Source organism: Lissotriton helveticus, chromosome 5_1 (genome assembly GCF_964261635.1).
Source record: "Lissotriton helveticus chromosome 5_1, aLisHel1.1, whole genome shotgun sequence".
Taxonomy (NCBI): domain Eukaryota; kingdom Metazoa; phylum Chordata; class Amphibia; order Caudata; family Salamandridae; genus Lissotriton; species Lissotriton helveticus.
Window position 1 is genome coordinate 460,436,205 of NC_136065.1, and position 269,410 is coordinate 460,705,614.

The 269,410-nt window shown below is 45.3% G+C and overlaps 1 protein-coding gene across 9 annotated transcripts; it reads right to left on the reverse strand.

Moving 5' to 3' along the window:
* Positions 1-75,088: 75,088 nt before the first annotated feature.
* On the reverse strand, positions 75,089-242,920 carry SAMD8 (sterile alpha motif domain containing 8). Of its 9 annotated transcripts, none has more exons than XM_078642719.1 (7): positions 242,792-242,878; positions 167,104-167,150; positions 124,320-124,912; positions 94,628-94,723; positions 85,710-85,827; positions 83,368-83,518; positions 75,089-83,268 (listed from the first exon to the last, which is right to left on the reverse strand). In XM_078642719.1, exons 1-7 carry the CDS (start codon positions 242,874-242,876, stop codon positions 82,964-82,966), a joined length of 1,395 nt encoding a protein of 464 aa, XP_078498845.1. In that variant the 5' UTR covers positions 242,877-242,878; the 3' UTR covers positions 75,089-82,963. The 9 variants fall into 9 exon arrangements, with proteins under 9 accessions (XP_078498845.1, XP_078498851.1, XP_078498853.1 ...); XM_078642725.1 differs by lacking the exon at positions 167,104-167,150 and adding an exon at positions 233,411-233,531 and having other exon boundaries at positions 242,792-242,867; XM_078642727.1 differs by lacking the exon at positions 242,792-242,878 and adding an exon at positions 205,041-205,233.
* Positions 242,921-269,410: the final 26,490 nt, after the last annotated feature.

Sequence of the window (269,410 nt, forward strand, 5' to 3'; positions counted from 1 at the left end):
CCGAGCGTCTCTTTGACGTCGAACGCCTGCGAGTCTTCGACGTCCTCCTCGACGTCGAGGATCCCCTCAACGCCGACCTCCTCCTCTTTGCCGACGGCGAACGGCGGTGTCGCCTTGACGGCGAGCGCCGACACCGGGCCAAACTCCCTCGACGTCGATGACTCGACAACGACGTCGATGACACCGTCAACGGCGATCTCGACGGCGGCCTAGTCAGTCCCCTCGACGTCGAACGTCGATGCCGCTTCAACCCAGAGACCGGGGAGACGGGGAACAGACTGCTGTCATCTCTCTCAACGCCGTCGTCGATGCTATCGACGTTAGCGGAGATATAGGACGTTTGCTGGTCTTCCTGCCTCTGGGGAGCCCCCCAGAGACCTCAGCACGGGCAGATGAAGCATGCCCAGACCCACCTTGTGTCTGCAGTCTTCTATCTTCCAGGCCTTGGAGCCTGATCTTCATCCTCTCTCTCAGGGTCCTGGTGGATAATGTCTGGCAGATACCACACCCCTCTGGGACATGAGATGAGGGATGGCAGCTGATGCACACCTCATGTGGGTCCGACTTGGCCTTCTTCCTCGGACACTCTGGGCATTTGTCAAACAAAGCAGGCCTTTTGACAAATAAAAGAGTGCACCAAGACACACACAAGGAAGAAAACACCAAAGTACTTCAATGAAAGCACTCAAATAATTGAAAAAGTGAAAAAAAATCACCAAATAAACCCTTGAAACGGGAGAGCTCAATGCTCCAGGGTTCTGCTTGCAGGAGTCGGAAAAAAGAACTGAAAGTAAAAGGGACCTGCTGTGCATTCTGGGATACTGAGAGAGTTCTGGAAAGTTCTCTTAAAGGCACAGTATCCTGTTTTGAGCCACATAATGGCAGCCTATGGGGCTTGTCTGTTCACTCCTTCCTCTCTATCATTCCAGAGGGTTTTACTGGTAGAGGACAGTTTTTCTCTGGGGAGAAATCTGGACAGGCGGTGCTGTTTGTGGGTTTTGGTGGAATTTCTAGTTGAAGTACTGGACAGTGTAGCCTGTGGATATAGGCTGCATTATCTGTCTTTAAATTCTCTCTTAAGTGTCTGTGCAGTTCTGTATTTTTTGACAACTTAAGAGATTATTTTTGATTGCTCCGGGGTCCACGCACATGGGTGGGACTATTTACTAGAATATGACTATACACAGAGATCCCCTACTACAGAAGGAAGATACAATCATGATATTCTTATGACTGAGCCTGAGTCGCTGGATATGGCAACAAAGTAGCTGGCTTCAGTGTCGCACATCTCTTTAAAGTAATGTGAGGGACCAACAGTGTTAACTTGTATCCTGTTAAACAAGCACTAGTGAAGTGTTGCGTCTTGGTCTGATTTAAAAGCGTATCTACTGAATGGGGTACTAGCACCAACAGTTTATGTGACAAAACTATCCCTTCACTCTGACGTATGGACACAGCTGTTGCTGCAACTGAACGGAAGCACCCAGGCAATGCTCGAGCAGCAGGATCAAAAACTGCTGAAAAATATGCATAGGGGCGCTGCTTGTCACCGTGTGCCTGTACTAAAACTGACAATGCACACCCATCTTTGTCATGTACATAGAGTGTAAAAGCCTTTGTGCAATCTGGAGTGCCTAACACTGGTGGCGAACAAAGAGCTTGTCGTAACTGACAAAAAAGCATCCTGGCATTCATCTGTCCATGGAAGGGGCATTGGAGTGTCTTTAGTCAAAAGCACTAGCAGGGGTTTAAAAATGTGTGAAAATCCTAATATCCATTGCCTGCAGAACGAAGTCAAACCAATGAATGCATGGACATCTTCCTGAGTAGAAGGTACTGGTGTATCTAAAATTGCTTGAATGCGATCTGGTGTAAGTGCACAGCCCTCCTTAGACAGAAGGTGACCTAAATAGGTTACCTTCGGTCTACAATATTGCAATTTCTTCCGTGACACTTTATGGTCGTGTGTAGCAAGAAAAGAAAGTAGAGACAAAGTACATTTTTCACGCTGCTCAGGCGTAACTGCTGCCAACAAGATGTCATCGACATATTGTATGAGAGCCACTCCTTCAGACAAAGTAAAGGAATCAAGTTGTCGTTTCAATGCTCGACTATAAATGCTCGGACTCTCAGTGTACCCTTGAGGAATTCTACAAAATCTGTACGATTTATTATTCAAAGTGAAACCGAACAAATATCGGCTATCAGGATGAATAGGAATCGAGAAGAAAGCATTCTTCAAGTCAATCACAGAAAATGTAGTTGCAGTAAAGGAACTAGGGTAAGCAATGTCGTTATGTCCGAAACCACAGGGTACTGCGGTACTACAATCTTGTTGACTTCTCGCAAATCAATGATGAATCTGTAAATCCTAATGTCAGTATCTTTTTTCAAGATAGGAGGAATAGGACTGTTGCAAACATTGTGAGGAACTTCTTCCACAACCCCCACTTTAATCAAATCATGAACAATACGTACATGTGCTTCTTCTCCTTCTCGAGAAATTTTATCTTGAGGTAATCGTGGCAATGAAGCACCCTCCTTTACACTAATATGCATTGGTGGAATAACCATTTGCCCTACATCGGTGTCTGAAGTAGCCCACAAAGTACTAGGGAGTGAAGCTAATGCAATGTCCGCTTTAACAATACAGGATCTCTACATCACAGGGTAGTTGTCATTTAAAATAACCCGTACTCCTTCTGGAGAACATCGTATCATAGCCCTGAAATGCTTGAGCATATCAAGTCCCACAATATTGTCTGGTGTATTCGGAGAAAGCAAAAATGGACATGGAGCAGTAAACTTATCAACATGGAATGCAAGTGGTTGTGATAACGGGCTAAGGGATAGTGTTCCATCGAAACCTATCGATGTAATAGTTAAGCCAGACAGGGGAGCCCTTGGAACCAAGTGTTTAGATAAGGCGCTACGAGTAGCTCCTGTATCAACCAGAAACTGATCAGTAGAACCCAAAACATGTGCTGTAACATAGGGACCCTTCTGATCTACTGGAACTTCAACTGATTCCTTACCCCATCCTAGGCAATCCTATGCATAAACAATCTTTCAAATCAGACGGCACATAATCAGACATTTGATATTGATTTTGTCTATCAAAAGTGTTAAACCCATCCTGTCCACGTATATTAGCATCAAACCTAGCACGATCATCCATGCTCCCTCTAGGCCCTGAATATCCTGAACGATTTTGCATTTGTCCCCGACCACGTGAATACTGCTGAGCACGTAGTGCCGGACAATCAGAAGCCCAATGTCCAAATTTCTTGCAATACGCACACTGATCAACCAACAAATTCGAACGAGTATAAGAGGTAAAGGACGAACCATAAGATCCACGTCCACCTCTATCATTGCCTCTAGAAGGCGGACCATAAGCCTGAGCCAACATAACTTTTGTTTTTAATTCTTTAGTCTTTTTATCCTCATTGCCTTTCTCCTCTAATTCCTGTCGTTCGTAATACTGAGCCATAGTTAAAAGACAAACCAGAGAATAGGTAGTCCATAAACTCTCCCTGGCCTTTAGGCGACTAGCTATTCCTGGCAACAGGTTTGCGACATATTTATCGATGAACAGATGCCTGCCCGTGTCATCGGTCAATGACTGGCCACTAAAATTGTGGAATGCCTCTTCAAAGCGCGTGAAGAAGTCAGAAACCGATTCATCTGTCTTTTGCTCACAAGACGCTAATACAGTCCAATCTTATCTTTTATGGGGAATATCATTTTTAATTTTACTATAATAGCTGCTGGAAGATCTAGAATTAACCGACACGGTTTCTGCGCAGGTTCTCTTTCTTCATCTAATTGTTCTAAATCTTTCCATAATGCCCCAAAAGTCGCACGATCATCCACTTTACGACAGTTCTCCACATATCAGGGAGTAATATCAAACCGAAAAACAGGTCAATATCAGGTAAAGTCATAGTACATGAGCTAATAGCACCCTCAACTTCCTCATAAAAGGCTGCTGGATTTTTTTGTGGATCAGGTAATGCAGTTTTAAGAGCCATAACATCCACTCTATTCCAAGGAGTGTAAACCCAATTATAAATAAAATAACCCTTTGCATCAGTAGAAGCCTTATCATCACTTGTACCTGCTCCTTTAGGAGGAACATACAAAGGTGCGACTTCTGGCATAGGTTTCGCATGAACTATCATAGTCTTATCTGTTCTGAAGATAGAAGCTTGGGCCACACCGGTCTGAGATGTTTGTGCAGCTGCGTCTGCTGCCTTTTTCTCTTCCCGCAAACGGACTGTCTCAACACGTAATTTAACCAAACGCCTGAATGAATCAGCCACCTGAGAAAAGACAAAAAGACCATCATGCATTTGTTCAGAAGCAGGAGCAATATTACGGGCGGCTTTACGAGCAGCAGATCTAAGCTGAGACGCCCGCTCAGCGGACAACATAGAACGAGTTTCCCGTTCTTTCTCCTGGTCTGCAGGAGAGTCCTCATCTGAGTCATAAGGGGCAGAAGGAAGTGTATACGGAGGTGGAGAACGATCTAACAAGAGAGAATCATCTTTGGGTTTATTAAGAATAGGATAAAGAGGTCTACGAACAGCATATTGGCCATTTACATCTTTCATTTCTTCATTTTTCATTTCCAATGCTTTCCCATGAATGCTCTTACGCTGTTCTTTTTCAATCAAGGCTTGCTCACGCTTCATTCGCTCACGCACTTCTTTCTCCCACATTCGTACACAAACATGTCTTGTCTAGCCTTTAGCTTAAACATTCGTTGTTCCACATACTGAATCTTCGCAAATCAAGTGACCCATGCATAGGCCAACGCAACTCAGGATCCTTACGAGTATATTTATTCCATAACTTGCTGTACATTATAGAAGAAATAATATATTTAATATACATGTCCCTATTAGGCGTCCCCTCCGGGGGGGGGCGGTTGTGCTTCATCGAGTCTCGAATTGGTACCACTACAAAAGCAACACATCCTACGAAGTGTGCCAGAAACAGACATGCCAAAAATAGTGCAGAATATGCAGTATTATAACCAAAGTAGCACTTAAGGTACTGTAGTACGTTGTGCCGTTCAAATCAATTCAAAAACAGCAAAAAATCTCCTCATTACCTGCCTTTATAAATGGCAATTTATAAATCAATTCCATACAAATCCAAAGTTGGCCAACACAAATTTCCAAAATTCCAAAGCCACAGTACGTGTTACTAAACTACCTTACCAATCCCAGGCATCAAAAACCAACAGCAAGTGTCGCATAACGACTCTTACCAATCACTTGGTGTCCAGATTCCAACTGCCAAGTTCTCAAATCGACCAAATGGTCACTGCACGGCGAATCAACAGAAGAGATCTCAGTCGAGGACCGGCACCACCTGGAGGGTCAGATCAGAAAGAGAGGAAAAACACCGTGGTTGCCAAGACCCGGGTCTCCTCGGGCAGTGATCGTCCAAAGCAAGATTCCAATCCTCCGTTTCGACCACTCCTTTGGGCATCCGAGTCGCCGATGAGCCCCACGTGTTGGGCGCCAATTTGTGGTGGCGAGCCTCAGCAAGGCCTACCAGTGCAAGGGGTTCGCCCTTCTCTGCACAAGTCATCAGACCACTAGGATAGAAGTTGGCACAGAAACTGGAATAGAAAATTCAAAGTTTATTAACCTCATAAGGTTGAACTACATTCACACAACACCCTTCGGCAATGTATGAAGTAGCACCCTGAATGGAAGGAGATTGGTCCTTTTATACCCACACAGGGGCTCAAAAGAAGGCGGTACAAGTACAAGAAGTAGTTTTTAGGCACATATAAGGTCATACAGAAAATGCACAGTCAACAAGTGGGAGGAGCTAACAGTTGCTAATTCTGGTGAACGCATCCTGACATTTACAGACTAACAGCAGCTGCATGGACAGCTGCAAGCTCAACTGAGCATGTGCAATGTGGAAGAGTCTAAATATAACCTGTCTCTAGGCAGATTTCAAGAGCAGACAACAGCAAGGTAGGACAAAGCACATGGCATACACGTGGTAGCACATGGCAAACAGAAATGGCTGCCAGAAATACAAAATGGATTCCACAAAACCGACAAGATAGCCTCTAAATACAGGATGGCTTCTGCTATTGCTAACCCAATCGCTGCCAAATTACAACACAGGCCACCATCCTGGAAGAAGTTCCTGGCACGCCACTAACCGAGCATGCAAAGTGGCAAAAAACAACAACAATAGAGAGGCATTCATAGAAGCGCACCAGAAACCAAAGACAGCCAGTATAGCTTGTGTGACTACATACACCCCTATTTCTAACAGAGTACAGGGTATCATTAAAAACACTGGAAAAGTGGAACCAAACAGTGACCCCCTCCTCTTTATGCATTCAAACGCAACACTAGCATACGGGATAAGCTAATATATACCAAAACACAAGTACCTACTAGTTCACCACAGACAACCCTCTGGAACAACAAGCCCCAGTGGGTCACTACCCCTGCGGCAACTGTGTAGTGTGTCATTTTACTGCACCAACAAAGGAAGTAGACATCAGGACAGGGAGACCATGGGTCCTGAAGTGCCTAACGAACTGTAATAGTAATAAGCATTGGCATAGTCAATAGGTCTCGCCTTTGGGAACTTATAAGTGTTTAGCCAGAGCGAATGGTTTGGCAAAGTTTTTAAACTAGGTTGTAGAGCAGTGTGGTTGCTGTGCAGCATGTTGAAAAGTTATAATAAAAATGTGTTTAAAGCATTTTTCTTACCTTAGATATAACCAAGAAGACATTATGTACAACTGACACAGACAGACACACACACACAGACACACAGACAGGGTATAACTGACCTGTGCCTTTTAATAGACCATGATAGTAATACTTGCTGGACAGGGAGGAAGTAAGAGTTTGCCAAAACGATGCAAATCAGCTCAGAGAAGTAGACTGGGTAAGAAAGCAGGCTCCTAAGGAAATCATGACCCCCTATACAGGGGTTATCCTGGGAGGCCAGAATTACAAAGCAGTGTTGACTACATTGTAACAAGAAAAGACAGATGATGGATCATAATGCGCCACAATTTGGGACAGTATTAGGATTGTCACTTCTGCACCTAAAAATATGGACAGGACAAAATTGCACCTCACTAGTACCAGTTTAAAACCTGAACACTGCAATCGGCCACCAGCTGAAAGGACACCAGTTAACACTTGCAAAGAGTCTGCCATTGCGCTCTTTAATAACCTTTAATCAGTTTGAGATTAGAAAAATATATTTTTATTGGCAAAGTCAGCTAGCGGTGCAGAGGATGCTGCATTACTTGATGAATCCATAATCATGCAGAAAAGGGCCAGTTTTGCAACATTGCAGTAGCCTGGAGTATAGTTAAATTACAGTCATGTTGATGCCAGTGCCCGTATTACTTACTATCGATCCCTCCTTTACAACTGGTTGAAGTGTGCCTGCAGTTTACACGAAACTCGAAAATGCAGGTGTCTGAATGTTGTCGCATTAAACAACGGAGAGCGGCTCTCACAAGGTTTGCTCCATGCCACACATGCGTCCAAAAGCACATCCACTCTCAGCAAGTGGAGCCTGGAGCCCTGCTAGTGCTCATGGTTGCATCGGTGCAGTGAATCTGCAGGCACAGAGACCCATGAAGCAGCATTGTTCCTCAGAGGGAAACTGAACACACAGCTGAAGACACCAACAGAAAGGGTAACATAAGCCCAGTCAGGTTTAAAGCGCAACCGTTTCACTGACCGTCGCGGCCAAGCGAGAGAGTGAGTGCACAGACTGGCACTCTGTAAAACTTGTTCTGCTTTCTGCTGCATGAGCACTAGTCACAAGCTGACACCACGCAGACTCCACAGCAATGTAAACAAGTGATGCCACACGCAAGCAGCAGCGCGATCGGCGGTCTTCACTTTTGAAGCACTGCACTCGTGCTTGTGGCGGCATCCACCTTGCGGGAGCGAGCAGCGGCCATATGTTTGTAATTAATGTGGCTGCGCCGCTGCTCGCTCCCGCAAGCTGGATGCCGCCACAAGCACGAGTGCAGTGCTTCAAAAGTGAAGACCGATGGCTAAAGGCCCTCCTAGAGCAGCGCATGCGCGCTACCTAGGCGAGACCTAAAAATGTGGTATACCTGCTCACCTGTCCATGCGGGCTGCTATATATTGACATGACTACTCAAAAGATGACTATACGAATAAATGGGCATCGAAGTACTATACAGTACAAAAACAACACCACCATACTGACACAACACAACTTGGTAGCTAACCACAATGATGGCGACCTGCCCTGGGTGGTACTAGAGAAGGTGGCACCACATGCCCTGGACATAACCAAAATAATTGTTCACTCAAGAGCAGAGGAGACTGTACCACCTGTGATCTTGGAGATATGGTCTGAATGAGAAGATACCATAGTTTCAGCAATGAATCGCTGTCTTTACCAGTTAACACTAGGCATAGGTATTGTATCTTAGGTATTATTGAGCACTTTGGACCAGGTCAAAGTAATTCCCCCTGGTACTGTGAATAACCTTTTGGTATCATGAACCTCTTTTAAAACCACAGCCCATGTAATACACATTAGGGTATTATTCTTGACCCTAGAGGCAATAAAAGCTGAGTTGCACAATCACCCTATTTGTTTCTTAAAGAAAACATTCTTTGTAAAAAATACAGTGCTTATATGTCTTTAAAACCCCCAGGATTCAGTATTCACTACCATCTTTATTTTAGAGCCCTAAAAGTAAATGGGGCACATAAAATACTACAACTCCCAGCATTCAGTTCTTTGGAGCAGGGGCCTTCATGCATTGTGATTCATGCAGAGTGCTGTGCCTCTAAACAAGGCTATTACAGCATTGAATTATTGGTCTCACATATACATGTACTCATAGAGAAGGACACATCCACACTTTCACCTGTGAACAGCCATTGTGTGCCTGCGCTTTGTGGCTGGCAGCGTCTCTGTAAATGCAACTCATGTGCGGCTGCCATCGAGTGGCACTCACGCCTAGAAATGTATTTGGGACCACTGGGCTATTTCGCACAGCGGCTGCAGTTCTATGATCAGCACCTAGGTATTATAGTCTACGAGGAGGGCTTGCATACATCTGCATAAGAAATTAAAGAAAACAAACAAACACAGCTGATAATTATCACAACGGGAGTGCTGCTCCAACCGGATGGGCATTTACTGGCACATAAATATCCCAGCGTACACCCCACTTCCCTAATCATGGGTAGGAAGGAGCGAGCAGCACTTAGTGATCCACAAGAGAAGCACCTTGGAGAAGTAAGTGGGTAATAGGGGTAGACTGGTCTCTGGCACTACAGCCTCTTGTTTAATCTTGTTTAATGTTGGTATTGAGGGGGCTACAATGAAGATGATTGTTGTGTTTCCCACCTACATAGTGTGTGAATACAGGGGTTCCTGAGCCCTTGCTCCATAGGGCACAGGTGATCCACATTTAGAGCAAGAGGGATGTGAGCTGGCCTCACATCATTATAGTATGGAACTTGTGATACACGAGTGCACTGTCACACAATTTGTACATGCAAATGTGCTTGCTTTGTGTTTGTAGCTTTCAGCCTACCGTTTTTAAATATTGTGTGTGCGCGAGTTATCTTCTAGATACCTAGGGACCTAGGAATGTGCGGGACGACCAAGGTCAGCCTGAATTTAAAGTGGCGCTAACAGGAACACATGCCACAATATGATTCTGTGTTCCTTTCTGATGAATGCCACCGACTCTTGTGAGCCTAGAGGCAAAAACATGTTGACGGTCTAAGTGGGGGTGGGGTATTGGTTCCCCTAGTTTCCATACTAGTTTTTAACACCAAGTGATACCTCACTTAAATTAAAAGGTAGTTTTGATTTATCACATTGGTTTTTAACATTCATATCATGGGTTCAGTAGTCAGGTAGAAGAGCCTCCTTTACTATAAAGGCCTGCTCCAAATCTAATGGGGTTTTTGAAGAGCAAGGAGAATCCTATGTTGAAGCATGACACCTAGTGGTGTGTGAGGACATATATCACAATTCTTTGCAGGTCCATAGATAGGCTTGTAGTGGACAATCACTTGTTAATAAACAAATAAAAAAAAATCGGGTGGTTTTTAATGTGTTTAACATTTGCAATTAGAGGCTAGCTCACCCCAGAGACCTCCTTGCCTCCTGTTCCCCACCGTGAAGACTATTCAAGGTTTTCTGGTTTGATAACTCAAGAAATGAGAGGCAAAATAAGAAAAAATAAATTGAATCCAAAGTTCTTTCTGAAGTATGTGACGAGTCTGTTTGTGCTTGAATGTTCTTTTATTTCTTTTTTTGTTCAGTTTAAGTTCAGAACATACGCAACCAACGTGTTTCACCCAAACATGGTCTTTTTCAGGGCTGCAGACATGTCAGAAGAAACATACACAAATAAGTTGACTAAAAGAGTTTAAAAAGAAAAACAAACCAACAAATACAATAATAATAAAATGCTTGATATTCACAAACAATTACCAAATTGACAAGTCCAAGTTTGGTAGAAAAGAGAAGGACTTGGCTTGAAAGTCTCAAATACATCGTAACCACAGTAAAACAAAAAACACAGTAAACAATAACAAGACATCCAGTGAGGGTAAAAAATCGCAACATGTTAACAATACTAACAAGCATTTACAATGCAACGGTTTCGCCTTTGGAGAAGTTAGAGCTATTGGCATTGTAAATGACAAAATTTGTATTTATGTGTTGGTTTTGAAAACAGATAAATAAATGGCATTGTCATTTACATTGCCAATAGCTTAATCTCTCGCAAATGTGAGAACTATTGTACCCTACGGACGAGTTCAGCAGACAGCAATTACTACCACCCACACACACACCCAGAGCCACACACACACACACACACACACCCAGAGCCAGCCACACACACCCAGAGCCAGCCACACACAGAGCCACACACACACACACACCCAGAGCCCCCCACACACACACAACCAGAGCAGTCACATACACACACCCACTGGAGCAGTCACACACACACACACACTGGAGCAGTCACACACACACACACTGGATCAGTCACATACACACACATGTTGGAAGGTGATAGAACCGAGGTACAGGGAGAGAGTACATCATTTACAGAGGACTAAAATAACATTCAATTGTGGATTTTTGGATTCGAAGTTAGATGTCCTAGCAAGCAAGAATGGCAACACTTTAAAAAATGCCTTCCTATGGAGACTGCCACCGGGAGGAAATACATAACACGTTCCTGGTACTAGAAATAAAATAGTCCCTTGCAAGCATGACCGTTAGTCCTCCATTCTCAACAACCAACACCCCCCTTTCAACCATACACCTGAAGGGCGTCCGGACACTCAACTAAATATCAGACATATTTTAGGCCACAGAAGGGATATGAAAAATTACATTAAATACTACTACAATAAAGCACATTTTCCAAGAACAATCAAAATAACCAAAGAAATAAAATCTCTATACCGGCACTGGCATTTTCTTACTTTATCACAATCGCACAAAAAAGTCAAAGCATTTCATATAGGTAATAACTCAATACAAATACAACCATAGAATATTAAAGTCTGACAATGAAGAAAAGTAGTTTGGGGAGGCGCGTGCATCCATCAGCTCGCCGTTAAACCATAAAAAGCTCCGAGCCGGACTTTTATCCTTTCACATACCACTGATGAGATCGCAACCTGGGATGATAATGGTTCCTATTAAAAGGGGCACAATAAATTTTCTTTGTGGTGTGCGCTGCACTGAATGAATCGTATTTTCGCACTGTGTATGATGTCACCTACTTAAATATAAACCCTCTGTAATCGATGTATTCTGCATTACGTACCGTTTCATTTAATATCATGGACACAAGAAAGCATGCAAACCAAAGAAAAAGCTTTGTCATCCTTTCGGCAGACTTGTACCGGTGGATGATGAGTAAGGAAAAAGTTCAGAGAACCGTAGAGCGATGACAAAGCCTGCCAAGAAACTGATACCGAGACAGGTCGTTTAAGACTGCAGACTGCAGTCAGGGCTCATTCCCTTGCGCCTCGCTTCACACTACAGCCTTTTAATCTCCGCGGGGGTCATTAGAACTCGGGAGCTAATAAGCACTCATTCATGGTGTTCATATTCCCCAGACACACAACGTGGATAGCGCATCTCCTGTCGTGGATAATACTAGCAGGGGCAGCCTTCCTCGCCTGTCGAGGAGGGCGTAACTCCTCACCGTGGAGGGTGATACTGACAGGACACTCCCTGCGGTCGAAGAGAGCGCATCTCCTCACATGGGTGATCGGGGTCGGTCCTAGTCTGCGGCTGGTCCTTTGTCTGGGCCTCCCCGTGGCCGAGGAGAGCGCATCTCCTCACGTGGGTGACAGTGGCTCGCAGCGTCGTTTTCATAGACAGAGGCGGGGGCTGACAAGAGATCCAGAGATCTGACTCTGCCATGGCAAGGCAACGACAAGTCACTTCAAGAAGCGACTAGGAGAGGCCGACAGCCGGCTTTCTACCCGCAACCGGGAGAGTTACTCATTTCTATTTATTAATTACTCTGTCCGGGAGGCAGGCGGACAGCGGGAGGCACACGGACAGCGGGAGGGGGCGGGCAGGCACACGGACAGCGGGAGGGGGGCGGGAACGGGGACACGAACAGCGGGAGGGGGGTGGGAACGGGGACACGAACAGCGGGAGGGGGGGCAAGAACGGGAAGACGGACAGCGGGAGGGGGGTGCGGGAACACACGGAAAGCACTCACCTGGACCTGGACTTCCTCCGGCGGCGGTCGGCCGCAGAATGACGAAAAGAAACCTCGACGAACACCAAAATAAACCCCGCCCACCACCGCACTGACGTGTCCAAAGGGGCAGGATGAGTAAAAATGGCCAGAACACCCACGAATCTGCTCCGCAATTGATGGACAGATCTCTGTTCCAATGGCTAGCCTCCATTTATGGAGCTAGCCAATGGAACAGAGGGGCGGATTCCCAGCCACACTGTAAGACATAAGATTTCGCCTGCGCAAATCGCTGCTTGCGCAGCTTTTCGCCAGGTCGAAACCTAAAAACCATAGAGAACAATGTTTATGCAGTAAATCCCTGATTATGGTTGACTTTTATTGTCAAACACAAAAACATTAAACAGGGTAAACAATATTTGTTCATGTGCGAGCTTGAGGAACCGAAGGAAAGTCTGAAGACAAAACAAGGAATAAGAAAAACTAAAAAGTAGAAAGGAGGTGTCGTGACACAAAAAAGAGAGGCAGAAGATAAAGTAAAAAGTTGTAACAAACTTCATGAAAGCAGAGATGCACAAAATATGTCTCAATTGTCACAAGCATATCAACACTCTCTTAATGGAGCACATCCATACATCAAGAGTAAAATAAAAGCCAAGAGCCCTTACCAGTATCATTTTCATAGCAGTAGCAACACAATTAGTGAGTGACACAGTCCTACCGGAGTCCTACGTCTTCTGTTCGAAAGTGGTAAAAATCAGCAGACAAAATCAGTGACTTCTTTCGTCCATCGGTAATTTCCAAACAGTACAGACTTAGTGAGTGCAGTGCAAAGAGCAAAAGTCAAAACCAAGTAGATGACCGTTGTGCATTTCGAGTGTCCCATACGCTCCGTGCTAGTGAAGCACCTGCTGGAAATAGAAATGAAAAGAAATTAACAGTATACACAATCCGTGACCTCCACAAGTCACATAAATGAAGCCCTTTACATTGAAACAAGAAAGAGGAGACATTAAGAGCTCTCCAATAGAGATGTGCTTACACCAAGAGTGAAGACACACATATAATCAAACCGAAAGAAGTTCTTTTCATAAAGGCCCTACACCAGAGTGAAAATACAATGGAATATAAAAGGTAATAAAATACCTAGTTTTTTTTTTTTTAACTTTGTTTATTGACAGCAGTTAAATTGCAAGGATGATACAAGATACAATGTCATTTTTATATAACATAAAACTGTGACTGAATAGTCAACCCCACGTCCCGGTCCCCACATTCTGCAAATTAAGACATGTTGAATAAATAACATTCCTCACCCATGCAAATTACTTAAGGTGTACAAGGCTGCGATCACAGACGGAACCTCCTGAATCGGTCCATATGGTATCTAGAGACTACTGAGCTAAAGACACATTACCCAGCTCCACCTCCTCAGTGTCCCCTTCGCGTTCACAACACGCCAGCAAATAGTCTCTAAGCGGAGCCCATATATCTTTAGGGCTCGATCTCCTGGGAAGTTCTTCCGAGTATGTGTTTAGCTGCTCCTGGCAGTATACCAAGTCTTTAAGCCACTTGGACGCCTTGGGGTAGCGCCTGATGCATGAACTTCAGGTGTATAATGCGTAAGTTGCTATTGGGTGATAGCCTAACCGTGAGCGAGCAAATCTGAAGCCATGTGCCCTCCGCCAGCTGTATACCCAGAGCATTGTTCCATTTAGCTAAACTTCGGTCCTCCGAGAGAAACAATTCCGAAAACACCGCCCTGTATAATCTAGTGAGCAGGTGCTTCCTAGTGGTGGCCGTAATCACTAGCTGCAGCGACTTGGAGGTGAGAGGCTCGCATGGAAAGCTGGGATAATGGTCCCTCACAGCCCTACGCAATCGATAACATGTGTATGTGAACAGGGGTGAGGTATTGGAAATATAGTTCAGATCGTCTCCGGAAATATATGTCCCATCACTGAATAGGTCACCCAGTACGGAGATGCCAGCTTCAGTGAGCAGTCGCATTGAGTCACGCTCTTGTGCCACAGAAATGGCACCGTGGCCCATGATGCACATATTCGGTGCATATAGAGGCAAGCGACCCGTCCGTCTACCAATCTCCTGCCAAGCCGAGTCGTGGCATCAATCGTGTTGATCTCTGCCCTAGGCGTGCGTCTGTGTGTGTGTGCGTTCCTAAACTCTGCAAAGGAATATCACCCGCATCTCCCTCCTCCACCGCCACATGCGGGATGAAGCCATGCGGTCTGTACCAAAAGAACGCGAAGTGAGCTAGTCCGCACAGATAATAAATGTAAAACTCTGGAGCGCAGAACCCCCCTTTGTCAAATGGTAATGTTAGGGTTGCCCAGCTGATACGCAGAGGCTTCGCACCCCACACCAGGTGGAGAAGATGAGTCTGCAGCGTGGTGAAAAAATGCTTATTTAGACGAATAGGGATATTACAGAATAAATACAAAAACTTGGGGAGTACTACCATTTTTATGACCACAATGCGATCCGCCAATGACAGAGGCAGAGCCACCAATCTATCCACCTGCTGCACCAGATCAGTATAGGCCCTTCCATAATTCAAACGGATGACAGTCTCTGGGTCTCTATGAATCGAGACACCAAGGTATTTTACGGGATCCACAGTCCACACCAACAGGTACTCCAACGCAGGAGCGGTAGTGGCCAATGTGAGAGGGATTATAACCGACTTCTCCCAGTTTATACTCAGTCCGGAGAGGAGGCCAAAGCGAATATATTCTCGGATGATCCGCGTTAGGTGGGTATGTGGTTCGCGAACATACACAACCATATCATCTGCATAAGCAGAGATACCCACCGGTCTGTTATTAAAGTTGAGCGCGGCTTCCCTGTGCTGTTGCCAGATTCTACACACCAGTGGTTCTAGTACAATAGCAAAGAGGAATGGTGAGAGGGGACACCCCAGCCTAGTACCACGCTGTATCGCCAGTGGATCAGAGGTGAATCCGCCGACCCTCACTCTTGCCGAGGCATCTGTGTACAGAATCTGTATCCATCGGCTAAAGACTGGGGGGAACCCCATCCTGCGCAGAATAAAGAACATGTATCGCAATTCGATCAAATCAAAGGCCTTGGCCGCATCAAGTAACACGGCCACGGCTTGTAGATCTGGGTTGAGAACATGGAACATTGCAAAAATCGCGCGGAGGCTCCAAGATGTGGAACGGTCAAGAATGAAGCCCGATTGGTCAGGCAGGACAAGCATTGGCATCAATGGGTGGAGTTTGGTAGCCAATATTTTGGCAAGAATCTTGGTATCAATATTTATCTGGGACAGGGGGTGATAGGATTCACACCTGGTGGGGGGCTTATCTTTTTTCAGTAAAGTGATAATCAGCGCTTGTCGCAAAGACGGAGGAAGATAGCCTAGCTCGTGCGCCTCAGCATACATGGGCAGAATGTGGGGCGCCAGGAGGTCAGCATAGCGCTTATAAAATTCCGCCGTCAGCCCATCCGGACCAGGAGCTTTCTTATTCAGTAGGGAGAGTATCGCCTCTTTGATGTCGGTCTCAACAATAGGAATGCTAAGATATTTCCTGTGGGCGTCCAACAGCCAAGCACAAGCTGTGTCCTGCAGGTAGTCCTCCATCACAGAGTCAGACATGTCGCCGCAAGATGTGTAGAGCTGTCCGTAAAATGCTTGAAACTGACCCAATATAGCGTCAGATGTGTAATGACTAGTGGCATTGTCGTCTACTATGTGCTCTATGGTATGGGCGTTTACATGCTCACGCAAACGATTAGCTAGTACTCTGCCCGGTCTGCCACCCTCCCCGTACGCTCTTGCCACAAACCGTTTGGAATTATACTTCATTTCTGCCTCTGCCAGAGATTTATGCTCCTCAGTGTAGTCTAGTGAGGGGATCGCATCGTATGAGGTTTCCAGGTCGCGTAGCTTGGCTTCAACACTATGTATTTGCCCCCTCAGGTCGCGTAATATGCCTGCTGTTGTGCTTATACATACACCCCTTATAGTTGCCTTAAACGCTTCCCAGAGGGTAGCTGCACTATCCACCGTGCCCATTTTCAGGTCGAAATACTGTACTATAGCTTTATGGACAGTGTCAGCAAAGACGGGATCTAGCAGGGCGTCCGCTCGGAACCGCCATGTAAGGGGGGGGGGGGGCGCACAGTGTGTGGGGGCCTGCAATTTAAGCATGACTGGATTATGATCCGATAGTGTCCTGGGAAGTGTATAGGTCTCAGTTACCCACCCATTGGTCGATCCGTCTACCAGCCAGTAGTCTAGGCGGGACCACGTGTTGTGGGCAGGTGTAATGTGGGTGCCTACCCGAACACCTTCGTGTCGCAGGCGCCAAGCGTCAACTAACCCCATCTCCTCCATGAACTGCCGAATACATGCAGCGGTTTTTAACATATGGCTACTCGCTAAATTGGATTTGTCAAGCCGAGGGTCTAAGTGTGTGTTCAGGTCACCCCCCAGTCACTAGTGACGTTTCTGGCCATGCGCGCAGCACCTGAAACAAAGAAGACAGCGACGCTGGTTCGTCAATCACAGGACCATATATGTTGGCAATAGTTACGACCATCTAACCCAGTGTGCCTCGCACTACTGCCCATCGGCCCTCCCGATCAGTGCAGGAGTCTAGTGGCTTAAAATGTACGCCTTTTTTAATGAGGATGAGTACCCCTCGGGCATAATTAGAATAAGAGGAGGCTTGTCGGTATCCAGCCCATCTGCGCGCTATGGATCCCTCATTTTGTGCAGTTAAATGAGTCTCCTGCAGCAAGGCAATGTTTACCCCATGTCTGTCAAGGCGAGAGAGCACCTGCCTAGTCTTCCTGGGAGTGTTGAGGCCACGTACATTCCAGGTGACACAAGTATAGCACTCACTCGCCATCATGGAGGCTCCTAGTAGACCGCAAACCAGCGTCACCGTATATCACAGCACATTTACATAGTGACATAATCATTGCAATTGGGTGAATAGCATCTACAGAATATACTCTAATGCAGAAAAGGAGACCAGGCCCCCCTCCCCCCACCCACTTTGGCAACCCCAACCCGCCAAAGGACCTTAATACCTCCCCCCCCATCCCACCGATCACACAACAACAAGCATTTCAGCAAATGGGTTATACCCATCGGGGGCAGTGGAGGCAATGCACACTTCTGGCACAAGGCAGAAGTGGGCCTCCGCATAAATCAGTCTGTGCCCCCATATCGCGCCAGCTAACAGGAGTCAAATAGATGCATCTGGTGAGGCGCGAGACATTCCGTCAAACGTATATACCTTAGTATATGAGCTAGCAGTCTGCTCCCCCCCCGCCTGTTATTGAAGAGGGTATCACCACAGGGAGGATCGTCAACAGAAACACGGACTAGCTAAGGAACTGGAAGATTGTCCCTCTCACCCCATCCCACCGCATCCTCATCCTCAGAACAGCCAGCCACACCACCTCAAAGAGTACCAGAATACATCTGAGTTCAGTCTTCAACGTCTGACGTGTCAGGAGGTGATTTGCGATGTTTTTGTAGCGTCTTAGCATATGCCATCGCTTGCTTGGGGGTGGCAAAGATTTTCCCTCCCTCAAATTCACCGATTCAAAGTCTCGCAGGCACACAGACAGGGTATAACTGACCTGTGCCTTTTAATAGACCATGATAGTAATACTTGCTGGACAGGGAGGAAGTAAGAGTTTGCCAAAACGATGCAAATCAGCTCAGAGAAGTAGACTGGGTAAGAAAGCAGGCTCCTAAGCAAATCATGACCCCCTATACAGGGGTTATCCTGGGAGGCCAGAATTACAAAGCAGTGTTGACTACATTGTAACAAGAAAAGACAGATGATGGATCATAATGCGCCTCAAAGAGTACCAGAATACATCTGAGTTCAGTCTTCAACGTCTGACGTGTCAGCAGGTGATTTGCGATGTTTTTGTAGCGTCTTAGCATATGCCATCGCTTGCTTGGGGGTGGCAAAGATTTTCCCTCCCTCAAATTCACCGATTCAAAGTCTCGCAGGGTAGAGCATGGCATATGGTATTTCTTCCCGCTGAAGTAACCGCTTCACTGATTGAAATTCTTTTCTCGCCGCCTGTACTTGAGCAGTGAAATCGGGATAGAAGGACAGCTGGTTATTCTGATAAGTGATCGTGCCTTTCTGTCTAGTAATGCGTAACACAGTATCCCGGTCTCTATAATTCAACAGTCTTATGATTATGGGTCTTGGTAGCGTACCAAGTGGTGGTCGAGCCGCTAACGAAGGTTGGGCCCTCTCGACCGCGAACATGGGGGACAGGTCGTCAGTGCCACAGATCTCCCGCAACATGGTCTCTACGTAGTCTTCCAGTCTCCCCACGTTGGTCGACTCCGGCAGACCCAGGACGCGGATGTTATTGCGCCGGGTACGCGCATCGATGTCCTCGTTCTTAGCCTGAATCACTTCCAGAAGCTTGACCATCTCGGATGTCTTGTCTGCCACCTGTTGCAGGCCATCCTCAGTGTCCGTGATCCTCTGTTCCGCTTCCCCCAATCTCGTGGCCTGTTTATCAAGTTTAGCAGAGAATTGGTCCATGCGTACATTTAAGGCCTCGATTTTTCCGTCTATTGCCTGCAGGCTCACCTGTATCGCAACCAGTGTAGTTTCCAGCATGGAGGGGACCTTGCGATGTGGCGTCGTGATCCCCGTCAGCCGCCCCTGAGTTCGTCTGCTTGCTGCCCTTGCAGAGCTCAAAGGTCAGTTTGGGCTGCGACTTGTCCAGCTTGCCCATTGTGAATCCCGTGCCCAGCACCCCACACACTGCGACGCTGGCAGTGCGCTCCTCTCCAGCCCCCGGGCAGACGGTGAGTCCCTCCCCGCTTCACACCCGGCCTCCTCCAGAACCACCACGTACCAGCTAGCTGTCGCGACACACTTCACGATCAATGCAGCGTGTGTTTATATCGTCTTGGAGGGTGTAACTCTAATTTGCTCCAGCCGATGGGATTGGAATCCAGCACCTCACGAGCACATCAAGCACACAGGAACTGGCGTAGGCCCCGGCAAGCTGTCGATAAGGATGGTATATATCGGTATGCAGGACGGCCGTGTAGATCCCTCACAGCACTCAATCCACTACACCACGCACCAAGCTTGCGCCAGCTGTACCACAGAAGATGGGCCCAACCACGCACGCGACAGCCGTGGCACAATGCAAGCGCTTCTGAGTCCCAGCAGGGCACCCTGGTGTCTAGAACTACGCAGTGTGGGTTCCAGGTGCACAGTGTCCACCACAGCTCTGGTCGCTCCTCCACTAATGGCAGGGCAGGGGAAGCAGGGGTGTAATGTAAGGCTGTGCTCAACGGCCTCCACGAGTGTCTCTCATAAAGGAGGCTTCCCACCACTGTCCACAGTAGATGCCCCCACTGCACGTCTTACCCGCTGAGGCGATGGCAGGAAGCCCCCGGTCTTACGGTCTACTCGCGGCCCACCAGCCGCTCCGCAGCCGGTCGCTCGATTTTCAAGGCTGCCCAGTCACCGTCTCGCTCCTCGGCGTCCCAAAACTCGAGAGTCGCACGGAGCCCCGTCTCACCCAGTGCGCCGGGGGGGGGGGGGGGATGAGGCTCACCGGTGACCATGCGCCGTCCTTCGCAGCGAGGATTTCCAGCTCCGGGGCTCAGAGGAAGGGTCCAGTCAAGGGAGCGCCGCTCGCGCCTGTCTCCTCGCGGGCTCGGGCTTCACCACGGGCGGAACCGCAAAGGCTGATTCCAGCGGTGTCCGACGTGTGTTGCCTCTCAAACTTTCACTGGCTGCAGAGAAAGGCACCAGCAGCTCGCCGCTCACCGCAAATTAGCTCAGCTGGCACAATTAGGGCAGGATACTGTAGGATATCGTTGTGGCGGCCGGCAGAGCAGCTCTACTGTGCTGCCATCTTGCCGCGCGCCAAGCCACGCCCCCAATAAAATTCCTAGTTAAATTCAATTAGAAGTTCAACAAATCAGCAATGCTCGGTGAATGGTAAATCCAATGAGTAAAGTACTGGATGAAGGAGGGAAGAGGTAGCAAGAAAAGGGAAACGTCTATTCCTCCAAGCCATTTAAATAGGAGTCCATGGATATCTTTTCAGACCTAGCCTGAACACTAGAACTTCTCTAGGAGGGGTAGACTGGTCTGACATATACCGAGGTGAGACCACGTGTCGTGGTCAAGCAAGTTTGTATATGAGCCGCAGGGCCGCACTTTGTGAGCCTCGGGTGCACCATACACACACCAGGATGAAACCTTAAGGTCACGCATACACACAGTTGAGTCCTGATCAGATACCACTAATTTTACAGAGGGGCGTACAGTTGGCTTTGAAAAGCACCAAAAGAATAGTCTAGTCAGCTAGTTCTTAATTTTTTTATTTTCTTTTTTGCAGATTTATATAGCACAAACTCGACCCAAAGGTATTGGAGCGCTTTATATGAGCACCGGTTACGTTACACAAGGACATATTCATATTTTTTGGTAAACGCGGGGAGATTAAGTGATTTTCCCAAAATCAAAGGATGTCGACACGACCCGAGGCTCGAACCTTGGTTTCCCAGCTCAAAAGTCAGCAGTCTAGCCATCAGACCACATCCTTTCCCCCTTGTGCCGGTAATTAAGCAATGAGGCAGACAAATGACTTAAAAAATATTATGAAAATCACGTGCACTATATGGGGTTCAAATATTATGAAAATCACGTGCACTATATGGGGTTAGGGGGCAAACAAAGTATTTTCACCAATGATTCTGGGCGAAGAGTGCAGCGAGGTGACGACACCCTATTATGCAATATTATACCCATTTGAGAGGACTTGCGGTGTGCAGTCATGGGGCCAATGAAACTCTCAGGAAAAAGGGAGTGTATTCACCATTCTTTAAGGACACAGAGTGTAGCGAAAGACATGTTGCACAATATTCACAACCCACTAATTCTTGTTATAGCAAAAAAGGCCACTTTATTAGGACAGGTAAAGTTCATCATTTTAAGCAAAACAACTTATAAACAACATTGACATCATAAATCCCCTGAATTATCTTCACAAAAAAAAACAACCTTTGATATAAAAATACCCCAAACTCAAACGAATCTTCCAGAATAAACCCCATGTAATTGCAAACCCCATATTTTCTTCCCCTCCCCTGGGTTCTGTCTTAATATGGGGAGAATTATTATTTTTTTTAAATATAAGGGTGGGTCAACAAAGGTCTATGAACACTCTCGGCTCTAACGCCACAAGTGTCTTCCCGCCTAAAACACCCTTTCTATAACCTAACTAACTCCTGCCCCCTCCCCTACCTAACACCTATCATGCACCGTGGAGTGTTCCACCGCGCAAAAAAAAACAGGGGGAGACCGGCTCGTACCATGCTCCCCCTGGGTCCCAATCGAGCAATAGTCACAACCCACTAATTCTTGTTATAGCAAAAAAGGCCACTTTATTAAGACAGGTAAATGTAATAATTTTAAGCAAAACAACTTATAAACAACATTGGCATCATGAATCCCCTGAATTATCTTCACAAAAACCCCCAACCTTTGATATAAAAATACCCAAACAACTCAAACGAATCTTCCAGAATAAACCCGATGTAATTGCAAACCCCACCTTTTCTTCCCCTCCCCTGCATTCTGCCCCCACCCCCCCACCTCAGAGGGATAGAAAAGCCCACTCCAGACTTTCTACAACCGAAAAGACCCCACCCAGAAAAACCAAAGAGTTGTTTCTGGCCCCACCTTACAGATTGCTGAAAAGGTAAACATATTAGAGACTGAGTGCACCATCAATTCTCATTCCATAATTGAGCAACCAAATCCCACAGCTCCAACAAATAATAAGCTTGTCCCAGTTGTGATAAATGAACACCATCCTCGCGGAATAAGTGGCCCTCAGAACCTGTAATGTTACTATGTGATAACATGTTGATGCCCATGGCTTGACAGAATACCTTCATAGCCCGATTGAGCTTACGTCTGGCCTTTTCCACAGCAGCATGATGATTCCTTGCCCCTCTGCAGTGTTTCCTATAAATAAATTCTGTCCAAATTAAACATGTGCCCGCCCAATTGTTCTTGATAACAGCGAGATCCAGCTTAATTTCTTTAATGAGAGACAAACCTGACAAAGACACTAAATGGTTTTCCCCCAAATGGATGACTAGCATATCAGGAAAACCCGAGAGGAAGACAGTTCGGATAAAGTAGGAAACAAACCGACCACCGCATGCCAACTTTATCCTTCCAAAACACGTTATGCCCAATGCTTGGAAGTCCAAGGCATCTGCCATAAATTTGTTGTTCTGCAAAACTCGCTGCCCACTTTATGAAAGAATGTCCCACTATCCAGGTGTGCATTTTTCCTGATAATGAGCCCTGCCCGCGAACTAAATAGAAAACCAAATATTAGTGAAGAGGAAATTGAAAAAGATATAATTTTCTAACATAACGGGTACAACAGGACAATTCCCACCTCCCGATCCACCTGAGGCACTGAAAAATAACCAAATCATACATAACCTGAAATGAAAAACTTCCCACTCATCATAGCAACATAAAGGCAACTGAAACAACAACTGTTGCAATAACACGAAAGTCACTGGTTCCCTTAAAGGCAATGTATGACTCTGCTCTCTGCTAAGACCTTTTAACATTTTTTTGACCAAAACACCCTCTAATGGATCGTGACCCCACCAAAGCTGCCCATAAAAAGAAATCCCTGCCAACTTCCCTGCAATTGTAGTAGGAGATAGGCCCTCGTTTATCTAATGCGGAACAAACTCCAATAGAAAGCGTTCAGTCATAACCACCTTCCCAAGATGAAAATGAGTTTTCCCATAACTTAGAAAATCTTTCCAAGCCTGACAATAGCTTCTTCTGGTGGTGGGAGCCACAGAATTCTCAACTAGCTTGGCGATCCTCAATCCCCCAACTCCCAAACGCTCTGTGGAATCGGAGTCTTGGAGGTGTCTGCCCCTGGCGCCAAACTGCGAAACTTCTGCCAATGGAAACGAGACAGAGTGATTGCTATGGAGTTATTGGTACCAGGAATGTGTCTAGCCCTAAATACAATGTTTAATTTTAAATTCTGTAACATTAATGCCTGTAAAAGGCGCAAAACTCTTAAGTCTTTTGTTCTCTTTTTGTTTGTTGATTAGATCCACAACAGACATGTTGTCGACATGGAATAGGACAGAACGGTCTCGAAATTCTTCCCCCCAGACAAGAAGAGCCACAATCAAAGAGAACAGTTCCAGGAAGGCAATGCTACACCTTTGCTGTAACCAATGTGAAGGCCAACTTTCTGCGCCCAACGACCCTCCCAGAACAGACCAAAACCATGTGCACCTGACGCATCCGAAAAAAGTTGTACCTGTCATAACATACTGTCCTCAACAAAATATAATGACACTCCATTGAAATCCTCTAGGAACCACAGCCAAATATGAAGATTTTCCCTGATAGCTTTAGAAATCCTGATCCGGTGATGAGGGAGGTAAGCCCCAGACATAGACATTCCCAGAGGCCTACAGAAAGTCCTGCCTGCCCTGACCACTCTGCAGGCAAAGTTCAAATAACTCAACAAACGCTGGACTTGCTTAAGTTCCAATTTTGACTGGACACTCAACAAAAAGGACCTGATTTCTTGCACTTTCTCCACAGGCAAATGGGCTGTCATATCCAGTGTGTCAATGTCAATTCTAAAAAGGTTAATCTCGTGCTGGGACCTTCTGTTTTCTCTGGGGCCAATGGAACGCCCAGTTCTTGTGCTATGTCTTGAAAACTGTGCAAAGCCAACCTATACTGATCAGTGGGAGAAGCACCAATGAACATGAAATCACCCAAATATTGGCAGACAAAAATATGACCGCTCAACTGAGTAAAGCATCATTGTAAAAAAGTACTAAACGTCTCAAATAGAGCACAAGAGAAGGAACAACCCATGGGAAGAACTTTGTCGACATAGAAATCACAGTTTAAAAACAGACCCAGAAGCTCAAAATCGGAAGGAGGTATAGGCAAAAGGCGAAATGCTGATTGAATATCACTCTTTACCAATTCCGCCCCTGCCTCCACTGACCTCACCAACTTCAAGGCGTCATCAACTGAAGCATAAGACACACTTGAAGTCTGATGGTGAAATAAAGTCATTGATGGAGTCACCCTCCGGCCATGATAAATGGTGTATTAAACGATACTCCACCACCAACTTTTTTGGCACTAAGCCCAAAGGTGACACAATCAAATTCTCAAAAGGACACTGCAAGAAGGGGCTAGCTATTCTTTTTTGTTCAGAGTCCAATTTCCATTGCACTATCTGAGGAAGCTCCTTAGCTGATTTTAGATTGTCTGCCCAGCTCATCTGCCTAGGCCCTTGATAACAAATTTTTTTTTAAAAATCTGAAACCCCAATATAGTTTAGAAGCAGCCTCTACGTCTGGATAATCACCCAACCATTGTTCTAAAACCTCCAGTCTAATTGGGGTATGTGCCCTTTGGTAGATATTGAAATGTTGTATTCCTCTCCCTCTGAATTTTACCTTGATCACCAAACTTGGGACCCGTAAAACATTGAGCGAGTGTATGTTTTCCCCCACATTGCGAGCATTCATCTTTGTAGTGACAAAATTGTCTGTTACAAAAGCCCTGATTGAAATGAAAGCATGTCCCTGCCATCGGTGTCTGACCTCTTCCAAACCAACCTGCCCCAGCCTGGGTGGGGTGAGGCTGAAAGGGCCGATATGTGACTGGCAAACCACTTGCCATATGTGTTGTTGCCGGTGGGTGAGTGGAAGACATCCATTGGAGCCATAGCTCAGAATCCACATCACCCCACGGCTTTTCGTGAAAAATACTAAACCTGGCCCTAAATTCTTCATCGTAGCTTACCACGCATAGCCACCGAAATGTATTTGGGCCTTTCTAATAATATCCATATATTTAAATATAGCTACTGCCCTGTCTTGGTATGATTCACAATATATGCTCGCATAAATGAGGAAAGCGGACATCCAATTTTCAATGGTTTTGGGAACCCTAGGCCGTTTGGAAAGCTCCCAGTCTTCCTCCTTAGAACCCTCCTTTGCCTGAATGTCTCTGTGTAACAATTTAAAAACATCTACAAACTCGTGTTTCCAAATTCTATTTCTTGTTTTGTCAGAAAGGTGAGACCCCAAAGGCATTGCTATACCCATATAAGGAAGTTTTTATGAATATTCTGATCATCTTCTTCTTTTCCATTACCAGAAAGAGTTAACTCATCCACCTTCTTAGACTGAGTATTAGGGGTCCCGTCTACTAAGCCACTACCCGTAGCTTTGTCTTGCGTACTAATATTCTGCATGACCTCCCCGGGTTGATTGATCAAGTCAGAGGACAAAAACCCTTCCCCAACACCAATAGAACATGTGCTGTGCTTGCTTTTGGCTGATTGAGTCCAAGAGGCCCACCACTGTGCCTTACCTGATGGTAACTCAGATGAGCGTCTTTGAAATTCCTTAGGATCTTCACGTTGTTACGTGCTGCTTACCCGATCTTGATCTGTTGCTCGATCCGCTCTTGACTACTGCAATACACTAAGCATATTTGTTGCCCCTGACAAACCCCCTGGAACCGCATTCCTGTGTGGTTGAACCTGCACGGGATCAGCACAGGCCTCCTCCCTCAACTCCCCTTCCTCCAAATCATCACTGTCATCCCCGTAATCCAATTGGTCATCATACATATCTAAACCAACATTACTTACTCCAAGCATTTCCCCATCATCCTGGGGAAATGCTGACTTAGCTCCAAAAATTGAGCGCCCTGAACAAGTAACACCAACTTGAACCTGGGACTTGCCTGAAGAAGAAGGAGCCTGCAAAATGACAGATTCAACCATCCCCTCCTCCCTGCTGACACTGAAATAAGCAACCAGCGAGGAGGAACGCCTAAATAATTTATTGTGGGGGTGCAAAGTTTTCTTTTTGATGCCCCACTCGCAGACTAAAGCCATCCCTGACAGAGAATACACCGCCCTGAGCCTGCCCAGCAGGGGAAGAGCTCGCCGGTAGAGAATTAGAGGCAGGTACCTTGCCTGTTAAACCCTGCCCCCGCTTCATTCTACCGTCGGCGATCGAGGCAGAGAGCTTTGCTAAGAAGACGCCACCTCTGTGAGAAGCCCCACGCTTGTTCAAACGGCCTCTGCGTGGGCCACTTGCAAAGACGAGTGCCCCGCCTTCAACCCTAGAGGAGAGGCAATGCTCCATTTATCCGCGTCAGTGCCCAACTCCCTGAGGTAAGGACGGCCTGCCAAATTCGTTAATGCCGGCCTATTGACAGGAGCAGACGTGTACGCTAGAACCAAGCGGACGCTGGCCAACAAGTGGCAACAGCCTCCACAACCCCTTGCACTGCCTTGCGTCTAGGGTGGTCCAGTCCCACCCATGCCTCCCCAGGGACCCCTGGCTTTAGAAGGTCCTCCCGCCCTGCGTCGCAGAGAACGCATATCGCGTCTCTCACCGCCTCATTACCGGCCATGTTAATAATTAGGCCACCAGTACGCGAAGCTAAAAAGATAAGCACCTGACAGAACATTTTTCAACAAAGGTCTGTGAACACTCCTGGCTCTAACACCACAAGTGTCTTTCTGCCTAAAATCCCCCTTTATATAACCTAACGCCCGACCCCTCCTCTACCTAGCACCTGTCATGCCCTGTGGCTTGTTCTACTGCGCGAACAAACCCAGGGGGAGACCAGCTTGTGCCATGCTCCCCCTGGGTCCCCATTGACGCATGGTCAAGAGCGTAAAATCAAGAGTCCCCAAGATCATCCACCTACTACAATTAGTCCACTCTCACCTGAAATCCAGAGATTAACCAGGTCAATATTTCTCCTCAGGTCACAAGAAAACAGCAGGGGTGGGCACGCTAATGGACCAACACTACCCGCTGTTGGTAGAGGGAACACTTCAGGATGTGTGTGGAGCTAGCCCCCCAACTAGCAAAAACTAGAGATATTAACTTCCAATACTTGAAACTAAGTATTTGATGTGAACTTAACAGCTGGAAGCACAAATCTTTCTCTCTCTTCAGTAGAATAGCAGCATACAAAATGGCAATACTGTCTATGATACTATACCAGTTTCAGGCCCCAACTCTCTGAATGCCAGGGGAATATATAGCTGATCTCTAGACGACCTGTGCCACTTTTATATGGCAGGGCACAGCGGAGAGGATTAGTCATCATCAAATACTTTATTTGGCTCAACTGAGCCACAAAAGTCAAGAGCAAATAAAAGAAAATCACATACAATATTGAGCTTCATAAAATTGAGATAGACATTTTATCCCAAAGTTTAACAGTACTTCCGTCCGTTAGCCACCCAGGGAGAGAATCACGTTCAGTGTGAATTCTGAGTTACCGAAGGCAACCCTGTGAGGCTTCAGGGTTTGGCGAGGTGCCATGTTAGTGTGTGAATTTATGGGCAAACTGAGTAGTGGGATACAACGGTGGGGCTCTGCTTCAGTAAATGTGTTTGGCAACCTGGAATTTCTTGTTTGGCCAGGATCATACGTCTGGGCGAATGTCTTTCCTGCGCTTTGAGTGGGGCATGGGAATGGAGACATTGATATTACCATGACTGAGTAAATTTGGTTGGGGGTCCCAGGCAGGTGCTGGAAAAGCTTGCTGTGAAAGCTGCGGTACAACCTGGGGGGGGGGGGGTCTCACCTCCTATCAACTTGGGTCTTACACCTGGGAAGCTTTGATTTGAATTGCCTGGGTACTAGGGCACGGCTGTAGGAATGATTTCCTCCAGGTGTAAGTTGAGTGGTAGAGGGGTTGCATTGAGGCAAGAAATGTGTTTGGCAACTTTTCATTTCTTTATTCTGCCAGCATCATGAATCTGGGAGATTGGCCATGTGGGCGTCTGGTGAGTGGCAAGTAATGCAGGTATGCTTGAGGTTGTCAGGGAAAAAGGTCCCGGGCAAGCGAGCCTGCATCCATTCATTTCGGATAGAGGCGGGAACGACAGCCTTAGGGCAGGCATGGGGGCAGAAGGTATCATGCGGGTGGGTTGGTGTGAGTCCCAAGGTGTTATGTAATAGATTTGTCCATGAGCCACGCAAAGTTAGGGTGCCTGTGGACATGGGAAGTCTTGGAGTTATAGGCAATATTTGAATGTACCTGGTTCAACCCAGTGCGGCACCAGATTCTTGGGGGCCGGTTGCGACGTATGTAATAAGGTGCAATTTAGCTGTGGTAGTGTTTTGCGTGCCACAGGGTGTTTCGAGGCAGTACCAAGGAGCTATGCTCAATGGTAAACTGGTGCCTCTGGTCGCACAGGCTCACACAGAAAGAGGACTTTGCTTCAAGAATTGAAGACTACAATGTGCAAACTAAGTAACCAGTTGGGGACAGGTGAACCTTGGTGGTCAGAGATCACCCCCGGCTCTCGTGGCATGGAGCTCGGTCAGGGGAGGTTATGGAGGCTGTGCGCAGGAGGGTCAACTGCGCTGAGTTAACGATGCCATGCACAGAGTCACAGAACAATGGGGGTTCTGTTGTTCAGGCATGGCCTGCAGCATGCTAAAGTCCAGAGGGAGTCTTTATGAGGATGGGGGGCACCTGTCCAGTGTGGGACTTGCTCTTGCTGGACCCGGAGGAGGTCATGGAAATAGCAGGATGTAAGTAGAAATGCCGGCCTTGGTGGGGGGCCCAGGCTGTGACGATCGCCACACCCAGGGCTGTGGCGGAGTTACAGGGCGATCCAGAGGCAGAAAGGTACTCAGGGGTACCCTCTTAAGAAGCACAAAGGGTGCTCAGGCCTAATATCCCCAGGAAGTATTCGCGGTGGACTCTGAGGTGCGACGGCACCCAGTCTGTCCTATGGGCGGTTGGAAACCTGTACAACCAGGGGTCGCTTGAATGCTCCGCCCCTCGTAGGGGGTGGGGGGCGTGAGTAATGGGGTGTACCGACTGCTCGCCGAAGGTGGGAAAGGCTATCCCACAACTGCTAAGACCGATTGGCTAAGGCCACGATGCAAGTTGGCCCATCAGGTGGTAGGCCGTGAGGGGCGGCTTGCCTTTGGATCGCCTGTAAGATTACCCACCATGTTGGCATAGTTAGTATGCTAATAAACCTGCAGCAATTTTCTCCACGAAAAAGGTGTCATGTCTGTTTATTTATTCAGTATGATGCTGCATGAGGAGTGATGAGTGTTGCCGATATTGGCACTATAAGTCTTTCACACCTGTACAGCTTGCGCTCTTTGGTCGGCTCGACCGAATTAATTACCGCCAAGAAGCCTTCGTGCATTCGCCGCGCTTAATACATTATATCAATATTGATGTATTTGCTCCCTGTCAGACACCTTTTTATTAATCCGCCACCCCCTTTCTTCTTCCACATCCTGACCTCAAAATGTATGGGCTCAAAGAGTAAACAAGCATTGGAAATGCAATAGGTCTCGCATTAGAAAAGTTGGAGTTATTGGTCTTGTAAATGACATATTTTATTTATTTGTTGTTTTTTAAAATTGCTAAATTGATGGCTTTGTCATTTACAATGCCAATAGTTATAACTTTCGCGAATGTGACACCTATAGCATTTGGAATGCAACATGTTTTGTATTTACGTGACTTAGATGGCAGCTCTGGTCGTTAGGCCACATCTCTAGAGAGCAGGAGAGTGCAGCAGGGGAGAGAAGCACAGCAATGCAATAGGTCTCTCATTAGGAAAGTTTGAGCTATTGGTATTGTAAAGGACACATTTTTTATTTATGTGCTTGTTTTGAAAATAGCGAAATTAATAGCTTTGTTATTTACAATGCCAATAGTTTTATCTTTCGCAAATGTGACACCTATTGTAACACAATATGTGTTGTGAGGGTGAGTGAGGGTGAGGGTGAGGGGTTGAGGGTGAGGGGTTGAGGGTGAGGGGTTGAGGGTGAGTGAGGGTGAGGGGTTTAGGGTGAGTGAGGGTGAGGGGTTGAGGGTGAGGGGTTGAGGGTGAGTGAGGGTGAGGGTGAGTGAGGGTGAGTGGTTGAGGGTGAGTGAGGGTGAGGGGTTGAGGGTGAGTGAGGGTGAGGGGTTGAGGGTGAGTGAGGGTGAGGGTGAGGGGGTGAGGATGAGTGAGGGTGAGGGGTTGAGGGTGAGTGAGGGTGAGTAAGGGTGAGGGTGAGTGAGGGTGAGGGTGAGTGAGGGTGAGGGGTTGAGGGTGAGTGAGGGTGAGTGAGAGTGAGGGTGAGTGAGGGGTTGAGGGTGAGGGGTTGAGGGTGAGTGAGGGTGAGGGTGAGGGGTTGAGGGTGAGTGAGGGTGAGGGGTTGAGGGTGAGTGAGGGTGAGGGTGAGTGAGGGTGAGGGTGAGTGAGGGTGAGGGTGAGTGAGGGGTTGAGGGTGAGTGAGGGTGAGGGTGAGTGAGGGTGAGTGAGGGTGAGTGAGGGTGAGTGAGGGTGAGGGGGAGTGAGGGTGAGGGGTTGAGGGGTTGAGGGTGAGGGGTTGAGGGTGAGTGAGGGTGAGGGTGAGTGAGGGTGAGGGTGAGGGGTTGAGGGTGAGTGAGGGTGAGGGGTTGAGGGTGAGTGAGGGTAAGGGTGAGGGTGAGTGAGGGTGAGGGTGAGGGGTTGAGGGTGAGTGAGGGTGAGGGTGAGTGAGGGTGAGGGTGAGGGGTTGAGGGTGAGTGAGGGTGAGGGTGAGGGAGGGTGAGGGTGAGTGAGGGTGAGGGGTTGAGGGTGAGTGAGGGTGAGTGAGTGAGGGTGAGTGAGGGGTTGAGGGTGAGGGGTTGAGGGTGAGTGAGGGTGAGGGTGAGGGTAAGGGGTTGAGGGTGAGTGAGGGTGAGGGGTTGAGGGTGAGTGAGGGTGAGTGAGGGTGAGGGGTTGAGGGTGGGTGAGGGTGAGTGAGGGTGAGGGTGAGTGAGGGTGAGTGAGGGTGAGGGGTTGAGGGTGAGGGGTTGAGGGTGGGTGAGTGAGGGTGAGGGGTTGAGGGTGAGTGAGGGTGAGGGGTTGAGGGTGAGTGAGGGTGAGGGTGAGGGTGGGTGAGGGTGAGGGTGAGGGTGGGTGAGGGTGAGGGGTTGAGGGTGGGTGAGGGTGAGGGTGAGTGAGGGTGAGGGTGAGTGAGGGTGAGGGTGAGTGTGAGGGTGAGGGAGGGTGAGGGTGAGGGTGAGGGAGGGTGAGGGTGAGGGTGAGGGGTTGAGGGTGAGTGAGAGTGAGGGTGAGTGAGGGGTTGAGGGTGAGGGGTTGAGGGTGGGTGAGGGTGAGTGAGGGTGAGTGAGGGTGAGTGAGGGTGAGGGTGAGGGTGAGTGAGGGTGAGGGGTTGAGGGTGGGTGAGGGTGAGGGTGAGTGAGGGTGAGGGTGAGGGGTTGAGGGAGAGTGAGGGTGAGGGTGAGTGAGGGTGAGGGTGAGTGAGGGTGAGGGTGAGGGTGAGGGTGAGTGTGAGGGTGAGGGTGAGTGAGGGTGAGGGTGAGTGAGGGTGAGGGTGAGGGGTTGAGGGTGAGTGAGAGTGAGGGTGAGTGAGGGGTTGAGGGTGAGGGGTTGAGGGTGAGTGAGGGTGAGGGTGAGTGAGGGTGAGGGTGAGTGAGGGTGAGGGGTTGAGGGTGAGTGAGGGTGAGGGTGAGTGGTGGATGTGGTGGTGATGGTGGATGTGGTGGTGGATGTGGTGGTGGATGGTGTGGTGGTGGGTGTGGTGGATGTGGTGGTGGATGTGGTGGTGGATGTGGTGGTGAATGTGGTGGTGGATGTGGTGGTGGTGGATGTGGTGGTGGTGGATGTGGTGGTGGTGGATGTGGTGGTGGTTTTAGATTTTGACATTCCTTGTACAGTCCTAAACTTCGATGAAGCAGTATTTTAAACAGTTGTATTGTGAGCAGAGAATTTTACGCCATGGTCTCTCCAACGTTCGGCTCAATTTTCGCTCGCCGTTCATGTGGGAGAGGAAGGTTTTACAGCAGACTAAGCACACTGGCTGGCAGTTGGCTGCAATTATTAACCAGAAGTGAATTCCGCACACTTTCATTAATCTGCCTCACACGTACCCGCTACATTCAACAGTGACGTCCCAGTTACAAACGTCCTTTCAGATAGCCTACCACGGGGCGAGCAGGTGAGGAGGCTTGTAAAGTGAGGAGGGGCGCAAGGGAGCGAGCTGTCGGGAGCAAATTTACAAGCCATCTGGAAGAAGAGTCAGCCTATTCCTGTGCCAACTGTCAGTTTTGGTTCAGAAAAGGCAATCGGTTCACTGGAGGCGGATGAGGATTCCAGCGAAGGCAACTTAAATGTCTAGATTGCTAGCAGTTGTTTGTTAAAGGGTCGCGCTTCAAACGAAAAGAAATGCAAAATGCAAGGAGGTTTAACATGAACCAGATTCCACATTAATACAAACTTCCACAGCACGTCCGAGGAAAAAGGTGCTCAGATTTACGGCGTATACTCAAACGAAATTAGACTACAAACAAAATATAAAACTATCAAACGAAGGATTAACCATTTCTGGATAGTTCCCGGTGCAGTTATAAAGCACTATACGGCAGGGTGTTCAATTTGGAGGGCTCAAGAAAAAGGATACATAAACAAGTACTGCAAAACTTAAACTGTGTTGCTTTTGAAGGGTTTGCCTCGACACAAGGGAACTTCAGAATGGCTACCAGTGCGTTACGACATATACAGATGCATAAAAGGTAATCTTGCAGGCAGTAATAAAGAATAGTTGTTGGAGATGGCCACCGAAGCATGCAAAGTTGCAAACATTTTAGTATTTTAAGTATACCGTTTGAACATGGACAATCATTATTTTACAACAGTAAAGTAAAAATATTAAAGTAAGCAAGAGTAAGAAAAATAAGAAATAAACGATATTTGCTGCTGCCAGGCCCTCTGCAAAAAAATGAAAACTTCAAAAATGGGGAGAGGGATGGGAAACACAATCAGGCAAGCGAGAGACACGGCGGCATTGAGCAGCTTCCAGGCCTTAGCACAAGCATCAGTGGTGGGTGGAGGGGGGGGGGTTATTTTATTTAATATTTTACACTGGAAGCAATAGTGCCTGCTTAACTATGGCTGGATCAGGATTTCGATTGAAAATGCATATTTTGTTAATAACTTTAGCACCGCTTGGCATTTCTGGACAAAACTTTCCAAAAATAAACAAGAAAGGAAACAAGACGGAGGGCATTGCTGTGGGGAGGGGGGGGGAGGAGAAATGCACACGGCGGGCAGGGGAGGGGGCGGAGCGGGGAGAGCGGCATGAGGGTGTGAAGCAGCCGGGGCCTTTGAAGTGAAGCTAAGCTTCACTTCAAAGGTGTGGGAGGAGTGCGGCTGAGGGAACAGACGGCGATTTGGTGATGTGCACGCGCATTTTAGGTCAATGCGCTTGCGCATTGACCTAAAAGCCACGGGCACAGCAGCAAATCGCCACAGTTAGGTAAGCTTTGTTTAAAGCCCTATAGTCTCGCTTCTCTCAATGCGCATGCGCATTGATAGGTCACGAGACCTAATAAAAATGTTTTGATTTCCAACACTGGACGCAAAATAGTGTAATATTCAAAAATACCACATGATGGCAGAATACCCACGGAAACCTTTTCATTATTAGTATCTGGCGTGTCTCGCTTAACCGTCCATAGATTCGACTCTCAAGAAACGACGCGAGCACAAAACAGATCTCGTATACTGAAGTCTTTTACGTGCCTTCTCTTCTCTTTACCTCACATTGCTAATGGTATTTAGTTGGGAGCCTTGGTGGGATCAGTATACTCAAAGCACTGTAACCTGTTTACGGGCACAGCACCTTTTTGATTTAAACTCCTTTGAGAAATGATGTAAGCCTTTGCTTTACAAAATTTGAAGTGGCATCGGTTTCGATTGTGTGTTTCAACTGAGTTTCCTTAAAGCATTGACTGCAAAAAAAGGAGTATTTACTACGTAAATGTGCTTATTAACTGTTTAGCTTGTCAATGGCGCCACCTAGTGGCAGGTGGGGGAAAAGTCCTACCTCAATGTTTCTTTCTGCATGCAACCTTGATGATTTAACGAAGCAGGCTAATAACTACTAGACGTTTGCGTCGTTGCGAGTAAGCGGACATTAGTGAATAAGCAAAGTCACTTCCTGTGACGTTATTGCCTTCGAAGCACGTGATGCCACATGTGCTTCCTTCATTGCTGCTGTATAATGGAGCAGTTGCTCTTTGTCACTTACTGAGATGAAATCGCCCTTCATTCACATATCTGCTAGTTGTTGTCAAATATTTAGAACATCATGGCAACAAGGAGCTCTTGGGCATGCTGCGAAACGAGGCAAAGAACGTGTTGAAAATATAAGACCGTTCACACAGCAAGATCGTTATGGAGACACTAGGAATAAAAAATGACACTGCCAGGAATAGTTAAACTATTCAATATGGAGCAGAGAACTGAAGTTTCTGACGACGATAATTTTGTGATGTATGTATGTGGCATTTGGATATTGAAGACCTGGCCCAAAGCCAGTGGAGCGCTGTAAAGGGCCAAAGGCAAGTGTAAAGTCAACGAGTGAATTCCTAAATTACAGCCAAGACCGGAATGGCCTAACCAGCCCTCGGGTGTTTCCCAGGGAGGCTGGACGAGGGTGGGCCGGTTTTGTTCCCGAGGACCAGGTTTGCTGCACTGATGCAATATCGGCAAGCAAATCCACCCACTTCCTTTTCCAGCCTCCCTGAGGTTAGCCAGCACTCCACATATACAGTCGAGTGTGGCCTAAAAAAAATGTAACACCAAGTTCCCTTTATATGTAGTAGTTTCCTGACAACAATAAAAATGTCAACTCTGGTGATTAATCATACTGATTTTTTGCTAGTGGCAGTTTTGATTCGTCCAAAGTAGCACAGAGGTTTAATAATATGCCTGTTGCAAAAAGGTGTACCATGCAGATCACAGAACTGTATTTTATATGCTAGCTCAGGGGGTTACTGCTTTTGTCATACAGCTCCTTTTGTTACTTGCAATTTCTAAGTTGCAATTGTAATAGAGCACAGTGAGCTATGAACTGCCATCAACGAACTGCATGATACAGGTTAGAAAGTTATGTTTTTCTCAGTATTTTATTACCTCTGAATTGTAACTTGCATTAGCCTTCAGCTGTACTTCTTAGAGTGCTCAGCCATGAATAAGCTATGAAAACTGCTCCTAGAGCAGAAACAAAGGCTTGGATGTGGAGGTGTTTCTTTTTTTTCTGGCAGGATGACAATTTGAGCAGTTTCCAGGAACTTACCTAACTTCAAAGGGGACTCTCCTGTCATGTCAAATGGTATCTACTCAGGCCCCTTATTTTTCCCACATTCAAGCAGGCTCCAATCCCAGCAGGGAAGGAGCTGTCCCCAAACCAGATTTGAAGTGACCTCTAGAGTGAGCACACAGGCTGTACACAAGGGGAGATGAGTTTCAGCGTCTTGGATTTAGTCACAGAGGGGCACGTCGGCATTGTTTGCAAAACGGCACACACAAATATGGCTAAATATGGCAGGTTAACCCCTGGGAACTTCCAATGGTTAGGAAGGACTCAAGAGCGCCCACCCACAAGCTGGTGCCAGTCATAAATGTGTCACCCCCCTGTACCCTGCTCAGCACTACACTGGACCTGAGCAAGATCAGAAGAGGACTGAATCCTCTGTCTGGGACCTGAGAAGAGCCACGATGGGCTGGGCCTGCTCTCTATTGTACTCAGGATAAAGAAGTGGATTCCAAAGAGCATATGGCTGACCTGTTCAGGCTACAAGGACACAAGATGCCACAAGAGCCCTTTCCTGAAGATTTCCAGCTGACTAGTCCCAACTGGCCCTGCTCTGGATCCTGCTGTTGGCATCTGCTAGAGTGAGTCCTGACATGCAAGTGTTGTTCCTGGGGTTCTAGAAACCTCGGTTGTCTGGCTGGACATGTCACACCACCCCTAAAAACCTGGGACTTGGAATCCTTTTGGCTCCAAAGACCTCCAGAGAATAAGGACAAACCTCTCAAGTCTATTCAACCGGGAGGGGGGTGTTGCTGCTGGGCTACAGATTCAGGTTTCTCCCACTTGGATCTTTTCCACAGCAGCAAATCAGATTTAGTGGAACCTCACAGACTTAGTATCTGGCCTCATGGAGCCTTCTCCAACAACAGCCTGCAGCCTTGCCATACTGGAAGAATCCAAGCACCAAAAAAGTAACTAAATGTATACAAGGAAATCTTGACCAAGCAAAGATGCCAAAAGTATCCTGCTGGCGAGGGACCTTCCTGGGGTGTGAAATTCTAATGTCTCCTGCTTGGAGCTTCCCTCCCCAAAAATAAACAGCTTCATCTGTAGCTTGTTCAAAAGCTATTCAACCTCGCGGAACCCTTCTCGGCTACAGGCTGTCGCCTTGCCCAGCTGAAGATTTGGACATCCATTTTTGAGACCAAGGTAAAACTTGACCAGTTTGAATCAGGCTCCTTTATCGGAATCACACTCCACTGCGGTCAGCCTCAAACCATGCCTTGTTTCTGGTCTATCTATATCTCCAGTTCTCCTAATTGGGTTTTTGTTGTTTTGGTGTCATTTAATTTATATATAAAAAGATATTTTTCTCAATTGATTTGGGAATTTTCTTGTGTTGTATTTTGACTTTGTTACAGTTTTGGTACTGCATAAATACTTTACAGAAGAAGCTGTGTTGTCATCTACCCTTTTAGTGAATGAACACCAGGAAGATGATCCCCAGGGCACAGAGAGTACCTCAATGCAGGACGGTCATGTTCTGAAAATACTCAGCTGGAATGTGGCTGGAAAACAATCTAAGATTGCAAAAAGCGAATGGGTACACTTAATTAGGCAATATGATATCAATGTTCAAGGAAACCAAGGCTACAAGTGATATATGTATTGATGGTTTTAAGGGCTAGATGTACGACCCTTTTTTGCGTCCGTAAACGGGAGAACCTCCCGTTTGCGGCCACAACAAAGGGTAATAGCATGTACAAATGCTATTTTGCGAGTCCCTGACTCTCAAAATAGCATTTGCGACTCTTGCCATTAGGAAGGGGAGTCCCTTCCTAATAGTGAGTCAACATGCTATGTACTAGTGTTTTGCGACCGGATTTGCGGCTGCAAAACACTTGCAATTTACCACCTACTTCAAGTAGGTGGTAAACCACTCGCAAAGGGTAAGGGGTCACCAGGGGACCCCTTCCCCTTTGTGAGTATGTTGGAAAATATTTTTTAAGAGCAGGCAGTGGTCCCAAAGACCACTGCCTGCGCTTAAAAAATTTAAACTGAAGTTCCATTTTTTTAAAAAAATGCCTTCCGTTTTCCTTTAAGAAAAACGGGCTGCATTTAAAAAAAAAACTAGCTGCTTTATTAAAAAGCAGTTCCAGACATAGTGGTCTGCTGAGCCCAGCAGGCCACCATCCTTGGGGGGGCTGTCATTCCTAATGAGCTCGCAAATTGCGAGAGGCTCATTAATATTAATGAGCCTGGCAATTTGCGACCCCATTAGAAATCGTCAACAGTGTGAAATACACTGTTGTACATCGGTAATTGCGCATCGCAAATTGCTACTTGCAAAAGAGTCGCAATTTGCGATGCACAATTTTCTTGGTCGTACATCTGGCCCTAAATGCTATAATACCCTGGCATCTTCATCTAGAATGGGTCGTGCCTCTGGAGGCCTGGCTATAGGGGTAAATATTACTGTAGGTGGTGTACCAAGGCAAGAGCAACTAACAATGATAGTTTTCAGTTTGTACGGTACAAAAGGGGCCTGATTTTATATTTGATACATTTTTATAATAATGATTCCCATTCTACATCCAACACCAAATTCCCAATCGTTTTTGATTATATCACCACTTTAAGAGATTCGTATGGCGAAAATAGTAACCCAGTGGGTATGCATTTGGGAGGCAATTTTCATGCAAAATTGACCCTGCAGGAGCCCTAATTTAGCTGTGTCAGTCTGGCAAGCGTTTGTACTAGGGAAATAGAGATCCAAGAAAATTTGGCATCCCAGGATTTGGGTAATGTTACGAATATTGCGCTCTAATATGGTAATAATATAGCGTTACCCACCAACAGAAGTTGGGGATGCTCCTCAATAATTGATTACTTCTTTATTTCATTTAATATGGAGGATTTATTACTTCATAGCAAAGTGGCACCAACAAATTATGGGGATCATAACCCCATTGAAGTTGTTTTTAATTTCTCCCCTAAGCCCAGATATAGAACTGAATGTGGCACTAGAACTTTTGGCCCATCAACGGACAACCTAAGGTTAGCCTGAAAAAGTGTTGAGCCAACCCATTTATTCCATAAAGTAGTTAGTGGGAACTTAGCTGGTCATGATCTGCTTAACCACACTCAATACTGGATCAGAAATAGTTATGGCATTTTCTCAGGTTTATTACAACATAACAATGGAGCTAATGAAACCTGGACATCCAATCATTATTAGACCCAGATGGTTTAACCATGAGTGCGTGACTGTAAATCGCCAGCTACGTCAGGCCCTTATGTCTAAACCTAGAAACCCACTGGAGGTAGCATTTTAAAGGTAACAAGCATTTACAATGCAACGGTCTCGCCGTTGCAAAAGTTAGAGCTATTGGCATTGTAAATGACAAATATTTTATTTATGTGTTGGTTTTGAAAACAGATAAATAAATGGCATTGTTATTTACAATGCCAATAGCTTATTCTCTTGCAAATGCGAGACCTATTGCATTTGCACACACACACACACACACACACACACAGAAAGACACAAACACACACACACACACACACACACACACACACACACACACACACACACACACACACAGCCAGCCACACACACACACACACACACACACACACACACAGCCAAACACACAGAGCCAGCCACACACACAGAGCCACACACACACACACAGAGCCATACACAATGTAACTTGTACTCACCTTCACGAGACAGCAGGCTTCGGCGCTGGGACGCATCCGGGGCGCACAGAGCTCGCGCCTGCGGTTGCACCAGTCTTGCAGAGGGCAGCACGGACGGTGATTCCGTGAAGGCCCAGAGCAGCTCCCATCAGTCACCGGCATGTATAATGCACAGCACCCCTGCATACAGTGCGCAAACCTTAGAAAGGGTCACATCTCCAGCTACAATACTCTTCTGTTTTGTACACCGCACCTCACAAACTTAAGATGCCATTAAATTATGATTATCATTAAAGATGAACGTCTGCAGCTACAGGATACTTCCATTTTTACAACCACGAGGTGGCAATCCCAGAGTGCTCTAAATTATGCAAATCTTGAATGGAATATCATCTCAAGCTACAGGAGCCTTCTGTTTTTAAAACCCACAACGTCAGTTTGGAGGACCCCAAAAATTATGTTTTGTAAATTGTGTAAAGAGCCCAAAATTAGGATTCGCAAATTATTCAAAACGTCAAAGGCGTAACATGTCCAGCTACGGGATTCTACTAGCTTAAAAACACAGGGCACAAGGTCAAATGCCTTATACCTTATGCACATCGTCAAAAGTGTGACGTCTACAGCTACGAGAGTCTTCTATTTTTAAAAACCAACATTAGGTGCCGCATACAATGTGCAAACTTTGAAAGAGTAACGTCTGCAGCTGCAAGATTAATACACCCCATTATGCCAAATCAGGAGTGCCGCATAAATTATGCAGGGTTTTGAAAGAGTGATATCTATAGCTGCTGAATTTTTCTGTTAAAAAAAAAAACACTTAGCAACCTTATTCATTATAGGGTACCATTATTATGTGCCTTTGCTTCTATCGTTTGCAACATACATGCTTTTCCTTCTCTCACGTGGTGTTTACTCTTTGCATACTGTGATCACTGTTCCGTGGCCCGACACAGCGGCCCCTGATAAATGGATGCACGCTGGCTGGCGGGGTGTGCATTCTTTTCTCTGAAGCTTGTCGCCTCCCATGCACCAGTACTTGTCATTGCGTTACGAGTGAAGCAGGGGGTGTATAAACATAAGGCAAGGCAGAGAGGCACTTCAGTTCGGGGCATCAACATGACTGTGAGGGAGGTGCTTTACTATTTGCATATGCCTTGAGCTGGTGGCATCCATGTCATTGCAGGGGGTCAGCGTTTATGATACTTTCAGTCATTGCATCATATGAAATAAAAGGTTGGCACCTGCTCTATTGTGAACCGGGTCCTTTGATGCACGTCTTCACTAATGATTATAAGTAGGTAGTAAACAGCAACATCCCTAACACGACTATGTACCGGCACAGAAGTGTAACTGCATTCCCAGATTATAACTCAGTGGGTTGTAGTACATACGCCAAGCCTGTGTGTCAAGGCTGGAATCAAGGCCTGATCGCCTTAGCTGTGCAAACTTTCATACTTGATAAAATGAGTACCACTGTTAAGTAAGATAAAATGAGTACCACAGTCAGGTACTAGTAAGGCCTCTTATCAGCGTGAATAGCTTTATGATAAGATTACACACAACTCAATGTGTAAGAAATGTAAGTAATTTCTTTTGTAAAGTTGGGGCCCCTGCAATAAAGGATAAACCCTAGCAAGGTATACTAAATTTTTGTAAGGAGAGAACTGTACACACCGGGTTGCGCGTGATTATTTAACAGAGTAACTCAGACGTAGAGACAAGATAAGAACTGCTCCACCGAATATCTTTGAGTGTTAAATCTTGTTATTTCTATTTTATAACTCTTTTTGTAGTGTAGATTTGATATATACACTTTTTTTTTAAAAAACACTCGTATTTTCTTTTTTTACTTCTTATATGCCTGTTTCAGTCATTATTGTACACACATATTTACATATAACACGAAACTTTGCCTAATACATAAAATATCTACACAGTTTAGACACGTTAATTATTAAACACAGAATATATTCCTTTCCGACGCGTTTCAGCCAATCGCCTTCCTCAGGAATTCTATGATTTCCTTTGCAACATCAACAGAAGCTATAATAATAAGAAATGATATTTTAGTGGTATATTCATGAATGCTTATCTATCATTCTCAGCGTCTTTGTACGTTACTTCTACTAAATCTTTTCTGTGAAGATTTATCTCTGTGCTTATTGTGGGGAAATATCCCAAAGCTAGAAGTCCACCCTGACCCGCTGGGTGCTACATTTTTCTACCCATCTGATTTCTTATCTATACATTTATATACATATCTTACACTCTTTAGTAAACAATTATATACAATAAATACATTTGTTAATCTAATCATCACTTTTCTATTTACATTATAACATTAGTAACTGATCACTTGCCTGCAGATGGGAGCTTAGGTCATATATATGGGAATATGGGGATTGTAATAGGGGATTATTAAAGCTTAGAACCCACCCTCTAAACTTATGTGGCATCTACTTTTTAATAATTTTCACACTTATTCTATTTATAGACTGCCCATAACTTTTCCTAAAACGTACCATTACAGATATGCCTCCAATAATTCAGGTCTGTGTGGTTATGGTGTCTCTGTCCGATGTTTATACCAACTTGGAGTGATTTCTAACAGAGAGATATATGCATTACTTTCTAGACATGTGCGAGTCATGTCTTTTCAAATGTTTAGCTTTGGAACTAAATGATCAGTTCTACCTGTTTGGATAATATCGCGATCTGCAATCTCTGACGTAACTAGCGATAATATTTGCCCCGCTGAATTTTCAAAATTGGCTCAATCAGGATGGCGATACCTGTTTAAAAATTTATATAGACATTCAGATTCTAAGATACATTTATTATAGTTAGTGCCTTTAGTCTCCTTTACTAATTAATTAGTGATTATGATACCTGTTTAGCAGCTTGTTGTCATCAACCTGTTGCTAGCGTAGATCAGGACCTCATTAATTCAGATCCTCTTACTTTAAATGGCGGTGATATCTATAAAATTCACATTCACATTTATCATTGGATGTTCACTTTAATTTAAGCTAACGCAAATGGTCTACTTTCCTAGTCTGTTCATAATTATTATACCTGGATTGGTGCTTGGTAGCCTCAATCTTTTGATCACGTCGATGCAAACTTCATTTATTGCCCATTTGTCTACTTGGGTGAATAAGGATGTCTACAAAATTCAATAAATTTTATATTTCTTATTAGAAAATCTGTGTCATTCAGTTTTTAAATTTATAGCATTTTTGACCTCAAAGTGAAGGTCCCACCTGTGTTATTAATCTTTGAGCTTCGTCTGTTTTGTATCGCACGAGAGATTATTGCTGTGGGACTCCTGTTTGTAGAGGCGTTCACCTGGTGTACCGCTTCATCTAGGAGCTCGCTCTCTGTATCACCGCTTACGGCGAAAGAAAAAAAGAGAGAAGGGGAGAGGAGGCGGGGGAAAGAAAAGAATTCTATTTTAAATGGTTATTCTTAGACGAACGTCTATTTATTCTAAGTGGACCACCCCCTATTCTTACCTTATATATCGTCTGTTGCCGCCGTAATAAATCCTTGCATCGCCTTGTGACCGCCAAGTAGTTCTGTTTGTTGAAATGACGGGGAAATCTAACTCCCTTTATGTTACTCATTTTTGGCGCCAGACTGTACGCTTCTCTCGAGACTTCGCGTGTTCTCGCGCAGTATGGATAGTCTCCTAGCGGACTTGATCAAAAGGATGAATAGACCCGCCATCTTGGAGTGGTGTGATTTATTTATTATATATATACGCGCTTTTACTTCCCTTCCCCTCCGTTTGTTAAGTCTCCGGATATTATATACGCTAACTTTGCAGCTGGTGATAACTTATATTTATTCAAGTGGGTACATATATCTTGCTGGAGGATTTTATTAAACATTTCTCGCAGATGTACCGTTATTAAAGTTAACCAAGTGCGCCATATGCAAGCGGTTCGGTTTATAGTACAGCTACTTATTCATTTTATTCAGTTCTACTCGCGTTAAGTGTCTAAAGCTTTTATGTACCTACTATTTACTACTTATTACTCTTCCTATGTATTTATGGAGGCATATGTCTGATAAGGGGTGTGTGGAAAAATTATTAATTTAAGACTCTACTAGATTGTAAAGATATGAATATCGTGCTAAATTATTAATTTAAGACTTAACTGGATTTTTAAAGATATGAATATCGCGCTGATCGTTGTAACTATTGTGCTCACGTTTGTATATATTGTCAGGCTTCAAACCATTGTACTTAAATTATTATCGACCTTTCTACCCGCTCTATGTTATAAGACCCATAGAGACTATTGGCATGTTTCATACATGGTTCATTTGAGTGCTGCCATCTACAGGCAATAATCAATCATTGCTATTAACATCTTTCAGTCCCTCAACACATTTACAAAGGTATACCTTCCCCTTTAGTCATTCCCATATAATTTCCACAATTTCTATTAGCTAATTATCATGTTACATTATTGCTTGTTCCCACGGTATTTCAGCGTTAAGACCATTCATTGCTGTGCCCAAAAGAAAAATCCAATAAACCTCTCTCATTTTACGGATTTTGTCTTGATCTAATCCCGCTCTTGGGTTTATTCTTTCAAGGATGAACCAAGATATGTGATCAGACGTATGGTTACATTCTACGTAGTGACTTACCATCGGGGCCATTAATTTTTGAGTTCTTATTGCAGACCTATGCTCTGTCAGTCTGACATTTAGGGCTCTGCCTGTCTGTCCAACATATCCTTTTTGACAGGGACATATTATCAAATAGATCACATTTGTGGTTCTACAATTATTTAAATCTGATGGTCTTATAACTTGTTTATTAAAGGTGAGACTTTCACCTTGTATTGAGCTTTGACAGGATTTGCAATTCGAACAGCTGTAATTACCTGTCACGGGTTTCATATTTGTTATTGCTCGCTGTACGCTGGTTGTATTAGTTGTCATTCTTGATCTCACTATGTGATCCTTGAGTGTTTTATTTTTTTTGTATGCAAAAATGGGCTTAGGTATCTTGTCTGATTTGGGAACATTAGCATTTAAGACGTGCCAATCGGCACAAACAGTCTGTCTAATCCTTTCGTTAATGTTAGAATGCTTTGTTACAAAGACCAGTTGGGGGATCTCTTTGCTTTTTTTCGGTTGTAGCAGACTTTGTCGGTCATAAAAACGAGCCCGTTTAAATGAGTCTCTTATAATTTTCTTGGGGTATCCTCTGGTCAAGAATTTTTCTTTCATAGAGGCAGCTTTTATATCATAATCTTGTATATTTGTGCAGTTGCGCCTCAACCTAAGGAATTCTCCGAACGGTACACTATTTTTTTGGGTTGCTGGGTGATAACTATCATAGTGGAGAAGTGTATTTTTTGCAGTGGGCTTAACAAAGAGGTCAACGATTAAGGAGCCACTTTTATGTTTTATAACTACATCTAGGTAGTTTACTTGTTCCCTATCTGCATGGTGTGTGAATCTGATGTTGCTGTCACATAAATCAATCCACTGTAAAAAATCTTTTAACTTATCTTCATTGTCAATCCAGATGAAGAACACATCATCTATATATCTTGCCCAGTTGGTCACTGACTCAAAGTAGGGTGCAACCTCATTAAAAACAAATTGAGATTCGTAATGGGCCATGTAGATATTGGCTATGGTGGGCGCACAAGCAGCCCCCATACTGACTCCCTGTTGCTGTTTGTAAAGCTTACTGTTAAATTCAAACACATTGTCATTCAAGACAATATTCAGGCACTCTAAGACAAATACAGTTGGGCACTGGATGTGATATTTTTGTATAAACCAGTGTGTGGCATGGAGTGCCCCAGAGATTGGAATGTTACTATATAATGTTACAATGTCCATTGTAACTAGGATATGAGCTGTGTTGCAATAGGGCACATTCTCTACGAGGTTTATAATCTGTCTAGTGTCCTGCACATGTCCTGGGATCTTCGCAACATGTGGGCATAGTATTGTGTCTATATATTTAGCTAGTGGTTCTGTCACCGAGCCTATAGTTGTTACAATTGGTCTTAGGGGTGGATCTTGCGTGTCTTTATGCACCTTAGGGATGCCATAGATGCTTGCTAGTCTGGGTTTCTCTACGTTGAGATATTCACTCTCCTTATTACATATCTCACCGTTTCGGAGTGCCTGATTTGTCAGCTTTTTGATTTTATTTTTGGTTTGAATTGTTGGATCTTTGGTTATTGAGGCATAGAATCGAAAATCACTTAACATCACCTCCATTTTGGAAACATATTGTGTCGTGTCATAGACCACTATGCCCCCTCCTTTATCACAGGCTTTTAATGCAAGCAAACAAATTTGAGTGGAAGGAGGGGCACGGGGGCAGGAAAGATCTTAAAAAAAGGGCAATGAGCCTCCACACTTGTCAAAACTTTTATTCCGCCCTACCTCGCACACGTTTTATTCTCAACACATCTGGGCTCTCATGCCTGCAGCAAGGAGCGGGCCCCCGCACCCCCGCTGCTCAGGACAACATGCCGCAGCTCCATCACAGCTCATCACTCCACACAAACGATGAACCGCTGACTCAGGTTCGCGGGCCGCTGACTCAGCGGCCCGAGGACTCATTTCCGGTCCTAAGCATTTCAATTAGTGTATCAAGCCAGAACTAACCCTCCCGCTGCACAGCCTCGTTCAGAAACAGGACAGACACCCACAGGGGGTCGAAAGTGACTAGGAGAAAAAAATGCAGTCTTCGAAATGCAGCGATCCATCAAGCCTACAGGGCAGATGTTAATTTGCATGTTTAATGCGTAACATACACCTTAAAGACCCGAATCATGCTCTGTCTCTATGTACATACTGTTTAACACTATGTGTAACACCCCCTTTCCAGACCCAGAATCAGCGTAAATAATATTAGGACCATTATCGCTCCTGTCCATTTTAAAACCAGTGTAGGCTGAGTATTCTACTTTTCCACTTACCTCGGCGGTTAAGCGTGCAAAATATTTTGAAAGTGAATTTTATGCGCGTTTGTTGTCACGAACTCGCATGCCGGAAGTTGCACAACTGGGGCCTGCCAAAGACACACTGAGAGAAGAAGTCCCCTCGATGTGGTGGTGGATGTGGTGGTGGTGGATGATGTGGTGGTGGATGTGGTGGTGGTGGATGTGGGTGTGGTGGTGGATGTGGTGGTCGTGGATGTGGTGGACCCAATATATATCACCAGGGCATTACAGACAGAGTAAATCCATAAAGCAAGAAAATGGAGTCCAACAAAGTCAGGCTCTATTACGTCTTTAAGGAAAGTTTGCAAAACATTTGTTTAAGAAAAAAACATGCTGTCTATTCAGTAATTATTTCAAGTTTTATGAATGAACCGTCATAATAAAGTGCATTTACCTCAAAACAATCACGTCATGGATAATATTTGCCTACTTTAAAAATGCGCAAGATCACACGTCAATCAATCTGTACTGTGCTTTTTCTAATTAGAGCGCCCTGGCATTGGCAGTGTTGCTCCCAATTAGGGAATAGCTCATTGACAATAAACTACATTGTACAAAGACCCTTGCATCTCACGCTTTCTTGCTGATTACAATAATGTGCGTTCAATTCAAAGGCTAATTTCTAGATTTCTGGCTGGCTGCTGGACCATATTCAATGTGCAGATTTTATATCAAAATAATTTTGACTTCCAGCATGTACCTTTAATCATAACAATTCACCGCATTGGTCTATCGGTTTCCTGACCCTTCTAGCATCAGTGAACAGCACCCTAATTAATGGGAGAGAAGATGTGAGCATAAAACATGCTGACACCTTAATGCTCAATGCTATGGAAATAATACATTACATCAGCCTTAAAACTACACGGTCATTATCTGCCAATACCCTAAGTTCATTTGCCTGCATATTTGCATATTTAAATGTTCTTACCTTTCTCTGGACTTAAGATTCTTGAAAACTTCAAGGTCTGCCATTAAACCGCTTATTGCATTATTCTGAAAAGAAACATGTGATACTGCTGTGCCTCCCAGGTAGCCGTTCTCCTCATACATCCAGTAATAACAGATATGCCAAGAAATCCTGGGGATTACAGCGCGCGGCAACTTTGCGAAAGAAAAGCCCTCTGCGCCGCTGACGAGATGTCTTCGCATTCCATGGCGCACCGGCGCGAGCGCCGCGTTACATAACTGCCGCTGCAAGCGCGAGCTCAGATTGGGAGGGATCCGGGGGGTACATCTGCTATTGCGCTGCTGCTGTGGTGGGTCTAACTCCTGGCACGAGGCATGCACGCTCACTGCACACATTCACACCCCTGAGGGAGAGAGAGGCATAATGCGTCGGAGCCTGGAGCGCCAAGGAAACCTCCCTCACCTGTGGAGCTCTTTCGCAAGGGGATTACCATACCCTGACACCAGGGAACGAGTGGAGCAGCCGGCACGGCGCTCCGCATAAAAATAAATATATATATATATATATATATATATATATATATATATATATATATATATATATATATATATCCCGTTACATATCCAATATCATTCTCCTGCTGCAAAAACAATTCATTAGGAAAAGATTGACAGTTCTGCGGCTGGTAATTCGTATTATTTTCCAGTTGCCATTTTTAATAACGGTTTAATTTCTTTCATGTTTAAGTATTCTGCTCTCGTTAAAGTGGAGCCACCAAACCAGAAAGCTGTTTTCTGAAACCATGCATCAAACAAAAAACAGTTAAATAAACACAACATTTTGTCTCTAAGCCCAGTCCTTTTCAGACGGGGCTCCTGGACTTCCTGCTCACTTAAAAGGTTCCTAATCTTCTTTATGGGCCATCTGGAACCATAAAGATGATAAGAACCCTTTTACTTCAGCAGTAAGTCAAGGAACCCAATCTGAAAAGGACGGGGCTTAAAGAGAAAGAAATAAGTCATGGCAACCTCTTCTCCAATGGCTGGCCACCGTTTAGGAGGCCAGCCAATGGAGAAGAGGGGCGGAGCTTAACCCTCGCTATTGAAACTCACTCTAAGACATAAAATCTCGCAAGCTCGACTGCGCATGTGCGCAGTACGCCACGCAAGACCTAAAAATGTAAGGTGGTCACCTCCTTGAGGAAGAATGAGGCACAGGTACAATGGTGGGAATCACTGGCTGATGTGGCTAATAAAAAGGAACAGCAAACTTTCTTGGGCAGCTGTTAAAGATATAAGAGCTATGAATCAGATGTCACCAATTAGCTGAAATATAACCAGGGAATCCTAGGAGGAGCATTTCTCGAGGATATACACAGCTACCTCATTGGATAATTTAATATTGCTGGAACTTGACCCGAAGGGGATAATGGTATCTCTGAGCAGAGAATGTGATAAAACAGAGTATAGGCGGCAAGGCCCTTGGCCCTGATGGGGTACAAATAGACCTTATTAAATCTAATCTTGAATTCTGGGCGCCGCTTCAGCTTAATGTTTTTAACAACTTCTCTCCCCCCACCCCACCGAACACCTGATCAACCTCCATTATTGTCCAACTCTTAAAGGTAGGTAAAATACAGGGACTGATGGTATTTACGAGTTTCTCCAAAGAGTAGATAAGGTTACAGTTGCATAACATTGCATTTAACTCCGAGCCTTTCCTGGTGTGACCCCTTTACCGACAAACATTTGGCCTTGATGTTATTTGAGAACAAAGTGGACTCAAAAAGATGACAGTTAAAATTGCCAACAAGAATTACCTTATCAATCCTATAGATTTGGCCTGACAAGGTTTCAATAACTAAGCTTAGAGTTCGAAGACACGATGGCTCCTCTGTACAGGCTGTGGCCTTATAAAAGTTGATTACATCAAAAGATGTAAAGCCATGAACAGTTAACTTCAACACTTGTAACAAATGCGAATCCCAGGGAAGATCCATAATTTTACCACCTATGTTCAGTGAAACAAAAGTAATCAGCCTGCCTTTAGCCAGCCCGGCCACTGCTACAACAGCCGGGGTAAAATAATGTTTGGAGTCTTCCAGAAAAAAATGATTTGACTCTTCCCACGTTTCCTGTAAACAGATCACCTGATATTGCCTAACAAAGGAGACCCAATGATCATCAGACCCGCAATATTCCAAGATAGCAATAAGAGTTCTTGATGGTTATTGACCGATATATCAGCATAGAGAATTGGGCTCTGGGGATAATGACAAGGAAAATGGTTGAGTTAATCACAAACCTCCAGGTTACTCTGAAGCAAATCTATTCACAGACCTCAATACAGAGTATCCTGAAGGACAGGTGGGCATCTACTCTGAGGGACCTGCCCCTGGAAGCCCTGTTTCAGTAAGTTAATATGAACCATTTCCTGCTTGTAAAAGAAGCCAAGAGGCAGGACAAGGATGTTAGTCCGTCTGGGAGATCTAAATGAGCCTAGGGTTGTCAGGACTTGTTCCATAATAGTGAGCCTATTAAAATGTATCACAACACAATCCCCTGCCCACCTCTTTACATCAGGCCCCAACCAATTCACCCTTCTTCCCATATTGATGGCATCATATATCTGTGTCCCCAAGTTAGAATGCCTATTTAGCCAATTAACCACTTTATTTGTAAGCTTGTCATAAGATTCCAACATTGGCCTGCTTAAAGGAGGGTCATTACTCAGAACCACAACATACGGGATGGCTTCATGCGGTATATTGATTACAGTCCTTGTTTTAGGATAGATGGAAATAGCCACATTTAGGGTACAGGGGTCTGGGTGGGGCCTAGAGTAGGGCCTTAAGTTGGGACTGAAGGGCTATCAGAGACAAAGGGAAGATTATTTGGAACCCTAGTAAGCTGGGGTATTTCAAGAGGAGAATCCAAACTTGTAACATTCTCTTGCAAAGTCCGAGGGTGGATGTCGGAGGGATCACTAGATAAATCAGAACTCAACCAGCTAGGTCCAAGAGTCGGGTCTTCAGCACAGTTCATAAAATCAATGATGTGGGACAGTCTTGATTCAATGTTTATTAACCATGAGAGAACTGGGGCCACTCTGGAGCTAAAAGCATCATTAAACTCCTTCAAACAAGCATCAAGCAAAGTACCCTCATGGCAAAAAAAGCTGATCCATTCTCTCAGTTTGTATGACCACGTGGGCATGTGTGCTCCCACTTTTGGGCACTGGGGACAGTCTCCTACGCATGTTTTGGAAGTTCAAGAAGGTTTGTGTAGGCTCACTGGTTGAATCGACTGGAGAGCCTACCCTTACCACCATAACTGAAGATGCCAGCGCTGCTGGCAGGTCTCCCCTCTGTCGAGCACCCCACATCAGAGTTATGGAGCCCATGACGCTCAAAGAGTTCCCCAGATGAGCGGGTGGGGTATGAAGAAACAAACACAGAACCATCCCCAGTCAAAGATAATCATCTCTCAGCTAGCACAATTTCCTTTGTCATTATCCCCTCTGCATGTATCAGGAAGTCGTCAATTGTGATAGCTCAATGGGCCACTTGCGGGGATGAAGGGGCAGCCTTTATTTTCCCCATGCTCAGCTGTTACTAAACTAGGATGTAAGCGAAAAACAACTTTCCAAATGAGGCAACCACAAAAGTGTAAATCAAAACATATAAAGAGTACCTTAGCTGCACTTGGGAGCCAATGCCAAGGGCAATGGCCAGCCCAGGTAATGTCAGGCGATAATGGGCAAAGACGGGCCCAGTATTGGCCTGCTCTTCGCTCGGGCGCGTCCTGATCTACGGGGTAGTGAAACGCTATTAAGCGTGGCGTTAGATAATGCGTGAGGCGCCTCCAGGCGCAAAGCATGCTGGCGATTATGGTCCCCATTAGCCCACAGCAATGAAGGTGTCCTGCGGGGTAGTGAAGTGGTATACTTCTTAGTGATACATAGATATCAATGGTTGCTCATAAATCACACCAGGGAGTTCCTTAATCTAGGGATACTCGCGACATCTCAATCTATTGCTTACTTAAAAAGCAGCCTATCTCTGATCTCAACAATACGAGACAACACAGGACTGACAGGTACTTTGGACGGACAAAAAATTTGTGAAGAGCAAGATGGCACCTCACGGGCGCACCACCAATGGGACCCCTGGCTGGTACTCACCAGGATGGCCCTGTTATCATCATTGGTGCCATCAAGCTTTGACGAAAACGTGTCTCAACCCAAAATAACAGTGCGTGATGCAGTGAACACAACTTATATGTAACAAAAACTAACAAACATTAAAACATTTAGACATATAAGATACTGCGCAACCAGGGCATTAAACTTTACTTATGTTCCCTTCTTTGTAACAAACAGTAGAGCCTTTAAATATAAAACAGAGGAGTGTGAAGACTACCTATCACTTCACACCCCACTTACAGCCGACATGTTTCATTGCTGTGGTTTAGATCAGGCAATTTCCTCAGGGCCAGGTACTGTTAGCAACTTGTAGTTGGGGTGCGGGAGGCAATCACCCATTTTATTGCATTATGTCAACCAGTACTAGGATGAGCAAAGAAGTAATAAGGATCAGCACAAGGCTCAAGTATCTGCCTGCTGCAAGTCCTCCACCCATATTTCCAGCTCCATTATAAAGATGCTGAGCAAAGAATTAACACTTCCACATCTCTTGTGCAAGGATTTCCAGAGCCAGAAGCAAAATGATTGTCAAGACCTATCCCCTACCAACCACACTTGCTCTGGCTTCGAAGACATTTGCTGCAATCTGACTTCCTCCTCCGGCAACTGAGGGTGACACCTTAAGGCTGCAGCCTACATGGCCTCTTTGCAGCAGTGGGTCTGCCACTGGGACAGCCACACAGTAAAACTGCTTGCCATATTGCGTACAGGATATAATAGCGCTAGAGTCCATACCACAAGGCGCTGAAACAGAAAAGGACAGTGTTCAGGATAGAAATTTCTAACAGTAGTATGGTTAGAAAGCCATTCGTCACTGCTAACAGCGTTACAGAATAGTGCAGTATCATGATTGCAACAAGGATATAGCAAACAAAACACGTTCTATCTAGAAAACGGCTCTGAAGTAAACGGTGATCCCTCCCACCCATACAGTTTCCATGTATATGATGGCTCAGAGCCACTCCAGTACAGCGTCTATGTATCACCGGCTCTCCATCCGTTTCATTTGTGGAGTTCAAGTTAATAGGTAACCCCCTCCCGCATTAGCGTCACCCTTCCACCCCGCTCAGTTGGTCTGGTGCAGGTTGAGCTTGATCAAGGGGCTCCAGCAGTGCCTGCATCATTGCACCCCAAAGAAGCATAGCATTCTGCGCCTTCTCATCTCTCCTGGACATCTTCATATGTGCCTCTTCTGCACCCGCCCACTCTAGCACATCTTTCTTCCAAGCTTCCCTTGTCGGGGGTCAAGGGCTTAACTAACTCAAGGAGGGTATGTTGTGCCATTGATAAAACAGGTTTATTGTTCTCCAACTCAATAGTACTCATTTTATTGACCTCAGAAAGTTAAAGGCTGTGTGGACAACACTGGGATTTGAGTCTTTAACCATAATGTAAACCACTGAGTCATTCCTGAAATGGATGCACTAGTCCAATAAGCCATGAGGACATTGTCTGAAAGATTACGCAGTTCAACACTCACAAATGTGCATGGACTGCAACTTTAAAGTACTAAATCTTTTGACCTCAAAGCCTGCATAGCACTGGTGGTACCCTTAAAGATACTTCGGAAAGGAATCCAAAATTACAGTTCTATGCACCATGCGAAATAACACTATCATCAGATGAAAGGCTATTTGTGCAGCAGCCTCCCAGGGATGGTGGTGATGGAGTTCAAGAGGCACATATCAGTGGTGATGGAATGGACAGGAGAGAAACAATGGTCAGAATTTGTTGTTCTGAAGCTATGTCCACTTTGATTTAATCTCACCACCACGGACTACTGCCAGACAGAAATTATAGTTGCCTGACATCAAACTCCCTTCAGTGATCAAGGACAATAAACAAAGCCAAAAAAACATGAAATAAGAAAAGACCACATCTGATATATTTTGAACCCCAGTAATGGAAATCCTCCCCACTACAAGATTCGTTAGGTGTGGCTGGCCCTTTCAGCAGCAAGCTTGTTTCGTTCATTGTGTGGTTTTGTCAGGAGGGAGCTGCCGGTGGGCTTGAAGAAGTAAAATCACAGAGCCCACTGCCCTCTACAGAAACAAGTGATCAATCTACAGACATTACTTTCCCACAGACTGCAGATCAGTGCAAGAAGGACCTTTTGCTGGCTATGTTCCCACTGGCTTGATAGGGAGTGTACCCAAGATTGCTACCCATCTCAAAGAGAGAGTGTAATGTTCTGCCTCACGCTCCCATGGGTGGTGCTTTCCTGAAAGCGGTACCACTTGCATCTCTGTTGAAGGCCTGATATAGAAGCTTTGCCCCCTGACATTCATCCAGTCACAGATGGATCTAAATGCACAGCCTCACTCCTTTTCCAATCTTGACCCAAATTCAAATTACTAGAAGGATTACGTTACTTACCATGTAAGCAACTGTTTGTTGCAGTACTGCTGCAGATTCACATGCTCTGCATACTCCTGCCTTCTAGTGTTGTGCACGGATGGTTGCAAGTTATTTTTCTTCGAAGAAATCTTTCGAATCACAAGGACTCGGTGACTCCTCCTATGGCCATGATTACACATGGACATCGACTCCACGGTTAGACTGTTTTTTCCCCCAATGGATGACAGCAGGAATGTAGTAGTGAGACGAAAAAGCGTCCATGCATGTTGAAAGAGAATAATATTAAAGTGTAAGATTTCTGTAACAAACACTGGCATCTAGGGAGCAGGATGGGCACATGTGAATCTACAGGACTACATGTAACAAACAGATGCTTACAGGGTATGTAACCATACTTTCGTAGCATATGTGGCAGTAGATACACATGCTTTGCATGGATTGTAAAGTAGTACTCCCCTAAGCGATGGCTAGCCAGTGGATGGGGGGCAGAGGTCTGGAACAGGGTCCTGAGAACAGTTTGACCAACTCTGGCTTGATGCCTTGCAAGGATGTTCACACAGTATTGTTTTGTGAATGTGTGTGGAGAGAACCATGTGCAGTTTTACAAATATTCGCTATAGATATGTTTGCTAGAAAAGTCATAGTAGTACCCGTTTTGCAGGTGTTGTGTGGCCTGGGGTAGGAAGGTAGGGTCCTTTTAGCTATAGGGTGTGGATGCATTTGACAATATATCTTGCAATCTTTACCTTAGAACCGGCATGGCCTTTAAGAGGCTATGAAAAGGCTACAAATAGTAATTTCATTTTACAGAAGCATTTGGACCCGTCTATATATTACATAAGAGCATGCTTAACATCAAGTATGAGAACATGCTCTTTTGGCTACTCAGTTGGATCAAGGAAAAAAGACCAGGAGCTCGATTGTCTGATTAAGGTGGAAGGGGAGACTACCTTGGGTAAATGTTTAGGATTGGTTCTAAGAACCGCTTTGCAGGAACCCTTTCTTTCATGTCCACAATGACAGTGTGAGAGCTTGTTTGTTGATTCATCTAACAGAAGTGATAGCCATGAGGAAGGCAACCTTCCAAGACAAACTGGAAAAGGGCATGAATACAGTGGTTAGAAAGGGGGTTCCGTAAGTCTGGTGAAGAAACATTGAGATTCCAGACTGGGGCTGGAAGCACCCTTGGTGGAATAACACGTTTAAGGCCCTCACTTTAACTACAGAGATTTTGAGGAGAATATAGTGTCCCCTGTTCTGCATATATGCAGCAATGGCAGCAAGTTGGAGCCTAATTGATGTGTAGGAATGACTTTTGTAAGTATAAAAGGAAATCATGTTTTTACCAAAGGGGCAAGAGGGTTTATGTCTTTTGGAGTACAATATGGGACAAAACGCTTCAACTTAACAGCTTAGTAGGTGTATGTAGAGGGCCCACCAGCTTCTCAAAGTATGTCCATTCACTCTTTAGGTCAGATGTCTCCAACCTTTTCCATAATGAGAGCTACTTCTGACCAGTGATAATCATTGTGAGCTACTAAAGGCAGAGCAACTCGCAAATTGTTCCCAAAGTTCCCCCACGCCCAGCTTAATTAGGTAAACCAAGGTAACCAAACTACAGCACGCTAGGAGCAAAATCATCAGATCGAGTTGTCTGGGTGTCTGACTTCGCTCTGTTTTTGTGCGAGAAGGTCTGGCCTGTTGGGGAGCTTCCCGTGAGGGGCAAGGGACATTTCGGGAAGGGTTGAAAACCATGGTTGCCGGGCCTACATTGAAGCCACCAGAAGTGAGGGATGTAATGGGGGTGCAGAAATTTGGTGCCGAAACTTGGGCCTTTTGTGTTTTGTATGTGGCAAAAAGGTCCATGTTTGGAGTGCCCCATCTCTGGAAGTAAGGGAGTAAGACTTGTGAGTGGAATTCCCATTCGTGGACTTGTTGCTGCCTCCCACTGGCCAGGTCTGTAAAGTCATTGTCCACTGCCAGAAGTTAATCTGCTAGGAGATGAACTTGATGATGGTTGTCCCAGCACCAGATGTGCTACTCTAAGGCCAATGCGTTCCTCCTAATTTCTGAAGATAGAACATCGCAGTCATGTTATCTGTGCGCACAAGAACTACCTTGGCTGGAGTCTGTTGAAAAAAAGGCTTTGAGAGCTAGATGAATGACTAAACATTTTTAGTGGTTGGGGTGAAGACTCTGTTAATGATATGACCCCCATGCACTGGACTGTCATGTCACTGAGGTCTGCTCCCCAGCGGTCTAAAGATGCGTCCATGGTGATGGTCAATTGTGGAACTAGTTATGCAAAGGACCTGCCCTGCAACCGACTGCTGCTGTTCCACGATTGCAGTGAGCGATTGGTGTTGGCCCTTACCAACACTAGATCCTCCAACTGGCCCCATGCTTCTGACCACTGGGTTCAGAGGCACTCCTGAAGCGAGCACTTATGAAGTCTGGCAATGCATGAAGCCATCATTCATAAAGGGTGCATTACTGTGCGGACTGGAGGTGAAAGTGTGGCTGAAAAAGAGGTGGAAGCTGTTGGAATGCTTTCACCCTCTGAGGGCTGGGGACAAAAAGTCGCCCAAAAATTCTTTACAAAAGGTAGCAGAGATCTGCAGCAGAACGGACCATGTTCCGCTTAAGACGGACAAAGGACCCAGGCGCTCAGCACTAAATGCATGGGGAAGAGTTTGGCTCACTGAGTTGAGGCCCGACCCTAGTAAGGGTTGGACTTGGGAGTGATTCCATTAGAGATTTTGAGCATTCACTGTGAACTCTATACTGTACATGAGGGAGATTGCAGTCTGGATGTGGGCTAGAGATTCTGGTCCGCTTGCACTCTGGATTAGCGAGTACTATAGGTCTGGGAAGATGTGAATTGCTCCCCTCTGGAGGCGGGCGGCTTCCACCACTAAACACTTGGTGAAGACCCTTGGAGGCGTGGTGACGCCAAAGAGCAGCATCTTAACTGGTATTGATGACCACTTACCATGAAGCGGATGCAGCGCCGAAGAGCTCAAGAATTGCGATGTAAAATTCCATCCTTCCGTTCCAGGGTGGCCATGAAGTAGCTTTGCTCAAGCAGGGTGATCATATGGCAATGTTATGACAGGATGTATTTTATGAGAGGGCGAAGGTCGAACATTGGTCTGAGAGATCTGACCTTCTTGGAAATTAGAAAGTATAGAGAGCAGACGTATTTGCCTGGTGCTGACAGGGCTCTGGCTCTATGGCTCCTTTGAGTAAGATCACCTGATTCTCCTCTTGCAGTAGCATGAGATGTTCTGGACTGGAGGTGCTATGCTTGGAGGGGTTGAGGCATCCTATAGGCACCAGTCATACTCAATGATGGATAGGACCCATTGGTCAATGGTGATCTCTTCTTCACAGGGAATACATCCCTGAAGTCTCCCCACGAAAGGTGTTGTGTGATGGGGGATGCAAGGTAAGTCAGTCCTTATAGGCAAAGCTTCCTTTACTGGGAGTATCTCTGCCCCAGCCTTTGGAACTATTACCCCCAGAAGGAGCCTCTTGAGAAGCCTCTGGCACTCTGTTGGTGATAACCTTGCTGCATGTAGGACTGGGTTGTCTCTTGGGAAGAGGCCTTGGACCCACTTGTAGTCTGTTGCTTCAGAAAAGGAGTCCCTGCGAAAGGGAGCTGGAGGGAATTGATCGCTTTAGGAGTCTGTGCCTTTCTTCATATTCTCAAGCATGGTGTCTACCTGAGGTCCAAACAGGTGCTCCCCATTGAACAGAAACGTGCTGTTGTACCTCTGGCTTGAACACGGACACAGAAAGCCAGGAGTGGTGCAAGTAGATGAGGGAGATGTTCACTCCTCTGGCTGCTGTATCAGCTGACTCTAGGAGGGCAAACCTAATAGTAGTGCTGCAGATGGCTTACCTTTCAAGTTCCTCCCAGCTTTTTGCAATATTGTTCAGGTAGGCACATGGGAAAGTACTGGACAGAACACACTGTTTTTGAGAGCATCTCCACCAAAAAGTCATCCATGGTGGTGATGTAGAAATCCACTTTATGGTAGGTGGACACTTTTGAATAACACTGTGGTATGCCGTTGAGGTATCCCGCAGTGAGGCCATGACTGGGACATGCTCTAGATATGGGTCTGCCTGATGGTCCACATCATAATTGTCCCAAGGATCTTCTGAGAGGCAAAGGTTGATTGGGAAAAAGTCTTCAGCCAGGAAATAGAGGCCTATGTCAAAGTAGTACTTAAGTGATGCCAGAGGCAAAGTCCTAGGTGAGAGTGGCGGTGGTACCGGAAGAGACAAAGCAGAAACTTTGTCGATTAAGCCTCTTTGGGGGGCAGGGGGAAAGGAGGCAACGGTATGTCTGGTCGCGGGACTTACTTGAAAGCAACCCTGCACTTCTTTGGAAGGGTATTCTCTGAAGCAGAAATTTTGCCAATGCACAGGTGGATGATGACATTCCTCTGTCTTTTGTCCAGCTCTTGTTGCAGTCTCTCGAGAATTGGGCTTCTTTCGATGTTGTGAGAAGGGAGAGGAGCTACAGAGTTGACGGTAGTTTTGGCATCAACAGCAGCAGTTTCAGTGTCAATGGTGCTTTCAGCTTTGAGGATAAAGCCAGCTTCAATAGTTCATCACAGACAGGTGTCCTCAGACTCTGGCCTGAATGACGATTGAGGGCCCTGTAATGATCTTTCCTTGGCTTCGAAGCTTTGTTGAACAGCACTCGACACCCTTCGTCTGGAGGGGTGGTGCTCGGCTCAGACGAGCGGCCATTTCTGGGTTTTGAAAAAGTCTTGCATATTAGCAGTACACATGCGAGGCGTGGGCTATAATTAAGGACTGGAGCCAATGGAAGTGAATGGAGAGCCATTGAATGCCTTTTCTTCCACAAGTTCCTCCTTCTCTGGCTCCGACTCATCGGAGCCAATGATCTTGGGACTGGGTTGGCGCGCTAAGAGGTCAGGTGACTCACCCGATTCTTGTCCTTCGGCACCGAGAGGGTTAGCCTCACTGAAGAGTTCTGGCATCTCAAAGGAGGAATTAGACATTCTACTTTGGGTCCACCATCTGCCTCATTGCTGACACTGATCTTTCTTGCTGTGGAATGCCGAACAGGAGTCCTACCAGCTCTCACCATCCGATGTGGACATCAGACATGGGGTATTTAGGCTGGCATCTTCTAAAGGGCGTCCGTTCTGTCACCTCAGAGCGTCTTCATTCTCTGAAGGTAGACTGGTAACAAGGATGGAAGGGATGGAAGGCAATGGACTCTGAAGCCATGACAGGAAATGATAAAACTTGTAGAGACTGGAAGCAACACTGATAATGTCTAAGCCAGATGCCAATCTAACAATGGAGTCTTTGCACATGCGCATCCAGGAACATAGAAGTCACAGAGACCACATGACTTGAAAGACATCTTTTAGAAAAACAACTTTCAAATGTCAGAGCCCAACACTAGATGACATGAGTATGCAGAGCATGTGTATCTACAGCCACACATTCTAATAAGCTATGTTTCCTTATGGCAATCACCCAGCCTGGCCTCTCTGAAACCAGTGGCCCAGCGAGCACAGGACCAACGTCCCACCAAGGGTGAAAATGCAACACAAAAAGATGATGGACGGAATGCTGAACAGTGTCAAACATTCACCCAGTCACAGATATGGGTTGAATCCATCGCTATTTTGCTCGCCACACCTTTCCAGTTTGGACCCAGCCATATGCAATTCTTATTAAGCATGCCACAAAAAAGGTGGTTGGGAGTCCTTTTTTAAAATTATGTAGTGGTCACTTGAAGAGGTTCTGTGCACTCTAGATCAAAGTTTCAGGCATATTTCCATTCCATATTGGCTGGGTAGATCTTTTGTGGTATTTGTATGCATTAAACTAGGAAGGTCATATAGCAGTTCTTTATTCTTCTACCTCCCTCCTTGTTCGTACCACTTTTTACAATAAACACTTTACAACCTCAAGCCAAACTGAGATTAAATTGTCTTTGACAATAAGTAAAGGATCACATTTTCAAAAGTAAAAGTTGTATTGCTTAAGTTTCCTGTTCTACCTTGAAGCCTGTAATTGCCTCAGACGTTATGCCTCATAAGCAGGGCCAGTGGAATAATGTAACAGCTTCTGTATTTTCTGTATAATTATAGGTTTGCCACATTATCCATCATCTTCTGCATAAACTGCAGATTTTAACTGAACAAATGTTTCTAGCTAGTACAGATCAAATGTTACAAAAAACAGTGCCACATGTGTTGTTCTGCTGTTACAGGACCGTTCATCCTTGTGATGTGATGCTTAGTGCTATATTTAGTTTTTAAACTGATACTAATGAGGTGAAACTTTCACCCGGACAATGTTAATGTGTACAAATGCAAAAACAGTGGCATAATTCTGCCAAAGAATGTGCAGTATTATGCCTCATAAGTTACCTTGGGCGCATAATTAATTAATCAACACTGCTGCATTATTTGGTCCCCCACATAATTCCAGGGACCCTGTTCATAAGTAACATTCAAGTGACTTTACAAACATATTGCCTCTGAGTTATCATAAATGCTGACTTGCAGCTGGAATATATTAAGCATAGTCTTGTGGTGTATAAACATTCTAGTAAATACAAATACCTTTTAAGTGCCATCTCATGTTAAAATTTCCAAGAACTATGGCATAGCAACTATGGGGCCGACTACGATGTCGTCGGAATGTCTCAGACCGACAGTCTAATTCCCCTACAACATGACGAAACCCATCCGCCCGACTCGGTCAGAAACAATTTCGACCAACCGATTACAGTGCTCGCGGTCGAAAGGAAAAGCGTTTGGACATTCCGAACAGGTTCCGACCGGCTCTCAGAAAATCTGTGCCGGTTGGAGCCAATTCGCACAGCTCTACGGACAACATTTTTGAGCGACAGATTATGATGTCAGATTTCAACAGCCGATCCAACTCGGTCTGTCTGACACAGAATGGCTGTCAGAAACTGAATTTGGGGACCCCTAACAGGCACCTCTTCATCCTGATTCCTCCCGTTTGGGATCGAGGGGGTACCAAAGTGAGCCCCCTGTAAAACCATGCACAGTGTGGCAGGCACTCATTTTCCCCATAGGGGCCAATGTTGTTGGTCGGAACACAGGCTCCCATTGAAGTCAATGGGAGTCCTTCTGAACGGTGTTCTGAAGCATCATAATCGGTCGGGTGGAAATGCCGACGTGAGTCGGTCTAAACTGAATGGGACAAGGAGTTCGGCAGTTTAGTTTCCGACCAACATCGTAATGAGGCCCTATGTTGAAGGAGTTGCTTTACCTTTGAAGTACTTTCTGGCGTATAATCTCTGAAATAGCAGACTGAAAGAGGTAAAGGTGGAAGGCACCCAATGAAGTGGGTTGAGTCTTACCTATCCGACAGACATCAAGCAATATCTCTTCCTCTATTCCGGCAGAGTTTGAAGAAACTACCCACGGAGTACCCCAAGGATCAGCCAGACTTGAGCCACATCCTTTTTAGTGTTTATCTACGCCCACTGCTGACTTGATTAAATACTTTGGGATTTAATTTGTAAATAATGCAGATGACACCCTGCTAATTCTGTCCCTCGATAACAGCACAACCCAGATAAACTGCATTCTGCCTAACAGAGATGGCAAACTGGCTTAGGAGGGACACACTCAAATTTAATGGTAGTAAAACAGTTTCAGGGTTACACCCCGACCAAAGTGCAACACTCTCTCCTGAGCAACATTTGGACCTGGACCAGTGCTGATAATCTTATAACAGCCCAGACAGTCTGTAATTTAGGGATATATATTAAGGAGAAATTATCCATGGAAATCCACATTAAACTGTAGCTTTCTGCCGTGGATTGGAGAAACCTACGAATTTTTTCCCACTATTACCACAGCCAGCAAGAAAAATAGTAGTTTAATGTACAGCCCTAAGCAGAATCGACTACTAAAACACACTTCTACTTGGAGCCCCAGATTATCTACTTAAAAGGTTAGACCTGGTACAAGTGATGGCTGCTAAACTAGCACTGAACAAATATAGACTGGACTCTGCTTCGAGCACTTTGAGAGAGCTTCACTGGCTACCAGTCAGAGGAAGAAGTATTTTTAAAGCAATGTATGTGGTCCATAAAGCAGTCAATGGAAAAGGGCAGAGCCTACCACAAAAGAAATGTTGTCATTATAGACCTCAGAAGCTACTACGGTCTTCCTCAGCTAACCTAGTCTGTGTTTCAAGTTTCAGGAAAACAACGTCTGACAATAGACACTTTCAAGTCAAGGCAGCTCAAATATGGCATAATCTACCAAACTCGCTCAGAGCTATTGGAAATTTGATAAGCTTTAGGAAGAATATAAAAACATGTCTCTTTCCTAAGTAGAGTTATCTAAGCCAGTGTGAGGTATAATTTCTTACCTTTCAGTGTAGTTTTGCAGCTTGAAGACTTTTCTGGATTCACTATGCTATGCATTATTCCGCCATCTAGTGGTTGGGTCCAGAATTGTAGCATTTGCTCTTTTTTTTTTCGTGGCCTGGTGGGCGTCGACATGCCACCATTTAGTGTACTTCTGTGACGTCGACATGCTCCCACCTTTGGTCGCCATCTTTGGATTTTTTTTTTCTAGTTTCCCCTTGTTTATTCCTCCTGTGTCATCTTCTTGGTGGAGGTGGGTGGGTTCACTAGTAAATCTAGAAAAGTCTTCAAGCTGCAAAACTACACAGACAGGTAAGAAACTATACGTTTTGCAGCGTGAATCTTTTCTGCATTCACTATGCTGTGCATAGACTTTGTAGCGGTTTGCTAGTCCAGTGGTAGCTGGGTGGAAGATGAATGCTGGTTTGTGACTATATGTTGCAAGACCGTCTGTCCTAATTATGCTTCCTTGTTTATCTGAATGTCCACACAGTAGTGCTATGTGAACGCGTGCACTGGAGACCATGTTGCTGCTTGGCAAATGTCCTGAATTGGTGTGTTTGCTAGAAAAGCCACTGTTGCTCCTTTCTTCCTTGTTAGTGAACGTGCAGTGCTCCTTGCAAGGTTTGACCTGACTGTTTTATGGCACAACTGCATGGCTCGTGCGATCCATCTTGCAATGGTATTCTTTGTGACTGGTCATCCCAGAAAACTGTTTCCAAAGGAAACAAAGAATTGCTTGGTTTTCCTGCATTCCTTTGATCTCTCAATGTAGTACATGACCGCCCTTCTGGCGTCCAGGGTTTCTTTGGGTTTTGGAAAAAACGTGGCATTTGTATCGTTTGGTTGATATGGAACTTAGAAACCACCTTTGGCATAAAATGTAGATACATTTTCATGACGATTCTGTCATTGTGTATTTGGAAGTAGGGCTCTTGTAGTGTTAGAGCCTGCAATTCACTTACTCTAGGTAGTGATGTTATTGCCACTAAAAACGTTGTTTTCAGCGTGAGCATCTGTAAAGTTGCCTTGTGTATTGGCTTGAATGGTGCCTTCATCATTTCAGCGAGTACCACGTTGAGGTTCCATGTGGTGGTGGCACCCACTTTGGAGGTGCTATCCTTTTTGCTCCTTCAAGAAATCTCTTGACCACTTGTGATGTGAAGAAACTCTTTCCTGTGTCTCCTCTTGTGTAAGCTACGATTGCTGCCAAATGTACCCTTATAGATGCATAGCTTAGTTTCTCCTGTAGCAAATATATTAAATATCTTATTACTGTTGAATCCCTTGCAATCTTTCTTGAAAGTTTTTCCCTATGGCACCAAAGTGAAAAGAGTTTCCATTTTGCTGTGTATGACGTTCTTGTTGTAGATCTTCTTGCTTCTCTGAGTACTGCCATTGTGCTCTCTGGTAGTTTGAGGTGAGAAAATTCGTAGTCTTAAGGAGCCACACCGCCAGACTTGGGCTTTCTGGTTCTGGGTGTAGCACCTTTCCATTTTGCAGAGTTAGGAGGTCCTTCCAGTTGGGGAGCTTGTACCTTGCAACATTTCCATTACCAGTGAGAACCAGGTTTGCTATGAGGATTAGTGTCATGTGGCTGGTCCTGCACTTGTTGAGTACCTTGTGCAGCAGTGGTATCGGGGGGGAAAAAGCGTAAGCAAACGTCCCTGACCAGTCTATCCATAGCGCATTCCTAGGGACTGTGAGCATGGTTGTCTGGATGCGAAGTGTTGGCATTTTGGGGTGTTGCAAATAGGTCAATTTGCAGGGTCCCCCATTTTTTGAAGATTTTCAGAATTTCTGAATGATTCATCTCCCATTTGTGGGATGCTGATGTTTGTCTGCTCAGTCTGTCTGCTTCTACATTGTCCTTCCCTGGAAGATGGATTGCTAATGAACAAGTTACTTACCTTCGGTAACGATATATCTGTAAGAAACAGTAGTTAGTATTAGATTCCTTACCTTAGAATATCCCCAGGCGTCAGTCTGGATCCGGAAACTTTTGCGTAGCAGTACCCCTGCGCGTCGGTAGGCGTCGTCTGCAGGCGTCCCCTGCGGCTCCGCGTCCGTCGTCGGCGTCGTGATGACGTCGCTGGAGTATATAGACGCCGCCTCCGCGCGCTGACGTCAGTTCTTTGTACATAGCTTTTCCGCGCCAGAACACGCAGAGCCATGTGAGAACCAACACTGGTGCCATTTGAAACTAGGGCCCTGAAAGGGATGTCCTTAACCCTAGGTATCAGTTCGCAGAACGGGGAGGATGGGCGGGGCGGTAAGGAATCTAATACTAACTACTGTTTCTTACAGATATATCGTTACCGAAGGTAAGTAACTTGTTCATCTGAAAGAAACAGGTTAGTATTAGATTCCTTACCTTAGAATAGATACCCCAGCAATACCAACCCCGGTGGTGGGTCTGCGAACCGATACAATTCTACACCAGAAAGTCCTGGAGGACCGAACGGCCAAAGAAGCCATCCCTCCGGACTTGACTGTCCAGGCAGTAGTGCCTCGCAAAGGTGTGCAGCGAGGCCCACGTAGCCGCCTGGCAAATGTCCTGCAAAGGGACTCCCCGGCCCAGGGCAGTAGTAGCCGCCGTGGCCCGAGTGGAATGGGCCCTCAGCCCAACAGGAGGCTCCTTCCGAGCCAAAGAGTAGCACGCTTTGATGCACAGGACGACCCACCGAGAGATAGTTCGTTTCTGTACCGCCCTTCCCTTCTTCTCACCCACGTAGCCAACAAACAGTTGGTCATCCACCCGGAACTGGCGTGTGCGATCCATATAAAATGAAAGCGCACGTTTTGGGTCCAGACGATGGAGCCGCTCTTCATCCTTTGAAGGATGCGGAGGCGGGAAGAAGGAGGGTAAGGTGATGGACTGCCCGATGTGAAAAGCAGAGACTACTTTGGGCAGGAAAGAAGGTCTAGTTCTCAGAACCACCTTGTCTGGATGAATGGACATGAAAGGAGGTTTGACAGAAAGAGCCTGGAGCTCACTCACTCTCCTGGCAGAGGTGATGGCAACCAGGAAGGCCGTCTTTAAAGTCAGCAGACGGAGAGGACAGGAATGAAGTGGCTCAAAGGGAGCGCACATCAAAAAGGTCAGAACCAGGTTCAAGTCCCACTGAGGCATCACGAACGGAACAGGTGGATACATGTGCGTGATGTCCTTCAAGAATCTCGTTACAATAGGGGACTTGAACAAAGAAGGTTGATCAGGTAGCCTTAGAAAGGCCGAAAGGGCAGAAAGGTAGCCCTTGATAGTGCCCAGAGCAGAGCCCTGCTGGGCAAGAGAGAGAAGAGGAGAACCTCGGAAAGAGGGGCAGAGAGAGGGTCCACAGCCTTTGCTGTGCACCATGCCACAAATCTGTTCCACCGGCAGGCGTATACCGACTTTGTGGAGGGACGCCTGGCTGCCAGAATCACATCACAAACCTCAGAAGGGAAGTCAAATGGCTTCAACTGTCGCCGCTCAATCTCCACGCATGGAGGTGAAGACTGGACAGGTTCGGGTGGAGGACCGTCCCCTGCTGCTGCGACAGAAGGTCCTCCCGAAGGTGCAGGCGGATCGAGGGACCGACTGACATGCTGAGTAGCTCGGGATACCAGTACCTTCGAGCCCAGTCCGGAGCCACAAGGATAACTTGGGCCCGGTCGCGCCTGATCTTCTTCAGCACTCTGGGCAGAAGTGGTATAGGCGGAAAGGCGTACAACAGACCGCAGCTCCACTCGCGCCGAAAGGCGTCGCCGTGCGAGTGCTGTCTTGGAAACTCCAACGCGCAGAACTGATGACATTGCGCGTTCTCTTCTGTGGCGAATAGATCTAACCAAGGCTCTCCCCATTGCAGAAAGAGGCCTTTCGCCACGTCAGAGTTCAGACGCCATTTGTGATCCACCGAGCACCGACGGCTGAGTTCGTCCGCCCTGGCGTTCAGAGAACCTGCCAGGTGTTGAACCGTCAGAGTCACGCCCTGACGTTCCAGCCATTGCCAGAGACGCAGAGCCTCCTGGCAAAGGGTCCACGACCCCACTCCGCCCTGCTTGTTGCAGTACCACATGGCGGTGGTGTTGTCCGTGAAAACCTGCACTACACTCCCGTTGACAAAGGGGAGGAATGCCTTCAGTGCTAGGCGAATCGCCCGCAGCTCCAACATGTTGATGTGGAGCCGGGACTCCGCCGGAGACCAGATGCCTCTGATCTCCGCCTCTCCCAAGTGGCCTCCCCAGCCCTGGAGGGACGCGTCCGTCACAACTACGTGCTCCGGTTGGGGAAGGGAGAGGGATCTGCCTCTGACCCAATCGCGGTCCGTAAGCCACCACTGCAACTGGCTCGCAGTGCCCTCCGAGATCAGGACATGGTCGGATAGGTTGCCTTGATGCTGGGCCCACTGAAACTTCAGGTCCCACTGCAGAGCCCGCATCCGCCACCGGGCGTGATGCACCAGAAGGATGCAGGAAGCCATCAGCCCCAGCAGCCGCAGCGTCAACCTGACCGAAACCCGGGATAACGGCTGAAAGATGGGAATCAAAGCCTGTATATCCCGGATCCGCCGTTCCGGAGGATAAACCCGAAACTGCGCCGAGTCGAGAACCGCTCCGATGAAAAGGAGCTTTTGAGAGGGACACAGGTGTGATTTCGGCACATTGATGGAAAACCCCAGCTCGTGCAGGAGGTCTGCCGTCATCTGAAGGTGGTGGACGACTGTCTGGGGCGAGCCCGCCTTCAACAACCAGTCGTCGAGGTAGGGGAAGACTGAAACCCCTAACCGGCGCAGATGAGCTGCGACCACCGCCATCACTTTCGTGAACACCCGTGGGGCGCTGGTAAGGCCGAATGGGAGCACGACAAACTGAAAGTGCTCGTGGCCTACCGTGAACCGCAGGTAACGCCGGTGGGCCGGCAGGACGGGGATGTGAAAATACGCATCCTGCAAGTCCAACGCCACCATCCAGTCTTGCGGGTCTAGAGCAGCCAAGACCTGAGCCAAAGTCAACATCTTGAACTTCTCCTTCCGGAGGAAGCCGTTGACGTTCCGTAGATCCAAGATAGGACGTAGGCCCCCCTTGTCCTTCTTGGGTACCAGAAAGTAGTGGGAATAGCAACCACGCCCTACTTCTCGCCCAGGAACGCGCTCGATGGCCCCCTTGGCCAGGAGGGCCGTAACTTCCTCCTGCAGAAGTGTCAAGTGGTCCCCCGACACACGGTGGTTCTGCGGTGGCATGGCTGGAGGAGAGGTCTCGAAGGGGAGGGAGTAGCCCCTTCGGATGAGCTGCAGCACCCACCTGTCCGATGTGATAGAGCGCCAGCGGGAGTGGTGATGGCGAACCCTGCCACCCACTGGCGTCACATGGGCCTGAAAGCACGGACTAGGAGGATTTGGAGGCTGATGCTGCGGGGGGAGGTGTGGTCTGACCTCGCCGTTGTCCCCGACCGCCTCCACGGCGGAATCCACGGCCGCCACCGCGTTGAGAAGTGTTCTGCGGTGCGTGGCTGGCAGCACGTGTGGGACCGCCCCTTCCGTGGCCACGAAAGGAGCGAAACTAACCCGTTTGCTGGCGCTGGGTCGAGAGACCCAAGGACTTGGCCGTGACCCTGGAGTCCTTGAAGCGCTCCAGCGCGTGGTCCGCCTTGTCGCCAAACAGGCGACTGCCATCGAACGGCATGTCCATCAAAGTATTTTGGACATCTGCCGAAAAGTTGGCGGATCTCAGCCAGGCGTGGCGACGAATCGCCACCGTCGTGGACATCGCTCTGCCCAGCGAGTCGGTCGTATCAAGACCACACCTGATGGAGTATCTTGCTGCATCTCGGCCTTCAATCATAGCCTTGCCGAGCTTTGCCCGTACCTCCTGCGGGCATTCTGGCAGCAACTCCGCGACCGTATCCCACAGAGAGTGGGTGTAGCGGCCCAAGAGGCATGCGGTGTTGCAAGACCGCAGTCCCAGACTCAGGGACGAGAAGACCTTCTTTCCATATTGGTCGTACCTCTTGGATTCCCGGTCGGGCGGGGCCGACGGGAATGCGGTCTGGGAGGTCGAGGCCTGGATCACCAGACTCTCAGGGGTGGGATGGGTGGACAGGAACTTGGGGTCGTCCGGACACGGACGGTGGCGTCTGGCCACGTTCCTATCAACAGGCGAACCTGAAGCGGGCCTGGACCACGTGCCCAAAAGAACGTCTGTCAAGGCTTCGTTGAACGGCAGCAGAGGCTCCTGTGGGCATGACTGCGGTTTGAAGACCTCAGTGAGGATGTTAGGCCTCACGACCGTGACGGGGAGCTCAAGGTGTAAGGCCTTGGCAGCCCTCATCAACACCACTGAATAAGCAGCTCCAGCCTCCGAAGCCACAGTAGGAGGCGAGACAAAACCAGGGTTAGGAGAGTCGTCCAGACCACTGGCGTCACCCAAATCACCTGTCCAGTCCACATTGTACTGACACTCACGTGACAGAGGGTCCTCAGACCCCTCCCAAACCTCTCCGTATTCTACATCTTCCCCATATTCGGAGTCAACAATGTAGACCGGCTCCTCGGGGTCCACAGGCCCCATAGGCGTCTGACTCGGCGTCGGGCGACGCCGGTCCACTCCGCGTCCGGAGTCGGAGAGGTCATGGGGACGGCGCCGCCCGGAGCCGGCTCCGGAGCACCGGCGCCGCGCGGTGGCGGCATCGGAGCACCGGCGCCGCGCGGGGGCGGCGTCGGGGGCAACCCCGACGGAATCATCGCCGGAGAGGCCGATAGACCAGCCGGCGTCGACCCTGAGGGTCCCTGCGGCGCCGGGGTCGGAGCCGTCGGCGGCGTTGGAGCCGGAGCACCCGACGGCGTCGAGGCAGGAACACCCGAACCGCTAGGACCCCCGGACGGGAGCACAGGGCCCGAAGGCGCCGTAGGCCCCGTCGGAGGAGACAGTGCCCTCATGGCCATAAGGAACTCCTCTATCTCCTCACGCGACGCGCCTTGCCCAGGGACCGCAGGGTATGGAGCAGGCCGCGCCGGCGACTCACGCGGAGCCGCGGGGGTGGGGCCACCCGAACCCCCGGCCGCATCGCGCGAGTGTCGGGGGGAGTCGGGGGTACGATGACGACGCCCCGACTTCTTGTGTTTCCTACCTGAGGAACCAGAGGAATGGTGACGACTCCCGGAGCGCTCGTGATGGCTCCGCGACCGCTCCCTTGACCGCTCCCTCGACCTCCGGCCGGACCGGGACCGCTCTCGACGTGGGGCCCGACACCCGCAGTTCGAGGAGCTTGTGGGACCGCTCCCGCCTAGCTTTACTCGTCAGGGCCCGGCAATCAACACAGTCGTCCACGGCGTGGTCGGGGCCCAGACACCGGAGGCAGAGTCGGTGATGATCCGTGACCGACATCGTGCGGTCACAACCGTCACAGTTCTTAAAACCGGGCATCCTACCGGCACCGTACAAGATTCAAAAACTTTGGTCAAAAGACCGGAGTACTGCACTTCTCGGATCTGCGCTAACTGGCGCGGAAAAAAGAAGAACTGATGTCAGCGCGCGGAGGCGGCGTCTATATACTCCAGCGACGTCATCACGGCGCACGACGCCGACGACGGACGCGGAGCCGCAGGGGACGCCTGCAGACGACGCCTACCGACGCGCAGGGGTACTGCTACGCAAAAGTTTCCGGATCCAGACTGACGCCTGGGGATATTCTAAGGTAAGGAATCTAATACTAACCTGTTTCTTTCAGATAGGTCTATGTTCCTTGGGATAGCCCATCTCCATAGGTTCTGGGCTAGGATCGACAGTGTTAATGATTGTGTTACTCTGTAGCGCGGGTGGCAGAAATGGGCAAGAGCCGAGTTTTGGTTATAGTGGGGTTTATTTGAGAAAACAAGAAGTCCGTAAAAGTCTTTCTCGTATGGACTCTGTGGTGAACGACTTCGTTCTCTCCTCCTCCTCCTCCTAGCGCTTTCTTCTTCCCTCTTTAACAGTCCGGGACTTCTCCGGGGACCGGGCGCTGACGGCTCCGTATTGCTGGGGGTGCCGGGCGTGGATGGCTCCGTCGTGTAGTGCAAAGGGTTTGAGGCGTACAGGAGAAAAGCCAGAGAGGACACGTGTCAGTCCTTTTATCCAATACTGTACATGTGAAGGGGAAAGGGAGTGAGGATGCACCACCAGTGAAGTAATTACGGCGTTATGGGGTGGGGGGGGGGTTGCTGCAGGGAAGGAACCGGCTACTGGAAAAAAGGGGAACTAGGTCATGTCGCGGACCCGCCCTTTCTCCCCACCCAGCCCGCTATACGCTCTCGTACCTGGGTGAGCCACACACCTCCAGGCGTACGGCTGGGCGGCTCGTGTTGCCGATGGCCTCCTGGCTCCCGCCCCGCCAACGGGTCTTCTCTCTTCCTCCGACTCTCCGTAGATGGTATTCCGGTCTTTGTACGTTCTCCAAATCCTCCAACTACTGCTTCCTCCGCCAACTCCTCACTAGACTCCGCTCTCCTCTCTCCTACACCTCCGGTGAACAAGCACACCGGTTCTGCCTCGTCTGCTGCTTTTGACGTGGCTATCGGCTCCGCCCACTCTCCGAGATCCCCCCAGTTAAAGGGACCGACGTCTTCATCCTCTTCTGGTGGATAGTATCGCCCTGCTGTGCTCGTCCAGTCGTTATGCTGTGAAGAGAAGAGGGGGGTCATGGTATTAATCCCCGTAAGGGGGTACAGAGTCCTTGTTCCGCTGGGGGAGCGGTCTTCCCTTGCTACATACTCCTTGTTTGTTGATGTAAAACATTGTGGTTGTATTGTCTGTTTGAATCAACACCCTCTTTCCGTAAAGCTCCTTCTGAAATGCTTTTAAGGCTATTAACACAGTTTTTAATTCTAGGAAGTTGATGTGTTTTATCGCAACCTGCTGGGTCCATAAACCCCTCACCCTGGGGTTGTTCATGTGGGCTTGAGTCCAAACGCTAGCACCGTGAATTGGTAGTGCACCTTGTCAATGACGAATCTGAGTAGGTTTTTGTGTCTGTTGTTCATGGGGATGTGCAAGTAAGCGTCCTTAAAATCTATAGTTGCCATGTAGTCCCCTAGCTGTATCTGAGGTATCACCTCTTGTAAGGATGTCAGCTTGAATTTCTGTGTCTTTAGGACTTGTTTAGGAACCTAAAGTCTAGTATAGGTCTTAATATTCCGTCCACCTTTTGTGTGAGAAAGTCAGCTTGAATTTCTGTGTCTTTAGGACTTGTTTAGGAACCTAAAGTCTAGTATAGGTCTTAATATTCCGTCCACCTTTTGTGTGAGAAAGTACGTGGAATACACCCCCTTGTTCCTTTCCTTGTAAGGCACCCTCTCTATGGCACCCTGTGTAGAAGTTCTTGTGCCTCTTCGAGCAAATGAGACAGTTCTCTCTTTGAATTAACCTTGTTCTTTGGTTTTTTGCATGGCGGTTGTCTTGCCAGTTCTTTGCAGTATCCGTATCGAATTACGTTTAATATCCATTTGTCGGATGTAATCCTCTTCCACTCCTGTAAGAAGTTTCCTATTCTGCCTCCCACTGGTGTTGCATGTTGGAGGTATCCCTTGTAGTTTGTGACCTGATGTTTTTGTATGTCTATTAGTTGTTGCGCCCTCCGAGATCTTTTTAGAGTGTGCGCCAAGGCTGTAGTGCAGTCACTTGGAGGTAGGCTGCTGTCCCCCTATCTGCTGTTGGCCTTTTCCTCAAGTGCGCCCTCGAAGGGATTGCTTCCCCTGTTGGTATTGCCAATCTTGCTGTTGTTGGCCCTGTTGCTGACCCTGGATCCCTCCTTGTCACCTTGTTGAAAGGTCTAGTGTGAGGCTACTGGGCGGTTACCTGTTGGTCTTCGTGATGGTGTCCCCCCTACACATACCTCTGAATTTATTGAGCGCCCATGGACCTTGCTGTTTCATTTTCTTTTTTCAGCTGAGTTAGCTTGTCATCCACAGCTGTTCCGAACAGTTGTTCTCTATTGAACGGAGTGTTCAAGGTGTTACTTTGAACCTTTGGTTTGAACCTTGAGATTCGTAGCCAGGCGTGTCTTCTCTCAGTAACTCCGATCATCATTTGTCTGCTTGCTGTCTCCGCAGCATCTAGGGCTGATTTTAAACATGTATTGGCCATGTTCTTCCCCTCCTCCACCAAGTGGCTTGCCCTGGTCTGGCAGATTTTTTAGCAGTTCGCCTACCTCCTCCCAGCGCTGGTATGCATGCCTATTGATCAAGGCACTAGAGTTGGCTATGCACCACAGAATGGCGGCACTTTGTTCCACTTCCCTTCCTGTGAGATCCATTCTTTGCACTCCTTGTCTGGTGGTGGGCTCACGTTAGTGGGTACATTAGCCCTCTTTCTGGCTGTGGAAGCTATTATTGAGTCAGCAGGCACTGAACCCCTGATGTACATTGGGTCCTTGGAGAAGTGCTTGCATTTTTGCTCACCCTTTGGTGTTCCTGCCTTGCATGTGGCAGGTTCCTTGAAAGCTTATTTTCCCTGGTCCAGCACACTTGGGAGCATGGGCAGGAATTGGCTTCTTGTTTGTGTGGGCAGTAAGGTTTCTAGGAGAAAGCATGACTGTGGCTTTTCCTCCTCTAGCTGTACTCCATAGGTGTCAGCAGCCTTCTTTATTACCGGATTGTACATCCCGATGTCGTCAGGGGGGTGAGGGCCTCGAAGGGTATGTATCTACCCCTTCTTCTGGAGAGTCGGCGTCGAGATCTTGCCACTGAATGTCTTGTGTCTCAGAGGTCGGCAAACCGTGATAGGTTTGGTCCTCCTCTTCTCCCTCGGCTAGTAGTATTCTTCGTCGTCCTCTTCGTTAGCCGATTCTGGGGTTTTAGGAACCTGTAGTTCCTCGAGGTCTCTTTCGGGAAGTGTTGTGGTTTTCGGCGGGATCTTGAATGGCTTCATTGTCTCGTCAAAATCTCTATTGCGCTGCAAGATACTTGTAATTTCGGCTTCGATCCTCTTCTTTTTCTTCTCGAGCTCCGACGCTTGTGCTTCGGCGTCAACATTTTCAGGCTTTCTCTTGGCGCTTGTCGACGTTGAAGTCAAAGCTTGCTTAACCCTCTCTTTCTTAGACGTTGAGGAGTCTTTCTCGTGACTGATCTTTGACGACTTAGTCTTATCCAGGGTTTTCGCCGTCTGGGAGTCTGTCAAAGGACCCGCCGAAATTTTCGACGCCAGGGCTGTTTTTGAGGACTTGGAGTCACTCCTTCGGGGCTCTGTGGTCTCTCAGGGGTGCTGTCTCTCTCACCTCCTTCGGAGTGCTTTTATTGACTGCTTGGACGTGCGCCTCCTTATCGCCTTTGGACCCTTCGGCGACGTTGGCCTCTTCCTCACTGGAGAGGCCCAGGTCTTGAAGCGAAGGTGGTGGTCCTTGACCCTGTATGCTGTAATTCGCTCTCCTGTGCCATTCCCTTACCCTCAAGGTCTTCGGGGTAAACATCGAGCAAGCGTTGCAGTCTTCGGAGCGGTGGTCGAGTGGCAGGCAACGGTTACAGACTGGGTGCTGGTCCTTCTGTGCGTACTTGTGGTGGCAACTGCTGCGGAACTTGAGTGGTGTCTTGTCCATTACATCACCCAGGGAGCCCCCTGTGTGCGCATTCTCTGTTGGACGTCGAAGTATTGGTGTTCTTTTCCTCTTCTCTGCGTCCCGGTTCGCCGGCTCGAAGGTAGGTGTGTCGATAAGTTATTTTCCTGTTCTTCTAGTCAATTCGTAGATTCTTCTCTCTAAAGTTCTGGAGCTCCTCCCCTCTCGATCCAGACCCAACGGCGGAAAAAAAGAATCTGAACATGGCCACCAAAGGTGGGAGCTTCCGGAGGAAGCACGTCGACGTCACTGAAGGACACCAAATGCTGGTATGTCGACGCCAACCAGGCCACGGAAAAAAAAAAAGAGAGAGAAGAAATACTACAATTCCGGACCCAACCACTAGATGGCGGAATAATGCACAGCATAGTGAATCCAGAAAACGTTCACGCTGTAAAACCTCTGTTGCAGTTTGAGGAAGGTATTTGCGTTTCAGGCAGTTGCTAGTGCCATCACACCTGTCAGGTGAATGCAAAAGCAAATAGTAGTAATAATAAATATTGTCTCATGTAGCGCTTGGCAGTTCACATATCAATTGCCAATGTTTACTATCTAGAGCCAAGAAGCAGAATTACTGAATATTTTAGGAGGGTCGAGTTTATTTAGAAACAAAAACATGATGAATCTGGAAAAAAAAGCAGAATTCCGAATAGTGAAAGCTCTGAAACAGTAATTCTTGTGCGCCTCAGCAAATAAATGAAATTACCTTGCAACACAACTAAGAACATGCCAAGTGGAATAAAATGCCGTTTACCATTTGGGAGATGCTGTATTTTTCAACAAAAACATCTGCTGCAAACTGAGCTATTGAGAATATTGGACAGCTAGAACAGTAAATGTTAAATCAGGTTTTTTTTTTAAACAACTTTGTGTTGTGCATGATGTGAGAAATGAACGACGAGGATAATGGTTTCTGGAACAAAGATTTATAAGCAATCAATCTTTAAGATCCTCAGGCAACTACTGCTCCAATGATAGATGGTTTTTTGAATAACATACTTCACATTAATTAAAATGTTTTATTTTTAGTGCTTTACAACAAATTTTGATACAACAATGATATAAAAACAATATATTATGTAAATCTGAGTTTAATGTCAATCAAACAAACATTTTCAGAAACGTAATTCCAGGTTTTTTCATTTTGGAAAACCTTCAAACCTTCAAGTAACACTGTAACCGTTCAATAAAGTGAAAAGAGGAAAACCTTCAATAAAATGGATTTAGCTTTGAGCAAACAGTTTTCTCTTCTCACAAGGCCTTTTCTATAAAAGTACAAGTTTGATACTTAACAACCTTCTAATAGATAAATTAGCAAAGCTGTGAAAATCAAACACCGGGGATTGGAAATTTGTATCAAAAGCCTTAGGCTCACTCCATAGGGTGCTGACCAATGATTTGAGGACTATCATAGGCTGCTGGGTACAGAACGGCTTTCTTTGATCAATCGTGTCCTGTTGTACCCTACTTATTAGTGGTTTAAGGCTCTAGTAAGATTGGATACTCCCTCAGTTCATATTATCAATATCTCACAAACAAGTACAATGTGTAAGTTCACAGCTTAGCGAGGAATATTGGGCTGCTCAAAACCGATCCAGGCCCATTGCGGAGTAAAAACAAAAAAAACAGGATGCCTAAAATCTATCCTGAAACTAAAGTTCTATTGTGAAAGAACGCATTTAAGACACTCAAGCCAACCCCTCAAAAATCAAAACTATGTCAACCACTTTATGTTAAACCCCAAGCCTGTGGAGTTGAAGGACAATGCTTAGACCCCATCAACTAAAACCGTTTGAGAGCATGAAAGACTTAAATCACATCCTGAACATATTCCCACAAACTGTCATGGGCAAAGAACCTTGCCTCGAGAGTCATGCCCTTGTGATGGGGTAAACTAAAAAAAAACAACAAAAAAAAAAACAACATATGTCTGACATATGAAGTGTTACATCTGCATCAAGAACAGGATTGGTACTAAAGATAGTTTATTGGGGATTAATGCTAACATTGCAGCCGTCTTGATTTCACTGCCACCTTTCCCTCAGTATAACTAGGTACACAAGGGACGCGGATGTCAACAGCATTAACGTAAAGACATAAGAAGCATGGTATCCTAGGCAAATTGGGAAACTCCTGAAACTACTCGACACAGTCAACCAAAAGTAGAGCCAGAGGCAAGAGTGTGCAATTACCAGCTCCAGAGGAATTATCTGTGGGGTAGGAGTAAGATTTTCATACCAAGCCTTTGCAGCGTTTGATGGCCTCACATGGGTTTCGCAGTAACTTTGAAATTGGGTGGCAACAATACAGGCATTCATTTTCAAATCAAGGATGCCATGCAAATTAAGGCTACCCTAGGTTTTCTGCCATCACAATTTCCTCTAGTTAACACGATTATGTTGTCAGTTAGCCATTTCTTGCACATTCCCTTTCAGCAAACAGATTCTAATGCATAAACTTCCAGGAGAAATAGCATTACTCAGTAGCAGGGATATTTCCCATAGTGGTATTTGCAGATTAACTATCAGCTTGAAGTGCAGCTGCTTTTTTCTTCCAAAGCGCTGATGTAGGGTAAGTTTTGTATAGTTCACAAAACTTGAAATGTTATATGATAGCCAATAAACAACGAGAACAAGTTGGTCTTGAAGATGGCGTGGCCCAATGACTTTCAGCCTTCGCTAGATCTGAAAGAATGCCTTCCCAGGCCAACTGTGAGGAAAGAACTGCTCATCTGACTCGGCACAATTTCTGTAATTGCAGGATGCTTTTGTTTGTTTTCTCTTAATTGTTATGGTTTTTCTTTCTTTCTTTTTTTAGCTCTAGCCTTACTCTTCCACACTCCAATCAGTTTCAGGGCCTGATCAGTGCAGCAAATAGATCCATCTTTTGTGCTGGCCTGGCTGGTTAACAAAATATATTACTGTGGATTCCACTTGAGGTGAAGGGACCTAAATAGAAAAGAAACGTCCCCCCTCCCCATTAACCACTAGCACTGAAGACCGAATAGCCCTCCCAGAGATGTGGGATTTTTAGACTTACGTTGGCCTCGTGGCTACACCACTTCCTGACAGTCCTTAGGATTTATTTTAAAGCATTTGGAGCCAACGTCGACAATGCCTCTAGGTGCTATTGGCATTTTATGATCCAATAAGTGATCTCCTTTTGTCCAAGGTTCTACTATAAAGTTCTATGCACTTTTTTTTGTTAACTTAATAATTATGGCCTAGTGTACGTAGACACAGTGAGGCAGGTATATGTGCAAATTGAGATTCGAAAACTACCTAACTTTAGGTGCTAGACCTATGATTAAATAAAACTGACTCCCAATGCTAAGGCAGCTTCATACAAAATACCAGAGTCACTACTACAAACGAAGGAAATATTTGGTATTAAATGCACAACTCCTAGCTCCAACCAGCTTGCTGCTGTTCAATATAAACCTGTGCCCTGATTCAAACACTGATACGAGTTAGAAGGAAAGAAAAAATAAAATAAAAATATAAATCTCATGTCCCCCAAAAGCCAGATCGTTTTAAACAACCTTGCAAAGCAGTGTCTCTTGTCTGGAAACTAACTACACATTTTTCTTTTCCTAACTGAATGCCACGATTTTGTGGTTTCCTTTTGTCCCTCCAAGGTCCTTATCTATGAGCCGTTCTGGCCTTAACCTTCAATGGACTCTTTTGACGAACTTAGATGGTGGTAAAGCACATGTGTGTTACCATATGTACTGCCGCTGAGGATCACCAATCGAGTTACAGGTTAATAAGCAAACCACACTTGGCTAACTCACGTGGTAAAAAGGCCCACTAAGTCGAATCTGACTTAAACTAACAAATTCATGCGATCACTACCAAAGCTGATTTTAGCAGGGTAGGAAAAATAATGTGATTCTCAGTGGCCAAGAAATTGTGCTTCTGACCATTGACTAAGCTATTTTGCTACTTACATGTTTCTTGTACAACTAAAGTCATGAGAAGGACTCTTCGCAAAACTTAACTAGTGAACAAAAATAAGCCCATGCACTACTGGATGTTTGCTTCACATTTTATCAATAAAAAGAAGAAATTTTGGCAATTAAAAAAACGGAATTCAAAGTAAAATACAGATTAAAAAAAAATCAATACTGATTCAGGTTTATGTAAACGCGTCCCTGTAGTGTAGAGCAATTACAACATTACCAGCAATGTTACTTTACAGGTAAAATTAAATCTCTCTAAAGCTTCTCATTAACGGACACCAAAGTACCCCCCAACCCACCCCCCCAAAAAATCAACAATTAACGCACTAGAATCAGATTCCTTACCTTTATGGTACTAAGCTCACATGTAAGCAATGACCAGCAATGCTGACTGCAAACCCTATGAATCCAAATGTAGAACGGTAGCCCCCTAATTATATACTTCAAATGTAGAAAGTAAACCCTATGAAACCTTCACAAGGTCTCACCACTGACCGCAGACCTTCAGATCACAGCATGCACATGTTGCAACAGGAAGTTGGTGTCAAGTACTGCGGACTATATTAATCTTCCTCTGGCTCACAACATTTACAGACACTGTGTGGCAGCTGTGGGACAGTGCCATCTTTCCTGTTCATGGAAATTCTCGAACATTGGCTAGTCTTACAGTAGTCACAGAGATGAACTTCATGTGTGTAAACGAGGGCCAGCATCAGCAACTTTGGCCCTTACCAGAATTTCTCTACAGTATATATTTTTGCACGAACGCTAAGGTGGCCAGAATTGCTCTTCTTGAACCTTAACAGAGCTTCTCCTGTGCACAGCGCATGCACACACGCCTGCAAACAGCCATGCATCCACAGATACTCGCAATCATACATACCCAGAAACACACGGGCCTGCTGAAACACTAAAGACCTACAGAGATGCTGCCTTATGTTTGAGAGACTGCTCTTCACCATACTGATAGACCTCACCTGTATGTGCAAAGAGCATACGTCATCTGGTTGTAGAGGCCTATTCAAATGCTGGAAATTAATTTTTTAGAGTCCTTTAGTGAAACACATCCTTATAGCTTTTGGAGATACTCACATTTGCACTATGTGGATTTGTTTCACCGAAGGACTCCTCAAAATTCATTTCCAGCTTTTGAGCAGGCTTGTACAACGACATCTTTGTAACTGTATCGCCCAGCGAGGCCTACCTTAAGGAAGGCTACTATTAGCACTGAATAAGTGCTTGGAGTAAAAGGTCTAAGGAATAAAATACCAAACCCATTTCCTCCTACTGGTATGAATCTAATAATTAGGATAGGGCCCTATCAAAAGTAAGCAAAGAATTAAGTAGATTGGGCAGCACACTCCACACTGGCCCACAACGACTTGCAAACTGAGCAGCAGTACCCCCCTCCCCCCCCCCCCCGCCACCCCCCAAATGCACAGCATCCACCTTTCTCAGATACTGGGCAGTGACTACCTCCCATACTGGGTACAGCTCTCACACCACACAGGGAAGCTCCCTTCGGCCGTTCTGTGCAGCGCATCCATGTCAAATCGTAGTGTCTAGTCTCTACACTGAGAAGGCCCATCACTTCACACTACATGTCCTTTCTCAAAAAGCGAGCACAACTCTTCACTCACATTTGGAATTACCCTACCTGGGCACTGGGCAGCACAATTCTGCTACATGTGTATTCCTTTCCAATTGGGTTGCACAATTAACAGAAGGGCATCTCCTTTCAGGACTGAGAAACACAGAGTAGACTGACCATGCAAGAAACCTCAGGAAAAAATCATCTTCCTGTTTTGGAGCATGTCTTTTAAAAATCAAGGAAAAATCTCAGTTCAGGATTTGCAAAACTAAAAGCCCCTTTTTAAATGTTAGAGTCACCCTGGGGTAACACAAGCAAACGATTGTGTTTTAATTTGGGGGAGAAATCGTAGATATACTCTGAAAAAAAATGACACTACAACTAGTACATTTTTTCTAGGAGCCAGTCTAAAGGTGCTTTTTTGGAAGTTGATGAAGGGAATTGTTAATAACACGTTTGGGATGCTAGGAAAACGGCAAAAAATGCTAAGTGTTCTCTGGTCCTAAACGGGAAAAAGAACTGTTCTCTCTAAAACCACTACTCCTTCATTGTGCCTCTTTGGCTAAGAATCATGGAGGCCGGAACTTTGCTTTGTGAAAGAACATGCTCAACGGTGTCTTGATTTGGAGCGTTGGGTAACTTTTTTGTTTTTACTGAGCCTTTCACTTATTGCACACATTTACCAAAAACTGGGTAAACCAGTCAGCACCTCCTGTGGTGAAGTTATGTCTGGAACAAAGAAGGCAATTTACTTCACTGACCAGAAGAAAAGATAGCAATTTGCACCTGTACTCGTTCACAATGTGAACGTAACTCAAGCTTGCGTTCTTAAAAATTACACTTAATGCATAATTAGCCTAACATTAAATTGCTTGTTATGCTGATGGCAATACATGGACATAGGGTTAACACAGTTGTGTGGAATACCACTGCAGGGCAGACTGGAAAGTAGTTAAGGGGGCATAAGTGGTAGGACACTGCCCCAACAATGAGCTTGGCTCAATACTGAACATGGGTGAGGCACTAACATGGGTGAGGCACTACCTGTCCTTCAAGAATCTTTCAACCTCTTCGATGGGAATTATGTGGAGAAGCTGAACGATGGGTCATTAGAAATTTTACTGGAATGTTCCAAGCTTTTTTAAGCAGCATATAAGGAAGAAGCTAAAGTGGTTCTATCTCAGCGACTGAGCCAGCGCTGCGGCTACACAAGACGTAGGCAACGTGTTCTTTCCACTTCAATGTCGGCGGAAAGGGATACAAGCCAGCGGCACTGCTTACCAATCCTAAAGGGTGGAAGCAGCAGGAAGGGCATCTAGTGTAGTCAAGAGTAGAGAACTTGGAGTTGTCCTGCTCAAACCTGTAGCCTGCCAACTGCCCAAAGTGATCGCAGTGAACAAGGAACCAGAAAGAATGACCGCTCTGCCTATCATTTCATGAGTTGTAGCTCAGGTGACACAGAGGCGGGTGAATCATCTACAATACTATTACGCACCCATTGAAAAAAACAAAACACACAAATGCATAGCTACTTCCACACCTTTTCAAAAGGTCACTAACAGACATTTCCACATGAGGGTTTCAGCTTCCTGCTTTACAAGGACAATCAAATTAAGGCTTCAGTGACAAACGAGAACCCGCAACTCCATAAGGCTCAATAAAGCCAACCTCGCCTTCGAAAAAGCTGTCTGAAGCCATGGGTCTTCTATTTGTGGAACAGAGTGGTGGCAATGTGGAGTTACACACCTGATAAGTGGGGTACAATTCTACCTAAGCACATAGCACGATCCCTTACAGCCATACGCTATTGCAACATGGTCACTCAAGGTATAGACAAGCCTACTTTTATTCAACATTACAATGCCTGGGTGGCAGATTGAAGAACCAGAAACCAACAAGAGGGAAGCACCCATCTGTCTAACACGAGGCTCGTCCCAGCTGGAGTATTTCAGAAAATTCAGGCATCCACTACCAAAGGACAAAACAGAGGGATGAAGATCTGCTGTAATAATTCAAACAGATGATGTTCAGTGAATTGGGAGGCCATGCCCTGAAGTGACAAGACAAAGAGAAAGGACAGAAGAAAGCGCGGATATGCCAATAGAGGAAAATAAATACGGAAGAAAACTGAAAGAAAGAAACTCAAAGAGGCATGTCTCAATTAGGTGGTGCACTCACAATCTGGATACCACTTAATCTTAAGATCTTATTGCTGGAGTATGCTAAACACACACCAGAGCTTCGATGTCTCAGGAGGAATATTCCCCAAACACAAAGTAGCCATCTTTCAACCGGATGAGAGTTCAACTTTTATGTACCAATTTGTTTCTCCTAAAATGCATAGCTCACAACTCTCACAGTGACTCCCATATCACCCTGCCAGCATTTTTGTTAAATCTCCCGTGTTTAGATCATGAGGCTTGATTAGTGAGCAGGCACTTGATTTCCAGGACGCTTGAAGTCATACTAGGAGGGCAGGCCTCCATTCATCCAGTTCTCCTGGGCTCTGCTTGCAGCTCTTAACAATGGCTGTTAAGCCCTGGTGGGAGTTGGAGGGGGTGCAGGTTAGGTCATGATGGCCTCTGAATGATTCCCCTTCTCCGTCAGGATAGCAAGCAAGAGAAATGTACCAGTGAGCCTCCCGCACTGGGGCCTGCCCCGATGCCACTCACTACCCAAGCAGTGCTTGCTGCACATCACAGTGTTTACTAGTCCACGTTTACCTCTCGGAAACTGGGCCCAGTCGTATATCAATATTGCAAATACCCTTACAAAACTATCAATTTCGACCCTAACCTCAACTCCCCAAGCCATACACCAAGCCACAAGTTGAAACTCCCTGTGAGATATACCAAACAAATGGAATTTACTTCCACCTTACAGCCAAGCTTTTTAAACTATTAACACAAGAGGTTGCTGCATGGCAGGTGAAAGGCTGGTCGTACCCTCAGGCAGCATAGGAAAACACTTACTGCCTTGTCTTGGTGTTATGAGTCACAAGATCAGAATAAGAACAACGGTCCATTTTCCTATTTGATCCGTTCTCCATGAGGATGGGCTGTGTTAAATTCTGGCTGCAATGCCTTTGTTGGCCTGCACTACAGTGCATAAATGCTGAGCAGTAACCACACATACTTCCCTTACATCCTACTATTTAAGTCCTGCTTTTGGGGAGAGCTGGCTGTGCATAAGTATTGTAGAGCACTGAACACTGCCCACTCTCTACCACACAATAATTTTGTAGCGGCTCATAAGTCGCCACCTCACTTTCACAGGTGCAATGTAGTCAAACATTTTATTTGTTGTTCTGGATGGTGTGTGGCTTGAACTAGCCAATAAGACTCCTCATGATGGCAGGCTTAGAAAAGGGCCAGCAGTACTCGTTGGTCACCGGGCCATTTACGTTGCACTCAAAGAAGGAGAACATTGGGAACCAGATGCGTGCTCGGCGGCTATGCTGGTAGGCCCGAGTGTTGGCCAGGGTATGATAGTACAAGAAGAGTCTGGTGGTGATGTAGAAGGCGATGAATACATCAATGGAATAGTGTTCGTGAGCAGCAAGGATGAAGAAGATCCCAAAAAGATTCAGGACCCAGGATAAGGTGTGCAAGAAGTTCCAGCTTCTTGGGGTATCTGGTGAAAGAAAAGAAATTTAGCACCAAGAAAGCACCCACATTCCAATTTTGCCATCAAATTGTACCAATGAGGCAATCTCAATTACTGAAGACTTACATTCAGTAACAAAAAAGTTCAGCATTGTTAGGACGACTGTATGGCCACTGAACATGTAATCTCCACAGGTGTGTACTCCAGTCAGGGTCATCCCAAAGCCACTCCAAATGGCAAAAGCCCGCTGAAGCTTCGCCCACATGTTGCCATACAGCTAAAGAGGAAACAATCACAGATACAGCATTAGTGGATGCCAAGACAGATTCATGCTTGCAAACACAAACAAGTATAAACGGCATGAAAATAGTGACGAGTGTGAACTCGAAGTATGCTATGAACATCTACTCCTAGGATAGATCTCTCCTGCAAACTTCCAGTAAGGATGTAGCACAAATGGTTCTCAGTATTTCTGCAGCACACTTCACACAAAACCTGCACATAATGCACAGCTCCAAGACCTTTGTCTGCAATGGGAAATACACACCAAAAACACAGTTTTCAAGCAAAAAGATGGAGATGTGAAGGGCTGGAAATTGAGGTAAGCAATCTGCTAACTCAATTTTTACCAAATGCTTTTTACCAACCGCATTTTACCAAATGCTACCAAAGATCAATGCCTTCAAGTATATTGAGGTCTTTCTATAAAGAACTGATAATCGTGTTTGGCCATGGCAGGAATAAATACATCAACTCAGAACTTTACCAAGAAAACTGAAGTAATACTTCAACATTACTGAACATAGAAAGGAGACTTTTCAGCCACATATATCAATAAAAATGATTACTGTTATATGGGGAAACAGAATTAAAAACAATCAATTGCACGCTGGTTATACATTGGTTGGAGGAGATCACACTTTATATAAGGCATTCTTGTTCTCTGTTCATTTGCATTTTATTTTAAAACCAATATGCAAAAAAAAAAAAAAATCACATCTAGTTTAATAGGGTTATCTTTCCAGTGTTAACATGTGCATTTAAATTCCCTTTGTGTTAATATATTAAGTGTCTAACAAATGTGTGGGTATGAAAAAGGTCAAGTTGTCTTAGAAGAAAATCTGGAGATCTTTCAAGAATGGTGGGCTGGAGTCGCTAGATGTCTTGCTATATCAGTGAGCTTTCCAGTTATGGAATTTCAGATTTAGTGACATCTCCAGATTGGCCTAAGTGGGATCTGCTCCTCTGCATCATGTTAGGATCTTGCTCCATGGAAGATTTCCTACATGTTCTCTGCCCTATGTCAAGAGATAAGCTTGAAAGTTTTATTGTCTGCCATCAAAATGCATTGTTCCGTAACGAGGATTAGAATCCTGTATTAAAGTAAGTATAAGCCAATATGGGATTTTCCTGGGATCCCTCACCCTCAGATTTCTAGAATGAATTTCTGGTGAGGAAAGTTATTTGAGAGGTGGATTAAGTTGTTACTCTTCTCATTCAATACACCAGGTTTGTTTATCTAGATTTAAATGTTTGCATAGCACTTACTGGACAGCTTCCATACAAGTAAAGGTTGAACAAAGGGGAGATTCTGACTGAGGTTGAATTTAGATTGCCAAACACCACAAAGAAAGTAGTGACCAGATGGTACCACTGTGGAAAGGTGTTCTGCCAATGTAGGAACACCAACATGTATGGCAAGTATTTCTGAATATACGTTATAAAGCCACCAGCCCTGTTACACTTGGGAAGAATATATTTTTTGACCCTCCATAATATATACCCGACTCCTCTGAAGCGCCCCAGGCTCCAGAAGGGCAAAGAGATTCTATGGCCAATTTGGGAGCTTCCAGAGCAAATGACTTGCTTATTTGTCTCCTGTCCTGGTCTTGATGATTTCTGGCCAAAACTAGAATACTTTTGATAGCTGGAATTGGTGGATGATGCCAAAGAATTGTCTCACAAGGAATGGAGCTTATTTGATTGGTAGGACACAAGATTTGAAAAAACTGTGGCACACCCAATTGTAGTCAACAGTCAATTTTGGTTGAAATCAAAGAGTGCACGCAGGAAGGAACCAGAGTTCTGTGGTCTTTTTAAATGTTGGTCGGGAGCAGACAAATAAATTGTCAATGCAATGATTTACCCAAGTGCGATGGACTTTGAGTGGCAAGTCTGCAGTACGGTTGTCCGATGGAAAGCCAAAGTTGATGGCTTTATTCGGTGATTTCCCATTTTTGGTTGTACGTCTGGGGATTGTATGAGGACTAAAAAACATAACATTCTGGATCGGATAAGTAATATGTATGTGTGTGGAGGCTTTCTCTACAATTTGAAGATAGTAGTAGCACCTAATATGTGAATCCAGCCTTCAATCTGTGCTCGTAAGAAACACATATTTTCAGACATTTCTGAGCCAAGATGACACACACACAAACATTTCAAATCCATAGGCATTATTTCGGTACCTTTCCTGAGCACTGAAGATGCTGTCCAGGCACAGAGAGGGAGGTCACAAACATGGTGATACATCGCAGCATGAACACTGTACCCATCAGACTGCACAAGCGGCGCAAGAGGATGGACCTGGAGAAAGAGGGTAGAAGGAACTTCACTTATCAGAGCATTCACAAGATCAGTACTAGTCCTGACCTGGGAAAGCAACAAGAACCATGGCAACTCCCCAGGAAAAGAACTGTACATTTAACAACAACAACAAAAAGTAATGGAGAGCGCGGGGTGATAAACTTGAGAGCAAAAACAAAGCCACTCATAAGGAGTGCTAAAATAAAAGAATAACTTTGTTTCCTGAATATAAGTAGTGGACGCACACCAGTCATTCAATCAAAACATTATTAGAAGAAATGCTCCAGGGACGTGACAAACGAAAAATAGGGAGGAAAGCCACAGAATAAGAAGCAGGGAAACAAGATAGAATAGGAAGCCATTAAGAGAAAGGGGCTGCCCCAAAACCCACTATAAGTATATATTTTAATGCATTGTAAACAACAGGTCTTTTACAATGAATAGCTAATGTTGCCTGTAGGAGAGACGAAAACAAGTTACTTACCTGTAACTTCAGTTATCCAGTATTGGTATCTTTCATAGATTCACATGCCTGAATCATTCCCCGTCGCCGAGGCGGGAGTCCCACGGTAAATAAAAAAGCAGTGCAAAAAGCACATTATAGTAGTAGGCCCTAGAAAAAGGCCTGAGGCCTAGGTTGTAGTAGCCTATCTACCTCATTATGCTAAAAAAGACCCAAGTCTTTGCACCAACCAATCAGCTTACAGCACCCTCTAGAACCCTCTCTGCAGAGCCAGTTCTCCTCAGATTTTCGTAGCACAAGTGGAGAACAAGTATCCCGAATCTAGAGAACTGACTCTCCGGGGAGGAGGATGGGTGCATGTGAATCTATGAAAGATACCAATACTGGATAACTGAAGTTACAGGTAAGTAACTTGTTTTCTTATCCAGTATTGGGGTATCTTTCATAGATTCACATGCCTGAATCAGAATAGCAAGCAGTAAGCCAGGCAAAAGGCGGTGCGGATGGTGGGAGACTTATTGTTGTGCACCCCCATAAATTTACATGTAACAACCAACAATCACATAGTAAATGATCTATTAATAAGGCATGTCCAACTTCAAAATAGAAATCATGCAGTATTCCACAGGAAGAAATATTAGCACAATATTAAAAAACAATACGTTAACAAATGTCTGCATATTATATCAACAACATACTTAATTGTATTCACAACATATGGAATAAGCAAATATTGGTACCTGAATATATCCCTTATGGAAACAGGTGACATAAAACAGCTTGGCCCACTGCCGCATCATTCTGATTTGCTGATTGCAGGCAGTAATGTCTTGTAAACGTGTGGACATTCTTCCATGTCGCAGCACGGCAAATGTTCTCAAGCGTCACTCCTGCAAACAAAGTTGCAGACGCTGCCACAGCCCTTGTGGAATGAGATCGAACAGACCTTGTCAATGGTCGGTTAGCCTTGATGTGGCAGAAATGAATAGCGGAGGCTATCCATCTGGAAATTGTGGCTTTAGTGACCGCTTTTCCCAATGTAGTCTGGCCATACGCCACGAATAGTTGATCTGATTTTCTCAAGTTTTTGGTTCTCTGAAGATAAAACTTTAAGCATTGCTTAATGTCTAAAGAATGCAACGTTCTTTCCGCCGGGGTTGTAGGATTTGGAAAGAAAACTTTCAGTTTTACAGGTTCATTTAGATGGAATTGAGAAGGCACTTTCGGTATGAAGGTAGGATTCGTCCGCAGAGTGACATACTCCTGGGAGAAATGTAAAAGGGGTTCCTTTATAGTGAAGGCTTGAATTTCTCCCACTCTTCTGGCGGAAGTTAGTGCTAACAGCAAAGCAACCTTCCATGTCAAGAAGTTTAGATCAGCTTTGTGAATTGGTTCGAACGGGTGTTTCATCAGCTGAGAGGACTGTGTTAAGCTCCCATTCTGGTGGCGAAGGCTTTACTGGAGGATAAGACCGGAAAAGAAATCTCATGAACTGTTTTATTAGCGATGAAGAGCATAGCAATGGAGTGTCATCCACTTTCCTGTACCTGGATAAAGCCGCTAAGTGGACCTTTATTGAGGAGAAAGAAAGACCAGAGCGAGCTAAATGCAATAAATAAGGCAGTATTTTTTCTGTCTGAGCTTCAATAGGGTGTAAAGAGTTTGACGTACACCAAGCGCAGAAACGCTTCCACTTGAGACGATAAGTCTTTAATGTGCTCTGGGCTCTTGCTTTCTTCAGAATGCCTCGGCAGTCTTGAGGAATTTGGAGATGTTTAAATTCTAGGAAGTTAGGAGCCATGCATGCAATTTCAGCGATTGAGGGTCTGGGTGAAGTATCTGACCCTCGTTGCGTGACAGTAGTGCCGGAGTTATCAAAAGCCTTATCTGTGGCTCTTGTGATAGTAGCATTAGCTCCTGAAACCAATACTAGCGAGTCCATCTGGGAGCAATTAGGAGAAGGCAGCAACTCTCCAACTTCATCTTGCTTAACACTCGTGGAATCAACGGGATCGAAGGAAAGGCGTAAGCATAAATCCCTGACCATCGCATGGACAGGGCATTCCCTCTTGATCCCTGTTGAGGGTATCTGCTGGCGTAATACCGGCATTTCTTCTTTTGTTGAGTGGCAAATAGATCCAACATCGGCTTGCCCCACCTCTGAAACACCTCAGTTGGCCGTTGTATAGTTCCCACTCGTGGCAATCTGACGAGGACCTGCTTAGTTTGTCCGCAAAGGTGTTGTAGAGACTTTTGACGTGCTCTGCCTTGAGAGTTATGTTGTGTACTGTTAACCATTTCCATAACTCTTGGGCCTCCTTGGACAATGTTGCTGATCTTGTCCCTCCCTGCTTGTTTATATAAAACATGCTGTTGGTATTGTCCGTTCTGACCAAGACTGAGGACCCTGCTATCCTGGGAAGGAACGCTTGAAGAGAAAGAAAAATGGCTCTCAGCTCTAGACTGTTGATGTGGCATTTTTTGTGTTGTTGAGACCATTTGCCTTGCACCTGTAAGTCTTGGAGATGACCTCCCCAGCACTCCATGGACGCATCTGTCGTCAGAATGAAATCTGGAGGAGTTTGCAAGAACGTGAACCCTTGTTTCAGATTGCGTAATTGTGTCCACCATTGAAGGGCCTCCACCATTCGGGTGGTGACTGTGATGGTGTCCTCGAAAGAGCCTGTCGTTTGCTGCCATTGACGATGTAACTCTTCCTGTAAAAGCCGCATCTTGAGCCGTGCTAATGGAATGAGATTGATGGCTGAAGAGCACATCCCCAGAAGGGATGCAAATAGGCGAACTGAAAGTGACCTTTTTCTTGATAGCTTTATGGCCAAAGCTTGTAGCCGGAGTTGTCGCTCTCGAGACAAGAATGCCCTGCATCCTACTGTGTCCAGACAAGCTCCTAGGAACAGTAGGTTCTGTTTCGGAATGAATTGAGATTTGCTCTTGTTGATCGTGAGGCCTAGCAATGCAAAGAGAGTGCGGCATACAGCAATGTCGGACTTTACTTTGGCCTTCGATGGACCCTTGACTAGCCAGTCGTCCAAGTACGGGAAAACCTGGACCTTTGATGATCGAAGAGCTGCCGCTACAGGAGCCAGGCACTTTGTAAAAATCCTTGGAGCCGACTTGAGGCCAAATGGAAGGACTTTGAACTGGTAATGGGCGCCAGCTACAGTGAAACTGAGATATTTTCGATGTTTTGGGTGGATTGGGATGTGGAAGTATGCATCTTCCATGTCCAAGGAAGCCATATAATCTCCCTCGTTGAGGCAGTTGAGAATGTCCGAAAGAGTGACCATTCGGAAACCCTGCTTCTTGAGATATCTGTTGAGATTGCGCAGATCTAGGATCGGTCGCCATTCCCCTGATTTCTTCTTTATGAGGAAAAAACGGGAATAGAAGCCTGTCCTTCTCTGATGGATTGCAACCTTCTCCACAGCGTTCTTGAGAAGCATTATTTGAACCTCCTTGAACAATAAGTGAAGACGAGGGGGAGGGGGACCCCTGGGCGGAGTGGTTGGAGGTTTGTTGATAAACTCCAGGGTGTGACCATGCGGGACTAGGTCCAACACCCACCGATCGGTAGTGATCTGTTGCCATTGTTGTTGGAAGGCAGATATCTTCGCGCCCACGGGAAGGTAGGGAACTGAGGTTGACGCCCAACTGACCTCACTGTTTTTTGTGAGTGTCTCTGCCTTTATTATTTGTGCGCTTTCTTCCTCCTTGGCGAGAGAAACCAGTTGAACCTGACTGGCGATAAGAGGATTGATAGTTCTGACGATATTGCTGCTGGTATTGCCTGCCTTGTTGATAATAATTTCCTCTGGACGAGTAACCACGTCCTCTTGCGCCTCTGAAGGACCCTCTTTTGTACTGCAATGAGCCCAGTGATCTCGCAGTATCAGTATCTGTTTTATTTGCTTGGAGAGCCTCAACGATATGTTTCCCAAAGAGGAACTCTCCGTCATATGCCATGTCCAGTATTTTTAACTGAACCTCTGGCCTAAAGCTAAAGGTAGTGGCTTTTAACCACCCTTGATGTCTCAAGGCCGCCGATCCTGCCAACTGTCTGAAATTCGTGTACGCAACATCCAATGCACAGTCAATAGATTTTGCAGCTGCGCGTTCTCCTTCCATCAGAATCTTACGCGCTTCTTGCCCTCCAGAATCAGATCTATGAAACCAGCCATTTCGGACCACATTTGGCGATCATAGCGCCCTATAATCGCCAAGGAATTCGCCGCTCTGATGCAAGCCGCAGCCATCGTGGAGAATTGTTTACCAATAAGGACCAAACTGCACCCCTCATCAGGTGGTGTAGAAATAGGGGTGGCTGGGTTCTTTGACCTTTGTTGTGCGGCCTGTGAAATGACTGAATCCGGACGCGGATGTCCAATGAGGCATGCAGGACTACCGAGTGGGGCACAATATTTCTTTTCAATACGTGGTAACACAGCAGGCACAGAAGCTGGATTTTTCATCACCTTGATGCCCTCTTGCCAGATGTAGTCAATAATCGGAATGGCTCTAGACACCATCCTAGTTTCTTCCTTGAAAACATGAAGAAAACATTCCGTTTGCTCCACCGTCACCGGGAGCTTAAGTCTATTTGCTGCTCTCTGCATAAGATTGTGAAATCCCCCTATATCTTCAGGTGGCGAGTCTGAAGGTTGAGGCGTTGGGGGGGATGGCATGGGGATAACGTAGTCATCCCACGGATCCGCTGGAGGCATGTTAGGTAACTCTCCTTCCTCTACTTCTTCATCCGAGGGTGTGTGTAGGCAACTCAGGTTGTGGAGCGTCTACGACCGGAGAAAGTGGCAGAACTTGAGGCGGAGGAACCGGAGCAACAGGTTGAGGCATTTGCGGCGGAAAACACTGTTTATAATCTGCAAGCATAGCCTGAAAGTCCTGAATAAGGTTAGGCGGTAAATGAGTGACCTCTGAAACTTTAGGCCGTCTTTGCTGTTCCATAGAATGAGGCACTACAATGTCTTCCTGGTAATAGTGCCCTGAATAAGCAACGTCTTCATCCTCCTCCTGGCACTTAATAACGAGTTTGGATGGATGGCGAGCTACTCCAAAAGCTCCCTCATTATCGTCGTCATCAAATTCTAAGATGTCGTCGTCGATGGGAGGATCATCGGCGACGAGGTCAATGACGAAGGAATCGTCATCGATGGAATTGCCGTCGCCGGGACCGTCGTCGATGGGCTCGACGTCGATGGAGCCGCCGCCGACGGACTTGTCGTCGATGGGACACGCTTCTTCGTCGACGAGACAGTCATCGACGGTGGCGTCGATGACTTAGTCGACGGGATCTTCTTAGTCGACGAAAGCTTCGTTGACGATGATGTCGTCGTCGACGGGTCGTCTACGAGAGCCTTCTTAGCCACAATACATATTCTCGTAGAAACAATAGGAGAAGTGATAGGTGTGGTGGAGATCATAGCCATAGAAGAAGAGGTCGAAGTAGAGATAGTAGTCACTGGTAAGGAGACAGCAGAGCTCTTACTCACGGTTTTCTTTGAAGAATCGTTGGTGGCTGAGGCTCCAGAGACAGAATGTGGAGATCTCTGTGAAGAGCCTGAAGTGGAGTGGGAGGCTTTAGCATGCTTTCTCCCCTCACTTGAATCATCCTCTTTAGACCTCGCCCTTTTGCTGGAGGTAGAGGCCTTATCATCATCCGTAGAAGAGGATTTCAGCCACAAAAGGACTCTGGCCTCCCTATCCCTTAAGGTTTTAGAAGGGAAGGTGCGGCAGATTTTACAATTTTTTGCCTCATGTTTAGGGTTGAGACAATAAATACAGTCCTTATGTTGGTCATCAACATGGACCCTTTTCTTTTCGCAGGTTCTACAAGGTCTAAACAAGGCCTTCTCGTCAGACATCCTGAAGTCCTGAAGAAAAAACTGAGTCAAGACTCAGGGAGACTCCCTTCCACACGACATGCGGTGAAAATGTGAGGAGAACTGGCTCTGCAGAGAGGGTTCTAGAGGGTGCTGTAAGCTTATTGGTTGGTGCAAAGACTTTGGTCTTTTTTTAGCATAATGAGGTAGATAGGCTACTACAACCTAGGCCTCAGGCCTTTTTCTAGGGCCTACTACTATAATGTGCTTTTTGCACTGCTTTTTTATTTACCGTGGGACTCTCGCCTCGGCGACGGGGAATGATCCAGGCATGTGAATCTATGAAAGATAACCCAGATTATCCAGTATTGGGGTAAGTTCAAATTGGAAAGTAATTCAGACAGTTCTACTGCTTGTGGTCCGCCGTGAGCGTCGTTGACCCAGTAGTTCAAATCCCTTATGAGTAAAACCCTAGAATGATTTGTCACAAAGTTGGCCATTTGTTCGCTTAGCAAAAGCGGAAAAGAGGGCATGGACTGAGGGGGTCGGTAAATCAGCACCAATGCAATGACTCCCGCTGTTGAATCTAGTGAAATGACCATGTTCTCTACATCGGGCAATTCCAAGGAGGGCTGTAACGTACTGTCAAATTTCTTATGTATAATAGCAGCCACGCCCCCGCCCGACTTGCCGGTTGACATTCAGGATATAATAATCTGAGGGGAGGGCTGCTAGTATATCAGGTGTAGACTCCGAAGTCAGCCATGTTTCAGTGATCAGCAACACATCTGGCTTTTCTGTGGAAAGCAACAGGAAAATGTCCAATTGATGTTTAACTAAGGACCTAGTGTTAAGATAGAGAAAGCAAATATTCACGGAATTAAGTGGGGTGGGGCTGCTAATGGGAGGAACATAAAGGGACAAACCCAAAGGTATAGACGGGTCCACTGTTCCTTTTCCTATTTGATTAGACCGAATGCGGTTAACCACTGCATAGGGCAACTGGATGTGATGTTGCGCCAATGCTCTTAGTTCCAGGGATGAGTAGGAGATGGTTTGACCAGGGGTTACGGCCCCTGGACCCGGTTGGGAGCGGACGGGCGCAGACGGGCTTGCCTTAGGCGCGCCTGCTGCGCTCACCCGCTGCGCGTTCTGCCCAGATACATTAAAATAGGATGTGGCCAGTGCTGGGAAGATGCGTGCAACGACTGGACCGCTGACCGCGCCAAGAGCGTGGCACGTCCAAGATGGCCGCTACCCGGCCGCAATTGAGGTCAGGAGTGCTGCGGAGCCGTGGCGAGGGAGGACAATGCCCCGAGCAATGCCAGCAACAAAGCGGTGAGTAAATTTTAAAATTCCAAGTCAGCACGAAAAACAAAACAATATGTCAGGCACCACCCCCCCCAAATTCCCGTCAGACACACAAAGGTAAAATAAAGACTGGTAACAAGCAATTTAAAATTCAAGGCAGACTAGATTGCAGGAAGCTGACAGGAGCCTGGGTCTGTGCCTTTCAATTTTTCACTGTTTCTTATAGAGATTTCCACAAAATACTTGAGCGGAATGTATGGAAGTTTTGGTAAAGAACCTAAACATTTGGGAATCGGAGTAAAACGTATTCGTAACTCAAAGGTATGTACTCAAGAACGGACGGTGAATTTAGCATCCACATCGAGCAACTGCAGTATCATTATTTGTGCTTATTTGGGTATGCTTGTAACAAGGTAAACCAATTGTGAAATGTAGAACATTTTAATCCAATAAGAGGTTAAAAACTGAATGGGACTTAAAGACAATGTTAACAACGGACTAGTGCTTCTCTCCCAAAGAACGAACAGTCTGCTAAACGTTTACCATCATATCATTTAATATTTTATTGGAGTGCTAGTCACCACAATATAAAGATTATACATCAACACCTTTTAATGTCAGATCACCAGAACCCCTTTCCACAGTGTGGGTCATGTTAGTAAGCAACTCAGACGTATTCCATGGAGTTTATAAAGACTTCCAACTTAGCTAAAAAAAAATATACGTCAGAAGATGGGCAATAAATGGTACCTTTTATAGTCTCTTGTCTAGTCACGACTAACAGAAGAGCAAAATGTGTATCATCGTGGTCAACAATAAGAGAATGACCATTATAGTAAAAGAGAATGTGAATGGGATTTCTACTGAGGTGGCTTCACATAAATAGTTCTTCACACCACACCGCTAGGCCCTGCAGCCCCAGTGAATGCACAACTCACACAGGGGACAGAGGATGGAAGCATCCTAACTGAGTGAAATGCCCTTCAGACTGGATGATGGGGACAGGGCAAGGTGCGATAGAAATGTCAAACATTAGTTCACAAGGACCTATTTTAAGTTTCTACGCACTCAAAGTAAGCTATGGATCAAATAACAAAAAATCTGGTCTGCAAATGTCCAGCTGCTGCTCCCCAGAAAATACAGCAGACATCACACCCATTCTTTGTACCTGTGTTTGTGCAGCAGGAGAACCAGGAGCCAAATGTAGCAGAGAACCACACCACACATCTCCGTCATAGCAAAGGCCCAGGGGATTCGAGGAACACTGAAGACAAAAAAAATATTTATTTGAATACATTTATTTCAATGAGTTAGCAGAAATTCTGTACATCAGTCAGATGAATTGCACATTAAAGTAAGACAGTATGTGTTGGGTACAATCAATCTGAGGGAGGGAACCAGAGTTTATATGGGGTAGCTTGGAATAAACCAGAAGATACTTAAATCATACCTACTGTCCATGTAAGGTGGCTGTGTCTAAGGATCACTCCATAAAACCTAAGTGAAAGTTAATAGGGTCCTTCTTGGCTATGAGGCCTGCTTGGAGTACACCTTCTAGAAAACCACGTGGCAGTGCTCCTATGTACAGGGGATGGCTTTCCAGTGCATGTTTAGCTAGAAAGAATTTAAATATTTTGAGGGGCAGTGCCTTGTGATTTAGCAATGGCAAGAGATGCTGAGCGGGTTTGAGAGTAGAAGGGGTATAATTCAGATTCCTTAAAAGGGGTAGAATTAGGATTTGAAAAGGGTTAGATGCCAGCTTTTATGAAGATTTTAATTGGGAGGCAGGAAGGATTCATTGGGAACAATGGACAGCATCTCTAAATTAAAGTGGATGACTTTATCAAGAGGGAGAAGTAGGGTAATGCAGACTGGAATCAGAGTTGGTGGAGGATTTTCCTGCTATCAGGACAGAGCAGCTGTTGCAGTGATTATGGTCAAAATGTACACCAAGGTTCCTAGTTGAGGGGCTAAGATGTTGACAGAGAAAGAAGGGGAAAGAAATGGCAAGGGATAGTATATGGTGGGATCAGTGGTTTCATTTTGGGAAGTGAAGGTGTGGAAGATAAAGAATACATGTGCCTAACTATACAGTAAGTGTTAAGAATAGACTGATGATGAGAGGATGTTGTGGAGAAAGACAGTGCAGCAAAAGGCCAAGAGAAGGTTAAAGATATCAGTCAGAAGGCCTACCTAAGAACACAAGATCAGTGCACATTGAAAGCAGCCCACTCACCAGCACAAAAGGCAGGTGTAGGCACAGTCTTGAAGCGTGTGCACACACATGGATTATTCTTCCATGACGGATATCTACATTCAGGGAGCAAAATGTGCTCAACATAGTTACACACAGACGCTATTTAATAGGACTGGAGTTGGCTGTAACCTTTTACAACAGTTTGAAAAAAGTGGATTTTGTGGTAAACATCTAGAGCAAGATGAGACTACAGAAGGCAACACCCAGCATCATTTAGCTGTTTTAGTACTCTAAGAGAAGTCCGCTCTCTTTTCCTGTCACCAATATTTTTCCTCGTCCTCCATTTTTATTAATCATGTCTGCATGACACATTGGTATTGATGCCACCCAGGCATCGCAGGGAACAAATCTGCAAATCATGTACATCTCCGCTGTTGCAGACAAATTACCTAAATAATACAGTCTACCTAAACCCATTCTGAGTGTAAGAAGTGGACCCTGAAGATTTGACACTTGTGTTGGTAACGGACTAGCATCAGTCACAGTATGACAGGAAAGAGGAAAAGCAGATAAAGTCCAGATGCCCGCCATGGAGACATGGCCTACCATTCTATCCATGCGGCTGGTCACCCAAGCAGAGAAAAGGATTCAGTGATGTTCAAGTAGGGGGTGCTGGTTTCACTCTTAAAATCCTCAAGTCCCTCCAATTTTGAAACCAGCCCTTGCCATTAATACTGGCAGATGTGATGGCAATCTAAAATTTCCCCGGGTTACAAAGGCAACTCGATATAGGGCTTGCAACTACAGGAGCACAGACTTTAACTGTGGGGGTACAAATGATCGCATTATGTTACGAAGGTGATGAAGGTTGACGGTATAGGAGAGTAGACCATTTTACAGCTCCACCAAAGACAGAGGTTCCTGAGCGAGAATACAGTTTCTCATGCAAGCAAACCTACGCTGCTTAAGGCAGATCACCAAATCCTAAAAAGAATTATAAACACGTTGCAGAACTTTTCTAATGTAACAAGGCTCACTCTCAGCTAAACGGACCATCAAACAGGATGTTTTTGAGTAAGCCTGGATGAATCTCCAATAAAAAACAGCAGTGGCAAAGCCAATAAGTCTTGCCAATGTGAGGGGTATTGGCTAACCCAATATCTTTTAGCCATGTTGCAGAGAAGGTCAGCTGCTCTGAAACACGGTTAAAATTTAGAAACTAGGCATGGGACATGCTGCTATTTAATATGTTATAAATATAATTTAAAAAATGTTGGTGGCTGTGTGAAAATAAATTGCCTGTGCCATAAATAGCTTAAATACTTTCATTTGTAATTTGCCCCAAAAAAATTCTGAGCATGAAGGAGGACAGATAAAAGTATCATTAAAATGTATGCAGGATGGTGGCTGGGACACAGAGGAGAAAAGCGAGGATGAATACAAGAAACAGGAGTAGTAATGAACATAAACAAAAGGTTAACAGAAGGGCTTTTGTTTAATCCGTTCCATGCATCGGTTGGCTGGGAGCCATCAGACGCCACAGTGGGCGTGTGTCGGATGGCTCCCGGCCGTCCTGGCACCCACCCAAAGGGAAGCGCTGGCGCACCCCCCGTTGGCCGTCCTTGGTGACACCCCCACCAGGGATGGCAGCAGCAGCCACTTAAAACCAACAATAAACAGAAACAAAGACTTCATTTCCCATGAAGCTTAGAAAAAAACTATCAAATTCGTGTTCCAGACTCTTATCCAATCAGGTGTCTCCTGGGACAATAACTGTTGATGACTCCTGCTGAGCCTCCTCTTTCTTCGCTGCTGCAGCCTGCTTCACTTTAGTGTTCACCTTTCCTTCAGGACTGCTTAGGATTGTGTGTTTGCTCGTTTCTGAAGAGTGATTGTTTGTGAATTTATGATAATTGATCTCGCTTGTGTTTACAGAGCTTCCGCTCCTCCTGCGCGGCCCTGGGAATGCTTTGTCGCTCCTACGCGGCCGCAATTATGTTCCTCAAGTGCCGGCTTGGAGTGCGCGGCTGTCCACCGACCGACAGAGGGCGTGCCTTCCCATTTCATGTCAGACACTCCCCATCTCTGCTGCGCGGCACAGAGGCAGAGTCCGTTACAGACAATGCCGAGCGCCTCCACCTGCGTCTGCCGCACCAAGTCTGTTCAGCATGGCCCAGCCTGAGGTAGAACACCCCTCTGGGGTAAGGTTTCAGGCTCTCAAAGCCTGACTGCTGGCAGACCGACCCAGGCTTGTTTTCTCATCTCCAGCCTTTGTTAAATAGGGGCGTTCTGGTCTGCATTAGCCCACAGTACCGACAGGACCTTGGTAACTCTGCCTTTCCCTCCCCCCCACCTGACCAATGACAAGGAGGTAGGGTCACATTAACCTACCCTAAGGGCGATTGTAGTGGGACAGGTCCACGTGCAAGGGGTTCTCTGCAACAACCAGGTGTCCCCTACCCTGTGCCCAATGCCTGTTTGGGGTGGTGTCCCTCTCCAGGAATTTTTGATATTGAGCCCCACCCAACCATACTAGTCCTCTTACCTGGTGGGTGGCCACCACGTGACTTGACCTACTAACCCAATACCTACCTCTAGCTCTCAGCCCCTCTGCATCCCCTGGAAGATGGAGGAGTTCGACGACTATTATGAGGAGGAATAATCTCAGTACTTCCCGCTAATTGACGGCTTTTGTGACACAGTGGATGCCTCCATTGTAGGGGCGGTCTCACAGGCGGCTGCCCCTTTGGCGAAGAGGTTGATGGACTTAGCGCAGAAGTGCCTTCAACCCGTCCCTGCAAGGGAAGATCTTCCCGGGCCTGCAGCCCAAACTCCTCCAGACCTGGCTTCCGCTCCCCCACCTGAGAAAGGGTTCCACCGCCCACATCAGAGGGGGTAGACCTAGACGCTTTCGACAGATTAAAACAAGTGTTCCAGGACACCAAGGTCCCCACTGCGCCAGCGGGTCTGGTTCCAAATGGCCCCACACCCTCAGGATGTCAAGGACCAGTGGCTTCCCCGCAACCCTCGGACGACTCCTAGGTCGGATCGGACAGCGATTCAGACCACAGGTCTTGGCACCCCTCTCCCTCCTGGCCCCGATTCCTGACCCACCTCACAAAGCCCAGTCGGACCTCCTAGACCCTTAGGAGCTCCTCCAACCGCGTTCATCAGAGTGGGTCCCCTGCGAGAAAGTAGCCAAGTATGTGGCGAGTACATTGTGGAAACCTCTGGATCAGGAGGTCCGCTCTCACCTTAGGGCGGAGGGCCCGCGCCCTTCACTGGACGGTAAAGTAGCGGTTACCCCAGAAATTTACACCAAAATGGCGACTTTCCTCACTAAGTACATTAAGGACCCGAAAAAGGGCATAGATAGGTCCTGGCGGGCATGCCAGGACAAATTGCTGGATGTCACAGGTCCTTTGGTAAAGATTTTCGACATGGCGGAGGACGCCAAGGCGCCAGGGGCCCTCATCCCGCCAGAAGTCCTCTCCCATTGGGCCCAGAGAGAAATCATTTTCTAAGGTAACACGAATTGCGCCATCTCGACAGAGAGGCGCAGGTTGCTCCTCATCAAATTAGACCTGAAGCTAGGCGAGCCAGCCACCTCAGAAGTGGTTCACTGTGTCTCTTTAGAGACTCGTTCATAAAGGAGTGGAGTAAATTTGTCTCCACCTTCGACTCCTTAGACAAGGCCCAATCTACGGTGAAGCAAATTTTTAACAAGCAGGTTTTCGGCAGGGCCGGCCGTGGTAGGGGATGCTTGGCTGGCCACTCACCGCAGACAGCCTCCGGCAGAGGCCAGCAGTCCCAGAGAGGAAAGTACCAGGATTCCTCCCCTTTTTTGGAGGTTTCTGGGGCCGATCCTGGCGCAGAGGTCAGCGTAATGAAGCCCAAGGCGGCGGCACTCCCCCCTCTCACAGTGAGTTATTTTATTCTTTCTCTCATGTTGACGCTTGGGTGCTCCAAACGCTGCAGGGTTTCCACATAGTTTTACAGCTCCCCTGTTCAGTCAATACCCCCCCCCCTCCGAGTCCAATCAGTTTTTCCAGCACAAAGGCACTCTTGGTTCAACAAGAGGTGCAAGAATTCATGGACAAATGAGCTATCCCCTCATCCAAGAGCCTTCTTAAGCAATTTCTTACTGGTACAGAAGCAGGACGGAGGTCAGCGTCCAGTGATAAACCTCCGAGAGTTCAACTAGTGGTTGGTTTACCGTCACTTCAAGATGGAGGGTATTCACCTGCTCCGCGACGTTCTGCTTCCCTACGATTGGATGGTCCGCTTAGACTTCAAAGACGCTTACCTGACGGTTCCCATTTTCCCTCCTCCCCGTCGCTTCCCCCAGTTCCTGTGGCAGGGCCAAACGTTCGAGTTCACCTCACTTCCCTTTAGCCTGTCGGAGACGCCGTGGTTCTTCACCAAGATCCTGCACCCAGTAGTGGAGAGGTTGAGGTCCCAGTGGGTCAGGATGGTAGTATATCCGGACAACGGGAAACATCCTTAACCACGATGTTTAAACAACTACTTACCGGAGCAACGAAGAGTGAACAACGAAGAGGGCTGAACCACGAAGATAACATCCACGAACGACGGAACAACGAAGGATGGAACCACAACTTTTAGGACACCGGAGCCTGCTAGGAAAACAATTAAAAGGGTAGATGGGGGTGTCGGGAGGGCTCCCCCACAAATAAAAAATAAATAAAATATATATAGTAAAAAAAAAAGTGGAAGATTAAAATCGTAATAGATTAAAATCAAATACAGCAAAGGTTGTTGAAGAAATTAGTTTAAAAAAAATTACAGGTTTATGTTAGGAGATGACAGTGTTGCTTTCATTTTAAAAATTGTAAAAGCATAAGATTCACGAACAGAATATGGAATTAAATCTAAAAATTTCGTGGTTAAGGGAGTAGTGGTTTAAAATGTAGTGGTTAAGAAAAAGTCGTGGTTTAGCCTTCGTTGTAAAAGAAGTCATGGTTTAGGCAGTAGTTGTTAAGTCATACAATCCTGGACAACATGTTGTTCATGCATCAATGTCCTCAGGTCCTTTTGCAACAGCTGCAGACAACAGTGCTTCTCCTACAGTCACTGGGATTTGTGATCAACCAAAGTCCTGCCTCCTTCCCTCTCACTGGTTCACCTTCCTCGGGTTTGTGATCAACTCCGTAGAAGCAACGCTAAACCTCCCGTCCAGGAAAATGGCGAAGATCCGCCACAAGATCCAGCAGATCTTACGGAAGCACCAAACCTCTCTGCAAAGCATCACCCGGGTAGTTGGACTGTTGTCGGCCTCAATTCAGGCCATTTTCCGGGTCCCTCTTCAATTTCGGGCTCTCCAGAGACTGAAGGCATCTCACCAGGGCAGGTGTTTAAACCTACGCCCAACAGATTCCGTTGTCCGAGGAGGCAAAGGAAGAACTCCACTGGTGGCTTTCCCACATGGAGGCATGGAACGGTCGGGCCATCTTCGGACCCGGCCGGACCTTGTGATAGAGTCAGACGCCAGCGGTTCGGGCTGGTGGGAACGCAGTGGGACTTCACCACAGGAGGAGGTTGGTCTGCCGCAGAGCGATCACTCCACATCAACTGCCTGGAGCTGATGGCGGCTCCTTTGCGCTCCGATGTTGCATCAGAGGCAGAGCCCAGTCCTGCGTCCTCTTGAAAATGGACAACGTAGCGGCCAACGGTTACATAAACCACGTGGGAGGGACCCGTTCCAAGGCCATGGCAGACCTTGACAAGGACTTCTGGGAATATTGTCTGTCCCTTCAGGTTTCGGTGACGGCGGAGCATCTCCCAGGAGTGTCCAATCAGGTGGCAGACTGGCAATCTCGCCATCTTCGGGATGCGAGCTTATGGAAACTATTTCCCTCAATGTTCCGATCTCTTCGGGATCGGTGGGGATCCTTCTCTGTCGACCTCTTTGCGTCTCGCCTCAACCACCAGCTTCCCAGGTACTTCAGCTGGAGACCGGGTCCAGGGGCGACGGCCACCGACACGTTTCTTCAGGATTGGTACCCAGAGCAGGGTTACGCCTTTCTCCCTTCGGCATGATAATGCGGTTGACGACTCAGGCCCGCCGGCAGAAGGCGGATCTGGTGGTTATCACCCCGGTCTGGAGAGCGCAAGCATGGTTTCCAGTTCTGATGGAACTTTCTCAGGCTTCTCCAATCAGTCTATCCAGCACCCTCATCTCCTGAGCAATCCAGTAGGCAATCCACACCCTCCGATAGTGAGCAAATCCCTACCCCTCATGGCGTGGACGATTACCGGCCCAATGGAAGATCCCGGGACTTTCGAGATACGCTGCGGAGCTTCTCTCACGGGCCTGGGCCGACAGCACGGTCAATCAATACCGATTGGCCTGATCTTAGTGGATGGGTTGGTGTCTCCAACGGGGTCTGGATTCCGTGGGGGCAGACGTTCTCCATATCTTGAATTTCCTGGCGCAGTTAGCTTCCGAGGGATTGGCGTACAGGACGATCAATATCTTCAGGTCCACAATCTCAGCCGGACATGCCGCCGTGGCGGATCACCTAGTGGGAGACCACCAGTTGGTGAAGAAGCTGGGACGAGGCATTCGCCTCTCTCTTCTTCCAGAACCGAGATATTCAGTCGTATGGGATGTTAATAAGGTCTTGCATCTGCTTTCGGAGTGGCCTATCAACCAATATTTGTCACACAAGCAGCTATCTTCCAAGCTGGCCATGTTGCTGTGCTTGGTGTCCTGCATCCCCCCCACCCCCCCAAATGCAAGATGGGTTTGCTGGGTGATGCTTGAAGCTGGCATCAATACGAAGGTCTTCGAAGCGCACTCTGCAAGAGGTGCCATGGCATCAAAAGCTTTCGAGGTAGGATCACGATTAGAGGACATTCGGAAAGCAGCAGACTGGTCGTCAGACTCTACCTTCAGGAGGTTTTACTTTAAACCAGTCTCCTCCATTGCGGCCCTAGTGGTGGATAAGCTTTGAACTAGCCTAATCCTCTCCTACGTGTCTTGACACAGAACGACAACTGTCCTAGCTTTAGTAACGGAAAGTTTTAAATTCTATTAAGGACACGGAGGAGAGGATTAGCTCACCCTCAAGACAAGCCTGGACCCACTTGGGTTGTGAGATATACGTCTATGTAAGTAAAGCGTTTTCCTGGTTTCCATGCATTTACTTGATACTGTGCAAGATTGCCTCAACATGCACGAGATATTATGACCCCTTTATCTACCCGTAGGTGCAGAGCCCTCGAAGCAGGATTAAGGAACTTCCGCAGTCAGCCATGTCGCAGGAAGAAAGAGGAAGCTCAGCAGGAGTCATCAACAGTTATTGTCCCAGGAGACGCCTGATTGGATAAGAGTCTGTAACACAAACGTGATAGTTTTTTTCTAAGCTTCATGGGAAATGAAGTCTTTGTTTCTGTTTATTGTTGGTTTTAAGTGGCTGTTGTTAAAAAATAAAGAAGAACAGCCTAATCCTCGCCTCCGTGTCCATAATAGAATTTAAACTTTCAGTTACGAAAGTTAGGATATTTTTCATTCTACACAATAGATAGGCAAAGAGCTTGTGAAGGACTTATAAACCTATACACGGTAAGTAACGACTCCATAGCTTCCAATGTACTGAACTGTATAAGGCACGAGATCACCTGCGTGTTAGTTTTTTGTTTTATTGGTTGTAATGTATGTTAGATAGTTTAATGTACCGATTGTGTGTATAGCCCACATTTACTTTTTTTCCCTTAATTTAATTTGCTGCCTTTTGCAGTGGATGGCATGACTATGTGACGTCTAAACACCAGGTATGAAAAGATGAATGCTTTTACACGCTAACAACAAGGAAAACTAAAAGCTAATAAGTATATTTGAAGGAATATAAATCTATGCTGATTACAACAACAAAGATTAAAACTAAATGAAGATATTTTGGGGGGAAATATAAATCCTCAGTATGGTTGCTGAAGTTTCTTACAATTCCATGCATGGAAAGCCAGAAAAATGTACCTTCACAGACATCAGTGGAACGAATTTGGTGCAGGAAGCTGCCCCTGTCAGATGGTCATACACCAGCTTAATATGCCAGAATCTTTCATTAATAATCGACCTAAGACCTCTGCTACCGAATTACATTCCCAAAACCAAATTTCCACCTTGAATAGCCTCAAGATTGCAGCACTAGGCTTCACTTTTCTCTATACAATCAAGAGGGAAGAACAATCAAAAGAAGGCCAAATACAATAACCATGGAGATGCTTTGAGAGTAAACAGAGCAGGGCTGTTTACTAGGAGAACAGCGCATAATCAAGCAGACACGAACGCAATAGTTTCGTAGAGGCAATCTGACTGACAGATCTCAAGATGCGGGCAACTGTAGGATAATCTGGCATGTACTGTGATATCAGCACTAAAAATAAGAGTCACCAGAGGGAAACTCGATGAAACATTCAACAAGGACCATAGTTTGTAAGAGCATTACAAACTAAGCATCGAATTGCTGTGGGGCCACGTGAATGCAGGTTTTATTAACCACAATACTTGAAGCCTCAAGTGACCGGTGTATTTAGGGCACAAGTCGGGGGTACATGCAGGTATACGGCGTCCACCCACTTTTTTCACAGGGTGGACACCGTTCCCCCTGCCAAGAAGTTGGACCCCACAGAAATATGATGAACTTGGCCCGGTATCATTTTCAGACACCGGGACACATTCAGCAGCGCCTGCACGTTATCTGCTTTCCATTCCCAGCAGCAACCTGCAGGCAGCAAGGTACTTTTGTTCCCACAACCAGTTGGGCCGAAGTTAATGGGCCATCAGGCGTCCTTTTGTCTGATTATCCAGACTGGTAAATGTAAATGTCACGGAGGGGAAACAAGGGCACCCAGCTTATCTCTTCACAGGCACTTAAGAGAGACATGATTTTGGCTTTGTTCGGTCTCAGTATAAGAGATGCATGCACTGTAAGAATGTCAGATGTTTTAGTCTGTCCCAGTATTTACACAAATAATTTCAATAGCACTATTTCATTTTTTTTTATAGCGCTACGCAACCCAATGCATGGTGTCTGAGCTCTATACACAACATACACATTATACATTGACAATAAATCATGTACATATGTAAATCAATGTACAAGATGAGTTACATGAGACAGTGAGGGTTACAAGGTGTAGGAGTTGCATGTCCTTCATAAATCACTGTGGACTTTTAGAAGGATTACAATTTATGAACTGCAGGTAACAAAAGGATCTCGATGTTAAAAACAGTAACCCACTTTACTACTTACATTAAAAAAAAATCTGTCACCTGTGTGGCATATGATGTGCTTTGCAGGAGACACATATACCTTATACTACTTTGATTCAAATATGAGACTTTACAAAACACAGATCTCTCCAGCAAGTGCTTTAACTACCAAAATTCTCACCATTATTACTATTCCCTGAGATTTACTGTGCACCTTCGCCTTAACCCAATCAAATTTTTTAAAATGTAGACTTTGCAACCAATTAAGCATAACAGATCTACTATCATGCTTCTCCTTGTTGCCAATTTCTTTGTGGCAGTTAAAAAATAAATGTATTAGTTGAGGCCCAGATTTTGATTCGGGATTGTGCCACTTTTTTGACACAACCGTAAATCCGACTTATTAAATCTTATAATGCGTTTAAATGTACTTTGTATGTACCTGATATTTCATGTGTTTTACTTAATTTCTTATGTCAATTCTTGCGATGGCACTTCCAGTGAGGTCACGCGTCGCGAGATCATGCACTGTGATGGCAGGAGTCAGGATTTCACTTGCATACTGCCTAACCTGGTTAATCTCCCCACTTCTTTTTTTAGGACTCATGCCCAGGGTGAATTTGATGCAATGTTGCACTATGAAGACACCAACGTCACTATTGTAAAAGGTAGCCAGTAATAGATCTGAATTTTCAGATTTTTGCATTGAATCAAACCTTGCCATCTGCCTGCGAATTTCCACATTTAGATAAACTATAAAAAGAGGACTGGGAATCTGCAAGAGGGACAACCTACATACGACTTCCTAGCGCAGGGGTCTCCGACCTTTTCTGTAATAAGAGCTACTTATGTTCAATGAAACACATCGAGTGCTACCAATATTACTATTGAAATAGCGATCACATTAAATAAAGTTTGCATTAGTGGCCATCATATGCAAGATTACTACCAGCTATCATCTAAGTCGCTCAGGCATGGTTGCAAGCCGCAACTTATATAAAGCTTTATCAATATACATTGGTATACATAACAGCTATAGCTTCAATGACCGGCACCAATGTATTACAATTTGTAAAAGGTTTTCCCAGTGTTTCATGATTTATCACCAAAATATCAGCCTTAAACATATTTTGGAAACCCAGCCATTTTTCTCCAAGTATCAGCTTATGAGTTCTGAAAATAAACACATTTTTGTCTCAACTGAACACTCTAAATGTTGATGCACATAATTCAACCAAGTAAAAGCTTCAAATATAGTGTTCTGGGCTGCATACCGGAGAGCTCCTTACAGTACCTGGAGAGCTCCCAGTAGCCCGATGAGCGTCTTATGGACCTAGGGTGCACGTAATCCTTAGAGGCCTCAGAGTTTGGCCAATGGCGCCGCACGTTTAGGTTCCCCTCCACGCTTACAGGGTACATCACAGAGGGGCTGGACTACATGACTACACAAACCCAGGACGCGGCTCGTAGCAGAACCGGTGGTGCGCAATCATAGTCAGATGGCTTAAAGCACAACCACGAGTGGCAACAAGAGAAAACAGATTGTAAGAAATGGCCCAAAATGGTCTCTTGCTCTAGAAAGGGATCCCACAGATGATCGAAAACGATGTTGCCTTGAGCTTCAAAAATCCTACCTCTTAAGTTGTCTGGCAGCGAATAATCAGAGGTTAAAAATGCATTAACACGGGCACATTCACTAATTCCTCATTAAGAAACAGGCTTTGTAAAAACGCGGCAAGTAGGAGCGCCCAGCCCAGCAAACTGAGAAGTAGATGTTGACAAATGAATTAATGTAACGGCACCCCGCACCCATGGGAGATTACAAAATGAGACAAGGCGGTACTAAACAGGGACTACTAATCCTATTGACAAATGAACAGCCACAGTTTACAGTGGACAACTACATAAGCCAATGTAAAATATGGGCAGGGAGTGGGCGGAGTTTCAAGTCTCTACCTGCCTACAGCATGCATCGCAGAGCAGCCAGCTAATACGCTGCCCAGGCTAGACCTAAAAACGAACACTAAATATTGCAGAGGAAGGCTTTAGCAACAACTAGATCAGTAACAAGAAATTCAAATATACTGGCAAAAAGATGCTAATGTCCCCCCCCATGCCCTTCTAGTGCCGGCAGTGGTTCTATATTGGAGCAACATTCGCAATGCATCGGAATTTTTCTGAAGTTACTGGTTAAAGATACCCCAGACGTTTGTACGGGACTCTGTGGATTTTATTAATAAAGTAATCTGTAAACAATTTGACCCCTCGTAGAACATCCTGGTGTGCTTAGATATAGACACATTATATTCAAACATGCCTCAGGGTGAGGACATTGAGGTGATTGGAGATTTCATTCGCAAAAGAGAACACATCATATACGTTCCGACTAATTTTCTGGTTAGCCTGGAATTTATAATCACTTGAAATACTTTTTTCACGTATAAAAATATATTTTTCCAACAAATTAAGGAAGTAGTGACGGGCTGTCTTTGTTTCAGAATTCACTAATCTTTTTATGTTTTATTTTATGGCGGAATGGATCATCTGCAATGATTATACTGTCTCACTAAGCATTAGATCATGGTTAAGGTACATCAGTGATATTTGTTTGATATGAAGAGACAGAACAGAAACGCTCCACTTTTCATGCCTTGTTAAGTAATAGAACACAGATCTCAGGTTCACTATACATCTGGAAAAAGAAATTGTTTTTTTCTGTAGTAAGGGGTCAATAACCAAGAGAACACACGGATAACCAGTCTACATACCACACCAACATAACAGAATTCACTCTTACTCTTTAATAGTTATTAAAGAAATCTAAATCAGAACTTTTCCACTAATGTCAAGTCACCATATTCGCAAAAAGTATACTGACAATAAAATAAGCATTGGCAAAGCCAATAGATTTCACAAATGCAAACTCTATTGGCTTTGTCAATGTTTTTTTTTTTTAGAAATGTTGCACAGCAGTGACAGCAATGCAGTGTAACATGGCTGAAAGTAAAAAACATAGAGCTATGATGCAGTCAATGATTGCTGAGTAACTGCGCTATTTCTTTTCTCTTGACTTTAAGCCCTGTTGTACAGCAGCCTGCATTACTGTGAAACATGTCAGTAAAATAAATAAGGCGAGGGTCGGGACAGAAGAAGATGTCCTTGCAGAGGGGCGGGCATGGAAAGCAGAGAGCCAATGATCGGAAATGTTCTCTGATCTCGAACAAGTGCTGAATCAGTGACACTGTGAAGCTCACAAGACAGGGCTGATGAAAATAAAGATACGCAGAAGGAACAATGAATAATTAAAAGGTTCAGTTATGAATCACAGTCGAGGGCAGCGAGAAACACTGGGGAACTAGAGAAAAGGACGAAGGCCCCTGAAAGCGAAGCAGGGTGCGCATCACAACTGCTGACGTGTGCAAGGACATGAGCTCCAAGGCCTCCTACCCACGGTCACGTGACTGAAAGGCACTGCGGAACCCAGAGTGGTGTTGGGCAGAGTGAGTCAGTAAGATCAGGTATCAGGCACATCGCGAGATCACACAGTATCCCAACGCCTAAGATAAGTTCAACTAATTATATCGCAAGACTTGTGGCGATGCAGGAGACAAAGAGGGACTAGTGATGACTGAATAGACCGAGGAAGAGGAGCTTTAGCCAACCATCCAAGTGTATCAGTGTGACTGGATCTGCTGGTCAGTAAATGTCAGCACAGCACTCATGCTGGTAGCCCACAGTAGACTGTAGGAGGTGTCAGAAAAAAAGTTAACCTGCTGCCCTACTGTGCATATGTTCGAAAGTATTAATTAAAAAAAACGAAGAGACAGCTAGCGTTGATCCCCGTCATACCACTTTCTTGTTCTTAACTTTAAGCCATGTGCACAACAGGCCACACTGAGGAAGGTGCAGGTGGAGGAGGGAGGGAGCAGGACAGACAGCTGGCGAGGGGGATAGAAGGGTTGTGTGGATGGTGGGAGGGGGATGGGTTTTTCTGGGTAAGGCAGCATGAGGGAGCCAGAGGAGGCAGGGAGAGTGCAATCAAGAGGAGACTAAGTAGAAACACACGCACTTGTATGGAGTGCGTTGAGGAAAGTAAAAAAATGTTTTTAAAAAGGACCTCAGTAGTACGCTGCCAGTGGAAGGACTTTTTGGTTGTCAGCCACTAGCCGCCAACCAGAAACAGTATTCGGTCCAAGCTCCAGGGAACAGCCGAAGAAAGAGGAAGTGAAACCAGATGATGTGACCCTGATGTAGCTGACCAGTAAGCAGCCAGAAAATGAGTAATCGCGAAGCCTACAAACGGTTAGTAAAGGGAGGGCTGTAAGCCCTTTTTAAGATTTGTTTCTTTCCCTTTTTAGGTTGAGCCTGGGCAGCGCATGCGCTGCTCTGCGAGGCAGGCTGTATTAGAGTATGGACTTGAAGCTCCGCCTATATTTTTTCATTGGCTTATGTCGTTGTTTGTAAATGCTGGTTTCCGATTCGTTAATAGGCTTTTTAGTACCTCTTTTGTACAGCCTTGTCTTAATTTGTAAAAGGCTTTTTAGTCCCTCCTTAGTACCGCCTTGTCTTCATTTGTAACTTCCCGTGAGGACTGGCCCTTTCACTTCTGTTTTTACATGGTATGTCTTATTTAGTCAGAAAGAACTATTTTCTTTATGAGTTTCTCTTACTGCAGGCAAGACATGCTTTCTTGCAACATTCAGCGCGCCATGCGCCATTTCACTTTACAGGGAGCCCGGGACAATGGCAGACGATTCTTTTAAATGAAATAGGTCTCGCATTTACAAGAGTTTTAGCTACTAGGATTATAAATGACCATGCTTTTTACTTATGTGCTTATGTGTTAATTATCAAAACAGAAAAATAAAACGCAATGTCATTTACAATGCCAGTAGCTTAAACTCTCGCAAATGCGAGACCGATTGCAGTGAAAATGCTGGTTTTCAATTGCAATATATTATGCAGGTACAGCGCAAGCGCTGTGCAGGCAAAACCTAAAAAACAATTCTTTGTGAATGCCACTAGCCTCTCAAGAAAAGACAGTAGACCTAAAAAGTTCCTTAAAAATGCTCTCAAACAGGCTTGGTTTACCCAAAAGTAGGCCCCAGTGGAAGCCAACATTGAAAAAGTTGATATCCCTTTTACATTTGCCACCACATATGGGCCCCTTTATCAAATAAAATTAAAGATTTGTTGACAGAAAAAAACAACACTGAGAAATGCTCGAATCATTCAAACTACCAACACCTCTCTTTGCCTTTAAAAACAATAAAAACGTGGTCAGAGCTACAAGGCTTCCACCCCAAAGAAAAACAAAACAGCAATGATATGGCTACCACCGGTGGTCAGTCAGTTCTTGTGTGAACAAAATATGGCATGGTATTTTAAGAACACCAGTATGCAAGTAGTTATTAATGAATTCATGAGATGGTGAAACAAAAAAATTTAAAAGAAACGCTCTAAATGTTAAATAAGCCATAACATGCCTCTGTAAAAAACATATATAGGCATGACAACACAAGAAATCCGCACATGAATAATTCAGTATAGTTCAAGAATCAGATTATATGGTAGGTGCCCAGTTACACTCCTGATGTTAAACAAGTCACAGTTATAACGGAGGTGGATCCTGACAACCAAGGAAATTTCAAACATCCATCAAAGGGTTAAATAAAATCGATGAGTAATTTAACATGGCAGGGTCAATTATTCCATAGGTCTGATTGAGATCAAAGAGATGTATTGGTGATGTAGTGCTGTAAAAGAATATACAATTCTACATTCCTTTCGAATGGTACTCCAATTACTGTGTAACCAATATTGCCCTTTCAGATGGCAGTCTCGCTTGCCATCACATAATCTGGACCACTTCTAATGAATACGTGTCAAAAGGTACATTAATTCTTGAAGGACCTATATTAAATTTTAAAATACCTGCCAGAGGCCACACATTTGCCTATTGTTCGTTATATACTCCCAAGATGGAACCACATCAACTTCCTCATACAATACATGCACGTAAGGGCCCGTTTAGGACTTGCTATCTCGGTTGTAGATGTATGTGGAGAAGCAACCACACTGTATAGAAAATAGCTTCAGCGCCCTGAGTTACATCGACCGGAGTTAATTCCTTTCCATGCCAACACAATTTGCAGTCATAACTTTAGGTAAGCGGGTAATAACACCGTATAGCAGTCACTTTCACTTTAGAATAATGAGACAAAGATGGGAACAATAAGAGACTGACTGGTGTAGCTTTGTTTCTATCTCTTTCTTGAAAATACTAACTTGTATGACAAATGTCCATGGATAGAGGGTAAAGCAGAAGATGTGTATACTCTAGATGATTAATATTGATGCTTGTTGGTGACCAATCCTAAAAAAGGCTGTTAAAAAAGAATTCTGAGGAGATAATGAAATAGGCTATAAATAGGTTCTCTCCTCTGTCTCTTCCACTATTAGGGCAGCCCACTCAACTTGGGTTAAATACGTCACTAATGGATGAGAATTATTTTTTTGCTCAGGCTTACCTGATTTGGATTTAATTTTTTGACATTATGACACACATATTGGACATCATCAAATAGATATAAGTTTCCTTGCAGACAAAAGGAATTACTACTTTGGTTATATAGATCCCAACTCAAACATAACATCTGGAAAGTTATATACATGGTGATTCCTTTGCCTGGCAAGGTTCATACTATGGGAAAATAATACAGGCACCCCAGCACTTGTGAAAGATATATGATAATCTTCATATGCCAGCACTTTGTTATAGTCAGCATGCCATTGCACTTTGCCTCAAACATATTAGGTCTACATTCCACTTAATATGATGCTTTTATTTCAGTACCACCATAAGTAAATAATGGATATAGAGAAAGAATTAGTCATATTTGCATTAGTGTCAAGATTTACCCGTATCTGGATAGAAATTGGAGTAGATGGATTAATCAGAGATATTCAAATATGAGTAACTCTTAAGTAAGTATATATACGAACCGTTATCATGTAACGTCAGGATATTGTAAACATGATGATAACAGAAGGAGATCTATGGTATAGCTGTTACAATGCTGAAGATGCCAGGGAAAACCTAAGAAATAATATTAAGCATATTCTGGGTCTTGATTAGGGAGTCCATTTTTACATATGCTTTGTTGTTTATTAATTGAAATTCTTGTAGCGAGTCCTCATTAGGCCTTGGAACACGCACAGGTCAAAAATTGTCAACTGTCTTGCTCGAGGAGTATATGAAGTCTAAAGGGTACTATAAAAGATTGCTGTTTTTTTCTTACTCAAACTGCGACCAGGATAAAGTATAATTTGTCTATATTGATCACTCCCATGTTGTACAAAGTAAGCACACTATAGTAAATGGGGTCATGTACCCACAAAAAACTTACAAGGACTGAATTTGCTGAAATAATTGGACTCGCATAGCTTAAAAATATAATTGTTTTTTGTGTTAACTGTAAAATGAACTCTGTGAATAAATGATTTGATATAGTCATTATAGATCTGTCTCTGCTGCACTGCATACACACGTTAAAATGAGGATGTGGTATGTAATGTAATTTAAGGAAATGAATTAAAAGTCTGAATGATGAATCCATAATTATACTGGTGATAACTGCAGTATTGCTGCAATGGTGAAATACGCGCTACCTAAGGAAACAATTCTTTAGTAGTGCAAATCCAAGAGTAATCCCTATCATATAGTATGATGCACATAAGTGTAGCAGAGAAGAGTGCATTGAAGAAGTAGTGCTCTGCTGGGGACTGCATTACTTTCAGACTGGATTTAAGTCTGGATCAAGGACATAAGGGAAAGCACTACTGCAAATGTCCTGTGTGAGGGGAGACTACATGCCAGTGTAAGTAGAGGCTTTACTACATCTTTTGAAAATACCTAACTGCCAGTTAGGTTCAGATACCAGCTGAGCTGAAAGGACATACGGGCCTGGTCGTTGGACTGCACCAGCTCCAGGACACGAGGTCCCTTCCAACCAATATCTTTAGATTATCCACTGCATCACTTGGGGAAGGAAAGAGCTGTTGCAGATTAACATCCTTTGTACCGGAACCATTCCAGGGTACAGAAAATCCTGTGTGTGCCTTCCACTTACCTCAAGAGGCCTTTTGGTTTAGCTCCGCTTCAACCCTGGCTGGGGATTCTAGCCCAAGTGGATTCATCTTTGAATGCATCGGAACACCAATTCCACAACCCAGAATAGAAATCGTCTCCAGCTTTGTCTTTGCTGTTGTCAGTGACATGTGCCATTGATCTCAGACCTTTAGACACCACTAGCACTTGTGTCTATCAATCCCAACCTTGAACCTCGAGGCCCTTAATGTGGCAGTGAAACCAGTTGCAATGACAACTAGCCAGTGGTCTGATAGGACTCCTAAGGACTGTGTCCAGTCACTGGAAGTTTTACCAAGTGTGTTTGGGAGCTTAGTTGATTTCAGAGATGTTCACAGGCAGGTATTTGGGATTGGAAGGGTTTTGTGACAGGTGTGTCAAAATGCTATGAACATTATTGTATCCGCAACTTGAACTAAAGCCACTACTGAGCAAAGGGAAATCTACATTTGACTTTAAAGTGTATCATTGAGAACCATGGTCCCTTTAAAGTGTATGCTTACGGCACTTTGATTTTGCTGTGACTATTTCCTGTACACCTTTGCAAGAAGTGGAGCTCCCAAGTTGGGAGTTGGATTTTACAAAACCTTCCACTGCGTAACACTGTTTATTGATCAGATGTTAAACCTAACAATAGTGCTTGGCACATAAATGCTGCAATTTTGTTTGGTGTAATCCCTCTGGCTAGAAAGGAACTAGAAAGGACTGGTTTCTTGGTTAATCATTGTTTTACGTGTAATAAATTCTGTTCCTATGTATATTAAGACTTTTTCCAAAGTAAATGCAATGACTGAAGTGATAACCTTATTGGTTGCTACTGCCTTATTAATCGCATTCTGGGCATCTAAAGCTATATTTCCGCCTCGATTACCCACTGGACTGCTCCGACTCATTGTTCTACAGTGCTAACTAAACATGTGTACAAGGTTATTCAGTTTGGAGCCCAATAGTACTAGACCCACTAGACCCGAGGACACCAGTGGTAAATGACGTCAATGGTTACCGTTGGACACACAACAGTATGTAAAATACCTGCAAATGAACTGTACACATTCAGTAGATCGGAAAGCAAAACTGAAGCACATTTTTTGTAATTCTGAAGTGTGATGGGAATGAACATTTTATTACTATAAAAACAAACCATCACAATTTACTTGGTGATTCGCAAATTACAAATATTAGTAAGTAATTAAGGATTTATAGAGTGCACGAATGCAGAGGCATCTTGGCGCTAGATGAGCGAGAAAACTTATAAAGAATTGGGTGAGAGAGCTTCTTTCCTATTGAGGTAATAGCCAGGTCTTAAGCATTTTCCTAAACCATGGTCTAGTGGGTTGTAGCCTAATGTTGATTGGCAATTCATTCCATAGCCTTGATGCTGGATAGGAAAGGCATCTACCTCTCCATCTAGCCTTCTGGATTTTAGGGACTTGGACTAGTCCTTTATTGGCTGATCTAAGATTCCGCCATGGGGAGGGTCACTGAAAAAGATATTGCAGGTCCGACGGTCCTCCACCATATAATGCTTTATGCACCAGGAATAGTGCCTTGAACTCGATGCGCTGCTTGACCGGAAGCCAACAAAGCTCTCTAATACTGTTAAAAATATGGTGGTATTTGGGAATATTGAGTAGCACTCGTGCTGCGGCATTTTGAAGGGATTGCAGTTTTACCTGTTGGCATTTGTGTAAGTTTAGGAAAAGTGCATTGCAGTAGTCAATTTGTGAGAGAATTAGTGCTGCAACAACAGATTTCCTGAAATAAAAGGGAATAAAAGGCAACACTTTGGGCAAGGGCTTTAGAAAATAAAAGCAAGAAGATGTTAAAAGAATAATTTGACCTGCGAAGTTTAGTTGGTCATCAAACAAGAATCCGAGGTTCCTTGCTTTTACCAAGGGGTTTGGGCAGGTATCGCTTCTGCTGGACACCAAGATTGGTTCCAGAGTGATGGCCAATTCCCAAACTCCATGACCTCCATTTTGTCTGCATTCAGTTTAAGGTAGCTCTGATGCATCCACCCCATAATGTGTTTCAGCCAGTTGTGAAACCTCCCAGCCACGGTTTCCACACTCGAGGAAATCGAGATAACAATCTGAGTGTCGTCAGCACATGATACCAGCCAGAAACTGTGAGCCTTAGTCAGCTTGGCAAGAGGAGTGACATAGATGTTAAACAGGGTTGGCAACAATGCTGAACCTTGGGGAACTCCACAAGGGAGGGAAAACCTCCCTGATCTAAAATTGTCCCAACACACCCTCTGTTCCCTTGCAGTGAGGAACTGGCGAGTAAGGTTAGAGCTGCCTCTTTAATTCCTATTGCCTTCAGCCGCTGCGTTAATACCAGATGATTAAAAGTATCAAAAGCTGCCGATAGGTCAAGCAGAATAAGGACGGCTCTTCCTCCCTTATCTAGTTGTCTGCGTATTTCCTCAGTGGCCATAATTAGAGCTGATTCAGTGGAGTATCGTAGTCTGACCATGTTGGGTGGGATCTAGGAGGTCATTGGCGTCTAGATAACAAGTTAGGTCTTGGTTGATTGTTTTTTTTTAGAATTTTGGCCGCAAGCGGTAAGCGGAATATGGGCCGGTAAATATTCACTTTGGAAGGGTCAAGAGAAGCTTGCTTTAGAATGGGTCTAATGTAGGCTTTCTTCCAGGAAACGGGGAAATTCCCTGACCTAATAACATTATTCAAAAGTGGAGTTAGTTGAATACTACTCTTGTCCGAGGCTAGATGCATTATAGCGGGGGGACAGGGGTCAGTCGGGAACCCTGATTTCGTGGATAGTGATAGATTGTTTACTTTGTCCACTGTTAAAGTTGAGAAACTGGTCAATTGGCAAGAAATGATCTCCGGGATAGAGTCCTCAGTGAGTGATATAAGGGCCACGGCAGGGGCAGGAAGCCTCCCTGCAAGTTTGTTATACACCTTTTCAACTTTGGTCTGAAAGAAATTGACCACTTTATCACGGTGGGTTTGATCTGGTGCAAATTGATTCACCTGTTGCAATTTGGACAAAGCAGTAATGATCTTAAAGAGCTCCCTTGAAGAGTTTTTTGCCGCCTTGATTTAGTAGGGGAAGTAGGGGAGTCCAGGCAGGATTCCATGAAAGTCTGTAGACCTTGAATGAACATAGATTTCGGCTCTGGTGGCCGGTATAGGAGTACACCAGGGAAGGTCTATTCACTGAAACTCAATTTCTACACATTATCATTTGTGTGCAATATAGTTTTAAGAGTAGAACTGTAGGTCTGTACAAGTTTAGTGGCCATTTATATGGAAAATCTGGGTATGTGAATGACAGTGTGCTTCCCTAGGATGCTTTAGTTACATAAAAAGAAATTTCCTGCCTCATGTCCATTAAAGCTAGGTGGGTCTTGAAAGTTTATCCGTCCAAAATTGGGTCGAGGATCGAAAAAGTTTGGGAAGCACTGCTCTAGAAGGCTAAAGTGAATGCAGAAAGGAAATAGGTTGGCATTCACCTGTTACTCTGACAATCCTTGTACTGTTTAACAGCTGCGCAGTCGCTGGTGCCGTGTATGAAGCTGTATCACCGCTCAGGCGGACCTGGTGGGCATTTATGCATAGGGACACCCTTCAGCTATCGAGATCTTTCGTTTCTCATCACAATAGTCCCAGCACAGAAATCAAAGATTCGCCAAAGGCTCTTTACAATGCATACACCAGGATGACAGAGACTGTGGTGGGCCCTTCATTACTTCTCCTGCTTTTTACGCTTTAGCATACTAGCACCTTAACACTGCCAGGCAGATATTATTGGAATGTATAGTTCGAGAAATAGATTAGTCAGCAGGAAGTTTGGGGCAGTTTCATCACAAATGCCTTAATTTCCACTGCATTGTCTGACTCTGCCAAATAATTGCTATTGTAATGAATACTCGGTTAAGGGTCGATTGGTTGCAGTGCACACTGATCGGAATGCAAATAGCTCTCACTGGCTTGTAAATGTAGCCGTCCACCGTGCAGCCCTGTAACTGCTATAGTTGCCCTGGGTGGCTGTCATGCTGCCAGTGTCCTTGTGCCAGGCACGGACTCTGCAGGACAGGTATTGGTGGTAATTGCAGGTGTTATTTTCCCTCTCCTCACACACTGCCTGTATCCCTAGCCACCTTCACGATCCTCTTCATGTCCCATTCAGTACCCTCCCCTCCCCTAAGCCACTGCTACTCCACACCTACCTTTCCGCTGGCCCTTAGCCACTGCCTGGGCCTTGCTGTCGCATGTCTCGTTTTACACCCTCCAGCACAGGTCTGACTGGCCTGGAGAGAGGAGACCGCCATATGCAGCCCCATCTATTCCCTCGCCCCACAGCCTACTGTCCGCCTGGCATCATGCTGGGCAGTGTGCCCACGTCAGCAGCCTGACACTGCACTACAAGTCTTTGTATAGTCGTAGGAAGGCAGGCAGCAGTGTAAGGGGGCGGTTGGGGATCCTGTGGAAAGCTTACACTTCTGTTACCCATATTGCACCTCTTCAATGAGCGAAGGAAGCTTGCACTACTGACTCCATCGTCTACATATTCCGTGAGGCAGGGATGCTTCCATCGCTGAAGCCCATACAGTACTTGGGCATGGTACCACTGTGTGTGAGGGACACCGCAAGTAACCTGCTTTATATCTTTCTCAAACTTGATAAGATATTTTCACTCTTTAAAACCCAAGCGAATCAACAAGAAGTAACCCCCGAATTGCTCACATGATTTTATTTTTTCCTATGCGACGTTGACAGAGATGATCTTAATTAAGGTCAGGATAGAATACTCGGTATGCATACTTCACTCAACCCAATATGTAGCAAACCTGACCCTTTCCTCTTCACGCCACCTTTTATTTTACTCCGCTTTTCCGTATGCCATTTTGCATTTAGCAGCCATCTTTACTGCCATATCCAGAGTCAGCTTCAACCTCTATGCCCTAGTCTCTATGCCCTAGACTAGGGTTGAAGCTGAATCTGGATACGGCAGTAAGTGGAGTCTAGGGCATAACACAAGAACTCGGAAAATTATGTTTGAGGGTGGGGTGAATCAATGATTGTCGGAACGTGTGGTAAAATGTTTACCACGAAAACATTATAAGCGTCCTGAACACAAAAAACAGGTTATTAAGAGCTGTGATGTGATGTCATCAAACAGCAACAATGCGTTTCCGCGGGTTGGGCCACAGTCCACCCGGGGTAAACTGTGCGACAGGGCCACACGTTTAATTTGGTTTATTGCAAATTCCTTTTGTCGATCTTTTTCAGTGGTGCACACGGTATGCAACAGCGAAGGAGTTTAAGTCAGAACTTCAAAGTGCTTGGAAGAAACCTGGATAGGCTGTATACTGGACTACTTGAAAATACAAAGAAATCTAGACACCAAGCTTAAACTTTCGGCGATACACTGGCTCCTCCGCTAGATGGCAGTGTTCTCAGACCGACGCAGCTGGCGGCAGAATGACAACGTGGAAAGGAACAAGCCGAGGCTCGCCCAGAAGCATTCGGCGAAGTTGGTCTGACACAGAGACAAACATGTATCGAAAAACACTCGGTTATGTACCGGGCACAGTCACGGGATGTGCTGGCAGCCCTTCCCAGGACGGCCAGTGACTCAAGCGCAACCGCAAGGTTTATTCTCGGAAAGGCAGTTTGAGAGTGTTGCACATCTGTGGAAGCAGGGTATGCAAAACTCCGGCATGAGAGAGATGCACTTCATTTTATCGGCAGTTAAAGCTGCAGAGCTCCAAGGTACAATAACACACCTGCTGCCTCAGTCAACTTGTACCTCATTCAGTTAGAATGTTGTTTTGGAAATACATGTCATTGGTTTCAACCCCACCATTCTACATTTGCTTATTCAATGGCGAGACTTAAAGTACCAAGAACATATCCCATTCTCAAGCCTGCTTACCTCATCTGACTACTATGCTTGGTGTTTGGAGGGGTGGGGGGGGGTTAAAGTGCTCATTGTCTCAGCTGGTAATATTGGAATATGTCCTGTTCCCCCTTCCTAAGTATGATCTAGAAGCTTTCAAACAAGCTGAATTTTCACTGATCAAACATGTCTGGCAATAAACTAGATTCCTATTCTTTCCGGGCCTTGACATTGCCTCTTAATTCCAGGCCAAACTATAGGCTGTTGTGAAAAGGTGTCAGTAGTGAGGGGAAAGTGGTTAAACCTTTTCTGTTTTTCACCAAGCCATATGCAAATCACCCCTGATCATGCTCCAACTAGAACAATTAAGGTTGAACTACCAAGCAGTAACGTAACAAAAGTTGAGGGGGATGGAGCCCACCTGCAAAGTAGACGGAGGGCGCCCCCCCCCCACCCCATCCAGTCAGCCCGCAGCTCTCAGGCCAGGGAACTGTTCTGAGGGGACTCTCTGGAGCTCGCCCCCTCCACCGCACCACAGGGGCTGCGGAGGCCTATGTTACGCCACTGCTGCCAAGCCAGGCCCACTCTGAAAAGACGCTCAAGCCACGGAAGACCAGTTCATCCCAATAATGACAAAACTGAGCTTGGGTTGCTTGTGTTCTAGTTCACGAAGGACCTGGCTTAGCAGTTTGGGCTGGACTGTTCCGATTGGATCAGGAACAAAACTGATTTGCATATGGCTGGGTCCAAACTAAGGTGGCATAGTGGTCCGAAGAAGAATGGGTTGCAAGTTAACCCAAACTATTGAAAGTGGTTAGACAGATTTCAAGCATTCCTCCTATCATCTGATGTGTGTTCGACGTCATGCCCTATGTGGCCAAAGATCTTCCCAGATGTGGGACCCATGCTCACTATGTCCACTATGCCACAGAACCAAGCTACACCTGACTGAAGAACCCCAATCCGGGTGAAACTGAGCTTTAGATGCTTGTGTTCTTGTTCAAGGATGATATGGCCTAGCAGTTCGAACTGGACTGTTCCACTTGGATAAGAGTCATGGCTGATTTCCATAAGGATGGCTCCAAATGGAGGTGGCATGGTGGTCAAAAGAATAGGATGGCATGCTACCCGAAGCTACTGCAAGTGGTTAGGCTTATCGCAAGCATTCATCTCATCCCATTTTCTGTGTTTTTGGTCTTAGCTGCATGGCTTGGAAACTAAGGATTTCCTTCCAATTCCGCCGCGCTGGGGTCCACACAATCCACACTGTTCAAAGAAATACTTTGGCACAAAACGATCCTTGTGCCAACCTTCTGACCTTCATGAAGCAGGAGAGGATCTCATCTACTGCGTATTGCCCAGCCTGGAGCTTATCTGGGAGGATTTTTTGCAGCAATGCTGCAGCTATACTTTCTCGCTCTACTCGGAGGTATAGCTCAGTGTCTCCTAATTTGGTCTTTATGGACCACAGTTATTTGAGGGGCATTTGACTCTGACGAGCCCTTAAGCCAGAAAGATCGGGTACCAAGAGTTGAGAGCTACTTAAGCCTATGACGAGATCAGCAGAACACAGCTTTCCCAACTGACCAGCATCACACTCTGCTAGGAAACCAAGACATTTTCAAAAGTGAGTGTCTGCAAGGGGCGATGACAGTCTAAACAATCTAGACACCATTAGCAAATAACGGAGTTCCTTATTCTAAATTGAATCTACAGATACTAAAATATCTGGCTCCTTATTTAAAATATATAATTGTAACTTGTATTAGCTGAGAAGAGTGCGGTAACTTCAAATCTTCACATTTTCTGCACACTTTATTTGATGTAGTTACTTTATGTAGATTTATAAATCTAAAACAGCACGGCTAATCACAGTTAACTTCACAACAGAAAGGTGAAAAGCACCCTTGGCTGAGAAGAACTCCCGAGGAGGAAATGGACAGGAGCCACAGGCAGAAAAAAAATAAAACCGCAAACCACTACACATTCACCAGCAAAACGAACTGTACATACTACTCATCATTTTCAAAAGGGTTGATAAGGGGCGAATGAATCACACCACATTGTAGTGCAATTCAGCTCGGTAGGACAGTGGCACCGGCTCGGTCCAGAAAGTCTGCTTTTAGATTGCCACTACAGGACATGGATATTACTTACAAAACTACATCACTCATCGCAGGACTAGGGTAGACTTTGTTTAAAAAAAATTTTTTTTTAAAAACTACACAGCGACTCACCCACAGACTGCTGGATGACAAAAAGTGTGCCTCTGCATCAGAGTCTGCATTTAGACCAGATAGAAAAGTAGACGTTCGGATCAGCAGCACTACTAGCCCTCTCTATGCAGACTCCGACATCCATAAGTGCACTTGCACTACAGCAAATGCACTCACTTTTCTGCTTCGAAGGTAAAGTCCAGGGTGGTTGCTCTGTTTTTTTCCCTCAAGCGTAGAGGTAAGGTGTGGAGTCCCTGGCTGCACCGTCATCACCGGATACACACTGAACACTTTTAATCACAATCGCGCATTGCCGAGGATACCCAACGTACATTAATGTAGGTACCATGAATCATCTTACCATTGTAATGGCATGCCAATAAAGTCTCAGATTCAAAAACAGGTTCGACCTTAGCAAAAAAAATTCCAAGTCTTTTTATTCAGACTAGACAACTGAGTTTCTGGATTCAATATTACACAAACAGGATTAAACACAATGCCATGACCACAGACATCCAGTGTGAACATAATCTTTTTAGACCGCAGGTGTATCTTTTTTGACCTCAGGTATGTCTCCTTTGAAGAACACGTGGTTCAAGTTCAGAATATGGTTTCTTCTTTATTATCAAGGAAGGGTAGACCCCAAGAGAAAATTGTTGGATCTTCTGAAACATATCCCTCCATTGATATTTACCAAGCTTGCCAATTAACAAGCTCCCATATCTTGGGCACATATACCTCTGAACCCTCATGGACATGAGACTCCCATTCAACCTCTTGCCACCCTTTGACTTTTCACGCTCCCTCTGTTCACTCTTCAAGCATGCCCCTGGGACCCTACTGACGATCTCTCCAGATGTTCCTGAATGTCAATCCTCTCATGTAGGTTTCTGCCATCCTCCTGGATCTGTCAAGCTTCACAAAATCATGATACCCTCCGGATCTCAGCTCGACCTCCAGGCATCAATATTATCAGCCCTGCACTCTTCTGGAATTCAGCTCCCTCTTCAAGAAACCTTGCCACTGGATCCTCTTCCTCTGGGCAGATCTGGTGCATCTTAGTGTTTTTTTCACCACCAGCATGTGTTGCTCAATCCTTCTTACAATCACCCTTGTAGCTTTTAATGCTCTGTCCCTGCAGCCCTGGGATTCTTACTTCCTGCCTTCTTACCTTCATGGATCCCAGATCTCCTACAATATTACAGATGACTGCCCTCGCTGCCGGTCCCCTAGCAAATCTCAACTCTTCATTTTGGTGCTACAGTAGAGCTCCACTTGCCCTTGTGGTCTTCAACTAGTTGCCTATAATTCTGCGCTGCACCCAATAGCGCTTCTTTTGTCTCTTGTGACAGCTGAATGGTATTTGACTAGTGAAACAAACTTCAAGTCAGACTGGTTATGGCTGCTGAGGAACAGGTTTGCTCTTTCGTTAAGATCCTGCCTCTCCAATATGTCCGGCCAATCCCTTCTCGGCCCAAAATCTGGTTCACAAACAAAGCTAGTGGAGCAGGTAGGTACAGCCTACTTTAAAACAGCTAAGTCAATGTGTAGAGTCACCCTCCATTGAGTCCACATAGAGGCTGGAGTTCTTTCCACAGGAATAGGCTGTGCTAATTATTTCCAATTTTTAAATCAGTTTGCCAGCAACAAACATCTGCCAATGATGCACACAATAACTAGATAAAACCTTTATCTTACTTACAAAGTACCAAGGAAAAGTCAGTCACCAGACACATTTTATAGTTCCACAAGGTTACACACACACAAGTAAAATTATTGCTCAATTGTATTGTATCTGTGCTGTTATGTGATCGAGGTGCCCGTGGGAAAACCAGCTCTACTGCTGTTTAAGCTATAACTTATGTTTGTAAGGAAAGTGTATGCTGTTGCAGCTCCTTCAGTTCTACTTTGGAGGAAACCCTACACTTTTAATGTGATTACTGTACTGCCTTCTGTTTGTGAAGAGTCTAGAGAATGAAAAGTGTGAGGGAGAAAGAATAACAGAGGCTCTCCCCAACTAGGGAGAGTCATCGATATGGAGGGGAGCCGGGAGACAGTGGAACGGACAGGGCGTGGCCAGCTCGTCCTTCCGGCAGGGGATGGAGCAGATTGGTCTATACACCTGCGTCCCTGGAAGCACTGCCTCCGGGGCAGGTGATGTTGATCCCGCTCCTATTTAAGTTGTCGCGAGCCGGTCTCTGTATCCTGCTCGCGTCAAGATGCAGTTGCATTTTCCTGGAGGCCTGCATCGCCCATGGAAGCCAGTGTTGTTTCGGCAGTTTGTGGGCCCCCTCCCCTCGCATTTGCCTTGCCGCGAGCCACCCCGGCTCGAGTTAGTCATCAGGGCAGCCGGGCCCCTACACAATAATTTTCAGAGGTTGGAGACCTCTCTGTAGGGAGGGGAGAGGGAAAGTGGACTCATCCCATAAGGAGGGCCGCCAAAGGGATAAAAGAAGGGGCAGAGCTAGTCTTGATCTTGATGGTTACAGAGTATTTTTTGGTGGTTACACATGAACAGACTAGTTCTGGTTAGGTGATTCCTTTGTACTAGAGTCTTTGTTAAGGCTAGGTCACAATTGTAAGCTGAAATGTAAATAATGTGTTTACTGTGTGAAAAGGTTATAAATTGTGTTTTTATCTTGTGTGAAATGATAATAAATACGGTCAGGAGTCTTATGACCCCTATCCCAAATAAATAAGAAATGGTCTGGTTGCATTGTTGTGTCAAGTGGTTTTTGGGTAATGGTAAGTATTAACATTCCTTGGACATCAGCGACTCCCTGGCCATAACAGAAAACATACGGAGTGTGGGTGAGGTAGGTAAGTGCTGTTGTGGGTGCACGTGAGTTAATCATCTTACACTGTTGATGGTTGTGCTGTACCTGGTGTGTGTAAGGAAGGTTGTGCTAATGTTTTCTGTGCCATACCCGTTTTGGGTGAAGAAAGCATGTACTGCTGCTCTGCGGTCTGTGGGAAAAGATGGGTTTGCAATACTGTGGGCTGTCCTTTATCTACTCATAGTAGAAAATGTCGTCTTACATGGCTGTGGTCCATGCTGCTCTAATTCTCTTTGCAGGTAACTGCAGATTTTGCTTCTATTGCAAATAAATCTGGAATCTTTCACAGGCATCAATAATCCACAGAACCATACTTAAAATACCCACCAAGCACACAATAGGGCGTTCTTACCTGTCGAGGAAAATGTCGGGTAGTGGAGGATAGGTCTGCATGTCCGGCACCCGCTCATGGACAATCACCATCACAAACGATGTGAAGCCGAAGACGAGGAAGACATAGATGCAGCTCAGCGCAGTCTTCCAGTACTCTGGGTCCAGTCTCCTGGGGGGCTGCTTGTGCTTCCCATTTGTATACTGGTACTGATCTGCACCTGCGTCCTTAGGGGAGGCATCATAGTCCCGAACCAGTTCCCCGTTGCACAGCCAGTCCGCTCCCTGGAGGGAGCTAGTGCTTGGGGAGATGGAGGTGGGATGCACCTCGCTGCTGATTCCCAGCTCCTCAAGGACATCACTGTGCTGTTTCTGGAGCTTGCGGATGCACAGCATCAGCCGCTTGATGTCACCTAGAACTTTAATCTCCAGGGGTGGGGAGCGCAGGTCATACTCTGTGAGTGCCATCAGGGCAATGCCATCGAGCCGGTGTCGCACGCACAGCACATCCACGTAGTCATGGAAGCCCTCCTCCTTCAGCCACTTGGCCACATGCTTTGTTGTCCAGCGCCGGATGCATAGCTGTGTGCCGCTGGCCATCCTTGTGGTTATCTGCTGCAAAGGGGAAACAATTTTCATTAATGGTCCAGACAAATATTCCATTCGCAGACCAAGTGAATTAATATTAGCTCTAGCAATCCTCAAAGAAAGGAGCGCCTGCCAAAAGCAATCTCTGGGGACACAATGTGATTGCAGACGTGGACTATGCCATTGGGAAATCAGAAGAGATCTTGAATGGCAGGGTCCCAAGAGGCACAATTATAAAATCCTTTAAAAAACAGGGTACGGTGAAAGCAAAATGTGCTATACAGATTTACTAAGTTTAACACGTAGAATTCTTTGCTTACTGTAACATGAGAGAAATGTCTAGGCCAGAGGGCTGGGAGACACAGATAAGATCTCTACCAACAGGTCTAGATACACCCCATGAGTCCTTCCAAACAACAGCCCCGCCATCGAGAGGCTCCTCCACTACACCCACCCAACTGCTGCTGCTGCAGGTGGAAAGTGTTTACGGTGTGCAAGAACATAGAGCCAGGCTCAGGTGTCCCAGTAACCAATCTCTGGTACCAGCCCTCCGTCCTACTGATGAAGCGACGGTTTAAAATGTTAGGACGTGCTGGTATTTTCGGTGACATTGAACTGGTAGAAGAGTTAAACAGCCACATGTCAAACTGCTGGAATACCCAGCCTCTGGAAGTTAAAGCACCAGTTTCCTCCTTCACTGCAGTGCTCCGGGTTAGGGTTACCCATGCAGATGACATTGAACAGAGAGTCCCAGACTGAGTATCATGTTCGCGCAGCCCACAATTACCAGAGAGGAGCAATTATTCACCATCATATATATTTTGTATTAAGAGCCACCGGCTTTAGTTCCACAGAGCCAATATGATTTCCTAAGGTTGCTCCCGCACCCTTGCATTTTCCTTCCCGGACCTTTCTGCCACAGTCTGGGGTAGTACGACTGTAGCAGCCTACTCCTGAAAACGGTCTATTGAGGACCTTACAGTGCATAAGGAGGGAAGGAGAAACCCATTTTCCAAGGGAAGCACCTGCATCTGAACCAACCCTGGAGGTGTTTTAATGCAGTTTATGAAACAAACTAGTCACAACACCCATATATAACTAAAAAATGCATTAGTTGAGAAACAGCAGAGAAATGTGTACCCAGTTAAAGTTCTGATGTTGAAAAAAATCTATCTGAAAGGCAAGGCAAATAGGTCGGTCATTGGCTCCCAGTCTTCTGGCTTAGTCAATAATGGTTTTGTTTTCTCGTGTTGCTTAAATAACTTTCGTTTTGGAGAAACTCCAGAGCTCTTGCCAATATTAAAGAAAACATTGGCTAAAAGCAAAATTATTTATCAGTCGCAAAAAACACAGTGCAATACAAGTTCTTGGCACTGAAGGGGACTACTTTGTGTGCCAATGTGCTCCTTATGAAAGAGCAGAATACCACCACTCACAGTGAAGATAGCCAATGGCTGAAATGGGCTGACTCACTGCTCTGTGCAGCATGCTGTAGTGGGCGGGAGAAATGTGCGAGGACAGAATAACCGGCCAATGGGGGAAGAGGGCAGTCTGCAAGCCCTTATAAGTAGGTATATAAACCTAAAGCAAAAATAGCAACAAGAATGGCTACTGTGAGGACATTTTCAACAGCAGATTCTCGGATTCTGGATAGAACGCCTTTATGAAGATATCTTTCTAAGCATGCAAAAATTGGGAGAAACAATAAAACTATTGGACACAACATTAGCAAGTCTTATACCACATATATATTTTCTAACATGTTGTGTTCATCCTAGCAACCTCAGTCTTAGCTTTAAAAGACCACATCTCGGACCTGAAATACTAACGGATAAACATTGTGAATGAACTAAGGCTAGCATCAAGTTTAAGCTTAACTAGCGGTTACTGAAGTAAGCAGTGTCTTGGGAACTATATGGTCTATTATATATTAACTCCGATAAACAACTGGTCATTCCGTATGCCACAATTAATCTCAAATATTAAAAAAAATCTGCATATTATCCAGCAGAAATGTTCACAATAAAAGCTGTGCCCACATCATTTCGCTTTCCATAATCTGCTAGAGAGGACATGGCCTCCATTTAGATTTTAGGGAAAACATTCAAAGTTGTGGTTTCTGCTTACACTGTTAAAGATTTGAGACTCAATTCAAGTCATCATGATTGTATACCTCAGATACTGGTCAACAGGAATGCTGTTCCTAGGGTCCACCTCCCAACTAAGTCATATCAAGACCTTCCTATAAAGCAAGTACTTGAAAATCATAACTCATTATGGACTATTTTGCCTTGATCTGCTGTATCACCTCAATGTATTTATTGGAATAAGAGCATTTTAAGCACCATCCCCTTCTTGGGTACCCATGACAACTCCAAGATATGCTAGGAGTTATAAGGGATATCTGAAATGAGATGCAATATATGAAATGAGATAGGGGAGGTGAAGTGAGAGATACGATATGAGAGATGTGAAATAGATTACAATTAATTACCAATAGTATACCCTTTGAACTAAGGTAGCAGTACCTTATAATGGCACACCTAGACTACTCACCATTTGTAATGGAAGGTTGACTGTAGTGTAATGCTCTACGCCTATTTTAGTTGTTTTTGTGAGATTTCCATCTCTATGTACCCCATTTCTCTCTTCAAAGTTTGAATGTAAAACGTGCTAAAACTTATTTTGTTTCAGGCACGGTATATAAATGTTTAATTTAAATAGATTATACCCATGTGCTTGTATTGGGCAACCATCACAAACAGGATCCTTGTAGCCTACAAGTGCAGGCCTCCTGCTACCTCCCAAAAACAAGAATCTGAATTTCATTCATCCCCATGGCAAATTTGTTCTGGTTACGGTAGACTGCAAGCCTATCACTCTGACAATGTGCCCCTTGAGGGCTCATATAGAGTTGCATCAGAACTTAAAGCAATGGAGTGACACAGATTTGGAGAAATGGGTTACAATGGTTTACAGTATGGGTAATAGTTAAGCAACTGAACATTTTCTATATATCTGCCATGTGAGCCAACAAGTATTTTCAACACATGGATTAGCTTAAATTCTCCTCATAATATGGGCGAGGACTATAACGGTGTATTGAAGTAAAAATCCTTACTTTTGCTATTCTTTAGCCAGACCAAACAGAAACAAAGTACATGGAATTGATGTCAAAATGTACCCTTGGCATCAAACTACCAGGATTGAAAATCCAATTTGAAAGTCCTCACTCTTTTCCTAGCTAAATCTACCAGCAACATGCTTTAGAAGCCAGAAGTTGATGCATAAAAGATTTGCACAAAAGCTATGAAACACAAGTGGTCAACCCTGCACCTCTTCGTAACATACATGGCAGTTCCTCAATGCAACTGAATGATGGAACAGCCGTTCACATTTGGGCAGTGGAAACTCCTGGTGGACTTGCTCAATGAAGTAGTCGGTTTGTGTATTTACATGAGGCCTGCAAAGATGAGTGACAGGAGCCCTCGGTTTACTGCACAGTCGGCAATTTAGCAGGCACCAAACAGAAGGGCCAACGGATATTTACTATGCTACACAAAACAACAGTACTGCTGGAAAGACAAGACCAGGTGAATGTTGAGGAAAGGTGGGTTGGCTGTACGAGTAATGGTAAAAGTGCATGTTTATAGAAATGTTGTGAACGGTCAAAATCCCCTCATGCAGTAGACGAGAAGGAGAGACATTAACATTGCATTTATAGAGAAAGGAGAAACAGTAATGATAAAACAAAGGTGAACCAAAAATAATACAGACTAGCTCACCAGCATGTAAAGAATAAGCAAATTGCTATGCTGTCACACAGCATCCCATATTCAGCTTTTTAATTTTTAACTATAGTAAACATTATTTATCCCATGACGGCTCTGGCCAATGAAAGACAAGAGAACACATACAAATCATTAAAAACACAGACACAAACAATAGGAAGTTAAAAACGAAAACGTTTTATTATGCAGAGATTAAGAACACAGAAAGAAGTAGGGGCAACTAGACCTCCCATCAGACCAAATTAAATTCCTTCATTTGAGCTAATGTTTCCAATCTGGAGGCTTGCGGCAAGCAGATCGAGCATGAGCGAAACGTTAGCTAGTCCAACAGAGGCTGCTTTTGATCATATGGAAATTTAGCCATATACCTGCCCATAATGGACCAAGACCACACACCTGACTGTGATAGTACTGCACAACTCAGGATCGAAGTTACTTCACTGTGCAATAGTTGGGTCCTCCTCACCAGGACAATAAAGGAAGTTCTGCACTACATAACAATCGAAGATCTTTTTCCCCGCACAAGTCAACTTGTAATTTTCACTGAGTCGTTGCACTAGAAGAGAGCAGCGTTTCTTTGACCCTGCATAACACAACCTCTTACTCAGGTTATGCACTATATAATACAATCAGAGATTTTTTCACCACAAAAGGCAAAGACCAGTTACACTGCAGTTTCCAGACCGCATAAACTTCTTCAGGTAAACTCTAGTGCTTCCGCTTTGGCGTTCCCATCGATCTCCAGTAAGCCAAAACAAGCATTTGAAATGTAATATTTCTCCCATTATTAAAGTTTGAGCTATTGGGTGTTGCTTTATTGCCAGTTTTATTACAATAGTACTGCTATGGATGGTGGGGATTCATCTCAATGCACAGTAGCTTGAACACTTGGAGTCTGGCATGGTCAGACCAGATGACAATGGGGTGGTGGTGAGGCAGTTAGAGTGCGTGCCATGATGGTCTTATAAGGGAACTTGTTGTTGCTTGTTAGATACATACCAGGCTGGTGAGGAAGCTGATCGATGGCTGATATCGCTCTCAGTTGTAAAGATTATGGGACTGACTTCAGAAATGGGGCCAGCTTGAGGCACCAGCAATGGAGGTGATGTGGACAATGGGTTTGATGAGGGTGATGCAGTTAGCAGGAGTCTGATGTGAGTAAGGGGCAAGAGGTTGTTATTGACAAACTTCGTCTGAATTGGTCAGGTGCAGTACAGTAAAAGGATAATGATCATATGGGAGGTTAGACATCTTTGGATTGTCTTTTAGGGTACGATTGGAACATGGAGGTATTTGGTATGGTGCTGTGGATGAGAAGGGGCTAAGGAGAAGAATTGAGACAGCACTGGGAGATGGGCCTTGAGGAACTGTAATGATAGTGGTATGACTGAGCCAGGCAAATGCCGAGTGTGCATCCACCAGGGACTGCCTATTACTGAAGGCTATTTTCTCTACTATATTTTGTGGCATTAAAGTTGGAGATTTCTGGGAGTGTGAGGGTAAGAATCCTACCTTTGTAGGAGGCCTACAATTAGTAGTGCGTATGACAGTTCAAAAGTGCTGGGGATGTTGAGTAGGTAACAGTTTGAAGAACGCACACAGAGGTAATGTTTTAACTGACGTTGGCAGAGTGTGTAGTAGTGTTGTGGCACCAAGAGTGCTGATTGCAAGAGGTGGGACAGTAGCTGCTTGCGCTGGGGGGAAGTTTGCATAGATATAGACCTCGAATAATTTGCCTAGGAGTAAATGGCCTGGTACAAATTACAGGGCTAAAGTTTTGGCAAAAGCTGTAGAAGGACTTAAGGTGATGAGAGTTGGGTGGGATGGAGGAGTTTTAGTCTTGGCTACTACCCAGTGTATAATGTGTACTCTACCAAAATACCAGTGCTAGTGCATTGCAGGTAGTTTTTGGTATAACCGAGCAGCACCACGGTATTCAGGAGTGGAACAACCATGACTAGTGCTGACCCTGACATACTCAAGGTAACTTTTGACATACGAGTCACCCATGGAATATGGACACCATTAATGCCAAAATTGTGGCACATTGTAAGTCATTTTCGGTATAGGGTGCACCCATGGCATTTGGGGACACCCATAACAAAATGCTGGATCTGGCACAATAGAGGGGTTTTTTTTGCATATGGAGGTACCCATACATTTTGGAAAAAACGGGGTCAGACCCTATTTAGCATAACGTGTCATTAGCTTGGCATACTATGAAAAGACTTGAATATTTAAAGGGGACTATTACAATGCTATTCGAATTTTAGCAAATGTATTTGTAAAGTTGTCCTTAAAAAATGCACAATTTCACCACTTTTTTCAAATCTCGCCGCCACCTGAGCTCCTTTAGTCGAGGTCTGCTCACTCACTTCCTACAATTCAACTTAAGTTATATTTCAAATAGCCATTTGTCTGTGTGGTTTTATTATATTAATCCTGCAGGTATAATAATTCAGTGATGTCAATTACTGGGATATCATCATGATTAAAGTCATACAATATGACTTTATTGGAAGGTTTAGGGCGACGGTCCCTGAAGCAACATATGAGGTCATTAAGATAGAATAGTGTAGGTAGTCACTTCCACTGCTCATGGCATTTTGGTGAATTGACGTCTATGTAGGCCAACAGATTTTAGAAAAATGTGCTCTCATTTAGAATCTTTGATTTTCACACTTGACATCCTTAATTAATTCTGAAGAGCCGTGTATTTGGCCAATCCATCCAGGAAGTGCTTTAAGGCCTCAAGGGGGTGTGTTTGGTGCTACACAAATATTCCAAGACCATACCATTTTGCAAACGAAACTAGAGCTTTGAATTGGCCGTGGTGAAAGATCCTGCCTTAGGCGATCATTGGCTCTAGTAGTCTGCTAAGTTAATACATTGCTCACCTGCAGAGATATCCCTGCACAGTGCACTGCCTCCCCTGATGGATCTTGGGTCTGCCGGGTCCTTGCACGCACCCAAAGGTCGCCAAGATGTCTATGTTATGTTGTGTAGGAAATGTAAGGTGCCAGCGTAACATCAGCATTAATCTTCGCGCAATGTGCTGTCAGGAAGGCCTTGTACGGAACTGACGCACTCAGTATTCGTACGTCGTTGGCACGTCAGCGCCTAGTGCTGCTGAGTTCTTGTATGTCTCGAACTTGACGCTTCCGGACGCTGCCCCCTCGAGTAGACACTGTGGCTCGAGGCGAGTGCAGGCCACGGGAGGTAGTCCGCAGGGTGGGGTGATGGGGCAGAGCTGTGCTGACATACAGGGTGAACTGGAGTTTCATTACTTCTGAATGGCAGTAGGATTGGAGCAGAGTTACATGGGTGGCCTCCGCTCTCTGAGAAAAATACAGGTAATTTGTTAACGTTTTAAGTTTCTTCAAATACCCAGACACAATATATTAAAAAGAACTTCAAATAAAATACAGAATGTTTGCATCTTTAGCATGGCCTTTCTGTCTGTGTTTAATTGTCTGCCAGGGGGGGGAGGAGCCAAGCTCGCGTCCGAGATGGCCGCGTTTTAGCTCGGCTCCGTTCGCTTTCCTGTCTGGAACGTCTATCCTGTGTTTTATCCTGCCCCGGGAAGTATTCTTTGAGAGACTATGGAACTACGACATTTCACAGGCACTTACCGTTTGATCCGTTTGTTCCTGGATGCCACGGATCCTGGGCTGCACCCTTGTCTGCTTCGGGGCCTCCGGAGCGAGCGGGCCTGACACTCCTTGGCGGCGCCCGGGCGGGGCGGAGCGCTGTGGCCGGCCCTTGGTGGCGGTGTGGGTTCGGTCGGAGAGGCCGATGTGCAATTAGACCGATTACGGCTATCCGGGCCTGATCCGGCGGTCCTACGGCCTGGTGTTGGGGCGCTGCCTTCCATGGACGGGGTTGACCGTGTATGTGGCCCGTCTCCCCTTTGTTCTCCGGTCCGGCCATTTTGAGTCCCTCCGCCCGGACTCGGAGAACGGAGCCGGTAGCGTGTGGGGAGCCGGCGACCCGCCTTCTTCTGGTGGCCCCCCTTCCTGCTCTGGTGGTGCCTCTGCTGGTGGTCGGCTGTATCCTGTTTGCCCCGCTGGTGTCCAGACGGGGATCGGAGTTTGCCGCGGCCCCGCCGGGCTTCTAAGATGGCGGCCGACCCCATGTCTCTCGGACTGGCTGAGACTGGCGACGCTGATCCGCCGCATGGCACGTTTGCTGAATACCGTAAAGGTGAGCCTACACTTGGCGACATCCTCGCCGCCTTGCGCTCCTGGAGTGCTCCCATGGCCGCGCCTATCATTGACCTGGAGGAGGATCATTTTGCCGGGTCTGCCGAGCCCCCCCCGGTGTGTGCGGCTTCATTTCTGCTGTGTGCTGATGGAACTTTCCTGGAGGTCGTGGGCCCGGCGGCTGCCGTTGGTGTGGGTGTGCGGATGTCCGCTGCCCTCCTTCATCCTGTCCTCCCCCCTGTACAGGGGGTCCGCCGGCCGGGTCCCGTCCGGACCGGCCTTGTTGGATCTCCCTTTCCCTTTTTGCCTCGAATGGCCGAACGAAGATCCTGTCATTGCTCCGCCGGATCGGCTTCCCTCATATTGTCGTCGGAACTGTGCCTGCATTGCCTGAGGTGGTTGCCGTCCTTTCCGGTTCATCCGGGTCACAATCGATATGACTTGTGTGGATTGCCGATCGGACTCCCTGTTATTCACCTCCTGTTCCACATGATCTGGTTCCTTGTGCGTTGGACGACTACAGCTTGGGATAAACAAGGACAGGGTTGAGATGAACTTGCCTCGGTGGACTGTTATCTTGCGGTATGATCGGATGATCCGTTTGTAACTGTATGACTATGTTCGATTCTCCTTCATGTTCCTGGAGCTTATCCTTGTGCTTATTATCTTCCCGTGGGTTCTGAGTATTTTCGGACGGGAGGGTGGGAGCTGATGGGGTTTTGATTATATGGCTCCTCTCCCGTTGTTACTTCCCTGTTTTCCCTTCTTTTTTTTGTCTTTGTGGTTCTTGCTTACTTTTATCTCTTCTATATTTCGGGTTCTGATTAGGGCGACAGGCACGCTGCCGGGGGGTAGGCCATAGCCTTCTGCAGGGGTGCAGGGTGGGATGTGCGGGGTGGGGGGGAGGGTCTGTTGTATTGTGTTTTCCCCTCATTCCCTTTTTTTGGTTCTATGGCTCTTTTGTATCCCCTTTTTTCGAGACGCGGTGTCGGCATGTGGCCCCCTGGGGTGTTTTTGCTAGCATGGGCCTTCTGGTATTCCTGCCGTCACGGTTTACTACGCATTCATTCCTCCTGTTACCACTGGTTCCATGTGCTGATCTATTCTTGAGTGCTTCGTTAGCCGTGGGGCGCGTGCAGTGATGCTGCGTTCTTACTTCTCCCCCCTTTTTTCCTATGTTTTTCCCCCCCTTTTCTTTTCCCCTCTCCCCCTTTTTCTTTCCTCCCCTGGGTTGTTGTGGCAGAGGGCTCTTTGTTTTGCAAGCCTATTTTTAGTTCTGTGTATTATTGTGTGTTTTTGTAGTGGTGGGAGGGCGCTGGGCAGCGGTTGCAATTGCTTATTACTGTGGGACTCACGTTCTGACTTTGCCAAAATTTACCTGTTTATTTTTGAATTTTCCGGTGTTCGATACTGCTGCTTGTTCGCGGCCCACCACGGCCCTCTGGACTTTACGGATTGCCCTTATTCTGAGATACCCTTTCTTCTATTATAAAATCAACCTTCTCTCATCCTGTACGTGATGGTTGCTCGGTGGCTTCTTGCCTTTGCTTCTCATATGGATTGCTGTGATGTCCTGTGGGAGCTTCTGTATTGCCTGCTATGTTTCTTTTATTGTGGTGGCCGGCCCGATGGGTTGTAGGCCCGTATCTGTGAGCGCTTTCTGTACAATAAAGGTTTAAAAAATAAAAAAATAAAAAAAAAATTGTCTGCCAGGGGTCATTGAGGCAGCTCTAGAACAACTGGCTTCTTAGGAGTACTGTTTTAAGTATGTACTGATAAAGTAACAAAATATAGACTTCAGAAGATTTTCCTAATTTTCGAACTGGTTTGGAAACTAAAATACTGTTCATGCCAGCAAAAAATAAAGCAACAGTGCCGCCTATTTTCACCCAAACGGGCTGCATGCACAGTGTTTGAAATCGTCGGCCATAGTACTGAAGCAGAGAGATGAAAATGACGGCGACGTTTCCTTCTGTGTGAAGCAGAAAAGTGCAGCTTTAATTGCAGAGGTACTGGATCAAGCCGTGGGTGCAATAATTCTTTATTGAAGGCAGTGCAAATGCTGCCACTTCACAGTGAAAGTACAATCCATTTAAGGGGCGCGCACCACAGCGAGCCGTGGCTTCAATTATCGCCCCCGTGTCTGGGCACGATAATTGAAACCACATGGCCTACTGGTGTCTATTATGCGCACCAAGCGCGTAATAGACACCAATAGGCCATAGGGTAGCACAAAAGGAAAAGCACACACACAAGCGTGTGCGATTCCTAGGTCAGTGCTGAAACCCCGTTTTTTCAAGTACTAAAAGGTCTCGCGCTGACCGAGCAGTTGCGCACTGCAACGCAGGCGTGAGACCTAAAAAGAGTCCTGTATGAGCTGCAAGAGCTTCAGAAGGGAGATCAGAGACCATCGTGAACTCGCTTTTTACAGTGAAGAGAAGAACTCATGTGACTGAGGATATAGTGTGACGATTCTGGTTATCATTTTACAACCTAACGCAGTCGAGCAGCAGTAATACTGGTCCATTTTAATTGAACCAGTTGGTTAATGTAGGAAACTACAACTGTCTGTGCAGTGACCGCTTTAGACAACAGCAGTCTGCCCCTGATGACTTGAAGCAATCAATCTGATAACCCAACCTAATGCCCCCTGTAGGCTCAAAGGAGTTCTGTGGTTTTTAACCTCTCAGAGCACTCGGTTATGCTTCCCACAGATCTTCTACTTGTTCTCCCAGTCTGTCAACTCAGCAGTTGGAAGGTTCCGCAGCGTCAGTGCTGTGCAACAGCCATGATCTACCTTCACCATCTGCTTACTCGCATATTGATCAGCTCTTTTCTCCCTTGTCCTCACTGAGATGATGTGGGCTGAAGTCACGCCCTCTGGTTACTTGTGAGTGAAGGAAAGATGTGCTTTCGGATTCTGCCTCCACAATAAAAGATATACTCAGCCCCCACCCAATGCCTCTGACCACTAAGTAAATCAAATGTATTTTGCAGTTTTGTACATCAATTGTTGTCTTAAACCGTGTGAGCATGGCCTATGTCTGGGAATATACCCGGAGAAGTGTACTGGGTGTGCCGACGTTTTCTGTTGAACCACAGAAGCTGTGACAGTAGGTTTGACATCTTGAACATTTGCAGTTGTAGGTTTGCTACACTGATCTGTAAGAGATCTTACATGCACCACCAGCCATGGTCAAATTAAAACTGAATATGTTGAATAAACATAAAAGAATGGTGAACCTTAAAATAATAATTGGGCTGTGTATATTCTATTCTTATTGCTGCTCTGGTACACTGCATATTCTAATAGCACATGGGATGGATATAGCAGATCGCTCGTAGGGAACCTATCAAAGAGCCACTGTAAGCTCTCATAGGAAGCAAACAGAGAAACACCTTTCTCTCATCCATCACGCTGAAAAGGAAGTCAAGTCACTCGGATGTCAGGCTGCTAAAGCGACCAGTCCAAAGAGATCACATTAGAAACCTTCTTCCCCCTCAAAATTGGCCTTCTGTTTTCCCAGCTTTAACAAGCATTGGAAATGCAATAGGTCTCGCACCATTAGAGTTAGTGCTTTTAGAATTGTTTATGGGTTTTTTTTGTAAATGTTTAGCATTTTTGTTTCCTGTAGCCAATGCTAAAGAATTACAAATAAAAAAAGCCATAAACATTTCTTAAAGCTGTAACTGAAATGGTCTGAGACCTATTGCACTGTGTGAGGTTGAGGGTGGGTGAGGGTGGGTGAGGGTGAGTGAGGGTGAGGGGTTGAGGGTGAGTGAGGGTGAGGGGTTGAGGGTGAGTGAGGGTGAGGGTGAGGGGTTGAGGGTGAGTGAGGGTGAGTGAGGGTGAGTGAGGGTGAGGGGTTGAGGGTGAGTGAGTGAGGGTGAGGGTGAGTGAGGGTGAGGGTGAGTGAGGGTGAGGGAGGGTGAGGGAGGGTGAGGTTGAGGGTGAGGTGTTGAGGGTGAGTGAGGGTGAGGGTGAGTGAGGTGTTGAGGGTGAGTGAGTGTGAGGGTGATTTAGGGTGAGGGGTTGAGGGTGAGTGAGAGTAGTTGAGGCTGAGTGAGGGTGAGTGAGAGTGAGGGTGAGTGAGGGGTTGAGGGTGAAGGTTTGAGGGTGAGGGTGAGGGGTTGAGGGTGAGTGGGGGTGAGGGGTTGAGGGAGGGTGAGTGTGGGTGAGGGTGAGTGAGGGTGAGGAGTTGAGGGTGAGTGAGGGTGAGGGTGAGTGAGGGTGAGGGCGAGTGAGGGTGAGGCTGAGGTGTTGAGGGTGAGTGAGGGTGAGTGAGGGTGAGTGAGAGGTTGAGGGCGAAGGGTTGAGGGTGAGGGGTTGAGGGTGAGTGAGGGTGGAGGGTGAGGGGGTGAGGGTGAGGGGGTGAGGGGTGAGGGTGAGGGGTGAGGGGGTGAGGGTGTGGGGTGAGAGTGAGGGGGTGAGGGTTAGGGGGTGATTGTTAGGGGGTGATTGTTAGGGGGTGTGAGCGTTATTGATAAGTATCTCTACATATGTACCACAGCACAAGTGTTGCAACATATCTGTCAACAAGCATTTACATTTAGGTGACAGTAGATCCTGCAGTCCCCTTCTGTGATATGAGGAACATTAATCAGAATAGAAAGTTATAAAAGTGCGTGGATGAGGGGTGGGATTGGAGGACGATAGGGAGAGAGTTGTCTTGGTGGAAAATACTTGTTATTTGTATGAAATCCTAAAGGCAATGAGTACTACTACTAATTTTGATCTAAAGAAATCTCGAAGGAGAGGAAAAGTGGTCAAGTGAAATGCTTGATGACCCTCTACAGAAAGCAAATAAGGAAAGTGAAAAAATGTAGCATGGATGCACTGCTTTGTGTATCATCGACTGGAGAACAGTGTAAGATTGGGTTGGCAACTACAACTCAAATGGAAAACGTTAAGATAAATACATTATTTTACTGTTCTATATATCAGAATATAGGTTAGCATGCTTAACTTCGCGGTTGATCAATCAACTTTTCGAAACAAAGATGCGTACATTTATGAAGTTATAAGAGGGGCCTTATTAGAGACTGAAAAACGCACTGCACCCACCCTTCAATAAGGGAAACATGAAAGACTAAAGATCATATGTGGGTGCACAAAAGGAAAGTTAGACTTCTTTCAAAATCAAAACTGGGTGACACTGCTATTAGATTTAGGATAAGGATAAACAAGTCATAAAAATACACTGGTTTTAGGACAAAATCTATTGCTGTTATTTTTGTTGGAACACAGGTTTTATGCGTGATGCATTCAGGGCTCAACAACTCCCTGCATGCTGTGCTTCTAGAGCACATACAGATGTAACAAGATGGAGGGAAGCAAAATAAATTTGCAGTGCATAGCCCGTCAAGAACTAAAAAAGCATTGCGGGTAATATTATGGTACGTTTCAACAGACAACAATATCAGTATGACGGAATTTTAGCATATTCTGGTGAACATACAGATGCAAAGAGTCCAGTGTAAAGCTGATCAAGCTCTTGCTGGAGTAATACTGTGAGCAAGAACCTTTAGAATCAGATGTTATCTCGGCACTTTGATACAGAATGGCGAGCACACAGAGCACTCGACATAATGTCCTGTAAGCAGGGGCCTTTTTATGCTCTTTTCCCTGTGAAATACGTTTTGCAAACAGCAACATATTCTTATATTAGCGTTGACAATATAAAAGCCTTAAAATCAAGGCATTTGTTGACTGCCAAATTGGCAATTATGTTAATAAAGTATATACCAATTCTGGCAATGAGAGCTAGCTAGGGTTTCAATTTAAAAACGTGAACGTGACTGCTTTAAGTTACTAGAGGTTTACTAGAGAAAGCAGGGTAACCTGACCCAGGAGGGGGGAGGAGGGAGGAGAAATGCGTCTCAGCCGGAGCAGGGGGCGGAGCAGGGAGAGCGGGCTTTGAAATGTACTGTTATTTTTGTTGGAACACAGGTTTTATGCGTGATGCATTCAGGGCTCAACAACTCCCTGCATGCTGTGCTTCTAGAGCACATACAGATGTAACAAGATGGAGGGAAGCAAAATAAATTTGCAGTGCATAGCCCGTCAAGAACTAAAAAAGCATTGCGGGTAATATTATGGTACGTTTCAACAGACAACAATATCAGTATGACTGAATTTTAGCATATTCTGGTGAACATACAGATGCAAAGAGTCCAGTGTAAAGCTGATCAAGCTCTTGCTGGAGTAATACTGTGAGCAAGAACCTTTAGAATCCGATGTTATCTCGGCACTTTGATACAGAATGGCGAGCACACAGAGCACTCGACATAATGTCCTGTAAGCAGGGGCCTTTTTATGCTCTTTTCCCTGTGAAATACGTTTTGCAAACAGCAACATATTCTTATATTAGCGTTGACAATATAAAAGCCTTAAAATCAAGGCATTTGTTGACTGCCAAATTGGCAATTATGTTAATAAAGTATATACCAATTCTGGCAATGAGAGCTAGCTGGGGTTTCAATTTAAAAACTTGAACGTGACTGCTTTAAGTTACTAGAGGTTTACTAGAGAAAGCAGGGTAACCTGACCCAGGAGGGGGGAGGAGGGAGGAGAAATGCGTCTCAGCCGGAGCAGGGGGCGGAGCAGGGAGAGCGGGCGTTGAAATGTACTTCACACGGCCGGCCGGTCGTGAAACTGAAAGCATGGCCGGCCGGCCGTGAAAGCCTTTGATGCCGCAGGGGGTGGAGCGGCACCAGCTGGGAGAGTAGGCAAGGCAGGCGGCTGGGGGCATGTGCACGCGCTTTTAAGCTCAATGCGCATGCGCATTGAGCTTAAATTTCTCGTGCACTGCAAGGAATCGCCACGATTCCTTGCAAGTTGGATAAAGAGTGGATAAGCCACCATAGTCTCGCTTGCTCGATGCGCATGCGCATCGACAGGCGAGACCTAAAAATCAAACAATGTGAGCAGTGTACTTCAGCAGCGACCCAAGACGACGAGGTCCCTTAGCATAAGCAGCACTGCCAACGAAATGCTGATCCCTTAACATGGATGTTTTGACCTCTGCCTGGTCTCAGTGTAGTCAGTATAGGATCTCTCCTCACCCTGGTCCTATAGGAGTTTGTATGCTCTGCCTCACCCTCTGCTTCCATAGTAGGTGGTATGATCCATTTAGAGTGCTGCATGCATGTCCTACCTGAGGCAGGCAGCTGTCTCCCATGCACATTTTCAGCACCAGTGGGCCGCTCTTGTCCCATAGACGTCTGTGCACCCCAGGTCCTCCCTCGTGCATCTCAGTCTGGTCTACAACCACTTGTTCAGGTTTTCAAAAGGTGTCTGTAGTCTCTCAAGTCACATGTTTGCAGTTTTTACATCGTTCTCACAGTCGTATTTTTACAACCCATCTCTCTTCCACCAGCTACAGTCCAGTAGTCTCTTGCCTATCCACTCAATATGATGAAAGTCTTGGCCTGGGTGGACTTTTTTTTTTTTTTTTAAAGGCAGTCTTTTGTCCCCTTCTCCTACAGATAAAACAAGTACTGTTTAGTGGTACCTGCAGCCTCCTGCTGTCTCGATTTAGATCCTTATGTTTTTTACTTAAGATACAACAGCAACTGTCTCCCGCCCTTGTCTCCTAATACTGTTGCTGCTGTCGTATCTCGCTCTCCTCTGGGTCTTGTATTGGCAGTCTAAAGCTCTCGCCTGTGCTGTAGCAGGTACTGCAGCTCTAATCTCCTCCCAGCCTCGTCGTTTGATGCTGCAGCTTTGCACACCTTTGTTCCAGACGCCCACACTGCAGTGACTTTGGACGTCTCTTCTCTAGCTACTGAGACCGCCTTAACACATCGTGGTACCCTGGCGTCAGTCTGCTGCAGTCACTTTCTATGGCACTTGCCTCAATTGGAGCGACGCTTTGATTGTGGACTAGATGATCTAACTTTCTGGATTGTGGCTTCGGTCTTCTTCCTCGACTCTGCTAGCTAAAATCGGAAGATTTGATGCTCCGCGGTCTCTCCCTTTCGAAAGCAGCCTGAAGTTAAAATGTTCAACTCTGTCTGTAGCTGCAGTAGTGCTCTCTTCCTATAGTCGCAGTCTCGGCCAGGCTCCCGCACTCTCTCGCCTGTCTCTTTTTCACCCCGCTGCCTGTGGCCTCCGCCTCGGTTCAGACGGATCATCCACGGGCTGATCTACCGAGAGCCGTTGCGTTTCCTCGGGCGTTCAGGCGCTTGAGGTCATAATCCCGCGCGCCTCAGTCAGGGCCTGCGTGTGACGTCACGCAGTCTCATTATTGCTCGCGCCCGGTCGAGTTCCGCCCTAAGGGATCTGCACTGCAGACTTTGTTTACTTAAATATTTTACAATGCACAGGGACAGAGAATACAAAAAAACGATATTTTCCGATTACTACTATATCCCTTACTGCAGAATAGTCATGACGACACATGGTCTGCCGCCAGAGCCAGTTCCAGAGTGTGGAAAGCCTGACTCAGGAGAGACCAGCCAGGAGTGTGTCGTGTATGCCCGCCCCCCCCCCACCCCACGCCTTCCACACAATGATAATAAACAGCATAGTTCACTTTGCATGAATGGTTTAGGTTATGGAATTTTTTTGTTTTAACAAAATGTATTCTACCAAAACCAGGATTCAAGGGGTTACATTTGCGCACTGAGGTAAATCCACTTTGAAGAGGTCACCTGGCGGTTAGGAGAGTCTTTAATGGCTCACTGGTTGATTGTAACTATTACTTTTTACAGGAATAAACTGGGTTTTTCTAATGTTAATTTTACTGCACTGTGGAAATAAACTCAAATTTGACCTTCGTAGTGTAATGATAAACATGTATATTCGCACAGCTGCTCTAAACAACCTGTTCTTGGGCCACATTTATTTTCACTACATGGTACGTCATCAGTTATGTGGGTTAGTAATTATAACTCACGAATTTCAGTGGTTTCAGGCGTTGGAACCAGAACCATAACACCGTTTTTAATTATATATAGTTTTTTTTTAAATGTGAAGTAAGATATTCTTAGAATCCCTAACTATAACTTCACTTTAACCTGTTTTTTCAGTGAATATATTATATATACACACACAAATAAAAAAATAAAAAAACAGTGGAGGTCACTAGTGGGTAGTTACTTAGAAGCAAGATTCCATAGAAAAAGCATTTTTTATTTTGCTAATAGAAATGGTGCGTTTTGACAAATCTTCAAAAAAAAAAGTCCCTACCTCCCTCCCCTCAAAAAGTTCATCGACCTCAGCTACTTCCTTCAAAGCTTTGGGGTGTTCCATCAAGAGGGGGCCAAGAAAGGAGAGGGGGGGGGGGGGGTTGGGCAAAATGAGTTCTCATGCAATTTTCCACAGAAAAAGTGATCAGAAATACAGCCTGACCAGAATTACACCAAATTTGCTAGTAAACAAGATCTTGATCCGGAAGGTGTGCTTTTTGTAGTTTGGTGTTATTTTGTTCAGTGGTTTTTGAGAAATGAATGGAAAAAATGTATGCATCTATAGCGACGCAGTAACACTGCAAAACTACCCCAGAGTACGGCTCGTTCAAAACACCGAATCGGATTGGCAGGACGTAACCTGAAGACTATGTTGCACCATTTTTATGACGCGGGGACCCTGTCCCAGTATCTTCGAAAATATATATATTTTTTAAAAGTGGCAGGCTGGTCTCCAAAAGGAACTGCCGAGTACTACTGCAATGCCCAGTGCAACTCCAGTAACAAATAACAGAAGTATCATGGCGCCACAAAAAAAAAGTGGGGCATTGCACAGCCATGGGGTTGGTCAGTAACGGGAGGCGGGGCACCCACAGGGAGGGCTGGTTGGGCAACTAAAACATTTCTTCCAAAATCCATCTTTGCATTTACAATGTATCTTACCCTCACAACTGTTTTTTAAAACTCCCTTTCTTCTGTTCAAAGTCAACTTCCTTCTTTTTGTAAATTAAACCGTCTCGCCATTTACATTTAGACTGTACCTCAAATTTGGGTTTCTACCCTCTCACAGAGCTTATACAAACCCCCGCACTAAGACTTCTACCTTAAATTTAAATCGGTCTTCAAGTTTCGCTTGTTGATGTAAATTGGTTTTGGCAGTGGTTTTAGTCTTCGCAGGGACACTGTGTAATTAAATAAAGTTCTTCCTTTTAATTTTCTTCTTTGCAACACTTGTGTAGGTCAGGATACTGGAATAATAGGACAGTTTTCTGTGCCCCGACCTTGGCTGTCCTGCTCATGTACTGTTTCCAAACTGAAGCATTGTATGGTTTTGTGAAAAGTCATTAATTTGTTCAAGATCGAATTGATGATTATAGGGGAACCAAGTTATTAAGCTTAGGAGTTGGTGTGAAGAGGTAGAAGGTACATTTTATTTACGATTTTATTTTTTGGTGATTTTTGATGACCCTTTATCGTGTCACTCAAACAGGAGATGAGCTTTGGAATGCAATTTTCCTTTTTTCTGGGGGGCGACAGGTCCTTGCTGCTGAAAAGATTCTGCAGAGTGTGGGATGCTCTGGAGCCAGGTGCTCAACAACTAGGCCCTCCCAGGTTAAACCAGCTACAAACACCCTTTGACTGAACACCCTCGTGAAAGACCCCCTTTCAAACTCTAATCAGTAACTGGGACTTCCGGTCCCTCTACGGATCAGATAACCCTTTGCCTGGAGCGCCTATAGCAACATTGAGTTTTCGCCTGATGTCCTCCTCATGGTCCGGAAGCAGAGCACATAATGTGGGGAGGAACAGTGAGCAGTGAAAAGACGCCGGCTCAACCAATCCCAACTCCACTCCCCAAAGACTCTCTTCCCTGCCCAGCAAAATGTTCCTGAATCCGATTGTGCTGCTGTGTTGTACCTTAACTCCCAGTGGTAAGTTACATATGGCATCTCATTAAGAATAATATTTACACAAAGACTTTCCCTCTGTACCGCCCCAGGGCCATTGGGGGCTTGTTGTTAAGCAACTCTCTGGCCCTAATCCGATGGGGCAGCATGCCAGCAGAACACTTCAGAGACTGGATAATGCTGGACATCAACAACAGCTGCACTTCTGGCACTTCGCAGATACTATTTTCCCAGAACAAATAATGTTACCCTACTGCTGCTATACAGAAAATCTGAGAGTTAATCATTTCACTTCTCGACCCTCCCCTGCGCTCGACGAGTGTGTGTGTTTTTGTTTACCCCACACTGTTTTCCACATTTCCTGACCTCCTTCCTCTCACGGCAATCATTAGAAGAGTAGTCAAACACAAAAGGCTATAATTATGCAGCTGCACTCCTCGCATGCATGTCTCTTGGGAAGACGCAATAATGCCATCTGAAAATGGAACCTGAAGCAAAAATAATGAAAGAAGAAGATACAAGTACACTTAGCTCCTAATGAAGGCTGTTTGCAGTCATTCTTCTTAGAAGGTCACAATAAAAAAAAAATGTTATATTGATTTTATACATCCAGCACAGTGAGCGCAGCATCAATACACAAATTCCCACACAATTTGTAATTCGACATACCAACACAATAAGACAGAAGGACATCTTATAACATGATTCAATAGGCTATTGGCCCTCCAGGCTCCCTCGTCCTTATGAGCCTCACCATCCTCCCAGGGTCTTGCCGCACATGGTTCTAATTGTTGTAGGAGAGTAGGGTCTGCTTCCTATGGTCACCCCCACTTTTTGATGTGATTCTCTGATTTTTCGACTTTAGTGTGGCTGTGGGCCTGCTGATCAGACCCACAGCCCAGCTGTTCTCTCTCTAAATTGATACCATGTACTTTAGCCCCTGTGTAGTGTACCCTAGGTACCCAGGGCCTAGGTGCACCCTAGGCCTACCAGGGGCTGCAGCATTTATTGTGCAACCCCTGGTTTTGCCTTCCAAACAGATACCACGGTCTGTTCACACAGCCTGGGTAAGGCGGTGTAATCACCCCTTGCTTAGATATAGTATACCTATATCTACTTTTACATATAAACACATATACACCTATAAGCCACTCCTATGGTAGGCCTCGACAATCCTGGAGGCAGAGTGCTTGGTGTTATGTGAGAGGGTGCCCTAGCATGAGCTGAGCCCCTCTGCAGCTTTCGGAACCATCTCCTTATAGCTGTTCTATGATATAGCCATACCATATAATCCTTGCGGTTAATGCTAACTTTGGTTTGGCTCTATCAAAACATGTTGTGTAAGGTGTCAAACACTTTGCAATACTACCCCCGGCCAATTCTGGCGGTGGGGGTAGCATTCCACCCTTCTAGAGGGAAAAGACATGTAAGTTACTGCTTTACCCGGTTAAAGTTAAACAGAGCCTCAGCATCAAAAAATAGATGCTGCTGCCACAAACACGAGTCTGACCTCCAGTTGCTGGGGGAAATCCAGCAAGGGCGGCCTGGATAATAGGTTTCCATTCCCGGGAAGTGCCAGCACCTCCCCAGACAGGGGTTTTGTGTATTGGGGCAGGGTGGGCTGCATTCAGTGAATGCATCTAGACACTGCCTGGGGCACACAAGGTGCTCCATGCATAGCCCGGTTCAAACCAGTTGCTGGGGCACTCCAGCCCCAACTCTGGCGCGAAACTGGACAAAGGGAAAGGGGTGTAACCACCCCCTTCTCAGGTCCACCCATAGGAGGGACCTAGTCAGGTAATCCAGCCCCCATCCTTAGTATAAGTATAGAAGCTGTGTCCCCAGGACTTTAGATTACCCTGGAGCAAAACTTTGATACAGAACTCTTGGCTCTTCAACATTCTATTCTGACTAGAAGACGGAAGACATCTCCCTTGTGGTCAAAGAGTGACCACCCTGTTCAAACAGGCACCAACAGCAACTTCGCTGGTCTGCAGTTTCAAGGCTCCCGTCGGAACCCGAAGACTCTGTGACTCAAGAACTGGACTTACAGACTGCTCTGACCCCGATCCACATCCACAGCAAAGCTGAGACCCTTGGCGGACACGAGAGACGTGGGACCGGACATCTTGGACATCCTGCATTTTGCTACCTGCACTCCTTTCCTGAAGCCTCAGTAAGTTGTGCATTGGGGTACGAGAAGCCCCAGCCCCGATCATCATTTGAACCGAAGGTCAGGCCCCCACACTCCGCGAGTGTCCCGTGGGCCGCGCCTTTACATTTGTGCTCGACGCGTCTTCCCGGTTCCTTGCCCATTGGCTAGTTAGCCCCCTGAAGACGCCATCTTGAATCTAACTTATGATTCTGGTTGCTCCGGGCTTGCTCCAGCTTCTCTAAAAAGGAGAAGTGCCACAGACCTTGCTGGTCTGCAACAGAGCCAATCTCGACATCCTGCGTGGGTTGCGGTTGCCAAGGCTTGTTGGGTCCAATCCGGATACCGACGCTGCAGTCATCTAGATCCATCGTGGGACAGCTCAAATCTAGCTCCTGGTCATCGTCGATGCCTCCTGGACCTCGTGGCTGAAGTGACAAACTCACCTTCTTCACCTTAAAGTACTCGACATCGCCTGGTTCCTTCCTGGTCACTGGCTAGTGACCCAGACTCTGTCCCCTCTGCTTTCAGGTTCTTCACATCTCCGATTCACCCTTGGATCCACCCGGACACTTTTCCTCTGGTCGCCTGCAGCACTTCTTTGCAGATCTCCATAGAAAACGACGCCGAAACCCGACATCAAAAAACACCTATGCACCCGGCTTCCGTGGGTGAGGTAACACGAGTACTCTGGTAGTCTCGAGGGTATTGGCCCTCCTAGCGTCTAAGTCTAAAAGGGTTCCGTCCTAGTCCATCCGGAAGTGTCCTTAAACTGTAACTTTGTAACTTTTACGAACTCCATAGAAAGTCAATGGGAACCCTCGCCTGTGTTTAGACACTGCACGCGGCTTCCGTGGGTCTCATACTTCCTAACCTTTGGTTGCTTAGTGTAGCCTCAGCGATTCTACAGGCACCAGGCCTGCTTTCTAACTCTCACGTGGTACTTATACCACTTTCATAGTATATGGTTTGTGAGGCCCCTAGGGCATAACGTATACTGTGCAACTTATCGTATATTAACTCTATGAGTTGTATTATATTTTTACCTCTGAAGTCAAAGAGTGCAGAGGGGTTGTGTTTAGATTAAATACATATATATTTGATATATACCTTGTGTGGTGTCCTTTCATTTGGTATTCAAGGGATATATGGTAAAACAACTTGCTTAACTCGCCTACTGAAGTCTTAGCCTGAAGACTGCTGGTTCATGCTACCACTAGGATAGCTTTCTATAAGGTTGACTTTACAACCACCATCAATAAGGGTCAATTAGACTGGTGCAAGGTGCCCACTAGAACTAGTGGACATCATATGCCAGGCTAACTTCTCACAATTGTATCCCTCTGTATTCCGCCCAGTCTCTCCAGATCTTAAAATGTTTCTGGGGCAACCCCTCGACAAACAAATCAGTCGTTCCAGACCCATGCAGTGATCCATGCCCTTGGTCCACACTGTTACAAGCGGGGCTTCTTTCCCCTTCCACACCCTGGCAATGTCTCTCTTTGCGACCACAAGGCCTAACCATAAAAGTGACCTCTGTATCGGGTGCACCCCAGGTCATCCGCTATGACCAGAGGGATAAGCTTGGGGTCCCGAGGGATCTTCCCTTTAATCACCTTTTCAAGGTGGGTCAATACTCACTTCCAGAAATGTGACAGCCAGGGCAGTGCCAAAATGTGTGAGGTTAATCTCCCTTTGGGTTGTCACATCTTAGACAGTTTCTGGCAGGGATAAGGCCCCAGCAGCACAGCCACGCCCTGGTAAATTATACTTAGGCTTTCCTGTTTTCAGTTTCTATTTTTGGTACATTCTGGTGGTGTTTTTTCTGTGTTTTCCAGTGATTTCAATACCTCAAAAAACAGTGCTTTTCAGTGGTTACTAATTTTCGCGCCATAAAAAACAACTGAAACAGTGTTTTACCGGTGTTAATGGAAAGCTTTGCTTTCATTATTGCTTGCTCTCTTCATTGATGCATGGTATATAGACAGTATACGTACAGTGTATATGAGGTCCAAAAACATTTTTACAAGTCAAACTTATTGTAGTACACCATACAATATTTCTTCAGTGAGTTTTTGGTAATTCGTGCTCTCTCTTTCCTTCTCATGTAAACTTTTATTTGTGAAAAAGTCCTCTCGACATTGGCACTTGAGACGGGCAACACCAAAACGGCCAGTACACAATTTGCCAACTCTGGCCACTGACGTAGCTTTCCATGCCAATACTGGTGCACCTGAAGTTTGACATTCTCTGGGACAGGTTCTGCAACATGCGTTGAACTGGGTGCAAACTTTAGCTTTAAACAAGGATTCAGAAGGGATTAGCAATCAATACCAATTCAGAAGGGACTTGAAGCCCCGCTCCTGTTTCCCATTGGCTCGCATAAGTTTATGGTAATCGTTGGCGCATGACTGGAAATCAGGCCTCTTGGTGATGGCCTTGTCCAATTTTAGGACAGCCCATGTGGACAGGCCAACGCCATCTTTGTTTGGTGTGACGATGCACGTCAAAGGAGGAGCCCTAAAAGAATTCACTTTGAAATGCAGGTTTCACTTCCTGACTTCTAATTGGGGATGAAAAAGGAAAATACAGAACTTCAGGTACAGAAAGAATTGCATACAATGCACACCGTATTCCTTCTGAACATCTTGAAAGGACTTGATCGCCTGCCCACAATTCACCCACTAGTGTTGAAATGCCTATACAGTCCCAGGCCGCAAACCCCCTCAGCGCTGCCACTGGTGGGAGACTAGTGCCCACCACAACAGAGTCTTCAAAGTACAGCAGTCCATTGCTCATCCCATTGTCTTCATATCCACATTCCATATTTCTAACACTGCCCGCATAGCCTGGGGCAGAGCCGGCAAGGCCCTCGCTGTAAAGCAGGTGAGGAGGTCATGGCCCTCCAGCAAACAACCTTTCGCAGCGTAGGCAGGGTCTACAAAACACCCAAACCACCATTTGTACACAACCAGAAAATGTGCTGCCAAATAATATTTCAGAATGGCTAGTGTACCCAGCTCTCCATTCACCGCCGGTTGGCAACACTTCGCCAGAGCAATACTTGGGGTGCCTCCTCTCCAAAGCAATTGATGACTCAGTGCATTAACCTTGCCAAAAAATGTATTACTGATCGGAATGATCACGTGATTCTGCAATTGGTATAGCAGAGGTGCGAGAGCCACCATCTTGAAGACTGCTGCGCGACCCATGATGGAAAGTAGGAAGGGTACACCAAAACTTCACGCTGCTGCCAAGAGCTGCCAGCTGAGGCATCAGGATGCATTCTAAGGAGTGTGCCACCTCACCAGTGACAAATCATTCCAGGTATTTAATACCCTGGAGACGAACCGGTATACCCCGAATATTATAGGAGACAAGAGGCACCACTGGTGGGTGACCCCTTCTACCGGGAGCCATTCCGGGGCAGCCCCCAAACCCGCACTCTAGCTATCAGGTTAGTGTAGAAAAGGTACAGGAGGCTCACAAACCTGGGACCAAACCCCAACCAAGTGAGTAGGGTAACATGTATTCCCAATTCACGGAGTCTAACCCTTTTGAAAATCAATGGAAAGGAGGGCTTAAGGGGAGAGGGTGTGGCCTAATGGCTAGAGCGGTGAATTCTAAGCTGGGGAACCGGGTTCGAGTCAGGGCGGGGATGCTCAACATCTTGTGATTCTGGGCAAATCACTTAATCTCCCTGTGCCTAACAAAACAAGCATTTTCAATGCACTAGGTCTCACATTTGCGAGAGTTTGAGCTCTTGGCATTGTGTAAATGACAATGCCTTTTATTTATGTGTTTTGAAAACCTGTAAGCGGTGTGTAAACACACACGTCGTACTTACAGTCTTTGCTTATGAGGCTAGCAGTAACTCTGCCTCTTTTACTGCCAGACTTGCTTTTCATTAGCAAAGCCTATACGTACAAGTGTGTGTTTACAATCCGCTTGCACGTTTTCAAAACATCAATAAAAGGCATTGTCATTTACAATGCCAAGTGCTCAAATTCTCGCAAAGAGACCTAGTGCATTGCAAATGCTTGTGATCCTTTGTCCTCCAGTTTATACACAACGGTCTGCAACATGTACATTAACCCACTGAGCTATCAGTATAACTTACTAAAATTTGACCCATAGCTCCTGCAAAAAAATATTAGCAGGACAATGAGATGGAATGTATACAATATATGCATTTACTGTTGATGCAGCTTTCGAAAAGAGGTCGCAAATAACATGACTGGACGAAATCCTAGACCTCTCTTTACAAATATTAGTACAGCGTATCGACGTGCTTCCACTGTTCCTAGGCACTTAAACAATCAAAACTGCAGTGTAGTAAATGCACGTACGTATAAATAACCTATAGTTGTGTATATCGATGTGTTTCATTGCAACATTCGTGCAGAGTTTCAGTGCCATGACAGGGTCGCACAGCGCTCACTATAATGTGTTGGTTTGATTTACATGTATGACAAACAACTGAATAAAGGCTAGTTGCGTTTTGAAGCCACCAGAGCAGTACACAAGGAGGAGAGGAGATCTAGGTACTGGGTCGCTAATCTTGGGTTAAAACATTACTAATCTCAGTTTTCCAGCTTCACCGCAACGTGTGTCCCTGGGCAAACACTTTAATCTGCTCGGGACTCAATAACTCAGTTAGGAGCAAGACTGCGCTGCCCGCGGAGATGTAGTCAGGGTAAGGGGAGGGAGAGTTGGTGGTTGGACGGTGTGTGTCTGCATGGTGGGGGGTTAAAAGCTTCTGCAGGTCATTTCTAAAACGGGAGCCTCTACTCTGGCTAGGGGCATGTTGCTCTAGTCTAGTCCATCTCCTGGATCTGGTCATTTATGGTTCCCCACCCTCGCGCATTATGGGAATGGACATCGGAGAGCAAGCCAAACAGGTGGGAGAGTATCTATAATGCAGCCTTTTCAAACATGTCTGACCTCCTGTTTGGAATACTGGGATAGGCCAATGAATAAAAAAAACAATGCTTTTCACAGCACTATAAAGGTACAACTGGAGACCGAAGGGGAGGAAAGGTGTCTGCTATTCCGTTTGTTTACCGAGGGGATGGGGCCAGCCTCGGCTCGTGTTGGGCTCCAGGCTCCAAGATGACCTCGAGTTGAGAGAGCCTGCGAGGGCTCGCCCACCTCTAATGCAGAATCTGTGTATTTCGGCTGACGGACAGTGCTCTGTTTGAGGCAGAAGATAAAAGTGACTCACGCTTCTCTGATGGAGCACTGTCAGCTAGCTCTGTTCCCCAAAGGTAGGACCAGTATAAAAGATAAACAAGGTGCCGCCTTCCCACTGCGTGGCTGCTCTTCCCTCTGAAGTAGCCATAGGCAGGCCCCACAAGTGCCTTCTTCAAAGCTTGTATGGATTTTTCTACCCTGGCGAAAGTCACGAGCATGCGCATTATAGCTAAAGTTTAGGGGGTTGGGGCGGTGAAGATGACAACTGTAAACACGTTACTGCACTGAGGTTTTTCAACTGCAGCTATCAGGGTTTTTTGAAATGTTTTACTTATGCTGGGCATTGTAATGTGTGTGCGGTGAGTGACCTGGTATTCTGGGGGCTAGCGAACAGCGCTGATTCTGAATAAAATAAATGCACGGCGCAATTGTTGACCCGACGCGTGCCTGCTGTTGGATTAAAAAAAAGTAGGTCTTAAAAAAAAATAATACAAGAAAGCTAGAAGTGTTGCGCTGCTTTCAGGAAAATAGTGGTCACCAACTACATAACGCCGACCGTGTATCAACACAAGTAAAAGGTCAATGTTAAGGGAGGTTACAAATGCAGACAAGGCGGTACCAAGGAGGGACTAACGAGAATAACGACTTGGAAGCCAGCATTTACGAAGGACAATGAGACAAGCCAATGATAAATATGGGCGGCGGAGAGGGGGCCGGCTTCAAGTGCATATTCCAATACTGCATGCCTCGCAGCAGGCGCGACCTAAAAATGAATGTGTCCATCTGTAACGCTGGTGCTCATGAAAAGCTCTCCAATTTTTTTTTTAATTTAATAATAAACCCCAAATGGTCGGGTGTATAAGGTGTGTGATCACCTCTGCAAGGCGAGTGGCTAACATCTTGGCCCATATTTTGGCTTCTTTAACACCTTGACCGCGGCGCCGATTCCGCCCCTGTGCTGGACATTCCAGAACAGGGCGTGGTCGTGACGGAACCGTTCCGTCATCAGCACAGCTCAGCCGTGACTGATGACGGAACGGTTCCGTCACCAGCATCGAAGGGGTTAAGAGCAAAATTGGATGATCTCCGCAATGCGTGCCCTTCGGGCCCAGTTTTGGCATTACCACTATTTCCGCCATCCACATGGCCGGCGGCAGATCACCATCCCTCGCCACTTCCTGGAAAACCTCTAGGAGTAACGGATTACTAGTCACCAAATCTCAATCGGAAACCCACTGGGTCCTGACGCCTTTTCTGCCTGTAACTGGGCCAGGGCCTCTCCCAATTCGTCACTTCTGACATCGGCCTCCAGCAACTCCAGATCCTCCAGGATAAGCCTCTGCATTGGCAATTCTAGGACAAATCGAGACATGTCCAGCTGGTGGGACAGAGGTATGCGCCTTAGAGCTGCCTATAGACTGCTGCAAACTCCTTTGTGATCAGCTTGCTCTCCATCACTCAGGAACTGTATCCAGGCAACAGAAAGGCTATCGGATCCCCCACCACCTTGGGGTGCACAGCCAATACAGCGTTCTGCCGGCCTTATTACCCCATTGATATACTCTGCTGCGAGTAGCCAGTCATGCAGCCTTTGCCTCCTGCGTGAGCTCCTGTCGGAGCAGAGTTTGGGCATTTAACGAGTCTCACAGGAGGGATTCCAGGTGTGTCGACGCACATCCATCTTCCGGATCAAGTATGTGCTCCTTCAAGATAATGTCTGAGTTTAAAAACACATGTTACCAACAGGTAAACGGTGTTGGCATGGGGTCAGCCTGTGTCCCCAACGTGGCCAATCTCTAAATGAGGGGGGTTGAAGAGGAATTTATCCACAATGAGATAGCACCTTTCTCAGAAAACACACATCAGTGGGCAAGATATTGACGAAATATTCTTTATATGGAAAGGCGATGAAGAGCAATTGCAAGAATTACTCATGTGGATTAACCCATGTGATCCCCATATGAAGTTTAGCCATAGGACCAGTAAAATCAAAGTGGAGTTTCTAAACATCTGGATTTATCACCATCAGCAATTCTATCCATGTTTCCTTGTTTACCAAACCTACATCTAGAATCACTCTGCTCCACTTTGATAGTTACCATCCCCGATGTCAGAAACAGGGAATCCCTTCAGTCAATTCCTGCAAACTGTACTAATATTCATGACTTTGACACCGATGCAGGATATCTTAAGGAGAAACTTCTGGCCAGAGGCGATCCGAGGTGGCTCAGAGATTCTTACAAGAGAGCAAAGTACTTGAACAGGGAGACACTACTCCAAGGGAAACCTAGGATCACTGAAGAAAAATTGGTCTGTGTCACTTGACATTCTAATCTTAACTACAGAATTGAACAGATCATTGGTTCACAGTAGCATATCCTCAACATTGGAGATGATATCACAAAAAAAAATCTCCAAACCAGTCTGACCATCAATGTTGTACACTGTGACTGCTTTTGTTTTATATGTCTGTTTTTACAGTTTGCAATAAAATTCAATAAATAAAACAAAAAAACTGTCCAAAACCAGTATATTCATTCAGACGCAATTGAAACCTGAGAAATGCGTTTGTTAAAGCTGCCTGTGAGGAAGAAACTAATTTCATCCAGAAATCTCACAGGTTTTGACCCAAGCTCAGGAAACCATAAATGTGGCAGCTGCCATGCTTGCAGCAGTGCCATTGTGACAGATTCTCTGACTTAGGGAAAAAGTTAAATTGAACTGTCCAAAATGACAAACTGTAAGACTCTCAATGTTTTGTATTTGATGCAATGTCCATGTTCCCTAGAATATATTGGGGAATCTAGATGTGAATTCAGAACATGTTTCAGTGAACACAAATAGACCATGAAAAATAACAGAAAAAGGGACCCCCTAGTTAAACACTGGTCCACCAAACACCATACAAAAGGTGATCTTATTTGGATTATCCTGATTAAGATCAAGAACTCACGAGGTGTGGATAAGGATGCACATAGGAAAAAAGAGGGAAGTTTACTCGATTTTTTCCCTAGGGACTTTTGACCATGGTCTCAATGAGATACTGCCATGGGAAAATGTAATTTTTTAAGATCCGTTTAGACTTCCAGATGTTCTCCCCCTTTTGGTTCCCACCTTCTATGGCATTACTCTGATCTACAATGAATGTCACACTCATGATATACCCTTTATTCTGTCCTCCTCCATCTCTTGGCATAGTACTAATGTTGCCTCCTGATCTTGCTTCCTCTTTCCGTCTTCTCAAGGGGGGGGGGTCTATAAATCTCTACCTCTAGGAACAGCTGTCATACCTTGGCTGATCATCACGGTCTATGCTCATGTCCTCATCGTTATGTTCATCCGGAGAACTCCAATCCATGGGTTATCACCTCTTCTTTTTAACAACATTTACCTTCAGGATGCACACCATATTACAATTGCTATTCTTATTTATTTTCATTTTTTGTAATTCCTTTAGGTGCTCTCTCTTTTGTATCTGTTCGTTTTTCGTTTCACTTTAGTATGCATTTCTATGTGGTATTCTCATCCCAGGATGTGCCTCCAATCTCCTATGTTTCACTTTAATAGGTGTTCTAGGTAGACTGAGTCTGTTCTCTCATCATGCTTAAGAACATCTTTGGCGTTTTGGCCTGAATGATCCACTTGGGATGTTGATTATATAATTTTTTTTCATATATTTTTTTTATTTTCTGTATGTGCTATCTGTTTGGTGTATATTCTCTCGCTTACCTTTCCCCCAACATGGTACCCGGGGAAACCCCATTAGCCCGCTTCGGTTCTTTCTGGAGTATATTTCCTTCTTGAATTTACTTCCAACATGGCGCATTGGAGAACCCCACCGGCCTGCTACCTATACCTTCCTGTCTCGCACGTAGACCTACAGTGCCTGGCTGACACAGGTGAATCTTGCTTGCATCTTTAATGATCATCTGGTCATATATTGCTTCGTACCTTCCTGCCCGTCCATGCCGTTGCATGATAATTCGGGGTGGGACACTGCTTGCCTGTGACTACAAGTACTCAGGGCTCCAGTCGGGGGTACACGCGGATGGACGTTGTCCACCCACTCTTTTCACAGGGAGGACGCCGTCCACCCTGCCAAGAAGTTGAGCCCCATTCTAAAATATGCTAAACTCGTCCCGGGGTAAGTTTGAGACACCAGGATTCATTCAGAAGCTCCTGCTCGTTATCTGCTTAACTTCTGAGCAGCAATGTGCAGACAGGCAGGGGGGTTTTGTTATTTGAGACTCCAGCTGGGCCATAACAAAGGCCGAACTTAAGGGTCCATTTGGCCTTTTTTGTCCCAGTATACAGGCTGGGGGGTGCCTGTAGGCTCACACCTAGATGTAAATGCAGAGAAATAGAAGCAAAAGCAGCAGCTTATTAACACTTCAAAGGCGCATAAGAGGCACGATTTTGACTTTGTTCGGAACCCCATATATAATAGATATTCATGCACTGTAAGAAGGTCAGATGCGTTACTCTGTCCCAGTGCAAAATAATTTAAATACTAGTATTTTATATTTGTTTTACAGCGCTATACATTCCAATGTAGGTTGCCATATCGCTTTACAGCAAACATACATATTATATTGTCAATAAATCACACAAGTTTGTAAATCATTATACAGGATGTGTTACATTAGACAGTGAGGGTTACTGGGTGTAGGAGTCACATATCATCCTTCGTAGCTCACTGTCCTATACTAGAATGATTACAATGCAACTGCATGTAGCAAAAGGATCTCTGTGTTCAAAGCAGTAACCTACTTACCTATCTACATAAAAAAATATGCCATCTGCATGTTACATGATGTGCCTTGTAGGAGGGGCATTAACCCTGTATGCTATTTTAAATCAAAACTAGGACTAGACAAAAAAAGATCTTTCCATCAAAATGTGTTAACCACCAAGCAGCTAAAAAAAAAATCACATCTACATGGAAATGTGCTGCACGTGGAATATTACGCCTGGTGGGGTAGGCTGACAGCAGAGTTTGTTTGTCAATCCTTTGGTAAAGGAACCTGTCTCGTGCCGGAATGTCACTTTCTGCAATGCCACGTGCCGTGATGTCACTTCCTGTGATACTACCTAACTTGGGAGTCCCCCCACTTTTTTTTAGTTCTTGTGTCCTGCAAATACTCGTGTTTTAGCTGAATTAAGGTCTTATATTAACTTTGTTGTTCGCTAGGATCTGCCCTCGGTGCTGATTATGCTCAGGGTGCAGGCGATTTTTCAATTTTCCGACCAGCGGAAAAAAAGCATTGAAGAGGGGGGGGGGGCTTGCTATTGCCACCCCAAGACAGCAGGTAACAGCGGGGGTGGCCGCCGCCCCCAAAACTCGTGCCGTCCATGGCGGTCCACCCCACCCCTCTCTAAGCCATTGACCCCAGCTCCAGATGTTGGAGTTGGAAGACGAATTGGACAATGTTCATGCAAATTTTGAAGTGTAAACTGATAAAATAAACAACGGCAGACAGAGCATGTCTCTCATGAGCCATGCTGCACATCGCCTAAGTTTCCTTGAAGCTGTGTAACCTGAGGAACAAACTCTGCGGGGCTCTAAGGACTCGGTTTTGTTAATTATTTAGTGGCTCTTGCTGAGCTGTTGAGCGTCTCAAAAAATCGTTCGGTTTGTGAAGCCAGGTGAGCCAGCAGAGGAAGGGACGGCAGGATATGCTATTTTATGTTATTGTTATTACTGCAGGCTCCTGTCTCGAAGCCCCGCACAGTTTGCTGCTTAGCAAGGAGACGCTTACAAGTTCAGCATCATTTCAGACGGGTATGTTCTGTCACGGAGTTTGATCAGTGTTTGTGAACTATTCACAAAAGCACACCTTTAACTTTCATGACTACGCTCATAGATATGCGTGTGTGTATATGGTGTCAGTTTAATTCAAGGTGTGATTAGTATATTTATTCAACTCTGTATACTTACCCTCATTGGATAACAATAATTGAATATCTGAACAAAAAGCACGGATCTTTGGGTTAAACAGAAGATAACGGGACTGTAACCCTACAGTCTCTGAACTACACAGCATGCATTCCTGAACTGAAGTCCCAACTTCCCCACTTCAGTAAACTGTGTGATCCATGGCCTTGCCCTTCACTTCACTATGTATCATTTTCCTCAACCATCCAGTATGAAAGCAGATTGAAGAAACTCTACAAGAGCCGTGCTTTACAAAAACCTCAATTATACTTGGTTCATATGTAAAAAAATATTGCTTCACATTTAATAAAAAATATAGGGTACCTAGATAGAGCCCATGAGAAACAGACATTTTTAGTAATTTGTGGCATCATCATCAGGGCCTGCAGGCATTCTTGAATGCTTCATGTTTAAGAAAATGATTACTTCCAATAAATATCACTCACTTCAGTAATGGAATCACATGCAGATACACGCAGAAGAATTTAAAGTCCGTCTAATTCTTTTTAGGTCTCGCCTGTCGATGCGCATGCGCATCGAGCAAGCGAGACTATAGGGGCTCATCCACACTTTATCTAACTTGCAAGGAATCGTGGCGATTCCTTGCAGTGCCCGTGACTTTTAAGCTCAATGCGCATGTGCATTGAGCTTAAAAGCGCGTGCACATGCCCCCAGCCGCCTGCCTTGCCTACTCTCTTCCACAGCCTCCCCCAGCTCCGCCCCCTCACTACTTGATTGCACGGCCGCTAGGCCGTGCCTCCCCTACTCTCCTCCCCCCTCCTCCTCTCCTCCCCTGCCTGCCTGCCGCTAGCCTTGCCTCCCCTACTCTCCTCCCCCTCCTCCTCCTACTCTCCTCCCCTCGCACCTCTCCCCTCTCCGCCCCCTCCCCTGCCCGCCGTGTTACGGTGAAAGCACATGGTTATTGGTGTGTCTAGGCTCTAAAACAAACGTGGTCACAAAGGCATTCACTTTTCCTTTTAATTTTCAATGGGGAGAGCTGATACCGAGAACCCGTCCACACTCTGTTAATACTGAACAGGAAGGTATTAGAGACTAGATGCAGCTTTCCATTGTCACCGCTAGCTTCAGCCTCCCCTTTTGCGCTCCTCCTCCCTCAGATTCATTTGCTCCAGAGCCAAAACACCGGCCAGGAAAGCAGACCACCACTTCCTGGAGAAGTCCTGGCTCCAGCATTCAGAGTCCCCTCCCACCGAAGCTAGTTCTCCCTCCCATTGTTTGACTGGCTTTGGGCTTCTCCAGAGCGCCCTTCCTGCAGCTCCAATGAAGGTAGGCATGGTATAAGCAGCTGCCTTAAAGTCACAACAATGCACTGCAAAAAAGGGCGCACATAGAGCCAGGAACACATATACTCCAGCCTGACCGGAGGAACCATGTGCTGCACGCAAACACACTGTGTAGAGCGCCTCGCCAGCCGCCCAATAATCATTACCAGCAGTGCAGCGCGTGAGTCAGAGTTGAGGGGTTGGTGTGTTGTATTTTATTGTTATCGTTGATTTGGAGTGAGTTGTTCGGCACTCTTCTTAAGGGCAGCTTCTAAGTCACAGGTATGCTTAGCTGACTAGAGAGTCGGCTTTTTGTGGCAGGTGATATCTGTATGTTTAAACTATTCTGTGTTTTTAGTCGGTTTTCACATGATGTTTACTTCTTTTTCTATGTTTTCTATGTACCTGAGCTCGAGTGGAAGCTATTGAAGGATTTTACAAAAGCAACACTTATATAATAGAAGGGCACGTTCATTTTGCTTTAGGCACGGGGAAATTAAGTGACTTGCCCAGAATCTCAGGTTTTGAACAGACGCAAGGACTAAAGCCTGGTTCCACAGTTCCAAAAAACGGCAGCTGTAGCCCTTCCTACAACTGCTCAATACGTCAGTTGCAGCATCTCACCCTCACATTATCCAGTGCAGCATCTCACCCTCCCATTATCCAGTACATGATCTCACCCTCACGTTACTCTTTCTACGTGTTCTTCACCCATCACCTATGTTCCTTCCCCCTCCCGTGCCCTCATATGGTTTTACAAAATGCCGTCTCTGATTCCTTACAACCCCCACATTGTTATTGCTCTCTCCTCCCGCTCCACAGTTTTGTTTTTCTATACCAGTCAAACTCAAACCAGCAAGCAAAATCTTTTTTATTTAAAACTGCCTGTGTGTAGGTGCAAGCATGCTTGGTGCTTGCGCCTACAAATTACAAAGCCGACTGCTTGTACCCTTTTTCCTGTTATAAAAAAAAAAGCAGCGCTGTACAAAATCGGGATGCTGTACGACAGGGCTTACAATCTTAGCAACGTCAATTGGGGCAAGGGCGAGATATATTGACTTTGCCAAGAGCGGTTTTTGTACTAATATCCCCTTCTCTGACATCTCAGACATGCCCAATAATCCCTATAAAATCTCTCACTTATCAGCAAATCTCATGTTGAGGCGATTACTATTAGGTCTTCTCTCTGGGACTTTGCTTATCACACATGTTGGTGTTACAGAGAGAGCCTTCAGTGTCTCTGTTTCACTTTACAGTTGTTTTCACTTCACCCTGTGATGTTTTTTCACATGTTCATACTGGGGACCCAAATGTTTGGGTTATGCTTTACAAGGGTTTCACTACGCTCTGATTAGTTGTTTTTTTAAAATAATTAACAGACGTTTTTACTATCTCATGTGTTTTATTTAACATGTTCACATTGGGGATTTTGGGAATTCCACTTTAAAAAGGTTTACTACACCTTAAGGTCTTAATACTCCTTATGATGTGTTTAACCTACTTGTTTTTGTGCAACTGCGGATTCCAGTCCTTACATTTTACATTTTAGAGGTTTTGTTTCGCACCCACCACTGTCAACAAAATGCGTCTGTCTTCTATTTCTGCAAATCGCAATGCCGAGAGCATTTCCCAGTCGGCCGACTTACTGCTTCCTTCCTTTCCATTTCTTTTCACGGTTTCTTTCATTCGCCCATCTCTCACTTTTTAATTAGTGCTCTGTTTTCTTCATTATTTTTCTTTATTTTAATATTTCCCTTTAAATTACCTTTCTTCTCTCTGATCCTCATTGTAACCTCTATTCGCTCTGTGTGTCGTCCCTTTCGCAGGCATCCCACCCCCTCCCTCTCCAGCGCCTGCCTTCTCTCTGCCCACGCATCACTCTCTCACGTTCCATTATTCTCCAGCTGCCTCAGTCTGCCTCGTCTTCCTCATCCTCCCTATGACAGTCCTTCTCTCACTTCAGGGCTTACTTCTTCTTTCCCTGTACTCCACAGTTTCCTTCTCTCAATGCGTAATTCTTTTTCTTCCTTCTTTTTTCCCTTTAAATTACCTTTCTTACGACTCTGAAACAACACACAAGGAACAGTCGCACGGGCAATTGTTTAACTCACAATCACCACAAGAAGCCTTCCATCCGTTTCTAAAAAACACGAAAGACCCAAAACTGTAGCAAATGCAGACATACCGAATTTGTGTACTAAACTCACCAACAAACATTGACATGCGTATAAAACAATACAAGACAACACTGAAGGATTAAAGAAGAAAGTTAATCCACCCGAAAACTAACTGACAATCAGAAACATTATAACTAAACGTGCGACACTGGTTATAGCAGTGTATATTGAACTAAATGCAGAAAAACAGCCTACACTTTAACTGTAATAATACTAAGAAAATAGAGACTAATTTATTTTATATGTGCACATAAACCCAGCTGCTCATTTTATCGACCGCAGAAACATGAGAGGCTGCGTCGGCCCTAAGGGTCTCCAGCGTGTTAACTGCATATCACAGGTAGATCGGTCGTCAGCGCTTTAACCCTCTGAGCTAGCTTTATTAATCCAGCTATCAGCAAACAACAAATTGCACATTCATGAACTGTACATATATTGTGGGAGTAACCCAACATCATTTCTTGGCCTTTCATCATGTACAATTTACGTGTAATCTGGGGTCATTTGAGCACGAACACTAGTACAGATGAGTGGAAATAAATAAAAAAGCCCTCTGCTTGCATGCTACTTTCGCGGCTCCTTTGATGTGCGTCCATTTGCCACCAGCCACTTAGCCAATTTGTGTGCAGGCGCCGCCTCTGCTGGCGCGCGCCGCCTCTGCTGCCAGGCTTCAGCACACCAGGCTGCACACCCCTCACCCCCCAGTCACTTCATCCGCGCCCATTTCACACGCGCTCTGCAGGTCATAAACAGGACCATCTGCTCCACTCCCAGCACTGCATGACCATCTTCAAAGCAAGCTTGTAACACGAGCTGCCCTCAGACGTTCCAAGACACACACTTTTAATGCTTCTGAGGTCGATAACATGAGCCCCGTTGCATTGACACACACTGCCCTCACACACACAAGTTACTGTCACACACACACCCTCAACCCCTCACCCTCAATCCCTCACCCTCACCCTCACTCACCCTCACTCACCCTCAACCCCTCACCCTCAACCCCTCACCCTCAACCCCTCACTCATCCTCACTCACCCTCAACCCCTCACCCTCACTCACCCTCAACCCCTCACCCTCACCCTCACCCCCTCACCCTCCACCCTCACTCACCCTCAACCCCTCACCCTCACTCTTCTCACTCACCCTCAACACCTCACTCACCCTCAACACCTCTCACTCACCCTCACCCTCACTCACCCTCACCCTCCCTCACCCTCACTCACCCTCACCCTCCCTCACCCTCACCCTCCCTCACCCTCACCCTCACTCACCCTCAACCCCTCACCCTCACTCACCCTCAACCCCTCACTCACCCTCAACCCCTCACCCTCACTCACCCTCACTCACCCTCAACCCCTCACCCTCACCCTCACTCACCCTCAACCCCTCACTCACCCTCAACCCCTCACTCACCCTCAACCCCTCACTCACCCTCACTCACCCTCACTCACCCTCAACCCCTCACCCTCACTCACCCTCAACCCCTCACCCTCAACCCCTCACCCTCCCTCACCCTCACTCACCCTCAACCTCAACCACTCACCCTCAACCACTCACCCTCAACCACTCACCCTCAACCACTCACCCTCAACCACTCACCCTCAACCACTCACCCTCAACCACTCACCCTCAACCACTCACCCTCAACCACTCACCCTCAACCACTCACCCTCAACCACTCACCCTCAACCACTCACCCTCAACCCCTCACCCTCAACCACTCACCCTCAACCACTCACCCTCAACCACTCACCCTCAACCACTCACCCTCACTCACCCTCACCCACCCTTACCCACCCTCACCCTCCCTCACCCTCCCTCACCCTCACCCTCACTCACCCTCACTCACCCTCACCCTCACTCACCCTCACCCTCAACCCCTCACCCTCACTCACACTCAACCCCTCACCCTCACTCACCCTCACTCACCCTCAACCCCTCACCCTCACTCACCCTCACACAGTGCAATAGGTCTCAGACCATTTCAGTTACAGCTTTAAGAAATGTTTATGGCTTTTTTTATTTGTAATTCTTTAACATTGGCTACAGGAAACAAAAATGCTAAACATTTACAAAAAAAACCCATAAACAATTCTAAAAGCACTAACTCTAATGGTGCGAGACCTATTGCATTTCCAATGCTTGTTATGACGTGTTGCCCGTTTTAGATCTTAGGATGGCGCTGTTTGTGCTTTGGCTGTAATAACCAAGACAGATCAATTGCTTAGCTTTCCAAAGCTGCGCGTGTCTCTGTCAGTCACAAAGAAACCATACAGCGCCAGCCAGAGCGTGCCGACGCAGTCCCGCAGGTGGCTGACACTGTACTGTCATGTCATGTCCCACGGCGCTCAGGCGTCTGCCAAGCTGCCACTGAAAGTCCCGAGAGGTTGCAGTCATTTCCGTTCAACATCCACGCCCAAGCCTGGATTGTACAACAATGTACAGGGCTCGCTCCGCTCAGGGAAGGAAGCCACCTGCCAAGCCCTGTACCTCCCTAACTAAGGGTGAGGGTGAGTGTCTGCGCTGCTGCTTGCAGACCAGCGCACAGGAGCCATACATATACACCACACTAGGGAAACATCATTTACTACGAAGGCATCCCCACGCATAACGTTTAACACGGTACACTTACCACGCAAACGTTTTTTCAACGTGGGTGCCTTCCACGACCATGGTAGATGGAAGTAAGGGCTGCTGGAGAAAGACGTGCAGGTAAGACGTGGTACAATCCTTCGTTGTAAATTCCAGCGTGGTAAAGCCACTTGCGATGTAAAATTCGCGTGGTTATGCCATGCGTGGAACTTGAAATCGTTGAAAAATCATATATTCACCACACTCACGCTGCCCAAGTCAAAGCCTCTATTCGCCCGGCTGGACTTCACACCGGTGACCTCCGACTCACCCAAAGGCGTCACTTCCACAGAGAAGATCGGCTTCCCGACGGGCCACGTCGAGAACATATTTGGCAGGGTGTGAGCCAAGGAAATCCACCAGAGACTTCAGGCCGGCTGCGAGAACCTTCAGCACCCACCACTGCAGGAATGGAACCTGAAGTGTGCTGTCAAACCAGTTCACACACGTCGAAGGGGTGGGTCAGAAAACACACAGTGCTCTGACATTATTAGACCACACCACTGAACAAATGAGACTGGAGCGTGCGGATTGAGTTTGCTTAATATTCCTAAATTGCGTAGTGTCACCTTAGGTGGCAGAACATTTTAAATCACCGGACTCGGATATATATTTCTGCAGGAGAGGACCCATTTCTGTTGTGTTTTAGAAACCGTTTGAAGACATTATTCACAGTTGTAGAGACTTTTCCATTTTTTTCGAAATAGCAAATATTTCGATATTACCCGTAATGTATTGCGCTGCCGTACATACAACACTGAATGTTATGAATTTAACTTCAGGCATTTGACACAGCGCAGACTTTGCGCCAGGGAGCAGCGATCGACTGGCAAAGAAATAATGATTTCAGATTAGACATCTGATACACCAGGTGCACGCGACAGTATGGTGTGTGCGTGTGGCGGTTAATATCGCATACAGGGAAACTAGTAAGGAGGAGGTTCGCAGGCCTGGGCATGCTGTGAAAGACATTATTGTACACCATTTAAGGAAATGCAAGCCTGAGCGTAGTGTATTGCGACTGCGAGACACCAGGGCGCCCAACACAGACAGAAGTAAAAGGTGTACAAGTCTTTAGTGCGCATAAACTAGGTATGTGAAGAGCTGCGAAATATTTTAAAGCACATCACTAAAAAAAAAAAAAAAAGTGGCATGCTGTGCGATTTACTGGTGCACAACTCTCAAAAGAATGGTAAGCAACGTTCGTGCAGTGAGATCATTTAACGCACGCAATGACATCATGAGACGTCTAGGGTGAGCCGTAAAACCACGACACACGGAAACAAGCATTTGCAATGCAATAGGTCTCGCAGTTGTTAGAGTTTGAGCCATTGGCATTGTAATTGGCAATGCCTTTTATTTACGTTTTATAAACCAACTCATAAATAAAAGGTATTGCCATTTACAATGGCAATAGCTCAAACTCTAACAACTGGCACACTATAGTCAGCTGGCACACTATGCCGAGCACAGATTTTTAGTTTTCCTGTGTTTAAACACGCCCTTGATTATGTCGGCCACGCTCCTTTGAGAGACTGCGAATTATTTCATCCCACTAAGTAGGGCTTTAAGTTGGATGAAAAAACTGAGTGGTCTCTCGAAGAAGCGTGGCCATGCAGTTAAGGGTGTGGCTTAAAATCGTGTAAACTAAAAATCTGTGTTCAGCATAGGGATTTTGATGTTTCTGTGATTGAATGCAGACCTATAATCCAACAAGTAACATTACACCTACATCAAGCCAGGGCTATTGGCTTTGTCAATGGCTGTTAGTTGCGTAAGATACAGAATCAAGAAATCAAGAACTATGGCTTTGTTGTACATCATATTGAAAATGCTTCAGTTTTGAAACGATGAGACTGTGAAAGGAGTCTCTTCGAAGTTATCCTAAAGGAAGTGTAAGGTGGTACTGCTGCAGAGTTAAGATATATATTTTTTCAACCGAGGGTGAGGACAAAAATGGAGAGCCCAATAGGGACCCGTCTCAGCACCTGCATCGGCAGGACCCGGTTTGCTTAAATCGCTGCCGCTAAGCCCTAACACTTCGTGTACAGCCCTATTTATACACGAAGATGCGGTAAGCATCTAAACTGTAGTGCAGGCAGCGATGCCAGCTCTATTAATTATCCACTCTTCGGAAGGCGGGGGTGTAGGTTTCTCACTCTGTAGATGTTGCAATCAAGTGTGTTTTTGGTGATTGTACTTTCACCAACAGCTGATACAAAACCATTAAGTCAGAAATCAATTAGACGGGTGGATATAACTCCCTTGTTTTGAGTAGGTTGCTGGCGACATGATTTAGACAAATACTGCAGCTTTCACATAGGACATGCAAAAGAATTGTCAATGGCAACGGGCGCCAACTAGCAGGAAATGCAGCAGGAGGTGGTGCGGGACAGCACGCAGCGTCCCAAAAAAATAAATAAATAAATACCGCCTTCGGGTAAAGTCCGCGCTATATAAAAATGCATAAATAACTAACTAAATACATACCGCAAATCACTGCCGTCACTCTGCCGGCCTGCGACCAGGAAGTCAGGCAGGCCGGCGCGACAACAGGAAACAGGAAGTAGGAGGGCGGGAGCCTACCCCGCCTCCCACGGAAGAGCCGCGATTGGACGGAGCCGCCGTGTTTGGAGCACCGGAGCAGGCAGGAGCCTACCCTGCGCCCCGGTGCAGAAGGAGGTAAGAAGAGTCCTGCTGCCGGGTCCTGCAGCTGAGGAGAGCCGCCGCACGAAAGAAGCCGGTGAGTGCGTTGCTGAGCGGGGAAGGGGGAGGCGGGGGGCGCGGGGGCGCGGGGAAGGGGGAGGCGGGGGGCGCGGGGGAGGCGGGGGCCGCGGGGAAAGCATGTGCGGGCGGGCGGGCTTTGTATGTATGTGTGCGTGCGTGTGACTGTGGGGGAGGGGGGTGTGTGTGTGTGAGCGAGTGTCTGTGTGCCTGTATGTGTGTGCCTGCGTGTGCATGCGCTCGCCTGTGTGTGCGTGCATGCAGAGGGGTGGGGGCTGCCTGCCTGCGTCTGTAAAAGCAAGGGCTGTGAGTTACTCTGCGCATGCGCGGGGGCAAGCCTGTTCATTCCAAGCCAGCCTCAGCCAGCCTCGGGAAAAACGAAAGTAATAAAAAAGCGAAACTGACACTGCCACTGCAGACAATGCTGCGCGCTCCCGAGGTGAAATCCGGCACTGAAAACGCTCGTAACACTTTGGTGTCCACTCTCCTAAAAACGGATCACATTAGTTGTCGAGCTGACAGCATTCATGCTTCGCATGAATGCTAACGTCAGCTCGACCTAAAAACAGCGGCGGGAGTATAATAACCCTTTAGCACAAGCTGCTGAATGGAGGGTTGAAACATGCTTGAACGCTCCTCATGAAGGACTGCATGACACGGGTTGCAACGTCACCCCACGTGCTATAGGTCGGGAACACTACATTTTGAGGGGGCGATGATGGACGAACAGCCTGGGTACCTGTACTGTTTCATGTACAGCACCTAGAAACTGCAGATGTGTTGAATGGAGACAGACGGGCACGAAGACACACAAACACAATATACCCCTATAATAAAACTTGCCTGGGCGTGTACCTTACACCAACAATCGTAGTGCTGACTTAGTTTTGGGTATCATTCTGAAAACGCCACCATCGACAGAACCAAATATGAAAATCGAGTTTAGTGGTGATTTCGCAGTGGATTGGGGAACAATTTTAAGAACACTAACCTTAGAGACAAGTTGTGAGAGTTCATGCATGACAAACGCAACATGATATATTATATTTTTCTGTAGCGCCGAAAAAGGCAGGGAGCTTCTTCAGATAACTTCTGGTTTCTGTAGACAATTTTTGGACACCAAAGATCACGAATTAATATTTTGTTTCAAACTTTTCCTGAACTTTCCGTGTTTGGTACTCTCCATTTGATGGCATACCTCACTAAAATCGGCGTCTGTGTTTTAAGAGGAGGAGGGTGAACCACTTCTAAATGTGCTGTGAGTTTAGAGAGGCAATGGGCCTTCATGCAGATTGCTCACACGCCACCTGCCTACACTGATACTTCTGCAGAGACCGGTCACACTCAGAGAACCCTAAAAAAAGAATAAACAAGTGGTTAAGCAAACAGGTCTTACACCGAGTGCCAGCCTAAGCTTGGTTAATATTCTGGTCTTAAAACCCAAAATATTTTTTGCTCTCAAAAAGCGCACATTGCTATGGTAGTCCCTTGCATTGGGGGAAACCCCTTTGTGTTATGAACTTGCAGTTAAGTTAGCCAATGGTTAAAGTGGGCTAACACCACACAATGATCTATGCTACAGTGGGTGGAAAACCAATGTGAATACCAACAGGCCAGTGGATGAGGAGTCCTGACTGAAAGCCCCTAGAAGTATATTATATTCATGTAATTTCGTAAAATCAAAAGAACGTGGCTAACTCCAGGTCTGAACATTTGGCTGGGGTAGCTCAGCACAGTGACGTCACTTTAGGCTGTGGTTGGGAGAGCTCTGGATTTTCGCCTTTCCTACTCCCCACACTCTAATATCCGGGGGGGCGATAAATCCTCTGCGGCCCTTCAACCACGCCCCTTCCTACATCCACGATCGTCCTCTGTCAAACAGTACATTCGAATTATGAATAGCATGTACCATAAAGCACGTTTCTCCTAAAAATACTGTTAAAATAAGGAACTCCCTCCGGATGTACACCTGTCCGCCCCCCAAGTGAGTGCAAGACCGGTCGAAAGAGCCATTCCCAGACACCTGCTAACTCGTAAGAGAATATTCTGACCCACTGATGAAAAAGAAGCCGAAAGTGAGATGTAGGTTCCATCATCACAGGGAGATCCCAGGGTCTGCTTTCATCAAAGTTATTTTACCACAGCCTCTCTTTCACAGTGTTACTTTACACTTCTGTGCCTCATTGCTCTATATGGGTTCCTACATTAACCAAAATACGAGCGGAAAGGATGTCGGCAGCGAATAACATTGGCGGAGAGCTGAGGGTCCCGCACATTCCCAGTGCGTCTCTCGGTGGTCGACATCAAGGCGCTGTTATAATAAAAGAAAGTGTTGCCGTGTACTGACACCGCTCCATGGAGGGTAGTGGGCAGCTGTGCCCCAAGAGCCGGGGCGCAGAAACCCCTGGAGAGCGTAGGCTGCATGGACTGCCTCTAAAGTGCACTGCGCAGTGGGCCTGGCACACCTTAGCCTCACTCCGCTTAATGAAACTGGTAGCCTCCTCGGCCAGCCAACTCTGAGTTAGAAGGAATACCTTGCGATCGACCGAGAAGAGCGAACCAGCAGAGCCAGTCATCGTCGGAAATTAAGGAAGGAACACGTCCCCAGCAGAGATTCATACCTTAAGCAATACCAGCAGCGTCACAAGAGGCCACGAGATAGAAAAAAAAAATGAGACAAAAATAAATAAATCTGGCTCCTGCGTTTACTTCCTCTGACAGACGCGCCTCAGACCGCACCCGGCAGCGCTCGGAGTGTAAATGGTTTATTTACTCCGCACACCGACACGTTAGGGGGCGGGGGCGGTGTCACGAGGGGCTGAGTCAGTGACAGACTATGGTCTGCCCCAAAACAAGACCTGTTTCTCCAAACACTGCAATTCAAAAACGTTTCTGCCTTAACTGCTGCTGTCGAGCAGCTCGCATTTTAAGAAAGCTCGGAGTGTTGGCACCTGTTCAGTAGTTCTAAGCATGCACAGCACATCTCAGTATATGCAACCGACAAGAGCTCAGGTGGTTAATGCATTTGCTGCGAAGATCTCGATTCACTAAAACCCAAGGGGTAGCGGAAGTGACTTCGCAACACAATTACATCACAGGAAGTGAAATCATATGACCTTTCACTCTGAATCCTAGCAAATAATGCATCAAAACCATAATCCCGCTGACATCATAATAATGTGTTTCACAGAAAACTAGTTTGTACCTCTACAAGTTATTGCTAGTTCACAGGAAGACTCCATGGTAAGGACCACTAGTACTAATTGTAGGGACTATATGTTATATATAAACATAACTACAGTCTACTGAAGAACACAGAGGTGACTATTCTGTTCCCCAAATGTCTTTTTCAAGGATTCACAGTAATTAATGGACCTTGGTAACAATTTTGAAAAAAATAAGTTTAAATGTAATTCTTTTTATTATCAATAGTGTGCATTCCACTTTTTAATTGTATTCCAATTTAAAAATACAATCTCCCAGTGTGATCTGAGACAAGGGGTCACAATTTTAAGCCCTGGCGACGCCTAAATGACGTCTTATGGAAATTAGCATGACATAGCTTGGAGGGTTCATGTGCCTGCTGAAGAGCACTGCGTGTGACCGGAGGGATGCATGCCAGAAATCTGTAGCCTAGTACGATAGCACTACGATGTTTTTGCAGGAGTCCTTGTGTAACTTGCATGTTACTACTTCCAACCGGTTATTAAAGCACAGAAAGGTATGCATCCGCTGCAAACAGCTGCATGTAACTTTTATTTCATTTTTTTTGTCTTCAGTAAAAGAATAAACAAAATAGATGGTAATCTTTTGCACACAATTTAAATCATACATAATGTAGGACACAAGAATTGTTTGGTTCTGCTACTTTTTTTGCACAATTATGGATGTGACGCATTTGCCACTTAATCCAGCATCTGCCCCATAAAATCTGCAGTTTAGCAACAAAAATGTTGCTAGCTCATACAGATTGAACGTTATTAAAATCGTGGCGACCCTTAATGCAAAGCAGTGGAAGGCACTTGCACAGGTTGACAGGGCTTCTTGCACTTCCTTCCTACCGGATTTGAATGTTAAACTGGTAGAGATGAGGTGAAACCTTTGCCCAGACAATGTTAACATATGAAAACAAGCACTGGCAAAGCAAATAGGTCTCGCCTACACCAGAGCCATTGGCTTTGGCAATGTGTTTTTGTCACGTTGTACACCAGTGTGGCTGCTGTTCAGCATGGTTAAAAGTTAGGGTCATAGAGTGGAGTGGGGGGGGGGGGAGATAGTGTCATAGGGTTCAGTGGCAGAGTGTCGTAGAGTGCAATAGCTGAGTGAAGTGTCAAGGAGAGGGGGAGGTATAGCGTGGAGTGTTTTTTTTTTTTTTTTTTGCAGAGTTTTATATAGCGCGAACTAGAACCGAACCGAATCAGTTATCAGAGCGCTTTACATAGCACCAGTTACGTTACATGAGGACACACTTTCATTTTTTTTTTTAGGCACGGGGAGATTAAGTGATTTGCCCAGAATCACAGGTTTTTTTTTTGGCGTCGTTACCGAGACTCGAACCCAGATCCCCAGGTCCGAGGTCGAGCGCCTTAGCCGTTAGGCCAACCCCTCTTGAAGTGGATTGAGGAAGTGGGGTGGATTGGAGTAGTGGGTCGGAAGGAGTGGGTCAAAATGGGTTGGATTAGATTGGTTAGGGGTGGATTGGACTGAACTGGGGTAGAGTGCGGTGGATTGGAGTAGAGTGGGGTGTTTTGGACTGTAGTGGAGTAAGGTGGATTAGTGTGGACTGGATTGGATTAGATTAGATTAGATTGGCCTGGGGTGGGATGGGTGGATTGGGGTTGGATGGGATGGATTCCAGTATGGTGGATTGGCGTAGGGTGAATTACAGTGAAGTGGTGGATTAGATTGAGTCAAGTGTACTGAACTGGGGTGAGGTGGATTGGATTGGGATAGAGTGGGGTGGATTGGAGTAAAGTGGGGTGGATTGGAGTGGACTGCAGTTGAGTAAAATAGATTGGATTAGAGTGGATTGGGGTGGATTAGACTGAGGTGGGGTGGATGGGATTGAGTTGGGCAGACTGGAGTGTGGCGGAATGTTTTGCATTGGAGTGTGGCAGACAAGAGTGGATTGAAATGGGGCAGACTAGAGTGGATTGGAATGGGGCAGGTTGTTTTGGAATGGGCTGGTGCAGATTGGAGTGGGGCAGAATGTTTTGGATTGGAGGGGGACAGATTAGAGTGGGGGAGATTGTTTTCAATTGAGGGGGCAGGTTGGAGTGGGGCAGACTGTATTGTATTGGAACAGATGGTTTTGGACTGGAGTGGGGCAGCTTGGAGTGAAATGGATTGGAGTGGGGCAGATTATTTTGGATTGGGTGGGGCAGACTGTACTGAATTGGAGCAGATTGTTTTGGTTTGGAGCAGATTGGAATGGGGCAGAATGTTTTGGATTGGAGAGGGGCAGATTAGCGTGGGATGGATTAGAGTGGGGCGGATTGTTTTGGATTGGAGCGGGCCACATTGGAGTTGGGCATATTGTTTTGGATTGCCTAAAACTGAAGTGGGGCAAATTGTTTTGGATTGGAGTGGGGCAGATTGGAGTTTGGCATACTGTTTGGATAGGATTGGATCACATTGGAGTTGTGCAGATTGTTTTTGATTGGAGAAGACTGGAGTGGGGCATATTGGTTCGGATTGGCTAAAACTGGAGTGGGGCAAATTGTTTTGGATTGGAGTGGGGCAGAGTGGAGTGGGTTCAGAGGATTGAGGTGTGGTGGATTGGGGTTAGTTTGGATTGGAGTGGGGTGGATTGGTCTGGATTAGATGGAGTGGTGTGGGGTGAACTGGCGTGGATTGGGGTGTACTTCACAGTTATGTGGTACTGAAATAAGATCATCCTGATCTTAAGAGAACGGCGCCCAAGAGCAAAAAAAACATGAGTGGAAAATGAGAAAAGAAGACATGACAAAATAAAAGAAAGTTAACTATAGAAAATAAATCTTTGTCATTTTGTTTGGCATGCTTTCACCAGTCACATGCCTTCTGATCGCAGGGCTCTAAAAGTTAAACAGAACAAAATAGCACCTCAATCACGTCAGGAGCAGCGGATGGGCACGGATTACGATGAATAAATCAGTTCTTGCTCCTGGCTTCGCAGAGAGAAACGGGAATGGTGTTAGTCTTGCCTTCCCTAAATTACAAGGCTGTAAAGAAGAGTGCCATACAAGCCAATAAACTGCAAGCACAGGCAGGCTCCAAGCCCTTTTTAGGTCGCAGCCTACCAGAAAGCACGTATGTGTGGTATGTGAAAGACACTGTGGAGTTTCAGAAAGTTGAACTGGGAATGCATTTTGCCCGTTGCTTGCCACTGGCTTTGTGGTTTGTAACTCAAGTCTTCTTGCTTCCCATTTGCTGGCTTTATTTGCTTACCTGTCCGGCTTGAGTTCGTACCTCCCCATACGAAAGCCGTGTTTTCAGTATTTTTCCATGAACTAGTTTTCTGTAATAAACAGGCAGGTAAATCCTGTTCTTATCGGGTCACATTAGCTGGACATTCAAAGACTGAGGTCAAATGTCAGGTGCAGTTTTCCGAGGGCACTTGTTTTTCTTGCTACTGAAACCTACCCTCCTTCTCTTGTTGCCAAGGTATCTCCATGTCCGTCTGGAAAGCTTTTGATTTTTTTGGTACATTTAACACTTATTTTTGGTTTTATTTTGCTACAGAAGCATGGAAAATTTGACAGTTTGTGTTCATGCTACGTTACTCTGCATGTTTCAAAACTTTTTTGTCACTGTTCAATTTAAATTGTGCGTTCATATTGGACTGTATGCCAAGATAGCGATATTTTTTAAATTAGGTTTTCCCCATTTGGTTGTTGGCGAGAGCAAAAAATATAGATATAATTATATGTGGTACATTTAAAGAGAGGGTGGCATATGGGAGTTCCTAGATAAAGCATAACTGGATATGCAGGGACCCTGAAAAGTGATATATTAAAAATACCTCAAGGTATACCCAAAGGTTTTATTTTATTAGGAGGGTACCTGGGGTATGACTAAAAATGTGAAAGTTGAGGGTTCTATTGAAAGGCAATTGTTCAATTGTACACTCGTCTTACTGCCAGCATGTTTCGGCACTCGCCATGAGCCCAACCGGGTCTGGGGCCTTCGTCAGGGCTGTCTCTTCAATGTCCCTGCCCGTCTTACAACATGGCTAAGAAACATTGGCAAAGTCAATAGATCTCACATGCGCGAGGCCCATTGACTTTGCTAATGCTTGTTGCTAACACTGTCTCGCAAGCGAGACCCAGGCGCTAGAGTATGCTTGACCCTAAAAAGAGACAATTATGAATACTATCCCAAAATGTGCCACATTTGGTCACATTATTTGGCTTTTTTGCAGCATAATTTAGTCAACCTTGCTGCATAATTTAGTCCTTCCATGCAACAAAAGTTCAGTGAACACGTACATACCCACAGTTAAAAATGCCTCAATAAACCTTTTTAAAAACCAGTAACAACGTGTTGCAGTTCCCATTGTGCGAGTACATTTTATCTCGCTTTTGCACTGTTTATTCCCACTTCCCCACAAAAATCTTCTTAAAAAAGTGTTCTCCCAGAGCTTATGTCTGCTGGACACTTATATACTGCATGATGTATATATTGGGTCCTTCTTTCACATAATTCCACATCTGTTCCAACTTTGGAATACCTTGCCAGAATTCCACTTTTATTTTCAATTGTAGGTCACGTATTCCATGACCATATAAAAAAAGAGAAAATACTGCTCTAAAACGATTAAATTGATTTATAAACAGTAACCTCAATAGAAGGTCTGCCGTGCTCCTAATGTCACATAACTAAAACTATCACCTCTGTATTTTCTACCCTTTCCCATCACACAAGCATTTCAAAGAGCAGAATATATATATATATATATATATATATATATATATATATATATATATATATATATATATATATATATATATATATATATATATATATATCTCTATATATCTCTCTCTCTCAATCCACAACTGCAATTGCCAACTCTCCCACCGCTTGTGACGACGGGCCCGCAGCGGGTTAGCGCTCTTTTAAATGCCCAATAGTGCCCTTAATCACATCACCAAAAGAGACTTGTCACAGCCCAATTTCTCCAGCGCGTATTTTATTTAAACAGGCAGAAAAAAAATGCCTGACTCAATTTGGGGCTCACCACTCCTTTGCTGCGAGGTTCCCCGCTTCCCAACGGCTACAGAGGACTGCTGCCCTGGCTATCACCCTGATTTGGACCCTTGAAGTTTGGTAGAGCGAAACACTAAGACGAGTCTTCTGGTGACGTCATCGATATCTCAGTTAAGTATAAGTGGAGCGTCTCCCAGTCCTTAGTTGGTCTTAGTCTTGGGTATCCTTTGGGATAATTTGTTGGTACTTGCAAGCACCAAAACCGAAGGACTCGTGTATTCACGAGAAATATCGTAATCGATAATCCTTTGAAGTTCGGAACTAGACTAGAGAGCGAAGATGCCTAGTCTTAGACTTGGAAATTTGTTTTGTCTTGGTTATAATAGGGACTCCCGATTGGAGGACTCATGTCCGGTTCCTCCAGTTGGAACTCCAACTTACGAGCTATATGTGAAACATGGGTTAGGCCCCATCACATACAATGAAGTGTGGATCAAATACACAAGGAAAGATGGTGTTTTAAAATGGCCCCAATATGATAGCTTTGATACCGAAATCTTAGATATCCTTGAAGTTAAACTGTTCAAAAAGAAAGCCCGGCCGGCGATGTTTGACTCTTTCCGCTTATGGCGTAAAGAAGCCAACAAAAGGAAATCAAATTAGCTAAGAAAAATAAGAGAAGGGGGACTTTCAGTAATGTAAGCTGCTATGCAGTTTAAAGACGATGAAGAAGAGCAGATGAGTGAGAAGTGTGGCTCACTGGTTAGAGGAGGCAGACCTGAAAGCAGAGGTCAGCCCGGGACCAGGGTTCAATTCCCAGCTCGGTGGGGTCTTGAGTCCTAAAATGTCCATGGACTCGACAATTCTCGCTCCGGTGCCCACTCGATTCACGGGTTCACACTCTGCGACTCTGGGCAATAGCTTGCTTAATCTCCACAACGGCCCCTCGCGGCGGGATGCCTGGCTTTCACCTTGTGGATACCCTGCCGGGGTTATCTCACAGGGGAATACCAGGACGGGTTCCCTAAGCAAGCGCTTAGAAACCGCTTGGTGATTTGCGCTATATAAATTCCTGTACATTCCTGTACATTTACAGTGAGCAGTTGCACAGGCAACGTAAAATGGCAATAGATAAATGCTATCCAGTTTTGCCGTCTCTTCAGCAAGAGGCAGCAAAAGAGCGTGAAAAAGATCCATTAATGTCGCATTTATTAAGTTCGCCACCCCCCTATGCGCAAAATGCCACCGCACCCCCGCAACCTTTAGTTGTGCAACCTGTGCCTCCTGTTCCTCCACAGCACCCTCCAGCTGTTCTTCAGCTGACTCCTGTCCTTACGGTGCAGCCTGCTTCAGGCCCACCAACCACATCTGCTCCACCTGCGCTTTCTACGATTTTGCCTACTGTACTTTTTACTTCTCCTAATGCTCCCTCTACGATTTTGCCTAGTGCCCCTTCTATTTCCCCTGATGCCTCCTCTGCTATTGTCTCTGCCCCTGCCTTATCTCACCCCGTTTTTCCACCCGTTCTTCCTTCAGTTTGACCTTCCATTCGGCAGAAAATGGCCAGCACTGTCACTAACCTTCTTTCACCTCTTTTCGGGTCGCCTACTACGACCCCTAACATGGGACGAAGACAGTTGCGGAGTCGACTGCCTGACTATCAAGAGAGAGACACATTGAATCGTTTAGCACGGAAATGGGTTATGGACACTGTAAAATATGATGTAGAGTCTGTCATGGAAGTCTTCCATCAATGGGAAGCACCGACGCAGAGATATGTTTTCGAACAGATGTGTGTTTTTCTTTGTGAGGATTTGGAAGACAATGATCTGGAATGCAACCCGTAAGAGTTGTGTCGTGTACGGTTTAAATTTGGAGAAGGCATGATTGTAGGTCCTGATGTAGAGAAAGCGGTTGAAATATTGTTATCATATCGGAGTAAGGGGAGCAGTTCTGGGTCACAATCTGAGCCTGGTGCATCTAGTAGGAAAAAGGCACGACAATACCCTATGAGAGAAGTTCCCCTACAATGGAGAGAGGGTGACACAACTGCTAACCCACCTATTCTGCCACACTTTCAGCGTGTATGGGTACATGTCCCATGGAAGCGAGCTGAAGTTTTAGCCCTTAAACAGACATTACCTGATCCGCGTAAGAATCCTGCAGGGTATTACAAAGAGTTGTCGCAAACTGCTGGGTCATGTATAATGAATTTAGCCGATATCAATATGCTATTTGGGAATGTTGTTCCACAGCCTTTATGGGGTAAAATTCGTCATACAGATCATGATCAGGAGTCAGGTGACTCATGGGCTAATATTGCCGCTGCAGATGCCCGACAAGTTGGTGGTGCTAAGCCTGAGCCTTTGATAGCAGAACTCCCTGGTAAAATAGTTGATTACATGAAAACGGTAATGCCTGCAATACGTGTAAATTGGGATAAGTTGTCTGCATGCAAGCAGAAGAAAGAAGAAACTGTTTCAGATTTCTTCACCAGGTTCGAAGAAACATTTGTCGACCACAGCGGTCAAGATATGACCACAGAAGGTGGTCAGAGATTGTTTGTCGATCAATTCGTGCACAATCTGCTTCCAGAATTGTGTAAAAAGTTAAAGGATTCAGAAAGTTCTTGGGCAGTCTCATCTTCAGCCCAGATATTGGCTACTGCCCAATATTACGAAAATAGAGACAAGGACGAGAAAGATAGAGCAGAAAAGAAAACTAAGGAGTTGAAAACGAAGGTTTTATTACAGCAAGCATATCCGCCACGTGGTGGTGGTAATCAGAATAATGGTAGCCAGAATCACTACCAGAATAATTTTCAGCAGCCTCAACAGTATCAGAGGAACTCGCAAAGAGTCGAGTACACTCAGCCACGTGTCCCTGTAGGCCCCAACCAGTGTTCATATTGCAAAGAAGAGGGTCATTTCAAGTATAGTTGTCCTATTTTGTTACAACGTGCAAATGGTGCTTCTGGTGTAAGAGGTCGTGGTGTTCAGCAAGCGCCTAGAGGTAGAGGACGCGGAAACGTCCCCCAAAACGCACGTCCCCTTCCACCACAAAATTCTATGAATAGGTTCGATCAGCAGAACAACGCATCTGACAGGACAGCTCAATACTATGTTGATGATTATTATACAGAAGATGAGTATTTGGAGGGTAATCATTGCTAGGACAGCCATAGACAAAGAGAGGGAGTTGTTTCAGTTCCAGTAGATCAGAGTGGACCTTACGTTGAGGTGATTACATCAGGTGTGTCAGAACCTTTTCTGTTGGATACTGGTGCTACAAAGAGTTCTATTATGCACTCCAAACTCCCTGGCGCACCTTTGTCTGGCGAAATGAACGTTTCTGTAGGTTTTTCTGGCGCCCCAGTTAGAAATCCGATTTCTGACCCTTTGTCTCTTTCTGTTGGTCCCTGCGAATTCGAAGCACCCCTCATTCTGACAACAGATTGTGGTGAAAACTTGCTAGGATTGGATTTGTTAAAAAGATTGTATGCGACTTTGTACTGTTCTCCTTTAGGAGTACAACTTACTTTAGGTAAGAAAGTGGTTTCTCCCATGTATTTGTCGAGGGATAAACTTCCAGCAGAATTGTCGTTTCTTCCGGTTATTCTTTGGGCCACTGGTCCTAATGATGTAGGTCTTTTGGAAATACCACCATATGTTGTAACATTGAAAGCCAATGTTCGAATGCCACGAATTCCACAATATAGGATATCTAGTGAGGGTGAAAAAGCTTTGCTAGCGATCGTTTACGAATTGATTAAAAAAGATGTGATTGAAGAAACACGAGGCAATGTTTGCAATAGTCCTGTTCTGCCTGTTTTAAAACGAACTGACCCTTCTCAGCCACCTGTGTACAGATTCGTGATTGATCTTAGAGAGGTGAATAAAATAGTTGTGCCACAATTCCCAGTTGTCCCCGACATTACCACATTACTGACTAGGATTCCAGCGTCTGCCTCTTGGTTTTCGGTGATTGACCTGAAGAATGCTTTCTTCAGCATCCCGATTGCTGAGGAAAGCAGGGATATTTTTTCCTTCAGTTTAGGAGGTCGCAGCTTCCGCTTTAAACGCGCTCCTCAGGGCTACTGTGAAAGTCCATCAATATACAGTCAAGCTCTAAAAACACAGCTTGATACGATTGTTTTACCTAAAGGTGCTGCTCTTGTACAGTACGTGGATGATTTGCTCATTGCTGCAGATACTGAGGAAATTTGTAAAAAGGCCACGCTGTCATTATTGCGTCATCTGTGTGATTTACATCACAAGGTGTCACTTTCCAAACTGCAATATTGCCGACAAGAAGTGACCTACCTAGGTCACCTCCTATCGAAGGAGGGAAGGAAACTGACCCCAGAAAGAATTCAGGCAATAGCGAAATTGAGTGTGCCAAGAACACAGAGAGAAGTGCGTGCTTTCTTGGGCATTACATCGTACTGTAGACAGTGGATTCCAAATTTTTCGTTATTGGCCAAACCCTTGGTGGCATTAATGTGTAAAAATACACCCAATCCCATTCCTTGGTCTGAAGAGTGTCAGAAAAGTTCTCTCGAATTGCGCACAGCATTATGTTCGGCTCCTGTGTTAGGTAACCCCAACTACAGTAAGCCTTTCACATTGTATGTCCACGAGAAGGAGGGTTGTGCATTGTCTGTGTTGACTCAGTTGTTTGGAGGTAGGCAGCGTCCATGTGCCTATTTTTCGTCGACTTTGGATCTGGTAGCTAAAGCATTGCCAAGTTGTTTAAGAGCCACAGCAGCAGCAGCTGTTTCTATTCGACAGTCTGCTGGACTAGTAATGAATAATACACTAGTCGTGATGGTCCCACATGCAGTAGACACGTTGTTAAATAGAACCAAGACACAGCACTTAACTAGTGCTTGATTGTCCAGTTACGAATTGACACTGTTAGCGAGTCATGTGCACATAAAAAGGTGCAGTACCTTAAACCTAGCTACGTTGTTGCCAATTGTAGAGGAATCAGATGCTTCAGAACAGCACGATTGTTTTCTCAGAACAGAGGAAGAGACGAAAGGGAGAGTAGATCTATCCGATACTCCTCTTGCTGAATGTGATGGTACATTATGGGTGGATGGTTCATGCTTCAAGCTCCCGAATGGTAACGCGACTGCAGCGTATGCTGTCACGACTTTGCACACAATTGTTGAAACTGCACGAGTGCCACATGGTTCAGCTCAAGCAGCAGAATTAATTGCACTCACGAGAGCATGTGTGTTGTCTAAAGGAATGAAAGTGACTATCTACACTGATAGTCAGTATGCATTTGGAGTGGCTCACAGTTTTGGGCGATTGTGGAGAGAACGTGGGTTCCTGACTTCACATGGAGCTAAGATTCAGCATGGTCAGTTGGTGAATGAGCTTCTTGAATCACTGACCTTGCCTCTGCAAATGGCGATTATGAAATGTAGTGCTCACAAGAAGGTGACTGATGATGTTGGTCGTGGAAATGCATTTGCTGATGAGATCGCGAAAGAAACGGCAAAGAATGTAATGAGCCGAATATATGTTGCAGGCCCTGCAAGATGGACTGGTGATGTTGGAATGTGTGAAGACACGATAGAGAGTGTGAAGTCCATCCAAGCTGAGGCCACAGAGAAAGAGTTGAGCACGTGGAGAGAAAGTACGGGTAGAATGGATGCAAATGGTTGTTGGATTGAATTGACAGAGCATCAGAGATGGTTGTTACCCGATGCATATGTGCTTGCAGTGGTTACGATGGCTCATGGAATGGCTCATATCAGCGTGAAAGGGATTTGCGAGTTGTTGGCCCAAGTATGGCAAAATTCAGGAATTCCCAAGTGTGCAGAGAATGTCGTCAAGAATTGCATGGTATGTTTAAAACACAATCCTGGTAGGGGAAACCCAACTCCAGCTGGTCATTTTGCACCTCCTACGTATCCGTTCGAGGTTTTGCAGCTAGATTTCATCCACATGGAGATGTGCAACAACTTAAAATACGTGCTCTTTGTTGTTTGTGCTTTCTCAAGATGGGTAGATGCCTATCCCCTAAAAGACAATACTGCCTTGTCCACAGCGAAAGCCCTTGTGAAAGAATACTTCCCCAGGTTTGGAATGCCTAGAATGGTCTGGTCTGATAATGGAAGTGAATTTGTGGGTCGTGTGATGAAGAGAGTGTGTGAAGGGCTAGGTATTCGGCAGAAGTTTCACACTGCAAATCACCCCCAATCAGCTGGATTAGTAGAATGCTACAACGGCACTTTAAAACTTAAACTGGCCAAAATCCAAGCGAGCACAGGTCTTAAATGGCCCGACGCTCTACCCATAGCACTCCTGTCCACTAGAATGACTGTGCATTCACAAGTGAAACTTAGTCCATACGAGATAGTTTTTGGCCGGCCAGCCAACATATGGGGAGTGCCTAGACCCACAAAATTTAGTGAACTGGAACACCCTGTTTTGCTCGATTATCTGTATGAATTGACTGCTAAATTGCGTGTTTTGCATCAACAGGTCCACAACACCCTGCCACCGGTCTCTGAGAATCCGGGTCACGCCATTGACCCTGGTTCCTGGATTCTTGCCAGAAACTTTCAAAGAACGAAGAACGACCAGCCCAGATGGACCGGGCCTCACCTCGTCCTTCTTTCTACAAGATCAGCCGTTCGGGTGGAGGGGAAGGCCAACTGGGTCCACGGGATCCATTGTAAGAAAATCCCTTTTCCTCTGCCTTATGACCAGTGGGTCCAGAAGGGTGTCGCTGACCCAGAACCTGATACCGTGCCACATGCCGTCCCTTTTAATGATTTGCCTGTAAAAGGAACTGACTCTGAACGAGAAAGTGAGAACATTTCGCACAAAGCCGTGCCACCATCCAAGCGATTGAACACTACAGAGCCTGACCTTTTGTTCCAGGATCAGACAATACCTGGAAAACAACGATATAATTTGAGACCGAGAAAAACGAACTAATAAAACAATTTCTTTTGCAATTTAAGACCAAGATCCATGGACTAATAAACCGATATTTCTTTTTTTCTCCCAAGTACTATTTTTGAAAGTGCAGCTCTCTCATCTAAGAAACTTGCTCATTTTTGTTTTTCGAACCGCCATCCGGGTTCCGCTGCTAGGGCCGCGGTTGATTAAAGTCTTTGGGGTGCAGCTGACGACGTTAGGTCGGTAGTTCTGGTTGGTCCAAGGGAGTTGCCCTAGACTGACAGAAGCATCCCTTAGCAGAGGCAACCTCCCACCGCGGGCAGAACTTTAGAGAGGATGGAGTTTCCCGATATGGAGAGACCTGCCAAACGAACGAACTTGAAATTATGTAACGTGATGACAAAGAAAAGTTTTATAATATTGTGTATTTTTATGCTATTCAGCGTAATGATATTTTTGATAAGTTATGTTTTATTCTCTTTTCGTGTAACATTTGCACCCACTGCATCACCCATACCTCCTCCTACTGTTTCCTACCATTCTTTCCACCCTCTGCCTGACCATGAATCCAATAGGAGATTGGAGTTCATTAATAACTCCTTTGTTCAGCTCTTGCACCAACACCAACTCGTAATGAACACAACTAACTGTTGGGTGTGTGGTCTTATGCCTCACACAACGGATGAAGGTATCCCTTATCTGGTCCTGCCATTCAGTCGCAATGGTTCTGTATGGGCATATAGGACAATGTTCATATATGCACACGAGATCTACCCCCTACGTTCTGTAACAGACAATCCTAGAAAAAGTGCTCTAGTCAAGGGTATAGTCGACATGATTAAGGAAGGTATTTCTTATGAGACTATCCCTAGAGATGAGACACTAGTCTACAAAGGATGGAACATGACTGGATATGGAGCTACTCTGAGTGAGAAACAGCAAGCTAAGAGATCGTCCCCGATTTGGATTGTACCCCATCAGGGTCATGTGTGTCTGCAAGGTAATGGCACGAATCCTAGGGCTCAGTTAGGGAAGAGTGTCTGTACTGAAACGTATGTGTTTGGATCTCAGACTTCCCCTTCGTTTTTAGCAGCTAAGGGTACCTATTTCATCTGCCACGATAGAGCCTATACATGGTTGCCCCCTGACTTTTCGGGCTCCTGTTTTGTTTCCTTCCTGTTGCCTCCCACCTACACAGCAGCGGCAGACTACCACAGGACAAGGATAGTTAGAGGTGTCTTGAGTGAAGAGGAAACTGCAGGTCAAGAATTTGGGGACTTTGCAAAGGGTTTTCTGCCGTTCTGGGGATCCATGGCTAACAGCAGAAACATAAGGCAATTAACAAGGGTAGTTGAGTCCACCGTGATTGAAACTGCTGGTGCCCTTAGTAACTTGACTGCTGAGCTCCAGTCGGATCGACTTATGACCCTTCAGAACAGGGTCGCGTTAGATGTCTTACTTGCAGACCGAGGTGGGGTATGCAGATTGATCCAATCGAGTTGCTGCGTTTTCATCCCAGATAACGCTCCAACAGTGTACCAGGCCATCTCCAAACTACATAAGATTTCCGAATCTATTCATGTGGATAAAGGAGATTGGTCGTTAATGGGATGGTTCTGGGAACTGATATCCGCCTGGGGATGGAAAATTCTGATGGTCATTGGGATGGTCTTAGCCATTCTTTTCCTGTTCTGTCTATGCGTGCAGTGTACTCCTGCAATATGTGGCCTTTGTGTCACATCATGTGTAAGGAAACCTGTATCAAGAGACGAACTAAGTACTAGAATGATGTTGCAGCAACATCTCAATGACTTTAGGAATATAGATCTGGACTCAGATTAGCATGAGAACAGATTAATTGCCTATGTAAGGGCAAAAGGAGGGTTTGTGGTTCTGAAACTTCTGGACTCGTGTAATTATTCTGGACTCGAGAATTAAACTTCGTCGAAACATGACGAATTCGGTATAAAAAAACCGAGAATGACGAGCACACCATGTACAAATATTTTCAGCATATTCGAGTGACGATTTCACCTCGAAATCGTCATTTGCGTTCTGAACCCTTGGCTTCCATTTATGTGTTGCCCTTTACATAGGCCTTAATCCAGCTGAATTCAATTCCACAAGGACACATACTCCTTAATCGACTTTCCTATGACCTGTGCAAGTTGGAACCATTGCCCCAGGCCGAACTCGTTAGGTCAGTTCCCCTCCCAGTGGCCGAGCAAGATAGCATCAAGGCTCAACAAGCCATAAAACCATTTCAGCGCGCACACCTGCCGTATCTTGCTCACATCTGTCTCTACTCTTTTGCTTCACTTACTTTATGGTGGGGAGGTGCCTGTTTTATTGGGGGTCCACCGATATCTGATGAAATGTTGGGCCTTGCCGGGTGATTTGTTATGGGCAGCACGACGTGAAATATGTACATGTCATCATGACTCTGCTTTTTCTTTGTAACCAATAACTGTAAATGACATACTACAAATTCGAAGAATGTTTGCCTGAAGCTGAATATTCTGTATAAAGAGAGAAGCCTGACTTTGTAAATTCGAGCAGTCTCCTGAGAATATACTTCCCCGTGTGTTGTACTTCTAGGACACCTGTTACCTTGGTTGCAGCCAATAAAATCGATCCTTGACTTCACCTAGAAGACTGAGTTTCTGTGGTCTAAATCAGGAAGAACTCGAGGTCTCTGGGTGTACCCTGACACCGCTGGGTTACCGGTGCTGTGCCGGTTCATAAAAACCCAGTACCTCACCAGTGGGTATTTGAAGGATCCTGTTGGGGAGATTGAGAAGCAAAACTTGTACGAGGATGTACTGTTGGTTCATGATCTAAAGGTCTGTCCCCAGATGAGCTGGAGGACAGGCAGAAGGCGTGAGATGTAGCTAGAGATGATCTAATGCAGCATCAGGAGAATCTATAGTTGGAGCTGGCCAGACTCAAAACAGAAGAGAAATAGATGGTCTTGGATCAGGAGCCGAATTTAAAAGAGCTGGATTTAGAAGCCATACAGAAAAGGGGGTGGTGATGAACAGAGTGTCTGAATTAAGCAGACCACTCTTACCCAGTCCAAAGATCAGGGCTTGATCCATCACCGTTCTTTATCTCACTGCCCCATCCCAGCTCAGAACCTGGCTATATGCAAATTAGTCTGTCCCTGGCCCAGTGCATCATGGGAACAGGGCAGACCAAACTACCAAGCCAATTCTTCACCAGAAAGGAGACAAGCTACCGGGGACCGGTTTCTGGCATTTCAGCCTCTTCGGCCCGGCTTGCTTGAATCCTGATGGAGCAGTGAGAAAGGGACTCATGTCTGAGTATACCCTGCCACACCTATAGTGGCCAAAAACGATACAGAAAAGGGGGTGGTGATGAACAGAGTGTCTGAATTAAGCAGACCACTCTTACCCAGTCCAAAGATCAGGGCTTGATCCATCACCGTTCTTTATCTCACTGCCCCATCCCAGCTCAGAACCTGGCTATATGCAAATTAGTCTGTCCCTGGCCCAGTGCATCATGGGAACAGGGCAGACCAAACTACCAAGCCAATTCTTCACCAGAAAGGAGACAAGCTACCGGGGACCGGTTTCTGGCATTTCAGCCTCTTCGGCCCGGCTTGCTTGAATCCTGATGGAGCAGTGAGAAAGGGACTCATGTCTGAGTATACCCTGCCACACCTATAGTGGCCAAAAACGATACAGAAAAGGGGGTGGTGATGAACAGAGTGTCTGAATTAAGCAGACCACTCTTACCCAGTCCAAAGATCAGGGCTTGATCCATCACCGTTCTTTATCTCACTGCCCCATCCCAGCTCAGAACCTGGCTATATGCAAATTAGTCTGTCCCTGGCCCAGTGCATCATGGGAACAGGGCAGACCAAACTACCAAGCCAATTCTTCACCAGAAAGGAGACAAGCTACCGGGGACCGGTTTCTGGCATTTCAGCCTCTTCGGCCCGGCTTGCTTGAATCCTGATGGAGCAGTGAGAAAGGGACTCATGTCTGAGTATACCCTGCCACACCTATAGTGGCCAAAAACGATACAGAAAAGGGGGTGGTGATGAACAGAGTGTCTGAATTAAGCAGACCACTCTTACCCAGTCCAAAGATCAGGGCTCTGCTCTCTTAATTCAGAGACTCTGTCCATCACCACCCCTTGTTGTAAATAATTTTGTCCACCCTAAGCGTGGAAGGGTATACTCAGATGTGAGTCCCTTGCTCATTGCACCATCAGGATTCAAGCAAGCCGGGCCGAAGACGCCTGAAATGGCAGAAACCGGTCCCCGGAAGCTTGTTTCCTTCCCAGTGTAAGAATTGGCTTTTGTAGTCTGGTCTGCCCTGTTCCCATGATGCACTGGGCCAGGGACAGACTAATTTGCATACAGCCAGGTTCTGAAACTGGGATGGTGCAATGAGCTAAAAAACGGTGTTGGATCTAGCCCTGATCTCTTGACTGGGTGAGAGTACTCTGCTTAATTCAGAGACTCTGTCCATCACCACCCCTTGTTGTAAATAATTTTGTCCACCCTAAGCGTGGAAGGGTATACTCAGATGTGAGTCCCTTGCTCATTGCACCATCAGGATTCAAGCAAGCCGGGCCGAAGACGCCTGAAATGGCAGAAACCGGTCCCCGGAAGCTTGTTTCCTTCCCAGTGTAAGAATTGGCTTTTGTAGTCTGGTCTGCCCTGTTCCCATGATGCACTGGGCCAGGGACAGACTAATTTGCATACAGCCAGGTTCTGAAACTGGGATGGTGCAATGAGCTAAAAAACGGTGTTGGATCTAGCCCTGATCTCTTGACTGGGTGAGAGTACTCTGCTTAATTCAGAGACTCTGTCCATCACCACCCCTTGTTGTAAATAATTTTGTCCACCCTAAGCGTGGAAGGGTATACTCAGATGTGAGTCCCTTGCTCATTGCACCATCAGGATTCAAGCAAGCCGGGCCGAAGACGCCTGAAATGGCAGAAACCGGTCCCCGGAAGCTTGTTTCCTTCCCAGTGTAAGAATTGGCTTTTGTAGTCTGGTCTGCCCTGTTCCCATGATGCACTGGGCCAGGGACAGACTAATTTGCATACAGCCAGGTTCTGAAACTGGGATGGTGCAATGAGCTAAAAAACGGTGTTGGATCTAGCCCTGATCTCTTGACTGGGTGAGAGTACTCTGCTTAATTCAGAGACTCTGTCCATCACCACCCCTTGTTGTAAAGGATTTAGAAGCCAAGCAGGTTGAGTCGAGCACAGATGGTGGTAGCGTTAATTCAGTCCAGTTGGAGCAAAAGTGCACAACCCTAACAGCTTGACACAGGATTACAGCAAGGATAATCAGCGATCTGTGGCTTACGGGTTATGAGACAGTCTTACACATGCACCGGTTCTCTGAGAAACATTGGAAGGTGGGTGTGTCGAAGCATTTTGCAGATCGTTGGGGTCACCAGAGGTACTTACCTACACATAGATGAAAGAAGCCCTAGTCAAACGATATGTCTTTAATCCTGATAAGTACAGGTTAAGGAAGAGTAAGAAACTTGAGTTTATTTAGGGATATAGGTCCACAAGGACCTGCCAGTTGTGACGTTCGAAAACTATGGCAAAGCGGTGCAGAAACTCAGAGGCAATCGACCATTGGATAAGGTTGCCTCTTTCACTTGGTGGGCATAAAGCCATAATAAAAATGGTGGTGTTGCCCAGTTTTCCATTTTTATTTCCAAACATTCCTATTCCATTGCTTTGTGTGTTGTTCAATAACTGGAGGGCTCTTACTGTTTGCCTGGCCTGGATGGGAAAGCAGCAGTGGGTCCGCTGAGACATGTGGACCCTCCTTTAGGACATGGGAGGGTTAAATGCTCCAGATCTGGAGGCATGCTTCATGGCAGCACATTGTATGTACCCACACACTATTGGCTGGATAGCCCGAAGGACCTGCCGCATTTGTGGCTACAGTGTCGTAACCCCTCTCCCTAATCGCTGCTTATTGCACTTGAAAAATCTTAACAGGGTGCATTATACGTGAGCTCATCTATTCCGGTACAGTTAACTCGATGGCTCTCGCAGCTTTCGATTCAGTTCGGAGGAGGCGGGTTTTGCCCATTCAGCTTGGTTTTGCCAGAGGGTGCAGCAGCTTTGGGGGTCAGATGTGGTAGAGCTTAAGGAGATTACTGGTGAACATACTGAGTTGACTCAATCCTGTGTTGGCTCTACTGGGATATGATAGACACAACCCGAAATCATCCAGGCGGCTCATGTCCTTTGGACTATTACTGGCAAGGCGTACCATAGCACGGCGCTGGACTAGGGGGCCACTCCCAATGCTTAAGGACTGGCATGCGGATATGGTACACTGTTATACACAATCTGATAACTACTGCAAGGTGATGCCTGTCTGCAGTCACCCGACAGTCGTATGGGGGCCTTATCAGGCATTCATGATTTGATCTAGTGGTGACTGCAGTATGAGAGGAAGCTTCACCTGGCTCACAGCCAGATTCTTAATGTGTGTAGATGAATGTTACACCCTCTCAGTGTGCCCCTTCTACCCTGGGTTAAGGGGTCCTCAGTGGCACTGGAGGTTTAGGACTGCGTCAAATGCTTCAATAAGCTGAATAACAGGAAATATCTCCAATCTGTAGGTCAGGGAGAGGCAATCGTGTGGAACATTTTGGAAAAAAGTCTGTACCGTCTGTATTGCCAAGCTACTTTCTTGCATTTTTGTAACCCTGACAATATGTCTGTTGTTCAGTCATCTATACTGTATGTGACTATTTAGTCTGGACCATGCCTGTGAATTACGTATAATCATAATACTCTGTATGGTCGATTTAAAATTAGTCAAGAGTACCAGAGACTCGCTGCCAAAGGAACTATTAAGAGAAATGTCTGCTGTGCCTCCTCTTCTAACACTAGACTTTTTCCCCAGAGAGTTTTGCAATATTTTTCTCGGTTCCATTTGGATGATTTGTCAATACTGCAACATGGAGACAATGAATAAACTGATAACAAAACAGGTGACACACTGACAGAGGGACTTGGACAACAGACGTGTATGACAAGGCAGAGAGAGCACACACCTACACTAGGAGAAGAAACTAATGGACACCATTCAGGGGTGTGGAATTTATAATGCCCAATACCAAGGACATTGTTTGGGGTCAAGGACAACATGTTTTCATGTGTATTTTGTCTTCGGACAAGAAGGGCCAGCCCCCTGCAGCACACAACCTTCGGCTGCAAGTTTACAGTACCACATTATAGATGCAGTGAAGGCAATTTTGTTTTCCTATGTTAATACTGTTCAAACTTGTATTTATAGTTCATTAATGGAAAGCTTTTATTATTAGGGTGAGCAGGGTGAGCATCCCAAGGAACTGTTGTAAGCTCGGACTGCACTGCTGACAGTGGTTCCAGTATAAACATTTATATACACATTTTCAAAGTTTACCAGTATGAGACTTTGTATAATGCTCCCAGAATGCTCGAAATTGATGCAAATACTTGCAGGATCTTGACAGCAAGATGGAGGATTCTTTGCTTTCAAAATAAAATGTTCACAAAAAAATGCAACTAGGAAAAAAAATCCAGTTTGTTAAGCTACTGTACAATTTTAGGTACCATGTCTTTGCAGCATAATTTATAAAATGGCTTGATGCATACTAGTATTTCCCAAAAATATTTCTAATGGGAAAAAAATGTGTAACCAGTTTCAAAAAGATTATGGAAAACAAAAATAAACAAGTACTGACAGTCAGAAGGGCTGAAATTGGTGGTCAGCCTTTTGGTTTTGTCAATGCGTGTCTTTTTTGGCAGGGTTTTTGTAAAACCTTATTGGTGAAGGAGCTGCCATGCCCTCTACATTGTAACGAGCATTGGCAAAAAGCAAAAAATAATGTTGGGTCTCAAAAAGCACACATTGCCACATTAGTTCCTGGCATTGCACAAAACTTTGTGTGCCAATATGCTCCTTGTGAAAGAGCAGAATGCGGTCACTCAAAGTGAAGCCAGACTATAGCGGGAGAAACAGAATTTCAATAAACACAAACGGTCTTGGTTAACCCCTTCGCTGGAAGGCCTTCCCCCTCCCGTGCTTTGGCTATTTGGGGTAGTTCGCGCTTAGGCCCCTGTAACTTTTTGACCACATAAGGTATGCATGCCAAATTTGCATCGTTTTCTTCCAACATCATGGGGATTCTAAAGGTACCATTTTGAAAAATGGGGAAAAAAGTGCTGCAAACGAAAGAGTCTGGTTTATCCCTGCAAATGGTATCAACAAAGGGTTTGTGGGGCTGAAATCGCAATTTTCTCAGCTTGCAGGGACTGACAGACTTTCGTCAAAAACCCAACATTTTTTTTTACACAGTTTTGGCATTTTACTGGGACATAACCTATTTTTGCTATTTTTATGCGCTTTCAACCTTCTTCCAGTGAACGGTGGAAATGGGTATAAAAGCAATAATGGATCCAGGAAAGCTATACATTTTAGAAAAGTAGACACAATTCTGAAGTCAGCAAGGGGTATGGTATTTGTGTAAACCCTTCAAGGTTTCTATATAGAAGCGAACAGTTGAATATAGGAAAAATTGAAAAAGAGTTGAAAAAAACAGCGATTTGTGCCAACGTTTTCAGCTGTAACTTCTTCTAAATATGACAAGTGTTTGAAAGCAATTCACAGTTACATCCGCTGGACCTTTCTGGTTGTGGGGCTATATAGGACTTGTCGGTTTACCAAGAACCCGAGGAACCCAGAGCCAATAACTGAGCAGAGTATTGCAATATTTTTTTTATTATGTACCAGGTATACAGTAATTAATTTGGGAAAATATATATAGTGAAAAATTGGGATGAAAGACACCTATGTATTTCTGAAATTGGAACAAAATATAGAGTTTAGAAACAGTAGCTATTTGCACATTTCCGAAATTGTGAGTACCCATACTTGAATGAGAATTATAGGACATTTTTCAAAGTGACTTTTTTTTCTTTTTTTACACATTGTCTTTCATTTGAAAGGCAGAAATGCATTGAAAATCAATTGGAAATAACAGTTGCTCTACAATTCTGTGTTACCCTATGTCTCCCGATAAAAATGGTAACTCACTTGTGCGGATAGGCCTAGTACCTGCGACAGGAAATGGCTCAAAATGCAACGTGGACACACTTCATTTTTACGGGGAAAACTGACCCTTTTTTTGCAAAGTGTCTAGCTGTAGATTTTGAACCTTAGATCTGCCGACACAAAGGGAAACCTTGCAGACCTATACATTTTTGAAAACTAGACACCCAGGGGAAACCAGGATGGAGGTAGTATTTTGCCTTCTTTCTTTGGGGGTAGGGTGGGGACATTGGGATGCCCATTCTGGGCAGCAACCAGCCCTACGTGTATAAATAATAAATAAAACATAGGGCCCCCGGTTTTCTGTTTAAACAGATTTTTACATATAAATACAGACGGAAAACAATTTTTCTGTTGTCTGTATTTATATGTTAAAACGTCAAAATACTAGAAAATGTTGCTGCGCTGCCGTGATCGAAGCCAGAGATATTTCCCCATGTCCCCTTCCTTCTGCTGTAAATTCTGTCCTGGGCGCGCACACACACAACCGCACCGAATACTTCACAGGTCTTTTGAAAGACCATTTACTAGTTAACGAGGCTTTATTGTTCTTTCACCTCGTACCATAGCCTCCCCCAACGCCTCTGACGCCTTCTGTCACAGGCCCCATACAGTTAATCAGCTCTGCCCACTGATGCCTTTAGCCCACCCGCCCCCGCCCAGACATATGCCTGCACATTTTTTTCTTTCACCTCGTACCGTAGCCTCCCCTAACGCCCCTGACACCTGCTGTCACAGGCCCCATAGAGTTAATCAGCTCTGCCCACTGATGCCTTTAAAAGAGACACCCGCCCCCCGAGACAGATGGCTGTACGTTTCATCTCCGATCGATTACTAACTAGCCCGGTTTAGAAATTTTCATAATCTGGCCACTGTATTGTCTGTTTTATTTTCAAACACACAACCCTTGCAGCATCCCCTAGTTGTGTGCGTGCTTACTTGTGAATATTTCATTAGCTTGTTTTGATTCATTAGTTTTTTTCTTTACTACTTCTTCTTCATAGTTTAGGTCATCAGCCAACTAACACTATGGTGTAAACTGCTTCGTTATCATTCTGTATAAATACAGTATATTGATAAAGACAAATGCAATGTACTCCTAAGTGCAGAAGCAAAGAGACAGCTTCTGCGTCCACCAAGTGAAAGCATTAGACGGTTTGTTTAACCCTTCAGCTGCGTGAAAGTGAGAAAACTCCCTCCCTCGGTTTTGCTGCTGTTTCACTCCAAGAGAGATACCGCATGCACTTTTTAGGTTTCGCCTATTATCATTCGCTTGCGAATGTAATAGGCGAACATTCAAGGGCTCGATCGACTAGTCAAACCACTGCGGTTTCCACTGCGATTTCTTCACAGTGCACGTGAGCGGATCACGTTACCACACAAGCACGCGCACCTCAGGCCGGCATTTCTCCTCCCCTAATTACCGGCCGGCACATCAAAGGCTGCTGCTCTCCATGCGTCTTGTCACCCGCCTCCGCAATGCCGAGAAAACACAAAAGCTTCAAAGCGGAGTTTAAAACCCTCTACATTCACACGCACCTCAGGCCGGCATTTCTCCTCCCCTAATTACCGGCCGGCACATCAAAGGCTGCTGCTCTCCATGCGTCTTGTTTACATTTTGTTTTCTTCGGCCTCTTTTCCTGTCCCCCCCTCCCATTTCATTCTCTGTGGATCTCTTCTGGTGCGCTATCTTTTGCTCCAGGTCTCTTCATTTCTCTTTCTCTTTACGTCTAAGTTTCACTTCCTCACTGTTTTCCTTTCTATCGTGCTCTCTCTTTCCTGCTCGCTCACCTCCTCTGGTTCTCGCATTGCCTTCCTTTTTCACTCCGCTTAGTCTTCTGCATTTCTCTCATCCGTGTTTCCATTCTCTCTTTCTCACACTTGTATGGTCTTTCCATCTCTTCCAGTTTCTCTACCTGCTCACTTCGTCAGTCTTGCTTTCCTTCTCTCTCTCCAGTCTCACACTGCTTGCTTCGCCTTTCCCCAGCCCCTCGCCCCCCGCATGTCCTTTTTTGCTGTCATTCACTCCTTCCCTTTTGTCGTACACCCCCCCCTCCCCACACCTCGCTCTCTCTCTCTCGTCACCACTTTCCCGTTTTGTCTGTATACTCCGCCCCGTCTCAGTCCTCTTCCCCCTCTCCCTCCCCTGTCCTTCTCTCCCATCCGCACCCTCCGTAGGCCCTCTTCAGTCACTATGAATTATGCATACTTTGTTGTAAAAAGAAAACAACTGCTGTATGCCCGCCATCCTGCCAGGCTGATTTGCGGGCAGCAACAAGACAAGGCGGTAGGAGTGACATTAGCCAGCCACCGCAGGAACCCGGGGCCATCTTTCAGTAAACACCTCATTGCGTTAATGTGCCTGCTTCTGAGACCTGTGTGTAACTTGCAAGTCACAACAAGCACTGGCGTTGCCAATAGGTTTCGCATTTGGAAAGTTGGAGCTATTGGTTTTGTAAATTAAATTTTATATTTATATATTGTAATTGACAATGCCAATAACGATATATAAATATAAAATGTCATTTACAAAACCAATAGCTCCAACTTTCCAAATGCGAAACCTATTGGCAACGCCAGTGCTTGTTATTTAAACTGAACGGTGCGCTGTATGTGTTTAGAGGTGCACCGAGTAGAAACGTATATTTTTATTCATAAAAATAGCTTGTGTGCATTCTTGTTAAAATATGTTCGCTTACACCCTCGATTAACGAAAGCCCTGCTCTTCAAACCACTTTGAGAATGAAGAGTCTCTGAATGGAGCGGCAAGGCCCGAGGCGCCAAAACCCAAGAATTGTGGGATAGCATTGAATGGCGCGGTACTCTACCCTAAAGTGTTTTTATAGCAGAATTGAGAAACACAGGTACTCTCCTTTTCAAATTACTCAGCACCAGACCATTTAAAGCACTGCTAAAGCCACAACAAATCGCTAATTTAAGTGAGCGCATGTGTGCATTGTCAATTTAAATAAATGTGGAAAAATACTAGCTGTAGCGTCGTCTTTTGCTTGTGGCAAAAATAAATGTGAATAAATACAGAAAAAAAGCCAAAAAATAAATATGGATAAATGCAGACGGAAATGGCAGAAAAATAAATACCATAAAACCGGGAGCCCTAATAAAAAATAAAAACCCCTGGTGCTTAGTGGTCTATCTGACAACACCCTCCTCCTCCGCCCCCCGGGTCAGATATGGGGCTATTGCCCCAATCCGGAGGTGTGTGGGGGGCGTAACATCTTGTTTTCTTTGGGGGGGGTAGGGTTGGGGCATTTGCATGCCCATTCTGGGCAGCACCCACCTCTTGCCTATGAAAAAAAATCCCTGGCGTCTAGGGTGGGTGCAGATTGGTAGCTAAGCCCCCATATACCCCCCAAAAGGAGCAGAAAGACTGTTTGACCTACATTATATGGTTAGCAAAAGGCCCTTGCCCAAGGGGCCGCTCCCCCTTCCCTGGTGGATAGTGGGTGGATCCCTCTTTGGGGATTGCCATCCTTGGGTGATCCCCAAAAGAGGAAGGAAGGAAGGGTACCATTGGAAAGGGGAGATTCTCCCCTTTCCAATGATACCTCTCCCAAGTGTTTCGGTGCTCAGGGGCTGAGATAGCCCCACAAGCACCAAAACAATGAAACAAACTAAGTTTCACTCTCATTTTCATTGCAATGACGTTTGCGCGCGATCCGCATTGCAATGAAAATGCAAATTGGCCTCGAGAGGTTGGGGAAGCTCTTCCCCAAGCTCCCGAGGCCAAAAAAAAAGGGAAATCCCTCTGCTGTCTGCAGCAAAGGGATTTACTGTCCCTGTTCTCATGAAGGAATGGGTCCATCATGAGCACAGGTGCTCATGACAGAACTATTCTGTCATGAGTACCCAAAGGGTTTTTGCCAGACCTAATTACAGGGCAAATTATTCATTTTCAAAAGTGCACCCATGATATAGGCCCTTGTTTTAGTGAAGGTTTAAGGCTTTCATGAATTTACAGATGTAGGTCAACAAATCGTAGTCCGAGAAAATATTTGTGAACTGCATATGTAGATTTGCTCATGCGAAAATCTGTTGGGTTTGCAAGGTCAATTTTCCTCCAACCACTTTTTTTTCCAACCCTGGAAGACGTTTTATGTCTGCCATTGTCAGGAGACAATTTCCAATCTTTCTCCGTATGGAAAAAGATTAGATAAGTGCTGGTGAAAACCCTTAAAACATGCAAGTTAGTAGGTTTGCACAGACTCAAAAGGCCATTCCAATCCTGGAACTATTGCTTAACACTACCTTAGCCCCAGTATGTAGATCTGCAGAAAGGGGGCAACATAAGGGAATTGCTAGTATTCAAACCCTACTATGGTGTGAGAACTGGCATAATCAGAGAGGCTATACCCGAGCTCTTATATAATAAGATTGCTGCCATGATTTGTCACTACACTACATGGCATGAAAGGGACAAGTGGATTTTGTTACGCGACAAGTAAATGTATGAAGCAACCTGCCCCATGGACAAGTAGATATTTTATTAAATTCAACACCTCTGCCATTACAGGGACTATATAGAGACACAGAGAGTAACAGGTCCTGGAGCACATCTACCATATAAGTGGGAATCACATTTACGATTATAGAATAAAGTGAATCCAGATACACACATGAAACATACTGACACCAGTATGGGATGGCACAGACAGTTAGACCAGTACACCATGTCTGAGAAAACAGATATTAGGAAAAAGCAGTACCCTGACTAGGACAGGGGAATTCATGACACTATGACATGTAATATACTCACTCTAAGACTAAGAAGACCCACACACTGGAGCAGGAAGAAATAAACACCAAATCAGTGATCACACAGACTAGAAGCTGAGAATTCTGATTTGAGGCAAGAACACAATGGCAACAGCAGAATCGAGCAGAAAAGACTAACGCTTCAACTGGGGCAGCGGAAACCCATTTTGAAGACACTGAGATCTGAATCGACTGTGGGTCAAGAAATATACTAGCACAGAGTGACACAAAACTAACACTGGAAAAGCAAGTGCACGGACTTTGAAATAGAGAGGCATCAACATACATGCTTGCCTGGAGGGCTTGGACAAGCAGAGAGAGACTATAAGAAACTGGCATCTACTACGACACTAACCCTCAGACGGTTGTGGGAGGAAGCAAACCCGATGGGCCTCACCTTTGCCCACTCCCCAGCGTATCTTGCCACAGCATCACGAGGTCCCTCTGGGAGGTACTACACCAACACAAGGACAGGGTACATACTAACAATAGGACAGGACAAAAAAAAAATGGAAAAGGCGAACACACTAAATTGTAATTGTTATTTATAAAGTGCATTATCACCATCAGGTCTCTAAGGGCTATAGACGAGAGTCCTGCACCTGGCACAAGGGGGGAAGCAAATTCAAATTGTGCCCCAGACTTCCGAAAAAAGGGCTGTTTTTAACTTCTTCCTGAATGGGAGAAGGGCATGTTCTTTGCGTAAATTATCCGGCAAGTTGTTCCAAATTTGGGGGGATGGAGGTTGAGAAAGCTTTCCCTCCCATGGACGACAGGCAGAAACGAGGGCAGGTCAACAGGCAAGCCTCCGCGGAGTGTAACACCCGGCTAGGAGCATAGTTGACTAAATCATCTTTGATATATCTGGGGGCCTGTCCATAGATGGCTTTATGTGCGATACAGAGGCCCTTGAACCTTGTTCTTTGCCTGATAGGAAGCCAGTGAAGCTGGCATAGCAGGGGGTGGCGTGGGCTCATCTAGGCACTCTAAAGATTAGTCTGGCGGCGTCATTCATGATGACCTGTAATCTGGTCATCAGTTTTGCCGGGAGGCCGATGTACAGGGAGTTACCATAGTCCAGCCGCGACAGTATCATGGCTGATACCACCAGTCTTAGAGTAGCAAAGGTGAGGAGGGGGGCAAGTTTTCGCAGCTGTTTCAGTATGCTCGCACATGTGCCCACTACTGCCGACACCTGTTGGGTCATGGAGAGTTTGGCATCAATTTTGATGCCCAGGCTTTTTACGGCCGGGGCTGGTTCTGGGTAAGTGCCCAGCTCGTGAGGCCAGAAGCGGTCGCTCCAGGGGTTGGAGTCTGTGGTGACGGCTAAAACCTCGGTCTTGTCAGGATTCATTTTGAGGGAGTTGGCAGTCATCCAGTAAACAGTAATTTTTAAGATGTTTTGAACTCTTGTGTGGGCGATCGGGAGCGGTCTATCTGGATTATTATTTGAGTATCATCACCATAGTTATAAATCCGGCACTCCATGCGGTTCAGTGCGGCTATCAGGGGCTTAAGGTAGATATTGAAAAGGAGGGGTGACAGCGCAGAGTCCTGTGGTACCCCGCATGAAAGTAGGCATGGATCGGACATGCGGTCAGACAGTTGTACTCTCTGCGAGCGCCCCTTAAGAAAGGACGTGAGCCACGCAAAGGCCGTGCCCTGGATGCCAAGTTCCAAAATCCGCGACAATAGGTGGTCATGATTGACCATATCGGATGCCGCAGATAGGTCTATCAGCAACAGGGCACATGGCTTTTTCTTGTCAGCCCACAATCGTAGTTCATCCAGCACAGACAACATGATCAATTCTGTGCAATGGTGGGCCCTAAACCCTGCCAGATTGAATTGTAGGAGGTATTTATCCTCTAGATGGTGAGATAGGGAGCTTAGAACCTGCTGTTCCAGCACCTTTGCTTGGAATGGGAGCTGGGAGATAGGCCTGAAGATTTTTTGAATCTTCGTATCTGCCCCAGGTTTTTTCTGGAGCGGGATGACACGGGCCTCCTTGAAATTAGTGGGGACTTGCCCTGCTTCCAGGGAGTGATTAAGAAGCTAGAGAACTTAGCTTCCTATCCCAGGAAGTACCACCTTGAAGATCCTTGGTGGACAGGGATTGGCCCGTGACCCCGACTTCACCAGCCCCATGAGGAGAGACAGAGAATCCTGGGTTAGCATAGGGAAGGCGGTGAGAGGTTTCTCAAACATAGGGAGCGGGAGGGCTGGTATTAAAGGGCAAGGGAGCATCGGCGAGCGATGAATTTCCAGCAGGAGAACCTTCACTTTCATTATGAAGAAGGGCTGGAACTTATTTCAGTCCTCCTGGCAAAAGGAGTGCTTCAGTTCCTTCTCTTGTCTCAGCTCTTTCAGGATTCGGAAGGTCTCTTTTTGTGTGTTTTCACGGGCCACAATCTTGGCTTCGTAGAATTCTGCCTTCCTTGTCAGGATTGCTTTCTTATATACAGTAAACATTGAGAGGTATTCTGCCCTGGCCTTTGGGTCGTACGTTTTCCACCAGGCTCTCTCGCACTGGCGGAGGATTGGTTTCATGTTTCTTAAAACATCATTGAACCAGGGGGCACCTTTACCTTTGTCCCTTATTCTCTCCCTTCGTGTCATGACGCTTCTATTTTTATAGCTTATTCCTTTAATACGTAGAAGCGTTTCACTTTAGTATATTAGATTACATCACAAGACTGTGGGCCATTTACCAGAAGAAATAGTTTCGAAACAAGAACTTTCAAATGTTCACGAATCCCTGAGTGAGTGAACTTGATTAGCGAACCAAGAGACAAGTACCATGTTCGGGAGTGAGCGAAAGAGTCATGGGGACACAAAGGAGGTACCAAACGCGTACACACAAGGATGGGAGGTCACAGAGGTGTAAGGGCCGTGGGATGCAGAGTAGTAAAGAAGGTATGTAGAAATAGAAGGAGCACTGGGTATATTCAGGAGAGGGAGGACGGTGGTTAACAGGCGAATATATTTCTCAGAGGAGCAATACAGAGGCACCAAAGAAGAAGTGCATTCTGGCAAAGGTGTTCTTTCTCCTCGAGAACCACATGTCCCTCAAGCCCTCTTACGCACATGTGGGCGCCCTACAGTTTGTGATATAAGACGTCATCAGCTAGGGCACACTCACTGACTTTACCTCAGAGCTTTATGTCTGCAGCTCAGTCCCGGGAAGGCTCTCAGTAGAGTCCCGATGCTGCCAGAGAGCAGGGCGACCATCACAACACTGTTTATGCCATCTATGCAGCTTGCTATTTGCACACTGCATATAGTGCATTGGGATTAAAAATTGGCCCGGGGAACGCTACAAAAAAGTGACCCACATTTGCATATTGCCGTTCCGCAAAACACTGCTTCGGCGAAGTTTTATAGACACCTGGAAACAAGTGAGGCCACTTCTGCTCAGGCCCCCTGCTGCCCCTCAGTATGAACACATTAATTGGCCGGTCAGCAAGAGAAAGGGAGTGACACCTCTGCCTGTTGATAAAAGGCAGGTAATGGATGCTCATCTGCCTCCAGAAAGGCCAATCAGGGCCCCACTGGGCCGCTGGCGACATCTGAACACACCAAACACAGCCCAAATTGGCAACCCCAGGCTGCCAAAAGAGCAGCCCACAGCTGGAACTTTGATACCAGCCCCTCCGCCATTGCCCGAGTGCCCGCCTTACCAATCCATCCCTGCCATTAACAGGGTGTTGCGAGTGCTCAAGCGCTGTGTATTCGCAGGAATGTTCTGGATGTCAGCAATTGAATGTATAATAACAGCTACAGAAAAGAGGATGCAAAAGGCACATTTTCAAGCAGTGCAGAGGAATCTGGCCAGCATACGTTTGTGGAGTTGCTTTCTCGGAGAGCTGCCACTAGCCGAACTATGAAATGATACGTTGAAATGTATATTAAATATTTGAATTAATTATCTACACCATTTAGGTCTCATCTCATGAGGCAGATAAAATGAAGGCATCTGTTCCGGCAGGATGTGGTGACAATGGATTGGAAAACAATACTGGAGTAACAAACATATACGCGCAAAACAGATTAAATAAATAAAACGCTTAAAGTAGCCTACTCTTTAAACAAACTGGGATGGTAAAGAAGGGTGTGGGGCGATGCAGCAAGACCGATAAGTGCTGGGTGGGAGCAAAAAGAAAGCGTCTTCTGCAAAACAGGTCAAATAAATCAATGAAATCCTAAATCACAGCCAGAGCAGCAAAGCAGCAAAAGCAGGCAGCAACACGGAGACGTAGTAGGTGGGTGGGAAAAGAAGACACGCGAATGCCACGAGCAAAACAGTTAAAGCAAATATATTTTTTTAATATATATCTCAGTGCGAATATAAACATACCAAATAGAACAACGGGTAGGAGGTGGGGGGGGAGAGGGTGGAGACTGTGCCGCACAAGGAGATTAACTGAATTGCGATGAGCCCCAACACAAACTGGAAATGCAGCAACGGAAAGGAGGTGTAGGGGCAGCAAAAGAAAAAGGAGTGCTCCCAAACAAACTAACTGGCAAGAAGTGAAATGATCCATGTGGCACGGTCCGTCTCAAGGGTGGGAACACAGTAGCCAAAAGGCTGGATAAATGTAAAGCATTTACCAAAGGAAGTTTGAAAGGCAGACCAAAGAACAAATAAAAAGCGATGAATGTGGTGAAAGCCCACAGAAGTAGATACAGCATATCGAGAGACTGCGCATGTACGCTTACTAGGCTCGACCTAAAAATAAGCAGCAATTGGTCAGAAGACATAGCCTGACATTTTACCTCTCTTTGAATCACCGGCAAGTGTGACAAAAATAAACACTGAATTTAAAGGCATCTTAATGTATTGCTCGGATTTTCCCGACCTACCAAAACTCGGCTAGATGAGACTGCCTTTTGAGAAACACTGGTCTAGAGTCTGAGATCCCTACCAGAGCTGTATGCGACAAAGCTTGTCGGCCCAGCACGGGATGGAATACCCTGGTCTAATCAGAAGGACATGCCGCTGTCCGTAAACGTCGCATAGAAGGGAGCAGGGATGAGGTATGTGCTTCTTACCAGCCTAAAATGCCATTTTGAATTGGAGAACAGATGAATGAGACTGACAGGATACCAGTTATCTGGATGGAGTTTTTTTTATTACTACTATTATTTGACATTTGCATTGTGCGTGGAGTGGCACGGTCTGATATCACAGGACTATGGGTTGTTCAGGGATAACTGGCACGTTTATGAGGTGGACCATTGTAAGCTGGTGGTTCACTAGGATTGTGGGCATGTGTGAACGGCCAGTAGTGTTAGTAGTAAATAGTACCACTTTACAGAACTACTTGAAAGATAAATAGCAGGTTTGCTCTTGTGAAAATTATATGGTTTTGGCATTTTGCAAACACCTGAAGAGCTGGTGATACAATTCTATGACTGAGAAATGGTGCTCGCAATAGCAGTATTTGACAAGAGAGAAAGGCCTTCACTGTGAAAAGGGAGAGGTAGCTGCTCTCCCTCTCTCGAGATACCAAGCAGCTCAAAGTCTCAGTGAACACGTTGCTGCTAGAAAAAGAAAAAGGTAGGCACTCCTTGCCCGCGGACTTAAAAGACAGCCACAAGCAAACAAGGAGCGGTTGTGGCTCCACAGATCTTTGACAAAAAGCAAAAGAATTTTAAAGCGCCACAGTACCTACCAGTACAGTTTCAGGGGCATGAACGCAGAAGTGATTGATTTAAACTCTGCAACTTTATGAAACAATCTCTCATATCCCTAGCAGTTAACAGACCACCAGGCTGAAAACACTGAAGATATGTGAACCTTGCTGTTGAACTGCCAGCTGTAGAAGACCAGGATTCTTCCAGTTATTAAGGAACAGGATGAATGGTTTCAACTGAGACAAAGTTCACCCAGACTGAATGCAGTCTATTCTACGATGGGCAGACTCTTGCACCGCTTAAACACCCCAGAGCTGAGAAAGGCACCAGCTCAGAAACACCAGAAGCCGGGTTCACTCTTAGTTGCGAGTGACGAGCGGCTGGAGGTGGTCTCTTCAGAGGACCCTGTACTTGTCCCCTATGCCTATGTCATAGATGTACACTTGGACAATCACCATTCTTCCATAAAGGCCACAGCTGGGATCTGCCACTTTACTGTAATGGAGAACACAAGTCATGATTTTATAAGGAGTTCCTAGTTCAGAGCAATATATTGTTCTTTTAGTCTTCAACAGTTCATTTCACACAGTTAACTAGCATGTTACACTTGGCATGGGACAATTGATCTACAGGTCACCCAACACCTGAACATAATCACAATACCCTGAAACAAAAGACCATCCAGATCCTGTAACCAAACATCTATACACACCTCGCTGAAACCTTATACTGATCTCCTCAAGAGACTATCCTTGCATTTCGATCTTCTGACAGAATGAGGCCGTTTCTGCACTCCCAGAGCGGTCATATTAAAGTGCCCTTACCACATAGGTAACCTGCCTTTAGAACGAATTACACTGTCAGTAAGCTGCAACATCACTGAGCCCCCTGGCATGTCAGAAGTGGAAACCTCATTCAACTAGAGGCACCAAGCAAGAGAAGATTGCAGAGTAGCTCCACACCTCCAGCCAGCTAACCATTACTTTGACTGGTGTGGGAGGACCCCTGAGCAGCAGCAGCAATATTGACTCCCCTCAGTGAGAGTTTGCAAACCAACTTGTGAGTACATCTACCCGAGGCTCTAGTCGCTAGTCATTCATTCATTCATTTAAACTTTATTTGGTTATTAGATAAAAACAACCATAAAAGTACTGTTAATACATTACATTTCAGAATATTCGTAAAAACAATATTAATAAGGACAACAAATAAAATATGTTCATCATATTTTATTAGGTGTTTGATTTTCGAGATCTAAAAACATTTTTAAAATACAGAGAGAGAGATGCAACAGTTTGTTATCTAATCTATGAATTGCTAAAAAAGCAGGGCGACACTGATTAAATTCCATGATCTTCAATATGGGCACAATCCATCTTCTCCTAGGGATTGTGTAAAATCTACAAAAAAAGAGGATATGAATGTCTGACTGCTCAGACGAATCATCACAAGGGCACTTAATAAGTTGTTTTGACCAATTGTTCATATTGGGGAAACTGAGGGATCTGAATAACAAATTTAACCTAAAATGCGTTAATAAAAACCTTTCAAAGTCACTAATTTTTAATCTGATGTACGGTTGCATTTGGTCTGAGATCATTATTAATTGATGCGCGACCACAGTTTTTTTTACATTTCTATACTGGTTCTGCGCTCTCCCAGATACCTCATGCATATACCCTTAAGGACTTTTCTGGAGACATCGCTCAAACGTGCGGGATCATCATAATATTCCAGATGGCCTATGTTTGAGAAAAACGTAATTACTTAGCCATCCCACCTTACCACGCTAGTCACTTCAGTGACTACTGGACCCCTATTCACATATCACGGTTAACACATGACACATGTTTCCCCGACGAATCAACACTCATGTACCGCTTTCCCAGGTCTACTCCCAGAGTTGCTTTGCTGGTCTTTCTCTGCTCCCTGCCATGCCAGCTGGCAACTTTCTCCTCAATCAAGCATGACTGATGCACTGGTAGGGCTGGCTACTTTTTGTTAATCTGATGTTAGCAGATGCTAATCTTTGGACAATTTCACAAGACTGCAGCCGTCTGCCACTGTTTTTTCGTTTTTTCTTTACAGAGCTGCAGGAAAATTGCAGTGCCAGCACACACAGATCCAGCAGTGAGAATTGGTGGATTTTGCCTACTACTTTCTTTGCTTGAATGTTCCAACCGCCCTTATGCCCTGAAGCAGGAGACTCACAACCTAGCAGTAACACCTTCAGCAAACAGCTGAACAAGCTACACTGCAAGGGGCAGACTGGTTGGGTGGTAAGAGGAGGGGAAAACATCATCAACACTTCACTTTTCTGAACAAACATGGATATCAGATACAGTAATTGGGAGTGGTAGAGTGACCATGAAATTTACATTGGGCACACAGTTGGGCCACAATGAGGCAAAGTGCAAAGCACACTGGGATATCAGGTAGACACACACAAACTTCATTGTTTCAACAGAAACAGATAGCTATATAAACAACGCCTTATTCACGTCAAAGAGTTGAAAAAGCTGCGATATTTCATAATAACTAGGATACCCACAAACACCAATAATGGGACAGTGAAAAGAGCATTAGTGGAGCAAACTGTTGCTGGAGCAGGCAGGCATGATTTGGTTGAAGGAATACACTAAGAAAGACAAGCAATCAATAACACTCAAACAAATAATGCTTACAAAAGGAAAGAGAATACAGTAAAGACACTGAGGCGTTGTCTACAATGAGAACAGGGAGCATTCATGATGGGAAATTTACAACGAGGAAAACCAGTGAAATACAATTAAACTAATATACTCTGAATTAGGACAAGGAAACACATACACCGGGGTAGGGACACACAACACTGGACATCGACACGCAAGATTTGTCAATAAAGCATCACTGGGGCAAATAATATACTAATAATGTGACAAGAGACCTAACATTGGACACCGACACATACTAGAGTTGCCAGTACAGCAACAGAGGGGCAATGATATACTGATACCAGGATCAGGGGTACACTAACACAGAGACTAGGATAACAGGCATGCAGTTAACATTGGGACCGGACACAGGGATACACTTACACGTGATCAGGGAACAAATGGACAATGGCACATAGAAGAGGGGATATGCCTACACTGGGAGAAGAAGCACTTGGTTTTATGTACAGGGAATACACAGACACACAGAAAGCAAAAGGTCCAGGAGTACACCCATCATAGAACAGGAGGCACATACTTTGCATCAGAGAATGAGCAAGGACCTGACAAATCAGTGAGAACACAACAGATAATACCGAATAGAAGCTGAGGATTTTGATTTGAGGCAAAAACACTACAGCAATAAGACAATGGAGCAGAGAACACCAATATATTAACTAGGAGACATGATACCCCTTTCCAAGCAAGACATGCATCAACTGTGAGCCAGGGAACACACCACAACAGACTGGAAAGGAACCAACTCTAGAACACGCAATGCACTAATAATGAAATAGGGACGGGACAGAAGGAAGCAGACATCCAAATAGTGCTCAACACTCGAGTGGCTGTTGGTAGTAGGATGCAAGACCAGACTGGCCTCCCCTTCCCCCCTCCCACAACGGACCCTGCATAGTGTCACCAGGTCACTGGCAGGATAAGGAAAAGATCTAGACTATGACAGAGAACACATTGACAACAGGAACGTGGGTGTCCGTCTCGGGGACAGAGAGAGACAAAAAACGGAGGAAAAGGGCACACAATGAGACCATGTTACAAGCTGGGTAGATCAGGAAATACGTAAAAACCAGCTCAAGGAATACGCACACAGTCTTGGGCTCACAAAAAGCGCCAGCAATGCGTTGGGCCAGTGACTACACTGACACTGCCCCAGAGCAAGGAAACATGCTGGCACCAGGCTATGGAATACAGAGGCACCAGGCCACAAAATCCTACAGCGCCAAGAAATCATTAGTTGTGCAAATGCTGCACTACTCAAAAGTTGTATAATTACATAACAATGCACCATCTCCTATACTACCACAACCTGTCATAAGTGCAAATACATTCACTGAAGCACAGTCATCCCAGCATGAATACTAAAACACACAATGCACCCTGGTTTACTCACGCATGCATCCTCAATGAAATACTGGGTTGCTATCATAAAATGGCCAGCTTCATCGTTGCCTCAGCAGTCTTTCTATGAAGTATTTCCTTTATCCCAAGGGCTGCTCTGTTCCGGAGCCGACAGACATACATCCCACACATCTGCCTGTATCCTGCACACCAAAGAAATACTTCCAGTCATAATCCACTACACTTAACAGTGTCAGATGAAAGCAGTGCTCAGACCACAGTAGCTCTTCAAACTAAGCAGGAAAATAGGAGATATAAAAACTTCACACACCACATTAAAGAAGACACACCACCTCACCAACAATCCACAAATACCCTTGCTGAACCATTTCCAATACCCCACTTGCGGGGCATGGCCATGAAAGTCCTCAGCCTGTTGCCATAAGCATGAAATTTGCCTCTTTCCAGATTAGTGGCTCTTCCCACTTTTCTCTGTGAAAGCAACGGATCTAAGCCTAGAAGGCAGGCTAAGCCACACTAAGCAGTTTGGATCAGTTTACCTGTGGAGTGGGAGCCATAGTTATTCCTGAGGCTGAATTCCGGCCGGACAATAGCGCAGGAAAAACGTGGAGGCTCCTGGCAGGTAAAACAGACTAGTAAAGTCAGTGCTGTGATCAGCCAGCATTGAAGACGACGCCGACAGAACCAGGAACCACTGGAGCCCAAGCTCGAATCTGCCACTTCATCTGATGAGGTAGAAGCCACTCGGTCATACAGAAGTCACATGAGGGTTTGTCAGGGACAGCAGAATCCTGCTATCTCAGACCTTAAGAGTACTCGCTGTGTGCAGAGTATGCGTGCCAGGACTGCTCAGATAAGAGACCCAGTTGTGCAAGCAAGGATTTACCTAGGCCCGCAATCGATCAAGGGTATGAAAGTTCAAGTGTGCGCCCTACCACTGCAGAAAAGCCGTTTACAAACAAACAACTGGCTTCCATCAGTGGCGAGAACTATGGGATCTACTTTACTGCTCAGAGGTGGAATAAAAACAAAATGATGGACGGAATCCCTGCATTAATCCTCAACACAGTTAATTACTCTGGATTGCATTCCATATTTTTGCTCAGGAACAATCAAATGCAAACCAGTTCGAAATATGTCTAGAATTACATGTGTTCTGTTTCTGGGTGATTTGACCTAGCAATTCAGGAAAGGGCATCTTATGTGGAACGAACAACACTTATATGTCATTGTTCTGATCCTGTAATGAACACACAACCTGAGAAACAAACTGAAAAGCTCCCTGATTAAGTCATTGCCTGTAGCTCAGGCAGACTCAAATATTTGTATCCATCATTTTTGTGCTGTCTAACTTAAAAACATCACAAGTGGCTCAACAGCAGGAAAGTCCTTCGAAGCAATCCATTTTCCAGTAGAGTGTTACTTCTTAGTTTCTTTCATGACTTTCACGCCTAAATTGCATGGCTCGGATACACACATTTGTATGTCTGTAGTTTTAATTTCCATCAAATTTGCGTTACCTCTACAGTTTCTGAAATGTGTATGTCTTTTGAAAGAGCATGAGACATCTTTCAAAACCCTCAAAATGTTGAGGGTGGTGGAGAAGGTTACACTATAGCCAAGACCGCTGTAATTATGCGGCAGAGGAGGCAAATTATATGGTAGGGATGAGTAAATTATGCAGCAAGAAAAGGCAAAGTATGCAGCACATTTTGGGATAGTATTACTTCATTATTTATCATTTTAGACTTGCAGCAGATGGAGGATTATGTGGCAAATTTACAAACAAGCGAAAATCGCCGCAGCAGCACCATTTCATAATTCCAGTAGCCCCGACTATAGCCAATTGCACTACATCTGAAAACTCTTTCTGTACCTACTCCCAGCCATTCAAACTTGGTTTGAAAATGTACCTCCAGCAGTTGCACGCACGACACGGACTGTCTAGTTCTTAATGAATTGTACAAACCTCAATCTCATGTCCTCAATAATGAGACCTTTCAACCTTTAGCTTTCTTTTCTCACCAAACACTTTGCATTTAGTAATTATTATAGACTGTGTTGTGACGAGAATATATTCAGGAGTTGTTTGTAAGGTATCAGGAATTTCGTTCAATAAATCTTTACTTCACACTGGACTGGAAAGAGCGCCTATCTTTAAAGACGGCTGTAAAAAATTACCACGCGACTCAGATTTCTTTGCATTTGGAAGAGACAGATTACAGTTATGTAAAATGCTGGTCCCCGGTATTGGTGTTTTAGGGTTCCACTCTGTTAAGTGATAAAGGGCTAAGGCCATGGATTTAGATTCCATGCTTTTTCTTTCCACAAACTGCTTCCCTGGAGGGGCCATTATCACAAATAAAATGTTTTTCCAGGAACTAAATGAAGATATCTTTTAGAGTATCAAAAACATAAGCTAGAAAGAGGGCCCCAGGGCATATTTATAGACCTCGACAGACACAGCCCCCAAGGGATATACTTGTACAAACAACAAGTGTCTATGGGTCTGCAAAATCAACTATTTATTTTATTTTATTTTAAGGTTTTATAGAGCGCGTAGTAACCCTAGAGCATCCCAGCGCTAGAACCAGAACTCAGGAGAGGTCAGAATCGAAGGGGGGGGGATTTAAGGAAAGAGAAAGGTTTTCAAGGCCTTCCTGAACTGGAGAAGATTAGGTTCAGTTCTCAGTCTCCGAGGAAGGTTGTGTCAGTGTTTGGCCGTGTGGACCGAGAAGCGGCGTCCTCCGGACCGGGCCTTTTTGACTCTGGGAACAGTGATGAAGTTCTCTCCGCCTGAGCGGAGGACCCTACTCGCATTGTAAGGGATGATGAAATCCTTGAGGATGGGTGGGCCTTTGTCATGGAGGGTCTTATGGGCCAGACAGAGGGCCTTGAAAGCCACCCTTTCTCTGACTGGGAGCCAATGCAGGAGCTTCAAGGCTGGCTTTGCCGAGGATCTGGCGGGGGTGTCGGTAAGTAGGCGGGCCGCGGCGTTTTGGACTTTCTGCAGGGTATTGAGGGTGGCTTCGGGGGCACCCAGGTAGATTGCGTTGCAGTAGTCCAGCCTCGCCATAATGAGGCCCTGAATCAGGAGTTTCTTGGAGGTAGCGGGGAGCAGGGGGAAGACCTTTCTGCAGGCCCTAAGGAGTCCAAAGCAGATTCCTGCCGTTTTTTTGGCCTGTGATCTGAAGCTCAGGTCCTTTTCGAGCCATACGCCCAGGCTCTTGACCTCCTCCTTCGGTGTAGGGGGGTCACCTAGACAGACGGGCCAGATGTCAGGCGGCAGGGAGGGCTCTTTATGTCCGAGCAGCAGGATCTCGGTCTTGGACCCGTTCAGTTTCAGTGCCGAGGAGTTCATCCAGTTATGAATTTCCGAGAGACAGCTGTGAAGGTCGGGTGGGGATTGGTGCGGGTGTGAGAGGGTTACCACCAGCTGGGTGTCGTCGGCGTAGTTGATAATCGAGACGCCGAACGGGTTGACCAGTTTCTCCAGCGGGGACATATACACGTTAAATAACGTAGGGCTGAGAGATGAGCCCTGCGGTACTCCACAACGGAGGGGGATTGCAGGGGAGTGGCTGTCATTCTCCCAGACTTGGAAGGAGCGTCCGTCTAGGAAAGATTTTAGCCACTTCAAGGCCGTGCCCCTTACTCCGATGTCTCCCAGTCGTTGGATTAGGGTGTGGTGGCTCACAGTGTCGAAGGCCGTACTGAGGTCCAGGAGGATCACTGCCACTGATCCTCCCGTGTCCAGAATGCTTCTGGCCTTCTCCACTGCTGCCAGGAGGGCTGTGTCAGTGCCCTGTCCTGGACGAAACCCTGTCTGGGAGGTCCCGAGTAGGTTGTTGCTCTCAAGGAATAGTGATAGTTTTTTATTCACTAGCTTCTCCGTGATCTTGCTATTTCCTGGGAGGAGGGAGATAGGTCTGTAGTTGGCTAGGTCCAGGGGGTCTAGAGAGGGTTTCTTTAAAAGGCCTTTGACCACTGCCGCCTTCCAGCTAGGAGGGACTAGACCCTGCGAGAGGGAGGAATTAATGAGGGACGTGAGGGGGGGGAGGATGGTGCTAGACACTTTTTTCAGAAAACGGAGGGGGGCGGGATCGCGAGGAGAGCCACTTTTAATTGTAGCCAATGTCGCGGCTACCTCTTCCGTAGACAACTATGCGTACCGTACCATAACATAAATTGCTCAAAAACAAATCATGAAAAGTAGCATGCTCCCGTGTGTCCTTAAGGCATAGCAAGATATCACCAGGGTATTAGAAGTACCCATCAGTTATCGTTCGAGACCGTCCTTGTCATCATATGGGTCTCCTCACACCAGGGAGAGTATGCTTGCAGCCACTTGGTATTGGGGTGGTTGCCGCTAAGCCATTGAGAATAGAATTACATATAGCGGTATCGAGCACAAGAATGTTTGGATAACTGAATTGCAGTGCGTGAATAAGTGAGAGTGAAAAAATAGTGGTGTTTAAAATTGGAGAGAAGAGGGAAAAATATAAAGTTTAATAATGTCTCTCAAACTTCCAACCTTTAAAAACAGTGCAGAATAGTAGCCCGTTCAACAAATAACTGCCTTCCAAAATCATGGGTCAACATGTTTCAGCAAAAGTGGATACTAACTGTCCACTGCTTTCATCAGGACCACATTATCGCTACTGCAAGAGAGTGTGAAAAATGTAAAGTTCTACAAATTGATAACCATGACACCTGGTAGTCCTAGGTCATGGAAAATTTCCTCCAGAAAACTTTTAGGTAGGAGGAAAAAGCATCACCTCACCTGGCAACAGCTCAGGTAAGTGGAGCACCGCTCTGTCCGGCGATTCTCCTGGCGTCCCTCTGAGCTGACTCGGGAACGATAACTGATGGGTACTTTTAATACCCTGGTGATATCTTGCTGTGCCTTAAGCACACACAGGAGCATGCTACTTTTCATGATTTGTTTTTGAGCAATTTATGTTATGGTACGGGACACATAGTTGATTTTGCAGACCCATAGACACTTGTTGTTTGTACAAGGATATCTTTTAGAGACCATCGCCACCTGAGCCACAGCCAAGAAACTCGAAGGGACGGTGACCATGACCCCAACTGTCCTCTCACAGGTCCACAAAGGCCGCAAATCAGAAGCTGGCCTCAGATGCTTTGAGATGACTAGTGACTAAATGCTTTGGGCACTTTTGCCAGGGTTGAGGCAGGTTTTCAAAGTTTCTTTGAAGAATGTACTATGTAGTTTTATAGAAGCATGAAGGCCTCTGGGACAAAAATCACTAATTTCTGACTATTCCACATCGATCCCTTTTACTCCGATCCACCCAGCCAAATCCACTCTACTATATGCCACTATACTCCACACAATGCCACTCTACGGTACTCCACTCTAAACCAATCTAGCCTACACTACTCTACTTAACATCACTCAACTCTAGTCTACTCTATGCCATGCCACTAACTTTTTGCCATGCTGAATAGAAGCCATGCTGCTAGATAATATGGCACAAAAAAAACCCTGGAAAAGCTAATAATTCTCACATAGGCATGACGTATTGGCTTTGCCAATGACTAGACCCATTTTCTGTCGCAGTCGGACCTGGAATGTTGCTCAGCTCTATTTTACTGTTCATAAACACCAGCCAGACTGAGTGACTACCGCGGAGGACAGGACGCATTTCCAATTGCTGCTGGATACAGACCTGAGACAGGTCCATCCCATTAATTACTGGACAGACAGTTCACATGTTGAACTGAAATAGGTCCCACCACTTACCTCCACGCAAAAGAAATCTCCTTTTCTGTGGGCCTATATCTAGGGCAGACAGCAGAATGTGCAAGAAGAACAGCCAACACAGACACCTTTCATAGCCCTAGAAAAAGGCAACTTGGGCCTGTGCTTCCTAATAATTGTTGACGACAAAAGTATGTTTAGCGAAAATTCTCTGTAAAGGGCTACCAAGTGGTTTCGGAACACATACATCTACTCCATTAGCAGCTATGTTCAAGTACAGCTTTTCTTTGGGCACGACAAGTGAAGGGATAGAAAAAATTACAAATTTAGTTTGGGCTTTTGCACAGTGACATGATGTTTTTCAAGCTTCATACACACAAAACAGGTACAGCACGGGCAGCAAAAGAGTGGTTAGTTCTAAATCCATGTCTTGCGTATTGTGTTCAGTTCTGTAGGCCTCATTCGGAATGGTGTGTCAATTTCTGAAGGACAGCCTAACCACGAAGTAAAATGACTGAAGCCTCATATGGAATACTGTGTCCAGTTCCTATGGTTTTACCGGAGAATGAGGGAAAGACGTTGACCATTGACTACAGTGGATTTATGGATGAGGGGATAGAAGCATTCGTGAGAAGACAGATGAATAGACGCGGGATGGGGATTTCGGTACAATGAGGGTAAGTGACTGCATGGATGCTAAAAGGTTGTTGGTGGCTTAATTGTTGTGTAAAACATGTTTTTAACTAATGCATAACTGTGTGCTGGGTTTAATTGATTAGTGAGGTGATAAATATATGCACTAATTTTTGAATGGGTGCATTGGAAAATTAATGTCTGATTGCATGCATCAATAGGTGAGTGAATGGATCTATTCATCACACTACTTTCACTAGGGCCAGTGTGCTCACTAAACGTCACCATGTGTTGCCACGGAAGCAGCCTGCTGTGACACGCCTGTAAAAAGTGAATTAGAAACAAAAGCGAAGATAAATCTAATGGTCAATCATCCTGCCCCTCCAACACAGCAGGGTCCCAAGGGCAGGACTTCCCAGTAGCAGGAAATTCAAAAATGCATGGTTACGGAGAAGCAATGCTTATCAGCTGCTGGTCAGAATGAAGGACAGCCGTGAATGTCAAGAGAGTAAGAGACCCCAATGGCAGCTAAGACCGTATGTCCATACAGACAGATGTCCCATTCCTCATGGGCAGGATAACCAGCTTCGGGGAAAGAGCAGTCAAAACGTCACTTTTTTCAAAGCAACTTCAAGCAAAGTAGCAAAGCTTCACCCACTTTCACAACGGGTTCAATTAGGTCTCCATTGTCTAGTGACATACCCGAGCACAGCCCGTGTTATTTCACCAGTTCACTTTACCAGCTCATTACTGATGCATGGTACCCTCTACCGAAGCTTAACCATCTTTTTACCTCCCATCTGGCGATCATATGGTCACTCCACCCGCCTGATCCTTTCAGACCACATGGCCTTTCCTACAACAGAGTTTTCCCTGGTCCTCCCATTTAAGCATCATGTACAGCTCATCAGAAGACTTGGAAAACAACACCCTTTCACTTCACAATTTGCCAGTCTTATCGTGAATAAACCCAAACCTTCCACTCGCTCAGAGATGCCCTTTAGGTGGGTGCGGCGCTTCAAGACTTCCCACAACCGCTGTCCACAACTCGGTTAGGACAGCACACAAACATACATTCAGAAAGTGGAGACAAAACTGCGAGTTTGAGGCACAGACTGAAAATTGCAGAAGAACGCGTTGCCTGTCCCAAATAATAATAGTTGCTTGCCAAATAACAGGGCATTAGCAAGGCAGCTGGTCTCTGTGACATTTCGGGGCTGTAAAAAGCTTAGCCTCCGCTCGATTTGTTTTCCGGTTTTGCCAATGAACCAATAAATAAAGTCGAGTATGTAGTTAGTCCGCACTGGAGGAAGACAGCTTGAAAATGAAACCTCAATAACCTAGACAAATCGCCAGCCGGTGCAATGGTGTCTTCTGCACAGCACGGTCTAATGTAATGAGGCTGTCAAGATGGGAGGAGGTCTGCGTGGCAAGCGAAAAACGTTGTCTGCGAGGTAACATTAAGTACATCAGCAGAGATTATCAAGGGCTAAGTACTGAATGGTTCACCATTAAAGAGGTGAGTACGGGTCCTTCACGAAAAAAAACACAGCAGTGACAGTCATCAGATTGAAGTCGCCAACTCCTGAAGACAGTCTTAAAATAACTAAATCCCTACAGAAAATTTTACAAAACTTGTAGACATTAACCATGACATAAAATAAAAAGAGAAAACAATATGTACCCAGTTTAGAAACTATAAAAATATAGTTAAGGACCCTTATTTCAAACGTTGCTGACTGAGGAAACCGCAACATTCACGTCCTCCTGTCTTGCAACAGGTTAACAACAGTCACAATCCACAGAGCATAGTGGTCAATCTAAAACACGAACACCGCGACACACCACAGTCAGGCATTTCCAAGAAAATCAGGATCTTCTGGGTTAAAATGAACTCCGGAAAAAGCGCTTGCAACAAATAAATCTTTAGCTCCTTTGACAGCTGCCCAAGCCGGGGGCCATAATTAGCGCTACTGTTTTTAAGGTCTTAATTCGTCATCCTGCGTCGGATTAAAAGGTGACCCAACCTGTCTGGGTTGAAGCATCCAGATCAGAGATCACTGCAGCAGAAGCGTTCCACCACAAAGCCACCGAACCCAATAATTCAGCTGCTGATGCAGATCTGGGCTGAAACAGTGAAGGCCGGCAACTGTAAGGAAGGCACAGTGCTATGCGAGCTGGTTGGAAGAAACTTTATGTTTGCCACTTGTCTGTTTACATCTTCACGCGCAAGTTTCTGCACTGAAAAAACGATAGTGGGTGTGTTTTTTTTTTGGTGTGTTTTTATGACCGCCCGCGTAGACGTGGGTTTCGATGGAAACACTTGCCCCATCGTCTAATGAAAACCAGGCACTGCCATGAAGTAGGTTTACATTCCCGGCCAGGTCCGGTTGCAGCACTCAACACATTCCTCCTCCACCACGCTCGACTCCTCCTAGGAGCACGTTCTGCGCAGACTAACCTTCGCCACATCGCCGGCTGCCTGGCGTGCCTTCATGCTTGGCAGAGTCATGCCAAGGCTTCCACCCACAGCCCGAGCCCTGCCACCTCGCTCGTCTCTCCAGGGACCGCAGAGCACTGAGTGTGGTATAAACCTCTCATGACGAAGAAGTAGGTCGCAGGTTATTGGAGAGGGTTGAACTCAGCAGAAACCGCTCCCTGGAAACGGGCGGTGCGGCACGCGGACGCACCCTGAGCGCAAAGGAAGCGTCCCAGGCTCTCTGACGGGAGGGCACGGCCACGAGCTCGGAATGAATACGTCAGACGTGTCGGAAGCACGTCGCTGCACTCCACCTGTGGGAGTGTGCAAATAGGCATGAGTGATTATGCCCACGCTGAACAGGCTAACCCTAGGCTAACAAGGTTGTTAACTACCAGTTACAATCGTACAGCAGCCTTTGCTGTAAAAAAAAAAAAAAAAAAAAAAAAAAAAAAAAGCATTGGCAAATCCAACAGGTCTGGTCTTGGTAGGGATGTGCAGTGGTTAGGTCGTGCCTGTTGGTCTGTGAAAGACATATTGCGGGCTTACAAATAACTTACAGGGCATTATAGCCATCCATTGCTTACTATGGGCTTGCTTTATTCTCACTCTAATTTGCTTGCTTTCTACTCGATGCCTTTCCTCGTTTCAGACTGTTCATCTTGTGTTTGTCCCTCCCACAGAGCAAACCCTCTTTACCATGATTGGTTGGCTTCTATGCTTCCACTGCTCGCTGTAGTAACTACTTTTTAACTTTTTGCTTAAGTACTCCATAAAAGTGCATGTGTTTTCCAGCTGTCTCCCTCGTATGCTTTTTTTTAGCCTCACATTGCTCCCACTCACCCATGTGCTTTCCTACCCTTGCTTGTGCTGCGGTCTTTTGCTTGCGTTTTTATCCCCCGGTGCTTCACATAGTTTTCTTTCGCCCGCATGGTTTCCCTCTGTCCTTGTGTACTCTCGTTCATGTTGCTTTCTCCCCCCTCCCCCAACGCTCAAGTCGATCCAACCCCCTCCCAAACCCGCTCATCCATTTTATAATTTTTTTTTTTTAATCGCTTTTGCACAACTTTGTTTTAACCAATCCATCTCAGGCAGCCTTGGCGGTAAAAAAAAACCTTTGTGGTTGCGGTCTTAAAAGTTCAGGGTTTAAAACATCAAAATTTGGGGTTTTCACTGGGCACTTTATGAGCCAGGTTTGGCATAAGAAGACAATAACAACAATGTCTCTAATGCAGAGGTCTTCGATCTGTGGGGGGTGACCCCCATGGGGGCGGTGGAGTCATGGGAAGGGGGTCGCGCATTCCCAGACCTCACTTCTCCCGGTACTCTTGGGGAAAAAAAACCCTAATGGTTCCTAATGAAATTAAAGTTTTAAAAGCTGTAATGCCATTCTGGGAGTGTTCACTTGTGAAACTGGAGCTGATCAGACAGCTAAACAAGGTTTCCTTCCAGGATGCCTGCTTGTCTGAATGGAACTGAAATATGTGCTACCAGTTACTCTGAAAATGTAAAGGGCAATTTGCAGCTGTAAAGAATGACGAAATGAACTGAATGAAATTAAAGGGACACTTGTATAGCGCATGGCTACCCTGAGGGCTCCCAGCGCTGAGCACGACTAGTAATCAGACGGGGGCTTTAGGGAAACAAAAGTGTTTTCAGTTGTTTTTGGAAAACAAGGTGGCTGGGTTCCCTGCAGAGGTAAAGAGGCAGTGCATTCCAAACTTTGGCTGCATTGAGGGAAAAAGAGACGACTGCCGCTTCTGGACTGCTTAATTCTAGGGACTTCAACTAAGTGGTGTTAGTCCGAGCGGAGTTTCCTGCTCACTTTGTAGGGACGGATCATGGTCAAGATTTAAGGTGGCCCGTTCCCGTGCAGGGACTTGTGGACAACACAGAGGGCTTTAAAGCGAACTCTTTCTTTCACTGGGGAAGGGAGCAAAAGGCAGGTTTGGCTGAGACGCGGTTTGGTATTCCCAACAGTAGTCTAGCCGCACCTTTCTGGACCATTTCCAGTTTAGTGATTACTGCAGTCAGGGCCCCCAAAAAAAGTGCATTTCCATAGTCTATCCTTGAGAGTATCCGTGATTGGACTAAGACTTTCTTAGCTTGGGGAGGAAGGAGAGGAAGCACTTTCCTGGCCATTCTAAGCAAGCCAAAACACATGGCAACCATCTTACTTGCTTGCACCTTGAATGTCAGGATTTGGTCTAACCAGATGCCCAGACTATTTGTTTTTGGGGACCGGGGCCGGGCCGATGCATGCTTGCCACATGGTCCCTAGTGTCACATTAGAGGGGTTGGCCAGGATCATGATCTCAGCCTTTTCACCGTTGAGCTTCTGGTGGGACGCCCCCATCCACTTAGAGACTTCGTTAGGCACCCATGAAGGGCATTAGTCTGTTGCGTTGCTTGGTTGAGTGCTACGACCAATTGGGTGTCGCCGGCGTAGGTCACCATATGGATTCCGAAAGGGGCCACGATTGCCGCCAGAGGGGATATATATATATATATATATATATATATATATATATATATATATATATATATATATATATATATATACGCAGTGGCAGCTATTCCTATGTTTCTGAGACAGTGAATCAGGATGCAATGGTTCACCGTATCGAATGCTGCGCTCAGGTCAAGGAGGATGATGGCAGCTGACCCTCCTGAGTTTAGGATCTTTCTGCTTTCCTCTACCACCGCTAGGAGAGTGGTTTCAGTACTTTGACGTGGGCGGAATCCTGTCTGGGAGGGGTGTAGCAAACTAAGGGATTCCACAAAGTTTGAGAGTGTGTGGTTGACATATTTTTCCGCGATTTTGGCAATCCCAGGCAGAAGGGAAATGTGGCAGTAGTTTCCTAGATCAATTATGGGTGCTACCTTTTTCAGGACATTCAAAGTTGCGGGATCCCTAGGCGAGCCACTTTTCACTGAGGAAATCAAAGTCAGAAGAATTTCCTGGGGGAGAGGAGGGATAAACTCCAACAAGTGTCTGGCAAGAGGAGGACCCTGATCTACGTGCTAATTTGGGGGTCATATTAGTCATCAACTTGGGGCAGCAGTTTAAGAATGTTTTGAATTTTGGTGTTAAAAAACTCTGCCTGTTTATTACATTGTTGGCCTGAGGCATCGGGGGCAACAGGAGGAACCAGGCTTTTGAGGAGTTGATTTATGATGAGAAATTCTCTCTGGGGGAGTTGGAGGCCATCAGAATTGTTTCCTCATAGAAGGAGGCCTGTGCCTTTTTAATTTCTGCTCTATACTTGCCAATGGCTCTTCTGTATTCGAGCTTCTTGCTAGGAGAGAAGTCTTTCCTCCAGCTTCTTTCTTGTACCTTGCAGTACTGTTTTAGAGAGCGTAATTCCGAGGTGTACCAGGGTGATTTTTAAGGACCGTTCCTTTTTTTGATCAAAGTTTTTGGGAGGGCCAGATTCAGCGAGTCCTCTATTAAACTGCAGAAGTTGTTCTTAGCTGAAACTGGACTGGGATCTGGCTTAGGTCTGGTCTTTTCCAATTCTTGGGCCCATATGTCCAGAGGGAGCTTGGACCAGGGCCGATTCAGGGTCAGTGAGGGTTGGGCATGGGAGCGGAAACCCGATGGCACCACGAAAGGGGGATGAGGAAGTGGTCGGACCATGGAATGGGAATGGGGTCATTTCCTATAAGGTTCTCCACGTTGGAGAACACAGGATCGAGGCAGTGTCCTTTGACATGGGTAGCTCGCAAAACCTTTTGTGCCAGTTGAAAAGTCGCGAGGTCTTGCGCCAATTTGTGTGCTGTTGCTGCTCCCAAATAGTCAAAGTGCAGGTTAAAATCCCCAAGGAGAGTAAAATTTGCAGCGGTGCTAGCTAGGTTGATGGCTGCTTCTAATAGAGCTTTGCAGAAGGTGCCATGCTCCTCCTGGGGGCCGACAGATCAAGATGCCTGTAAGCGAGAGGAGAGGGGTAAATTCTATCAAGAAGTGCGCATTCTCACAGTCTGTGAGTGGATTCCCAAGTAGGCAACAGGGGAGGGGGTCTATATAAAGGATCGCAACCCCCCAGCCCTAGCCTATTGTTCTGTCCACCCTCTGTATCAGGTACCCCTGGGGGAGAGTTTGCACAATGTCAGGCTCTGAGCTGGCATTGAGCCAGGTTTCTGTCAGGAATAAGACCTCAGGGGCATAGTCCTGTAGCAGCATTGAGATTTCTGTAGTATGTTTAAGCAGAGATCTGCAGTTTAATAGAAAGATTTTATAGGTGCTTGTGGGCGGAGAGGGGATAGTGATCCTGGGGGAGAGAGTGAACGGGCACTGAGGACACTTTTTCGTTGGTTTATCACACTGAATATGCTGATAACAGTTTGCTGTTAGTGCGCTGTTTAACTGATGGAGCTGTGCACTTTAGTAGCAGTAGTGGCCTGATGGAAAAGATGCATGGGTCCTGGCCCCTGGGCCCGGTCGGGCCCAGACGGGCTTGCTTTATGATTGGGAGCCGGTACTGGCTTTCATTGATCCAATCACTGGAAGTTTTGTGAGGAGCTGTGAAGTGCGTGCTTTTAATTGTAAATATATTTACATAGTGCTTACAATCCCGAAGGAGGTGTTAAAGGCCAGTAAAGAACAAGAAAAACAAGCATTTGCAATGCAATAGGTCTCACATTTTAGAAACTTTGACCTATTGGTATTGTAAATGACCATGCCTTTTATTATTGCAGGTGTTTTGTAAACACATAAATAAATGGCATTATCATTTACAATGCCAATAGGTCAAAATCTCGTAATTGCGAGACCTACTGCATTGAAATACTTGTTCTGCTAGTGGCCAAGTGCAAAAAAAGTGATCAATTCTGGAATGTGGTCCACTTATTTTGGGAGTGCCTCGGCCTAATTATGATCCCAATCCCACACTGATGGCCGATGGTGGCCACATGCATTAATATTTGGGGACTGTTTTTCATCAGATTCTGACCCAGAGAAAGTGGAGCACAATAGAGAGCGGTGACAAATGGAGAAAATAAGCGCGAAAAACAACAAGCAAAAGTGAGTTAAAGAGTCAAGGAAAGAAGGGTGGTGGTAAAAAAAAACTGTTGGAATCAAGACCAGGATCCTTGGTGATCAGTAAGCACAGCATTCAGTATAGCACTAGCTGTGGGCTGCTAAGAAAAAACGTGGGCCGCTACTCTTATGTTTATTACAAATCAAGCGCTGGCAGTGTCCTAAACACAACAAACACGAGACAACGGACTGTAACTCTAAGTTGGCCATTGATTCCTGAAAGCCAAACTTATTTAGCGTTAGTGCTTAATTTGAGTTGGTGGTTACCGGTGGGGAACATAGGCACTTACTTTGGGAGACCAGCACTTATTTTTCTATATCAGATATATACAAGAAAGAGAGGGAAAACGCAAAGATTGGGAAGACAGAGGGAAAAACTGTCAAGCAGTCACAAACAGAAAACACAAACAAGAGTGGTCCGGAAAAAAGGGGCAGGGTGTGTCTGCAGTTGCAGGTATTCGGTGCGCAAACATTTAATTGCACCTGTCGTCTGCTTCTGAGCAGGGCTTCGGTAACACTACTCATTCTTTCACAAATTAAGCACCGTCTAGCTGAGGTATTGCACGATGTAGCCATCTCTGTAACAACAACTGACAGAGACAATACACATCTCTTTTTTGGGGTGATTTTTTAGCTAATGTGAGTGTGACGCTGTTTTGTATTACTATTTGAAAAGATTTCATGTGAAGAAAGTGCAGACGCTTGCTTTTGGTCCGAACAGAAAGTGCAAGGATTAGGCGTTGTGTACAACCAACCCCTCTTCCTTTAAAGTGCGGGTGTTAATGCACTCTCGTGGAAAGTGTGAAAATGCATGAGTTTTACTCTTTTGCCTCCAGAGGCTGCGTCATGAACATTTCCTTTCCTGGTTACTACATGTGAAATTGGTTGGGAAGTTGTAAATGTAATAAAAAAAAAAAATAAAAAAAAAGAATTGGTTCCCTGAGCATAAACAGTACAAACATATCAAGTATTAATAAAATATTTCCGTCAGTTATTCAAGGAGACAATCTCCCAAAAATCCAATTTAAATCTGTAGTGCTTATTTTCTTATTCTTCAATTCCCACGAAGACTTGTTTATCGCATATAGATCCATATATAAAGATTACAGCCAATATCACAGTCCATAAACAGCCAACACGCGTTTCGTCAATGGAGTGAATTTCCATAAGACTTCATCAGGGCTGTAAATAGATGAACATACATCACCAATTACCATTCTTTAACATTTCTCATTATGAGGCTAAGCCTAACCTCCACCATGAGAAAAGAAAAGAAAGGAAAAAAGAGGAAATGGAAATTTGAGATACATAAAAAACACCAAAATTGTGTATCATAAAAAGCAAACGACCAGTCAGGTCAACACCAATATAAATTTCAACCTGAAGAATAAAAACATATCAAAACCTGTGACTGATCAGTTATAAGATCAAAGACCCAAATAGTGGCCGAAACCATATGTTACAGCGAGAGACATAAAGACACCCAAAAAGTAACTCCATATTGCCAACATTATTATAAATATATATCTCTCCTGCTCACCTAGCACCAACTTTAATTGTAATCCTTATTCGTCTCTATATTTCAAATCCTGCCACATCTAACTATGCCAGTGAATACCCTCCAATTATGGCTACACATTCCAAATTGTTGACTGGGTCTCAGAGAGGGGACCAACCCCCTGTTGAGTTCCACAGGGGTCGGCATTATCACCTCTTATGTTCAATATTTATCTCAGACCTCTAATTAATGCCCTGGCGGCCATGGAGTGCCAAGTTTTCAATTACGCTGACGACACTCAGATCATCTTGCAAATTGAAAATTCTCCTCAAGCACACTCCCGGGCCAAAGAGGTACTCCGTTTTACAGTCAACTGGATGACCGCTAACTCACTAAAAGTTAATCCAGACAAAACAGAGGTCCTAGCCATGACGGATGCTCTTAACCCCTGGAACGCCCTCTTCTGGCCACAGGAGCTGGGCGACACTCCTGCCCCGGCCCCAGTTGTTAAAAGCCTGGGAATCAAGGTTGACGCTAAACTTACAATGGCCAACCAAGTCTCCACTGTTTGTGGCACCTGTGTCGGCCTACTTAGACTTCTGAGGAGACTCTTCCCGATCCTATTATTCTCCACCACGAGAACAGTGGTATCCGCTATGATCCGAGCCCGCCTTGACTATGCTAATTCACTATACATCGGGCTGCCAGACTCCTTAGTGGGCAGACTGCAGATAGTAATGAACGATCCCGCCAGACTCATCTTCAAACTTACGAGGCACACGCGAGCATCACCCCTCCTTCAACGCCTCCACTGGCTGCCTCTTAAACAAAGAGCTAAATTTAAGGGTCTCTGCATTGTCCACAAAGCCATTCACTGTCAGGCCCCGGTGTATATTAAACAACGCCTTCAGAAATATGTACCAGGCCGCTCACTAAGGTCTTCCACAGATGACCTTTTAAAATGCCCACGCTTCAACTACGTCACCAAAGGAGGACGAGCCTCCTCTAGCCTCCTACCCACCCTCTGTAACATGCTGCCGAGCCACCTCCGTGTGGAAAGCCACCTTCTTCCCTTCAGAAAACAACTGAAAATCATTCTATTTACAGAAGCTTGGACATAATCGGCCTGCTTTTCTGGTGCTATCGCCCGTCTTCTCATAGCGCTTAGAGACAATTGGTAGTAAGCGCTCAACAAATCCAAATTAACATAACAATTTCGACTCACACTGTGAATAGTTACACTCTTTACATATCTCTTGACTGGGGGTGAATGTTTTGATTTGTTCTTCATTCCGTCCATCAATTGTGTCTTATGCTTCTAAATCATGGCATCGATAACTTAGACTCGCATTCTTTCAAGAGCAATAAGCACATTACTACTTGATTAACAGCAGCACCACTTATTTACAGATCAAACACAGAAGTTATTTATTTATTTTATTTAAGTAGCTTATACAGCGCACAGCTACCCCAGGAGGGGTGTCCCGGCACTAAAAACAGAAACTCAAGAATAAAGAGGAGGAGCAGGAGGATTATTGAAGTTAATATGAAGTGCTAAATAAAAAACAAGTAATTATTCTTGGCACCTCTGAGATACAGCAATCTCTCATAACCCCCCTCCTCCCGAGTAGGCAGATTTTGAATGTTGTCAACTGTGCATTTTAATGGGTTTATTGCTCATGGTTTTCCTCACTACTGCTGTGAGAACTCAAGTAAAATCATTCAATCTCATTAATAGTAATTTTAAAGATATGGACTGTTATGCATCATCCTATTTTTAAAAATGGTCTTTATATTTTGCTTATATAAAATAAAGCATGACTAAATATTTTTGTTCAATATTTCTTCTCTCCTGATGCATCGCAGCAATTGTAAATTCCAAATCTTGTTTTGGGCTAAATAAATGGCACCCTTAAAAGGATTTCATAAGCGACACCTTATCTTACCTCCGCCTTTCCCTCAATCTTGACACTAGAGTTTTGTAGGGGATGGGGGCGACTGGAAAATGTTTTACTCAAGGGGAGGTTACAGCATGTAAAAGTTTGGAGACCTACCTCTGCTATATATCATTCTAAGGGAAAGCTTAGGGTAGTGATGAAGCATGCCACCAGGGTTGGTGGATGAGAGTCTGCGTCCTTTTCAGTGCAAAATTCAATAAGTTGATCTCATTTGGATAAAGTCACTGCAATGGTTTCTTATAAAAAATATTCAGAACATACAACGCGTAGCCATAGTGTTTTGGTAGGGCTATTTTACATCTCTGTGTAAACACTTCTCACAACTAACTTTAGTTCATAGATGCAATGTATACAGAAAGCAATAACTTTTTTGAAAATGACAGCTACGTCTATAGAATTCGCCAATGCTTGCTCTGAAACGCACATGCCCCTTATGCCAGCAGTATTTTCTCCCTCAGTAGGGGAGAGGCTGATACCTTAACCATGAGTGGTTGAAGGAACCTGCAAAGTTCAGGGTGGGCTTTCAGTGGGCCATTTCATTAATTGGAGCCTTCAAAGCGGTCACTCTTCTGAAAGAATTTTGTGAGCTAGTCTAAGCGATAGAGAAAGAGACGGTGCACCTGCACATTGGCCGCTCCATCTGCTGACATGCTTTTCACCTTTCCCCGAAGGTAAAGGCGGCAATGAAGAAACTAGGAGAAGCTGACATCATTCAAAAGATAGATTTCCTGAGTCACCAATCGTCATGACCAGTAAACTCGAGCAGCTAGATAAGTACGTTTCTGTATAGATAGGCACCACTCGAACCTGGCAGTCAAATGAGAGGGAACATCATCCCAACGGCTGATGAAATAATGGGTGAACTGAGTGAGTCTTAGTGGTGCTCCGAAATGGACCTCAGGTGTGGTAACCACCAGTCACTCTGGACCTTGAATCCCAATACATTGCCACTTTCTCCTCCCACGTGGGCCTATGACGGTACAAAAGGCAGACATTTGGAATCCAAGTGCTGCAGAGAATTTCCAAAACACAACTGGCAAGGTGCTGTCAGGGCCAGGCTAGAAACCGCAAGGGGTTCACAGGCTGAGAGTATGTCACCATGCAGCAAATGACAAGTGTGAATTCTTGCAGTAGAGGATCAGTTTCTTAACTACTCGTTCTCAGCCAAAAAGGTAGCTCCTGACCCTGCCAAAGTGAGGGACAACAAGCTGGCTCCCCCTCATCCTTTGTGATCAATGTGCGCAGTTTCTTGAGCATGGTCAATTACTGTGGAAGGTTTATTAAAAATCCCCCCCAAAAATTGAAATCCCTTAATCGCTCCCATGAGAGAGCTCGCCAAAGCAGAGACTTCATAGGCGTGGGAAGAAGCCGATGACCTGTCCTCCAGAACACTAAAGAAGCCCTCTCTGCCAGCACTACTCGGGTGTACTTCAATTAATCCAAAAGGACAAAGCTTTTTATGGATGCAAGCTCCACTGAACTAGTCCCAAAGACAATGCTTTGGTGAGTGGGCCCCAAATGACTATGCCAGCCGAGCCCTCACACCAATCAGCAAAGATTCTCACAAATTGAGATGGAAGCGGTCACCATCCTTTGTATGTGTATGGGGATTTGTGTGTTTTGCACACAGACCACAAGCAATTAATCCAGCTCTTTCAAGGATCTGCTTCAAAGCAACCTCCCATGATTGAGAAATGGGAGCTGCAGGTGCAAAACAATTATTTGTGGTCAAGTATAAACAGGGGCCCCAAAACCCATTTGACTGGGGACTGTCATTGCAAAGGAAGACATCCAAGCTAAAGAGACAGAAAAGTATGTAAAATTAGTGTTTGAGAGGTTTTAACCACTACCAATATCTCTAGAGGGCGTTCAGAGGGCTAGGGAGGAAAAAACTGCATACAATTGAGCCAAAATACAATGCGAACAGGGAACTGAGGCACTCTAAAATCTCATGTTACACACCCAACCAAATCCTAGTCATGCCCTACATCATGAGACAAAAGCTAACCGAATCAGAGGAATGACGCTTCCTTTGGGTACATCGACTGGTAAATCCCGAAACTCTCACCATGCAAGTGGTCAGGATGGCTTATGCAGGGCACTAGGGGATGGTGAAGATGAAAAGTTAGATCCAGACTAAACTCTGGTTTCCAAAGTTGGATGAGATGGTTGAGGGTGTAATCAAGGTATGCCCGATCTACCAAGCAGCTGGGAACCCTTAACCTCTGGTTCCTCTCATCACAGAAGGGATCCATGTGCACCCTGGGTGAGGGCAAGTGCAGACTTTGGTAATCTTCCAGAAGGCAAATATGTGGTATGTTGGTATTAGCTAGTGACTATTCCAAGTACCCCGTAGTGCAGGTCATAGGCAGTTTCTCTGCCAATGAGGTGATCCCACAGCTTGAAATGAAAATCGCCACTCATGGAGTGTTGCAGGAGGCCAAACAATGGGTGCTCTTCTAATGGAGTAGAAATAACCAACAATTTCGAGTCCTTGGGCATAAAACACATTGAGTTACCCAGTGGCTGGAGGCCAGCGGAGAAGTGGAGCTAATTATGCAGACAATATCAAAGACCATCCACAATGTACATGCCAACCACCACTATAGCGAGTGGGCGATATACTCGTTTGCCAGAGATCATCAGCAGATGCCCCATTAGACTAGTGGTCAGTTCCTTGAGTGGTTCTGGATGCCATCCTCATCACACATACTGGGTACCTGAAGAGCCTGATAAGGAATTGACACTGAGCAATCCAAGAAGGCAAAACAGTGCTGTGAATCATCGTTGCAGAGCCAAGATCTGATTTGAAGGCGAAAGTTATGGTGTTGGTGTATGATCACAAACCAGGCAGTAAGTTTAGGCTGCACATTCGAATCATCCCTGTGGAAGGTAGTGAATGTTTAGGGTACCATGTTGATGGCCCACCATGGCAGTGAAGAGATCACAAGAAATGTTTAATTCTTAAAGCAATTTCATGGATCAGAATCGACAACCATGGCACAGATGAGCATTTAGTGGGCTGTCCTGGAAGGACTTGGTTGGCTAGCAGTGTTTACCCCGGCCTGAGTAGAGACTATGAGAGCGATTGAGATAAAGATACAGAGATTGATAGAAAGAGAAAGATAGCGAGAGAGACCATAAACAATGATGGAGAAGCATCAGCAGGGGATGTCACTGAGCCAACTGGAAAAGCTATCTTCTCTATCAGTAGTTGTGGAAATTTCAGCAAACCAATCACAACAGGTCCACTCTCATTTTGGTCCTAGAAATCATCCAGTGCCTTCCACCAGATATAGTGACTTTGAAAAAAGATGGGATTGCTAATGCTGTGAATGTTATTAGGAGTTGATGAGCATTTTTTTTAGTTGAACGTAGTGCTTTTTGTGCAAGTGAAATACCTGCTTTGTCAGACAGTGGTGGTGCGTATTAAGTTGCACCCATTGTTTGGGGCTCATTTGGATGACTCAGAGATAGCCCAGTTGAGCGAATAAAAGGGTGTCAACATTTGGCCGAGTGACGAGTGTTGGCAGCACTGCAGTGAACTCAGATGCTGTGTGTTTTACTACCTCACGGGCCTAGACATCACAAACCTGTGAGTAAATTATAATAATAAATGGCACTGGTTTTTACAGACAGATTAAGAGAAAGGGCTCTTCACAACTTTATGGTAACAAGCCCTTCTTCACAGTAAACAACCTAACTTATACTGGGATAAAGGAACATAAAGATCCACTGCACATTAGTTCTATTCACATATCTGTTGCAAAGCAATTCTGTAAGGCGTAAGAGACTGGATGGACGTACGTTCACTTACGAGCATTTATTGGACTTAATTAAATAAGTATTTAAGTAGGAAACCCTATCAACCCTTGCAGGGGCTGATGTTGGGCTTAGTTCCATGATAGCATTTGAGCCTCAACTCACACAGAGAACTGGGCCATAGTACAGCACTAACATCTGAAAAAAGCCAGGCTCAGGCCTTGCTCTGGCACTACTCAGGGGCTCAAATGAATGATGAAATACAGACAAGTGGCAACACTGTACTCTTTCTCCAATCTCTATATAATTTTGTAGATGGAAAAAAGGCAAGCAGCATTTTGGAATTAGCATTGGTAAAGCCAAAAGGCCTCACCGTTGAGACTTATTGGGCTTGTCAATGTTTTTTTTTTGGGATAAACTATTTTATTGGTATTTTGAGCAACAAAGTGAACATTACATCACTGTGACATATAAACATTTCAATGTGTTTACAGCCCCCCCCCTCTCCCCCATCAGGTCATTTCGAAGAAGAGCCCAGCATTGTTGTGGATATCCAACCCAGCGATCCCATCCACTTGCCCCATACACGCTCATGCTTAGCCGGACAACCTCTTGCTTCGTGTACAGCTTTTTCTTGAATGGAGCACCACTTCACACCCCTTCGTCATTTTGTGATAGAGGGAGATGCCGAGTCCTTCCAGGCCACTGCAATGTCTCTTTTGGCTATTAAAATGGCAGTTCCTAGAAACAATTTATCAGCACGGGAGCCATCCATCCCTTCCATCACCCCCAGGAGAAGGGCAAGAGGACTAAGATGGACTCCCCATCCCAGTATGTCACTCAGTTCCGACACAATCGATGGCCAGTATTTAGAGAAGACGATGCCCTGTACGCGGGAGTCCCGGCCAAGCTCATCAAACGACTGCAACGCATTCAAAACGCCTCTGCACGCCTGATCCTCGACGTACCACGCCACAGCCACATCACCCCCCACCTGAGAAACCTGCACTGGCTCCCCGTCAACAAGAGGATTTCCTTCAAGCTCCTCATCCATGCACACAAGGCACTCCAAAAGACCGGCCCAGCCTACCTCAACAGACTACTCTTCTTCTACATCCCCAAGCCCCAGCTCCGGTCCGCCAACCTCGCCCTCGCCACCGTCCCTCGCATCCGAAGAACAACCACCGGCGGCAGATCCTTCTCCCACCTCGCCGCCAAGACCTGGAACACCCTCCCATTGAGCCTACGACAGACCCAAGACCTGCTGACCTTCAGGAGGCTACTCAAGACATGGCTGTTCGACCAGTAGCGCTCCTCCCCCTTTTTCCCCCCAGCGCCTTGAGACCCTCACGAGTAAGTGGTGCGCGCTTCAAATTCTTGATTGATTGATGCCGGACCAGACCATGTCCCACAGCGCGGACATTGTGGGGTTGGGATGAATCCCACTTTGTGCAGTCGCACCGGGGTACGATATGCGCAGTGAAGATAGTAGATTTGGATGAGGCGGAGCCTGGCCGATATAGTGAGCGTCCTAGGGGCCATCAAAGCATCCCTCCAGTCCTCCTCCTCCAGAGTGCCTATCCATTAGGTCCAGCGGGCCCGGAGAGGTTCTAATGTGGATGGGGTATGGTTTATTAGAGATCGGTAAATATGGAATATTCACCCCTTCCTTAAATTCCCAATCAGAAGTTTGGCCTCCAGCAGACTAAATTCAGAGATTGCCGTGTGGTTAGGAATGTGGAGGGCTAGGGCGTGTCGCAATTGGAGGTACTTGAAGAACTGAGTAGAGTGTAAGGAGTATGTTTGTTGCAGGTCTCGAAAGGAGGACAAATTCTCTCCCCTCCATACGTCTCCCAGGCAAGTTATGCCAATCAGATCCCATTTCTGAAAGCACATTAATGTCCCGACCTCCCGCAACCATGTGCCAGGCTGCAGAGGTGTTTGTAGTGTGATTTTAGTGTCTCAGTGAATGTGTCGCAGCGCGGAGCACCATGCCCGGAGAGTCGTACGGGTAACTGCTGGTAAAGTGTGAGGAATTGGGGACCCATAAAGCATGGCCTGGACCTGAGAGAACCCAAGGATCTACAGTTCCAGTCGATAAGCCAGATCCGACCAACCACCATTAACCCAATCATGGATCACGAGAAGGCGGGTGGGCAAATAATACAAGAAGGGGTTTGTCATCCCCATACGCCCTTCATACTTCATACGTGGCCCGTTGGCAGTGCAAGAGTAAGAGATTTTGAATAACATACCAGAGATGGGGCACAACCATCATTTTGAAGAGAGCAACCCTACCGGATGGGTTAAGTTGAAGTGTTTGCCATCGACGAAGGTCGTCCTTTGTATGTTTATGGAGCGGGTTGACACTGAGGGATCAGGTCAGCTCCGGAAGAAGCGCTACCCGGAATCAGTGGTATTTGAACGAGAGCCTACTTAGGAGTTGGTTGTTTGCCAATCCACGCATTCTCTTGAAGCCTGGAGGGGCACCACAATGGATTTGGCTGGGTTGCGGCGTAAGCCCGACGCTCTCTTGAAAGAGTGAAGGATCTAAATGTGTCAATGGTTTTTAGCCATGCTGCACATCATCCCCAATGCTCTCCAGCATGGCTGAACAAGACAACAACAAAAAAGCCCAGGGAATACCACACAGGCACATGGCTACAAAATGACACAGCTTTTTTTGCCAATCCAAGTTGGAAATAAAAATGTGTGAAAGCTGTTTTTGAAGTGTGGAGCAAGATAGAGGGAGTGGGTGAAAAAAAGCAGGGGGTGAGGGAGAAAAAACAAAGGAAACACGGACAGGGGAATAAACACACGGGGGCGGGCGACAGAAGCAACACTGAGGGCAGGGTTAGGGAGGAGAGGCAACAGGAGAGAAAGTAACACCGAGCAGGTGGGATCGAAGCACACAGACAGGAAATCAACAGAGGGGAGAGGACACAAGAGCTAGCGCAACATGGATTATTGCAGGGCGAAGCAAATGGGAGATAGAGAGCAACACAGTGCAGCACACAAGGGAGAAAGCTGTAAAATACATGCACTTTCATGGAGTGCTTAACCAAAAAGAAAAACATAGTGCTTGAAAAGCCAGCAGTGGAAGCATGGAATCTAGCCAACTAAACGAGGCTATGCTCCATCGGAGGGACAAACACAAGATTGACAACAGGGGACATGAATATGAAGCAGGCAAATGAGAGTGACAGATTGGTAGGCAATGGGTGGGCTCCAAACCCATGTATGTTCTTGGTTCGGAAAGAAAAGAAGCGCTGCATTAGCGTAGTATGAACATGAATGACATGAGAAACTGTATTTTTCCAATTTCATCTGCTTTCTAGTTTAAATTAATTAGTTAATTATAAGAAAATTAAAATTTGCATGGTCAGTCTGCAATCAGACAGCAATGTTGATGTCACCTTCTATGGTCTTATATTGACTTGTTCATCTATTTTATTGCCTCTTGCGGCAGATGGTTTCTTTTGAAATAATGTGTTCAATTGGGGGGAAGGCCATTAATATTAACATCTAAGTGAGTGCTTCACTTTCCTTACATTTAAGTTCTTTTTTAATAGAATACAGATGAATTTTCAAATCATGTACTTCGTTGCAGTGGTTTAGACAAATTTTGCATGTATTTTTGGTGATGTACTCCTACCCATCTAAAGATTCTTAAGACTGAAGTCAAACCCTTTCTCTCCTCTGACACCAGCTTTACAAATTAGATTTAACATATAGAACTGAGTAAGCTAATTTTCAGATTGAAAGAATAGATATACCTAATGTATTGTCCTATCCTAAAAAAAAAAAGTTTAAATGCACTGGAAGAACAAAAAGCATGAACATTCCAGCAATACACACCAAATATGGTAACACTTTCTGTGCAGTAAACAGCTCAAAGAAATAAAGTAGTTGGTGAATAACCAACATGAAAGTGTTATTTCTGGTGGTTGTATGGAGCGATGCAAAGCATTCAGTGCTTGATTTGTAAAATTAGAAGTTGCAGGCCCAAAGTGTTGCTCAGAAGCCCCCAGCCTGCACTAATTAATGCTGGGCGTCAAATACCAACACCATCACCAACACCGTTCATGGCCAAAGTGGTGGAAAAGGCCATGAACATACAATTATCTGAGTATATAGAGACACACAAAATGCTAGATGACACCCAGTACGGTTTTCGGAAATACCATGGGACCGAAACCGCCCTTATCAAAGCATCAGATGATGTTAGACTAATAAGAGATCAGGGCGGGACAGCAGTCCTGGTATTGTCGGACCTTTCAGCGGCCTTCGACACGGTCGACCATAGCATCTTGGTCGACCGTGTCGGGAAGATGGGCATCTCCTCTACAGCAAGAGATCTCCTCGCTTCATTTCTCACTGAGAGAACGCAGGCCGTCACTCTTGGACCCAACCAATCTGTCAAGTTGTCACAGCCGTGTGGTGTACCTCAAGGCTCATCCCTAAGTCCGACACTTTTTAATATCTATGTGTCGGACCTGGCCAATGTCATCAAGGCACATGGGATGAGCCTAACTTCCTACGCGGACGACACTCAATTGGTTATGGCAATAAGAGGTGACGGAGAAGAGGTCGCCGAACGATTTCAGAGAGGACTGACTGAGATAGGTGAGTGGATGGCCGAAAATTGCCTAAAACTCAACTCAGAAAAAACTGAGGTAATGATCTTTGGACAACTTTCACCGGACTGGCCCTCCTCTTGGTGGCCCCAGACGTTCGGTGCCCCTCCTAAACCGGTGACCAAAGTAAGAAACCTAGGAGTAATCTTTGATGATCGTTTAAACTTCATGGATCATGCCATCAAAGTAGCTTTCACAGCCCATCACAAACTACGCATGATTCGGAAAATAAGCCTTTACCTCCCAACAACTGCCATTAAAACACTGGTGAGCTCACTAGTCCTGACATCATTGGACTATTGTAATGGGCTCTTCATTAACTCACAAGTCAGAGTGCTAAAAAAATTGCAGACCATACAAAATGCGGCAGCCCGCCTGCTCCTTGGAATCCCTAAGTTTGCACCTCTTTCAGACGCAATAAGAAAACTACACTGACTGACGATTCAGAACAGAGCCAGATTTAAATCACAGTGCATAGTTTACAAAGCACTTAATAAACAGGGTCCGCAGTTCTTAATAGACCATCTACGTCCTTACCAACCTACACGTCAGCTGCGTTCCGCCAATAGCAACCAACTATCGGTGCCTCGCACCAGGACAGTCATGTGGGGAGATCGACGTTTTGTGGTAGCAGCTTCCAAACTCTGGAATACTCTACCTCAGGACATCAGATCATGTCCCACATTGCTCCAATTTCGCAAAAAATTGAAAACCTGGTTGTTCAATAAATAAGTTTCATGGTATGGGGCAGAGGTCAGAGCAACTTAGTTTAATAACTCCGAGCTGGCAAATTAATCAGCGCCAAGACACCTTCGGGTAAATGTTGCGCTTTATAAATGTCAAAAAATAAATAAATAAATAAATAAATCTAATCTTAATTCCACATCATGCCTCTTATCCACCACCAGACACTAACTAATCTTTTATCTCACTCTTGCAGGTTCTTTTTCATATCTACATCTTTCACTTGTCTCCATTTCGTAACTGGAGACTGAAAAGGGCCAGATCACAAGTACTCCCACCTGCTCCCGGGGGGCACTCCCTCACCACTCAATGGACACCCGCCGGGCCTCAGCAGTGCACCAGTGCAGTGAAGTCCATCTCCACCTGACACCAGCCGGGACCTGCGATGCCGAAAGAGGTTCTTCTGTGTTGATGCACCTGGGCTTCTGGGAAGAGCTCTGCGGGTGACTGAAGGAGGTGCCCCCAGCTGAGCCCCAAAGGAGTGATCCGGTGAGCGGCACAACCATGCCTGGATCTCCCGGCCACTACGCACGGACATAGCGACCGTGAGAGCCCAGGGCAACTTCACTGTAACATACGGTGCCGTGCAGCTCACCCGCCACACCCAGTGGTGCAGCCCTGCACATCTAGTGCCCAATTACCTACTGGTGCAGCCTTGGGCAACACAACAGACTATACTCTGCTATGCAGTGGGGAAATCTTCCACTCTTCTGGACTGACACGAGTCTAATGACCTCAGGATAGAAGCTGCTCCGGCAGGCCACCAGTTGAGGCCCATGTCAACTGGTAAAAGCACAAGTAAATGGGGGAAATCCCCCTTTGAGCTGCAAATACCCCAAAGCACAACACTGGTGCCAGACACTTAAATGGCAACTGGTCGATCCAAGAATGACTTCATGCTGAGAGACATTCTCACCACGACGCCAGTAAAAAAGCCAAGCTACCCCACGCCTGGGACACGAATAAGTCAACCACCACAAGACTAGGGTCGACCAGAGGAAGTGGCCCCAATCACCCCTTCCTTTAGAGAGACCATTTTCGGTGGGCTTCAGACCAACATAGCCGCCCTCCTGGAAGAAGTCCCGACAAACATCAAAAAAGACATACAAGAAGGTGGCATCCCTGCAGAAAGCCAGGGACAAGACGGAGGAAGCCAAGGCCCTGTAGCTCCACTTGGAAGACCTGGAAACCAGTTCTGCCTCTCCAACATTGGATTTAAGCGGGGTCTCCCTCCAGGCAAACATTGGCAACGTGAAGAACTAAGTAATTTGCCTCTTCTGTCATTTCTGCACAGATCAAGACATTGTCCCAGACTGCACACACAGCGTGTGGTATGCCACAAGACATCCTAACATGTGTGCACCACTATCAGCAGAAAGAAGCCATCATGTCCAGGGCTAGAAAAATCATTAAAATGTTCCTAGACCTGCAGGTCTAGTAACTTGAATAATCTACTCTACCTAACTGAAATGTACTTGACCTGTGAAATGGTCTCAACGCGACGGTCACACAGTGCACTTTACAAAATCCTCTAACTTCAGTCACAGAAAGAAAAGTAAACGTAGATAGACAAACTGACTTGACCCTGGTCTCTGAAAGCCGAGCAAATGTGACAAGATAAGATTTAAACGCATCTTTATTGCTCATTCAGTTAGTGAGCAAGCAGAAAACCTGTTGTCAGAAAGGGCGAGTAGGCCCAAAATATAGCTCGTCCTGATTAAATCTGGCTCGCCATAGTGAGTGGAGTTTTCAAGCCACAATGTCAGCGATGCGAGACCAGAATTCAATCACGTTTGGAAGCACCAACATTTTGTTGTGCCAGGACCTCTCTCCAATCACCTTGCAGCAACGCTGTTCCCTCAGGGGCGCTACCACTTCCTTGCGTGACAAAGGACTTCAGTATATATGGGGCCACCTTTACTACTGATCTCAGTTTGGAAAAACTCCAAAGATATCAGGATATGGTACTGAAGGATATTAACAAGATATATGGAACAAACATCCCCAACCTTCCTAGTAATACGATTCTGGGACTTCCCAGCGCACTGATCTACCCCCTTCACTCTACAAAATGAAAGACCATCACTTTAACACTCTGCATGGCAAACAAGTCATCCTGTTTAAGTGGGGCACAGACACCACACCAACTTATACTGACTGGCTCCACAAACCGTGTGACCTACTTGTCATGGAAAGATTTACAGCATCCAGTGAAATCAAACTATCACACTTTCATAAATTGTGGGGAATATGCATTCAATTCTTAGCACAAGAGTTCAGAGAACTCTCAAGCCCAAAGTATTTATGAGTCGTTGATTAACATACCCTAACACTGCAGCCCACTCCAATACAGGCAAAACCCAGACTGATTCCTCAAAGACCAATCCACATAACTTTGTTCTTGATATACATTGACACCATCAAAGACTAACCCGGTTATGGACACTACCGAAGATTATGCGTCCCTCTCTAGTGGCCCCTCCTTTCTGCTTCAACGATCCCTTGTGTTACCCCACCGGCCACTGGATGTAGGTGAGAGTTAATGTTGCTTTCCTAAAAAAGAAAAAACAACTGAGTTGAATCATAATAGGTATGTTTAAATAAAGACATCATCGACAAAGGAACTTAGCTGTGGGGAGAACAAGGATAAAAAACAGTATTGAATTAAAGGATCAGTAAGGCATTTTAAAGCAATCTAAAAACATGGAGGTGGGGAAAAATATGGGGAGTCTAGTGTTGGGACTAAACAAGACAAAAGACAGCAACTTTGAGGCCACTAAAGGATGTTTGGGTGTCGCTAAAATATTTTTCTTTTCATAGTGAAGGCTGCAAGGACATAGGTATCAGAGGTGGATTTCGACTATGGAATTAGAAGATAATTTGTTCATAATTTTGAAGACAGGGGCAAGTAGTTTATGCAGGACCTTGTTTTTAGAAGATAGTCATTTAGATTACAGAGATTTCTAGTAGTGAAATGCGTAACCTTACCCAGTGCGTAGAAAAAATGCAGAGGGAAAAACTTACTTATAAATTATTTCAGTAGTCAGGCTTGCTGAGAACTGGTGAATTGATCAACGTTCTGGCAATTTGGCAGCAGATGTGGGGTGGATTCTGCTGATATTCAGTAGTTGCCATCTAGCTGTAGTAGCTATAGTCCTTATGAAGGACTCTGCACTCATTAGGTAAAAAAAGTATACTAAGTTTCCTCAGTGGTGTCAGATGAGTGCTTTATGCGCTGTGTAAGAGATGAAGGGAGCATAAAAGTAGATTGGTGCTATATTAGAAGAAGAGTTCTGGGGAAGAAAGCAGGTAGGCATTAAGTGCTGTAAGGCTGTAAGAAAGTCTGTCTCAAGCTCGCAGGGCACCAGATATTCAAGATTAAATGGATCAAGCAACAGAGGTCTACGTAACCATAAAATGTCAACAAACGTTTAAAGACGGAGTAATTGCTGGTACTCCGTTTGGGACAAAGCCTTGCATATTTGCTGAGATACACAGGCAGTCTAGCAACAATCACTTCGTGGAGTACATGATGTATTCAAGTCTCTGTTCTGGGTGGAGCCTGATGGTAGAAGAGACTCCGAGAACCCTGTGATGGTGTAGCAAGGGTGACTTTGGCCAGAATACAAGCAAGGAAACTATCCTCAATCTCCAGTTTGGTAGTAAAAACAGTTATAACTGGAGTACCACGTACCGCTCACATCCTTGGGCTCGATGCCACTGCACCTGCTACACAATTATTAGGTTTGCATCTGGATCCCTGCGCAGAGGCATACTACAGAACGTTATGTTTGACTACTCCAGGAGCAGTGTATTAGCTCAGCAGAGAGCCAGCCCCCCCCCCTTAAAATGATGAGAGCACATTCCAGAATAAACAGGCATGGACAGTGGTAAATAATGCTATCTCCTCACAACAACACTTATGCACGAAGACTGAGAGCTGGGCCGGTCACTGTCAGCACATTCGGATCTTGGACCATCACCAATTCAGAGTGCATGGGAAACGACGCAAAAGGCTCTCAACAAAACTACTACTTTCTTAAGAGCCATACAGCATTAGAAAACCTGGAAGCCACTAATGGAGTGATTTGTTTACACCAGTTTCGGTGCTCCTGCCAGAAAAATATAGTACATCTTAGCAACCAAAAAAGGAAATGCAGCTGGTAAAGAGAAGGAACATGGTGTTTTTATGAGCACTCTGCTGATGGCTGTTCCTGGGTACTGTAAGCTCGCTGTGTGATGAAAATGAATGTAGTGTATCTAAAGCCTGCTTGTGATGTTGGTATAGGTCCCTTAGCCTGCTATGTAACGTATGCAGAATACGTTAAGAATGCTATGTGATATAAATGAATGTGTGCGTACCCTAGCACAATTTACAGAGCAGGTACAGCTCACAGCGTAATGTATGTCAATTATTTATCAATAGGGTCACTTGAAAGCCAAAGCATAGAATACTACAGCCTTGCAGATCAAATACGGACAGAACTTCCAGTCTATAGAATGGACGTGAGTGCGAGGAGCAAGAGGAATAGGATAGCAATGAAACAACAATGCTGAGAGAGTGCCTCCCTAGAAATACAAGGACAAATATGGGTGAGGGAAAATTTAATAAAGAGTCTGGCAAGAGTATACCTGCATTTGTGGAATCCACTCGGAACAGCTTCCGGACACAAATGGCTTACAAAACCAACTCAAACACAGAGGTCAGTTTATCTACTGGCTACATGTGTCACAATGCTGTGGTGGTTATCTATAAGTTGGGGCTCACACAAGGTATCAATTACTATAAGGATGTTAACCCAGTTAGAGCTCACAGAAGTCTCAGGAGCAACAAAAGCCCATATAAGGTCTCAGAAGGTCTTGATAGTCTTGCAAAGAGACTAACCAATGCCTGAGACCTGAGAACTATATTTGTAAACATTTATGTGCGGGCTGGCACAAAACCACGAGGAACTTTTCTGCTGTGTTTGTAGCTGCTTTTATTAAGAAAAAAGGCAACAGAGAAAGGGTGAGTAACACAGAGACTGTGCTCTCTTATCACAATTGAAGGTAGCAATGAGCACCATAAAAGGAACCAATTGGTTTTGAAATTAATTAGTTTTATAACACCAACACTTCTTGACACATTAAAATGTGATGACCTCTTAGAATGGTGAAGGATCACAGTCAACTCATAACCGGTTTAACAACAATAAGGTATTGATACCCCAAACCGTGTAGTCCCACACATTAAAAAAAATGCTAAAATAAAAACCACTAATCAGCTCAGGTTCCAATCTATAGGCCATTAACCCATTTCTTTTAGGACTCCCAAAAAGCAACCTAAAGCTGAAATGGAGAGGCTGGACTAATGAATTCGACCAATCGTTAAGGCTTCAGTTGGAAAAGATAATGCTCAAGTGTTCCTTATGATGAAGGACCTTGCTGGTAAAGATATTTGGAGGCGGGACAGGGATTGACAAACGTCCAAACAAAGACCATACTCGGGCCTGTGGACAGCTCTGAATGCAAAGTAAACTTGCTTCCCTATAAGAATCTGGTGTATGAGAAATACACATTTAACCCTGCAGGTTAGGAAAGTGAGGAGGCCATGGATATCTTTGTTGTGATACTACAGACTGAGACTACCTCATACCAGAAAATTTGCAGGCCAAACAGAGCGAGGGGATGGAATCATCAAGATTGATGCCTAGCAGTAAAGAGACTCATTTGCGTGAAAGTGTGTGGAAACATCCCCGCTATGGGATATTGTTGGGAGGCATTGCTAGTGCTGTCATGATAATTGGTAGTGCAACACGGCGAAAGTGGTAGGGTGAAAGATTGTAAAGGCTAAAATGCAATAGTTGCCAGTGAGTTGGGATTATGGTGTTGTAGGAAAAACTTGTTGCAGTGCTGCGGTTAAGCATACAGAGTACCAGACACTTGTCGCAGCAGTGATGGTCTTCCAGATGTACAAATGGTAGTAGATAATGTAAAAAACTGCAATATGGATGAAGATGCAGTAAATAGGAGTGGTATGGTAAGAAAAATTAATTAGAAGCTGGTAACCAGTAGGGTGTGACATCACATCCTTCACCCAGATACCAACCACCTTCAGCATTCACCTCCCCACCAACAGTTTTCACCTATCCCTAGATGTGGCTTTTTCAAATTCTAATTCTTGTCTCTCTCCTCAAACAATGACGCCATGCAATGTTCTCCCCTCACCAGCATCCATCCACCCTCAATCTTACATCTCAACCTCTCCAGTTTACAACTAACCTCCTTAAGCTCTCAAAAGACTCATTTCACTATTCAGTCTCACTGCCACATCCATTAGCCACCTTGTCTGCACAAAGGTGCTGCAGACGAGGAACTTGGGATGGCTTAATTCCAACCTGGAAATAAAAATAAGAGCCAGAGGTAAAATGGGAGAGCATGCAGGAGAGAGACAGGAAAGAAAGAATATGTGAAGGGAGAAAAAAATTAAGATGGGTTGATTAAAAAAGAAAGAAGAAATGGTGAGAAGGGTGTAGTTAAAGTAAAAGAAAGAAAGGCAAAAACAAAGTTAGTCAGAGAGGGGGGGGGAGTTAGGGAAGGAAGTAAAAAAAACAGTGAACAAAATGGATAAGGAAGGAATTTAAAGGAAAAAAGAAAAAAAGGGAAAAGGAGAAAGGACCAAGGAAAGTAAAAAATATATATATATATATATATATATATATATAAATGGTCAGGCAGAAAGGCGGGGAAACGTATGAAAACGTGAGCAAAAGAAAACGTATGAAAACGTGAGCAAAAGAAAAAAGTATGACAAGACAAAAAAAGATATGCTTAGGAAGAGAAAAACCGTAGGAGAGAATAAAGGAGAATTGAAGGACAATGGGCAAAACAATAAAGGATGCCATAAAACGGAAAAGAAAAGGCGACAGAAGTAAGAAAAAAAAAACAGAACACAAAGGAAAATCAAAAGAAAACAAGCAATGTCAGAGCAAATAGGTTTGATGTTTGTATGGCATGCATATTGGGTTTGCGAACGACAAATCTACTGTACTAAAGTGAAGATAAAAACATGTGAAATACAGATGCTACGGAAACAAAGTGCTACTCAGCTGCCTTATGCATTCCAATGGAGGCAGAAGAACACACCCTAAAAGAAACAGAAAGACAGAAATTCAATGCTGGAAAGTAGGGAGATCCCGCTGGATCTCAGTTCTGACAGCTATTTCTGGGCAAGAACTGGGATTCCGCTGACCCAGGAAAATATATCAGATTTGTCCAGGTGTAATTCTCTGACACAAGGACACAATTAATGAGCAGTGCCCACACATGGTCCACTTTCTGTTCATTCGAAGCAGTCCCTACTGGTTGCGAGGAGGATTTCTTCTTTGCAGCTCCAGCTACACAAAACAAAGGCCTGATTAGAAAAGGGCTGTCAGACCGCTTTTGTTAAATTAGCATCCAGGCTGCGAATCCTCTTGAGCCAGACACCTAGACACTAATGCAATGGAGGGAAACCAAGGCACACAGCTTATCACTTTGCGAATACTGTGTAGAAACTAGGATATGGAGGCAGGCTTTTCACTTCGTTCAATCTCACTATGTTAGAGATGTACATGCACTGTAAAATGGCAAGGCGTATCTGTGTGTAAGAATGATTAAAGAAATAATGATTTAAATGGCACTCGCTAATTTCATTTTATTCTTTTATAGTGTTATTCATCCCAGTGTAAGTTGTCAGAGCGTTTTACATCATACGCAGACACAATAAATCATAAGTGTGTCAAATAAGGCACACAAAATATTACATAAGACAATGAGGGATTTAATTTGTAGGAAGCACATGTCGTCCATGCTTGTAGACATTATATGTTAAGAGTGAATGACCGGGAGAAACAAAAAGATTGGATATAAAACATAACACAGTGATTGGGGATATTTGTACTAACAAGACTTTATTGATTACCGATGGGATCCTTATTTGCTATCTTAGAATAATAACAGATTGAGGGGGAAAAAACAATAAGGATCTAAACTCATGACTTACAGTTTGCATGCAGTTCCTTCAAGCCAGTAAATTGATCACTGTGCTATAGTAAAATAAATGCAACTTATGAACTTGAACTGATAGAATTATCTGAGTGTCAAAAACAGTAGCCCGCTCTCTACATAAAATACAAATCTATAATCTTCATGCTACACAATTTGCTTTAAAGCAGGCACACTAACTCTCCATGCTTCTTTACGAGTCAAAACTGTGACTGACCAAAACACAGAACTATCCCTGAACTATATTAACCACATGGGGTATCTTACTGCTATTATAATCCCATCATAATTGTTGCACACACAAATATCTCTGCAGCAGGTGTCTTAACCCTGTAAGATATTTTAAAATGCTTCCCCTTTCTGAGCATTTGAGTAAGCTAGAACACATTTACTGTCACATTTGTCCTTGTTTTCAATGTGTTAGCAGTATTTTTTTTAATGAATACATAAGACTGTCAGACTGCTTTTCAGACTCCACTCCTCATGACTTCACCCCCTTTCATCTGCCACACCTTGACAACTAATTTATCGGATCCCAGAGTAAATATTTTACAATTGCAAAAACGGATACATTTAAATACTCATGTTGCCTTATCCAATATGTGACTGAGTCATTCAAGTCAATGGCAGAACGGAAGCAAGCGGTTGAAAAGAAAGAAAGAAGGAACAAAACGGAAGGTAAAAAGACTGTGGTGGGAGAGAGGTGAAAGCAGCAAAAGAAAGAAGACAAGAGGGGAACGTGAACTTCAAGGCAACGAGAAGGAAGCCGAGAGATGGGAGGGACAGTGGAATGAAACAGAGGAAGAGATTTAGGCAAAAGAAATTAATAACTAAATTAGAGAAACTGGAACTGATGGGCTTGAGAGAATAAAATGCATAGTGAAAGTGGATAACACCTTAGTGACAATGAGTGGCAGAGAAAACAGAGATAATGTAGAAAAGGTACAAGGGAGAGAATAACAGATGTCTAGACGACGACAGGATTGAAAGTGCGAGACAGATGAGATAATTAAAGAGGAAGAGAGGAGGAACTGAAAGCAACAGTTGAGAAAAACGAAGGCGAAATTATACTTGTAGATACGAGAGACAACTGGAGAGGAGAACAAAGAGAAAGCAAATAGAGGAGTGAAGGGTAATAACGCAACGAGAGGGTGTCTAGAAAACAATGTGAGCAAATAAAAAGGTGGAAGTGGAAGAAAAACAGGAATGCAAGTGACAGAATGCACGCTCTAGTTGCACTCAAAAGGTAAACCCAAAGGAGATGGAAGTCAAAGAAGTGAAAGAACGAGGAGAGAAAATAAAAGTTGCATAGCGTGAGGAAATTGGAAGAAATGAGAAAATGAAACTCGTAAAGATGCATGTGAGATATAGGCAAGAGATTAAGAGTTGGACTTAATGGCGAGTAAGGCACTGGGAAACATGAAGGTGAAAGAAGATAGGTAGAAAGTAATTAAACAAATAAGGATGTTGTCATGGCACAAACAGAGGAACTCAGTAAAAGAAGACACGCCTGGACAATAAGTGATTCTTACAACCAACCTCGCCCACAGAAATATTTAACATTATTAAGATAATTTTACAAAAATAAGCTACTTCACCTACGATTTGGCATATATCAAACATTCGAATATATCCCTAAATGACAACAGACACCAGAGGATACCAAGTGCAGACTAATTCAAAGACATGAGGAAAGCCCAACACATATTTTATCAATCTGTCCCAAATGATTAACTGAACACAAGATCTTACTGAAAAGACTTTTTAATTTACATGGCATCACAACTGGTCTACACGCCTTGCTCTTTCGCATAAAAGAGGAGACTTCTCAAATAATAGCAGCTTTTATTTTAAAAAATTCTTAAAGCGGATCAGTTATTGACAGCAGAGGGACGGATGAATATTAAGTAATCTATCAACTATTTCAAAAAGTGACGTCTGCACTTTTAGATGTACCCTGGTTTTAATGCTATTACAAAAGCACTTTAAAAGACAGTACATGATCATATCAGTAGAGCATTTTGAAACAGGTGAAATAGGAGGGACACTTATTTAATTACTTTTTAGTCTCAAGGTGATTTTGCACGAATCCGCTTACACTTTAAAATAGACAAAGGCAGGAAAACGAATGGTCTTTAAACAAACTGATAAAGCTATTACATTGGAGCTGATCGTAATAAATATTACAACACGCAAGTATCTGCTACTTATAATTTTTAGCCATCGTATTTTTAACTGAAAATTTTTCAAAATGTAATCTAATGCTAGAAAGAAGTTGCTTACATGTAATGAATTTGTAAAAAAAAAAAAAAAAATTGGTCTAGCTGTGTAAAATATTATGGTTTTAATTAACTGAAATAAACGACTTTGAGGTAGACACACAGCTGAACTGTAACAGAGTGAAATTCTTTGAACGAATGAGATATAGGACACACCAGAATGGGAAACTGGGGCAAAGGGGATGATTTTAAGGTGAAAGAAAACTCAAAACGATGGATGTGAGAGAAAGTGGCGATTGTAAGATAAAAACAGTCAGAGGAGACTAAAAGAGATTATATGAAAAGGAAAAATGGAAAAGATGGACATAACGTTAGGGAAGAGGTGAAGGTCAGAGAAAGACAATTAATTGTTGAGAGGAGAAATTTGTATAAGTGAGAGGGGGTTGGGGTAGAGTTGGATGGATGGAAGTTCAGCAGGAGATTGTAAAGAAATGAAAATAGTAAAGCCCTATGAAGGGAACTGGTATATGTAGATCTGAATTTGTGGTATGCAAAGACAACACTATTGATCAGAGTGGCCATTGAAGGTCCTATGCACATGTATTTGCGCTGGAGCCCAATTGAGTCAACTCTGTAGCTTGGCTCTATTGCGCCCTCATTCCATCCCAATATCATGCATGTAAACCTAATTTCTCCCCTCTATATGCAATACCTTCCCAATTTCAACTAAAATGTTCCCGACTTTTAACTTCCACACTCTCGTCACTCATATCTCTTTCATTCGCATCGCTCACATTTACTCGCTCTCCATGTCTTACTGCCCCTGTCACCAGCAATCACCTAGGCCTCCAAATATTACCACTCCCCACACTGCCATATTTCGGGCACAGATATTTCTCACATGTACGATCACCGGTTTAGCTCTTACTTCTCCTATGTAGATTCCACCGTATTTGCTCCAAATCCCCTATGCCAAGTTTTACTTTTGCAGGATAACTCAACCTTCTGACTCTTCTGGCCCCCAAATGTTCCCTCCCATACTACTCTTCGTTCTGAGCCCTCTCCTGCTGGCCAACCCACACCATCTTTTCAATGTATACAACCTCCTAAAACACCCCTCCACAGACTTCCATAAGGTGACACTTCTTGCAAACCGGAAACACCCTCGAAAAATATTTATTTCCCTTTCACTTTATTGGGATCACTCGCTTGAACATCTAGCCTCGCCCTCATTCGAAAGCCGGCTTAGTGACAGTTACTACCCTTTCCTTCAGCTCACAGACTCACATCTCTCACCTTTGCCTATCATCTCTCCACTTCTCGATTCGCTGCTTCCATGTTTTCTCCTTGCTCTCAGCTCCCCAACCAGCGCTCAGGTTAATGAGATTATCCTTCTATTTCCCACATACCCTTCTAAATTCGCACTCTCCAGCTCTCACACAACCACAAACGTGTGATTTCCCCACCTTTCCCACATGCGCAACAGCACTTCTAGCTACTCCTCTCTTCTGCCGCACTCTTACACCTCGAACCGGTAGTTTTTGAGCCATCGTTAAAACCCCTGCTTACCTCTTGCCCAGAGCTCGAGGGGCTCGGGCTCCCCCCGGGCACAGCCCGGTGCAGTCTTCGTGAACCTGTAGATGCTCAACACCATGGAAACTGAAGACGGTCGGCGCAGAGTAAACAGTATGCCTGAAAATAGAAAAGGGACTATGCCACCAGCATAACGCAGTTGTGGCTTCCTCTTCATCATGGAGCTAGAGAAAGGACTGTAACTGGGCGGGTATTAGAAACGTGTTCGGAAAATACAGATTCAAACTAGAGCGCTAACTCTACTCTCAGACTACGTCCCCATTCAGGACGCTTTGCTGATCGGCAAAACCGCCATGGGCGCATTAATTTAACCGAGCAATAGACTACCGAACGTGCACTCCTTCAAAAATATCTAAAAGTAAAATATAGAGCCCTGCCAAGTTATCCAGGTCCACACGTGATGTGCTATTCCCATACATGCCAACATTTCAACTTCGATAAGAGGGAGAAATATTCGCGGGCGGAAAGACATGAATAACGCGTAACACGAAACAGGTCAGGCGTAACACAAAATAGATTGGAGGCACTGGTGGCTGGTGGCATTTGAAAGTTGTGGGCTGTAAACATCTGTGGGAGTGCACTGCAGCGAGCGAGCACAGCTTGCGAGCCTGAATAACTTAAGGAGGATTCGGGGGTTCACCCCTGAGAAAATTTTGAAAAAAAGAGTGGGTAAATGGTGCATTTTCAAGCAAATTTGAGAAGCAAAATGTTGATAAAGCAATTGTGAAAGTGCAGTGTACATTAATAAAGGGATGTCAAAAAACAACATGTAGATAGAAATGTTTCTGAAGCTAGGCCCTGCCAGTGCCACGCACCTCTGACCACTATGCACTCTGCGTGCCAGAAGGGCCTAGCGTCAGAAATATTACTATTGTCAGGTTTTTGAAGCTAGGCCCAGTGCTGGCACTCAGTGTGTATGCTTCTCAGAGGTGCGTCACGCGTGGCAGGGCCTGTAGCTTCAGAGTGAGAAACATTTTCTGCACCAGTCTATGTTCTCACTCTATAAACACTAACACTCTTTAAAGTGCAGAGTCACTCTGCACTTCAAAGAGTGTTAGTGTTTAGAGTGGGAACGCGACCCAAAGGTAATTCAGAACTGCTTTGGATGAAGGCGCACATTTGCTTTGTGTGACTCCTCCAATTGTTCCAATTGCCTCTGACGGTCACTGATAACATTTACGTTTGGGCCATAGAGACTACGAATGTTGAAACTATAAACAATAGGCAATTTCCGAGTTTCAGAATAATACTATTGTAGTACTACATCTCTAAAAACTTAGTGCTATTTTCCAAAATCCACACTGTAGATTTTCACCTCAATCTGCTGCATTTCTCGGAGGGCTCCTACCACTACAAGCAGAACTCAGGTACACGTAGACCTACTACTTTGTAGTATGTGTAGGAGTAGCCAGGGCGGGGGTGTGTCAGAAAAATAAACAATACCTACTACAAAGTGGGAGAAAAGAAGGGAAAAGTACAAAAAGTAAGGGGGAATAAGGAGGGCATGAATACGTATAACCACTATTACAAAAGTGTAAGGCAGACCCAGTGCTCATAAGTTACACCTACAGCTATTCAAGCAGTACAACTGCCCAGACAGGCTCAAATCTACTCCAGCCAAGCCTTGGAGTAAGCCACTCACATGCACTGCAAGAGAATCACTCTGAAAACCAATGCAGACACCTTGAATTGTACGGAGACCGCGGTTGTGTTCGCACACTGCACACGCTCTCCGTGGGATCCCTATCTACTTACCTTGGGTGGTTTCTTGGGTCCCCAGCAATTCTAAGTCCTCTTGACTGTGTGTCAACTTGAGTTGTGATTCTTATACCACTTTCTTCATATTTATAATATAGGGTAGGTGTAATACACATCTGGCTCTGTGTCTTCTGTCATCAAAATTAGTGAATGTTCATAATCCCACACAGAGATACCCGACGAAGAAGGGTGCATAAGGAATGGCTACAGAATCACATTACTGGATGCTGTTAAGCAGAAGGCGGAAGTTATCGAAATACCGATGAATCACTGAAGCTATACATGAAGACATTTTGCTCGATCAGAGAAGTTGGGATTAATCTACAACTTTTCCAGGTTCATGCTGTGCAATTCAGCTACCAGATGGGTACAATCTTTAACATCAAAGGTTAATGCTTTGTCCTTAATTCTTGAAAGGGGAGATTGTGCAACAGGCAATCAGCATTTTATTTTTAGCAGCCGCACAATAGATAGTGCTAGTGCACCAAAATCGGTCTCAAACTTCTATTTTTGGTTTGTGCTGTGTAAAACTGCCAAAAATAACATGTTGATATATGTCTCAGAATATAATATCCCCCTCCAAGAATTAAGGACAAAGCAATGATCCCCGATTTTCTAGTTGCTCACTGTGCATTTCAGCCAGCCAGTAGATGGGTACCTGCCTCTGATATTAAAGGATAATGCTTTCTTAGAGAGGAGAACCAGCAAATTAACAGGGAGAGTTGAGCCAGAGAGCTGAGCCAGGAGTGTGGCTTGGCTTTTAGGGCACGTGCACGAGCTGAGCAGTGAGAATGTTTGCTATGTACATCATACAACAAACTTCATGTAAAATATGACTAAATATCTTTAAAATTCAAGAAAGTGAATTTCTCTAACATGTAGAAGCTTTAACATTAAAACGTCCCATTACAGCACTGTACTAAGAAATACTTACAAGTGATAGTTTTGAGGCACAGACCATTAGTGAACTAAGGCAAGTCATGTGTCATGTAAAACCTGTAGAATGCCCAGATTAACTAATATTCTGAACTCACATATTTGAAAATGCTTTAATAAGCGCTCTTGAAGAAAAATGGGTTTTGGTGAAATAAAGTATTTGCCTAAAATCACACAACTTATACAGGGAAGCCACAATTTACAAATCAGCCCCTAAATAGGTATCTATTTGTCTTTACTTATGCTAAGGCTTTGGTTTTACATTTGTGTTCATTTTTCATGTAGCATGAACTGACAATTGTTTTTCTTTTTTTCTTACCTTAACGTGTGTCAGGAGCACAAAAAAACGCTATGGCAGGCAAAGGGGGTGTGACAATATTTCAGGAGCTGGTTTCTGGCAGTGCCTACTTCTAGTCACAGTAAACCAAACCCTAGTGCCTGCTGAAGCCCACCGAGGAATACTTTTACACAGCATAGCCAGGCAAAAAGTCCTCGCCCCTGGGCCTGCCTAAACTCACATTAAGCCAATAGCTTTAGGACGGGCTGGCAACTACAGGAGGCGGGGAGAAAGGGCAGAGAGCAGAGGTCATTTCCGAACTCAATTTAGCTCTAACTTACCTCAAGCCGATCATTCTGCAATTCGCATGGAATCGGGTTTTTCAACAACAAGAATCGGGAGGCGGGAGACTAGCTATCAAATCGGTAGTCTCACGCCTGAATCGGGAGGGTTGGCATGTATGTATTCCACTCTAGTTGTTTTCCTTTAAATGCAGGGACTTGTAGTCTTGTTTATTACAATAGAAAATAGGTCTACAAGTCCCATAATTAAAAGGAAAGCAAGCATTTGCAATGCAATGGTCTCGCCTTTAGGATCTTAAAAGTATTTAGCCGTGCAGCACATTATCCTGGGTGTTATATTAACTCTTCTCATTTAGCCTTACACAACTGCTATAACCGGATGAAAAGAGCATTTGTTCTCAGTGGGGCGCCATGGAAAAGGGTTAAGGTAAGAGTTAGTCCCAAACAATAATGTTTTACAAAAACCAACATGCATTGACAAAGCTAATGCATTGACAAAGTCAAAAGGATCGCAGCATAAGTACGACCAGGTAGCTTTGCAAATGCATGTGCTGCTTTTTTCAGGGACGTGGAGCAGCAGAGGAATGTGGACGTAAAGAACAGTGTGGTCTGAAACTGAAACTGATCACGAGCAATAGCTAGACTGAAACAGAAGCGTGTTCTGTACTCGAGAAAGACACAAGCCGAACTAGAAATATGATCTGCGAAACAAATATGATCTGCGAAACTTGTTATGGTTTGAGATCGGGCTGACCTTCGCTGGAATGTCAAGGTTGAACAAGCACTGGCAACGACATTAGGTCTGGCTTGAACTTTAAAAGAATGGTATATTGTAATGTGTAGCATTACAAGTTGATAGCATGGAAATAGATATGTATTTGGGTGGATACAAAAAATCGTAGAAGAATATTAGTAAGGGTTAAAAGGTCGGGTGCCAAACCTAAATATCCATGTAGGTTACTGACTGCCCTCCTACTATCCGTGCTGATGCCAGAGAAAACCACCAAATATTATTTTGTTATCGAAGACATGTTAATATAAGCAGTCGTGTGTGCCCCTGAAAGCTGAATTCCAGGCAGCTGGATAAACAAAATGATTACAGCTGTGTGGAGGGCAAGCACTTTTTTGTGGAAGCACATAACTTCTGTTCAACCAAAGCATGTACTTTTGGATCCCAAGATGTGGGCAGAGACAAAGCCCCCTCTCCTGGTGATTCTTTTTCACATAATTGTCTGGCGATAGCTGTGCTAAAATCCAGGCCAGGCCATAACATTTTTTTTTAAAGAGAGCTGACTGAAATGGTGGAATTTTAGTAGTGAAAGAACCATGTGTTAAAATTCCAATATTATTGGTTGTGGACTAGATTGTAAAACTTTCTATTTGGCTTTAGTGATATTAATAGACATTCTGACCAGGGCAAAGAAGCCATGACGCCAACTAAAGGCATGGTCACTGATTCTGCTAGGTTTGCTTATCACTTGTATCATCAAGTTGTTTTAAAACCTATTTATTTTATTACAGATCATCATGAGACAAGAGTTTTAGCATTTGCTCTGAGGCCAGCAGAAGTCTGCAGTATTTTAATGTTATGACGATGTAGAAATGACACACTGAGAGAGCGAGCGAGATGAGCAAGAGAGAATGATACGAGGCAGAGACTGATAGAGAAAAGTGTGTAAGAAATAGAGAAGAAGGGAAGTGACTGACAGAGAAAGTGTGAAAAAAGAGAAGGAATTCATAGAGTATGGTGATAAAGGAAGAGGACGAGGCCAGATTGATAGAGAAAGAATGTGTATGGCAGAAATTGAGACAAAGCGAGACAGAGAGAGAGAGCGCCTGATAAATAAATTGTGAAAAAGAAAAAGAGAGATGGAGACGGAAAGGGTGTCAGGCAGAAGCTGAGGCAGAGTGAGAGAGTGTAAGAGTAGCAAGCAGGTACAGAGCGGCGTGGAGCAGTAACAGGGCGGGGGGAGACAGGTGGAAGAGGGGATGGGCGGCACGGAGCTTTAGAAACAGAATAAGAAAGATGAGTCAGAAAAAGGCTAAGAAATCAGTGATATGTTGTGTTAAACTGAGAGAGTCCAACAAATATGGGGTGTGGTAGATGGCGAGATGAGATGACTGTAAAAATGCACACCAGGGAATAGAAAGCGTTTTCTCACTTTTAGACATGAACTCGTCTGTGACGGACACAGTGCATTCTGGCTGAAACAATTCAGATGAGACGCTGCGTGTCGGGGTGATTTTGTGTTGTTTGTTGGAAGGGAATGTGTTTACCTTTAATAGTTGATCACTTGCGGTGAATGTCTATATCCACCGCTATCATACAGTTACTACTAAGGGTATTAGTGTTCTACACCGGGCTGTCAATATTGCAGATAGGAGAACCAAGGCACAAAAAGATAAAACGATTTGCACAAGATTACACAATAAGGGAACATGGGGCCGCCGGGATTGGAGCTCAGGCTCACCTGGTACACGAACAGCTAGGAGAGGAGAGCTAGCTGCCAGAGGAAGAGGTGCAGAGGGGCCATTCGGTGTAACTTTAATTTGTGCAGTAGGTGCAGCGGCACCAGGGCCAGAAGCCTGTTGAATCCTGGTTACTGCTCTATTTGACAAATCAAACACAATTTCCTTCATTGCACCGGGGAACATGATACAGAGGCTAATAGCACAGTCACTTTCGGGGTGCAGGGATGCTCAGCATGTGCAGGCACCATTATACAGAGTGGCCACTTCTAACCCGATCTCTTGGCCCCCATGAGGAGGATCTCCCAGCCCAATAGGCGAGCCCTTGGCTCCAGTGAGTGCCACTTGACCCCCACCAGGGGCTGCCATTGACGGTGCTCCATCCTGCTGAGTCCATGGCTAAGGATCGGCCTCAGATATAGCCAGGCCACATCCAGTTGGGACCCATTCCCGTTCCTCCATTCGTGCCGTTGCAATGGGGGCCCCTACGGTACTACTGGGGCCTGCATTGCGGGCCCTCCCTCTATCATTTCCGGCACGATACCAGAGCAGCCCACTCACCCAGACAGAGGATTCTTGCGGCCTCTGTGATTAGCTGCGTCAGGGATGGCCGCACCTCCACTCCTCTTGTTGGTGGCCAGACTCCCAGATCCCTTAATTTAGGGAGAGGGAGGGATATCGCACAGAGACAGACCTAGGATGAACTGGAATGTAGTAGCACACATCGAGACTTGAAATGATTCAACAGACTAAGGGAATCCTTTCATAAGAGTGCATGCATGTTGAAGCACTTTTCAGTTACCTTAGAGGCTGTAATATTGGGGGAAATGATGACAGTGTCGTCCTGGAATTCAGCCTTGTCGGACGTTTGAACCCAAGCAGTTCTGGCACCCTAGATCATCTGAATGGAGTTCAACCACTAACGTGGCAGATTTTATTACAAGACACGGAGGCTATTATGCAGTCTTTCCTTGCTTTTAATTATACAGCAGCCAAGTAAAACTACATATCCCAAACTGAAAAAGAAAAAATTACAGTATGACAATGGGTACACCAATCAGACATCAAGTAATCAAATAATGATGTTGACTGCGAATAATAAGTCCTCTTTTCTTGCTGCTCGCAGTCAAGATAAGTTCCTTTCATACCTAATTACTCAAGGGGTTCGTTATCGTTTATCTCAACGATTTTTTTATCTTGGCTCAGGAAACTCTTCTTCCTCACTTACGCCTTTGGCAGAATCTCCTGTCTCATTTAGGTTTTCTGGTAAACGTTCAGAAATCAGTCCTGATTCCCTCTCAGTAGTTGGAGTTTCTTGATTTTCTAGTAGACACTTCCCGTTCTATTCTTCAACTTCCATCACACTAGATCTCTTTTATAAAGTAGGAGATTTGTTACTCTCTGTCTCCTCCTTTCTTCTCCCTCAGGTCCTTAGCCCGATTGGTAGGCCTTCTAGCCTCTTCCATCCAGGCCATTTTTCCGGGCCCTCTCCATTATCGGGCTTTTCAAAGACTAAAAACTCACCATCTTCGAAAAGGTCTAGATTATTCAGATTCCATTGCCCTTGATCAGAAACCAAAGAAGAACTTCTTTGGTGGCTTCAACATTTAGACGCTTGGAACGGGAGAACAATTTTCTCTGCCGCCGCAAATCTTGTCTTAGAATCCGATGCAAGTTGGACAGGTTGGGGTGCAAGATGTTGCCAGTTCTCGACTGGAAGCGTATGGTCTCAGAAGGAATCCTTCTTGTATATCAACCGTTTAGAGATGTCTGCAGGTTCTTTTGCCATCCAGTCCTTTACCAAACAAAGAGCAAGTTGCACCATTCTTATTCGCATGGATAATCTGACGGCTGTCAGATATATCAATTGTCTCGGGGACACAAGATCCAAGGTCCTAGCAGTTCTTGCCAAGCATCTTTGGAATTTTATTTTTTATTTTTTTTTGGTCCTCATTTGCCACCTAGGTTCTCATGGTGAGAACAGTAAGATTAACAAGCAAGATGCTGCCTCAGTTTTATTATTTTAACTGGTAGAGACCAAATTGAGGTATGGGCCACGTCTCTCAGCACTAGTGCTTGAATCAACAATGCTCGCCAAGATAAAAACCTTAAGGAGGGTGTAACTTGCAGCCAGGATACCACTGGTTTAACCACCAGGGCACAGCTATGCCCAGAAATGGGTGTGATGGCATAAGAAAAAAACAAAACAAACAAGCATTTACAATGCAACGGTTTCATCTTTGGAGAAGTTAGAGCTATTGGCATTGTAAATGACAAAATTTGTATTTATGTGTTGGTTTTGAAAACAGATAAATAAATGGCATTGTCATTTACATTGTGAACAACACTGAAGAGTGGTGAGATGCACACCATTTCTTTAACAGTCTTTTTAATGTTCGTACTGGTTCTCTATTTCAGCTTATTAAGGCGTGCAAGCACAGATTTGCACCCTGTCCCATTGCGCTTTTCAATGAAACCATAACACTAAGGAACCCCATTCAGGAACCTAAACCTGGACTGTGTGAATCCAATAAATCAAATGTTCCCATGCTTTTCTTTGTACTTCTTTTTATACCGTGTCGTTTATCAATTTTTCACTTCATTGTTATCGATTTATTTTACGCATGCATCTGCCATGCTCTAAGTGATGACTCGAACACAAATGGAGCGTACGTTTCCACATATCACAGCTTTATTTGCATCACCCAATGCATTTCGGGAATTTACATTCCCTTCGTCAGGGGTATCTACAAGGCAAAAATATCAAGTACCACCATCAGTATGCTGTTGCTTTGCTGATTTAAATGAAAAGTATTCATAAAACATATTGGTTACATTTAATCAAATTCCTCGATTTTACATCTTTATCATTATTGATTTTGAACATTTTAAACATTTTTACCATTATCCTATTCCTCATGTAGCTTATCCCCAACTGCACACCCCCACCTCTATTTTACCCGCTCTATTCACCCCCCACTGGCCTGGGTTTAAAACATCCATCCTTAATGCCCTCGTTACACAACCTCTTCACAAGAGGTAGTCCCTCCATTACACTGAATATCCCCTTCATACTAACTAATCTTCCCTCCACTCACCGTGGCATGCTAAAGTATTTCTTAAAAGACGACTTCCCAGAGTCTTTCGAGACCATTAGTCGCTCAGTTACCACCACATTGCTGCATCCTCACGGCGTGCCGAAGCACACTTCTCTGTTTAAACAGAACCTCATTGGTTTCTCCGAGTTAACCAAACTGTATATCTCCCTTTGATTTAATTATCAACAGGTGACCGGTGACATATGCAACCGCGGTACCTAAACTGTGGTGCGGATTCCATGCCTCTCTTTCCTATTCTAAATGCCCAAAACTACGTATCCCAACATGACACTTATCCTGAACTTGCCCATTCGAAACAATTCATCCCCAAACCCAGTCATCAAAAAGGTGAACCCCCATCATTGAAATCACAAAATTGTAGTTCTGCTACGTATGTAAACTGATTCAGAAGGTGATCTTTTAACTTTGAGGATTTAACATTATGGCGTGCATGTAAAAAATTATTCATAATCTTTCTTTTCTTAAAGTCTTTCTTTTCTTTAAAAACAGCAATCATTTTCCCTTGTTCTGAACAGACCATTACTGACAGGAAACGTCACTCCAAAGCTGTTTTTGCATGTTTGCAGACAATCCCATTTCATTCAGCGTTAAACCTCGAATGATCGTCATTTTGTCAACTTGATTGGGTGCAATCTCTCCGTGGGACGGAAAAAATTGTGAACAACATTGAGATTCACATCCAAGGGGCCTGCCAGAGGTGTCCTAGAGCTGCCCTATGGCCTGCAGTCTGAAGAAGCTGATTGGTTGCGCCACTCTCAGCATTCCAAGGCATTGCCAGCCAAGGCAAGCTAAGCTATCCTCATTGCCAGCCCACCAGTAGGGGGCAGCAAATACCATTTCAATTCTAGGAGGAGCTGCAATTACACTATTTTTGAGAGGGATGTAGGAGACTATGGCACCCATATGGTTAGGTTTGTATAATTATGAATATTCACAGGAGAAATATGTGCTAATTGAATTAATAGCAACACGTGAAGAAAGCCGATGCATCTCCAGAAAATGATTTGAGGGCAGAACCGCGTCCTAGCACTATGAAAGGTCCGAATTAGAGGAGTCGTGAATGAATGAACACATACAGTGCCACGGTCTGCATTGCTACTATCGGAGAATATCTGAACCGTAAACCTAAACAGCCCCACAGGCAAAATGTCAAATGGCTGAGTTTGTCACGGAAGAACAAAAAGATGTGTTTCAACACCAGCCTTATCTTATCTACCAGGTATGAGCTGCAGGGACTGGCCCTTAACTCCTAATGCATAAAAGAGTTCACATAAAGGAAGTGTTATTCACTACAGCACGGATCCAAAGTGCATCCTCCACCGCCACCAGGGGGCCTAATAAACACGCTTTCAAGTGTCTGCAGGCTCTGGAGACAGGAAGAGTCGATCGACCCTTTTGTTTTATAGCGCTTTACACGAGCACCAGTTATGTTACACAGGTATACATTCATTTGGTAGGCACGGGAGATTAAGTGATTGGCCCGGGAAAATAGGATGTTGAGCCGAGACTCGTACCTGGTTCTCCAGTTACAAGGTCGGCAGCTCTGACTGTTATGCCACATCCTCTCCTCTCCATGTCAGGCGCAGGTGACTTGCAGCCCAGGTGACCTCATGGAGGTTTGACAGCAGGAGCGGATTGGCCACTTCTACCCTTGTTTGGTCTGATAAACCTCTAGAAAAGACACCTCACCATTGCCTTTCACCTGACACCTCTCCTACGGACATCATCACCAGGAGGCCTGCATCTCTCAGTCCCGCAGCTTCGCACATCTGTCATGGGCAGTCGGTGCGCCATCGGTCTAAAATGGCGTCCCCCACACCCTACAACCTGCCTCAGACTCTCATCGCCCTGAGACATTTCTTCACAGACATGTCTGCCGTGGGGCCGCGCCTTGCCCCCGAGAAACGTCCAAGTCTACACGGGCCGCTCAGCGCGCATTCTTTTCAGGCCTTGACTACAAACAGCGGAAGCGCTCACAAAGTGCATGACAAATACCATCTAAGGAACCGTGCATTAAGCAAGTGCACAAAACGACAATGGCCTCCGGGGAGTGGAGGAATTTTCTCACAAACACCGAAGGCCCCTTCGCTCACGGTGACAGATTGAAGAGGTGCTTAAAAAGCAAGTGCACAAAACGACAATGGCCTCCGGGGAGTGGAGGAATTTTCTCACAAACACCAAAGGCCCCTTCGCTCACGGTGACAGATTGAAGAGGTGCTTAAAAAAAAAACAGAAGTGGCCGGGCTCTTTCCCCAAGCCGTAAAAATAAACAAGTCAGGCCCGGGCCGTGCTGTGATTGGCTGACGTCACGGGGGTGTCCCGGGCCGGCAGCCAATCACAGCGCGGCCCGGGAAATGACGTCACGGGGGTGTCCCGGGCCTGCAGCCAATCACAGCGCGGCCCGGGACACACGGCAACAAGGGGCGGGGCTTAAAAAAAGCCAGAGAAACGCCCCCGAATCGCGTTTTCCCCGAGAAAGCGTGATTGACAGCCTCTGTCTCCCAATGGCTAGCCTCCATTTATGGAGCTAGCCAATGAGAGACAGAGGCGGGTCATCGATCCGTCATAGAACTCAAGAGGTTTTTTAGCGCATGCGCACTACGTGCGCACTTGCAGGCAAAACCTAAAAACCCGGTCACTCAATGGGCCCATTTCAACATATGCCAGAAAGCTCTTTTATCGGGGTTTCCAAATCTAGCCAAATCCAACCTGGAGACCTGCAGAATTGAAGCGTTTCAGTCATTAATGGAAGGAGGGAGAGGATCCTTCCATTTTCTGCAGATCTCCCTTCTAGCAAGCAAAATGGAGTAGAAGCACAAGTTCCTCGCCGGGATAGAGACCCCTTCTAGCAGTCCAAATATTACCAGAGATAAATCAAAAACGATGTTAGAGCCAAGAGATATCGAAAGAGTCTTACTTATGGCTTCCCAAAATAAAGACAAGAGAGGGCACTCGAAAAACATATGAGCGTCCGAGGCAGCCTCCAGCCCGCATTTCGGACATCGCACCATATTCCCCGGTGTGAATTTTGAAAGTCGAAGAGGAGAATAGTATGCTCTATGGATAGTAAAGATGTGGTTCCTACGTAACCACGCCGGTTTAACCACATCCCAGAGTGTCCTACACGATGTTCTCCAGCGATCTTGTAAATTGCTGTTACTCACATGTAGCGACCAAAGCTCATCTGGTAGTAAAAACGCTCCATCCATTTCCTCCAAAATCAGATTATACCAAGAAGAAATCTCCTTCTTGGCGGGAGGTTTGTCAACTAGAAGAGTTATTAAGTAGCTGTATCCTCCTAAAGGGAATTTGCTTCGTCGGGTGGGCTGGGTGCTATATGAACGGGACCAACTGGATTTTTGCAGATATTTGAGCCTTACCAAGTTTGGGCCGATTTTATTACTCAAACAATCCCAAGAAAGCAGTACCCCATCAATAAATAAGTCACCCCAGACCAGAACTCCAGCATCCCTAATCGGGACTGCGAGACTGTCCTCCAGCCAATCCGGGCTATCAGGAAGATCCCATAGAGGTGTCTTGCTACTATAGTACCCTATTCTAATAGATTTAGTTAGTTGAGCCCATATTTTTGACATTCCCTGTAGGATCTTTAGTTTAATTTTTTTTTAAAACTTGGGGTCGCCAAATTTAAAAAGAAAGCCTGACTGGCTGACACCCTCACCCTTAAGCAGAGTGGAGTACAGGATCCCTACCCCATATTCAGATGGATCTTTTAATAGCATCCTGGCATGGGACAACTGGAATGCCCAGGCGTATGCCTGGAGGTCTGGAGCTGCAAGCCCCCCCTTTTCTCTTCGCCTCCTAATCTTTTTCCAAGAAATTCTTGGAAGATGTTTGTTCCAAATAAATGTACTAATTTCGCCCTGTAACTTTTTAATAGGTAAAGGGTCAAAAAATAAAGGGATAGTATTAAATAGAAAAGATATTTTGGGCAATAGAGACATTTTAACCAAATTAACCCTTCCCAATAATGAAAGGGGGAGATGAGCCCATGATTGTAGTAGTTTACGGCAGTCCTTAGCAACAGAATTGAAATTTGTTGTGGCAATCTGATCTATGTTTCCTACAATGGTAAGGCCCAGATATCTCATCCTACAGCCAGGACGAATACTAGAACTGAATAGGTTGTGGTCTATGTTCCATATCATCATCTCCATCTTTGAGGCATTGATCTCGTATCCGGATACCTCCCCAAATTCAGATGCCGCCTTTAATATTGCAGGAAGGGCCAAATGGGCCTCAGATGTAAAAATAAGAACATCATCTGCGTACAGGGCCACCTTCCTCTCCCACCCTCTGTACGTGAACGACTTAATATCAACATTGGCCCTTAAACATTGGGCAAACGGTTCGAGATATAGATCGAATAAGAGTGGGGAGAGTGGGCAGCCCTGCCGAGTTCCCCTTGAGATGTTAAAGGGATCAGAAGGAGCTCCATTGACCAGAACGCAGGCATTAGGGCTCTGATATAAAAGGCCAATTGCCCGACGAAACCCCCTTCCAAAGTTGAACTTTGCCAAGTCCTCCGACAGGTACAACCAGTTGACCCTGTCGAAGGCCTTGGTGGCATCCAACGTAAGAACTGCCAATGGAAGTGACTCCAGGGCAGCCAGATCGATAGCCCCTATCAAATCAAAGGTTAACTCATATAACTGCCGACCCTTCACAAACCCCTTTTGGTCCGGGTGCAAAATCTTGGGGGCTACTAGAGCCAATCTGTTGGCTAGAATTGTGGCAAAAATCTTGTAATCTACATTCAAGATTGAAATAGGTCTGTATGAACCGCATGCTGTGGGAGGCTTACCCGGTTTTAAAATTAAAGTAATCGACGCACTATCCCAAGAGACTGGGGGACGCACGCCATCCAGTAAAATCTGGTTGAATAGCACTACGAGAAAAGAGACAAGTTCTTGCTCCAGTACTCTGTAAATTTCAGCGGGTAGGCCATCAGGCCCCGGCGCCTTCCCCTTCTTAGAATTGCGAATTGCTTCCCTAACTTCCTCTTCAGAAATTTCGCTGTCCAGCATCTCACTCTGTTCAACAGAAAGAGATGGAAGAGAGACTCTACTTAGCCAGACCTTAATAGCCTCTGGGTCAGCGATCTTGTCCTCGTGATAGATAGATTGAAAATAGTCTCTAAAGGCCAATCTAATATCAGAGTCTAGGGAAAGTGTAGCATTATTTACCTTAATCAACTCGATGTTATTACGGACCTGGGCATCTTTGGAATTGTTGCCTTCAATGCAATATGTCAGTACATGCGGCTTACCTTCCAGGGGAACTAAACGTAGTGGCGGACTGGTACTCAAGGCATCTTCACGATTTCAGTGATTGGCAATTGAGCCCTTCGGCTTTCAATTGTCTTACTTCCATCTATTGAAAAATGTTGATAGTTTTTTTTGCTTCCCGTCTCAATTCCCAGCTTCCATCCCTTTTCAGTTGGAGACCGGATCCCCAAGTCTTGGCCACAGATGCTTTTCTCCAAATTTGGCCTCAGTCACTGCTTTATGCTTTTCCTTCCTTTCTGTTTATTGCATGAGTATTGGCTCAAGTTCGTAGACAGCGATCTTTTCTAGTTCTTATAAACCCCTTATGGCAAGCCCAACCTTGGTATCCTTCCCTGTTGGAGATGGCCTCAGATTTTCCGGTTTGGATTATTCTTTTTCCCGGTTACTGCTCAACCCTCTAGGTCACCCTCACAGTATGATTCTAGAGGGTTTCCTTGTTCTGATAGCTTGGAGGATTGTGGGGCATCCTGGAAAACCCCAGGATTTTTGGAGGAAGCTATCCAGTTCATCCAACAATCATGGCCTCCTGGTACATCAAAGATTTACAGATCAGCGTGGATCGCCTGGTGTAGCTGGTGTATGGACCGAAATTTTACATAACTTTTCAGCAGATGTAACCTTGATTGTGAATTTTCTAGCTTCTTTAGCCTCTCAGGGCAAGGCTAACCGCACTATCAATACGTATAGATCAGCTATTTCTGCAGAACGTCATCAAGTGGATGGCAGACCCAGTGGCGAAAATCCTTTAATCTGTTGTCTTTTAAAGGATGTAAGATATGTTAAACCTCCAGTTCTCAAATATAATGTTATGTTGGATGTTAATTTTGTGCTAAAATGATTTTTTCATGGCAAGGCAATGTCTCTCTTTCTCTAAAACAACTGTCTGCAAAGCTCACTATGCTTCTTTGTATCATTTCTTTAAAACGTGTTTCTGATGTGAAAGCCTTGGATGTCTCTTCCTTTAATTAATTTTCTCTCTTGGTGTTTCTTGTAAATTCACAGGCGTACCAAAACAAATCTATCTTGAGTTCACTATCCCTTTTTCCCTTCTCAGCCCAAATTGTGTGTTAGAAATTGTTTAAAAACCTACGTGGCTTGTACTGCAGATTTGAGATCTCCCTCTTCTTCGCAATTATTGATTTCTTTCTAGAAACCTCATAAACCTGTTTCTTCTCCCTCCCTTGCCTGTTGGGTTAGATGGATCATGTCCCTTGCTGGTATTGATACTGTACATTTTGCCACCCCTTATAGCCAGAGGAGCCTTGGCTTCTTGGGCTTTCTGGGCAGGATCCCTGTTACATGATATTCTCAAATCCGCAGACTGGTCTAATGTTACTACTTTTAGAATTTTTTAGTGCAAACCTATTTCTAATGTTTCTGATTTGGTTATTGCAATGCTTTGAACATGCATAATAGGAGCCTCTGTGCCTTGTAATAAAATTGAGATTCCTAGCCTTGGTGACAGAAAGGCTAGATTTTATTAAAGACACAGAGGCGAGTATTGTCCCTCCACTGTTGTATTTTACCCTCCCTTCTTTTTTCTTTTGCAGTGCCAACTACTTCCACCAGCAATTCTTTCTTAGCCTGGGGAGTCTGCTTCCCTCGTTCAGGAGTCTGGTTTCCATCTTGAACTCTCATCCCCTTAGAGGCCTTTTGAATCAACGCTCTTTCTCAGACTTTTCCATTGACTGCCTTGTCATGTTGCTTACCTTCTATCTGGTTCTAATGTTTTCTTATCTTCCCGTTTGATTCTCGCTTCAAGAAAAGAGGACTTGTTGTTCACAGTCAATATAATTATTGGGTTACTTGATGTCTGATTGGTGTACTTATTGTGATGGCATACTGTAGTTTTTACTTATTCCAGTTTGGGATATGTAGTTTTACTTGGTTGCTGTACAATTAAAAGCAAGGAAAGAACGCATAATACTCACCTCTGTGTCTTAAATACAATCTAGCCTTTTTGACACAAAGGCTAGGACAATCTCAATTATGTAGCTAGAAAGATTAGCCAACTCCTAGACAAAGAAGTCAAGGTGCGTTTGAGGGTGGCATGCAAAGCTGCCAAGGTTTCAGATTGCTATTTGTGGCATTTTCATTATTTCAATGTAATTATTAGTGACATTAAAACGAGTATGAGTGACACTTTCTCGTGTGCAAAATCAAGCAATGAAGATTAGGGAAACATAAGTATCAGAAATTTGAAATATTTAAGCAAAGAGAAATTCTAAGAAGATCTTAAAATTGCTGCAAAGTACCAGAACAGGAAGGGCACCAACCAGAGACTATGAGTGACACTTTTCTTGTGAGTGGAGCAAAGAAGGCATGCCCATGTAATTATTTCAATTTCACAAATTACTTTTCTGTTTGCACTGTTAAGATTTATGAGGAATCGTAAAACAGCTGTAACTCTCCTGAAGTATTAAAACTATTTACTTTATATTGGAAAAATTGAGGCATGGGGTGACAGTTTGAGAGGAAATCTATAGCAATTAGAAATGGAAGGCGAGTGCTACAAATCTTTCTAGAAAAAATAAGTTCTAAAGCGTGGGTCATTTTCCACAGTGCAAAGTATGTCAGTTTATGACAACGAGATAAAATACACAGCCCAATGCGCCCATCAATTGAAAGTTTACATGGCACAGTCAACTGTGACACACCTACTTGCTACAGCTGGTGTTTTGGAAGAAGGACGGACGTCAACATTATTCATTCTTCTCAGATACTGTACGTTTACCCAACTGTGAGTGAAAGTCATGGCCTAAATGGTAGGTATTTAAATCTCAGCCAATCGCGCCATATTGAAGTAAGACTAATCAGCGTGATTGAAAAAAAGAAGTGAAATAACGTGAGGTGAACATTTCATGACATGGTAACATATGAACTGTTAGACAAATCTTGGATTTTGAAATGAGTTCAAAACAGGAAATGTAGATTCGTGTCACTGGCTACTTATCAGGTCACAGGCTTCTCCAGCAGCACGCAAAGTAAGTTAATTACTGTTCCAGCTTGTCTTTAATTATTTGGCGCGATTTGCCTTTTTCATGGTAGCATACTCCGAGTTCAGCCAAGGGGATTTCCCTTAAATGTCACATTTTCTCCTTAATTGGCATTGGGAAAGTAAAGCTGAGATAAACAGCAGCAACGCATATCAAGCATGTTCAGGGGTTTACATTCTGCCGTTTCTCTCAGCACGTCACGTACTGACAGAGTAAATACACAGGGAGACCGCGCCACGGCTCTGGGGCCGACTCCAGGGCTGTCCACAATCATGCTTCCGTCACGGTCATAGCCCTCCTGCTGCTGGAGGCACTAGGAAGCAGTACTGCCGTAAATGCACCCACCTCTGCTCTGACGGCCAAGGTCACTCTACCTGCTTGCAGCTTGACCCTTGCAGGCGGTCAAGGTGCTAAAAATGTGCGATTAATGCATGTTAATATAGTGATGTGGACTACCACATTAAAATGCGTTAGTCTAACGCCTGATGCATGGTACTTGGCAGGGCTGGGCATGGCCCAGACCCTCATTGGAGTGCAATTTGACCCTGACCAGGGGCACAAGTAGACCAGAATTTTTTGGAGATGGGGGTTAACATTGGTCAGGACAAGGATTTCTAGAAAAAAGAGGAAAAAGACAAATTGTGCAGTTGAAAAGTATTGGACAAGCCTGATATTATAATAAACATATTTTGTATAGCTTTGACACTGTTCCTAGGCTTTAACTCATTGCAAGACCTAAAAAAAAACTCCTGACCCATTTTTGCCTGAAGGTTACAGTGCTAGGTTACCCAAAGAGATGTAAAATATTCATGGGTAAGGCTGCCTTTACATATAGGTATCAAAATATTTGGCCTAGTAGCAGTGCCTAGTTTGAGCTGTTAGTTGCTGGTAGAGTCCACTGGCACTCATTTTCAGGGTCCAACACATATTTTCCTCATCAGACTTTGTTACGGAACAAGAGAGTGAAAAATACAAAAGGGAAACAGGAAGAAGAGAAATATGGCAAAACTGTGACAAATGAAGAAAGCAAAGACGAATAATAACCTGCAAAAGTGAGATGAAAGTCCAGGCAGTGTCCAGGTGATGGATGAAAGTGGCACACGGAAGAATCATGTCTAGGCAGTCTTTGTATTCGGCTCTCATTACATTTGAAATTGCCGGGTACAGGCTCATGAGCAAGACTTTGGGCCCCAGTATTTATTATTTTAGAAATGAAGGACTGCTTCGTGGGTTACCACATGTTACACTGGGGTGTGTGACTGGTAAGTCACAGATTCAATGACTAAAATAACATTCCTTCTTTCTCAGTTATTTTTGTGCAATGAGTTGGGAATATTGCTGCCTGTAAATGCATTGCTACACATCTGAGCTACATTAAATAAATATCCAATTGTTATTGTTTCCATGAGACATTGAGCAGTTCCTGAATATGTAGCATATTGAGCCTTATTACGTTGGAAAGTAAGTCTGCTTTTATGTTCAGACAGTTGGTGAGTTGTAACATGCAGCCAATTCTACAGCAGAGGGCGGAGTCTAATGGTCTGTACCTCTAACATGTTCCGATATATATTAAAAAAATTTAGCATATTGAGCCACATCCATGCATGAATACACCAGGTTGTTATTGATAACCTGGGAAAAAATTTGCACAGTAGGGAGTTTTTTGGGCAGAGGTGCCAGCTTCAATGGTAGAGGCCTAACTCTAAAGAATACAGATACAAAGTTATTTCTTTAGGAAAATTGGTCAAATGCCCTGTAGAGATGAAAAGAATCAAGGGCAAATGAGAGGTCAAGGATAGGCATTCTGGTTCTCCATTTGAATCAATTGCATCCCATGTAGAAGTCAGTGCTGCCTTTGTGCCACAGGCATACCAGAACCTGTTTTGGTAGTCTGAGAGATATTTACTTTCTTCAATGAATGTAGATATTTGTCTTGAAGTCGATCATTCAATGGTTTTGCCTAGAAACAATACTTTATGACCAGAAGTTAGAATGCGCCTTTGTTTGAAGGTCTCTTTGTTGTAGGGAGTTCTTTTGAGAATGGACCTTTAGCCAAGGAGTTGTTGGTATTTCTGGATGGATTGGCTGCAGAGTTATTAATGAGGATATTCTTGCATATATGAACAGTGAATGTGTCTGCCAGTGATCGTGCTGGCCTACAAGCTTTTGCAGCCTTGATAGATGAAGTCATGTGTGGTTATGAAGCTAAAAGTGAGTAACTGTGGTTGCTTTTGTGATTTGGTTTCTAGTAAACTGCACAGCACTGCTGGAATTGTGATTTAGGAATGGAGAGGGAAGCAGGGGGTCTAAAGTTATTTGGAGGGTTGAAGGAATGCAGGCGTGCCAGGCACACAGCAAGGGCAAGTGGTGAGGCCTTCAACAGTGCTACCAAGGCATCAGGATGACCAAAGTTACCGCCTCTTCAGGTACTGTAGTTGAAGGACCCTTTTTCCACTGAAGTATTCTAGCAGGTCTGTTTTTGTGGCCTTGAGGCCCATCATCAGCTCTCCATGTTCAGGCCTCGTGTCTTATGTTAAAATCTCTTGACTACTGTGTACTCTTCAGGCCCCAGGTCAGCCTTCCAGGACATATCGCAGGTTACTCTGAATCAAGGCAGGCATCACAGCTCACGGTGTTCCTGGTTCCAGTCAGGTTTTCCTAGTACCTACTCCTGGGCTGTTCTTCAGAAGAAAAGAAAATTAAACATTTATGCTGCTCACCATTTAAAGTTTGAGCAGTGGCTATTCCTGTAGGTGTGTGCTGTACAGACTTGGGAAATTATTGGAAATAATATATATTTAGTTCAATGAACACACAGACACAAATATGCATCAGTTTAGTATCCATGCAATGACACATTTAACAGAATCCACTAAACATGTAAGGAGTGAACAAACCATTAGAGAGCCCCTTTTAATTCAGGAATAATATGTTGCATGAATTTGCTCTACTGGAAAGGAAACATGTTCTGAAAGGACAACTGTGCACTACCTAGCTCCCTGTAGTCACTGCCATCCACTTACTAAGATTTCAATGAGTGAAGATAGGAACTGTGCAAGATCATTGGCAAGAAATGAAAACAGTGTGATTTTTAATAAATCAGAGTGTTATAAAGCCAGCGCAGTGCTTCTGGATAATGAATAATACTCTGCACCCATTGACCTAACTCCATGCATTAGCCTGGAAAAGTTAAGATACGTGTATGGTGTGTGATGCACATTTTGTAAAGCACTATAGTTAATGGATGTGTTTCAGAACTTCTGGAATTCAGAGTTTTACTTTTTAGGTCTGATGTACATCGCAGCAGTCACCTGACCATATATGATCAACAGAAAAAGAGCTTTATGAAGCACACCTAAGAGAGGGGCTTTGTCTCCACCCACATATTGGTTACCTTGAGTACGATATTTGATTGGGCAAAAGGTGTGTGCTGCCATTGAGAAACAGTGCTTGTTGTACTCCTGTTGGCTCCTGAGGGGAGCCCAGGCACCTAAAAAAACATAATGATGTGGCAGTTTGCAATGGGAAGACTCCTTTATCATGTGGTAATAATATTAGCCAATAATATTCCTAAAGGGTCATGACACACTCATTGTGTACATTAACTACACTGTGGACCATGTTTTTATTGATAGGCTAATCCTATTGGAACATAGAGGTTTTAATAAGGATGTTCAATCATTCAGAATGACAGTGTAATCCACATTAATGCTGCAAAGGCATCTGTGCAGGTTATTTTCTTCCTCATTTACATTTGTGCTGTGAAGAATAAGTGATTGGTTCTGCCGTTCCATCCCAGTACTCCAAAGGACTTTCCTGTTGCTGCAGACCCACCATGTTTCATGCTGATCCTTCCTGCTGCATCAATGCACTGTCTCGGTTTGCTCTCCCAACTGCCTACGGAACCAGATTCAAAGCTATTGGGGTAGCCCATGGCAAAACCTTTACTATAAATTGGTCTGAGTCAGACAGTCCGAGTCCCCACAGCCTATGATGGTTTCTTAATAGAAGCATATCAGGGCATGCAGTTTGCCATAGATAACAACTCCCATCTAGATGCTATTAGTGCCCTTGTCCATAAGGAAAGAATAACCTTCAGTATGCCAGACCAGCAGCACACTTGCAAGCATAACGCACATACACTCACACACAAAAACACACATACATTTTCTTATACACTCATTCTCACTCTCTCTTGCACCCTTTCATCCATTTGTGCTTTCTTACACTCACACACAGACACACTGCCACTCACACTTTCCTTATTCAATCTGCTTTCATTGTGTTATGAAAACTTGCCCTGCTGCTTCTGCTATACCTGTCTTACCTTTTAGTGAAGCTTAATAAAACACATTCTCTATACACTATTCAAAAATAATATTATATTGCCTTGTCAGTGTTTGTTACAAGTATGATGTGAATGAAAAGTGCACTTTCTTCAAAATAGCTCTACAGGGCTTATATTTGGTTTTACCTTTGGCTCAAGCAGTTACAGTGAGTGTAGTGTGATCGCTGTGAGTGCAGGGTGAGCGGTGTGCTCATGTGACTTCAGAGTAAGTGGAGGGCGAACAACATTATTTCATGGCAAGTGGTGTTAGGGCAATCTGATTGCTCTGAGTGCAGGGTGAGCGGTCGCTTGTGTGAGCACAATGTAAGAGGAGGATGAACGGTGTGAATGCAGGGAACAACATGAGTGCATGGGGAGCAGTGTGATTGCTGTTTGAAACTTAAGGGTGAGATTGAGGAGTGAGTAGTCTGCATGCAGGATGTTTTCCCAGACACTTATTTATTTATTTATAAAGTTTTATATAGCACAAACAAGATCCAGAAGGATATCAGAGCGCTTTACAGTAGGCAGAAAGAAAGAACAAGGGGGTAGTATAAACATCAATTGGGAAACAGCAGCAGAAAAAAAAGATAATACAGAAAACAGGTGTCCGCATGTGGAATAAAAAAAAGAAAAAAGAGAAGAGGAGATGATCCATTGTAGCGGGAAGCACCAAGGTGAAAAGAACAAAGGCAGTCTTCTGAGTGAATTTTTAATTAAATCCCATACTGGCATCAGTGTGGTGATAATGTGCTGAGAAGTTTGATACCAAACTTCCCAGTTTTCAGTAAAGCTACTATGGTGTTGTGGAGTTCTTAATGACAAACTCCCAGCACCGTATACTCTTTATGGCAGTACTGCACTTATAATGTCTAAGAGTTGGCTTAGACACTGTAAGGGTACAAGGCTCATGCACCTATACCCTCACCACTGGTATAGTGTACCCAACTAGAAGGCTGGCTTACCTAGGTCAGGGCAGTGGGTTGTAAGCATGGCACACAGAAATGTTTGCCATGTCGACTCTTCACTTGGTTCTCCACCAAAACACAGCCTACAATGGCAGTGTGTGGGTGTACTGGTACAGGGTCTCTTAAGGGAGGCACAATAATTGCAGCAGCCCTTAGAGGTCTTCCCTGGTCACAGTGCCCGTAATACCTGTGGTACCTTTTTCACCGGTCTTACATGTTCTGTTATGTTATGTTAGTTGCTCTTTTATAGCGCGCGACTCCCCCTGGGGCATCTCAGAGCTGCCTAGAGAAACATCACAGATAGCGGAATCCTGAGCTTTAGTAGTCCTATACAAGAACACCTTTAGATGTTTCCTAAAAGTTCCAAATGTTGGAGTATCCCACAGGGCCTTAGGCAAGCTGTTCCAGTACTTGGGGGCTAGATAGGAAAAGGCTTTGCCTCCAGTGCGGTTCAGACGGATGCGAGGGATCTGTAGCAATTTTAGGGAACCAGATCTCAGATTACGGCCTGGAATGTGTCTTTTCAGTTTCTTATGTAAATAGTGAGGGCCTCGGCCATTTAAAGCATTGTATGACAGTCAGCAAATTTTAAAGATGGATCTTTTTTTTACCGGCAGCCAATGCAGTTCTTTTAGCAGATGTTCGGAGGGGGAGCCTGCTGGCATGTTTTAGATCATTCTGGCAGCAGTATTTTGAATGAACTGTAATTTGTTTAGTAAGGTCACACCCACTTCGGCCAGCAAGGCGTTTCCGTAGTCCAAGCGGCTAATCACCATTGCTTGGACCAGCGTTCTGCGGTGAGCAGTCCGCATATAAGGGAGGATTTTGCAAAGTAATCGTAGACTGTAGTAGCAGGAACTCGTTGTGGCTGCTACGTGATCCTTCATTGTTAACAATTGGTCCAGTTTTACTCCAAGATTTTTGACACGGGGGCAATGCCCAACTATGAGGGCCACCAGTCGTTGGACCAGACCGCCGAGGCATTTCCCAGTAGCATGACTTCAGTTTTTCCTGGGTTCAACTGAAGACAGTTGTCAGTCATCTAGTTGGAAATTGCCAGTATACCCTTGGAGAAACGAGATTTGTCGGTTTCTGGATTGGGACCGATGGTGAACAACAGCTGGGTGTCGTCAGCGTAGGAAATCGTTTCAAAACCCAGGTCTTCTACTGTTTTGGCCAAAGAGGATATATAAATGTTAAAAAGGGTTGGGCTAAAACAGGAGCCCTGAGGTACACCCTTGTCCAGCGGCATTTTATCTGATTGAAAAGGGCCCAAGATGACTGTTTGGGTTATGTCAGCCAGAAAGTTCTGAAGCCATTTTAGGGCTACTCCCTGGATGCCACAGGAGGTTAGCCTCTCCGCGAGCCTTGTGTGGGAGATGGTATCAAAGGCCGCGGAGAGGTCGAGAACGATCAGTATTGCTGATCCACCTGCATCTATTGTCATCCTAAGGGAGTCCGTCACGGCTAATATGGAAGTCTCTGTACTGAAACCCGGCGAAAGCCCGATTCTGAGGGATCCAGGATTAAGTTGGTTTCAAGATAACTACTCAGTTGCCTGTTGATAATACTTTCTAGCATTTTGGCCAGTAATGGGAGCAGGGAAATTGGGCGATAGTTGCCAAGATCCTGGGGGTTTGCTGAGGGTTTTTTCAGTATAGGGCGTACTTATGCTTCCTTTCAGGATGTGGGTATGGTTCCGGATTGTATGGATTGATTAAACATATTTTGGATGGCTGGGGCACAGCTGGAAGTCAGAAGGGCCATGATTTTGGGAGGGCAAGGATCTATGGGTGTGCCGGATTTAGCTGAGTACATTGCTTTGGTTACCTCTTCCAGTGAGGCAGGTATAAAGCAGTCGAGGAAGCAGTCTACCAGTTTTCTGGGTCCCTCGGGATAGGCCAGAGGTCTCTGATTTAACGTGGCCGAGGCTGGGAAATTAGAATGGATGTTGGCAATTTTGTCCTGAAAAAAGGCTGCTAGGGAGTTGCAGCGTTCTTGGGTTTCCAAAGGAGTTTGTTTACAAACTCGGGGCGATACAAAGTCTCTAACTATGTCAAAGAGAGCTTTGGAGGAATTGCTGGAGAGCTCAATTTGGATAAAAATATATATGTGTCTGGCTGACTTTAGGTTGCGATGGTGGCTGGACAGAGCTTGTTTGTACACTAATCGATTCTGGGGGTTCTTACTCACTCGCCAGCGTCTCTCCAGTTGCTTACAGGAGGATGTTTCCTGCCTTAGCTCTGCAGAGTACCAAGGTGCTGATGTCCGCCTTGGGATTGGGCCCAGGTTATTTTTTATTGGGATTATCAAGTCTAAGGCTTTCACAAACGACTTATTAAAGGAAACCAGCATGTGGCCAGAGTGTTGCCAATTGAACATAGGCCCTGGGTACCTAGTTGGCATAAACCCAGGGCATACTCAGTCAAAGTACATCAACATTAGGCAAAAAGTGGGGGGCAACCATGCAAAAAGGGGAACTTTCCTACACTGATCCCTTACCTTACCAGGTGGGGCACCCCAGACAGACCTTTTTGCCAAAGCAGAAAAAGTAAAATGCTGAACTATGCCACCAGGTTTTCACATCCCAAATCCATTGGAAGTGCTTTGTGAATGAACAGTCAGAAATCTCTGCCTATGCATTTTCTCCAATCCCACTCATTCCTTAAGTTATCAAGAAGCTGAGACAAACCCTTAACCTCATCCTGGTGGCTCCAAAGTGGGCTAGACAACCATGGTTCTCAACCCTGCTTGAGATTTCCATTGTCACTTATGAGAATCTCACCAACATGCCTGACCTCACTCATGATCATGGAAAGGTCGGGCACCCAAGACCCCCTAGCAAGCTCAAAGAAGCAATTTGGCTCCAGGGGTCCTAGAGCTTGGTTTGCCACAGGAGTGCATAGACATACTCAGATTCCCATAGGTCACCTACACACACGAGACACTGCTAAGTGGAAAAAGTTTGTTCACTACTGTACCTCAAACATAAGTCCGCTGACCCCTACAGTGTAGGACATCATTTGCTACCTCCTACACTTCCAAAGTTTGGTGTTGGTGTACACATCAATCTGGCTACACCTAGCTGCCTTGCTACAAATAAGCAAAACAGGGAACTTTCTTTCCTCTTCAAAAATCCAGTTATAATGTTCATGGAAGGCCTTAAACCTGTAATTCCACCAAGGGTGCTCCCTGCCCCAGTCTAGAACCTCAAATAGCCCTCAATAGAATGATGAGGCCCCTTACAAGTCACTGTTTACACGTCCTCTAAGGTTCCTTTCTTGGGAGGTCGCCTTCCTCCTAGTAATCCAGTCCTCTGGCACATCAGGAATTGCCAGCACTCACTTCAAGAACCTTTTTTTCAAGTCCACAAAAACAAGGTGGTTTTTTAAATCAATCCTTGGGGAGAGAATGTAGCCTTGCAGCTAGAGCGGTCGACATGGAAGCTTGGGAACAGGGTTCGAGTCTCAGCAGCGACGCTCAACATCCTGTGATTCTGGGCAAATCACTTAATCTCCCAGTGCCTAACAAACATGAATGTGTCAATTTGTAACTAAACTGGTGCTCATGTAAAGCGCTCTGATACCAGATTTCCTGGATCTAGTTTGCGCTATATAAAACTCTAAAAAAAAAATGTAAAAAAAATCAAATGCATCCAGGCCTGCTAAGCCTAAACTAAAGGAGTCCTACCTTCCTGCCTCAGGCCACACTCCACCCGCAAACAGTGTGCTACTATGGCTTGCCTGGGAAATATACTCATAGCAAACATCTGTAGAGGTGACACTTACTTGGTCCACTTACCACCCATTTACAATTTACTGTGCTGCTGTCCTGGTTGGAGAGCAGGCCAGAGTTGGTAAAGTTGCCTTCAGGATTTTGTTTCAGACCTCTGCACCATCCACTGGCGAGTCACCACTTAGGGGTGTACATTTTCCTTTTTTTTTTTACAGTCTAGGCAGAACATGTTATCTACAGCCACACATGCTATGAACAAAATATGATACTAACCCTGTAAGCATATGTTGGTTGCATAATATACTGTAGATTCACATGCCCCTAGCCTACTCCGCAGAAATCAGGACTTGAGCAGATATATTTCACTTTGAAATGATTCCTTTCTACATAAAAGTTCAC

Excerpts from the sequence above, each read along its gene's own strand:
- SAMD8 (XM_078642719.1), bottom strand. The coding sequence starts at position 242,876 with ATGGTGTTGAGCATCTACAGGTTCACGAAGACTGCACCGGGCTGTGCC. Across the intron at positions 83,519-85,709 it reads ATCTTCAGTGCTCAGGAAAG|CTGTATGGCAACATGTGGGC; the intron begins GTACCGAAATAA and ends TTTCCTCTTTAG. Across the intron at positions 83,269-83,367 it reads GAACTTTTTTGTTACTGAAT|ATACCCCAAGAAGCTGGAAC; the intron begins GTAAGTCTTCAG and ends TTCTTTCACCAG.